This window comes from Mastigoproctus giganteus, chromosome 2 (genome assembly GCF_048544385.1).
Source record: "Mastigoproctus giganteus isolate SK-2022 chromosome 2, ASM4854438v1, whole genome shotgun sequence".
NCBI lineage: Eukaryota > Metazoa > Arthropoda > Arachnida > Uropygi > Thelyphonidae > Mastigoproctus > Mastigoproctus giganteus.
The window spans coordinates 196,285,046-196,534,087 of NC_143576.1; the positions used below are offsets into that span (position 1 = coordinate 196,285,046).

Consider the following 249,042-nt stretch of genomic DNA (forward strand, 5'->3'; position numbering starts at 1 on the left):
ACTTTTTTTCTGCATTTTTCTTGATGAGATGGGCTGTGTCTAGAGCCTTTTTTTTTTTTTTTTTTTGTTATTTTCTCCTACTTATCACAAAAATACTTTACTCTGTTATAGGAAAGGCACTACTTGGCTGGTGTCACTTAATAGGTTGCATTTCCACTTATCAGAAAGCTTGAACCATTGCAAAAGAGATAACGGTACTGCTGTGATTCAATAGTTACTTTGCTCTCAGAGCACCAACTAGATAGTACCATATGCACAAATCTCATCACACTATATTAAAACAATGAGGAGATTATATTTTGATTTCAGTCATTCCTCACACGTATATTTATATAAGAGACTCGTACAGCAGAGCTGTAATGCCACATCAGTGATATGACTTTGTTGCACTTGAAATTAAAACTATACATTGCATAAAAACACAAATGAAACTAGACAACAAAAAACAACAAATAATTATTAATAAGGCACTTGGAATGCACTTCGCTGGCATGACTGCCAGTACTACAAATAAATAAAATATTAGTAAATAAGAAAGTACTAAATGCATGCAACATATGATGGCAGTTCAGCAAGTGTGAAGTAAAAGCAAGAAAAAAAGAGGAAAGTGAGTCGGATCTTTAGAGTTTGTGAGCAATAATTAAGTGAAAGATGTGTATTTTAATGGACAAAGGAATTAGTGTAAGAAGGAAAGGCACGTGTTAAATAATAAAATTTCTTATACAGTGAATTATGGATTTCTCCCCTCCCTCCCATTCAAGAACACTGTCCTGAACAAAGGAATCTTTAAAAACATCTAAAAACAGCTTATATTAAGATAGTAAAAACTGAATTTTACTTCAAATTCATTTTTATGTCATTAGAAATTAATAAAATTCAGTTCCTAAGCATAATCTTTATCAACGTTCATTAAATACATTGTTTCAAAAATTTTACATTTGTAAATATTTAAATTCTTATAATTTTGAGAAAATTTCTAAAGATACCATAATATCACTTTAGAAGTTTTACCATTGTATAAAATGTCATTAGCAAAAACAAAGAAAGAAGACTATAATTACACTTTAAAAGAGACAATACAAAGGTACTAAACTAACAAAATATATATATACATCATTGGAAGACAACGTGATGTGTTGTATTTAAGATCTCTTCAGATAAAAAAATATTACATCTGTGCAAAGATAATTATATGGAATAAAATATACAGACACACACATTTATAGTAAATATACTTGTATATCACGAATGGATGGAACAAATATTATTGCTGCTCATGTCAAGCTAAAAACATGTCAATGTAACTTCTACCAATGTTCTGACGATTCTTTTCTTGAATGACTCTCTCCGCATCAGCTCGTGTCGGAAAGGCTAACAAAGCCTCTCCATTCGGTCGCCCATCACCATTCCTTTGTACTGGAATGCACTCTGTAAGCTGAAATAAAAATAATAGTAGAACTATATTACACTTATGGAACCAAAATTTATTCTGCATAGGCAAATAAAAATTACAACCAAAGTTTTCTATTTGTGCTGTTGGATAGTCACAGAGGATCAGGAATTTGTGACTAAAACTGATTTACAAAAATAATATCTTGCTACATTTTGTGGCATCACATAGATTCAAACACAGCATGCATAACTCTGTACTTTGCTACAGTTGTGTCTTATATTAAAAGAGCAAGCAACAAAAACTGATATTCTTAGGTGGATTGTGATTTCTCAACAAATTAAGAATTTGCTTTAATTATTCTTGATAAAAAAAAAAGTGATTATTTTTATTTATTTTAATATGTAACATATCAAAATAGAATACATTTCTCAACTATAAAGGGTGAAAAAATATATGTAATAAAAGGAACCGAACAAACAGAGAAATTAACAATAAAACGTGAAAATTGATGCTAACTGTAAAAAAAGTTGTTCCTGTGAGGCATTGCTTACAACTGCCAAGCCATAATTAATAAACATAAGCAAACTAAATAATATGAAAAGAGATTAAATTAACCAGCAAGAATCAATAATCACCTAAGGAATCACAATAGTACAGAATTCTGCAAAAGTTAGGGTGAACTGCACCCCAGAATTAACAAGGAATGCACTCATATGCACAAATCCCAAAAGCAAAAATCTATACCTACTCCAAGATGGAATAATAAGTTTGGGTGAACTACAGCAACCACTTTGACTGGGAGGCATCAGCTACTGTGAATTCCAAATGGTTGTATTTCTGTCATGGCCTGCTTGATGGAAGCAAACTAACCATGGATGACACTGTACAACCGAGAAAGATCGATGAAACTAAAAACATGCTTTAATGTGTAGAAACCTCTAAAACCAAAAACAACTAAAATAAAATAAAATGTGAATTTCACTGTTAACCAGAACAAATTGACGAGGCTGAAACAATGCCAACGTGCAAGTAAACTCCTAAGGTCTTGTGCAACGAAACATACGATAATTAAAAGATAAATCATAACTTAGTTTTTAAAACCAGACACTCTAAAATTAAGCCAATAAAGATTAACCACATTAGTAAAATGAAATGAAGATAAGAGCCACCACATTAAACAACGTGAAATTGAAAGAGGGGTATAGCAGAAGGAAACTAGCAAAAAACAAAAAATAAACAGAAAATGCATTGCCTTATCAAAGACATTGAAAGTATAAACTATACATGGTGTGATTAAATTTTTTTTTATGACATACAGAAATTCCTGTTGACTGCAATAAGTTATGCTAATTGCTTGGGAAGTGCTTCTGCTACCTACAGTTGTACATTGGTTTAGTGATCTTGCATTATCCTGAACTGCAGTTGCACCTTAGGTTGCAGGATTCTCTATTGTGCATCTCTGGCTGAGTCAGATTTTGATGATTCATTTAATTTTATCACTTTTTGTTTGTTTAGTTTTTTATTCATTTATGGCTTGGACGTAGGCAGTGAAACACCAACGTAACTTGTAGTTAGCAGCAATATTCACACATGGTAAAAAGATGTTAATTTAATTTGGTTAATCATTAGTCGATCAGGCCATGTTGTAGTTTCATACTTTTAACTCAGAATCAGTCACACAGGGTTGATTTGACCTCAACAATATTTCAGCAATTTGTGCTTCAACTTACTCTGTCCATATAGTTGAAATTCTTAATAGCTGTTTTTAAAAATGTCTGAATTTTCTGCAGAAAATTCCAGAAATATTTGTTAATTATTGCACAATTAAGAAAAATTCATGATTAAGTTAAAACTAATTATATGCACATGTTTATTGACATATGTCATCTTCAGTTACTAATACAGTAGACTTTCAGAATAACGGCACCTTCGACGATTCAAGGTGATTTTGATTTTTTAAAATTTTTCTGTTATCTAGAAAGTTTTATTTTTAATATATTTAATGCAGAAATAATGAGGTTAAATAAGAAAAAAGAGAGATTAAGAATGCAATTTTATTAACTGCACATAAAAAACACATGCTGACGACCCAAATGTTATTTTCTGCCATTAATACACTCCTGCTTATGCTCCAATTTACATCAATGAGCCAAAACATTATGACCAGCGAGTAGTTATGCAAATCAAAGCAACTGCAGGTGAACTACAGCACATGCGCAGGTCGGAACACAGTATAAAAAACACTGATACTGAGCTTTGTTGATCAGTGTTACTCTTGTTCTTCAGATAGGAAAGGCAATGGACTTAAGCGAGTTTGACAAAGGCCAAACTGCAATGGCCAGACAGGTTCGACAAAGACCAAATTGTAATGGCCAGACGACTGCGTCAGAGCATATCCGAAACAGCACGGCTGGTGGGGTGCTCACAGTCAGCCATGGTTAGTACCTACTGAAAGTGGTCCGAGGAGGGGAACCCACAAACCGCCAGCGAGGTGTTGGACAACCACAGCTCATCAATGCTCGAGGTGAGTGAAGGCTCTCCCAGATGGTACGTGGCAACAGAAGGACGACTGTGGTGCAACTCACCGGTAATTGGAATGCTGGTGATGGGAGTAATGTGTCACAACACTCAGTACATTGAACCCTGCTGAAAATGGGGCTGCAGGCTGCTCCGAGTGCCCATGCTAACCACAGTTCACTGGCGACAGCACCTACAATGGACACGCAAGCATCGAAACAGGATCTTGAGTGGTTGGAAGAAGGTCGTCTGGTCCGATGAATCACATTTCCTGTTGCACCGTGTGGACGGCCAGGTATGTGTACATCGTTTACCTGGTGAAGTGATGGCGCCTGGATGCACTGTGGGACGAAAACAAGCCTGTGGGGGCAGTGTCATGCTTTGGGCAATGTGGCAGGCACTCTGATGTCTACCACCTACCTAAACATCACTGCTGACCAGGTACACCCTTTCATGGCAACGATCTTCCCCTCTGGCGGTGCCATCTTTCAGCAGGATAATGCGGCATGCCACACCACCCAGATTGTTCAAGACTGGTTTGCGGAACATGAGGAAGACCTCCAGGTTTTGCCCTGGCCTCCAAATTCCCCAGACATCAATCCCATCAAGCATCTGTGGTTTGTGTTGGAATAGCAACTCCGATCTGCAGTGTCTCAACCACGGACCTTACAGGAGTTAAAGGATCTGCTGGTTACGTGTTGGTACCAGATACCACAAGACATTTAGAAACCTTGTAGCGTCCATGCCTCACCAGGTACGAGTTGTTTTGGCTGCATGTGGAGGACCAACATCATAATTAGGTAGGTGGTCATAATGTTTCAGCTCATCTGTGTATTTTCTTTATTATATTAAGTTTAGCCTGTGCAGGTGGCACAGTGGTATCGTCACCATCCTCCCCACACTGAGTGGAAAAGGCCTGGTTTCAAATCCCGTCAATGACTTGAGGAACTTTTAAGAGCTTTTTTCACTCCGTGGCTAAGTTATTCAGTCTCAGGCATAGATAGCAAGGTTTTTTCCCAGAAACTGGGATTTTTCGTGCAGCAAAACAGGCAAATCAACCAGAGACACACACAATACAGATACGATACACATGGGTATATGAATTAACTTTCTGGGTGACCCTAATGTAATAGTTTGGATTATATCAAGTTTGTCACTAAGTTTTAATGTTGTTCTTCTCTGTATGAGGTTTATTAACTTTAGAAGCCACGGTGAGGGTTTTTTAATTTAAAATAAATGTAAAACAGCGGTATAATCTGTGATATCAGTACAGAATTCACTTTCAAAATGATGAGCGTAAACAAATACAGTAATCATGTGACTTGCTGTTTTCTTTTTTCGGCACTGCAAGACATCTGTGGTGTATGTAAATATCCAATCTCAATGGGCTGTATGTAAACATACAATCTCATTCAATCATCTGTTAGCTCAAATGTTCCATTATTTGGGGTGCCGTTATTTTGACAGTCTACTGTAGTAAGTGCTTTACTGCCATGTGCTGTCTACCAGTTGGTAACATATTCTGTCTTTGTGACTTTGATGCATCATCTGGAATCAAACTTAATGCATGCACTTCACATTTCATGTGGTGAATGCCCCTATTACTGACAAGCTGTGGTCTAATCATAGTGTACATTATTATTATTAGCCATATGGTACAAGGAAGCCTGAGGCTTATGCTGCACCGGCCAAAAAAAAAAAATTCCCTATTACCCTGAGAGACAGAGAGAAATAGAAAGGAATCACCAAGAAAGAGAAGAATGATGATATCCAGCTCAGGACCCTGGGTGTGCCAAGCCCATACTCACCAGATGTGAGCCCCTGGAGGTGATTTTTGGAGCATATAGTTTTTAAATTTGCATTTGCTCACTGATAGGTCTAAAGGGAGTTTTAATTTTCAAAAATTAATTAGAAATATATGATTTTAATATAGAACATGGATTTTTTTATGGTTGTGTTCATCAAAAAAAATGAACAATTTTGAATTATTTTGTTGATTTTTCAAATTTTCATGCAAACAGAAGAATTATAAATTCTCCCGCAACTAATTCAGGTTATTACAATTCATGGCATTATTTTTTTTATAAAATTACTTTTTAAGAAACATAGAAGCTCTACTACTAATTTGTCCAATTATCTAGTTCTCCTTTTATGATATGCAATCAGATTTTTTTTTGCTTTGTTTTCAGTGGAAGTTGGTTTTATTATTAAAGCACTTTTTAATAATTGCACAGCCAGCCATAGTCAAGTGGTCAATGAAAGTATAGAATTACCCACATACTGTTTCTAAATCCATGAAATACAGTGCTGTCCTGTAGTCTACCTTGTAAACTCTGACCCTGTGTTTCCATCTCAGAGTGTATACAGAACATTTCTTGTAAATAAACATTGTTTCATTAATATTAATTTCCTTTGGTGATAAGTGAAAGCTATCATCAATGACTTGACTCTTTCTTAAACTTTTCAGTAATTAATTGCTCCACCTGTTTCTGAAGGCTTTCTTCTCAGTTTCTCTTTTCTCGTAACTGATATCACAAGCAGATTTGAATTGTTGTGTTAGAGACCCAGTGATTTCCAAATATCAAGCTGAGCTATTAAGCTCTAGACTGTAAAGGCATGAAGACAACTTTGTTTTTTTGTTTTTTTTATCAGAAGGACTTAGTTTTTTTTTATTTTTGAGTACTGATCTTGTATCTGCAATGACATAAACAGAGGCACTAAGGCAAAAACAATTCAGATGATTGGCTTCTGTTCATAAATTCATGCAAGCTTAGAATATAAGGTGAAGATTTTATATACCAGAAATATATAACTCCATCTGTTCCAGTAGCACATGCTATTTGCATGAGGGAAGCTTATGAGAATATGGCTGTGCACCTCTAGAGACCATTAACTACAGTGAATAAGGATGGAATATTTATAATGGCCTAGTCACAACACTTTCTCCAGACATGCAGCTAGCCGTTACCAAATATTAATTCTTGTTTGAATGGGATAGCCAAGCTCAAGACCCATTATACAGTTTAAACACCAGAATAGATAGTGTTTTGTATTACTGCACTTGATGAAAGCTTTCATCAGCGCTGTGGATAGCAAAGGATTTCTTTAAAGAACAAATTCCCAAGACTCAGTGATGCAAAAGATAAAAAGGGGCATTTTTATTGGCTTAGAAATCTGAACAATCAAGGAGGAAAGTTTTGATAGTATCCTAAATGATATTGAAAGAGCAGCATATTGCTGATTTTTATTTGAATGGAACAGTTAAGCCTAAAGCCACCATGATGTGGAAACCCTCAAAGCTGTTATTGCTGATTTCTTAGACAACATTAAAGTTAACAAATGTGGTGAGCTTGTAGAAAACATATTACAGGCCTATAAAAGCAGTGGTTGCAATATGTCATTGAACGTGCCATCAGGAACAAATATAGAAGAAAGTTCCATTGATATATTATGGAAAACAGTACTCAAGAAGGTGAGTACTCTTCAGTATGCATGCTGGCATCAAGGAAAAGTTTTTAAATAACAAAGATAACCTTACTGGAAACAATGTTTCCAGTAAGTAGACAGTAAGTTGTTAGTAGTTTTCACCACTGCAAACAGATTCATCTGTCACTCTCACACATAACTGACTTTCAGATTATCATATAGCTGGTAGACCCATTGTGCACACCATGCTAATGGATTCTTGCCATCCAGTGTTTGAGATTTTAAAGTGATGGACAAAAAATTTAGTCTCAGTTGTAAACCATCCTCTTCTGGCCAAACTTCTTGATGCTGGCTTTTTCCCACTGTACTCACTGATTGAACACTAAATGCTATGTTGATACATGGGTGAACTGCTCTACTGCATGTATAGACGCTCCTGCTGTGTGAGCATCTGTGACTCTGTGTGTTTCTTGTAAAGTAACTGATGCCACCTGCCTTTTCCGTAACATATCTTTAATGACTACACCAGTCTTTTTATAGGTCTGTTGTACTACATGACCCCAGAACCTGGGATCGCATAACAGTACGGACGGTGGATTTTTGGCTGCTGTAAAGGGATAAGTATTTTTTAATTTTTAACGTATTCTTCATTATTTAACATAGTACATTGTGTTTTACGGAGATATTAAATAGGTTTACTAGCATTTGTTAGCTTCTTATTTTGAATTTAACCAACGATTGTTGGAAGTTACGACAATATGTCCCGGTGTTGGTGCCAGTATTGTTGAACTAGCCACCATATTGTAGTCGATAAGAAATAGCTTAACATATATATATCTCGAACTGATAGCGTAAGGCATAAAGTTAAACTAGATAGCGTAATACGAAGCACTATTAGGAATCTGTTAGCTTATTATAGTATTATTAATTAATCAAAAATATTATTAATCTTATTAAATTTCATTGTTAATTAAATTGTATTTAAACGGAAATCATGATCCAGACTAGAGCTGCGAAGCAAAGATCACAGACTAGTGAGAATGCTGTGGCTCGGGGGAGAAACGAAGGGGGAGATTCTCCAACGCATCACAGTCTCAAAAAATGTGCGAAATGTGAAATGTTTGCCGACCTTTCTAAAACAGGACATGATCTAGCCAAGGAGGATGCCTTTGTGTGTGCTAGGTGTCTGGAGTGTCAAGAAATTAGGTGCCAACTCAGCATTCTGATGGGCGTCTATGAGAGCTTGAGGTGTAGGGTAAATGCCTTCAAAGAAATTAATGAGGGCCCATCAGGCTCTCAGCTGCCCAGCTCAATGACAGAGCTCACTCCTGTGCATCAGGCAACACGGAGGCAATCTCCAAGGCAGAATGCACTGATCCCAAAGGAATTAGTTATTGTTGGTGACTATTGTCAGGGAGACGTGGAATATACTATGAAAGAAGGATAGGTGGAACAGGACCAGGGTAAGTCTGCTAGGGACAAAAGTCGATGATGTTGTAGAACAGATATCATCTTTTCAGAGCACAAAAGGTGATATTGTTGTACACATTAGAACTAATTAAATGTAAGATAAGAGATCTGCAGATTTACTCAACAAGTACAGGTCAATGTTGAAAAAACGTTGCGAGTTAGGGTTCAATGTGAAAGTGTCTGCAATTCTGCCGAGACACGATAGGAGAGAATATATAATGAGAGCCTTGCCAATCAATTCGGCCCTGGGGAGATTGTGCAAGGCTCAAGGGGTAAAATTTTTTTCAGCCTGGTCTGTGCTTGTTGACAGGAGAGACTGCATCTACAGAGATGGGGTACACTTAAATAGAAAGGGTGCAAGAATATTTGCTGATGCTATCGAGGCAGTGTTAGATGGGTCGGAAAAGCTGCTAGCTTGTGGGGATACACAGACTAAAAGGTTAACAGTGGTCGCAGGCAGAGGCAAAAGTGAGTCTTGCACTGCTTCTATTAGAATGGGCAGCAGACTGGAAAGCAAGGTAATGGAGATTTCCAGGAATGCTGGGAGTTGTTGTTGTTTGGTTTTTAGGAGCATTAGCAACTAAGGCCATATTGCTCCGGGAATATATGGTGGTTATTCCATGACCTTTCTGCATCCTCCGTATTTTGTGGTCACAGGCTCGAACCCCAGTCTAATCAAGAAGCATGTGCTATGCACTGCTGCTCCTGCCCACCTGGCTACGGAGGCGCCATCTGGGAGTCATAGTGGAACAAGTAAATACATGGGCTGTGTTAGGGTGGCTAGGAACAGGTGCATGTATACTTGCATGTACAGCAATGCTAGGAGTATAATTAATAAATTTGATGAGCTTGAAGTGCTAGTCAAAACATCAAAGGCAGATATTGTTGGGATATCAGAGACATGGTGTCACACAGATATAAGCAGTGCAGAGTTGGAATTTGGGGAGTACAATGTGGATAGGAAGGGAGGAGGGGTTATTCTGTTAGTTAAGAAACACATAAAATCTAAGGAAGTGCATCCAATTGATGTTGGTGGACAATACAGTGTTCAGTCTGTTTGGTATGAAATAAGCGCTGGGGAAGAAAAAATGAGAGTAGGTGTGCATTATAGGGCTAATGAATCTGATGAGTATAATGAGCAATTGTTCAGAGGAATAGAGTGGGCCAGTAAATCAGAATGTTTTATAATGGGAGATTTTAACTTTCGAGATACTGACTGGAACACTATGGGTTGGTCACTCAAACACTAGCAAGACTTTTGTAGATTTACTGGATGACTGTTTTCTATAGCAACATGTTAGAGAGGCAACCAAAGGGAGTAATACTCTTGATCTGGCCGACCGGGCTAGCCGAGTGGGTAAAGTACCTGCCCGGCAACCCAAAGGTCGCGGGTTCGATTCCCGCCTCGGGCTTGGATCAAAGTACTACAAAAACCTTGGGAGGTGCAATATGGCCACAGAAGCCGATGCGCCAACAACTACCAAATCAAAAAAAAAAAAATCAACAAAAAAACTCTTGATCTGATTATCAGTAGTGATTCTTCATGCATTAAGAATCTGCAGATAAAGGAACCACTGGGTGACAGTGATCACAATGTATTGATGTGGGAATTATTTAAAGATGTAACTACCATCAAGGCTAAAGGGAAGGGCTTTTGCTTTCGTAAAGATGACTACAGAGTTCTCAGACAGTTTTTAAATTCTGTACAGTGGGATCAACTGATGATATTACCAACAGTGAATTCTAAATGGGAAGCCTTCAGGGACTTAATTTTGAAGGCTACTAGGCTTTTCATTCCAACTAAGAAATACTGTTCAAGGTTTAGGCATAAATGGATGTCAGATGAATTAATGAGGCTAGTGGCAGAGAAGAAGAAGAATGTATGGGATGTCTATAAAGTATCAGGCAATAGAGAAGCCTATGGCAGGTATAAACTAGTCTGTAATCAAGTCACAAAGGAGGTTAGGCAGGTGGAGACAGATTATGAGAAATCTTTGGCAAAGGCTGCAAAGAAAAACAGCAAGGAGTTCTTTACTTATGTAAACTCTAGAAGGAAAGGAATAAATCAGATTGGACCACTTAACATAGTAGTAGTAGTAGTAGTAGTGGCATGTGATGCAAGAAAGCAAATGTATGAGCTTATGCAGCATCAGCCAAAATAAAAATAAAAAAAATAAAAAATCACACCATTCCCTCCAAATGCCTGTCCAGTTCCTCCTTAAATTTATTCAACCTATCAACTTCCACAACGACAGATGGAAGTTTGTTCCAGCAATTAACCACCCGCTGGCTAAAGGCAAATTTCCGCACATCTATTCTACATCTGTCTTTTCTTAATTTGAATTTATGCCCCCTTAGGTTCGTAATCTGAACAAGTGGAAGGATCCCATCAGAATTCAGCGTGCTCAACCCATTCAAGGCCTTATATACCTCACTCAGATCACCGCGCAGGTGATCTGATAGATGGGTTGACTATTGATGATCATGCTCAGGTAACTGATAAACTGAATGAGTATTTTGCATCTACATTCACACATGAGGAGTTATTCAATGAGGGGAGTGCCAGAAGTTTATCAAATGCTAACAGGGAGCTAATTGATTTTGTAATAACTGAGAGAAAAGTGGAGGAGAAATTGTTGAAGTTACACATAAGGAAGGCACCTGCGGTGGACGGGATCTATCCAGTTATATTAAAGGAGGCAGCAAAGGAAGTAAGCAAACCCTTAGCCATAATTATAAGAACTTCCTTGGAGCCAGGGGAGGTCCCCATGGACTGGAGGTGTGCAAATGTATCACCAATTCACAAAGGAGGTTCAAAAGGTGACACAAGTAACTACAGACCTGTTAGTTTAACTTGTGTTCTGGGGAAGATAATGGAATCACTGGTTAAAGAAGCATTGCAGGATCATCTAGACAAGACTGCAGTAATAGTTAAGACACAGCATGGGTTTGTCAAAGGGAGGTCTTGTCTGACCAATTTGATTGCTTACTATGATGTGGTCACAAAGGAACTGAATGCCAAAAATTATTTTAATATCAAAATCTTGGATTTCAGGAAAGCTTTTGACACTGTTGCACATGGAAGACTGCTGTAAAAATTGGAGAGGTATGGCATAAAGGGTAAGCTGCTACAATGGATAAAGGGATGGTTGAGTGGGAGACAACAAAGAGTGGTAATCAATGGACACTGCTCTTCGTGGACAAATGTTATTAGTGGAGTTCCCCAGGGTTTGGTGTTGGGCCCGTTGTTGTTTTGTATATTTATCAATGATATTGATGAAGGTATATCATGTTTAATGTCCATGTTTGCAGGTGATACAAAGGGTGGCAGGGTTGTTAACGGCAGTAATGATCCAGTTGGAGATCCAGTTGGACTAGCATACTCCAACTGGATCTAGATAAGTTGGGAAAATGGCTGAGAAGTGGCAACTGGAGTTTAACATTGACAAATGCAAAGTACTGCATATGGGTAGCAGTAACTGAAGAGAAATGTACCAACTGAGTGGTACTACACTCAGGGCCAGTGCAAGGGTACCTGCCGCCTCTAGGCAAAGAAAAATTCATGCGCCCCTTATCAATACGTACTTACATATTCACATGCATAGCCAAACATAACATAGCGAAATATAAACAAATTTGATATAAAAAAAAATTTATTGATTTTTTTTTAAATTAACAAAACGGTAATTAAATTTCACAAAAAAGGAAAAAAGTTTTTTCAATAATTTTCATTAACTCGTATTTTAAACATCAATAATTCATTAACATACTTAATAATACATTTACAGTTAAAGTTAAATATATATATGGCAATTTAATATTTATTATGAGAAATTAATTTTTCGTGCTTTTGCTCTCTTGCGCCTCCGTAGCCAGGTGGGAAGGAGGCAGTGCATAGCACACGCTTCTTGATTAGACCGGGGTTCGAGCCCGTCACCACCAAATACGGAGGATGCGGAAAGGTCAGGGAATGACCACCGCATATCCCGGAGCAATATGGCCTTAGTTGCTAATGCTCCTAAAAACCAAATAACAAACTAACAATAACAAGCTTTTGCTCTTGCGAATGTTTGAATTAATGTATTGACATCAAGATTAGCTGCAATTTCGTGTTCAATTGATATTATTGCCAGACCAGTCAGTCTTTCTTGAGCTATGGTCGATTGAGTGTATGCTTTTATCAATTTCAATTTTGAAAAACTCCTTTCTGAACTGGCTACTGATACTGGCAATGTTGCGAATATGCGCAATGCGATAAATAAATTTGGAACACTGTTTTCTAATTTATGTTGACATATATACGAGAAGACATCAATTGCCGAAGTATTTTCGGAAATTTGTTTTGCTATTACTTGCAATTCGTTACTTAAATCTGTTCCATCGATATCTCGAGAATTATTGTGCGTAAGGTATCTTTCTAAAATTAAAAATTTTTGAAGCAGCTCTTCGGAAGAAATTTTTTGTAATTTGTATATATTTATAAGAACACCAAAATTTTCATTTAATACAGACATGTGTTTGAATTTATCATCCACAGCTGCAATAGCGGTGTCAATGATTGAAAAATAAAAATCAATCTTAAATTTTGGTTTAAAATCGCTAATAGGTTGATTCTCTTGCTCGTACATAAATTGCTTCTTCTTATTTCTAAGTTGAACTGTTTCTTGTTCTTCTTCAAAATTAGGCAGTACACCTAAAATCTCAGCAACTTTTGTTGCTTCAACCAACAATTTTTCAAACTCATCATCATTTTGAATCCTATTAAGAATTTTTTGTGTCATTTATACAATTCATGGCACTACTCATATCAGTGCTTTTATTCTGAAGTTGTTTACTTGTCACATTTATTTCAAAAAGTATATTATACCACATAATTAAAGATGCAATAAATTTAAATTTCATAATTTTTTAAGAAGTCCATTTGCTTCTACTTTCATAGTATTGCCATTTAACCCGACAAATGATCATCTTGAGATATCTCTTCCAATGCATCACAAACACCGGACAAATTATATCTCAAAAGTTTCAGTAACTCAATTTGACTTTCCCATCGTGTGTCATAGACTGTTTTAAGAGTAAAATTAGTTATGTGCCTTTTCAAGTATTCCCATCGACGAGTCGAGCCGGAAAAATATACATACAAATGATGTATTGTATTGAAAAATACAGTGGCATCTAAACTATTAGCAGTACAATTCACTACTAAATTCAGTGAATGTGAACTGCAAGGTACATATGTTGCTCTTGGATTTATATTTAAAATTCTTTGTTGCACACCTTTTATATCTCCTTTCAGTTGCTGGCGTTGTCGTATCCTTGACCTCATAGATTCTGGATAGGTAAAGATAAATTTTCTAAAAAACATATTATTTCATTTGCCATACTTTCTCCAGTAGTACTTTGTATGTCTACAAATCCCAAAAAATGTTCATTTATGGAAACTTTATTGATAGTGGTGTCCACAAAACGTATTACTATACTCATTTGCTCCATGTGAGCAATATCGGGAGTACAGTCTGTAATAATAGAAACGTATTTGACGACAGAAACAAAATCCAAAATTTTTTTCTTCACAGCATCAGAAATAATCTTTATTATTTCATTTTGCACATCTTTTCTGAGATAATGCAGATATGTTTCTTTATCTTTTATTTTTCTCAAATGTTCATTCATAATCGGGTCAAATTTCGCTAAGAATTCAACGAATTTCAAAAAATTTCCATTTCCACGAGCAAATAATGTTTCATTTGTTCCTCGAAAAGACAAATTCTGTACAGTAAATGTTAGAACTAATATAAACAGTCGTTCTAGAACTTGCAACCAATGTTTTTCTTCTTTTTTAATAAGTCTTAAGTTCTGTTCATCAATGGTTGTATGTTTTTTAATTCTTATCTCCAGTTCTTTCCATTTATGATAATTTTTGACATGCCTTTAGGTTTTCTCATGAGCATTTATAATTGACGAAATATTTTTCCAGTTTTTTAAGCCAGAATCAGCAATGTTAATATTCCAATGATCAAATAACAAGACAAAAGCAAAACACAGAATCTGTGGATTTCAAATACATTAACCACGAATGCTGTATTGTCTCGCTGTTAAATAACTTTCGAGTATAGCATATTGTTGAATATCTTCAACTGTTGTTATCTTTTGGAAAGTCGAAATTATAAATTTGTTGGCGCCTCCGTAGCCAGGTGGGCAGGAGCAGCAGTGCGTAGCCAGGTTTCACACGCTTCTTGATTAGACCGGGGTTCGAGCCCGTGACCACCAAATACAGAGGATGCGGAAAGATCAGGGAATGACCACCGCATATCCCCGGAGCAATATGGCCTTAGTTGCTAATGCTCCCAAAAACCAAAACAACAACAACAACCATAAATTTGTTTTGGTCCATGTTCAACTAACAGTTGACATAATTTATCAACATTTAAAATCTTTAATTTACTCCATGTTGCTGGATAACTTAAATTTTGAAAATCGATTTCTTCAGTACCAACAGTACCACCTGCCGAATATTCAGCTTCAGAATCGACCTCGACAATATCCAGAACAGTTGAAGATTTCACCTCTTCAGTTATTGTTTCGGTCACTGTCTCCTTAGATATTGTATTAAGAGTTTCAACACTTTCTTTTTGATGATCTTCTTGACATAAGTATTTTAAGAAAGCATCTCCTTGTTTTTTCAAAACATTGTCTTTTTCAGCTTTTCATTTTCTATATTGGTAACCAGATGGTTTTTTGTTCATTTTGAAGGTCTGTAAAAAATATTTTTTGAGATATAATTATTGTAAAATAATAGAGAATCAACAAAAATAAAAAAAAATTAAACAGATGCAAGATTCAAACCAAGATTATTTTATATAACTGATTACCGATTACACTATCAGCTGGCCGTGACCCGGTATGTATTATTTTGTTTTTATAATTTTTATATTAAAATATTTAAGTTAAGTTTATATTAATGTAATAATAATTAAGATGTGTAGTTGACTAAAAATATGTTAATCAATATTGTAGAAGATTTTTACAAATTTTGACAGATAAAAATTAATTTGACAATTTTTAAGTAATTTAAAAGTTTTACACCGCATGCTGTATGCAGTTGGCATATAAGCAATATAACTTCAGATTCCATGCAAGGGAAGATCCACTATCTACACGGTCAAAAACTTGAAATGTTTAATTTAAATATTAATGATAATATTATTTGAAGATTGCATACGCCTACCTCGTCGCTGCATATATGCTGTTACAAGATATGGACAATTATAAAAAAGAAAAAAATAACGCGAAAAATATAACGTGAAAAACATAACGTAAAGGATTTTCCAGGTTGGTCCCCCACATCGACATATAGAATGGACTGCGCATCATGCAGTTTGGTCTGTTCATGGCTTAGATAAAGAGAGTAAAACTGTGGAGCGTATGTCGCTCTCTTTTCCAGTACCGTACATTGATAATATGTGACCCTGGAAATGATATGCACCAATCAAAAGACGTAAAAAAAGAGCGGTATGTGCCCCACGGTTTTACCCTCTTTATCTAAGCCGTGAACAGATCAAACTGCATGATGCGCAGTCCATTCTATATGTCGATGGTCCTCCAATACAACGTATTCTACATTAAAAAAAATCGGTACCGAACCTGAACTTTTATAGGTACTTACCAATTCGTTTGATATCAACACAAGACAATGCACAAGGCGCAATAATATGAGACTGACTGATACAAAAAGATCGTGTAAAAGAGAGTAGTATACTACAGCTTGTTTCTAGGTTAGTTAGGCCTCGTACGCCGGACGACGACGGTAGCGGCACAGCAGACAGCACGCACATTCAGTACAGTCCTATTCAAAAGTAAAGAAAACATGAAAATCAACCGATAAATAAGCAAATTAGGAATTTTCGGTTTCTTTCATGTATGAGAGGCTCAGGGGTGGAAGTCCAATGAACGAACAGCAGTTTCGTCTGATGGACAAGTGTCCCATTGTTCTGGCTACCCTATGTGGTCGCCTAGGGTTGCCTAATGGTAAAACTGGCCCTGACTACACTCAGGGAAGTGGAAAGTGAAAAAGACCTGGGGGGGAGGGGGTAATTGTGCAGCCAAATATGAAGTTCGCTGAGCAATGCAGATGGACTGCCAGGGCAGGTCATGGAGTCTTGTCAATGATATATAGGAATTTTGCTAGCAGGGACAGGGAGGTAATAATCCCATTATACAAGGTAATGGTCAGGCCACACCTAGAGCTGTGTACAGGTTTAGAGGCCTCATTTTAGGGAGGATATAGAGTTGTTAGAATGAGTACAAAGAAGGGCAACAAGATTGGTGAGTGGAACAAATGGGTGCTCTTACCAAGAAAGGCTTAAGTTCTGGAGAGTAGGCACCTGCAAGGTGATCTGATTGAGGTGTATAAGGCCTGGAAGCTAATAGCCTAAATAAATTTAAGGCTGAGCTGGACAGGCATTTGGAACGAATGGAGGGAAGAAATGGGAGGGGTTTTTTTTTTTTTTTTTTTTTTGGCTGATGCTGCATAAGCATGCTTTCTTGCATCATATGCCTCTACTAATGCTAATGCTAATCTTAGGCCACTTCATTTGCCTATAAGTGAAGGAGGGGGTATGAAATATTTGAATAATCAATTTTATAATAAACCAGAACTTTCTAATAAACCCAGAGCATTCTGATGCCATGCAGGTATTTATGTGGTTTCTCTTCCCACAATAAAGATTATTTATTTAGTATGAAACTGATATGTATGTATAAAAAAAGGGTTAAGTCAAGACAAAAGTGTAGATTAAGAAAAAAAAAACTGAATTTTTGTAATTTATAAATTGATAGGACTGAACCTGTAATAGAATATAAAGTATATCACTTATATATTTAACACATTATACATATTTGTATATCAGTATTTTTTTAATGCACATTTCATTATTAAAAAAATCCCATATAATTCAACTTACCATGGCATGCCCTGATGTAGGGTAATATGTGTTTGGAGAGACAGGAGGGCTCGGATATGGCCAGTAAAATATTGGTGAGTAATAAGTTGGTAACCGTGGAGTTAGTGGAGTAACAGCTGGTAATACCTGTGGTGACTGAACATATGGGTAAGCTCCATAAGGTGGTGGGAGTATTCCTCCTCCTAAATTAGAAAGAGGATCCCATCATTACAAATATATATAATATCATTACAGATTCAGTGAAATTAATGTAAAAATTGCATATGAATATAAATACTGATTTCATGCCATTTAAAAATATTTTTTTGAAAGATTTATATTGTGATGCCATTTATATTGTTATATTTGACATGTATACATTTCTAAAATCCTCTTTGTCTTATTTCCTTTTTAACAGAAAATAAGTGAAATGTTTATATATACAGGGTGTCCAGAAAAAATGTATACACACTTTGATTGTTAATAACTTCTATGTTTATTTTCATAAATTCAATTTTATAATTTTATAATGAAGGAAAAATGTGAGAAAAAAATATGCATTAACTCAAGTGTTCAAATTGTCCTCCTTTTTCCTTTCTCATCCAGGCATTGTTGACATCATTGAGAAACTGAATTGCATACATCACCTAAGATATCTCTTGACATTGCTGCACATTCTGCTTCAATAGTTTGCCGTAATTCAGCAATTGTTGCTGGTTTTGTGGAATAAACTTTATCTTTAAGGTATTCCCATATATAAAAATCCAATGCCATTAGATCTGGAGAATGTGGAGGGAATTCAACACTGCTTCTTCATCCAATCCATCTGTTTGGGAACGTTTCATCCAGCCCTAACATCACAATGAAAATGGGGAAGTGCCCCACTGGTTTAAAAATAAAATTCATCATCATCCTCAAATAGCTCACGAATGTGTGGGACGAATAATTCCTGAAGCAAGTTGAGGTAAACAACACCAGTAACAATTGCATCAAAAAAGAATGGTCCAATCAAACCCAAGGATGATAATTCACACCACATTGTAATGCCTGGTAAATTCAAATGCTGTTTCTCAGTAATGTATGGATTCTCAGTTGCCTGGTACAAACAATTGTGGCAATTAATTGTACCATTCAACTTGAATGTTGCCTCATCACTCCAAATGATATTATTGGCAAACAGAGCATCCTCTGCAAATTTTCTTAAAAACCACTAGGAAAATTCAACCCTACAATCAGGATCATCTTCGTTCAGGGCCTGCATTAATCTTAGAATGTACCTTTTCCATTTTGCACACTTTAAAATGTTATGTACACTGGATTTGGGGATTGCCATTTCACAAGCAGCTTATCAGACAGATTTCCTTGGTGTTTGTCGAAAAAGTTCCAGCACCTCTTGTGATCTTGTGGGGCTCACGGATGTATGAGGTCTTCCAAATCGTTGCCTGTGTATATTCTGCACAGTGCCATCCGCTTCAAACTTATCACGAATACACGAAATTGTGAGACGTGTTAGTGGTGCGGTGTGGTGTGGTGTTCACTCCTAAACTGTCTCTGGACTTCATTGATATTTTCTGACTTCCAATACCATTTAAACACAAATTTTCACTGTTCAAATGTAAGTCTGGTCTTCTCCATTATTACCACTAACTTGCAACTGAAAAAGAACAAGTAATATAAAAAAACATTTTTTAAAGTCAATTCCTACTTAGGTCAACAAAGAAAAATTTTATTTTAGTTACTTTTTATTAAATAATTACAATTAATATAAATATGTATATACATATGACGGAATCACAATATTAAGTGGCAAAATAGAAAGCAAATTTCCTTGCAATTTTCCATTTTCCTTTCTATATATGGTGTTGGACTATTATTTTTATTCACATGTTTCATTTTCCATTCCATTTTGTTCCCTCCTTGACTCAGACTAGAACCCAGAATGAAAAAAGAATCTGAAAAAGAAATTTTTTTCCAGCGATCTACACGCTTCGCTACTGACGGTATTTATTCCTAAATTTATATCCTGCTAAATATCTTATATAAGAGAAATTTTTTTCTCCCATATAAAACTAAAATTAATTAATTTAATTTAATTAATGAATTAATATTTGAAAAAACTGTATTAACATCAAGTGTCATCCACTACAAGTTTAAAAAAATTTATTTGAACTTGAGTGGATGAATAAAAAGTATTTTATTAACGATTGAAAATTTGAACAAGATATATAAATATATATAGGGAGAGTGTGAACTAATAGTAGGAATTGAAAAAAGGTTACTGAGTTATGGGCTGATAAAGTGTGTATACATTTTTTTTTTGACACCCTGTATATATATATATATATATATATATACCATATTTGTCGGCTTATAAAACACTTTTTTTTCCATATAAATATCTTAAAAAATCGCCCTGCATCTTAGAAGCCGAAAGTGGCAATACAGCACATGTGCAAAACCGAGAGTTAACATATAGTAGTTAACAGATAGTTAACTACTATCTGTTACGTTAGTACACTTTTCAGCGCCTCCGTAGCCAGATGGGAATGAGCAGCAGTGTGTAGCACACGCTTCTTGATTAGACCGGGGTTCGAGCCCGTCACCACCAAATATGGAGGATGCGGAAAGGTCAGGCAATGACCACCACATATCCCGGAGCAATATGGCCTTAGTTGCTAATGCTCCTAAAAACCAAATAACATAACAGTACACTTTTCAGTAATTATCAGGCTGTTGTTGGAGTAACAAGTGAATTCTAGTTCAAGAAGGCAAAATTATACTATAGTATTGGATTTAGGCTAACTGTAGTACAATATGCCAAAGAACATGGGAACAGAGCAGCAGAATGAAATTTCAGACCACTGCCTACTGAGAAGATAATTCATCAATGGGGGAAGTAGGAAGTTTTGTTACAAGAAGCTGATAAAACAAAGCACAACCTTCATCAATAGCACAAGTGTGTGAATGTGTGCTGAAGTCATGGCATGATGTTAAGACTGAAATTGTGGTCAAGTCCTTTAAAAAATGTGGTATAAGTAATGCAATAGATGCCACTGAAGATCATTATTGTATGAGAGTGACAGTGATACTAGTGAAGAGGATGATGATAATTAGCATTAATAGAGGCATATGATGCAAGAAAGCAAGCTTATTCAGCATCAGCCAAAAAAAAAACAAAAAACACACCACTCCCATTTCACCCCCTCGTTCATTTCGAAATACCTGTCCAGTTGAGCCTTAAATTTGTTTAGGCTATCAACTTCAACAACAAATGATGGAAGTCGGTTCCACCAACCAACCACCCGCTGGCCAAAGGCAAATTTCCGCACATCTATCCGACATCCATCCTTCCTCAATTTGAATTTATGCCCTCTGAGGTGATTATTCTGAGCAAGAGGAAGAATCCCATTGGCATTGAGCATGCTCAAACCATTCAAAGCCTTATACACCTCTATCAGATCACCTCGCCGGTGCCTAGTCTCCAGACTCTGTAATTTGCAAAACTTAAGCCTTTCTTCGTAAGAGCAACCTTTGTTCATTCACTAATCTTGTTGCTCTTCTCTGTACCCGTTCCAGCAGCTCTACATCCTTCTTGAAATGAGGCTTCCAGACCTGTATACAGTACTCAAGATGTGGCCTAACCATTGCCTTATAGAAGGGAATAATCACCTCTTTATCCCTGCTAGAAAAATTCCTGTATATCATTGACAAGACAACCATGAGCTACTCTTGCAGCTCGTCTGCACTGCTCAGAGAACTTCATATCTGCCTGCACAATTACCCCCCAGGTCCTTTTCATTCTCCACCACTGTCAGTGTAGTACTGCAGAGTTGATAAAATTTTCTTAATGAGATCAAATCAGTAATGAATCTGAAGTTGAATAATACTAAAATAATAAGAGTAATAATCCTATACCTTTCTTTATGGCTTTTAGGTGTTATTTTTATTGAATTTTAAATTTCCATTGTATTAACAATACATTTTTTTCAAAAGTTTTTTTTCTTAAATTTAACATTCCAAAATTAGGGTGCGTCTTCCACGCCACAGTGTCTTATAAGCCGACAAATATGGTATATTTTTTTATATATTATTTTTACTTTTTGCACAAAGAGATAATTTTTATATATAAAACACAGGCATCCCTTGCAGTCAATCAAAAACATAATACCAGTTGTTGTTTTAGCTATTATGGTTGTTTCATTTTTACTACCTATCCACTGAGAATGTGGCAAGTTGATGTTCAGTATGTTATCATTTGATAAAGTGAAGTGAAGAGCAAACATTTCAAACAATGGTACAATTATTTATTATTACTTTATATTTTCAGTGAATACTGTAATTACTATTTTTATGTGTATTTTTTAATATAAAACAAAAAAATACTATATATATACACAGTAAACTCTCACTAATCCAGTTGCAGTTAATCTGGATTGGAATATGAAAAATTCTGTTCACAGTTGAGTACTTTGAAAGACATTGGATTTACAAAGGCAGATGAATCACTCTGACTGCACAGAGAGAAATGGACCATACATTACATTGTCTTGCATGTTGTTCAGTATCATTGTTGACTGAGTCGCACGGATGCTATTGCTTCACTTGCTGCTGTTTTAAAATCAGGAACTCATTTTCCGATTTTAAAACAGCAGGATGAGGGGATAAATACCCTACCTATGTTAAGCATCCCCCTAAACTAAGACACAAAACAATCAGAAACAAAACACATTCACAATAATCACCCAATCACAGAACTCGACCATACAATCAGTCCATCCTATGACCATGCCCACTGCGCAGAGACAAGTGGTACCCAAATACTTTAGCCCACTATATAATTATTTACCTGTGTTTACATAGGTCACTTAGGAATAGGCCTTTTGCTTCGGGTTCCATAATGCATGAGGAATATTGTTGCATCTGAAAGAGCAGGACTAAAATATTTAGCATTAGTAGAGGCATACAATGCAAGAAAGCAAGCTTATGCAGCATCAGCCAAAAAAAAAACTCCAATTTCACCCCTCCATTCGTTCCAAATGCCTGTCCAGCTCAGCCTTAAATTTATTTAGGCTATCAACTTCCACAACAAAAGATGGAAGTCTGTTCCACCAATCAACTACTTGCTAGCTAAAAGTAAATTTCCACACATCTATTCTACAACTGTCTTTCCTCAATTTGAATCTGTGCCCCCTCAGGCACAGATTCAAATTGCACAGATTAACCTGAGCAAGAGGAAGAATCCTATCAGCATTCAGCTTCCTCAACCCATTCAAGGCCTTATACACCTCAATCAGATCACCTCGCTGGTGCCTACTCTCTAGGCACTGCAATTTGCAGAACTTAAGCCTTTCTTGGAAAGAGCACCCCTTTGTTCCCCTCACCAATCTTGTTGCCCTTCTTTGTACTCGTTCAAGCAACTCTACATCCTTCCTAAAATCAGGCCTCCGGATCTGTACACAGTACTCTAGGTGTGGCCAGACCACTGCCTTGTATAATGGGATAAACACCTCCCTGTCCCTGCTAGCAAAATTCCTATATATCATTGACAAGACTCCATGATCTGCCCTGGCAGCCCATCTGCACTGCTCAGCAAACTTCATATTTCAGTGCACAATTACCCTCAGATCTTTTTCACTTTCCACTTCCCTGAGTGTAGTACCACAAAGTTGGTACATTTCTCTTCGGTTATTGCTACCCATATGCAGTACTTTGCATTTGTCAATGTTAAAGTTCAGTGGCCACTTTTCAGTGCATTTGCTCAACTTATCTAGATCCAGTTGGAGTAGCATACTGTCTTTACTGTTGTTAACAACCCTGCCAACCTTTGTATCATCTGCAAACTTGGACATTAAACCCGGTATACCTTCACCAATATCATGGATAAATATACAAAACAACAATGGGCCCAACACCAAACCCTGGGGAAATCCACTAATAACATTTGTCCACGAAGAGCAGTGTTCATTGATTACCACTCTTTGTTGTCTCCCACTCAACCATCCCTTTATCCACTGTAGCAGCTTACCCTTGATGCCATACCTCTCCAATTTGTACAGCAGTCTTCCATGTGCAACAGTATCAAAAGCTTTCCTGAAATCCAAGTACATGATATCAAAATTATTTTTGGCATTCAGTTCCTTTGTGACCACATCACAGTTGTTGTTGTTGTTGTTTTGGTTTTTAGGAGCATTAGCAACTAAGGCCACATTGCTCCGGAGATATACAGTGGTCATTCCCTGACCTTTCCGCATCCTCCATATTTGGTGGTCACAGGCTTGAACCCCGGTCTAATCAAGAAGCGTGTACACTGCTGCTCCTTCCCACCTGGCTACGGAGGCGACACATCATAGTAAGCAATCAAATTGGTCAGACAAGACCTCCCTTTGACAAACCCATGTTGTGTCTTAACTATTACTGCAGTCTTGTCTAGATGATCCTGCAATGCTTCTTTAACCAGTGATTCAATTATTTTCCCTGGAACAAACAAACTTTTACAAACTATACAAATATTTAAAATATTTACAAAATAGTAAACTATTTACAAATATTCAAACTATATGGGATCCCTTCATAAGCTAACATTACAATGAGACATCAAATGATGCTTGACATAATCATGTCGGTGAATCACATGCACAAGGTTAGTGAATGTTATGGGGGCAGTTATGACTCAAATAAGTCACGTAATTGCCCCGACCTCTTCTCTCATTGGCTAGAATAAATATCACTAGGAGGAAAACTTTTTTAAAGTATAGAGAGAGATTATACTTCTATTATATATTTACCATGTAAATGTAGTACAAATGAATCATTTTCTATATAGCTGTATATATATATATATATATATATACAAAGGGTACTAGGAAAGTTTTGCAATATGATGCAACAATGAATCACAGGAAGCTGCTTGTGGCTGCATGTTGAGACATGTTCATACGTGCATAGTAGCCGCCGCACCAAGTCGATGGGCTCAGTTATTCATTAGTAGTGAGAGTGTCAAGTGCTTGCGATGGCATCGTGGTCACGAAATGAGATAAGGACAGTTTTGCGGTATAATTTCGTGCGTGGTTTAACCATAGACCAGTGCTTAGAAGAAATGACTCTTGCACTAGATGATGATTGTCCACATCGTACAACGATATTCAGGTGGTATAGAGAATTCCAAAGGGGAAATTTCACTCTGGAGGATTCTGAGAGGCCGGGAAGGCCACGAACGTCAGTTACGGAGGAAAACGTTACTGCTGTGAGGAAAATGCTTGACGAAAACAGGCGAGTGACCTACCAACAGATAGAGGATACTTTGGGCCTAAATGCACCAGCAATTCGTTCGATTCTGCAAGATCATTTGCACGTGAAGAAACTTTGTTCTCTCTGGGTGCCGCATCAACTGACTGAAGAGCAGATGACACGACGTGTGACTTGGTGCCGGGAGATGTTAAAAAAGTTTGATAAGGGACAATCTCGGTATGTGAACAACATCGTGACAGGTGACGAGACTTGGCTGTACTATTATGATCTGCCGACCAAGGCTCAAAACAAAGTTTGGGTCTTTGATGATGACGACACACCCGTAATTGTCAGAAAATTCCGATCTGTAAAGAAGAAAATGATAGCTGTATTTTTCAAATCGAGTGGAATTGTGGAACGTGTCGTTTTGGACACGCAGAAGACAGTCACAGCTAAGTGGTATACTGAACAATGCCTGCCTAAAGTCATTGGATCTATGAAGAACCTGCGGCCAAAGTCAAGAATGGACACCTGGTACCTCCATCACGATAATGCTGCAGCTCACCGCGCCAAAGCCTGCACCGAATATTTGACCACGACAGGACTGAAACTTCTCGAGCACCCTCCCTACCGTCCAGACCTTGCTCCCTGCGACTCTGCACTGTTCCCGCATGTGAAAATGAAGCTAAAAGGGAGGCGGTTTTCCAGTGATGAGGACCTTCTATGGGCTTGGGACAACGAGTGTGCTTTACTCCCTAGTGAAACTTGGCAGAACTGGTTTAAAGATTGGTTTCGGAGGATGGAGAGATGTATTGAATGTAGAGGAAATTACTTTGAAAAAATTAAATAAACAAAGCTGTATTGCAAAACTTTCCTAGTACCCTTTGTACACATTTTGTATATATGCTGTTATGTGCAAACCAAGTTTGCACATAACAGCATCATGTCCCATATTGTTAAAATGTCACAAGTAACCTCACTCTTTACCTTTAAAAATAGCACCTCTCCATACACAGAAATATACTTTTATTTATTCTCAGTGAGTGCCATTACCCAGACAGACCACTTCAGGGATTATTATCCCTTCATAATGGATTACTGTCCCTTCCTTGTCCCTGCATGATGCTTTCATGTGCAGGCTTTGTTTTGCTATTATAGTTGAATACAGAACTGATGTAGTTGTTACTTGTACAATACTTATATACCCTTTGTAGCGTGAAGCTTTTTAGCCATAAAAAAAAAAAATGATTTTAAAAAATCATTATTTAGGTAAAGTTTACTTATTTATTTTATGATATATAATAGTATGGTTTAGGGGTTATTGAAATGCTATGTCATTTAATTTGTTTACTGAGACTACATGGTTCCTGATGAATTGGAGCTAAGCAGATGAAGTTAGGCCTTTATATATTTTTGACTTGCATTTAGTTTTTTTTTTTTTAGGACTGTTTATATTTTTGCAGTTTTTGAGGGTACGTCACTAGCAAAAGAGACTTAGCAAACACCTAAGCAGCCACCACATGGTTTTGGTGGTGCCTTCTTAAATTCCTACATTAATTCGATGACTGCCTATATCATATAACTACTAAATCTAGCCTATGTAACTCTTAACTCACTTCATTAACCTATTTGTTCTATGTATTCAATAAAAGTCCTCTTTAAATTTATATACATTTTTCACCTCCACAAGACTGGGTCTGAGTTTATTCCAACAGTCAATTACTCTTTAGCTAGAGTAATATTTTAATATTTTATTTTTTTATTTTATAAATCATCATTTTATTTATTTATTTTTTATTATTAAATAAATCATTTTATTTTTTTATGGCTAAAAAGCTTCAAGCTACAAAGGGTATATAAGTATTGTGCATCTCTCTCTCTCTCTCTCTCTCTCTCTCTCAGACACACACAGCACAATAAGCTGTAACTTTTTTTTTTTAAGGAACTAAGGAATTAATATTAATAATTTTCATCACAATACAGTTATTTCATAAAATTTAGAGATAAAAAATAAAAACTAAAATTTATGCTCCTGAATACTAAACTTTGCTCTGGAAAATATTAAGTATACTTACAAAATGTATTAAAGAAGTTGGGAATTACTTACCAGTTGAGAGTAGCGACCTCTGAATGGGAATACCACCTGTGAGAACCAGGTTCATGTCATCAACAGAACACTGAAATACTTCAATATACCGCTGCTTTTTGCCAAACACCATATAACGGTGATGACATTGTTGAGCTGCCATATATGCTGAATGCTCACTGTCCATTTGGATAAATGTCTCTCCTGAAGGCTGACCCTAGAGCAATAAAGCCAACAGATAATTATTGCTGTGCCTCCAATAAAGAAAGAAATATAAACATCTATAAAATAATTAACAGATGCTCACTATGTATATATGTGTGTGTACAAATAAACAAGCAGTTTTTTATGATGCACTAATTACAATAGACATCTAAATACAAGGAAAATATTAGGCAGAAGAGTGTTAAGGTGGAAATTACCTCATCCTTCTTCCCACCTCTCATGGGAAACAGAATAAATAGTATCAACAGAACCTTTTCATGTAGTGGGGTGACAACAAAAGGAATACAGTATTACTAAGACTATTTCATGCAGGGGATAGGATGGCATTTACAAGTCTTGACATGATCCTGATACCTGTTATCAGGCCTGTATTTACACAGACAACTATCTGTGTCATCAAATTTTGAAAGTGTCAGAAAGTCTCTAAGAAATTTCCTAGAAAGTGCAAGAAAGTACCAATAGTGCAGCACATAGTGGATGTCCTATGTGCACTTGTCATCGTAATTTTGTTATATTGTGATTGTGTGTGTGTGTGTTAGTTTATTACTTAATGATAAATTAACACACATACAGAAGACGTTATTATTATTATTAGTCATATGGTGCAAGGAAGCCTGAGGCTTTTGCTGCACCAGCCAAAAAAAAAAAATTTCCGAGTTACCCCTGAGACCCTGAGAGAGAGAGAGAGAGAGAGAGAGAGAGAGAGAGAGAGAGAGAGAGTGTGAGAGAGAGAGAGAGAGAGAGAGAGAGAGAAGAGAGTGTCAGAAATAGAAGGGAATCACCAAGAAAGAGAAGAAATTATGATATCGAGCTCAGGACCCTGGTTGTACCAAGCCCATACTCACCAGATGTGAAAGAAAAAAAAAAATCTGTCTTTTTTGTTTTTATGGAAGTGTACTTTTTACAGAAATGTTTTGCTGTGAAATAAAAACACTTTCCTGCAGTGAAAATAACTAAAAAAGGTTTGGTTGTGGGATTATATTAGGCCAAATATACGACAAAGTAATGTATGCATTGCATTACATTTCAGACATGTTCAGTAATCAAATAATATTATACTGCATGGAGTAAAACTTAATAAACTATACTCATAAAGCATTTACCAAACTATCACCCTATGATATTTACATATGGTGATAACCATAAAGTGGGATTTGTGTAGTTCTTTTTGTGTGTGTGTGTGTGCGCGCGCGCGGGTGGCTATATATTATTTTTTTATTTTTTTTATTTTTTGCTATTAGCCACAGTAGGAATGTCAGACTGAAACATATAGTCTTTGTTAATTTTAATCCAGTTATTATATTTATAAATATTTTTATCAAAGTTATGTTAATCTCATTTGTGAAACTAATGTTTTTTCTTAAGCTCTAATACCTGTGAATTTAGTAGTCAGTCCAGTTTTGTGTTTTCCAAATACAAACTTATTGATGCTGAAGGCACAGCAATGTAGTCTTCAAAACTACTGAAGTGATTTGACTCTTTATCTTGTTCAGAGTAATATTCTCTATTATTATTTAATTTTTTTGTGCTTAGGAATCATAGGATTACAGTTGCTGCTGCATTACTTATTTTAAATGCACACAATAATGCTGGGCATTTAAAACAAGAGACATTATTTTCAGGTTTTATAACACACAGTATTAATAAAGGAAAATTTATATCAGAAAACTATGCTCAATGAATGTGAATCTTTAAAGAAATTAAAAAAGCCTCCTCATTTTATCCAGGTGATTTTTTTTTTCTTTCCACCTTTTCTGCCCTTCCCAAAATTTATGTTTCTCCTCTTCTATTAGATTAGGTAATAAGTTGTTCCAACAGTTAATAATCATTTGATTAAAATAAAAAATTTTAATGAATTTAGAATTACTGTCATGAGCCATTCTGCTCACCTTTGTATTTATCAGCAGACTTAAACTTCATCAATGTTGCTAATAAATATTAAACACAGTAAGAAGCCCAACACTGAACACCAAGGGATCCACTCATAACATTAGTCCATGAAGAGTAGTGGCTACCCTGTTTTTTTTTGCCAATCACACATCCCTTTATATATAAAACACACTACTCCAATTTGTGCAACAGTCATTCATGTGAATGGCACCAAAAGCTTTACTGAAATCTAAGTATATGATATCAAAATTATTTTTTACAACTGGTTCCTTTTTTGATTACCTCACAGTGGTTAATCATATTGGTCAAACAAGAGAATCCCTTAACAGATCCATGCCGTGATTGCCTTATAACTGCATCCCTGTCAAGATGACCCTGTGTTGCTTCTTTAACCATTGACTTCATTATTTTCCCTGGCACAGAAGTCACGCTTACAAGTTTATAATTATTCACTTTGCCCTTAGATTCCCCTTTGTGAATGGGAGAGAGCATTCCATCAGTCCCAGGTACCTTATTTCCATTTATCTTCTACAATTTCTCTTCCAATTTTCCTTCAATTATCATAAAATCATTTGATTCTAATTAGAATTAGGTTCTACTTCTGGTTTCCCCATTCCTTAAAAACTTCTTCACACATGAATATAGATGCAAAATATTTATCCTGTTTGTCAACAACCTGAACAAGAGCAACAATGGTTCATTATCGGTACATTATAAACACTATTTTTTAAATGAATTATAATTCTGATGTCCAGCGTACATGATATAATAATCTGCGGCCCACAGACGTGTAACTAATTTGTTATTATTTTGTTTGTAACTCTCTGACCACCTTCAGGAATAAGCTGATTATTATTTATATATTACTGTTTATATTTTATTAATTATTACTTATGATAATATAAGTCTAGTAACTGACATGCTATTATCCCGTGCTTTAAATGAAATAGCCCTTAAAGACAGCATATGAAGAAATAATTAAGAGCTAAATATTAAAAAAAAAATAATAAAAAACTTACCTGTGAATTATATACCATATGTACCCCTTGCAACACTATGTTTTTTGCATGTTCACCTAGGAACTCCAAAATATGCTCCACCTGAGCTTCAAATGGAAGACCACGCAGTCGAATGCAATCTTTTCGTGATCCCGGTGGTAAAATTTGTGCTGAAATGAGAGGTATTTGAGGAAGACTGGCGATTAGGGGTTGAGGTTGCTCATATGTTCTTGGATCCATGCTACGATTTAGTACCTATTAGTGTAAAAAAAAAAAAAAAAAAAAGAAAGAATAATTATATAATTACCTCCATTTGCCTTCAACTGCCTCTATAACTCATAACATCCAAGATTACTACATCTCTTTGCTCTGGTTCTATCACAAAATTGTGAATTATACAATTCATTTCAAAATCAATAAATTCTGTGCATTATGGAAACTTCAAGAACAGCACAAAATAAATGTTGGAGACAAATGAATTTGTGTATACATATTATGGATGTACATAACAAAAGATTATATAGGGAGATAAGGGTACACATTGTATAAATCTTTAATAAGTAGTTTGAGCATATCTAGTGATAATATATACCTTCATACAGTAAGACATACTGTCAGTTGTAACAACTGTGCTTTGCAAATCATGTAATGTATTAGCAGATGTGTTCCCTTGGAGTTTCCATTCAGCGAGGTCTCACATTCTCACTGGAATCATGGGTAACCCAAAGTGCAATAGCTAATGTGGACATTCCCTCTCATGAACTGATTTTTTTTCTTTGCTGTGCTGGTTTGTGCTGGTTTCAGCATATTACAAATATCATTCTCTAGGTATATTATCCTGGCCTGTGACTTACATAAATAGCACTGTTCTTTAATAGCAACTAAGATACAACTGCATGAATGGTTGATGTTCTGCACTGCTATAAGATGTATCTCACGCGACTTTTAGCTGTAAATGTAATCACTTGCATTTGTTACACATTGCACATGCAATAACTACATGTGCAAAATTTTTAAAAAGAATTTCATCTGCCCATTCCTGACAATAACTTGTCCAAACCTTTATATTTATTAAAACTATTCACTTCTGCAACACTAGGTGGAAACTTATTCCAACAGTCATTCTTTCACTAAATGCATATTTCCATACATTTGTTCTACAACCATCCTCTTTCGATTCAATTTATGTCCACTTGTGCATGTCATATGAGAAAGATTAAAAATTCCATCATAACAATCCATTTATAGTCAGTTCTGGGTGACGTAATTTCCATTACACTATATCTCTATCTCAATTACTCTATCCTAACAGTTTTATAAAAAAAATTATCAATGCCACATTGTCATGTTGAACAGATATCTAGCAAAAATTAACCACCAACAGAACTCCTAAATGGTAAAAACAGTAGTGAGACAAACCTGAAACTTAAAAACACTACTTATACATAAAATCAGATTCATTCAGTTGATGAGACAACTGAAACCCTTGCATTATCGTTGGCTAGGCTATTTGAATCCTGAATTGGCAGTTAGGTCTGGCTCATCCATGAGAATAATGTGTGCATTTCACTCAGAAACTTATTGAATAGACTTTACAAATATGCAGATGATTTTTTTTTATGTTTATAGATAAAAAGTAACAAGTTACAGCAACAAAAAATCTCTGTTTGCTCACAAGTGACTGAAAGAAATGAACCAACCCTCTTGCCAATTCAGATAACAACTAATAAGAAAATAGCCACCTATCCTATGTAATTACTTCTAACCACTTGATGATGTCCATCAGATTCTATATATTCATACTATATAATTGATAAAGCAGTATTTATATGCTATTGTATACTTTATCAATTAGAATTCAACGTGCATGTGTTTACCTGCTGTACTTCTGCTGTGGTACTCCGAAATAGTTCTATGTAACGAGAACCAATAACTTCCCTGTGTTTTTGAAGAGCCTTAGCTGCCATTTCTTCAGTTTCAAATAAGACAAATGCATCTCCTGTAGCCCTACCATCAGGCTTTCGAACAAACAATACGCCATCATCTCCATCCATCACTTGACAGGCATGATCACCATTTGCAAAAAAAGCAATCTATAAATAGATAATGGAGAAATACTTTTTAATAATGCCAAAATAGTATTTTATTTATATACACATATGGTTGCTTTTCATTTATACATTTTCAGTTTATTCAAACTACCACTTCCACAGCACTAAGTGAAAGTTTATTCCAACAATCAATTACTCTTTGGCTGAGTGCAAATTTCTGTACATCTATTCTATAGCTATCCTTTTTCAATTCAAATTTATGCCCCCTTGTGTTTCATCTAAGCCAGAGTAATGATATCATCAACATTTAGTTTATTTAACCCTTTTAAAGTCAGCACACAGATGACTAGTTTCCAGAGACTGAAATTTACAGTACCACAGTCTTGCTTGGTAAGAATACTGTTTTTATATTCTTACCAAGAAATATTAGTTGTCCCAACTAATCTTGTTACTCTTCTCTGCACCCTTTTTTTCAAAAGAGCTATGTCCTTCCTAAAATAAGGTTTTCTGTATGCAGTATTCCAGATGTGACTTAACCATTGCCTTATACAATAGGATAATCACCTCTTTGTCCCTGCTGACAGAATTCCTGTATACGTTTACTGTGTAGTAGTCTGTTTGCACTACTCAGAGAATTTCATATCTGACTATACAATTAGACCTGTTAGACCTGTCAGCTTAACATCTGTTCCAGGAAAAATAATGGAATCACTGGTTAAAGAAGTAATGTGGAACCATCTGAGCAGGCATGCCATTATACTGCAATCACAGCATGGATTTGCTAAAGGGCGGTTTTGTCTAACCATTCTGATAGGTTACTGTGATGCAGTGACCAAGGAACCGGATGCAAACAATAATTTTGACACATATACAGTAGAACGTCGATAATCTGAACTAACTGGAACTGGGGATAGTTCAGATTTTCGGACTTATCAAAAATACTGTTGTGGAGACTAAAAAAAAAAAAGTTTAGTAAGTTTAGAAATAAAAACATTGGCTTTTTTTTGTTAAACTTCCGCACCTTTTCACAAAACAAAGATCCAGATATGAGTTCTCCTAAACTTCCATCTCTGTGTGAACCAGAAATAAACAGCATCTTTCAGGGATGAGTCATTAGCTATTCTTATAGTTTTTCTTTTTTCTTTTTTGCACCATCTGAATCAAGTTTCGATGTGAACTTTAAAATTTTGGCAAAGGTAAAGAAAGCCAACAGGAGAACAATGAGAAACGTTGGATAACTTAAGCAGAAAATTAGTTTTCCGATACAACACTCTAGCGTTGCTCGCTCGGTAAACAGACAGTAGGTATTATCAGTCTGGAGCAAAGTCGAGAACAATATATTGATTGATGGGTAGGCTTCCAACCTGGTAATTGGTGCGCAAACACAACACACGATAACATCGGGTTAGTATCATTTCAGTAGCACTCAGAAGCACTAATGGTAACTTGCCCTAATGAATGCTTTCTATAATGGCAAAAAAAGGTCAGGTTATCTCCACTTCAATCCCATGGGAGCTTGAACCCCTCCCGAAATGGGGGTAACCTAACCTTTTTTCTTTAGAATCATGAATCATGTGGACTAGCGCATAAATTGTTTATTAACAAAATATTATTTTTTTTATTACTGTACTTTTATTTTTAAAGACACTCGTGCAGATACACACGTATATCATAACATCAATCAACACCTCAACAGCTATTCACTATATATATAGAATCTTTCTTTCTTTTCTTATATTATTTCCTAATCTAACGTTTAAGGTTAGGTCACTAAATATAAGGAAACCATTTCTATTATTTCCTAATCTACCATTTAAGGTCAGATTATGAAATATAACGAAAAATAAAGAAACCTTTTCCTTTTTTCGTAACCAAACCTAAATCACAACAGGTATAGTAAAAACACTCGTGAACTCCAAAAATCTGCTTTTAATAATGAGAAAAAAACATAATGAAGAACTTTATGTTCTTCATTATGTTTTTTGAACAGAACGAAACTTTTATTAATTTAGTTTTCATCAAAAAAATCAACCGATGTTTTATTTTCCTTACAAATTTCTTCCATTTTTATTGCTACTTTTACCTGTTTACCGTTCATTACAAAACTATTATGCACCATTCTTTACTCATAAATACATTATAATGCCAACCAATGACTACACAATAGTTTGTCCTCTGTCGCGCCCACCACCAATTATTTCATCGTTGCCACGCCTATCTGTCAATCAATATATCCTTCTCGATTTTGGCTCCAGACTGAGAACACCTACCGTCTGTTTACCGAGCAAGCAGCGCTGGAGTCCGGTGTTGGGAAACTAATTTTCTGCGTAAGTTATCCGACGTTTCTTGTCGTTCTCGTGTTGGCTTTCTTTACCTTAGCCAAAATTTTTTCCTTGTTGTTTTTAATGTCATTTATGGTTGACTTTCCAACCTAGTAAAATTTTGCTAATGAAGACCAGCTTTCTCCCATTGAAAGTCTGTTTAAAATCTAAATCTTTGATTCAATTGGTAAAAATTTCTGCTTCCTTTTAAAAGACAAAGAAAACTACAGTACGGTAAAATAAAATTCTGTAAAAACTCTGTTCAGAATCTTTTTACTCTGTATCTCACTTGCACATGTTGTGTTAGTTGCAATTTCTGTGTGCCGTGTTTTGTTATTGATTTTCACTTATCTTTTTTTTAATGTTTTAGATTTTACAATCACCCCCAAAAAAAGTCAGTAAACAGAAATATCAGATTACAAATTGTTTTGTTTGCTATTTGGTTTTTAGGAGCATTAGCAACTAAGGCCATATTGCTCCGGGATATGCGGTGGTCATTCCCTGACCTTTCCGCATCCTCCGTATTTGGTGGTGACGGGCTCGAACCCCGGTCTAATCAAGAAGCGTGTGCTACGCACTGCTGCTCCTTCCCACCTGGCTATGGAGGCACCTTCAGATTACAAAGTGTTATGCTTAGTTAGTACTATATGTATATTAATAAAGCTATGTACATAAGTGTATATTTTTAATTTTATTTTGCTAACCTGTGGATAATATTCTTCCAATTTTCACATATCATTTATTCTTGTAATTGGTAAGAGAAAGAAAAGATGAAAATTTGTGCTTTATATCTTCATTTTTATAGCCTGTGGATAATATTCTTCCAATTTTTGCTTGTTAGAATTGCTGTTTAATAGAATCAAAATTCAATTTTCAAATATGATTACAATAACTGGCGCTTACTTTAATTATTTTATGGCATCTGGATTTAAAAAAAATGAATGCTAGCTCTCATTTGGATTATTGTGTTTCAAAATATTGATGTTCAGATTTTTTACACTCTACTGTATTTGGATTTCAGGAAGGCTTCTGATACTGTTGCACATAAAAGACTGCTGTACAAACTGGAGCAATGTGACATTAAGGGCAAGTTACCACTATGGATAAAGGAATGATTAAGTGGAAGAAGACAGAGAGCAGTTATCAATAGGCAATGCACTTCATGAACTAATGTTATTAGTGGACTTCCACAATTCAGTGCTAGGCCCATTGTTGTTTTCAATATTTATCAGTGATACTGATGAAGGTATATCAGGTTTAATGTCTACATTTGCAGATGATACAAAGGTTGGCAGGGTGGTTAACAACAGTCATCAGGGTGAGCTACTGCAACAAGATCTAGGGAAATTGGGTCGATGGTCTGAGAAATGGAAGTTGAAGTTTATCGTTAACAAATGCAAGGTACTGCATATAGGTAGCAGTAACCTCACAGTAAATTTTTCTCAAATGTGTGGTACTACACTCAGGGTAGTGGAGAATGAAAAAGACCTGGGGTAATTGTGCAGTCAGACATGAAATTCACTAAGTAGTGCAGACATGCTGCCAGGACAGCTCACAGGGTTTTGTCAATAATATACAGAAACATTGCTAGCAGAGATAAGGAGATGATTATCCCTTTGTATAAGGCCATGGTTAGGCAGCATCTTGAGTACTGTATACAGATCTGGAGGCCTCACTTTAGGAAGCATGTAGATCTGTTAGAACAGGTGAAAAGAACGGCAACCAGACTGGTGAAAGGAACAAAAGGGTGCTCTTACCTAGAAAGGCTTCAGTTCTGCAAACTGCAGCATCTCAAGACTAGGCACATGCAAGAAGGTCTGATTGAGGTGTTTAAAGCCTTAAATGGATTAAGTAAGGTGATTGTTGATGGCATTCTTCCACTTTCTGAGACTAAACACATAAGGGGACATAAATTAAAGTTGAGGAAGGGTGATTGCAGAACAGATGTATGGAGTTTGCTTCCAGCAATTTTCCATCTGTTGTGGAAGTTGATAGCTGAAATAAATTCAAGGAAGAGCTAAAAAAACTATTGGAGGGAATGGATAGATGAAATAGGAATTGTTTTTTTTTTTTTTTTGCTGATGCCATATAAGCTTGCTTTCTTGCCACTTGCAACTACTAATTCTAACTAATACAATTTCTGCAGGGTCAAAAATTCCAGATACTTTCAAATATACTTCTAACTCGTAGCCTTATCTGAACATTGCTCTATACCTGTTAAGTAAGTTCTATTTTCTGATCTTGATCTCTCTCTCTCTCTACACGCGCACACACACACACACGCGCACACACGCACACACACATCTCCTGTGGCATTGTGTTTTTTAATGGCACTGAAGTTTGTGGCTCATAACCTCATAGCTGTGAGGGCCAAAAAATCAGACTACCTCGAGAGGAAAAAAAACCACTTCCCCTGCCTGAGATTGACCAACCACAGCCCTGAATGAAGGAGTCTCCTGAAACTCCTCCAATCCTTGAAAGGGACCAGAAGAGTGTATGCAGACCTGACTGTATACACTCTCATACATATTACACACAGTGCATGCAATAAATCCCTAATTCTTTGGAGAACTTCCTTCAGCAGCCTTCCTCCAAATCACAGCACAGCAGCCTCACTTCTCTGGGGATATGCTTTTCTGCTTTAGTCTGAAGTATAATTTCACTTAATATATTACATTTAAATACTTTGACAATATATTACATTTAAAATATTTAGGCTGCCTTAGTTTTTCTTAATTACTGTTTACAATGAAGCATACAGTAGTCAACAATGCAGAAAAACAAAATGTTCTGTTTATACTCAGGCACAGACACATAGGTCAGAGCATTTATAACTAGACATTCTATGAATATTATCATTAAGAGTATTTAGCAATCACATGAACTAGAACCAACTTCAACTCTAATAGTATTAGTATTATTAATTTGACTAATACTAATACTGTGAATAATACATTTTATTATTTCATTCGTGTAATTATTTTTAAATTTTGTTACACAATAGTTAACAATTATGTTGGTTAGTGTGACATAGGATAATTTAAGGAAAAAATGCCAAGATACACATTTACAGTTTTCTATTTACTCTATAATTTTTTTCTGTAATTTTATATTTTTCTTTATATCGCAACAGTATATATAAAACTGATTTAATGAGACAAAAGAAAACATAAAATAAAAATAATAAATAGTATGAAATAAAAACTTAAACTATAAGATCAAATACCAATGTAAAAAAAAATGGCACATAAAAGAATGAAATAAAAACTTAGCTATCAAAACAACAATCCTGAACTGCAACTTCATTCTGTATATGATTAATATGCATTTAAAAACATTTAATTAACTATATAAAAATAATATATGGTACTACTTCACACAGTTTACTTGAATGAATGTCATGTCATAATAATCCATCATTTGGAAGTTCAGCCCTGTACAATACAATCTGGCACTGTTTTTAAAAAACTTATATCTGGTCAAAATTCCTGTCATTGTACAATCTGAACATAAAAGTACAGTACTAATTAAAAAGGTTATGCGATCTTCCATGGTATAACTTACCACTTGTTTTGCTGCACAGTCATATGGCAGTCCACGCATGCGCACTATCACCTGGCCTCCTCGTGACAAAAATGCCTGAGCTTCATTGTTATTTCCTGGAGGGAGTGAAAGGCAAAGTAATAGTGTGAGATGTAAGAAGAATCAACTGAATTAGGTTAAAATTTACAATTACCATATTGTCATCTACATTAAAGCTTATTTTTTCCATCCATAACTGTTTCATAGTGTATTACATGTGCAAGTACAATAATATTTATTATATTTCCTATAATAATTATTATTTTGTAATTCCTTTGAAAATGTGTGTTAATTTTCAGAAATATATCCTTTGAAGGATGTAATGCAGGGTAGATATCATGAAGCATTTTATGTTGCACAAAACACTGTTTTGAAATAGAAACTATCATCTTTTGAAGTAATATAATCAGCAGTACATTTGTTAATGTTTGTTTTATAGTTTCAGCACTGAGGAGATGGCAATTATATCTACTTGTGCTACCACAAGGGGTTTTCAATGCACAGTGTTTTGTGACTTTTTTTTGGACAGTGATATCCATATTTCTATATACATCCAAACCTAAAGAAGGAAAAACAGGAAATCTAAATTGAAATAAAAAAATACTTAATTAAAATTAGTATGTTAAATGTATTAATTATACGTTATTAAAACATACATATTAATTATATATGTTATTAAAATTTACTAATGCCATAACCAACATAACCTTTTAATGTGAGCAATTAATTAATAATGGATGAAAAAAGAAAAATGATGATTACAAAAAGCCTAAATACAGATCAAATATATGTGTTCTTTATTAAGATTTCAGTTATACTTTTCAGTATTTTAATGTTTAAAAGAAAAACATAATTTTAACTCAATACACAAATTTTTCAGCTAAAATCCATAAATTTTGTGGCACCGTTAACCTTCTCACCCAAAGCTTCTTATAAATATAAGAAGCTCTGGCTGAATTAGGACAGATAAATTTTTAAAGTTTAAATATAAATCTTGGAAAGATCTTGTAACATTCTCTGTTTACAGGGAAGATACCTTTGTTACATTTTTTTCTTTTTCGTTGTCTTTTATCCTTCTTCTACCACCTTAATTGGGTGGGAAGAGAAGGATAAAAGACATTTTCAAACTGTGTGCAGGAGTCTCTCTGTCTCTCTCGTGCACAAAAATTGAAACCTACTTACCTCCTGCTACATTCACAAAATCTTCTCCAGCAGCACGATACACCTCAATATAGCGTTGGCCAATGTGGTGCTTATGACGTTTCAGAGCCATGTCTCTGTGTTCTTGATTAATAAATCGCACAAGGGCTTCTCCATTCCTTCTACCCTGAGGACTCAGACACAATGCCACTCCTCCTCTGTAAATGAAAAATTAATAATTTACAGTCAGGTATGCTATACGTATTTGATTCATAGGATGCAAGTCATGAATCAGGTTTAATTTACAGTGTCCCCTTCCCAAGTCCCCAAAGACACACAGCTGCTAAGGACAAAGCACGGAGAAGAATGGCAGGAAAAGTAGGCTTCTCCTAGTCCAGACATCACAATCATTATCTAGAGGATGCAAAAGACAGCCCTTATGAGTCATATCAAACATGGGACCTTTCATCTTTTGCTTTTATTCAGCTTCAGGAGCATCTCTTTTCACCATCCTACAATAATCAGCTAATATGGTGGCACCCCATTTGCTTTTGTATCTTTGTTCCATCACTGCGATGTCTTGATGAAAGCACTTATCATGTGCATTACTGACGAGACCACAGTTTAGTAGAAAGAAATGAAGGTGTGAGTGCAAGAAATGCATCTTCATTTCAATGACATGTTGCACCCCAGTTTTTCTTAAGTAGTAATGAGATCTTCCACAAGCTGGCTTTAACATTTCCTAGAAAACCAGTCAAAACATTTCAAAAGGCTTTCCACACTGATTTCTCACTATAATTAATAACTGTTCATCTTTGAAAAGTTGCCTTATTTGTGGACTAATGAAAACACTGCCTTAATCTCCTCTGTACTAAGTCTTGATAATTTTCTTTGCAAGTATGTTAATGCAGGACTGTTCACTTCCAAACCCTTCACAAAATTTTTCATGAGCCCCAGTTTTATTATTATTATTAGCCATATGGTGCAAGGAAGCCTGAGGCTTATGCTGCACCAGCCAAAAAAAAAAATAATAATAAAAAATTTCCATGTTACCCTGAGAGAGAGAGAGTCAGAAACTGAAGGGAATCACCAAGAAAGAGAAGAATGATGATATCCAGCTCAGGACCCTGGGTTTGCTAAGTCCATACTCACCAGATGTGAGTCCCTGGGGTAAAGTGGAGTGGTGGAAGCAAAACTTATTTGGATCTACCAGAGGTTCAAATGCTATGTTCCTCATTCCAGGTGTTAATGATTTTCGTTGAGGCCAACTCTTCTTCTCATAGTGCATATCCTTGGCATGACTATCCAACTTACAGAGAAAGCAACAATACTTAGTGTAACCCTTTTGTGTCCTAATAAAATGGCAATTATCTTTAAATCATCACATATCTGCCACTCATACTTCTGACAGTATACATCTAAGAGGATATTCTCCATGTTTGCATGTTTCTTTTTTGTGGACAGCATATGCAAGAGGTATTGAAGGCAGCATATTTCCATTGTGTAATAACACATCCTTAAGGCTAACCTTAGAAATTTATATATTATAATTTATAATATACAGATAGTACTTTATAATATACATTTATAATTTATAATATTAGAAATCTGTATATAGAAATCTTAGAAATAGCCAAAAATTTGTCCTGTACTGCAGAAGATATTCATGGATACCTACTTCCTTTCTTTCTGTTTAGACTGCCAGTTTCTGATAATTTTCATAATAAACATGTCACTATTGACTGATTACAGTGAATCCTTTTAGCTTTTTCATGAATAGAATGTCCCTCTGCATTCAACACAGCAGCAACATTTTTCTTATGTGGTGAGAATTGTGAAAACTTAGCCATTGCATATGCACTGTATTCATACTGCCACTAGGGTGATGCAATCATGTATGGCACGTGACATGATCTAAGAAAGCTTGCTACTCATGGATGATACAACAGGGTAATGCTATAACAAAACATATATGATATATTGCCAAATTTAATAGAAATTTGGTGAATTCTGCAAGTGATGCAATTTTTTTGAGAACCACTGTAGCTCTATTAATACAGTACAGTACAGTACAGTACAGTACAGTACTATAAGGCTAAATGACATAAGGAAGCGAATATTTTCTGCATCTACAAAAAAAGCAAACTATCCACCTTGACTACTGTGCCAGGCATGTGATTTCAATAATCTAAAACACGCTGCCCGAAGGCAAACTTTATAAGATCCAGCCTTCTCTCACTATCAAAATTCTTGTATTTGTGCATCCTCCCTGGTTCCCGTCTCTCTCTTCTACCAGTAAAAAATGACCTCATCTGTAGCACAGTTGGTAGGATCGCCATCCTCTACACACCAGGGAAAATACCTGAGTTCGAGTCCAGTACAATGCTGGCCACAAGCATGTTCATTCGGTTTTGTTGAACAGGCCCCCGTGCTCAGATGGTCAAAACAATATTGTTGATTAATGTATTAATATTATTTGTATTTAAAATTTTTATACAGTTTAATATAAAATTATTTAATTATTTCTTAGTTACTGTAAAATTAAAAAAATCACTATTACAAAAACACCCCATATGAGTTTTGCACAGAACCCCAGGGTCCCACAAGTAATTCTTAACAGGGCCCCACAAATTTTGGGGCCAGCTCTGATCCTGTCGATGATGGGAGGAATTTTTATGGGCCTTTTTCACAAAGTGGCTCAGTTAGTCGGTCTCAGGTGAAGGTAGCATGGTTTTTTCTCTCAGAAACTTTGGTTTTTCTTCCAGCAAACAGAAAATAGACTTCAGAACACAAGCAATTTACAGACAATATACACGGAGAAATGTGGCCTTAGACGCAGATGCTTCTAAAACCCTACTACAACAACAACTAGTAAAAATAAACCTCTCTCGTTCATGTTACTGATTCTCTTCATGGGCTCATCTATCTCTATTAGACCTCTCCCCAAACCAAGATGCCTAGTTGCAAAACTTTAAAGTCCACACCTTCTAAGCCTTGAGGTTCTTGAGGTTGTCACAGACATTCCCTCAGATATACCAGACAAGCTGTACTTGCTACCTGGCAGTCTAAAACGCTGATGGAACTGATATTCGGGTGACATTCTAGTCAAGTGGACCCAATTTCGGCAAAGTCCGGACGGTCTGTGACAGCCAAATCCTCTGCTTGCACCTTCACAATGGCGGGACTGTTAGTAATCCTGGGTATAACCTCTGTGCACAAGCACTGTGGGTGACCACCAATGTGTGAACCAATGTAAGCAGGGGTCGAGGTGTGCCACCCACACCAAATGGAGGAATGCCACCCCTCTGTGTTACCAGGCAATACTAGATGGTAGATGACTCTCATCAACCGGTGCAATACCATCACTTTGCTTATTGGAGGCCTGAAATGATGGAACCCATGTTTAGTCTCCAGAGCTAAGTTCCGGTCAACCCTTCTCCATCTCTTACATCATACAGTATGACTGATGACTTTTGAGGCTATGATGAACATCATAGCCCCAAAATTATAAACTAGCTTCCGGATCAGCTAGTGTATAATACTGCTAAATCTACTACTCTGCCAGATAGTGACTGGAGGGATTCCAAGTAGTGTGTATGCGGGGGGCATTGTCGAGGCCATGTTATGTCAAGGATCTGGTTATATTCTTACCATGTGTACGCCATATCCAAAAATTTCATTACTTCATACACTGTGTTCCCCCCCCCACTTTTTCTTACTATTGAATATACCATGAATTGTCAAACTAATAGAGTAAGCTTATCTGCGAAAAGATCTAAACCTCCCAAACACTTCCTAGTTCATTTCACAAATATACGTGGTCTCAGTTCTAATCTCAACGATATCCATTTCCACTTGCATTCTACCAAACCCTGTGCACCTTTTCTGACAGAATCTCAGTTATCGGTTGATTCAACTATTGCTCATCTCAGTTGCCCAAACTATTCACTGATTCCTTTTTGATTCCTTTATGATACTGAGTATGATTCCTTTTGCCTCGAAGGTGCATATGTTCATTCCGATATTCCCTGTCAGAGACTTGGTAATTTGGAATCTCTTCTGGCTTAAAATCTCTACCTCATTGTGTCAAATTCATCTGTTGTCTCTACAGTTCTCCCAACTCCACTAATCACTTGGAGCTCTTTGACTTCCTCCCTTTGCAACTTGACTTTCTCCAGTCCAACTTTCCTAACAGTGAGGTAATTTTCCTTGGTGATTTTAATGTTCACAACTCTAGCTGGCTTCCATTTTCTAGTCACACCGACCCAGGTGGTAGAGATGCTGTGGCTTTTGCAATTACTAATGACCTTGCACAGACTGTTCATTTACCTACAAGAATACCAAACAATCCTAAACATACAGCCAACACGGTTTATCTTTTTCTCACAAACAACCCTTCTAAGTACATGGTTGAAGTGAGTGGTCCTTTAGGCACCTCAGATAACAACTTGGTGATTGTCTCTTCTCCAATGGAGCCTTTATCTTATGGCTATTCCCAACCTTGTTTGGCACTATAAGAATGCAAAATGGGATGACCTGCGAGATTTCTTTTCTTCTTTTCCTTGGTTGGATTACTGTTTCAAAACTTCTGATGTCAACGTTTGCTCAGAATCATTTTTTTTTATTTAAAATTTTTAAGCTTTATAAATTTTACAAAAGGGGCATGTCGTAATAGGACATATTTAAAAAATCTTACATAAAATTAAATTTACAAAAGGTATATAACAACAATAAATTATTCAAAAAGTAAACAAAAAAATTCTTGAATAAAATATTTAAAATTATACTTATAAAATAGGTGTATATACAGCAGTACCTCACTTAGCACGGCTTTCACTAAAACATGGTTTTCAATTAAATTTAAGTTGAAAATTTACTGTACATATTACAACTCATTCAAGGTGGTAGATGACTCTCATCAACTAGTGCAATACCACCACTTTGATTATTGGAGGCTTGAAGTGGTGGAACCCATGTTCAGTCTCCAGAGCTAAGTTCCAGTCAACCCTTCCCATCTCTTCCATCATGCAGTATGACTGATGACTTTTGAGGTTATGATGAACATCATGGCAAGATCCAATCTTCCTTACATTTCGAGGGTATAGCTCTAAAACAGTGTTCGCAGGCCGGCCCCTAGTTAGTACACTGGACTGAACCTATTGGTAACTCTTTAGGAGGCTTCTGGATCAGCTAGTGTATAATCTTGCTACCTCTACTCTACCATATAGTGAATGGAGAGAGTCTGAGTAGTGTGTATGGGAGGAGGGCATTGTCGAGGCCACGGTATGTTAAGGATCTGGGTATATTCTTACCATGTGTACGCCATATCCAAAAATTTCATTACTTCATACAGCGTGTTCCCCCCCACTTTTTCTTACTATTGAATATACCATGAATTGTCAAACTAATAGAGTAAGCTTATCTGCAAAAAGATCGAAACCTCCCAAACACTTCCTAGTTCATTTCACAAATATACATGGTCTCAGTTCTAATCTCAATGATATCCATTTCCACTTGCAGTCTGCCAAACCCCGTGCACTTTTTCTGACAGAATCTCAGTTATCGGTTGATTCAACTACTGCTCATCTCAGTTGCCCAAACTATTCGCTGTATGATTCCTTTTGCCTCAAAGGTGGTACTTGTGCATATGTTCATTCCGATATTCCCTGTCAGAGACTTGGTAATTTGGAATCTCCTCTTTTCTATCTTCTCTGGCTTAAATCTCTACCTAACTGTGTCAAATTCATCTCTCGTCGCTACCGTTCTTCCAACTCCACTAATCACTTGGAGCTCTTTGACTTCCTCTCTTTGCAAATTGACTTTCTCCAGTCCAACTTTCCTAACAGTGAGGTAATTTTCATTGGTGATTTTAATGTTCACAACTCCAGCTGACTTCCATTTTCTAGTCACACCGATCCAGCTGGTCGAGATGCTGTGGCTTTTGCAATTTCTAATGACCTTGCACAGATTGTTCATTTACCTACAAGAATACCGAACAATCCTAACCATACAGCCAACACTCTTGAACTTTTTCTCACAAACAACCCTTCTAAGCGACAAAAGAAGTCGCATTATAAGTGATGATTGATAGATGAACCTATTAAACAAATAAACAACAGAAAGAGAACAAGTGTTTAGTTTTTTTTAGTGCGTCGCGTGTATTGCCGTGTTCCGCAGTACCGCAAAAAAAAATTTATTTCGTTATTTAAGTCATGAGTGATTCAGTCGATTTTTTATAGTAATTTTTTTGTTTAGAAATTGCGAAAATGATGGGTAAAAGTAAAAGAGTTGTGCTTTCAATTGAGCAAAAACTTCAAATTATTGAAAAGTTTGTAAACGGTGCATCCATTAAATCTTTAAAGAACCATTATAATGTTGGTGACCAAACCGTACGCGACATCGTAAAAAATAATGGGAAGCTATTAGATTTTGTGGGCACGTCTGATAGCGTTCAAGGCATGACTAACAGAAAAACGATGAAACTGTCTACATACGAGGCCTCGACAAGGCATTGGTGTTGTGGTTTAGCCAACAAGAGCAGAAGGCATTCCTGTATCTGGGGCAGTTTGCGCAGCAAAGGCCAAAATATATTTTCTATAAATTAAAACTGCAGGGTGATTTTAACGTATCTGGGTGGTTGACGTGGTTTAAACAGAAGCAAGGTGAAAAACTAAATAGTGATGCACCGGCTGCCCAAGAATTCACCAGTGAGTTTCAAAAATTTATTGAAACCAATGAACTTGGGCGGGATCAAATTTACAATGTCGATGAAACAGGATTGTACTGGAAATGTCTTCCGACAAAAACTTTGGCTTACGAAATCGAGGTAAAAGCTCCAGGACACAAAATGCAAAAGCAAAGATTGACAGTTCTTTGCTGTGCAAATGCTGCCGGGTCTCATTCTTTAAAACTCTGTGTAACTGGAACGGCAAAAAAAACCACGGGCTTTCTCGACTATTGTAATATCAAATTTACCTGTCGATTATTACAACAATAAGTCAGTCTGGATGGACAGGGAGATATTTTCCAGTTAGTTTAAAACTAAGTGCGCCAACATCTGGCGTCACTGGGCTTGCCACAGAAAGCTGTCCTGCTATTAGATAACGCACCAAGTCATCCTAATGAAGAAATTCTGAAATCAGACGATGGAAATATGTTCGTCAAATATTTACCTCCCAATGTGACAGCTTTAATACAACCTATGGATCAAGGTGTCATCCAACAAATGAAAGCAGTTTATCGCAGAAATTTATCTCTCAAGTTAGCGGAAGAAAATGATTGTGCTTTATTGACATTTTGGAAAAACCTGACTGTATTGGATGCTATTTACGAAGTTTCAGCAGCATGGAATTCAATAAAAAGCATAACCTTAAAAGAGGTCCTGGCATAAAATTTTACCGGGAAGCGATGAAGGATTCTTGAGATTTGACAAAAACTGCCAAGATCTGGTACCAGAAATGTTACGAAATTTGAAACAAAAGATGAGGGGATGTCGATGAGCAATCAATTTATGATTGGTTTAATTCTGACAAAGATTTAGCTGGCCATGAAATACTAAATGATGAAAAAATTTTATATAAAGTAACGGCTACTACACCACCAGTAAATAATGATGGTGAACCTAAAGAAGAGTTGATATTGTCACAAAAAATTAGCCATGGTGTTGCTTTAAGCCATGCAGAAGCACTTTTTGACTACCTGGAGCAGCAAGACGACAGTGTTCTATCAGAAAAACTGGTTTTAAGAAATATTTCCTTTTGCGACAAAAAGTTGCAAAAGGAAAAAAAACAATCTTCAATACTTTCTTATTTCTCTAAGTGAACTGATTTTCGCTGATCTCTTTCTAATTTTTGTAAAATTAAAATATAATTTTAAAACAAAACTTGTAAAAAATATTGTGAAAATTATTGTGCACCACCATCGGCAGACTTTGCCCGACGCATGCATACATCATTACCTATAGATATGTTTTCATACATATGCAAGCATTGTACTGGACACGAGAGTAATGCAAGGTAAGTTTTTTATCCATCGGCTACGATGTATAAAAAACGGTACGTTCTTTAGGTACGTTCCTGAACATTTTTCGATATTTTTGGATTAATCGGGAAATCGATTATCCGGAATTTTATTTTTACCATCTATCCCGGGAAATCGAGAGTCTATTGTATTACTTTTTTTACGATGTTGGCGCCCCAAAACCTTACATTTAGAAGCATTAAAAAGCATTAGCCGTATTAGTACTAGAAGACCAAGTCAAGACAAATTGGCAAGACAATTTGTTAGAAATACAGTTGATAGTTTGCTGGCTGAGTATTTATATTCTGATTATGTTCCACACCCAAGATTCAGAATTTCAGATTTATTTTGTAATGGTTTGAAGCATCGCATTTGTTAGGTCCTCATTTTATTGGACTCACATTTGTGAGATTACGTAGAAGACACTGTATGAACTATCTTTTCACAGCGACCTTCCAAAAACTTCACTTCAGATTGGTAATACTGCAGCCAAATTATCAAGCGTGAGGATATTAAAAGTGCATGCGCTTTGAGTAATGTGGTTCAAGCCCGCGTGAGTACTAAACACGGTAACGTTCTTTTATTCCTCTATTTTGTAAACTCCTCTGATTTTTAAAAACTGCATCCTTAGATACAAAGTTCTTCATGAAAATCCGCAAGGTAGTGAAATATCATTCTAAAATCTGCAGCGTATCAATCATTTGTACAGTGCTCTGGCGGAATAAAATAGGTATAACCCATTTACTTATAATGAGTGCTCATTTTATTCAGAGACCGGTCAAGAGACGTCAATGAGTCGTATCTGAAATATGCATGTTTTAAAGTTGATTGACCTATTTAATGACAAACCGAGGAATAATCTCGGAACAAAACCTTCACTCTGACTGAAACAACAAATGAGTCCAGTTTGCAGAAGCAAACTTGGAGGCAAACTAACCCAATAATGATAATTTTACTCTTCTATCATTATGATTTTCTCATATTATGGAAGCAACAAAGTCGGTATACTCAAATATGTTACACTTTCTACTTCAAATGACCAGAGATGAAATAAATACGATACCTAGTGATAGCATATTTAGCAGAATCACCGTCCTCCCCACACTGGGTTGAAAAGACATGAGTTCAAATCCAGTCAATACGCGAGGAATTTTTGTAGGCCTTTTTTGACAACGTGGCTGAGTTAGTCGGTCTCAGACGAGGGTTGCATGGGTTTTTCTCCAAGAAACTTGGGTTTATAGCCTGGCAGTCTGGCAAACAAGTCATTGTTGTACCTCAAACCTACATCAATAACAAAACCTCGCAGAAGATTTGTCATAATTTACTCATAGATGAAACTGTATTCCTAGAACGATGAAAGGAGAAAAGAGGAGGAGAAAATGCCAAACAGTGTTCTGGTGGAAATCTCATTAGAATAATTTGCACATTAATTCATTACACTGTGTCCCAATAAAGAACTGTGGGATTTCTAGCTTAAATTTCATTCCCACAATCTTTGTTAGATTGTTAAAAACAAGTTCTCTATAATTAGCTACTAAAAGCAAATGCAAACTATCTCCAATCTTCTAACTATAGAACATTACAGAGAGCATAAAAAAGATGACACAGACTGAAATAAAAAGAAATAATGAAGGTTGAAGAGCTACTAATGACTTTCATAATCACCATAATAAGCACCTTGACCGTGACGACCACGCATTTCTTGATGAAAGTAGGTATCGCAAAGTCATCGTTATGTTTGGCGATGTAATTTAAAGTCCCCGCCGTTATTTCAAAAAATCTTTAATCAGCTGTAACATTGGACTCCAACACAATGTCAGTATCTCCACATTGCTGCTCCCATCGCGAATTAGGAAAGTACGGTAACGAGAACCAGAATACTCTCTCACACACACACACACACACACACACACATACAGAGCAAAAGTACCAATTGAATATTATTATTGCCAGAGGAAAACATATACGGAAAAATATGTACACCTTACCCTCGGGTATTCTCGAGGGATATGTTCCTGGAATGATCAAAATAAGGTCATAGACTCAAACATATCCATTTAATGAATCACATACACACTTATGCAGTGGTGGCGAATCTTTGTTTTTTTTTTTTTTTTTTTTTTTTTTACGAAATAAAATGCACTTTTAAGTCAATCTTCGCTTGCCAATACTATAATATAACTAGAACTCCTACTGGTATTCGATCCTCGATTAAATTGTAAACTTCAACGTTCTTCAGCATACAGGTAAACAAATAGTAATCTGCAACATTCAAAGTGTGTAATTACATTTATGGCATGGAGACAATTTGGAAGAGATTAATTAGAAGGTCATGAGGTTCTCTTGCTATTTGTGAGCAAAATTAGTGATAGAAAACTCGAAACAGTTTATTGATCTCCCGGTTCTTAGCATTATAATATTTTTTTTTATTTTAACGGTCCCCGGGCGTTACCCAGATTCGTACATGTGTGTATTGTATCTGTAGAAGTGTGTTCATAGGCCGATTTGGAGGTGATGCAGTCTGAAAAATCCAGAATAACTCACGGGGAAAAATACTACCGAATTTTCAGTAAATACTTTAATAATATTTGTTTTTGAATTGAAAACTTTTCAATTCTTTTAGAAACCAGAAAGTATACGTTATTCACCTAAAAAAAACCCAGCGGGTATACGGCGTATACCCACATATACCCTCCACTACAGCCCTCCCACTTCACATAAATTTAATAAGGCCATTTGCAACATTAATTCAAAATTGTAAAATAGCATTAGCTCTAGTCGTGATAGTTAATTTTCATAAAATATCCAAGAATAAAATTTCTACTCTGAAAGATATTGCATTTCGAAAGTAAGTAATTTCTCCGAAAATAAGTAAAATATATAAATATATCTTAATATTTTACCTTTCAGTAAGCATTTTAAACAGCTTGCATTTTATTATTACTTTCTCAATCTATTAAATCGAAACGGAAACAAGAAAGAGGAAGAAATCGGAAATTACAATGGCCGACTCACCAGCAATCGAAGGCTCTGAGGAACGACCGAGTGGAAGAAGTTAAAATGTTGAGTTTGCACTAGAAAAATACAGTCACTAAATTAAACCATTTCACTTCTTTGTCAACTTCTGTCAGTGGGTAATTGATGACGTATTTAAGAAAGAAGGCGTTCAAAATTTCATACTCCATTTCTCATCTGTTACAAGCAAAAGAGGTCGAATTTCTATTTTTTTTTTTTTTTTTTACCTCTTTGATATTTCACGTGTATGTTTCCAAAACACACCCGAGAAAAAGATTTCAGCGAAAAAAGGGAAAGTTCTATATAAAGAGAATAATGTTGTTAACGTGTTTTTCAGATATTCAAACTTTTCGAAATACGACATAACGAAAACGTGCTGCATAAAATTACATCTAAAAGGAAAAAAAAGGAATAAATTTTATAGTTTGCCTAATGTTTCTCATAAAAGTTGGCGCCGATGCAAGGTTATGGTAGACTTCGGAACCTTAAATGATTAAAATGCGTTTTTTTTTTTTTTTTTTATAAGTACGCAAAGAATGTTCAACAAATGCCGTCCAGACAATAGGCGTAATAACATAGCGGAAGCTGTATTACGATGGCTGTGCGGCTAGTCAGCATTCCATAAGAAGACACATTACTTATAGATGAGTGCTCACACACCTCTTGGAAAACTCGTCAACAAAGGATAAAAAAAGACATGCAGTAGCACATAGGATAAATAAAAAAGATACGATAAATAAAATAAAAAATACGACGGTCACATAGGATCAAAAGAATTCATATGATAAAGAAAATACAAGTACATCACAGTATTTAGCAGTAACGTGGGCGAGAACCACAGCTAATGAAACGCATGCACTACCGTACCAGCACGATAAACTACTAGGTTAAGGTTGTTCGCTTGCTATCTTTTATTCTTTTGGAAAACTTCAGAAATGAGAAAATGAGAAAACAACTTAGAGAAAACCTTAAGGAACTATTAGCTAAATTAAGGCGAATCACTGTTAATTAATCTCCGAAAGAAGACAAAGAACTGTTTCTATTCTACACAGAGATGCGTCAAATATACATAATTTTCAATTATCTAAAAAAAGAAAAGAAAAGAAAACTGCTTCACGTATAACACAATATTCACTTCACCATCTGTAGCAGTTGTAATTGCAGAACAAGAAATGTGGTTCCCCCAAAAGTAAAAAAATATTTTCATCTTATTACGCTGGTTATAATTTATATATCTTGAATATATTCTTCAATTCTTCGCCCTTTTTTTTTAATATTGATTTTTCATAAAACAGATATTACAGTCTTACACTGGAAAACTATCAATAGTTTAACTATCTATAAAAAAAATCAATAGTTCAACTATTCAGAAAACTATCAATAGTTTATTAAACTGTTTATAAAAATCAGCAGTTTAACTATTTATGAACTACGTATAAATGGTCCCTTTTTAAGAGGTCGGGAGTAAAATATGAACAATATTATTTTCCTATTATTCTCTTTCTATACTTTATTTTATTACTTCAAACATTTTAAGTCACATTTCTTGTCTATCTATTTGGTTTTGACAAGAACATTGTTCGTATCTAAATAGTAAAAATAATGACAGCGAATATCACAAAGGCAGATTGAAATAAAAATCAAATAAAATAATACAGAAATATAGATGATTTTTTGCTAAGATGGTTTATTTTGTTAAAATGTGAACTAATTTCACAGAACGAATTACTATAACTGATCAGGAACAGAAGAAGCAGATAGTTAAAATTCATAAAGTGGTATTTTTTATGATAACCCGCAAACACGACAGGTTAATAGAAAATACACTGCATGGCCACTTTATTAGGTACACCTACCTTCCTCGATAACAGCATCACATGGTCGCACCGTGCGATAAAAAGCAGGTGAGTAGATACGCACGGATGTGTGTTTTTTTTTTAGGCGCTTCAGCAATTGGGCCATATATTATATCTTGTGTTCTATGGTCGATTTTCTGCTTGCTGGATGAAAAACCCGAGTTTCCGGGAGGAAAAACCATGCTACTCTAGCATGAAACCGACTAACTCAGCAACGTTATGAAAATGACCCATAAAAATTCTTTGCATCATTGACGGGATTTGAACACAGGTCTTTCCCACCCGGTGTGGTGAGGACAGCAATTCTACCAACTGTGCTACCTACGAAGGCACACAATTTAATCCGAGAATGGGCAATGGTAAAAGATATAAGTAAAATGGTGGCCAGCGCTAAATGCGCCCAGTATGGCTATCTCGGAAACTGCAACCCTGGTGAGGTTTTCACGTACGACTCTGTCTCCAACAATCAAATAGCATCCAGCCAACGGTGATTCTGTTATCAGAAACAATTTGATGAGGCGAAGGGCCAACAAAGGCTGATAAGGCTAGTGCAGGATAATCAGAAAAACTAGTCAGTTAAATAACAACCCAATACAACAGCGGTAACTAAAGAAACATTTCAGAATGCACAACTCGTGGTACTTTTTCATGGATGCGGTATTGCAGCTGATGACTAAAGAAGTGTTCAACTCTTGTCAACAACAAAAAAAAAAAAAAAAGAAATGTACGGTTACAGCAGACTGAGGAATACCAACACTGGATGACTGAAAAAGAGTTGATTGGTCTGAGGAATTCCGGTTTCTGCTGTTTCATGCTGATGGGATAGCCAGAATATAGAGAAAACAGCATAAGTCCACGGATCTATCCTGCCAAGCGTCAACAACGAAGGCTAGTAGTGGTGGCAGTATAATAATGTGGAGAATGTTTTCGTGGCGGGCTCCATGATACCCGTGGAGCAACATCTGAATGCCACAGTTACTGGAAATTTTTTCCAACCAGATGCTTCCCCTCATTCCTACAGTACATCCATCTATGAATGGGTCCTTCCGACAAGACAATGAGTTATGTCCCAACGCCAGAACTGTAAGGAACTGGCATTGGGACATAACTATCGTGAATACACTCTCGTTCCTGGTTCCAGGAACGAGAGTGTATTCAGCCTATTACGATAGGTTCCCAATCACCAATCTCTATCCAGTTGAGCACCTCTGGGAGTTCTTTGAAGCAGAAATACGCAACCATCTAATGGCATTAAGAATTTTTTTCTTAAGAATTATTTTCTTCTTATGGCATTAAGAAGAAAATATCTACTAGACTTCTTGGTATAGAAGTTGACATAAATTCTGACATTAAGAGGGAGAAGAGAAGATGTTTAAACGAGATTGTTAACTTGTGGCAAACAAGATGGGACACTGTATCTTCTGGTCGAGTGATAAAGAAATTTATTCCTGATGTTACCTTTTTAAGTGACAGAACAGTTCGAAGCTGGTTTACACCAAGTTTACAAACATCATTTTTAGTAACAGGTCACGGCTCGATGAAAGCGAAATTATTTCAGTTGGGACTTTCGGATACAGATCTCTGTTTTTGTGGTGAGGTTGAAAGTTGGCACCATATATTATATGTGTGTACAATTTATGATAATGTCAGGGAAATAATCATTGCTGAAAATGAGTTAGGTCGGGAAGAGGTGTTCTTATCTAATAGGAGTGTATTTCAATTATTCCAGGATTTTGCAAAGGGAGCCTTTGAACTGAGGAAACGCCTGTTAAACACTTGAACCAAAATAGTGTGTTGAAAACATTACCGAAGTGTGTCCAGAATGCCCAAGAGACTAATGGTGATGATGAGGAGGATTTTTTTTTTATATTATTATTATTTATTTATTTAATTTATTATTATTATTTATTTATTTAATTTTTTATTATTATTTTATTTTATTTATTTATTTTATTTTATTTTTATTTTATTTATTTATTTTCTTTTTATTTATTTTTATATATATATATATATATATATATATTTTTTTTTTTTTTTTTTTTAAGCTCTGGATTGGGCCCCCAGAGGGTTTTTTTTTTTTTTTTTTTTAGGTGTTGTTGTCTCATAACCTGAGACCTTATGCGTCCCATCTACTGGAACTGGCCCACCTTCCCGTGGTGTGGACGAGTATCTAGAAGCAGCCTTCCTGGTGATAGCTGCTTCTGGGTAGCCAAGAGGTCAGCATAACACAACAACATAACATGCATTAAACTACACGAACATTGCACTATATTACACGCTGGCCTGTTTTGCAGAGTCTGTTCAACGTACAAAGAAACGAGGTGGATTTGAACGGACGTTCTAGGAGCCACCCTACCTATACACACACATGTCCACATGTCCACATGTCCAGTACATCCATCTATGAATGGGTCCTTCCGACAAGACAATGAGTTATGTCCCAACGCCAGAACTGTAAGGAACTGGCGTTGGGACATAACTACCGTGAATACACTCTCGTTCCTGGTTCCAAGAACGAGAGTGTATTCAGCCTATTACGATAGGTTCCCAATCACCAATCTCTATCCAGTTGAGCACCTCTGGGAGTTCTTTGAAGCAGAAATACGCAACCATCTAATTTGCAACAACTGAGGGGAAGTAGTTGAGTCAACGTGGACCAGCATTCCTGTGGTATGCTTTCGACACCTCGTTCGGGCCGTGCCACGACGAATCAAGACTATTCTGAGGATTGGGGAAAGGAAACATATTTGCTATTAGGTAGGTGTAGGAGAAATATAATGAAACTTAGATAAATTATTTGGATGAGCTGAAAAATGACAACTGAGGGCAGCCATCCTAGAGTAACATTCCTCAATAGCAGCAAACTCAAGATAGTTAATAATGAAAGACTTGGGAGTAGCTACAAAATCCGATATGAAGTTCTCTGAACAGTTCAGGCAGGTAAAGAGCTGTTTGTTTCATTGTATCTAGCGATGATTAGGCCGTACCCTGAATATTGCATACAGGCTTGGAAACTCCATTTTAGGAAATATGTGGACGTATTGGAAAGACCACAGACGAGTAATAAGTTTGGTTAAGGACACGAAGCAGTACTAGCGTCAGGAAAGACGAAATCTATCAGTTATAGTGTTTGGAAACCAGGAATCTGCAGGTTTGTCTGATTGAGGTGTCTAAAGCTTTAGAAGGGTTGAGTAAACTAAACGTAGAGGGAATTTTTGCAATTTTCATGTGCCATACACGAGGAGGTGTAAATTTAAATGAGAAGGATAACTGTGGACTAGATGTTCGAAAATTTTCCTTTAATCAAAACTTGACTAACTTAGGTGAAAATTACTGAATTTCGGTCATATCCAGCAGTGATCGGGCTTCAGGCAACTATACAGCCACAGTCTGGCATGCCTGATCTAGGGCCACGAAATTGTGCCCAGCCCCGAGACCTTAGAGTGGTAAAATGAGCTCTACAGTGAAAACTCAAAACAGCTAGGCAGAATAAAATTTTAAGCATTACTTGTCGTACTCACCTCATGATGTTCAATCCTCTGAAAAATTTGGCAATGTCTTGATCCGAAGATTGCCAAGGTAATCCTCTCGCCCTCACAACCGTGTTATTATCTACCACCTCATTTTTCGTACTGCAAGATAAAGGAGAATAAAATTCATTAGATTGTTGCAAACAATTTTATTAGTAGTAGCAGCAGCAGCAGTAGTAGTAGTAGTAGTAGAAGAAGGCAAATAATGCAAGAAATCAAACTTATACGGTATCAGCCAAAAAAAAAAAACAGAACACTTTCCCTTTCACCTGTCTATCCCCTCTAACAGGTTATCCAGTTCTTCCTTGAATTTATTCAAACTGCCCACCTCTACCGCACCAGATGAGAGTTGGTGCGGTAGAGGTGGGCAGCGTAATCCTCCCAATTTACGCGCGTAATCCTCCCAATTGGAATTACGCTCGTAATTCAAATTGAGGGATGATTAGGCGCGCAATCCTCCTTTAATTTGAATTTATGCTCCCTAATGCGCGCGCATGTGCGTGCGTGTGTGGTCAGAGCGTGAGGAAGAATTCCATCAGCATTCAGCTAATTCCATCCATTGAAGGCTTTAAACACGTCAATCAGATCGCCTCGCAGAAGCCTAGTCTCCAGAAGCTGCAATTTGAAAAACCGACAAGAGCCCTTCCTGATAAACGCACCTTTTGCTCACCACACCAGTCTTATTACTCTTCTCTGCACCAGTTCCAACAGATCCACGTCCATCCTAAGATGAGTCTTACAGACCTGTATACAGTACTCAAGATGTAGCCTAACCATTGCCTTATACAATGGGATAATCATCTCATTATTACTGATACCAAAATTCCTGTATATCATTGACAAAACCCCAAGAGATGGCCTGGCTGTCTGTCTGCACTGCTCAGAGAGCTTCATATCTGACTGCACAAAATTATACCCAGGGTTTTTTCATTCTCCAGAATGTGTTGTACCACACCTGATACGTTGCTTCTTTCCTACGCTCTCTCTTTTTTTTTTGTGTGGTCTCTGTCAGAAAGCTCGGGCGACCCTGTCAGAGACTAGCCAGAGATTTTGGGACGGACTGCCTGACTACCTCCCGGAGGTTAGCGGCAGGCAACATGGGGGCCCATCAGGGGCCCCGCGGCGAAAACCCAGATGACAACACAATCCAACACTACACTACACTTCAAAAAACACACTACTCAATGACAACGCAATCCAACACTACACTACACTTCAAAAAACACACTACTCACACTTCTGGCTTTCACAGAGTACTGTTTTACCGCACAGAGTATACGCCGCAGCTGTGGGAAACCACCGGAGGCGCCCCCAACCCAAGCACTTTAGCATTAGTTGAGGCATATATGATGCAAGAAAGCAAGCGTATAGAACATCAGCTATTAAAAAAAAAAAAAAAAAAACCCCTTCCCATTTCACCCATCCGGTCATTCCAAATGTTTATCTAGTTCAGCCTTATATTTATTTAAGCTATCGACTTCCACAACAACAGATGGAAGTCTGTTCCAGCAATCAACTACCCGCTGGCTAAAGGCAAACCTTCGAACATCTATTCAACAACTGTCTTTCCTCAATTTCAATCTATGCCCCCTCATGGTCTTAATCTGAGCAAGCGGAAGTATCCCGTCAGCATTCAGCCTGCTCAAACCATTCAAGGCCTTATACACCTCAATCAGATCACCTCGCAGGTATCTACTATACAGATGCTGCAACTTGTAGAACTTAAGCCTTTCTTCGTAAGCACATCCCATTGTTCCTCTCATCAATCTCGTTGCCCTTCTCTGTACTGGTTTTAGCAACTCTACATCCTTCCTAAATTGAGACCTCCAGACCTGTACGCAGTACTCAAGGTGCGGCCTGACCATTGCCTTATACAAAGGGGTAATCACTTCCTTGTCTCTGATAGCAAAATTCCTATATATCATCGACAAAACTCCATGACCTGCCCTAGCAGCCCATCTGCACTGCTCGGAGAACTTCATATCTGACTGCATAATTACCCCGAGGTCTTTTTCACTGTCCATCTCCCTGAGTGTAGTACCATACAGTTGGTATGTTTCTCTTGGGTTATTGCTACCCATATGCAGTACTTTGCATTTGTCAATGTTAAACTTCAGTTGCCACTTCTTAGCCCACCTGCCTAACTTTTCTAGATCCTGTTGCAGTAGCATACTGTCTTTACTGTCATTAACAACCCTGCCAACCTTTGTATCATCTGCAAACTTGGATATTAAGCCTGATATACATTCATCTATATCATTGATAAATACACAAAACAACAATGGGCCCCGCACCGAACCCTGGGGACTCCACTAATAACATTAGTTCACGTAGAGCAGTGTTCATTTATTACCACTCTCTGCCGTCTCGCGCTCAACCATCCCTTTATCCATTGCAGCAACATGCCCTTATATTTGCCATACCGCTCCAATTTTTTACAGAAATCTTCCATGTGCAACAGTATCAAAAGCTTTCCTGAAATTCAAGTAAAATAAAATAAAATAAATTTTCTGTTTATACTCCGGGACGACCAAACGGTCAGAGGAGTTCATAAGATAGACAGATTACAAGAAACAGCATCGCATTCAGCAGTCACGGGCCTGAACCCGGTCACGTGTACTTATGCACCCGCGCGCCTGACCACTAGGCTATGGCAGCACATACAGTTATGATATCAAAATTATTTTTTGCATCCAGTTCCTTTGTGACCACATCGTAGTATTCATTCAAATTGGTCAGACAAGACTTCCCCTTAACAAACCCATGCTGTGTCTGAACTATTACTGCTGTCTTGTCTATTTTATTCTGCAATGCTTCTTTAACCAGTGACTCCATTATTTTCCCCCGAACACAAGTTAAACTAACAGGTCTATAGTTACTTGCGCCACCTTTTGAACCGCCTTTGTGAACTGGGGAACATTTGCATACCACCAGTCCATGGGAACCTCCCCTGAGTCCAAGCTTTCATAATTATAGCTAATGGTTTGCTTACTTCCTTTGCTGCCTCCTTTAATGTAACTGGATAGATCGCATCCACCCCAGATTTCTTCCTTCCTTATGTTTAACTTCGACAATTTCTCCTCCACTTTGCTCAGTTATGACAAAATCACTTAGCTCCCTATCAGAATTTAATAAACTTCTGGCCACACACCTGGTACGTTAACCTGGGTTTACTGTTCCCCAGAAGAAGTACCACTGTGATTCACTACCCTGCCATCCTTCATATCAACTACAAACTTAGCCAGTAAACCTGATAGTCCTTGATCAATATCATTAATAAATACAGCAAGCAACAATGGGCCCAGCACTGAAACCTGGGGAACTCCACTAATAAAATTAGTCCAAAAAGAGCAGTGCCCATTGATAAGCATTATTTGTATTCTCTCACTCAACCATCTTTTTATCCACAGCAGCAATTTTCCCTTAATGCCACACTGCTCCAATTTGTATAGCAGTCTTTTATGTGCAACAGCATCAAAAGCTCTTCTGAAATCTAAGTACATGATGTCAAAATTATATTTTGCATCCAGTTCCTTTGTTACTGTGTCATGGTATACAATCAAATTGGTCAGTCAATAATCACCCTTTAAAAAATCCATGCTGTGACTACAGTATAACTGCATCCCTATCTAGATGGTCCTGCATTACTTCTTTAACTAGTGACTCCATTTTTTCTTTGGAACAGAATTCAAGCTAACAGGTCTGTAATTACTCATTTCTCCTTCACTTGATTCTCTTTTTTTGAATTGGTAATACATTTGCTGATCTTCAGTACATAGGGGCCTTCCTGAATCTAGAGATGCTCTCATGATCATGATAAAGGTTTGTTTATCTCTTTGCTGCCTACTTTAATATAACTGGATAGATCTGATCCTCAAGTGCCTTTTTTACATTTAGTTTCACCAACTTCTCCTCTACTTTCCTCTGACAAAATCATTCAGTTCCTCGCTAGAATTTCGCTCACTTCTGCCATCCCCATTCCTAAAAAATTCCTCATACGTGAATGTAGAAGGAAAAATACCCATTGAGTTTGTCAGCAACTTGAGCGGGATCACCAACAGTTAATCCTTTCATATCTAGTGAACAATATCATTCAATGTATGAAGTGTCACTGCTGATAATCAGATCAAGAGTATTGCTTTCTCTTGAAAAAGCAACAATTAATATTTGAAATCAAAAATTTAATGAGAATTATTAATATTATAATAAAAGATATGGATATAAACTTTAATTAAATGCAAATTCTCATTTTCACTACGTAAATTCTTCCACGTTTATGAAAACAAACAGCCCATTCAACCTGCTCTGCTCTTATTCTGAGTAGCAAGTTTGTAAAAATTGCATTGCATGCGAGGTATAAAAAGGATGTATCTTGAATATCGTGATTCATTTTTTTATCAAATATTATTTATATCAATAACCTTTTTTTGGCAACGAAATGATCTTTTGATGACATAATGGCAGCTGCATATTCTTTGAATTCTTTCTAAATTAATAAGGAATTTTAATAGCCTCAAGATGCAGCCATGCTATATTGTCATTATAATACACATTACCACTGGCAGTTGTACAAACTGCCAGTGAAGTGGAACAAATATTCCTTCATTCCCTACTGTCCTCGATAATGAAAGAATTTCGATTACTAATCTTTAAAAAAAAAACAGAGAAGAGAGAGGATGTGAATCGATAAAATTAAGGCGGATATGGCTCTCATCTTTAGATTGCATACCTTTAAGGTATGCATTCCTGCATTTCAATCTGCGCTAAAAGTGAATTGACTACGTGAGCGTCGGGGAACTACACCGACACCACGGGAGTATAATCATCAGCTAATTGCACACATACCGCCTCTAGGCAATGTTTAAACTGCCTGCGTTTGACCTCTCGTGATTACGATTTGGTTCATCGACCTGAGAATGCACTGTGTATGTCCGACACGTTGCTCTTGTCAACTGCCTATTAATTGATCATGCAAGTAAGAACCCATAATTGATTTTCATATTTTTTTTCCAAATCAGTAGAATGATAGATTCAGGCAACCAGATTATATATATATACAGAACTTGCCGATTAATCTAAGACTGAAGTGTTATTGCCCTACATGCCAACCATGCATTTTAACTGCATTCATAACAGGACACGCAGAGGCATGCAGTGGTCCAACAATCTGTAGGAGTGCCGTGCCCAAAGCTAGTGATGCTGATATTCCCTAGAAGGTCTTTTTGAGAATCAGAAACACACATTATACTGGAAACACTACCTGAAAACAGATAGCTCAAAGAGATTTATTTCGTACTTGCAAGGTTGAGAACTCGAAGTCGATAGCTATCCAAGTTTAAATTGTAGGTGCAGACAACATCCATCATGACTTTCTTACAGCACCCTCTCCGGCAGATGTCAGAAAAGGGTAAGATGTGCTCGAGATGAGCTAAACTGATAGCTGACATCAATCGAATTAAAATGGAAGCAATTGGATACTATTTTAAAATTAAGCATCAAAGGTCAAAATGCATGCAATCTGCTCATTCATGTTTCACCATGGAACCTCGATTTCAAGACCCAGTCTGGATGACTTGTGTAATAACTGCAAAAACAATAAACCCAAAACTGCAAATGAAATTTTCTTTGGCGCTGACATAAAACTGAAATAAAGTAGCTACAGATCAGGTAGCTACCATCCTTATGAGATATTATTCTTTTTTTTTTAAATTATGAATGTAATTAAAATTTGCAGCTCCTAAAACTTCACTCCGATATGGTATATGGTAACGAGCCTGCGCTCAAAATTCGATTATTTACAATGTCCCCAGCACGCTAGATTTACACAAAAACTAAGTATCAACTGCAATATTTCGGTAGATACTTAAGTGTTCCAGAACGATTAATTAAAATCGTTCCTGTTCCACATGAAATAATCGTTGTCAGGAAACCATAACTTATGCACTGATTATGTCATCTATGACAGATAGAGACTAGTAATGGCACAGAACTATACATGTCTATGGATGCACATAAAACTTGCCACTCATGTATATCAGACCAAAAAAACTTTATCTGCTTGCACTTTTAAAGAATCTTTTCAAACTGAAACTATACGTATATTGTAACTATAATAAATCATTTCGTTTGGAACTTTTTTACAGGGAAGAGAGGGATAGGACTTAGTGAAAGTAATAACTACGTTCCATCATAACTTATTTGGCGAAGAATTAGGATATACTGTGACGGCTTTTAAATTAACCTAACTTTTGAGAGACCATGGAGTAAATATACAGCTTGAGGCCTCCGGATTTTTAGGCGTTGTAGCGTTATTGAATTTAACAGTCTGAAACATAATAAATTTCCTGCTTATACAGTTTCGTTCGCACTAGAAATCCTCTATTGTTCTTTACATGTGGTTTAAATCATCAACAAAACATTAAAAGGTACTTCTGTGAGGGTGGATTAATTGCTTGTTTTAATGTTCATCCAGGAAAGTTATTCCTCTTTATTACCTTGAACTAAGCAATATTTATGGGAATTTCAAGTCTGCTTTCATAGCATTACCACGAAAATATAAGTTATGCTGTTTACACTGTTATTTATGAAAAAATGAATAAACTTTTATGGATATTATATTAAAGTCTGTCCAATTGTATGTTGGAGAAAAGGGTTCGCCTCAGATAATTCTTAAGACCTACATTCACACCAATAGTACAAATTTATAAATGACTAGGAATGACTACATGATGTATATTTAGACACGATGATTTACTTGAATTAATAAAAAAAACGAAAGAAAACTAATTTAAGAAATGAAAAAGAGGAATTGCGCGCATTGTGCTCTGTGTCTAACCGGTTGACATACTAAAAGTATGTCAACAACAACGTGTCATTAACAATTTTTTTAATGGTTTCTAATGGATGCTAGTTTTGAAATCTTTTTCAAATTTTTTTTTTAGTTTTTGAATCTTTCAATTTTTAGTTTTCCAAAACAAAAAAAGTGTCTTAATTTAATTTTTCATCGAAAAATAACTTACATACAGCAATATAAAATTATATCCAAGGTTTTCTAGAGTTAAATAGTATAGGTATACTCTCAGTGTCTTCTAAAATGCTGCAAAAATCACTGGAGAATTTTAAGAGTCCAGTACATATTAACTTTCTCTCCCTTTAAATGTGGAAACTGTTTATATATTTCAGTAGCCTATTCAGAATTCAGTAGGCCTAGGTACAAAAGCTGGATGTGGATCAACAACTGCCCCCCCCTCGTGCTCTGTACATGGGTACACCCGCATTTTCTAACTACATATTCGGATGATAAGCCCCTGTACATTTTCGAAAAGACAGGCTATTGCATCCAGGGGAAATTAGACATTTCAAGGCCGAGAGCCGATAGCACTTTCAAAAATGCATCATCTTTCTCTTTTAAACATTTTGGAAAGAACGTGATGCTTTTGAAACTGTACTGTGCGTATTCCAATTTATCCAAATACGGAGGCTAGAAATAGGTCGAAACAGGTTGAAAATAGCATTTATGGAAGCTAAAAAAATTACCGAATTCCGGAAAGGGACATTCTAAAATAATTGTTCCAGAATGATTAATCAAAATGTTCGTTCCATCATATTCAAAATTAATCAAAATGTTATTCGTTCCATCTTAATCGAAATTAATCAACATGGTGTGTTCATTTCATCATAATGACTTATAATCCATTATATACAGTGACATATGAGTGAACTGTAATCAGTGCCTCCTCCTCAAGGAGGAAAGGCACTCATATAGTGGCGTAGTGGTAAATCGAAAACTGATCGCTGGCACCTCCCTCCCTCCGTCCTTAAAAATCACGATGGCTCCACTTTTTGGCAGAGGGGACAACTACTAATTTTATTTTCGAGTTTATCCCCTTGTTGTACTATCGGTTGAAGATCAGGATTTCAGCAACAGAGATGAAATCAAGTAAAGAAAGAGTAACAATTTTTCAGTGTTTACGTAGGGTTTTTTTTTTTTTTTTTTGTTAATTCCCTCAGCTGTCATGCTTGAAAGTGCCCATGATTCTGTTCGTACCACCTGTGGAATTATTATTATAATTTCGCTTGTTTTGTTTTTAGCAAACCTCCTCAGTTCAGCAGTGGATTTCAGTGTAATTGTAGCATCTCCGTGATTAATGTCTTAGTTTTCTTTTCACGTGTGCGTGCCGAACGTGACTCTCGGATAATTTCCGACATAGGCTCTGGTCGAAACCACAGTGTAGTAGCAGACAGAAGCAATGGATCGCTAGCCAACAAACTAGCTATGTAGAATAGCACGGAAGTTCAGCCTGAAAATCCCCCCCCACACACACACACCATCCAAAACCCCCCACCTGTTGTGAAGTCAGTAATATTGCTTTAAATAAACATACTTCGTTTCACATTTTGACACGATGGTAAGACATCGAGTTTATTTTCAAAAAAGTTATTCATTATTGCTTTTAGATTTCAGATGTGAATGAAATGACAAGAAGAATTGTCATCTTTTTCTTTCTCTCTCTCTCTCTCTCTCTCTCTCTCTCTCTCTCTCTCTCATGTCACGCATAGCGACTGAGCACGAATGAAAAGTAGTGCTCGCTAGTCATTCTCCAAAGATGATTACAGAGAATTCCAACACTATAAACTACACTGTAACGATAATTCTTCAATAACATTAGTCTTTTTGATCAAAAGACAAATGTTTCACAATTATATAATTATTTACATAAAGATGATAGTAATAAAGTGCAAATGAAGAAAATATAAGAATAATTTCTTCATACAAATTTTGTATGCGCTTCTGTTTTAGTTTTTGCCTATAAATGGTTGGTAGAGCACCTCTCTGAGTAATAACACACACACACACATATATATATATATATATATAATGTGCTGATTATGTTTTTGTTTTTCTAGGTACAAAATGTACCAAGAGAAATATCAGCGCGATCGGTACCGCAAAAATATCTATACATCAGTCCATATAACAGCCCATACGAATTTATGAGGTACCGATCGCACTGATATTTCTAAGTACGTTTTGTATATGGTGATTTTACTATATACATGAAAGTCGCAGAAATGGCGCGTGCGCGGTTTCCACAGTTAACCATAAAATTTTCTCATAGAAAATTTTATTTTTTAATAAAAAAAATTGTAGACACCTCCCTTTTTAATAAAAAAGGAAGGTGTCTACAACCTCTAAAAGGAGGTAATATAGGAATATTATCTCCTTTTAGATAATATTTTAATATAAAAGGAGGATAATATTATAAAAGGAGGTAATAAACCGAATGTGTTATAACCCTAAAATTAGGTTAAAAAACTACAATTACAGGTAAAATCTATGTTAGATTATAGTCTACTAAATTCTGTTTAAAGTTTATAGTTTATTAAAATCTATAGCTAACTAAATTATTTCAGCTTGCTCAATAATTAATTGACACGTTTCATTTTTACATTTAGTTTTACTCACAGTATTTTTACACTTTACGAGGTTATTCATTTATCAATCACCTCATTGGTGAACTGTGTGCACCAAGATAACTGTAGCAACGTACAACATGCATAAAGTGAGATTTTTAGACAGGTGGCAGAGGGCAGTTTCACAAGGGAAACGGTGGCATTTGAGGGCTGTACAGCGTTAATTAATGCAATGCGAAAAATTTTTTTTTTTTTTAACAAAGAAGAGCATTTATTTTGGAAATCTAAGTTTTGAAATGCCAAGAGATATGCAACAACAAATATTTAAAAGGGCTTGCACCAAACAAAATACTGAGAACTGCATTCATTCCACTGATGAACAAGTTCTTCGTAAAGATGCATCAAACACACTAATCCTCTGATCCTAAGTGGCCGTCCCGGACTATAAACAGAATTCATTATTTATTCGTTTATTTAAAGAGTGAATGCATATCCACACGAACAAAGTGGACATGCATTCATCAGTAAATTTATTTTATTGTTATTTTTATATTAAAACCATGTTATTTTTATATTAAAATATAAAAGTAACATGGTTATCCACTTAAAATGCAATGCAGTTTCCAATAATTCAATTAAAATACAATCACATTTGTAAATAGAGAAATCAATGAAAACTGTTATAGAATATGCAGATAACCATGTTATTTTATATTTTATGATTCGTTTCAAGAAAAGCAGAATTGGAAGTCACTTTCTGACGACTGGAAGGAATGAGTGATAGAAATTATTATTTTTCTTTTTTTTTGACAGATACAGAAAAGTTCACTTCCTTGTATCACTATCCATTATAATACTAATACTAATTAATTTTATACGTACATATTTAAAGATATTTTTTTAAATATTAATTATTGGGTTTATACATCGGCGCTAGGGCTAGTAGAGTCTCCGTTTTAAAAATGGGTCGCTTTATTTGGCAGAGTGTTTTTATTCATTATTTATTCACAGGTGTCTGTACATAAAATACATGCCGATATTGAAACTAATTTATTAACTTGATTCCACTATCTACTACTCGTAAAGTACCCAAAGGACAACTACCCCTTCATATTAAACAGCGTATGTGGCTTAGTTATATCACACTTTGAATTACTTTAACTCAACAGTAGGCCTAAATCAAATTTATTTGCTTTAGGTTTAGCTTTTTTAAATTTATTTATTAAAAAAATTAATTAAATTTATTTGCTTTAGTTTTAAGTATAGTTCTCCATTATAGTATTGTGGTTTCGACACTCATGACGAAAGGACCGGATCCAATTCCCATAACAGACCAGAATGGAATGTGCTGTTTCCATCAGTGAAGGCAAGCACATTTAAAGGGCTTTCCAAATGGGTCGAGATCCTCCCCGAAAACTTGGATTTTCTCATTCTTGTCAACAAGCATATGGAATAGAGAAAACACTAGTACACGACATGGAAGACATTAAGGGGCTCAACAAACCAAAATATTTGAGGCATAATTTCAAGGGATCTTCCCTAAACCCACCCTTAACCATTTCATCCAATGGTTTATTTCATTACTGTATAACTTTAATGACACAAACAAGACCGGGTTTGTGGTTCGTAGAGCATATCACGCGATGTATTGTTCTGCTCTCTCTAATTTGCTCTGTAGTAATTACTGGGCACAGTGTGCCAATAGAGCTAATTTTAGAAATATCACGCATTTAATTTTGGATGTTTTAGTAGGGGTGCTGTGGTGGAGGGGAAATAAGTTCACAACTAACTACAAGCCTATTTAAAATTCAGAAGCCTGGTATATTCCTCTCAGAGCGGACCACTAATTACCTGAATTAATTTTGAATTTTGATAAATGCTGGAGGAAAATTTCAGGAGGAAAATGAAACGCTTTTACAATCATATTAAAATTCGGAATATACTATAAATCTCTATTACCGCTTGACCATCAACGAATGAAATCATCTGCAAAAGAGCCGTTTGAACACATTGCGTGAAATGATATATGTTTCACAAACTCATACATCACGATCACAGTACATTAATAAAGAATATATTCAAGGAAATAAAATACTTTTAACTAGTTGATTGTTTTCGAATTTGTTTGAGCATCACCTCTTTTTGGTGATAGTACACCAGTCCATATCACACGCTGTTTCATATAGCTTTTATCACATATGCTTTCATGTGGTTTTTTATTCCTTATGTCTACAAGCCATTTGCTTACTGTTTCGTGAAAAATCCCGAAGAACTTGTGGTAAAAAAGTTCAATTCCTTCTGCCTGAGATAGAAACTACTATCTGGATTGAAAAGGCCTTTAAAAATTCCTCCAGTCCCCGCCGAGATTTGAACCTAAAATTCCCTAAACATAAAACACTGCCAAGAGAAGATTTTCATTTTCTTAAGGCGAGAGGGAGTTTGAGGTCCCAGGTGATATATCAGCCTTATCAGTAGGGACGTGTCGGTACATCTAACAAGATATAATGAGAACTGCTCAAAAGAGTAATTCTAGAAGCTACTAATCTCTTCAAACCATTAACCAGTTTTTGTTCAAGACACAATTCAAAATATATAATAAGTAACTGATGAACTTGGCAAAAGAAAAAGCATCTTTATTAATTTAGATTATGATATTACTTGAATACCATAATAAATATAAATTAGTCATATTAGACCAAATTATATATATTAAATATTATTATAAGATATATTAAGTTTTTAAATAGACATATTAAGTATATTAATAATAAATTAATAAAGAGAGTAATCGGGGATAAATATTCTCTTTTATAATGCTAGGTCAGAGAATACAACTAGGTTGATTTATAAATATTTTTACAATTTTTTGCAGAGTCGCATGATTTGAACAAGCAGTATGAGGAATTCTACCTAACTTAGCTAACTTAAACGTAGCTAACTTAATCAGCTACGTTTGCGACTTATAGTCGGAGTGTTGAGTATTCTAAGACAGGAAGGCATCGGAAAATTTAAGACAAAAAAAGGCAAAAATCAGTAGCAAAGAATTTCTCGCATATGAGCACTAGAACGAAAGGGCTGAAAGATGTTGGCCACTACAGGATAGCAACAGCAACATTACTGACGATTCTAAACAGGTGTCCGATGAGCTGAAACATGAGAAAGTATTTTTAGACTCAACATTACAAGTGGTTCAGCCAACAATTATTCGAAATTTAATGATTCTTTGATCACTGAAAATGAAATTATCACGATTAAAAGTGAACAAGACACCAAGTGCTGACGGAATTTATCCAGTTAAACAGGGCAACATGACAGGTCACCAAACCCTTAGCTATAATAATGGAAGTGCCTCCTTGATTCAGGTCAAGTTCCTACAGACTGGAACTGCGCAAAGATTACAAAGATCTTTGTGCAGCTCTACAATCTTCGTGATCTCCATTTCACAGGAAATTTTCTAAGAGTGAAGTGAGTAACTATAATCCTATAAGTTTGACTTCTGTGACATGAAAAGTTCTAGAGTCCATGGTTGAGGATGTAGTTCATCTAAACAGGAATAAAAATTATTAGAGAACCAGCACGTACTTTTTTTTTTTAAGAAAAGGCAAAAATGGTATCCGACAACCTCTTAAGCTACTACGAGGTTGTCATAAATGAGAAGAACAATTTCGAAATAATTCATTTAGACTTTCGATACGGTCCTTCATGAAAGTCTTTGACATGAATTAGAGCAACTTGCCATTAACTATAATTTATTACATTGGATAAAAAGTTGGTTAAACGAAAGAAAACAAAAAAAGGTTGATCATAATGGACCATTGCACTCAGTGGATGAATGTCACCTATTGTTTCTAACATTTATGAATGCCATCGATTAAGATATAACAAGTCTGTCAACATTGGTTGATAACGCAAAAACGGGCACGAAAATTTTGGCCATGTTACGTCAACAAGACCTACATAAATTATTCAGATTGCCTTGAAACAAGGAAGTTAAGATATAAAATAATAAATACATTTTTTGGAGTTTACAAGACAGAGAATATAAGAACGTTATGGTATTTTGTTACACACGTGGAATAATAGGATGACTATCTGACAAGAAATCGTTTAACGAACTAATATAAAACTGGTCTATATCTTTGATATACATGAAGTTTTCTATTAGATGCAAAGAGATGATTATTCCATTCTATAAAGCAAATGGTTGGATCATGCCTTGAGTATTTACACCAACTGACCTCTCGGCTACGTCGAGCCTATTAAAAATAGGAAAATTTGCTTTTAACCAAAGGAGGAAAGACAAAATTTGTAAATTTAAAGTCACTAATAATCTTGACTGTGTTGTCAACTGTGACAAATGTGACTTTTATGCAAGATTGCAAAAGGATAGCAGTAACTTAATGTTGTAAACGGTGATGCACTTGGGTGACTGTGACAGTTAAATTTAGCTGGGCATCTGTCTGCCCTTCTTTCACAAACCAATTCGAATAAAAATAGCGTTGGTTGGTTCACAATGTTTCCTATTTTGCATATTTCAGTAGTAACCAATCTGATAAGCTATTATTATGAGATTGTTATATAAGAATTAATTAATAATTTTGAATTCTTTTTAACGTAGTAAATTTAGACTTTAGTAGTCTTTTCATCCAGTCCTAAGTTATCGCCTTTTTATAAATTTGGAACAATGTATCATTGGTGGAAAGCTACTACGTCAGCTTCAACTAGACTCATACAGTGTTTAAGTTAAAAAAATTGGCAGTTAAAGAATATTGATAGCAAACTTAAGGTAGCTAATAATGGATTAATTCTGTACACAATGTTTTATTTGTAACGTACTGAATTTTTGCTAGTAAAGACAAAGAGTTGATTGTTCCATTATATAGAGCATTAGTTGCGCCACACCTTGGGTAACGTTTAGAAATCCTATTTCTGAAAGGATGCGACTCTGCCTTAAAAAGGTGCACTGAGAGCAACAAGTTTAATTATTAGCATAAAGAAGATATTCTTTGTAGCCAATACAGCGGTTACGATGGCTGTCATTTTACACCCTGTGAAAAAGACCTGGATTCGAAATTCGAATCCCGTCGAGACTAAGAGAAACTTTTATGGGCGAAAGTTACACAGTTTACATACAGAAAACAGTTTTCTGTATGTAAACTCAGCAAAACATGCACTTTACAGACAGTGTATATACCGAGAGAGAGAGAGAGAGAGAGAGAGAGAGAGAGAGAGAGAGAGAGAGATTTGTGGATTGTAAATTTTCGAGAATAGACGTGAATAGGTATTTTCATTGAGGGATTAAAGGTTTTGAATTTCTTTGCAAGTGGAACTTGAATTAATGAAGAGCAGTTTTAGACTGATATAAGGAAACTTTCTTTTAGTCAAAGGGTCATTAACTGTTGGAAAATCTTGCCACATAAATTCAAGTAGGGGTTGAACAGATACCTGGATGAAATCAAGTGTCTTTTTTATAGTTGTTTTTAAGGCTTATGTTAAATGAGCCTAGCTTTTTGCATCAATATGCTTTTATGCTGTACTGATTATTAAAGGCTATTAATAATGCATCATTAGGAAAGAATGAAACCGGCAAATAATATTGCGGCTGCTTAGATCACACCTTTGCAATGATATCTTGAAATACCATTACAAAGGTGTGATCCCGGTTCTGCACTGCGTTGAACACTATTTCTTTTCCTAATCTACATTTTAACATGAAACCTGTTGCTCAATTTGTATGTTGCAGAGGCTGCAAGAATTTTGCAACCGTTTTTCACCTTGTTCTGCACTGCATGAAGACAGTTTCCGCCACTGACAGAATTGCTTCAGCATATAACAGCCGTGCGCAACTTTACAATTCTGGATAAAATTTAATCACAATTGGATGCGTTGTACAAACTTTAAATAAATTAACTGTTAAACAGCTTCTTTACAATGCATGGCTTAATGAACGAAGGTATCTTCTCCACTCACACAAGAATGTGGACTAGAAAATGAATCGAAATAGTCAAGAAGGGAAGATTTGATGAGGAGGTTGGTATCAAAAGCAAAATGTCTCTGATTTGAAGGCCTCTTATGAGAGCTCTTTTGAGTTAACAAAAGCTAAAAATCTCACACTGTTGTTGCTAAAGTCTTTACCGTATGCAAAAGGCAATATCATAATTAAGTTAGGCCAAATATTAGTATGGTCTCTTTATACTCCGGAAGAGCCATCAGTTCAGAGGAGTTAACAATAAATCACGAATACAATCGTATTCATAATTTATTGTTAACTGTATTTAGCAGTCACTCGAGCTTGAACGAACGGCACTCAAAAGGCGTGTGCTACTGCACCCATGCTCCTGACTGCAATGAATAGAGGAATGATTATAAACTCGTACGAGTATGCTATTTTAGTATAGGTGTTAAAGAAATTAAATCAACTCCATTTTGTGTTATTTAGAATGTAGCTTGGTGAGTCTGCCAATCTCCTCATTTATGTGTAACTAATTGAAAGAGCTGGTAAAATAATTAGTAGGTGGTGAAACTGCAAAAGATGGCATAACTTTTTTGTTTATGAATTTTAGCAGCACTTCAACTTCAAAGGCATCAATGCTACGATTCTTGATCAACCTGAAAGTTTATGGCAAGGAGTGTACAACTAGTGCCATAAACGTTCCTTCGCATTGTGCGGCTATGTGGGCAGGCTTGTGGTATGTCTCCCCAAAGTTGAAAACTGACATATCACAAATTATAATTTAATACTGACTTTTGAAAATATTCATTTTTGGTAATATTCGATTTTTCTGTATTGCTTTCTTACGATTTTTTATGTATCTTCCTCAGTATTTAAAATTATTATGATTATAACCGTATAACAAGAATTTTATTAGTGTCATATAATAATTCGAAAATTATTAAATGTAAAAATTTAATAATATTTAATAATAAAAAATTAATAAAAGCCGTAAATATAAACGTTCAGAACAAAAATTAAATGAGATTTCGAAAAATGCATAATTAATAGAAAAGAACTATTCCAGCGGCCCACGACCATCACAGCATACACTTTTATCTCTTTTAGCCCCTAGCCAAAAGAGGTCGGATATCCCTGGGTTATGGCATTTAAAATGAAACATTAGCATTAGCATTAGTAGAGGCATATAATGCAAGAAAGCAAGCTTATGCAGAATCAGCCAAAAAAAAAACTCCAATTTCACCCTCCATTCGTTCCAAATGCCTGTCCAGCTCAGCCTTAAATTTATTTAGGCTATCAACAGAAGTCTGTTCCACCAATCAACCACCCTCTGGCTAAAGGCAAATTTCCGCACATCTATTCTACAACTGTCTTTCCTCAATTTGAATCTATGCCCCCCCCCCCCCAGGTTCTTAATCTGAGCAAGAGGAAGAATCCCATCAGTATTCAGCTTGCTCAACCCATTCAAGGCCTTATACACCTCAATCAGATCACCTCGCAAGTGCCTATTCTTCAGGCGCTGCAATTTGCAGAACTTATGCCTTTCTTGGTAAGAGCACCCCTTTGTTCCCCTCACCAATCATGTTGCCCTTCTTTGTACCTCTTCCCAGCAACTCTACATCCTTCCTAAAATGAGGCCTCCAGACCTGTACTCTAGTTGTGTCAAATATGAAGTTTGCACTGCTCAGCAAACTTCATATTTGACTGCACAATTACCCCCAGGTATTTTTCACTTTCCACTTCCCTGAGTGTAGTACCACATAGTTGGTACGTTTCTCTTGGGTTACTGCTACCCACATGCAGTACTTTGCATTTGTCAATGTTAAACTTCAGTTGCCATTTCTCAGCCCATTTGCCCAACTTGTCTAGATCCAGTTGGAGTAGCATACTGTCTTTACTGTCGTTAACAACCCTGCCAACCTTTGTATCATTCGCAAACTTGGACATTAATCCTGATATAACTTGATACTGATGAAGGTATATCAGGATTAATATCCAAGTTGTCTAAGAAACAGACTATGACAATGGAAACTAGATTTCCAAAAGACACAAACAGAAAGAAAAAAAAATAGTCACTAGTGCAATTTATCAATTAATAATGTGTATGCCCTCCTTTAGTACAAATACTTCAGGAATTCTCGTTGTTACTGATTTAGCTAACGTCTTAAATATTTTTTGCCCAGTGTGTGTATGTTTCCTGTCATTACTTGAAGAAATAGAACTGTTCTTCGATTTGCAGTCATGCATCGGAGATCAGCAGATAAATGTTTCCCGATACTTCGACAATAGACCTGTTTGTTTGCTTCTACAAGAAACCCTTTCAGTATACACGTGCGTAATAATTCAGAGGCTCACAAAAAAAAAATAATTTTGTTAATATGAAAATCGAAAAAACGTCTTCTGAAATAATGCTATCAATTCCGAACGCCTCGTTTAAATGCACATTCTTCAATAAAAGACGTACATGTTATTTAAGTGTGTAAATAACATCTGCTAATTTTCTCTATCCTAACTACGAAATTCAAATTTGTGAACACAAGTTCGATGGGTCACCATCTTTTCAATTATTCTAAAAGGTCACGGTAAAACAAAAATTCGAAAATCGAGACTCATCGGATTAGAGTAATAAGGATGATTCGATTCCACGTAACTGCCAAATAAGGTTAATGATAATACTCTTGTCAAAGCTGACTTTATCTTGATTAAGTAATTAACCATACACACATTTTTTTTCAAAAGTTCATTAACACTTTGACACTCGATGGGGTTGAGGTGTTGAGCTTAGCAACCTCCAAAGGAAAGTTGTCATAGGATGGTCGTGCAGGAGCACAAAGAGAACGCCACCAGCTTCCAACGCACGCGTCAATGTATATACCAATCATTAAATAATTGGACTTCCTGAACTTGTGATTATTATCCGTCAACTTCTTGGGTTGAGGCCCTCATTTTTTAAATTTTTATGCAAATTTTTGTCATTAAAGCTAAAAGTGTTGTTTAAGTTCTCCTTCCACCCAACAATATTTGGCTAACTGAACAACTATTTATCATTGTAAAATGGATTGTTCGCCCTTCTCTGCAATAACTACGCAAAAAAATTACAAAAAATAAAAAAAATCATTGCTCAAGCAATCGAATTTGAAAGGGTGGAGCCTCCCTGTGAAGGTCATTTCATGTTTCGGTGACCTAGATTACTAAATAACAGTCTCAATATCCTGCTTTCCTTAAGAAGTTGCCACCATGCAGAAGCATACGTGGATCTTACAGGTCTAATTCCTATCACGTTTCACACTAGCACACAATTGTCACCAGCAATATCGTCACCAGTCTTGATGAAGGTTGGCAAGGTTTTCCCCCCACCTCTTTACCATTATTAAAAGTATTAAACTATGTGATTTGATGCAGTATAGAACAGGTTGTTACCTAGCCAACATTGATCATCAAGATAAATTGCATTTTGTGGCAGTCGAAGCTGAAGGACATAATTTCTTTCAAAATAATTGGGTTTTGAAAACGTGTCAGTAAAAACTGTGATCGTGACCGGTAAAAATGATTGTTCCCTATTTAAAGAAAAATAAATAGAAAATTCTAAATCGTAACCATTAAAAGTAATTTTTCGGTCAACTGAAACTATGAATTATGAGAGTAGATCGAATTAAGTAAAATGTTTACATCCCAGCAAGGATATCTGGATACCGCCTGTATAGTATACAGATGTCTAAGAGTAGTTGAAAATATGCGCTTAGGAGGAAACGCGGAAGTTTCAATTAACATTAAGAGCGCGGAGAGACCTTAGAGGAATGGGTGGATGTGATGAAAAATTCGTTTAAGTGGACGCTAACCCGTAGCTGTAGAAACATAAAACAAGCCCAGCTTCCAAAAAGTGCGTAGTTGTTAATGTTTTGGTCTAGTCATTGTGTCCTTGCTTACAGTGACTCAGATAATGGCAGTATGGGTATTTATGACTATCCACCCTTCAACAGTACTGGAATAGCTTGATTTTAACACTTCAAAAAAGTGTCTTCCTAAAAACTAATGTTAAAAAAGCATATCTATTCTTATGGGGGGGAGAGTGTAGCACGACTCGGGGAGCAGGTGGGAAACGTTCTTTCGTTGATGGGCGTAAGAAAGAAATGTACTCAGTAAACAGAGATTTTTTTAAAAACTAATTTAAAAATATAAAAGGTCTCGATATTTATTCACCTAACACATTTTTTTTTTTTTTTTTTTTTTTGTTGTTGTAATCTTAATAAACATGCTAAATTCCTTGAAGGGTAGATCTGAAGAAAGCATTAAATACATTTCGGAATTTTACCGCAGGGGCTCACATCTGGTGAGTATGAGCTTGACAAACCCAGGGCCCAAGATCCTGAGCTGGATCCCATCATTCTTCTCTTTCTTGGTGATTCCTTTCTACGTCTCTCTCTCTCTCTCTCTCTCTCTCTCTCAGGGTAACTCGGGAATTTTTTTTATTGGCTGATGTGCATAAACCTTGGGCTTCTTTGCACCATATGGCTAATAATAATAAAATCCAATATGGCTAATTTGGACATATGTCCGATTACATTAGAAAAAAAACGTTAACTTTCGTTTAAAACTTTACTATACGTTTGGAAATTAGAATAATATTTATAATATTATTATAATTTCTAATATATTATTTTATTCTAAATAATATTATTTAGAATAAAAAAAATATATTTATTTTTTTTATGAAAACTCAAACACGAAAGGTAAAAAAAAAAAAAAAACCCAACCGTGTATAGTTTGAGAAAAATTTTATTAATAAAATTTTTAAACAATTGCTCTACATTCGCTGCACTTTTAAAAATATTTTTAATTAAAAATAATTTAGAACGGTGGATAAAAATTAAAAAAAAATTAAAATAAAAAATAAACTTTTTTTAAATTAAGCAGTCTTCCATTTTTTCAACTCATTAAACCTAAAAAAAAAAAAAAAATTCTGGAAGATCGAAATGCAAAATAGGCCACATTTCTACACGTTATTATCCTTCCTCTTTATCCTTCTGAAAGAGTTAACGCAATACTATAAAGTCCTTTAAGTCGCTGCAAAGAAGAAAAGATTTGAAAATGTGCACACTGAACTTTCGTAAGGTCTTCATTGTCCTTTAGGCGAGTGGGTGGAAAGAACTGCCACATGTTCGTTGTGTTTTCTCAACTAATGTTTGGGTTCAAAGGAAAGGTGGAAAATAGAAACCTATTCCGCTTTGCATATTGTTAAAAAATTAAGTGGTTTACCAAGTATGTACGAGTAGCTAAGCGTGAGCTCCTGCAAGCGACATTTTAAGCTCTATTCACAAGCTGCACTCGAGGCGTTGTGTAGTTGACCTCCGCTGTCGAAGTCGTGAGTTGCCCTTCCTTTCTATTGCTGCTTCTTTGCACGTACCTTTAGAATTTCCACTGTTTCCTTCCTTTCACGATCAGGCGCCATATGCTACAGATGAAACACGGAATCGCCTCTCTCTCTCTCTCTCTCTCTCTCCAAACTAGCATCCTGTCCTTGAATGATGGGCGGAAAGCGAAATTCGTGCTAGAGAGAGAGTTGTTTTCTGTTTTCAGAGCACTTAACCGGCTGTAACAATATGCATGAGTGTATGTGTGTGTATACAAGCGTGCTGTCAGTGGAATTTCCTTCATGACTTAGTGTACGCTTGCTTTTCCTCAAAATTTTTAAATGCTCACTTTTTATAATAACCACCGGAACATGAAAGAATCTGTTATGTACGAAATTATTTCACAGAGAAACAATTCTAGTAAAATGTGTCACGTTTCATACCAATACGAGAAAAAATAATAAGAAACTTATAAATTCGGCTAACTACAGCCTCAATTAAAGAGGGGTTTAGAAATTTCTTCGGTCGTCCACGGCAATCGAACCCAGACTTCTCCAAACGACTGACCAGTAGTGCAACTACTATACTGTCGCGAAGGGCTTGTGCATATGAGTTGGTGGAATGGACTATTCTCTAATTTTAAAACTGCCTTTTCCGGGTTCGAATCTCGCCGATTAGAAAGTTACTGAGGCTTTTCAAGCGGAACTGGGTTAGACGATCTCAGGAAGAAGTGCAAGATATTCCCACAGGGTTCTTTTTCATTTCGTAATACATACAGTTTTAAAACGTTATACCCTATAGCCTTATTACTCTTGTATTCCAGAGTTAAATAATTTCGTAAAAAAGTATTCAGAACTGAGAGACAATGTCAAAGAACAGTTCTCGGAAAGAAAGAGAATCAGTGAACCATAAATAAAAATATTCTTATGGAATGCACTACTAGGAAGCTGAAATTCAGCATTCAGTCCGGCGAGAGGAAGGGACTGTGTGGGTAGTGTGTGCGCGAATACGTGAGCTCATCTAGAATGAAAATGACGAGATAAAAAAAAAGAATAAGTCACGAGAGATAAAACTTTAAACCTCGGCGTGAAACTGGCTGGTTACAGGGCGTAGTATGAAAAGGGCATTTTAAGAAATTTTTCCGGTTTTCGACGAAATCTGAACGCAGAACTTTCGAAAAGAGTGACGATCACAGAGCCATTATACTGCACGAATCACATAATCCAAGCACTGTAAAGATACAGGAAATACAGTATTCTGTGTAATAATAATAATAATAATAATAATAATAATAATAAAAGAAACATCCCTAGCTGGTAATTCTTGTGAGCATAATCTACAAGGTCGACCAAACTATGTATAAACTGTTTTTACATGCGATTTTCAAATAAACGCTTATTTGAACATTGCACATAGAACAGTTTATACATAAAATATAAATTTTAATAAGTAAAAGAAAAGGGCAACTGTTAACTTAAAAATAGATATAATTCATATTGATATACGTTCAAAATGTCCGCCATTTTGTACTTTAAGTGTGTGTGTGTGGCTCATATGCATGTTTCCAGGGCTGAAAAATCAGAACGGAGGTGATCGGGTTTCCTCACAGTGAGGAACCCGTACTACCTAAGCTTGAGATTGGCTAATTACAGCTCATACTGAAGAGGCCATTATGCATTTCTGAAGCCACCGACGGATTCGAATCCTGACCTTTCCAAACAAATGACAGTTGTGAAATCACTATACTATACGGAGAATACTTTTCGTAACGTCTTGACCACTTCCCCCCACAGACAAAAATATCAAAGCAATTTTTTTTCGCTGTGGGAAATGTGGTAGTAGCCATTCGGTTACATCCCGATCCCCTAACCATCTTCCAGAAGTTTCATTCAATAAAAGCTATGCACGATAATGCGGATAGGCTGGGACTGCATCATTATTTAACAGACGCACTGGCCAAAAAAAAAAAAAAAAAAAAACCCTTTGTATTAAGACAGTTACACACAGAAGAAATGCAAAGAAAACTGTGATGTAGGGTGATTACTTGTTGCCTCGTTAAATATATAAAGACTCATAGGTCGTTTGACTGCAGTAATCTGAAGCCAGTATGGGTAAAAACAGGATCCAACAGACTGAAAACAGTCTTATCGTTGGTGCATGTTTAGTAGGAGCTTCGATTCAAGAAATGAAAGATAACTAATTTCTCAAAAGCATCCATTTCAAAGGTAGCCGAAAAACAATATTTCAAGAGCGCAGGCGTCGTACTCGAAAGAGGACTGTAAGGGAAAAATTGGACATCAGTGTGCAGCAAATAACGCCTGAATTCAACCGTGCCTAGAACTACCCTACTGCTACCTGTACCATGCGCAATGAATTGAAGGTATTGGGTTTTGGACTATTCGGAAGACACTTGTTTCAGAGAAAAAGCAGAAGAATCCGCTTGCAGTGGTTCCGAGAACGTCGTTATTGACAGTAGAACAATGGAAGAAAGTGTCGTTATTGACAGTAGAACAATGGAAGAAAGTCATGTGATCAGACGAATCAAGATACACTTCGTTTTGCACTGACGGTAGACAGAGAGAATGGCGAGAACCTCACGAAGCAATGGACCTTGCTTGCCTGGTTAAGCCAACCCAAACATCTGGTGGTAGTGGTATCATGGTAAGGGAAATGTTTTGTTGTCACGGGCTGGGTCCATTAATACTTGTAGAAGGTCGAATACCATTCAGAGAGTAACTGAATTTTGTATCAAATCTGCTGCACCTTGCAATGTTACACTTTCATCCCGAAGGTGATAACCACTTTATGGATGACAATACAACAGCACATCGTGCCAGAATGATTTGGAGAACATGACAAGGATTTCCACCATCTTCTCCCTCATCTCAATCCTATTGAAAATGTATGGGATATGCTGGAAAGAACTATTTGGCAACGAAGTCCTATTCCTCCAACTTTTGTCGCAGCTAAGCGATATTTTGCTGGAATGGTTACAATTAGACAAAAACGCACTAAAACATCTTTATAGAATCCATACTGCACCGAAAAACTTGCTCTTAACAAAGGCAGCCCGATTCGATACTGAATAAAGGTTCGTATTTTTTTTGCCATTGTGTGTATATAGCCAGGTAGCTTCCGCAAATGACTGTGTCAGCGAATAAATATAGTCCAACAACACCTTCTGACCAAATTTCCGCCAGTACAGTTATTCCTAGTGAATTTAATTTTTTTGATATACAGCTAGGCCTCGCATATCGGGAGTTCGATTAACGCGATATTCAGTTAACGCTATTTGAAAAATGATATCACTTTTCACTTTACACGATGCAAATTTCCAGTTAACGCGATCTTTTTTTTTTTTTTATGCGATAGTTGAAAAAGATTTGAATCGCGCGTTAAGCTTACCGCGAGTCGTACGGTCAATAAACAAGCGTTTGCCTGCTGCCCGCCTCGGTGTGTTCCATCAACCATCGGAAGAAGACGTGTTTGTCTCCTGCTAATAAAGTCAATGCAAACTTGCATTTAAAAATTCAAATTTTTAAATGAGCCAGATGAAAATGTTACCGCGAAGGAGATAACGGTAAAATAATTAGATGAAATCTTTCGTATCGCATAGAACCTCAAACAAAAGGTTTGATGTTCTCAGTTATTTATTTCGCCAGGGCCTAGAGAAGATTGTTGTCGGCTATCGGAAATTGATTGATGAAAAGAGAAAGTCAACACTGTTAAAATATTTCCGCAACAGTAATTTCTTCATTGTGTATTTTATGTCAGAGGTTCCCAAAGTTTCTAGGTTCACGGCGCCTTTAATGTCTCAGTAATTTTTTCAAGGCGCACCCAGACCAAAAAAAATACCTAACAGTTTCGTTTAGTAGTTAGGTCCAAACAACTTAATAAGAAATGCTGAAACTGTGAACTACCTCGAGCTAGTAGTTCGCGCGGTGTCCGACAGATGTCGAGTATCGCTGTGTTTCCATCGAAAATTTAAAATATTCCGCGGCGCACAGTTTAAGAACCACTGTTTTACGCAATAAACATTTAATTCCATAAGTATTTTCATTATATTTTACATTATATACAGTTAAAAAGTTATTTAAAAGGTATTTTTAAAATTCTTTATGGGCATTCCAGAAGGTCAAGGACCAATTATAATATTTCCAATTGGTTATGATATTCGATCAACACATTTCCGTTTTGCGCGATGCGCTCGTGGGACGAATTAATCGCGTTAATCGAGGCCCGTCTGTATACAAGTGTGTGAATTCTTTAAGGTATAATAAACACAGTTGTGTCTATTCAGCTGCCCATTTAATATTAATGCTTGAATTTTATCCACTATTCCAAGCTATTCTTTGCATTCTTCTTTGAATGTTTCTGCAAATTTTAATCTGCAGTTAAGATCCACTTCGTTAAGGGCTTGTACTAATGTGAGATCGCAAATTTTCAATTTTAAAAGTTTTGTTATCTTCCTAAGATAGGCGTGGATATTCTTAGCTACAGAGAAGGTCTTCTTTGATTCTTTCTGGGACTTTTAGCTTACCTTTACTCTGATCTTATTAGGTAAAGATGAACTAAATTAGATCTGCATGACCTGAAGCCTCCAACCACGCAATATATTAGACATACAAGTCAGTGCAATGCATCAATTCTGTACGTAGTAAATCACCGAAGTTGGTGAAATGCATTATTTTCATATCTCATATGAATACCTTATTTTAGTCTTAACTATTGCATACTATTTGGCATCTCTCATATTGTAGAGTTAACTTCATAAGTGGGTTGGTTTCAGTCGTTATAACACCGGATACCAACCCACCCATCGATGAAGAGCCAAATAGCCCTCTGGGTGGTAGTATCCACTGAGAATAAGTAACAATAGTCTTCTCTAATGGGGAAGCGTTACTTAACCGAACTTAAGCGTTACTTCTGCAACGAGTTGCCTGTCATACCATAACAGGCAACTCGTTATGGTCTTTGAAATATAATGAAAACGATGCCATTTCACCAACTTCGGTGATTTACTACGTACAGAACTGATTTGCACTACACTAACTTGTATGGCTGTATGACTTTAAAAGATTCGTAACATTTCCCATTGCATGAGACTTGCGCGTAATCATGGGAATAGTCCTTGGTTAAGTTTGACTAAATGCTTTATTAAACTGAAGAACGTGCTCTGCAGCATTCTCAAAGTTTGCTTGCTATTTAATTATCTCGATTTCAATTTGGCTGTTAGCTTAGATGAGGAAGCAAGAGAACAACCTAAAGCATGCTTCCTGACTTTGCCCACTCTACACCTTCGTAGTACTCATATATGAGATGTAGTGTTGTTGTTAGGTTTTAGATGCATCAGCAACTTAGGCCATATTGCGCTGTGTATAATATGTCGGTAAATTGCGTGTGTTCTGTGGTTGATGTGCTGTTTTCTGGATGAAAAACCAGAGGTTCCGGGAGCAGAAACCATGCAACACTCGCCCGTGACCGACTTAACTCAGCCACATTGTGAAGAAGACAGATAAAAATTCCTCGCATCATTGACGGGATTCGAACTTAGGTCTTTTACACCCGGTGACTGTGATTACACAACTGTGCCACGCACCAGGGCGAGATGTAGTGAGACAGTAGTGAATGTATTTTCGTATTTACCAGAAATAATTGTTCGAATCAACCATAAAATGAATAAATGGCTCTTAAAGGAATGCCAGTAAAAAATTTTTAAATATAATGATTCTTTGCCACTATTTCTTCCATTTTTTTTTTTTTTTTTTTTTTTTTTTCCCATCAACGCGCTTAAGAATGATTTACTCGTCTGAAGCTGGTGCGATTCTACAATTAGTGTCACTAAGGTTCTAATAGAAGAAGGCCAGCGAAAATGGGCGTTCTACTTCAGGAAAAAGTATACTGGTTAGAGACTATTCATACAGTTGAATATGAAGAAATTAGGGTCTGTAAAAGAAAAGATAAAGACACAAGAATTAACAAAAGTGATATTTTAAGGTGAAGTATCATCTAATAATTCAATACAACATTCAGAGAGAGAGAGAGAGAGAGAGAGAGAGAGATGCTGGAAGCGAAAGAGACGAAATTGAAAAAATGAAACTTTTATCAGCGTCTTCTCTTTTGCATAAAAGTTCAAATAACTTTTACTGGTCATTCCCATAATTTTACAGTTCCAACGATATTACGTGCACGGTGAAAATTTTATGCTTGCCAAGCTACTGGCAAACGATTCCAATTATATTGCCTGTAAACTCAACGGTCGGTAAAAGTTTTATGCATGCGGCTGTTAAGTCTGCATGTAAAAATGTTCAGCAAAACGAAATTCCAGAAAAAAATAGGTGGAAATTTTAAATGCGCCCGACAATGGCTGAAATTCATTGCAGTGTAACCATTTCAAATAGCATTAGATTCCCGGTGAGTAGTGTGTCCGGTGTTTCTCGTTATTATGGTCTTTAAAAGGTGTGAAGGACCTGGCAAGCCTTTCTGCAACGCACCAATCTGCGCACTCAACCATAAATCTTGAGAGTGCGTGAAAGCTCTGAAAGAAAGAAAGAGAGAACGCAGTAAGGCTCAGAAGGTTGCTGAAGATAATGATGGCCGAGAAGTAATTGCCATAACTTTTCCAGCCGTCTTTCGGATGTTTCTTTGTCTTGTGAGTTCCACAAACCGGAATAACCGGCATCGTTTCACTTTCGGTCACACTCGCCATGTGTGTGCGTCCAGATTTTTCTGCCTGCTTTCTTTCGATGCTTGTTCTGGCTCGTACAGGAGAGTAGTGCTTCGCTCGCCACATAAAAACGCTTCTCACTACCTGTTTGCCTGTTGACCTTGAACGAGGCCATCTACCGCCAGTGAATGTGGTACAAGGTGAACTGCGGGGAAACGACTTCTCTTGCGAAGATTAAAATTACGGTCACGCTCTAAACATCCTGGGCCAAGATGAAGACTCTCTCCTAATATTTTGAAATACTTTTTCTTATCTCCTTCACAAAGGAATATGTGCTGTCTTCGGATTATGTAGAACACTTTTATTTTGCTGTTGTTTAACCTCTTCCTTTACTTCCCTGGAATCCTTTACCTCGTATTATTAAAGCCTTGCGGGCAAGTTCTTCAATAAATATATCAGCAGATGTATTTTTTAAACTAAAGAAAAGCAAAAAAAATTATTATTGTTATATTTATTTGAGTAATGTTATCACCAATCACGTGGAAAAATGATTTTTCGCGAACGCTTCATTAGATAAAATGAATGGCAGTTATAAACATCCTCCCCCTCCCTCTTCCCAGGGAAACAAAGTGAAAAAAAAAAAAAATAATAAAATAAAATAAAATACAAAATCATATATTGGATATACAATAGGTTTTCAAATGGAAACAACTCAGATGATAGAGAAGTGGAAAGTTTTCTCACTTCTGCTTTATGCTACATAAGTTCGTTGGATTTTTTAAAGCTTACTATTGATGATAGAGTTTAATTATTTAGGTTAATACACGAAAACCAGACTATAATGCGTATATTAGAAATAGAAAGATTTTTAGAAGAAAAAAATCGTAAATAAAAGCGGGAAAATGGATATTTATTATTATATAAGTGGTACTTACCATATGCCGGGTTCAAGGTGGTCGTCTATTTCTTCCGGTTGTTCGAACTTATGTCCTGAAATTTCCAATGATATAAATCAGTAAATACATTTGTATAACTGCAAATGTTTCCACACACACACACACGCATACCACATACTAGGACCTACAGCATAGGGAATTTTGGAGGAATTCTTAAAGGACCCTTCAATTGGAAGGGTATATTAATACATAAGCAATCAGCTAACTAATACCAGATATTAGTTATCCGATGTCAGGCAAAGGTAGTAAGGTTTCTTTCCGTGAATTCTAGGTTTTTCAGCCCGCACAATGTGTAAATCGCCCTGTCTACACGCACTGGTACAGACAAGACACCAACGCAATGTGGCCTTCGATGCTAATGCGCCATATAAATAATAATAATAATCCGAAATGTACCGAGCTTCACAAAATGTTTTTCTTTAAATGTGTTTATTTCTTGATGTATTGTATGTGTTAAACATACAGTGCTATGACTAAGTAAAGTGAATTCGCCTACAATATTTACTTATCTAAACCAGAACTATTCAAAAGGAATAGTGCGGATTTCTAGTTAGACACTTCTGAGCGGTTGGATGATTTTAAGTTCCATATAAAATGGAGGTTAAGGAGAAAAAGCTCTCCATTTCAAATGGCTTCTTCTAAATTGGTCTAAGGAAAATGAAAATACACTAATGTGTAATTTAATTCGTATAATCTATTTTCATTAAACTAGAAGTGAAATAAGGATTGGTTATTATTTTAGTAAAATTGTCAGCTTAAATTATTCTCTTAGGCATGAAGATTCGTTGCAGTGCCGCGCCATCCAACAAAAGAACATAATTGGCCCTAACTATACGCACACTAGAGGGCATTGGCGCGTGTTAGCGTTCATGCGTCATAGCCGAAGGGCGCATACACCTGTATCCCGACATTTTGCCGGTGTGGTTTGTAGCGAGACTCCACCTCTGTCCAGGTTGTTGCCCTCGTTCTTTACTCTGCATGTCGACTGACCTCCACCACTTTTGTCTACAGTCCCTTTCTTTCCCGCCCCCGTATCTCTCTCTCCCTTCTCTACAGATTACAGATAAGCCTATCAAAAGGAGACAACACGAACACCTGCGTAACAATACCAGCAGTGTGTGGCGGTTTTCTCCTCATAGTTTCGTTTGCATATCCACGTCTTTTCTCATCCCATCCCCATTTTGTACCATGCACTCAGGCGTAGCGTAAAATCGCAAGGTCCTCCCACGAAAGTCTACGATGAGCTCCTAACCCAAGCCAAATTAAACGTATTGCGTACTAAGTAGTAATATAAGCTTGAACTTCTCACCTGAACCGCAAATAGCTAAGGGACAGAAGGGAGGAGGTTCTACAGCCCATCATGATAGAAAAAAATTCCTGGCTTGTCTAAGTAAAAAGCAAGTGAGAGCTGGAAGAAAAACCCTTCCTCGCCCATTTTGTTTATAAGAGAAAAATGCCGTCCAGAGAGTTAAAAAAAAAAAATTAAACTCACCAAACCGCTCTAAGATGGTTATATCTTTAATAACCTGGAAAAAAATTTAAAAGATAAAAAAGTTTGTCCCTGGTATATGACAAAGATGACGACCCCTTTTGAATAATGTACTTAACAAAATCGGACATTTGAAGAGAATTTTTCTTGAATATTTCAAAAAACTAGCTGAATTTCAAAAAAAAAAAAAAAAAAAAGTACTGTATTTGTACTAAATAACGTAATTAATCTATTATTGTCTCCGGGTGTTTAAGGATCAAATTATAGAGTAAAATACTCAAATACTGGATTTCTATGTGTTAAAAAACAAGGTGTCTAATTTTTTCTTATGTAATGTATATGTATATTGTAGTGCAGTATTTTCTTATGTATATTGTAGTGCAGTGAGTGCAACTGAATCATAATTTGAAATCTTTAATGCCGAGCAACCAAAAATCCTTAGGAAAGGGAAAAAAAAAAAAAAAAAACATGGATATGGGCACTGTTTATTCCGAAAGGTGTTGTGGGTTAGCTACAAGTAATAATGTTAGTAATGCTCATAATAATAAAAAAGCGACAAGTATTGTATTTTATTATATAGTATTAGTATGTAGTCTACGTAATTTTTTTATCTAATTAAGAAAGGGGTGAAAAGAAAGAAAATTCCGTTTTCCAAAGACAGTTTTTTTTTTTTTTTGTAAAATATGTTGTTAAACGCTTTTTGCATGACATATGCCGAGCATTAATTGGCCAACAACGAAACTTTTAAACAACGTTTAGTTTCCCTAGGTTTCGTCTCAAAAGGGCTAAACCTAGAAATGAATGGGAGCAGGGTCATATAAGAGATCAACTTTTCTTGAGACAGGTATTCAAGAGATGCTGGATCTTATGTACATGATAACACGAAATCGTTCGGGCATGCAGATGTTCCAGAAACTCGTAGAAGCGGACACAATCTAATGTTTGTGCCATAACAGATGCAAAGGTTTAATCGTATTACACCATTATTTTTGGAACATGCACAACATTCTTGTAAATAATTAAGCGCTGTGACCCAAGAAGTTCTGCATGGTCTTACAGAAGTTTTAAATTTAGGAGGGATAAAAGGACGGATGTCAATGAAAGTCTCGAAACAACAACAACAACAAAAAGTTTGTTTAAAATAAGAGAGGACAAATAAAACCGTCTAATTCAACTAATGGTGATCTATAAATTACACATTTCTTAAATCATCTTTTTAAACTGAAATACAACTGCTGATTTTAGATAGTCAATAGCATGTACTCGTTACAAAACTCTCTTTTCTTTTTAAGCAGGATTGTGGCGATTTTGCAGATCCAGTTTCGTCCACAAATAGTGTCGTATTTTCTCAAAAATAAATGTTTTCGATTAATAAAGAATTATATATCGAGCTTTCATTTTTTTTCTGAATTTTTCTACGAACCATTAGGCCTGACCGCAACGTAGCCGAGTGGTCAGGAGCGCGAGTGCAGTAGCACACGCTCTTTGAGTGGACCCGAGTTCACGCCCATGACTGCTAAATACGATTAACATTTGTATTGATTGATTTATTGTAAACTCCACTGACCTAGTGGTCGTGCCGGAGTATAAACAAGAACATTATCGGGTCATTTGGTTTATCTATAATTGCACTAATCAATTTTCGTATTAAGTACTTCAGACTCTTATATCAAGCTATAGATTCTTTATCAAGTCTTCCATCCTCTTGTAATGCGTAACTGATGGTTTGTATTCTGAAATCTTAGGAAGAGAGAAAGAGAATTTGATTCGATACTTAAGTGAGCAATCTGAAATTCAGTTAACACAATTCCATATAACTATGGAAATCATATTCAGACTAGTTGCGAATTCACTTGTAATCAATACTCTGTTTACAGATACCATTCTCATCACGCCCTACGCTGAAATTAGCTGTTGGGTCCATTAAAATCAGCATTTTCTGTATTTATAGATACCCTGAATCATGCACTGCGTTTGTAATCCTCAATATCTCACCATCTGTGTTACTAATTAATTAAATAACATTCTTCCACAGGTACAGACGACCCAAATAACGAGATAGATAGAGCTACCAATCACAATAAACAGCAAAAAGCTCACAATTTTACAAAAATGCTAACGGGCGTCATTTCATTCCCAAATGTCTGGGGTCTCTGTACCCGACGCACCACTTCACAATCCATGAGTCTAACCCCAATTCTGCGTTACGAAGACTTAAACTGAGCAACAAATTCACATTTGAGCAGTCACTAGCAGCCATTCAAATATTGAAATCAGGTGGAATGGATATGGATAAATTTACAACCCAATCCGCATATAGATGCGGAATTGCAGAGCAAGTACCTGCTTTACTCAGTGTATAAACATCTCGTGCATTTGATGACATTCGTTGTCTCTGTTAGTGCTATCTTCCGATCCTAGTGAAGTCTAAAGTCCGTTTCCCACCAAAATGAGCACCGGTACTTCTAAATTGTTAGCCTATTTTAGACCATTTCCATTATCGCAATTGCTAAAGTAATTAATTTGCTTATTGATAATCTCAAATGCTTGTCTTATTGTTGCTCATATGGTTTCTTATCGCTTGTCAAACCCCTAAAATTGTATGTTGATGTATACTCATAACTTGTCAAGCCCCCAGCCTTGTAGGCTGTGATAGGGATTTATGTTGTTGTTATGTTGTTATTTTGGTTTTTAGGAGCATTAGCAACTAAGGCCATATTGCTCCTAAAAACCAAATAATAACAATAAAATACCCACCTGGCTACGGAGGAGCCTTGGGGTTTATCGCCAACTGTATCTGGTTGTGTACGATATTTCATCTTATTTTATCGTCATATTACGCCATTCACTACAAATAATTTTACTTTAATTACAATTTATTTATATTATTTTTTTCTTTGCTTTATAGTGCATGTCATTGCACAATTTTATTAATTCGGCAAGATTTTGGTAAGGCAAGCTAATATTTTATAATTAACAAGCTAGGCAGATATCATTTTGACCTACACATCCATTGCGCAGTGAAGTTGTTAGTTAATTGAACTACTTATATCCCTATCTCACAAAAATGACATCACGCAGTGCAGTTACAACTGCTATAAATAAATTACCATAATAATCGGAGGCTACTGAAAAAACTATTTTTATTTCATTTAATCCCTGTACAGTAGAGCATTACTATCTAGAGGTTATAGGAGCCTTATTAGTCCACTGGAGTTTGATGAAGGAAAAGTATTCAATTCCCTTTCTATGAAAGGAATCAGATCATTATATGCTCTAGTGATTTCCAGGGCTTACCAGTGACTTGAATACGATTAATAGTCAGAATGAACAAATAAGTACCACAATCGCCACCAAAATTTTTACCACTTTACATTTTATTCCAAATTAGGTCACCCACCCCCTTGGAGTTCGACGTGCAGTCACCGATGATGGCTACCCTACAGAAACACCCACACAATGAAGAAAATCCTGAAATTCTCCTTCTTGACAGAAGCCGTGACCGAGCGTAGAAATGATGGATCATATCGGTCAAAAGGCGGAGCGCTGCATACAGATCTTTTGAACAAGGTAAGTGTAGGAAATCTTCAGCAAAAAGGTCATTTTTTACACAACTACAATCATAAACTAACTTTTTTTTTTTATTTCGTGCGGACGCTCTCCTCTCTGCGTTAAGAAAGATTCTACTTCCAGAATAACAAACTGAACGTTATAATTTAACTAAAATATAGTAGTGTTTTTACCCTCTACTAGCGATATACATCAATGTCAAAAAAATTCAGTTGCAGATGATGACAAAAATTCAGTTGCAGATGATGACAAAAATACAGCAGTCCGAAAAATATTAATACAGGTTAACGAAATTTAGTACGAAAGTATATTATGATGCAATAATACCTTGTGTAATCTTAGGGTAAAGCACACCACTTCGAAAATATTCAAATTATTTCATGCATTTCAGAAATTCAGAAAAGCAGATATGAAGGAAGAGCTCGCGTATTTCTCGAATCCTTGCACTAACCTATTTCTTAAGGAATAATCACTTAAATGCGCACTGAAATTAAATGCTTGTTTTGGACTCCTTAATTTTCTGGATTTAAAAAATAAAACAATAAATGTAACATATTAAAATAGAATACCAAAAATAAGAAGAAACCTGACTTGTCTTATCAAGGTAAATTATTTCACCCGGAACTAAACAAAATAAAATTTCGCTTTAAAGGTATGAAGGATGCAGAAGGCCACTACCTTTGTCCCCCCCCCCCAACCATTTAGAATGCCAAAATAGGTTTCGAACTGCTCATACTTCTTGAAACTGCTCTCATCTCTCCCCACTAATATTATACCACACCGCATATTAAATACATTTTTAATTAGTATAAATTTCAAATTTTATTAGTATAACTTTTCTGAGACACAGACTCTCCATCTTTAGACATCTAAAGGAAAACGGTCTAGGTATTAATGCTAAATAAATTCATGCTTTAGACATCTAATTAAAAAAACACAAAAAACAATGTTTTTATCATATTATATAGAATAAGCGATAAACTGTCATAAAGGGACACCTGACTGAAATTTCAACGTCATATAATTCGCGTCATCTTCTATTTGTTAATTTTTGGGATATTCAGATATGATGAATATTCTGAATATTCGATGCAGATATGCATCGGATATTCAGACCACAGTTCTCCAGTTCTTATGGTATTCTAGATCATACAGTCTTGTGCATTATGTCTGTACAAATTTTGATCGATATGTATGTTATGCGGACTGGTAAACCTAGAATAATTCGGGGAGCCATGCTTTCTCTCCCTGAGATCGGTAACTACAGCCCCAACTGAACAAAAACTTTTAAGAATTCTTAAAAGTCTGTTCAACTGGGGCTGTAGAAGCTGTAAAAGTCTGAGGGATTCCAACTCAGATCTCTCCACACGAAAATATTAAAATTTTCTCAAATTTACATAATCAACTCAATATAATTATATAGAAACAATATCATTCATTCTCCTAATCAGAATTTAAATTGCCGTTTCAAGGACCTCAGATAAATAAAATAATAAATTTTCTGTTTATACTCCGGGACGACCAAATGATCAGAGGAGTTCACAAGACAGACAGAATACAAGAAACAGCACCGTATTCAGCAGTCACGGGCTTGAACCCCGGTCACTCAAGGCACGTGTACTTATGCACCCGCGCGCCTGACCACTAGGCTACGGCGGCCTTTCTATATCTAGTATTACTATCCTTTGGATCGTCCATTTGTACCGCTTACAGGAAAGACATATCAACTAATTTTAATCTATTTAATGTAGCTACTTGAGGTACACTGCTTCTAGAAATTATTTTTATCCACAGCTTAAGTAAATATTTATCTCCTCCCCCTCATCTAACTTTGCATCAAACTTTCTGATGTCAGAAAATTATTAGATTTTCTGACATCAGAAAAGAAGTTTAAGACTTCTTTTCAAAGTCGATATTCGGAGACAATTCGGATCCCTTCATGTACTGTTCGTCCTGGTTCTGCAGAATCCCCATTGCAAGACCATTCAACAGCAATTTAAGCAAAATTCACCCTTCTCAATAAGATTTCTCTACATTAAATAATTGTAACATTGATTTCTTTGTTGAATTTCATCAAGTCTTATCCAACATTAATCGGCTCGCTTGCTCGCTCTCTCTCTCTCTCTCTCTCTCTGATTTAGATCGATACAACAAAATAAAATAATATAATATAATACAAATACATTATACCTCGCAAAAGATTTAAATTTCCTCTAAAACGAAAGAAATACTGTTTTTTTTTTTTTTTTTTTTTTTTATTTAGCATGGTGGCACTTATTAGTTGAAAAATATTGCGAAACTTCATAAAAAAATTAATAAATATTTATATTCCTTACCATCTCCTATTAACCGCAAGATAATGCGGGCCATATCCTGAACTTGACGCATTCCATAGTCTGCTGAGCCATCAGCCTCCAATCCGAGATCTCCAGAAAAAAAGACAATTAAGGAACCAAAACAAAATTTGCTGTATTTGATAAAATATAGGTAGACATTACCTTAAAAATTAACCACTGCAATTGACATTTAAAAAATTTACAATGCCCATCACCAGAAAATTGTATCGAAAAGTTTGTCATCCCTCTGATACAAAGTCGATGTTGGTAATTATTCTTGAAGCATCAGTTTCCAATAAAGTTCATTTTTCTAACGTGGAACAAATGCCTGCTTTTTTGCACCTTTTGCCTTTCTAATGCTAATACTAAATAGCATAATTAGGAACAAGGCAAGAAGAATACCTGCCGCGGAACCGATTTGGAAAGGATGGTGCCGTTCTGTATTTAATGGATAAATTGATGAAGGGATGCGATTGAACATCATTTTAAGCCAAAACTGAGAAGCAACACTGGTTTATGAACATTTCAATTTCTATTAATTCCACGGCTCCAGACAGAAAAAATAATCTTTCTTCCGACATATATCCTAAGAAAAAAAAAAGAACATTTTCTGATTTGTAAGAAATATGCGCTATTTCAAGATAGAAGATTCAGATCGCGTAAAAACTAATAGATAGTAACTATAAAGTAATTTATAAGATTTAATGCAGCTGGAAACGAATTGAGAACAGCCCACTGGGAAAAACGATAGCATTTTCCAATAAATTAAAAGATGCATTATCTTAACGAAGAAGATTCAGATCACGTAGCAACCATCTAATAGTAACTACATCGTAATTTATAAGAATTAGCGTAAATGACATCGAATTCCCAAGGACAATTTTAATAGCCAAAGCATAAAACCGAAACCAAAGTAAAGAAAATATGTTTACAAAAGGATTTTTAGAAGTGTAATCTTCTTGAAGACCATAGTAAAACATCAAATACTCTTTCTCTCTCCCTCTTTGGTTTTTAAATACCTAAGTTAAGATAGGAGAAGTCAATCCACCATCGCGAGCTTCAAAAAATTACTTATATGCTCCACTTCTTCCTCGTTCCTATTTTTGTAGAAAAATTTTAAACAATTCATAATCACATGTATCATAAAATACCCATTCCATACATAATAGATTAGTTGACAGTGTAATGTTATCCACTGGAAGGTTGTTCAACCGCACATCGAAGTGTTAAAATTTTGTAATTTTATTTATTTCTTTTAGTTGTTTCTTTTTAATTTATAAGCGGTTCTTTTATGAAGTTTTTTTACTGTAAAAGAATTTTCGTACCTTAGCGTGTTCTCTTCATATATACATACAATCGCAATCAAGTCTCATTAAGGCTGCAGTTCCGCTAAACTGGGCTTGCCTAGAATTAGAGACTGAGTCATTATCATGAAAAGCTTCGTGTGAAAGCATAAAAAAAAGGAACTTTTTCTGAAAACAACTGGATAATTTTAATTGGTACTTTGAACAGCTAATACTTAGATTTCTTAAAAAACAACATGTTAAAATGCCTGCTTACAAAATTAACAAATCGACAAAGAGGCAGCCGAGTTTCGTACCACTTTCTATTCATCATAAAGAACACACACTGTCCGATACGGCTAGAGAACACAATAACGAGATATTGTTTTGACTATTATTTTGATTATTATTTTTTGATTACGAGGTGTCAAAGACACGTAACATTGTTCTCGAATTGCATTTGAAACTCAAAATAAAAAAGAGATTTTCAAATGAAAGGGTAAACAACAAAAAAAAAGGCTGCAATCAGATTTTCAAAATGGAGAAGTTCTCCCTAAAAGATGGGGAGAGAGAAAGAAAAATGTAGAAAAGCCATTCTATATTCTTAGTATAAATTTTAGTATTTCTATAGCTCACAAAGCTTAAGAACTACAAATTGTAAGAAAGTATTTTATTGTAATAGGAATTTATTCTAACTAAAATTTTAGATAATTATTAAATCAAGAACTGTAGGCGTCTGTGAGGCCTATGATAATTATTTGGAAGAGCCTTTTTTAACATAAAAAATAAAATAATAGAAATATTTAGTATCATTATAGGAACAGGAACGTTAAGTGCAATTATAAATTTAAACATTAGTATTTGAATATGTACAAAATACAATTATATAGGAACTTCTGTAAATCAAGAGGGGGAAAAAACATGAAATGCTATATTTCAAGACTATATTCTATATCCAGTATTACTATATTCTCAACTGGGGTGCGGTAGGTGCTCTGCACCAGTCAGGTGCAGAGCACCTACCGCACCCCAGTCGAGGATTGGCTCTTTAAGATCAGTCAAAAAGCTTCTCTGCAAGAAACACTGTCCTTTTTCAGCTCTTTTTTCACGGATTCTCAGAAAATTATAAATTTTCAAGTCAAAATGATATTTAACAGACGTTTCTAAATACGGACTAGGTTTTCCTTTCTGATCGTATATATTCAAACCAGAGGAAGCAGTTTTCAGAATCCATAGGACAATCAATGATTGGGACATCGGGTGAAGTCACATCATAACTTTTACTTAATTTTGTTGATCACCGGATTTACAAATCTGCTTCGTAATCATTTGACATTGCACTTTTTCATTGCACATATGTTTACTGTTTCTGACTGTTTGTAAATGAAGAACACTGTTTCATATAGAGCAAAATAAAAGTTAGCACCCGACAATAATTAAAATTAAACAGTCGTATCATCAATGCAATATTTTAATGCTGTTGTTCTTGCATGGTTTTTAAGCGCATCAGCAAACTAGGTTATACTGAACCGTATTTAATATGTCTCTAAATTGCGTTTTCTTTTTTTTCCGATTTGCTGTTAGTTGGACGAAAAACCCGAGTTTCCGAGGTAAAAAACCGTGTTACCGATGCCTGAAACCGCATAACTCGGCCACTTTATGAAAAAGGTCCATAAAAACTCCTCACGTGATTGGTGGGATTCGAACTCAGGTTTTTTATAAACAGGTGTGGGGAAGGACGGTGATTATATCAACTATGCTACCTACGACGGCATTTCGATGCAAATTCCAAAAAAATCCCAATCCAGCCAAAGCTACAGCGTTTTTACTGCACTGGAGATAAAATTTATAAATCTATTTCGTAAACTGCTAGAAGAAATACATGTTGTTTTATACTATGATGTCCATCAAATTATAATTTGAAAGGGTAAATTCAATTACGAAACTGCATGCGCTGTTATCTACGTCCTTTATTATAATGAATATGGGTCAAGCATAACAATAGTAAAATACACTACTCAACAAAATTAACAGAACACATAGAAAACATGGTGTAACTCGTGCAGCTTGCGATGAAGTGGAACAAATTTTGGTATGCCGTACAATAACAATGAGAAAATTCGGACAGGTATAAGGACATTTTATGGGCTGTACAAGAATTACCAAAAATGTTACATTACAGAAGTCGATACAAGATGCTCGAAAATATGGTCCCATGACATTAATAAGGGCTATGATTTCCTCCAACGGCTAAATAGACCTGACAGAAGTGAACCATGCTCGATATAAGGGTGTCTATAAGATTATGTGGCAAACAAGTCTCATTCTTTTCACCAGCGCAGACTTAGCTCATCACATGATCGAGGAGTTCGCTGTTGGAGTGTAAGGCGACGCCCAAGGGCGTCACCTTACACTCAAACATGTTCGACACATGTTCAATCGGATTTAGCCTGGTGATCGTACTGGCCAAGGCAGTTGTTAGATATCTTGAAGCTTCAAGATATCTAACAACTGCCGCTACTTGAGCTCTATGTGCAGTGGCGTTACCATTACCGCACCCCTAAAAAGTCGTAAATAGGGTTAGAAGAGATCTTTTCTAGGTAACTCTGCGCAGTTACGGTACCCCTGACAAAAACATGAAGAGTGGTGCGGCCGTTGATCATTATTCCGCCCCACACGAGAACCTTGTCTTCACTGTAAGTGTCCCTTTCTCTAATGTGGAGGGATAGTACCGCATTACTCGTTGTCTCCAGGTGAAATAACGTCTAGAATCTGTTTTTAGGCTAAAACGGAACTCGTCAGAGAAGAGAACTGTACCCCATTTGCCAGGGCTTCAAGTCATATATTCCTGACACCAGTTTAGACGAACTCTGCTGCGGTTTGGGGTTAATGGGATATAAACCACTGGCCTCTTTGCGTAGAGTCCACTTGAGCCTTCTTAACACAGTCCGGTTGAAAATGTTTTCCCTTGTGGTCGCAGTAACCTCAAGAAACAGTTGATGCCAGGACATTGTAGGGTTCCGTCTTGCTGTTAGTGCCAGATTGCTGCCTGTTCTCGTTTTGCAATGGTTCCTGTCTCCTGAAACTGCTGCCAAAGTGCTGAGACATAAGCCAACGTGCACCACCTCTGTGACTGCCCGCCTTCACGTCGTCCAACAGCCCACCATCTCAAAGAATCATCTAAACGACGATGACTTGCCATCCTGAGTACTGGATATGTGGCTGAGCAAGCCAAAAACCGGGAATGAATGATATGGTCGCAACTGTATTTTTACAGGCATGAATAATTTGCATAATGTGCGGCTCAGTAAGGTTCCGAGTATCCAATCGATTTCTATTGGATACTCCGAATTTGCATGCTAGGATGCCTATTATATCAAATATTCGCCTTCGGCGACACTGTTTACAATAAAATATTCATGAAAAACATTTTGTTTGTTAATTTTGTCGAGCAATGTATAATGTAAAGAGAAAATACTGTATAATGAAATATGCCATAGTTAATAAAAGGTTAATGAAATATGCCATAGTTAATAAAAATCCGTTGCACTTTGAGGTGCACATAATATCGTTGCATTGGTATATGAATTAATGAGAGAAACATAGACATGCATTCAAACATTATATGTAAACAACAAATTAAAAGTAAAGAGCAACACTGGACTGACAGAATGGCTATGGACGAGCAGCGGATGTCCAACGATTTCCGAATAAAATAAAATTACGATTAATGACACGAAATGTGCTCTCCCTATTGATGGAGCAAAATTAATCTTTTCTTTAGGATGCCATTTTATTCTTATAAACAATATTAAATTAAACTGTTTTAAAATTTATTTCTAAGAATTTAAGTTATTTCAATTTATTTTTAAAATCATAAAATGGAACAATATTTTTTTTTTTCTATTCAAATTACGAAGAACGTTTAAATTAAATCAACTCTTCAGGTAAGTTCGAGATTTCATTTCTAATATAGGCGGCCCTAGTTTCAATGAAGCCACTCATCGTAGGTCATGGTACCATAGACTCCCTGCAATGATAGAGATGGGTGTTTCCGTCAATTTTTCAACGGCTGGCGTTGCAATCGTTTCATCCAGCTGAGTTTCGAAACCGGAAGTTATTTTATAGCCCAATGATGTCATCATGCAGTGGTACAGTAACCACTGCTTCCTTTACACGACACATGTGGCTTTATCTGCAAGATTTACGTAAGTTAAGGAAAACAAGACGGTATATTTCCTAGCTATCTAAAGAGAATTACGTTTACTTGTGCTACTTTTTCACGAGGAAGGATGAACCGAAGCTGCCAACGGCGGACTACATAACAATCTCAAGACGATAGGTGGATGGTCTATCTACGGTATCAATACCTGTTTCCCTTCCGACATGAGTCAGGAGTCATTTATGACTGACGTGACAAATGCTTTCCAGTACCATCTAAGGAGGTCGGGAGCTTTCATATAGACACACAGGGGTGTGTGTACACAGATGCAGACATCTGTATTTTTTAAATGAATAAGGGCGCCTCTTTGGTTCCGATTTTCCTGCTACTTTGGATAAATGCCAGAGTACTCAAAATCAAACAAAAACTGAAGACAGAAGAATTCATGCATCCATCACTCAACTAGATTCTTATTTATATATATATAAGAATCTAGTTGATATCTAGTATATAAATAAGAATCTACTTGTGTATGTATATATATACACACAAAAAAACACAGCAACCAGTTTGGTCCTGTTCGACTATAACAGCAATTGTTGCTTGCGGCACGTTCCTGTCAACCCTATCGAAAATTTCCGAATTGCTTATCTTGGTCACTTTCATTAGGTATGCTTTTCACAAACCAGTTATTTCATAATATCGAGGAAATGCTAAGAATATCTACTTGGAAATTTCCTGATATTTGCGATAGAGGGTGCAACTTGCAAATGAACACGGAACCAAAAGAATATTACTACTACTGAAGAAAAAAAAATTAAGTTACGTATATATAGATATTTTTCATAAACTAATTATTCAATTTAACGACCCAAAAGTACAATGATATTGACTAAGTTATTAAATCAAAATTACAAACAAAGGACACAACTCCGCGTACGATTCGAGTTTTTTTTTTAAATTTATTGGATACTGAACGAGTTCTATTAAATTTGGATATCATTATGAAATAAACTTAATGCTCGAGAGAGAGGAGAGCACGAGTTACAAAAGAGAAGGCAGAGCGAAATTTGGTTAAATTTATTTTAAGATTTTAAAGTAACAAAATAAATTTAAGGGCGTCTGCGTTTGCCGTGTGTGTGCGAGTGATCACGTGTGTGTGTGTGTGAGAGAGAGAGAGAGAGAGAGAGAGAGAGGGGGCTTTATTCAAATATCCTGACAAAAAAAAAATCTAAAATCTGGCTCAAAATACATTAGAAATTTAAATGCCGTTGCTAGTGTAAAAATTACGCGTGGCTAATGAGCAGTATCACTTCTTGTACTGTTAAACTCTACATGGGTCACGCTTATTAGACGTAATAACAGAGATGTCCGTGAGCAAACTTGTTCGTATATTGCCTGGCCTGCTTCCTCGACAATAACTACGTTTTTAATAACAGAATATCCGCTTCTTTTTTTTTTTTTTTCCTTTTTTAGAATGATGCATCAAGTAATACGTAACATTCATTTGAAGCGTGAGGATTCAAGGTCATCAGATAAAGATTGTGATCCAGGTTACATTAAGAAGTAGGCAGCATCTCTCACGGTCAGTGTCAAGTGTATAAGACAAACAAATATGGACCATGAACTAAGCTCCACACACACACACCTGCACGTTAAGTTAAATTTACGGGAAAGTTGCCAAGCTGTTCAAGGAAAAAAGAATATTTGAAGTAAACAGGGATATTAAACTGGTCGAGGCTGTGTCAGTACGTACGCTAATGAAGATGAACAGTCAGGTCCTATATACACGCGTACCTTCTATGGGTAAACTATTCCTATACTCATCCCATATAATAGTTCTATAAATTAATTTAATTTTTACATACATTTTTATATACAAGACTGGCGAGACATAGCCGAGTGGCCAAAGAAAAGAGTGAAGAAGAATACGCGTTTTGGTGGACCGTGGTTCATGACTGCATAACTGCTAAATGTTAAACGATTGTATTTATTATCGAAATGAGTAATTATAAACTCCTTTGTAAAATTTATAAGGAAATAACAAGGCCCGCAAGCAATGACATTGATCTCTCAGGTCACAATACTATTCACCACGAACTGTTTGGTTGCACAACACATAAACAGCTACCCTTATGACAAATATGATTGCCATTGGTTTTTACATGCTGACACGCGTGACAGTTATTTCAATGGTTAGTGCTATACACTGATGATTTAAAATCCAAATTAAGATATGTTGAACGACGGTGGAAATTGTTGTTGCTGTAGTAGGGTTTTAGAAACATCAGTGACTAAGGCCATGTTGCTCCGTATAATCTGTAAATATGTGTGTTCTGAGATCGATTTTCTGTTTTCTGGAGTAAACACCCGAGTTTCCTGAAGAAATAAGCAGGCCACCCTCGCCTGAGACCGACTAACTCAGCCACGTTGTGAAAAAGACGAAGCAACTGGCATCTGATTTTAATTCTTCTGGCAGTATTAAAAACAAGAAATACGCAAAATATAAGAAAAGAAAACAAGACAAAGAGCGAAAAACTAGAAAACATTAAGAATGATTGCTGTGTCGAATGTTTGGAAACCTGTTATGTTCCTAAAGAAAACGAGACATGGATTCAATTTATGAAATCCATGGGCTATATAAACTGGACAAAATGTTAATATTTTTTTTCAATAAATATCATTTGTTTTTTTTTTTAAAAGAGGCAAATGATATCATGAATTTGCAGTAAACATCTAACATTATCAACAATTATTTTTAAAAAAGACATCGACCGTAAATGTTTCTCCCTTAAGAATAGAATCACTCTTGCAATTACCCTATATCAACAGGATAGTATAGTTAGACTGCATCATTTTGGTCTACTGTAAGTAGCAAAACCATAAATCACCCAAAGAAGAAATTTGTAATAGAATATCTACACCATGTCGAAACAAAAAATACAAAAATTTTTAAAAATATATAAAAATAGTTCCAAAAAGTGCTAACAGAGCACGCTTAGTGCTGCGTGCGATCAGTATTCAAAGTAAATCTTATGATATGACCGGTGGCATCTTAAATGAGGTAAAAAAAAAAAATGCAGCCATAATTGCAAGAAAAAGTAAGCATGGTAATACAAATAAGATCGTGTTTTGCTAGTAAAGTTCTTTTACTGAAAAACATTAACGCCTTGACTGCACTTCAGGAGTACTTCCGTTGAAAAACACTTAAGAAGAGGACCTCCTTTTCCAAAACCGACTGTGCAAAACGATGAGGGTATTCGAAAAAACATGTGGTTTGCTTACAGGGCTCGACGGAGGCCGTCAGCCACTGCAGCAGCTGTTATCGAAGAAATCGCTGTTGTTTTGACGCATCCGACTAATATATAACATGCCATATATCAGACGTGTGCGTCACAGCTCTGGACGTATATATAACATACGTCTCCCATATGACACTGTTCTGGCATTAGATGATGTGCATTTCGTGTGGTACCAACAACTAGATATGTTACTAGTAACAGTTCGCAAAGTGCCTCTTTCCCTCCTGCAATGGTTTCTTTACAATATCCAAGTGCTGCTCCAGATAACTTCATACGACAAAGAACAACGCACCCACTTCTCTACGATTTCAGCCTTCCATAGCGGTAGATAACATGCGGCCTTTGAGCATCTTATACTAAAGAACTCATTTCTGACTAAGTAGCGGCATATATATCCACAGTTCTTAGGCATAGAGAACGCTTCCATCCCATATGTTACTGTTTGGTGTGGGTTTACAGAAAACTTCATAACTGGACCCTTCTAAGAGGAGGAGAAGGCCTCCGTAGCCGAGTGGTCAGGAGCGGGAGTGCAGTAGCATACGCTCTTTGAATAGACCGGGGTTCAAGCCCCTGACTGCTAAATATGGTTGATCTGCCAACCCGCGCTGGACCTGCGTGGCAGATTATGGTCCATTTCCCTCAACATGAATAGTTGAGGAGGTTTCCATCTTGCAGTGAAGATTTATTTTTTTATTTAAGAGGAGGAGATGGTTCAAGCACGTGGTCCCTTAAACTTGTACGAACGTTTCTGTGATCTCCTCTGACAAAGTACGACTCCTAGCCTTCGAGAGAGAGAGAGAGAGAGAGAGGATGTTTCTACGAACTGTTTTTTATAAAGGCATATTGCCAACATTCCCCGTGATGCCTTGGGAAATTACCATGGTACACTGTGCGTCCAGCATTTCAATACAAATAGCTATTATATCGGGCAATTTTATCTTCAGAATGAGCTCTTCCTCGTACTGTGCTGTAAATTTTTCAAATAAATTGTGCCGTATAGGTGCATGCAGCGCCGAATGTATTCTTCTGTCACTTTTTTCCACACGGTACATGTATACTATTCCCAATTCATTTATAAGCGAGTCATGGTTAGTCGCCTGCAGATCCTAAATGATACCTTTTAATTATAATTACCCTGCATTTCCATCGTGTGTTCTAACATTTAATCAGTCTCCGAGTTTTATAATCCGCGGTATAAGTTCGCACATCTGAATGGCTGTAGAGGTGGAAGCAATGTTATTATTACTACCATGTTACAAATAAAGATATGCACATCAGCGGCATAAACCTGTTTACAATGTGCAGACGGATGCTACGCTGGAAGAAGTTTGATGATATCAGAACTGACAATATGAATAAGAACAGGAGACTAATAATACAAGTTTAAATTACGCCAGCTTCTGTTATCTCAAAGACTGGTCCAAACTCATAAAGCCTAAGTTAACGTACTATTGCCTACCTATTGTTAAACTTTTTCCCCTGACTTTTTATTTCACAACACTCAACTCGTACATGTTATGTTTTCAGTGATTAATAAAAATAACCCTTCAGTAGAATCAAAAATTACCATTAGATTAGCGATGGAAACAATTTTAGAGCGTTAAAGCTTATAACTACTAAAAGTAGAGATGATTAAGCAAACATCTCCAAGACCTTGATTTAATCGTACCTCTTTCACGAAATTATATAATTACTGACAACATTCATATATTTACATAATGGAGTCGTAATAAATTATGACTTCATGGCACAGAGGGATGGTGTAGAATATAAACAGGAGGAAGAGGTTCTTCCAGAAATATTCCTGTGTAGTTCCATGGAAATGTTTGGTAGTTCCCATTTTACGGTTTACTGAACTAGACTTGAAGCCTTCCTGAGCAGTGGAAAGTTACCTCTCATTTGGCAACATACTGGAATTATGTAGATGGCTATATACACCACCTTCATATCTACTACTGTCATCTATTGTCCAATTACACCCCATGCAGACGCCCGAGAGACTATTACATAGATTACTATTAGAATTTGGCATCACCGCAGCAAATAAAAATATATTGTGCAATAATTTAATAATATACGAGAGTGGATCAACTGAAAACAAGATTTCGATTGCCTAAATTACACACCGATAGTAAATTTAGGGATTGGTTGTAACGCTTATGCTAAATAATAGGACAAGTTGGTTGTTTTGTATGCGCGAGGAGTAATGCGCAGCAGTAGAGACAATACGGCGTTTATAGTGACGGGTGCATTCCATCTAGCGCAACGCAGTGTTGTTCAGTTTATTAGAGCAGAATGCATTTTTCCAGCAGAAAAGGAGCAGGTTGTTAACTATCACGCCCACCAACGTACGAATGGGCAAATCTTTACCGTGAAAGAAGGAAGGCAGATGGGTTGAGAAGTGATAGTTGAAGTTTAATATTGACAAATGCTAGGTACGTCACATGGAGAGCAGTAATCCTAGATTAACGTACCAGCTGCATAGTGCCACACTCAGGGCAGTGAAGAATGAAACAGACCTGGGGGTAATTGTGCAGTCAGATATGAAGTTCTTTGAGCACTATAGACAAGCTAATAGGATAGCTCATGGGGGTTTTGTCAATGACATACAGGAATTTTGCCAAATAGAAGAGGGAGGTGATTATCTCTTTGTATAAGGCAATGGTTAGGCCACATCTTGAACACTACGCACAGGTCTGGAAGCCTCATTTGCTAAATCTGTTGGAATAGGACCTGATCTGTTAGAATGGGTGCAGAGAAGAGTAACAAGACTGGCGAGGTGAGCAAAAGGGTGCTCTTACCAGGAAAATCTTCAGTTATGCAAATTGCAAAGTCTGGAGACTAGGCACATGCGAGAGCATTTGATTGAGGTGTTTAACGCCTTGAATGGATTGAGTATGTTCAATGCTCATAGAATCCTTCCTCTTGCACAGACTACGCACATGAGCATGATAAATTCAAATTGAGGAAGGATGGTTGCAGGTCGGATGCGTGAAAATTTGCCTTCAGCAAGAGGATAGTTGGAACAAACTCCCATCTGGTGTTATGGAGGCGGTAGTTTGAATAAATTCAAGGAAGAACTAGACAAACTGTTAAAGAGGATGGACAAGTGAAATGGGAAGTGTTGGCTTTTTTTGGCTCATGCTGTATAAGCTTGCTTTCTTGCATCATTTTCCAATACTATTAATCTACAATGTGACAAAAGTTTAACTCAAGTTTTAGCATTAACAAATACATCTGGATGGATAGCAGTAATCTTAGAATAATATACCTACTGTATACCCTCGACATATCAACTGTATACCCTCAACATACCAACTCTGGAATGTGTCCCTCGTCCAAGAAAGCTCACATAGCTATCAGAGAAGAAAATTTTGTTAGAAAAACAACGTCTTCAGGGCATATCGCTATATGCCCTGAAGACGTTGTTAACGGACCTATTAACAGTTAACGGACCTATGATCAGGGAACTGGATATCGTCACCCGTCTATTGAACAGTCCATAAATACACTCAGCCAAAACATTATGATCACTTCTGTCTCCACGAGTTGATGTATTCCACAGAACCTAGCAATGACATTACCGACCGGTGAAGCATATATAGTGACCGCACTAGCAGTGCCTATCAGTTCGTCAATCCGAAGCCCGTGCAATGGAGAAAAAGAGAGGACCTGACGGAGTCTGCACGGGGAATGATTAGCGGCGCTAGGAAGGCGGGAGTAGCATCCCAGTAACCGCAGGCTGTTCGAGGTTAACCGTAATGAAGTTGTTGGTACGTGTTATCCGGGACAACAGACGGATCACGATCTCTCAATTAATGGCAGACACAATCAGGGCACACAGAGAAACGCTTTAGAGCACACCATCCAGTGGATGCTCTTGTGGATAGGCCTACGGAGTAGGCAACCTCATGCGTTCACACCGACGATCCTCATCGACACCTTCATCTGCAGTAGGCACGGGAGCATCGTTCCTGGACATTGAACACCGGAAAAGAGTCGCCTGGTCTGATGAATCTAGGTTCCAGCGCCATCATGCCGATTATCGGATGCGTATTCGACGGAAAGCAGGTGAACAGCTGCAACCAAACTGCATGGTTGGGCGAAAACAGGAAGGCAGCGGCGGTATCATGGTTTGAGGGATATTTTCCTGGACACAAAGGGGTTTCCTCATCCCCATTGAATACACCCTAACCGCCAGATCCTACCTCGGCATTTTTTCGGGCCAAGGTTTGCTCTACTTGGTGACCACGCATCCAGATGCTAGTGGACTCTTTCAATAAGACAATGCCCCATGCCACAAGGCCCGCATTGTGCAGAAATGGTTCGAGGATCACGTCCAAGCATTTAGTATGCTTCTCTGGCAGCCAAATTACCCCCGACATCAATCCCATCGAACATTTGTGGGATGAGATGGAACGCCGCATTCTCTGGAATGCGAATGTTTGACAACTGGAGAGAAACATTGGTTCACGCCAATGCGTCTCTCCGTTGCCGAACTCCGTCCAACTGTTCCAGGATACATCAGGCTACCTTCCGCGGTCTCGTGATGTCGATGCCACGCTGGGTACAAGCGGTTATCACGGCAAAAGGTGGCTCAAAGCGCTATTAGGTAAGTGGTCATGATGTTTTGGCTCATGAGGGTAATTGCAGTAAAAAGTGGGCGCAAAGTAAGTTTCCAAATGTTTCAACGGTGAACAAAGATTCTTTCTACAGTGCCTAATACGACATGAAGGGGGAGAATGACTTACTAGATTTCACAGTAACTGTAGATCAAAGTGCCCGCACCATCTACTAACTCTAGATGGTGCGGGCACTCTGAATTAGGGAGCAACGGACACAGCATAAGGTGGGCACACATTAATTCAACTTTTGAAATAATTCAGATTATGCTCTCGCTGTTCTTCGACTCACTGAAGCTGTTGCTGTGCCATTTTATGCTTAGAGGTAAAATAATCAACTTACAAAATTATGCACAAATCCTTAAAGAATACCTACAACTGTTATCAAAACAAAAGATCGAACATTTGACTGAGAATGTCATTTTGCTACACGAAAAAGCACCACACACGCAAGGATCAACACACTATGGCAGCCATCCGAAAAGTACCCTCGGAAGTGACTGAGTGTACGCCTTATAGACTGGACTGTCACCTTGCAATTTTAATGATTTGGAAAACTGAAAATGATAGCAGGGCGTCGATTCCATACGGATCATGAAGTGAAGAAATTCGTCAAAAAACCATGACAACAACTAAAAGACTTTTATGAGCAAGGTATAAAAAATCAGGTGTGCATATGAGATAAGTGTCTGAACTGTGGTGGAGTTATTCTAACAAAACTATCGTTTCATTTGAACCATCATCGTAATTTTGGGTAATTTAATTAAATCTTAGGGGGGGGGGGTGGAATTGAGCCAATGTATCTGCTGACCTCAGGATAGCTTTACATATGATAAAAGCTTCATCAGCCTAAATGAAAACATCAAACTAAAAGAAAACAGATCGAAACTAAATCGCAATCTCTCCAGGATGTAGTACTACAAGAACAGAATAGTAATTCATTTATCTATTACAAATACACTAGTTGCATGTTACTCTTATCGTAGATGTCTCCCATTTAAGGATTATACTGATTGGTTGTTAATCGTTTTCTTTGGAAATGCTAGTGGATGCATCTGTGTATGAGCGAAAACAAAATTGCTTTATCACTTCAAACAATAGATCGGGTCACTTTTTGAAACAGCATTCCTGTTCTGAGACAAAATTTTAATATATCCCACGTGCTTAAATTTGTATTTTATATATAAAAAGGAGCTAATATAATCCATCTTTGTCCTGGTTACTTATTATTGTTATTCGACCTCCATAATTTTAAAAAGCATATTGATAATTATTTGCGTTTCCAATGCACCCGTAGATGATGTTGACAGTTTTTTTCCATTTGACAATCCAGTGACTGCGCTGATGGATGTCTTTCCCCTTACCGATGAAACAGAAATCAGCAAAACAATTATATTTTTTGGTATCTGGAGAAGAGACATCGATTAACATAATACTGCTATTTGAAGAATATGGAAAATAAATCCCAGACTTATCACGATTCCTTTCATCCTACCCTTAAGGTAAGGCGAAATCGTAAGTTGTAATAAAAGAACACAATTCACCGTAAGCTATCATACTTTAGTTTGCTATGGTCTTATCTATATTTTTTTTAAATTTGCATCCAGGCTCCAAACGTGCAATTTGCCTAAACAGAAATAACATTAAAACTCCTGCATCGAATTGATAATTACAGCAGGATTCTGCAACATGTTCCCCCTTCAGCTATGTTAGCCAGAACTGAAAGTCACTTTTACCCCACTGCATGTACTTCTTAGGCGTAAACGAGGAGAACCTCCAGGCTGTTTGCTAATTCAACCTATGTAGACCTCCGTATTTAACGATTCGCTTACAGATTGCATAAACTCCATCGTAAATACGTATTGGGAAAGTCATTGTTATCATAAACTGGGATAGGGTGAAAATGAGAATTTCATATGTAAATATAACCACCATCTTCACAAGACTATTGCTGTATTCTCTGTTCGTAATTCATTAAAATGACTAAGAGTAAAGTGGTACTCTTCGTGGCACGACTATCACGTGGTGGGAAGGTGATGAAAGTTGGATGGACAAACTGATACACGTTCATTTACCGATGCTTCGTGTGGAAAACGTAATCAGCATTTGCAACGTCACACATTTTCAGTATAAAGAAGAAATTGTACATGTACAAATCCTCTTACTAATAACAGTTCTTTACCGGTACATTGTACAACTACATTGTACCACTAACTTTTGTTCGATGAAAGCACAATATTGCAGTTCAAAGGTCTTAGAAAATTCCTTCCTATCTTCTACTGTATACTGAGTTTTAATCGGTTTTAAGTTGTCAATATTTTTTCTCAAAGAAGAGTTTAAAAAACAGTACTTCCAGAAGCAGTTATCATTTACTGAACACACAGATAAGGTAATTCCGTTGTTTCTCCCATCACACCTGTTGAAAAAGTAAATATTGTGTTAAAGTGCAGTCTAGTTGTCCACCTGCACAAGAAACTTCTATCTGATGACGACAGCCTTCTCATATATGTGGGAAACAGCACGTATGCTGTGTTTCGATTGCGTGTTGGGAGTACATTAAGTTTGGAAAAGGAAATTTTAGCTTTTGTTGCTCGGATAAAGATAAAACGTTACTTCTTGGGTGATTCTACGCATTAAAATATGGCAGCTGTGTCTGTGTAAATAATCTACTCGTATATTTAAATTCGAAGCTAATATTTTTGATTCATTTTGTGCAGTTATAGTATCGCTTACATTTAAATATTTATGTAATTATAAAATTTAACGCGTTTACATATTGTGGGCGTATAGGGTAAGCGGAATTCACGACACAAAGATTGCAAGAACATTACCGTATTTTGAAATAATGAAGTTTAAAAATTGGCGAATTTCGAGTAACATCTGGTTAAAAAGTTAAAAACGTTAAATGAAAAAGTATTTTTAAACTTTCCAACAAAGCCTATAATGCCCAATTATATAGCCGATATTTTAAATGAATCCAAGAATATCCGTACCTTTCTTATATCTGGTATCTAAGTATACGTGTCTCATAAATTTCTTTACATTTAAGAAAAGATAAAATTTTATATTTCTGCGGTAATTGTTCATCTCCTTTGCATAGGAAAGGTTTATGGCGAGTGTGGAGAATAATTGCATTCAAAGTTTTTAAAACATAAAAGGCTAAAAATCAATGCAATATTTGATATCCTCTCAAAAGAATTAGAACCAGAAATTTCTAAGGAAATGTATTTTTATTAAAGGAGTTAAGATCGTATGGGCACCTTTGGCCTGAAAACGGTATTCATTCTTCAGAGAAGCCTTGTGATCCATTCAGGAGAGTAGCCAAATTAAATTTTATTCCATTTCTCTTTCGATGCAATAACAAATGGGGCAGTCAAAGTGGGCTCTTCTGATTTGACTCCGATCTGGTATTCCTGTTAGTCCCAAAATTCAATGAGATTCGGATGGCCAGATGAACTGCGGAACTTCGCTTTTCTCCAACCAGATACGTACAAGTCTGGCTTTATGGGACGATGCATTTCTATGCTGGAATATGAAAGGTCCAATTACATAGAACTGGCAGAGCACAGATATCTCGAAGTTCTCCAAAAATTCAATACTCCGGAGTATTGGATAATAACAGTAGGTAGCAATCCTTTCAATAAATATTTACTTAAAATGCGTTTAAAACATAACAGCCTTTTTCATAAAGTAAAAGCAGAAAGTTTTGCCAAGTGCAATTAAGAAAATAGGTGCACAGAAGTTATATGATTAACTGTCTGTGAACATCTGATATAATGCCAATATGAAAATTCTCATTCAACATTATGAGTCGAACAAGTTTAACATCCTCCTGTAGCTACAATAGTCTCTTTCTAAGACTTTTCTTGGTTACAGACGCACACTATTCGGTGCATGGGTGGACTCGCGACACTTCTACTGGGGAAATAATTTCACTACCGTACTGTGCTTTATAATTCTGTGAAACGTCAACTTTACCAAATCTACCACACTGAAAATGGAAATTACAAAGCACTTTGATTTCTCAGTATCATCTGGGCACATTCTTACGCACGTAGCTAGTTGGAACATATCAGCGGCCAATCTATTATTGGTGTGGTGAAGCCACTGACTGTATCAATTGCAGTAATATTTTAATTAGATACATAATTTGTCACATTATTAAAAAAAACATGGTAAAAGTGGCCAGCCTCATTTCACCTTAACAAGGGATTTTCTTGATAGATTACTTTGGGGACAGTCTAGGAACTAGGATAAAAATCCGACCTGGGATTTTATCTTAATGTGCCGGTCATCTCATTTACAGTGAATATCACTACAAAAATAACAACAGCTTAGTTCATATAAAGCTCGTCTTGCAGATCAAATCATTCTGAGAAAAAAAAAATATATATATGGCGAAAATTAAAATACAGTCGTCAGAAAGAGGTGCAAAACTACATTCTCCATCACTTTCAATACATTTAAACTCCGTCCACCTACTTTTAGCAAAATGTGGCATATCAAGTCAGCATCTAAAAGCTGAAAGTCCATCCTTTCTCTTCCGGTTTTGATGTTTATATAAATAACCTAAAAACGTTGACTTACTCTTTCTTATCTGACTATAATCCTATAACAAATATATCTGATATATACATGTATACGTACAAAGCATTTTATAAGTATGCGCATATCCACTCAACGGCCATTGAAATAATTTTTTTATTTATACTCCGAGAAGGCCAAAAAAAAAAGATCAGAAGAGTTTACAACACACACTATAAGAATATTATAGCATTTTGTGACATCACATGGATTTGAATAGGCGGTGTAAGTAACTCTATACTTTCAATTTACCATACGGCTACACACCCTCCCCACCCACCAATGGCGAAAAATTAACAGGTCCAGCGAGAACACGTACAGCATTTATGAACTGGTAATTAAACGAAACACGAGAAAACCATTGGAGATATAACAGCAAACGTCCAAGTCGACCCCCCCCCAGCTAACTCCCCAACTCCCACATCGTTAATAACTGCAATGTATGGCGTAGGGAACGTCACAATTTAAGTTTCCTTTTGCACCACGCTGCAGTGACGCAACCTGAATAATAAGGTTAGCAGAAATCTGGGTGATTTCTCAGATCGTTATACAATACAACATACGGCAACCTACAAAAGTGCTACACGGGGAAAATGCTTTAAATCTAATTCAATCGAAATTAATACAAGTCAGCAAACAATTCAAAATACAATTAAACTTAATTAGAATGAACTAAGAAGGATACAGTTAAGCATATCTTGTATAGAATGAATTTCGTCTGAATGATAAAAGTTTCGAAACTCTTTACGCAGATCAAAGAAGGAGAAGTAGTAATCCGGCAAAGTAATGCCTTTACGACATGTTTCAGGATGTAAAACTTGCCGAAGGTGGAGCTGGCCATCTGTGAGGAACTGGAACGGCCGTCCAACGTCATTGGCTATCTTGGCTCGTACAAAGTTATCGAACTGCAATAAAAAATAAATGAATAAACGAAAGAACATGAAACAAATTATCGCGCGATATAAATACACATAATTATCATAATAAAAGTTTTGCAGTATTGATAATGAGTTACAAATACTGGTTCATTCACTGTTTGTCTGTAAGGATGTATTTTTATGTCCTTTGTAACAAAAACATCACAGTAAGTGATCAGTTCGCAATATTCGAAATTAACAGTACCGCTTAATCAATAAAAATCAATAAGTGGGCTGCATTTTCAACCAAACTTCATAATAATAAACAAGCAGCACTTAAACTATTAACAATCTTTCTTCGGCATATATTTTATTTCTGGCCAATCGGTTTGGCTGTCTCTCTTTCATCTACATGACTTTCTTGTACAGAAACAAATTGATTGGTCAAAATCTCTAATTTCTAGAAATTATGGTGAGATGCCAACCTCACTAAGCTTTCAAGCATAAAAAGTATTTACTGTAACAACTGTCTTCCTCTGTACTAAATATTGATAGCTACAAGAAAGCCAGGGCTGATTTTGTTAAGCTTAAAAGAGCAAAAATCGAAAGTTTCCTCTCCTCTCCTCTGGAGTTAATGCTGACAGAGCAGTACCAACGAGAAAAACATAATTTACGCAATCATTTGATCCTCATAGGTCTTCTTACTTAGTACAGCCGATATCTTCCCAGAAGAAGTGGACACAATAATCAGTTCCCTTTATCCTATGCTGTTGGCCCCGACCGTTCCAAATTATGTAATCAAGCAGTCACGCGTTCACACCTTGGACTCAATTACTTCCATGTTAATAGGTGTTTAGAAGAAAGATTTTTTCCCTAGCTTGCTACAATACAAGGTGCTTCCTGTTCCCAAACCCATTCTCTAAACAGTTACATGTACACAAATCTGATAAAAAAAAATCCCCTCTTTAGCACACATCTTCAAAACTTAATCCCCCCTCTCTCTCTGTAAAACAACATGGTCGCTATATAAATCGGCTATTACAGTATCTTAAACTTATTAAAACGATTGTGTGCTCCTCCATCCTATATAACTTGGGGGCTTAGTCCGGAGAGGTCTGTATTATATTCCCGTCTACGAATAGAGAAATTTCTAAAGTCCTCTTTAATTGACAATGTAGTTAGCCGATCTCGAGAGGCGGACAGGGTTTTTCCCGAGTTATTCCGGTTTTTCAGACCGCACAACGTGCAAATCAGCTGTAAACACACACACACACACACGTACAGACAGAAGATACTTATACGGATATAACTTAACATACTAATAATTATTACCATGAATATACGAATATACCAGAATACAAATGTAGGGTAACCTTAGTTTCCCTCAAGTTATCAATTTGATTAAGGTTATCTTTATTTCCTTTTTCAAATTAAAGTTTTTTTCAGTATAATAATCAAAATCGATCACTCCGGTCTGTCCAACAATGGGAATCGTGCCTAGACCCTTGCAAAATGGAAGGCAATAGCATGGTCACTGCATACCACAAGAGGTCTCCAATATCCGACTACCATATCTATTAATAATAGTGGCAATAACAATAACACCCTAAATTAAGCAAATAATATTTAATTGCATAAAACCAGTCTTTCAATAAAAGTGCCCTCTGACTGCCCACACAAGCAAGACTGTTTGCTAAGGCCATGAACTTTGATGCTGTCTGACATGACACGTCACTGTCTGCCACCTGAACCAGTACAAAATGAGAACGCATTCTTTTTTTTTTTTTTTTTTTCGTTTCTTTTTTTTTTTAAGTTGCTCGGCTACTCTTGCTCTCCTTGAAGATCTACTGACTCTAGAATGTCGTTCGATTGGTAAGACTGGTTTTAGTCCTATATATCTACATATGCAAATGAACCCGGATATGGATTATTTTAATCGACAAGCTATAAAATTAAACTGAAATCACTAAAATGTGAAAGAACAAAAACAAAAAAAATAAAATAATAATAAAGAGAAAGATTTTTCTCAAACTGGTAGGCAAGTGAACAAATCATGAGATTGTATGTTAGATAAAAAGAATTTCAACAGTAACACCACTTGAAACATTTAATCTTATTCTAATTAGGAAAATGAGTAAAAGACTGGTCAAACAGCTTCATGCTATTGATGCGTGAAATATTAGTTTGTACCGTGTGAACTACAAGTATGCGCAGATCATGGAACAGTGATTCTCGCAGTAAGGTAAGGACCTTTACCTTACTGCTTTTTGTTAAAATTTGCTTTCCTCTTCTGAATTACTGTCTTTTGTTGCCAGCTTGAGAAAGTCTAGATTCGAATCCAGTCGATGAAATAAATTATTAAAACTGAGCAGATAATTTACAAGTACTCCCTTGCTCATCTTTGATAATATTCAGATTTCTAGGAAAGATCAACGACACACATCTCTTTATTGGGAATTATCCTGTATCAGTAAATTTAATAAACAGTGCACTGTACATTGATATTTATATCAGTAACTTAGTAAAGCCTTTCAAGAGAGGGCTTAACCAATCTCTGGCGAAGGGTTAGGACTTTAGTCGAGATTTTTTCCCCTTTTTTTTATCTCACAAAGACACAAACGGGTCTTTAAACATATGTAATTTGCAGACCCTATTTGCTGACGCCTCGTGGTCTGAGCTCTCCTGGCATTAACCCAATCCTTCGTAACTTATTTTTCCTTGGTATTAAGTTCGCAATGCCGAGATTATCTTTCTGGAAACAGCGCCTTCTTTAGAATCCCTTAGAGATATCTTGTACAAGATAGCTTTTAAAACTAACAATAGCTAGGTATTAATCTCCTGGTAATTACTTCCAGATAATTCAAAAATAGGAAGAAAAAAAAGGACTTTAGTCGGGATTTCACGCCCCCCCCCCCCACACACCTTTTTTATCTCGCAAAAACACAAACAGGTCTTGAAACATATGCAATTTGCAGACCTATTTGCTGACGCCTCGTGGTCTGAGCTCTCTTGGCATTGACCCAATCCTTCGTAACTTATTTTTCCTTGGTATTAAGTTCGCAATAGCGAGATTATCTTTCTGGAAACAGCGCCTTCTTTGGAATCCTTTAGAGATATCTTGTACAAGATAGCTTTTACAACTAACAATAGCTAGGCATTAATCTCCTGGTAATTACTTCCAGATAATTCAAAAATAGGAAAAAAAAAAAAAAAACGCTATTCATGCTTATTTATATCTGAAGGAATCAAAGAAATCAAAGCCCCCTGACCTCACACCCCTATGCACAGAATGCTCACAGTAGCAAATCCGTGACGTCATGCAAAATGGGCGAAATGAACTGGAAAAGTTAATGACCTTGAAAGAGTGATGTGGTCTGTCCATATATAGCGACTGTACATGCAGGTACGCCAAGTGGTGCGAAACATGCGCATTTTTTATACCTAATCTACAAGTACCGAGAACTATTTCTCTGTTGTTTGTGGAACAAATAGGTGGTTCAAACACATTTTTCTTATGGAGCTTCGGCGTGTCTATATTCTGAATATTGATGACCCTCCCTCTAAGCGTCATATATCAAGAACTGATATCCACAGCTTAGAGATTACAGGTCATAATGAGTAGTGAACACTTTGCAATTATAATAGAGCTTGGCAAATTATTATTAAAAACTCTGATTATCAAAAAGAGCTCTTCGTCGAACTAAAATTTGCGATCAACGCGAGTGCAATAAAATTATTATACAACCAGATCCATGGGTGGTCAGGTAGATTAGGAAGAATGATGTTCATCACAATAAATTTTGTAACTACTAAAAATAAAATATTACAGTACATATACATAAGTTGCTATTGAACTCGGTATCAGTATACTGCCTTCTAAAGCAATGTACTCCACATTATCACTAAACGATATAATTCACAACAATTTATACTAACCAGAGAAGACCTCAGATTAGGTCGATCTTTATACTTATTACCCCTCTGAAAAAGTCCGAATCGAATCCAGCGAAAACAGGATTCTATGAACTTTCTGTGGCCTTTTCAAGCAGGTATGTGGTGGTCATGCTACTTTATTAGTATCACCACGACATAAATACGCCCTATGAGAGCTTCCTTGGACTCAGGGGAGGTTCCCATGGACTGGAGGGTGCAAATGTATCACCAATTCACAAAGGAGGTTGAAAAGGTGACACAAGTAACTACGGACCTGTTACATTAACTTGTGTTCCGGGAAAAATAATGGAATCACTGGTTAAAGAAGCATTGCAGGATCATCTAGACAAGACTGCAGTAATAGTTAAGACACAGCATGGGTTTGTCAAAGGGAGGTCTTGTCTGACCAATGTGATTGGTTACTATGATGTGGTCACAAAGGAACTGAATGCCAAAAATAATTTTGATATCATATACTTGGATTTCAGGAAAGCTTTTGATACTGTTGCACATGTAAGACTGCTGTACAAATTGAAGAGGTACGGAATCAAGTATAAGCTACTACAATGGATAAAGTGGTTGAGTGGGAGACAACAGAGAGCGGTAATCAATGGACACTACTCCTCGTGGACAAATGTTATTAGTGGAGTTTCCCAAGGTTCGGTGTTGGGCCCATTGTTGTTTTGCATATTTATCAATGATATTGATGAAGGATGTTGTTGTTATTTGGTTTTTAGGAGCATTAGCAACTAAGGGCATATTGCTCCGGGGATATGCGGTGGTCATTCCCTGACCTTTCCGCATCCTCCGTATTTGGTGGTCACGGGCTCGAACCCCGGTCTAATCAAGAAGCATGTGCTACACACTGCTCCTCCTGCCCACCTGGCTACGGAGGCGCCTATTGATGAAGGTATATCAGGTTTAATGTCCAAGTTTACAGATGATACCAAGGTTGGCAGGGTTGTTAACGACAGTAATGATAGTATGTTACTCCGACTGGATCTAGATAAGTTGTGAAAATGGACTGAGAAGTGGCAAGTGGAGTTTAACATTGACAAATGCAAAGTACTGCATATGGGTAGCAAAAACCGAAGAGAAACGTACCAACTGGGTGGTACTACACTCAGGGAAGTGGAAAGTGAAAAAGACCTGGGGGGGGGGTAATTGTGCAGCCAAATATGATGTTCGCTGAACAGTGCAAGACGGGCTGCCAGGGCAGGTCATGGAGTCTTGTCAATGATATATAGGAATTTTGCTAGCAGGGACAGGGAGGTGATAATCCCGTTATACAGGGCAATGGTCAGGCCACACCTAGAGTACTGTGTACAGGTCTGGATGCCTCATTTTAGGAAAGATGTACAGTTGCTAGAACGAGTACAAAGAAAGGCAACAAGATTGGTGAGGGGAACAAAGGGGTGCTCTTACCAAGAAAGGCTTAAATTCTGCAAATTGCAGCACCTGAAGAGTAGTCACCTGCGAGGTGATATGATTGAGGTGTATAAGGCCTTGAATGGGATGAGTAAGCTGAATGCTGATGAATCCCATCATCAGCATCATCAGGATTCTTCGTCTTGCTCAGACTAAGAACCTGAAGGGCCATAGTTTCAAATTGAGGAAAGATAGTTGTAGAATAGATGTGCGGAAATTTGCCTTTACCCAGCGGGTATAGTTGATTGGTGGAACAGGCTTCCATCTTTTGTTGTGGAAGCTAATAGCCTAAATAAATTTAAGGCTGAGCTGGACAGGCATTTGGAACGAATGGAGGGATGAAATGGGAGGGTTTTTTTTTTTTTTTTTTTGGCTGATGCTGCATAAGCTTGCTTTCTTGCATCGTATGCCTCTAATAATGCTAATGTGAACACACACAGTTAGACACAATACAAGATATCTCGTATACGCATATCTCATAGCCTAAGTTATTTTAGATCTAACACACACACACCTAACTAGCTATTAACTGGTATTTCCTCACCAACAACCCTTCTAAGAACAGAGTTAATGTTAGCGATCCTCCAGATCACAGTCTGTGATTGCCTTCTTTCCAATGGAATCTTTCGCATGACCATTCTCAACTTCATATCCTTTGACATTTGAAGAAATGGGAATGATCTGCGTGATTTCTGTTCCGCTTTTCCTTGGTTGAATTACTATTTTAAATTTCACGATTCTACATGTTTACTCAAAATGTCAATGGAATTATTCTTGCAGGGATGAGATTCTTTATTCCTCATTCCGCCCTAAAATATCGTCCTTTATCTAACCTTGGTTTAAAAAATGGGTGTCCAGTTTTCTCTCTGACCGCTCACTGCGGGTACTGGTGGACAGCTCCCTGTGTTCTAATTCTGTTGTTCCCCAAGGTTCCGTTTCTTTCTCCCATTCTTTTCCTTTGTATATATTAACGACCTTCTTCCATTGAATGGAAATGCTATCCATAGTTTTACCAATAAAAAAAAAACTTTGCTCTGCACGAACATCTTGAACATCTTCAACTTCTTGAATACCCGCCGAAATTTTCTTAAATACCAATTTCCAAGTAATTCTTCAATGGGGCAAAAAGATCTAGGTTATTCAGTTCTTCTAAAACTCATTGATGTGTTATTTCTAGAAAAACAGAGTCTGCTACTCCCTTTTTCATCTTTGATAATATTCAGATTTCTAGAAAAAATCAACATCACACATCTCTTTATTGGGGATTATCCTGATTTCTCTCTTAGCACATCACAAAATATCGCCTACTCTGAATCAAGAAAGCTGGGTTTTCTTTCTCGCCCTTGGCGTTACTTTTCTTCTGAATAACTACTCACTTTGTGCAAATCTGAAATCCATCTTAACATGAAATATTTTTCCCGCATCCGGTGTAATCTCCAAAACCTCTTTCAAGCATCTAGACTGTCCAAAAAAGATAATCGAGGTTACTTAATGAGCCTTCGCTCATGAACGCTCTCATATGAATGTTCAACTTCCACTGTATGCCTTTTCTATTAAAAAAAGAGTCACACTAGGGCCATCCGAAAACTAATTCATTTGCCCACGTGTATTAATCGCCCATTAATTGTGTGTTCTCTAATTTATTTGCTGGATCTCTACATGAAAAACCTTGCTGTCCACATCGGAGACCGATTAACGCAGCCACGAAGTGAAAAATTCCCATAATAGTTCCTCGCATCGTTGCCAGGATTCGAACCAGGTCTTTACAACCAGGGGTGGGGAGGACGGTGAATATAACCACTGTGCTATTCCGCGCGGACTGCCTTTCCTATATATTTATTTATTAAAGAAGGCGGTCGTAGCCAGTTTTCCTAGCAACCCCACCACCTATTGCAATGCTGAACAGGTAATTTCTAACATAAACTACTAGTTGGTTACCACTCCTGGCATGGCCAGGGATCGTCTTCCAGCGTACTGATAACATCATATACAGTATCAATCGTCTGCCAGGGTACTGATGACATCATATACAGCATTAATATAATACCCCCAATTTAGAGAATGTGTCAGTTCATTAGTTCATATATCAATCAAACAGCTATTTTGCACTACAGATGATATTGAGTCTGCTGGTCTTGATTAGAGGGTAAGTCTTTCTCACGAGGAAATATATAACATAGGTAGTTTTCCGAACTGGCATCTGTAATTCTACCACTGCTCCAAAACAGTCCAAACATATCTCAACCAGCTAACATCTATTCACTGTCAAACTCCTAACTCATAGAACTAATATATATTTCTATCTATCTTTACAGGCCTTCAACCTATGCACGGTACTGCCGGTTTTCTACCTTTCGTATTTGTGGTTATCATAAAACAGTCCATAAAAATCGATTTCTCATGTCTCACAGGAAATACGTTTTGGAACAACATAAAAAATTAAAAAATACAATAAAATTAAGAACGCAATGAAGGTATGATAATTAAAGTATCCATTGAAATTGATGTTTTGAATAGGGCAGTATGTAAAGTGTGCAAAGTTATTGAAGTTTTTCTGCAGACATAAATTACACTGAAATCAGTTGTATAATCCGTGAACCTTAAATAAAAAGCTGTTCGAAATCACTAACTCTTGGAAAGGAACAGATATATAAAAAACTTAGAATTTTATTATCGAAAAAAAAAAAAAACACCGAATACCGGGAATAATAAATACGAAAGCTGGATCTTTCATCAAAGACCAATTCATTTTAAAACTTTCCAAAACATGATGCTCGATTATCAATTTTGGTGCATAAATAAAATCTGAATCTCAACACACCCAAAATAATTTCATAAAATATTCAGTGCAGAGATAACTATAAAAAAATAATGACTTAAAATAGCATAATCGCTTTATAGTGATCTACGTGAAAGTTTCTGTATTTACATCTTAGCACAGAAGCACAAATCAAACCACAACACTATCAAATTGTAATATTCCTACATGAAATGCAAGGTATACAAACATAAATGTACATAAGCATAACACATATCCCTTGCATTAAAGACCAAGCTTCGAATCCATTATCGGAAAAGACTACACTTCAACATGTCATACACACCTACTAAAATTGCAGTTATTAAACTAAACACCAGTTCAAGGAAACAGCACCTTGTTAAGGAAAGGAGAGGGGAAGTATGCAAAATTCCAAATAATACATTAATTACCTCATGTAACGTCTTATTTTAAGATAAACTGGTTTCATACTGAAGTACTTATTAGCTGACTAATCAAGGTGAAAGAATAGAGTTACTCAAGCCGCATGTCCGAGTCCAAGAGATGGTAGTAATAGTAGTAGTGGCATGTGATGCAAGAAAGCAAGTGTATGAGCTTATGCAGCATCAGCCAAAAAAAAAATTCACACAACCATTCCCTCTAAATGTTTGTCCAGTTTCTCCTTAAATTTATTTAACCTATCAACTTCCACAACGACAGATGGACGTTTGTTCCAGCAATTAACCACCCGCTGGCTAAAGGCAAATTTCCAAACATCTATTCTACATCTGTCTTTCCTTAATTTGAATTTATGCCCCCTTAGGTTCGTAATCTGAACAAGTGAAAGAATCCCTTCAGAATTCACCGTGCTCAACCCATTCAAGGCCTTACACACCTCAATCAGATCGGCGCGCAGGTGCCTAGTCTCCAGCTATTGCAATTTGCAGAACTTAAGCCTCTCTTGGTAAGAGGATCCCTTCATTGCCCTCACCAATCTTGTTGCCCTTCTCTGTACACGCTCAAGCAAATCTACACCCTTCCTAAAATGGGGCCTCCAGATCTGTACTCAGTACTCAAGGCGTGGCCTGTCCATTGCCATACAGAGGGACAATCATCTCCTTTTCCCAGCTAGCAAAATTCCTATATATCATTGACAAAACCCCATGACCTGCCCTGGCAGCCTGTCTGCATTGCTCAGATAATTTCATATCTGACTGTAAATTTCTCACAGATCTTTTTCATTTTCTACCACCTTAAGTGTAGCATAGGATTGTGTCTCATCCTATGGTACAACTTCAGTGAGGTTGATATCACAAATAATTCTTGTTGATACAGCAATACTCTCTCTCTCTCTCTCTCTCTCTGATCCAATGTGGCCATCCCAAAGTGCAAACAAAAAAATCAATGCTTTCAAATGCATATTGCAACATTATAACTAAAAGTTGCTTTAATACTCAACAACCAAAAAAAAAGTTTCTCAACAAAGGATTTACTGCTAATTAGTAATGGAGTGCTACCACCTCGTCTCGAAAGGAACTTAACTGTTTTTATTTATTTATTACTATTATTATTTTTTTTACAATACGGCCGAATTAGTCCATTTCGGACGAGGACTGCATAATTATAGTAAACCCAACCGAAGAATACACGCTATTACCAAGGATGTCGCAGGGCCTTAGTTGCTTTGGCGTTTAAAAGATACAAACGCCTTCTCCCTGGATGAAGAGGAAATCAAGTGAATTGCTGGATCACTACATACTGGAGTTATCCAGTATTCCAAAAATCAAAATTTAGGATCTAAACACATCGGTTAATCTTCCCCGTGAGTCAAAGAAAGTTTGGTTGTATTGGCTCCCATGAGATCCTAGTAGATAAAGAAAAAGCTTTTATTTTTTATTAATTATAATCTCTATTGTACAGGTAACGTGTCCATAATAGTGCATCATGCCAACAATGACAGCGGTTAATACACAGCACATTAGATGTAATGCATTATATATTCAATGTAATGCAGAACTGCCCAAGGTAGGCATAAAATATTAACTGAGAGCAACGTACGCCTTGAGATGACTGGTTAAATCATTACCTTCAGTAATGTAATGCAGTATTATCATCACCCAGACAGCCATTTCAATGTCATCGCTTTTGATGAGAATGGATTAATGAGCGGGTAGATATGCACCTATCAGTGCTACACTGAACCCAATGCTGAACTAAAAACAATAACAGGTGAGGTACTAACAGGGGCTGAAGCTATAATCTCAAGTTCTGTAAGGAAGCTTCATAGATAAATCAGAAAATATGGCTTCTGACGCAATTCTGAAAATATGCATCATCGTACAAAAATTTAAGCGACACCCCCTCTGACTGTAATAAATTATGTATGTCTAAGAAATATGCAAATGCAATATTTTGGTTTGCATATTTCTTAGAAATATGCAAATGCAATGCTGATCTAAAAAAATAGATCAGCATTAGCTCGAAATTCATTTGAAGCGTGTACGTCAGACAATGAGTGTACAGAAAAAGCTAGCACAGTTTCAGATGCGGGACGGTGCTTGGTTGTCATGTACGGTTTCAAAGGGGAACAGTAAAATATCTGTGAGTGCTACTACTCGGGTAGGCATAAAATACTAACCAACAGGAAAGGCACCTCGAGCGGAATGGTTTACCTCATCTCACCACCAGACCCTTGAGAATCTGAGTTTCTGGAGTTGCGAACAGCCAAAAGCAAACTTGTGTTTCCGCGATAGGTGGAGAGCTGCATGTCATGAATATTCACAGAAGAGTTGCAGCCCACAAGTTTTAGATAACAAAAACAAATGCACATGGCATTGTGCAAGGCGCATCGAACCTAGATTGTGACTCAATAGAAATCGATCCTGTGGAGCGAAAGTCCTACTTAACGCTCTTCCAATCTGATCGAATCCTCCCAACTCTGTAGTTGAGAGGAGGAGATTGTCTGGAAATGATTCTCGTAGTATGGAATAGGTACACTGGTCATAGTACATGGAACCATGAATGCTGCGGCCTACTGGACAATTCTCTCCAATATTCTGGACAATTCTCTGTGCCCTGGCAATTTTATAGAAGCGGATCTTACATCTTCCAATACGAGAGGCACCATATCACAAAGCAAGGTTTCTATTGTGAATATGTAGTTTTAAGAGAATAACAGGAAAACATTTTACCGGCCAACAAAGAGCTCTACTCTCAGTCCAACTGAACATCTCTGGGATAGTTGAAATTCAGAATTAGGGCAACACCAGGACGTCCTCTTCGTTAGTGGATCCCATGAATGCTTTAAAGGATGAAGATGAATGGGGAACAATACCACCAGCTTTCTAGCAGAAAGTCTTCCAAAACTTATTGAAGTAGTTACTATGATGGGCCAATGCGTTGTTAATTTATTTGAATAAATACACTTTTGTTCATAACAAGCCTCCCATGAATTTTAGTAGGTCAGTATATATATAAGGTTTACGTTTATAACATGTGCGATTATATGTACTTCACTTTTCCTGTGGCAAGAAACCATCAAGAATCCTATCCATTACAAACTCGGACACAGAAGGGATATGACTGGAGCTTATATCAACCTGCAAAAGTTTGTTAGATTTAAAAAGTTAAATAAATAAAACCTCTCCGGTTACAGAACTCTAAAACTGATATCAATTATATAACTTGATACGAATTATTTTTAATCTTTATGTATACTAGTGCAACAAACAAAAGATGGCTGTTTCAGGAAACTCCGGGTTGATAATTTAGCTGAGTGCGGAAACACTGGGTGGCTAGTTAACTTTCCTTCTATAAAAATTAACATTCCGTAATTACCTCCAGGCATCTCTAACAAACATGATTAAGGCAAGAGAATGTGAACCACAGGTATCGTTAACCAAAGCTTGAGATAAGGGACTGCATTTTGGTGGCTACTCAACTAACACAAATATGCGAACTATTTTCTGCTCCCTTCAAGCGATCCCTGACCACTGAAAAAAAAAAAAAAAAAGTTGTGTAGCCTAAAGGTAAACTACTTTGTAACAAGAACATATGACCAGTACACTCAGCTATACATTTCCCCCCTTCCAATCCCAGTTTTACTGACGTAGCTCGATGTCCTACTTGCTAATTCATACTTGGCCACTTGTCTCCCAGTTATCGTACCTTATATTTTACCTGTCCAAAATTTTAACCGTTACTACTGGTTGCTTGCTTCCACGATATTGTGTACTGGGAACAAGGCGGAATAATTACCAAGTAACTGTACGAGCTTGGTACAGGTTTGGCTGTGGTAATTCTCATTACATCATGCATGTCTGCAAATCACGTATTTAGGCCAACGGATTAAAGAATATCTTTTATATTCACTATACTTGTTCTGCCTTTTTTACGAGCTTATTTCTACGACTTCACCTCACTTTCCAATACTGCTGTTGAAATTTATATATCATTCTTTTAACAGTTTGAATCTTAAATTATTTCTGGGGTAAATAGAACCGTTCATTCACGTAAGCTGTGAAGGAAAATAATTAGAACATTTTTAAATTCGTTAAAAAAACAGGGAAATTCTTCCTTGTTTTTTTTTTAATATATCCGCAAACAACTAAAAATCTTTTAAGCTATTAAAAGACAATTTCGTTGGCTAATTGGTTAAAAACTGACTTTTAGATATAAATTTATCCGAAAATAGCACTTTTCTACCTGTCTCTCCCCAATCACATCGATTTTGAACTCTCCCATTCCACAACTTGGCTTCGCCACTGCTTCCTATCCAAGGAAACATAAGACATATTTATAAATGAAAGTTTAAAAAAGTTAAAAAAATTAAAAAAAACATGCATGTTTTTAAGTATTTCATTACACGCATAGGATTTTAAAGGAATAGTAAATGCATCCATCAGTAGGAAATTACAAATTAAATCGAATTTTTATAAACTTATTAATTTTTTCTAATTAATTTTATGAGTTCGGTAACTTAAATTTTATGACTTATTTTATTATCGATATCTTTTAAAGAGGAATACAATTTCGTTTCGTTTAATTGTAAATAATGGAAAAAAAAACCCCCATCAAAATCAAAGTCTTCTAGTTGGCCAACTCAAAAAGAATTGGGGGGAGGGGAAAGAATCCAGGAAGTAAATTCATCATGTCAGAATGAAAGTTAAAAGTTTAACGTTTGTTTCTGGATTTCGGCAGCTTTTTTTTTTTTTTTTAAATCTTCATTTCAAAGAATTCAATAATCACATTAATTATCAGACATTTTTAATTGCATTTGGTGTATCACAAGTGCAAGAGATTTTTGTTTTCCATTAACCCATTGTTTCGTATTTTCGACACACTGATGGCAGACATGTTTTATCGATGATTTGTCTTTTTTCCTAATTCTAACCATAGATAACCAAAATACGCATGATTAGCTTTCTTGTAAAAGTCTGATTCTTTATATTGGCGTAACTAGGGTTATGGGACCCAGGGCAAATAAAAAAAAATGGCATCCCTTGAAAACTGTTCTTTTGGAATTTTTGAAAACTGTTCTTTTGGAACTTTTTATTTAACCATAAAAAGGTGTCCCCCAAATTTTGCGTTCAGGGCACGTGCCCCATCTGCCTCACCCTAGTTACGCCACTAATTCTTTACCTCTGGTTTCCTGACTTAAATTTTTCACAAGTGTAACAAAAGGTACCAGGACTGTTGGCATACCGACAACATACATTATTTGGAAAAAATCCTTTGCTTTCATAATAACAACATGTATTAATTATAAATTAACAACTAAAACACATAATATTTCTTTCATTACCAGGAAATGTAATTAATAATATTGGGCGCACTACGACAAAATGTTGTCGTTGAGAGAGTTAAAAATGAGAATGGGTTTTGGTAATCAGGAAAGGAATTTTTACAGTAAAAAAAAAAATAATAATAATAACCATATATACTACGGTAGTGCAGTCAATCTATCAAAATGAAGTCAAAGAATAAAAAATATTTTGCAAATTTCGGATGTAAGAAATGTATTAACCTGATTTCCCTTCTCCTCCACCTCGAGCAAGCCGATGAATTATATTTCATCAAAATAAATAAATATATATATATAATCAAAAAATGAGGACAACACAATCACGCTGCACTGCGCACTGTATTTATCACAATACTCGTGAAGGAATGCTAAAATGTTATGTCTCACGAATAGTTCCAGCCTGTGCTTTTCCAGTTTTTAAACTTTTTCAATTTATGAAATCTCTAATGTTTTTGAGAATATTCATAAAAAAACCCTTTAATTCAAGCTATGTAGTAGTAGTAGTGGCATGTGATGCAAGAAAGCAAGTGTATGCAGCATCAGCCAAAAAAAAAAATTTTACAAAACAATTCCCTCTAAATGTTTGTCCAGTTCCTCCTTAAATTTATTTAACCTATCAACTCACAACGACAGATGGAAGTTTGTTCCAGCAATGTTCGACAACCCGGTCTTGAATTAGACGTTTTCACAGGAAGGGAATTTTATGTAAGAAGGAGGTAAGAAAGGATAGAAATCTAACTTAGCACTTTATCCCAGGAGGATATTTCCCCCTTGGGGGAATACTTCCCCCAAGAACCCCACTGCATCACTCTCCCCCACTACCCAAGTAAAGAATTCTAAAGTTTAGGGCAAAAAAACCCCTCATGTTAATAAAGCTATAGAACATTATTGCAGGGCAAAGCCTAATTCTGTAGGTAGCAATGAGCAAACTGGATTCGCTTCTAAATAAAAAGCACTGCTCCAAAGTAGAAGTACATTGTTATTTATTTAAAATGTATTCCGGTAGGCAATGGATACATTTTAAATAAATAGCCATACAGTATTACACTTCTCCTGTTGAGCAGTGCAATACTAGAACAACTCGTGATGGAGGGCCTCCACAATATGAGATCAATGCATTTAGTAGCGAAGCCAGTTTGCTCATTGCTACGTACAAAATGAAGCTCTGTCCTACAGCAATGTTTTATAGCTTTAGTATCATGTCCTAAACTCTGAGTTCCATAACTATGAGTCTAAAATTTTTACTAATGCTAATATAAAAGATTTCAACATAAATTTTAGTATAAATCATAAATTCTTATTTATTAAAAATTATTATATATCCCAAGAAGACATTCGTGTTGATTTAAATGATCATTATATAATATGGTCAAATATTTTAATTTAATAATATTTTAAATATTTTAATATTAAAATTTAATATTAAATTAAATTTAATTTAAGTTTCAAATTTTCATATTTGTTATCGATTTTCAACATATATAAAATCTTATAATTTTTATTGTATTATCACTATAATAACCTCTTATTACTTAGAATTATATTTACTATATAAAAATTAAGCTCATAACAATTTCTAGCCACCTTTTTAACCCCATAACCGAAAACTTTATTTTAAAAGGATCAGTAGAAAGATATTAAAACACTACGCGTGTTATCAGTAAACAAATGAACGCGGCGAATGACATAGACGGCCAGATGAGACGCACACAAGGCGGAGAAGAGCTACCAGGATATGTGCATTAACCGTGAGTAATCTAGTCATGTGACAGACGTACCTGTTCCACAACCTGCTCTAGTGGATGTCCGTTCTTTATCTGTTCCTCGTTCAATCCTACTTCATTACGGCACACTTCAGAGAGTAGGTTTTCATTAACGTCTGCACTCCGAGGTTTCACCAGATGTTGTTGAGCCGCTACCACCTAAAATCAGTAAAAAATAAAGGGAAGGAAGGAGAGAAGAATTATATAAACTGATAAAGCATAACCTTTAGATTTTACGAGTAATTGGCACGGTTAATATAATTAACATAAAAAAGGAAATTGTAGAATTTTCAAATTACTGTCTCTAACAAAAATTTAAATTTCAACCCACAAAAAGTTTTTTTTTTCTTAGTATTTAATGAATCTGAAGTGTTTAATTTATTTCTAAATTTAAGTTTTAAGAATGATAATGTCTCTGAATGAAAGGGCGTCGGTGTGTTAATCAACCACCGGTTTAAAGAGTTACGATAAAAATCTGAATAAAAATTGAATAACCATGATGGTAAAATATAAACTATCTCGTCTTAATGAGGAATTACACGAGCACTGTGGTTATTCTTAAGTCTACTGACAACCTTAGATGTCTTCTTTATGATTACATGAATGTTCCGTTGCATTCCTAACATTTGTACCCACTGGGCACGCCTAGCCATCTAAATCTCAAAAGCCTGTATTCTTCTTTCTATCATTTGTTAGGAACGCGTTTTCTTTCCGTCATTCATTTCTGTTTTTAATTTTATTTCCTTCTCACCCCCTATTTTTCATTCCAACCCTCTTTTTAAATTTTTTCTCTACTCCTGTCATATTTCACGAGCATATGCGTTAATGTAATGGAGAGCATGCGCGAATACCAGCTCTTAACTAGACATTGACCCTCCTCCACTGTTTTATTAAGCATACTTTATATAATTCAAAATCACTCATAATACTTAAAAACCGCTAAATGAATTATGTGAGGTCTGCTGAACACATCCTTGAATGATTAAATAAATACTGTTAATACCTTAGATAAGCGAAAGCAGTGTTAAAAAAAAATAAAATTAATGCGATTTTCTTTTGTGCTCAGCATTGCCAAAGAGAAAAGCAAGTACGGGGGGGGAGAGACTAATTAATTTTCTTGTGCCTTCTAAGACCCGGAACTTAACAAATAATCAACTTTTTTCTACCGTGCACTACTCGGTCGGTGACGACTGGTAGCTTTGGACAACGATCACTCATTTTCTATTTGATCTCTAAATATAAAAGTAGAACAGTAGTAAGAGATGTATCTGACAGGTACGTTTGTTACAAGGAGACACCAACTTTCATGGAACAGTGAAGTCTAAATTTCTCTTTTTTTTTAAATTTTAATAAAAAGTATTCTAATTGAATTATTTTCAAATGCTGTCGCAAGCTACTAAAAGCATCATATCTTATTGGTAAACTCTTTATTATTATAAACTCTCTTCCTAATGAGGAATAACCAGTCATTGGGATTATTCTGAAGTTATGTTATCTACCAACGAATTCTTACTGAAAACTTTATTAAAAATTATCATTTTACGAGTATTTCAGATGTTGTATAGTTTAATCGCAAAAGCATTCTACCGAACTTGAAATTAAATAACGTGACAAATCGTTTTTTGTTTTGTAAGATAACATTATGAAACTTGTACGGAATAGTAATTACATTAAGACCTCGTTTTTATATCTTTAAATGTTTGTATACATATCAGCAAATCTCTGTTGGGAAAAAAAAATCAACAATTTTTTTTTAATTGATAATTGTCGTTTGACTATTTGATTTATTTTATAAATAAAACTGCAATATACTATCGAAATATGATAAGATATTGTCAGCACCAGAAATTCTTTCCATAAATTTTAATAGGCATGATTTTAAACAAATCTGTTTTGAACTCAATAAGAAACTAACCTCAAGCTGACTAGCTACACAGTGGTGGGGACATCTTTGGTTCAATACTGATTAAATAAAATATAAAATAAAATCTGTATCTTATTAGAAGAAAAGACATGCAAATGAAGGGACCAGACACTTTCTGAAGTGTTGAGTCTATTCACGCAGTTTCTCTCGGTTTGGTTAATACAGCGATTTGATTTGATTTTATTCTTTCATCTGCAGCCTTATTTTCATACAAATATTCAAGTAGTGACAATTTTGAGTGAGTTGTATTTAGATACTTAAAAATGTGAACTCAGAATCATAGGACTAAGCTTTAAATATAGGTATACGTAAGTGGAAAAATTATTTATGAAAAATCAGTTAAATGACTTACAGTACTTTGCTGCTTTTATAAATACGTAGATAAAAAAACAAAACTTTGCGAAATATTTGAAACGTCATACGCATTAAATGTTAGCAGACGACACGAAATAACAGAGACGTCATTACGCCATCACATAACATTCAGCTATAAAAAAAAAAGCAGGAAGACAGCGCACTCTACTGAAAGCATTACTTCCAAATTAATTAAATCTTCAATTTAAAACAAACAATAATATATAATAATAATAATATTTAAATAGCCCAAAATACCAAGCATAAAATTTAATTTAATTAAAGAATCAAACAAAAATGAAAGTAGCGGAATACTAATAACGAAAATTGTAACATTTAATATATCGTATGTAGTATCAAATGTTATCCAAATGTTCTTTCTATGTTCTTTCTTTCTTTCTATAAATATAATAATCGTTTATTTTTCAACAATAAAATCGTCGCCGTATACAAAAACAAAAAAAAAAAAAAAAAAACATACTGCCCTGTATGATATTTGAAAATAACAATATTTCAGTATAAATTGATATAAGAACTTGCTTTAGTAGGTTTACTAGATATCCCCGTAATATCTCCAGTTTTTATTTTGATTCCGGAAAGGTGACAGAAATCACTGCGTGCTTGAGATTAATTATTCCAGATCAATATTCTACACATCACCTAACGATCCCTCTCAACATAATCAACGATGACTTATTCGCTTACTGCTACTATAGTTGCATTAATGTGAACGTGTGTAGCTTAAGTAGGTACGGCAAATGTGGATTCGAACTGCAGAAAAAACTTCGCCTTCACAACGAGTTTCCCTGGTATTGCACTGCTTTCAGACACATTTGTTTTTTTAAACTAGTGGGCAGATGAACCGTTTAAAGATGGTATTCGGTCGCCAAGAAGATTATCTGCTATTTAGCCATTGCTACATCTTTTAAATAGTGGCAAATCATCATCATATATATATATTTTTTATTTATTATTATTTTCTTTTTTGCAATGTCATTTGTTTGAAAGTAATGCAATACCAGTGCATTGTGAAAATTAAAAAAAATAAATAAATAAAACAACGTGAAAGACAACAAAATATTCTCCCTAGCTCTATATAATTTAAGAATAATTTTTATTTTATTCTTATAATATATTTCATTTATTTATTCATAATATTTTTATAATCTAATTAATAATAAAATTATTAATTAACATTATAATATATAATTCTTTATGTTGAAGCAATTTTTTTCTGTTGATTTTACGAAACAAAAATATCTCGCGTCTTTCTTGTTGATAATTAGGGCACTCCAGTAAAATATATTTTACTCTAATAACAGTATGGTTAGTGAGTACATTGCAGAAGATCATTGCTTCTGAGAAGGTTAAAATGAGTTATATAGGTAAGTCCAAATGACCACAAAACCACTTCTTGTCTTATTTTTCTTGGTACTGGAAGTCCAGAAGGATGACTGCGTCTTAATTTCCATAAGTTTATTGTCAGTACATTAGTGCCATATATTTTTTTCCACTTGGAGTAGAAGACTTTTGGTACGATGGTTTTGTAATCCAGAACAAACCGAACTATTATATTAGGGTCACAAGGTAATTTCTTACATATACCTATGTGTATTTTGTCTGTAAATTGCGTGTTCTCTGGTCGATTAGCCTGTTTTTTCTGGACGAAAAAACCTTACTACCTACGCCTGAGAATGACTAACTCAGCTACGGATTGAAAAAAGCCCATTAAAGTTCCTCGCTTCATCGACGGGATTCGAACCTAGCCTTTTCCACCCGGTGTGAGGAAGACGGTGACGATACTACTGTGCTAACGCACAGACTGTAGTCCAGAACAAGGACCTTCATTAGAAAAAAAAAAAAAAACAAATGAGGCTATTGGTTGTTTTGCTGTCCGATCTGCTCATTCATTTCCTATCATTCTGAAATCCGCTGCTATTCATCTATCTTCTTGCCAGATTTGTTTCAGCAGCGGATATTTAAGACATGTGTCATTCTACATTGAGTTGATAGCACTTAAAGAGTCAGAATGTTATACTATATCGTATCGGTTTCGAAATCTAAATGCTTAACGGCTAGAGTAGTAAATTCTGTTGGTAGTGGCCGAAGAAATGTAGGCAGGTAAAATAGAGGCAGCGCGCCTACTGCTGTTTCCGACTTTGAGCCATCAGTTTATATTTAATTATAGCGAGCACAATTTTGACTGCTAATGGCATGAAACTGTCTAATATTTTGGCTTGCCAGGGAATTTCTTCTCCACTTATTAAAATTATTATTATATTTAACCAAATTTTCAGGCCATGGAGATTCGAATGGGTTCATATGCTGATAGATTTTTATCAGTCTGAAGGTTCCAATTTAATGTGATTTCCTCAAAATGAATGCCTGCAGGTTTCTTGACATGAAGTTAATTTCTGTATACTGCTGCCCAGTGAGATTCAAAAAGGTATGACTAAATACGAAGAACGCATTGGCTGACTCTAAATTTTAAATGCATTGTTCATTAATAGCATTTTCTTTTGAGGCGATATGGTGGTTCTTGAACATATAAGTTTGAAACAGGGGACACACTAAAGGCTCCCAAGACAATTGGGAATACTTTTCTGTATAAGCTGAAGCCAAGATAAATCTCTCTCTCTCTCTCTCTCTCTCTCTCTCTCTCTCTCTCTCTAGCAGAGCTATAAATCGTATCGTATTAAATGTATATATGCGAATTTATTAATGAAAGATATCAATCCTAAAAAATTAAGGAGAAATTTTTTTAATGAAATTTATTAAAATATAATTTTTAAAATGCAAAAGGCATTTTATTATTTGATCAATAATTTTCGTTAGTTTTAAAATGCCTACTCCCAAGAACAGAATATAGTAGGATTTTAGGAGCATCAGCGACTAAGGCCATATTGCTTCATATATATTGACTGTAAATTTCGTGTGTTCTGAGGCCAATTTTCTGGACGAAACACCTGAATTTCCGGGAGAAATAATCATGCCACCCTCGCCTGAGACCGACTAACTCAGCCACGTTGTGAAAAGGCCTCTCAAAATTCCTCACGTCATAGACGGGACTCAAACTCAGGTCTTTCTCACCTGGTGTGGGGAGGACGAAGATCCTAACAAGTCTGCTACCCAAGAGATCCCAAGAACAGAGGTACCCGAACTGGCTTAAGTAGCTACAACCCAGGGAAAGAAAAGTTGGGTTTTTTTTCGTTTTTTTTTTTTTTTTTTTGTAACGATATAGTATGGGGGGGTTGTGTTGTTGTTGCAGGGTTTTAGGCATATCAGCAACTTAGGCCTTATATAATATGTTTATAAATTGCATATTCTGTTGTCGATTTGCTGTTTGCTGGACGAAAAACTGGAGTTTCCGTTAGAAAAAACTAGTCTACCCTCGCCTGAAACCTCCGGCAGGCTAACTCAGCCGTGTTAGCCTGCCGGAGGGCAATGTGGGGAAGGGAAAGTGGAATAGCAATAATCTAATTTTCTCTTGACGCTGACACATTCGCTTGCATTTTATTTTAAAAGTAATTAATTCAAATTTTTAGTTAGATTCAGAAAGCTATCTATTAGGTTCTATGCAATTAGATACATAAAATATAATTTAGAACGTTGAATGTTGGCACTAGTTCAAGTTTTTCTTGCATAGAATGAACTCGATCCTGTATTTTGCACAAATGGATTAGCCCTTATGGGTTGCGCAGTTGGTAGAATCACCGGGTGGAAAATACCTGAATTCAATACACAAATATCCCGTCAATGGCATGAGGAATTTTTATGGGCTTTTTTCAATGTGGCTGAGTTAGTCGGTCTCAGGCGAGGGTCGCATGGTTTTTTGTTTTTTTTTATTATTTTTTTTTATCCCGGAAACTCTGGTTTTTCGCCCAACAGAACACACGCAATTCATAAGCATATTAAATATGGTCTATGCCATGCGCCTAAAATGCTACAACCACCATCAACCACCACAAATGTATTCCAAAAGTATTTGGAGATCCCAGAAGTATTAAAGTCACTGTTCTCGGTGTCAAACAGTACTTTAGAATTTATTTTTCTTTCAAATTTCTCTTAAATGAAGTCCTTTTCTTTGAAAATAAAACAACAGTTTCGTCCCATTTAGTCGTTATTTTTTAATGGTGCATAAAATCTTCAAAATCGAAAATTCTACATTTCCTATACACGAATTGAAATCGTTAATTATATTTAACTGATTTGCAAGAGGAATTAGTTAAGTTCGCTGCCGCAGATTAATAGAGAAGAATCAAAGGATGAAAGTTAGTATAATACTCTATGAAAAATATTTATAGAGTATTTCATACAGTATCATACTCTATGAAAAATATTTCGGAATTTCACATTCTCAATGATTAAATCTATCCTAGTTCATAGCATAAAAAATTTAACGAGTTGGAGAGACACTTCTTTCATTGTTTCAAAAATTCCCTTTGGTCTGATTTTATGAGGAGACTAAAACATTCTCCAAACAGCAAATAGGCATTGGTTACTCTTCTCCGGCATATTCAAAAATCGATTAGATACTGTTCACAAAATTATTTAAAAGATGAACCTGTTCCGAATAAATGGGTCAAGGCCTTTCATGTCACGAACTGTAGTTACAGAATTAAAATCATGTGCAAATATAGAAGCTAACAGACACTTTTTTTTTCTTCGCGAGAATAATATTCTGCACATAAGAAGTGGATTTCATGTCAATCAACAGGTCTCCAACCCACAGTGCATCGTGTGAGAAAAAATTTCCATGTCATGATTGACCATTCATCTTCCAGAGCATAATATGTTCGAATTTCTTCAATAACGTTGAATTAGTTTAGAACCCTACAATTGCAGACATGGGCGTACGCAGAAATTCTCACAGGGTGGTTCAAACTACTCTTGAGAAAGAGAGAGAGAGATGATAAATTTTGTATAAAGAAAAATAATTTTAACATGATTTCCCTGTTTCATGCATTACCGACTTCTTCACCTTGAACCATCAAAGCAATGCACATGTTCACAGACATTTTGGACTCCATTATTTGTGAAAAATCACACAGGCATTAGGAAACAATGAGGAAATCATAATTATAGCTTCAGCTGCCTGGAGCACGAAATTAAAAGCATGTAAGGATGCTACTAAACAACAGAACATTCAGTATTATCCATAAGCAAGGCATGAATATCTGCTGAACTGGTTGGTGAGCAAAAAAAAAAAAAAAAAAAAAAATCATCCATTTAATAGTGACTTCATGGATACCGTATATATCTAAATTATAGGCTTTGCCAATGTAGATATAATGTTCGTCAACATTTAGGTAAAAGGTCTACATGCAGTTAAAAATAAGAATAATAGAGAATAAAATAAGCACAGCGTGTTGTCTTTCTGAAAATTAGAATGTCACAGTTTGAAAACAGATTTTTTCCTTGAATTAATGTAAATGACATGGTAATTACGTACAGCAGTGAGTGTAATAGAACTGGTTTAATTGGAACGATAATTATTACAAACTAGTTTCACAACTGGTTCTAGACATGATAAAAATTAATACTGTTATAAGACACTAGAAAACTTTCCTGAAGAATAACAAAAGGGAACGGTATACTTAGATAACTGAATGCAAGGTTACCAGAATGGTTGCTCACCCAACAAATATGCCATTAATTAAAAGAGAAAGCTTCAAATGTTTGTTGCTAATATGCCTTATATTTTAATTTCTTATTAAGAATGATGAATAACGATCTTAATATTCCTGTTCAAAAATATGTTATGTTCAATAAAGAGGAATTTCTTTTCTATAACAATAAGAATTCTTATTTTCAATAATATTATTTTTGAACCCTTTACTGAACATCAAGAATTTGCTATTCATTCATTAGAACTCTTTATACTCTTGCCATCACCCATAATACGCGTACGAAATTTGACGAATGCTGCTTTCAGATTTAAACTCCCTAGTTCGATTACAGTTAATACTAACTAAATATTTGGAAAATATTCTCGCTTTTATCTAAACTAAACATAATATGAACTTTCATTTTGTGCGAACAGGAACCTCCAGGTTCTTTCAGATAACGATGCATATGGTTTTATTGAAAATTTTCAAATGACAAAACGGATAAGCCTCTACATATTCTAAAAACTGAAATCTAGTTAGTAATTTTTAATCTTACAATTTCTTCTTATCTCGTACGCATTGCCCAGTTATATCATAGAAGGTTTGAGTTGGTCTGAGACAAATGTTGAATAAGTGTGAACAATATTTTAAAATTATTTTCAAAACTGAAATGTTTTCTTGACTATTTTAAAACGCCAAAATTGAATTAAACTTTTGTTACCTCATAAAATAATCAAAACGACCAATACTAACCTCTAAATATTTGTTAATCATTTCATAGCATTATTGCTGTACCATATCCAGTAGTTTGGGAGTCGTAGTAGCACACTTGTTGAATTCTTTCTTGCTTGTCTTGAAGTGTCGCATATGTCGCTGTCGACTCGATTTCTTTACAAAATCGAATTTGGTGATCGTAGTGATCAACAAACAGGTCTCCTTCAACCAATAAGGAAATATCATTTCGTACTTTTCACACGGAAAGAAAAATGTAGTATTGCTTCATCTAATAAAACCACATGGTTAAGAACACATTAAGTTACGTGTATCAAGAGTTCGGGAAGACACTTCTCAAAATATGCTTTAAATTTAGCCATTTCACCTTCAGTCAAAAAATGTAAGCCAATTATATCAAAGAAAACTTTCATTAACCATGGATGTTATGTTATACGGTCCTTATCCATCTTAAATTTTCTGAAACCCAATAATGCACATTATGCTTTCACATTTCCATCATGACTTCTCCCAAAAAAGTACGATAAAGAGAAATTGGGTTATAATAATCATCCACTTTTGCATATAGTCAATTAAAAAGGGTCCTCGCTTAAGAAAACCTTCATATAGTTATAGATGCAAACATTCGTGGTAAAGATGCTTTTTGTGCTCACATAAGATTCGTATTCTAGACAATTGACAAGATACATTTCTCTTGACTGACTATTTTTTGATCACTTATTTAGTGTAGTAGCCAAAAACATCAACATTTGTATTATTATTGTTAGGATAATGCAGAATGTTTAGCTATTATATGACTTGGATATTCCATCTGCACAGCGATGAGAATAAAGCTAAGTTGTACTATTTTGTTTCCATCCTTGATTTAATACAAAGAACAAATCCTTAGAGTTACGTTACTGAAATCAGCGATAGGGTAGATATATTTGATTTCAGTGACCCTCAGAGTCAAATAAAATACAAAATTAAGCCGAATAAATTTCTTTTAAAATGTTCACATTCCTTCCACATAATACTTATGCTTACCCCAGTACAAAGAACAAATATAGGTATTGGGATAAACCACGCAATAATGTATAAATAAAACAGTTTCCTTCCAACAAAACAGAGCATATTCTCCTACATTTTAGATTTTCTCTAAGCCTGCTAATTTTCCACGAGGAGTCATCATCTACCTTAATGCACACCCCCTGAAAGACTGTAGCTGACGCGAGTCGTCAGCTACAGTCTTTCACTTAATAGGAAAGCATATTAAGCATTCAGGATGCTATAACTCGACCAGTCCGAGATAAAAGATAAAAATTGTTCCAATAATGAGTGCCTTTAGAGCCTTCAACATGTGTAATTTTAAATGTTTGGATAAAACCCTTTAACGTGCATTCTAAAGTAGCTGAAAGTTTCGACTGGAAATTAAAATTTCACTTTATAACTACGAATCTATCAAAACAGTGCAAGCTGACCTTCATTAATTTTCAAAAAAAAAAAACTGCTTTTACATTTTACGTATATGTGAGTGGGTGATCAATACGCAATAGACACGCAAACGATTAATAGGAATGATATGACAACCTGCATCTATCCTCCTACTCAATGATCATCATCTAGGCCAACAGGCTACTCTTGTCGGTGAGGTAGACATTCAATTACAGCGCTGTAATCCGCCGTTCTCAAGCGACATAATGATCATTTGACAGCCGTGTTGATAGCGCCTTCAGATTCATATCGATATCGCCAAAGGAGTTCCTTTACCCTAGAGAACAAAAAAGAAATGGCGTGGGGCCAGGTCCGGGAAATGGGCGATATGCCTGCACTTCCCAACTCAAGGTCTACAACAATTATTGAACATCCCGATGAGCCATGTTTCAGCAGTTCAGGTCATTTCCGACGCAGTGCAAGGTAGCAACTTATCATGTAACAACCCTAAGTTATACGCACCATTATTAGTGGTACCAGGTGGCAGGGGATGGCCAAGATAAAGTCCCTGACAAGTGAAGAACATGATGTGCATCACTTTTCATTGTGCAGTCAAGGTACTTTGAATCTTTTTCAGTGATGAAAGGAGTTTCATAAAAGTAGTCATCAACAAGTTATGACACTCATGTAGAATTTTCACTTTTCGGACATTCGTACACGTGAAACTTACTTGCATTAGAGTTAGCTCTTGCAAACTATTCAAACTGATGCTGCAATGAAAAAAAAAATCCCTTATGAAATGACTCTCTTATATACATATAAATAGAGGAAAAGAGAGAGATGCTTGCCGGAATAAATACAGAGCTTTTACTTTCGTCTGATATGTCCGTAAACTGCCAAAAACTGTGAGAAATTAGTACTCAGAGATACTAACATTTAAAGGTACTAAGTTAAAGGTCTATGTTAAAAGTACTAAGGTAAAATGGTTAAGCATTTTAACGGAAGAAAACTAGACTGTACAATCAATTTTGAGCCTAATAAAACACTCCAATGGGCACTAAAGTAAGACCAAATTTTCTGTCCGAAATCACCTCGTTCAATTTACTCCTCATTGTCATCAGATTTTGAGTTTCTTCGAATCTCAAAACCTGATAACAATGAAGGGTAAATCCTCTTAAAGAATGAATCCAAAAGTTATTGTTGTTGTTGAATAAGCACAACGGTAACTTAAACCATAATACGCAGTATATATATTATATGTCTGTAAATTGCGTGTGTTCTGTGGTCGATGTGCCTGTTTTCTGGGAAAAAAACCCTAAGTTTTTCAGAGTAAAACATTTTAGAAATGGGAATCTTAAAAAAGGGGGGGGGGCATTAAAAAAAACACAAGAAGGATAAATCGATTAAGGGATTTTAAGGACTGGCAAGGGATTTCCTTAAAAGAAACCAACTGGAAACGAAATAAAAATGATAAGCGAAAGAGGAAAATATCAATAAAGATATGAGCTGAAGGCAAGGAAAAAATAGTGAGGGGAATTATGCAGATAAACTAACAGCAGAAAGGAATACTCCAAGAGTAAGACCTAAAAATAGTTTGGAAGTGTTCGTTTGTTTTAGATTAAGCGCCTAAGCAACTAAAACATCACTATATTACATCGAAAAGTGGATGTATTCTATGGGTGGTCTGCTGGCTTGATGGATATAAAAATACAACGCAACTCAACTAATTTAGACATCGACTGGTCACGGTGTGAAAAAAGCCGATAAAATAACCTCCCATCTACCAAGAACTCGAATTCTGGCTTTAGCCACGGCGGAAATATAGAAATCGTAGGCATTCACTGCACAACCAGCCTTAGTTTGGAAAATAAATTGCTGGAAAGAATAAAACGATGGGAAGAATGGATGATGGTCCAAAATTGAACAGAATTCCATAAGTTTTTCAAATTACCTATAATCAAGAAGTTACCATTAACAAAGCAGACGTTGCTAAGCTCTAAGATTAGCCTATTAACCTGCATACTCTTTTATGTTGTTATTTACAGTATATTGTACATAATGATGTCAATTGATTACGAATATGCTGCACGCATTTTCATGATCAGTTAACATCATTAAACTGCAAGCCCTACAATATTGTTTCTTGATATTGTTTCTTGATTATATACTTGGAAATAATGAAATACAGTATATTATTTCGGCTACAACAACAAGAAAACAAACCAAAACTTTTCTGTAAAATGTAGTTTTGGTAAGGCTCAGATAAATTTTAGAATTTAAGCATATTAACATCATAAATATTTAAATATAAGAACAAACAAAGATTTTCTGTCAGGAATATTAATATTTGATATAAATAAATGAATAGAGACAAAAGTGTATCTTACTGTTTATAATACACAGATGTATTTAACTCATTTCATCTGGAATAAAATGATAAATGTCTATTGAGATAAACTCATCTGTTGTCTTTGCCATGAAGAGGTTTTTAGTGCAGATTTTCCGGCAAAAAAAAGCTACTTTGACACCACAACAATAAGTGAAGAAATACATCTTGAGATATATACGATTATTATTTTAACCCCTGCCTCTAGCTGTGAAGGGTATTTTTACAAGACAATTATTTGCAGAAAAAAATTATTTAAATACGATTTGGGAAAATTATGCACAAGACAGAAGGCAGGATATCAAATTAAGAATGGGATAGCTAATGGGCCGTAAAACAAAAAGTTAGGATTTACAGAAGTGCAAAAGATTTAAAAGAAAAAACAAAACTGAGACTGTTAAGATTACATTCATAATATACAAATAGAAAGAATGAGAAAATTCATATTCTATATTTCACAAAGTTGATTAGCTATAAAATATATTCAGTAACGGTTTACTCATAGAAGCATCTCTTTCATTTGGATCGTATACCTGTCATGCAAGTAACTGGAGACAAGAACTAAAGGCGTAGTGGTTGACATATGATGGACTTCCTGCAGAGTTGACTGTTCGTTGTATCACAGACTGTATACAGAGTTTTATAAGCAAGTTGTGTTATTTGGGAAATATAATGCTGATACTCCTGTTACCTTTTGAAATATGAAGACATGAAAAGACCATTCACTTCCACGCTCTCTCAGTTGAGTTGTCAGATTATACAAACTTCATTCATAAAGTGTATGTTAACCATAATTTATGCAAAATGTACGTGAGTGAATGAACATTTATTATATCGAGAGAGAGAGAGAAAGAAAGAGAATCACTGCATCCATCTCTAAATTTATGAATATAACTCCAGAAAAGAGCTTCCAGATAGATGGAATGATAGCTCAGTCTATCTGCATTGATCAACAATTCTCAGCTTGTGGTACTCGAAGCAACTTCAGCTAGAAACAATGTATATAGAACCGTTGACCAATGCTAACCTGCCTGCAATATTATAAACCTCACGTCAGATATCTGTCAATAATGTTTTTAATAGTAACGTACAGCGTGTATTTTAATATTAAATTTAATAATAGCCGAAATAAACTACTACATTACCTCTAAATTTGTCGTGGGCCTCAGTTTATCTTTTAAGTAGATTACAGAGAGAATTCCTAATAATTATGCGTAGAATTAAATAAGAATTTAGAAACCATAAACTGCATTATACAATATATTATTACACTGTATAACAAAAAATGTTTATGTTTGAATTTAACTGTTTCCTTTATATATTTTGTGTCCAAGTCTCTTTGGTTTTTCTCTGATGTCAACGTTTTGGTGTAAGTTGGAAGTTATGTTTTTGCGACATTTATATGTATTGCATTAAGTGCGTCAAAGGAAGCATAACATCGCTGTTAGCACCAAGCTTTGCATTGCACATGAAGCCTAATTTTCAATGCCTATGGGTAGTCAAGACAAGTTGTGGGCACGTCATTTCTGCTGTGACAGTTGCAGATCAACATTAGAGGGACGGTTTTGTGATAGTCGCAAGTGTGTTCCTTTTGCTACATCTTGAATATGGAGAGAGCCAAAAGCCATCATGACTTCTGATACTTTTTTATGATGAATATATCAAAGTTTAAAAAAGTCCATGAATCGAAATGCTGTAGTTTCCCATCATACCATTATCTATTGCTATGGTACCACACAATAAATACTTGCCAATTCCTAAATCGCCTTCCAGAAAAGAGACTTGAAAATTAGATGATGAATTTGATGAACAGGATAATTGGAATTACACCTCAAAAACCTGTTCAAGTAAAACGCAACAGACCTCTAATCATCAAAAACTGCATGAGTTACTTAGCGAGAGAATTTGGTCTAATCAAATCCAAAGAAGAGCTCCTGATATCTCGCTTAAAAAAGTGCAATGCATTGGATCCCAGCTGCAAGACTTCTTACATAAAAAATACATGTAAATTATGCATGTTTTTACATTTTTGAAGAATTCCTATGCTGTTGTTTTGATTTTATTGGTGTTAGTCACAATCCAGAAGAGTGGCATCTTTTCATAGACCGTTCAAGTCTGAATGTTGTGTTATTTCACAATGGGAATATACACCCATCGATTCCTGTTGCACACTTTGTTTATATTAAAGAAGACTATGAAAATGTGAAATATATGTCAGAAAATATTACGTTTGACCAGTATAAGAATATCTGTGGGGACTTCAAGAAACTAGAATTCCTTCTAGGTTTGTAAGGTAGTTTCACTGAATTTCCTTATTTTCTTTGCCTCTGGAACAGTAGGACAGTAAAGCGAATGTTAACTTCAAAAAGAACTGAAAGACAAAATGATTGATGCTGAGCGAAATGCCTGGCAGTCGTTTCGCCTTATAATGAATGACTTTCTTGATAACATCAAGTGTGAAAATTACAAAGAGCTAGTTGACAAGTTGATTGAAAGAATGGAAATATTTTATGCAGAATATCAACGAAGCTCCACTACCTGCATCCCGCCTTGATATCTCAGACCTAATCTGGGTGATGTTAGTGAAGAGCATGGGGAGAGATTCCAACACGGACATGGAGTCAATGGAGAGGAGGTACAATGGAAGGTGGGATAAAGCTATGATAGACGACTATATCTGGTTCTTGATTCAGTGTGATTACACTGACCACAAAAGACAAAGACGTTAAAATACACATTTTCATAAATTATTTTTGATTAACCCGAGGAGGGTATCTACTTTTTAATTGCAATTATTTAAGATTGTTATTTACTTATAGCAGAAGCAGATTAGTAACTCCACTTTCAAAAGTCAAATGTTGTTAACAAATCTGATATAGTATTATACATATTTACTTTTCCTTCATTTCTAGGCAAACTATTAATATTATTTGGAAATTAAGACTGTATTCGAAATAGATAGACCCAAATTGAATAATTTTACTGTTCACTTTACTAGCATAAAATGAACAGCGAAAGGCGATTTCTGTTTTTTAAAATCTTAATTTAACTAAAAGTTTAAAAATTATTTATTTATTTATTTTATTATTATTATTATTTTTTTTTTTTTTTTTTCAAATTTCATTGCATCTCTCCCCACCCCCGACTTCCACTTTTCTCCACACCATCACTTCTGGAATGTCAAGCTATAATTTATCCAGACTATTGAATAAATACTAGAAAAACTTTTGGAATACTTTTGTTCACATAAGGAAATCAATGCAGTGCTTCCCTTTTAGATATTTTAATTAAAATTGGCCAGTTAAATTTGAAGGATCAAATTTCTTTTCCATTACATATGCTGCTTGTTGGGTTAGGATAGGTTATCTTTCCATCTTCTTATAAATTTAATCTTATAATATCATATTATTGATAACAGAAGAAAATTATTTACTCAGCTCATATCTGACTACTGTACTTGAATCGTAACTCTTCTTCTTAAGGAAGATAAAAATATATTTACTATCTATTTATTAAAATATATTTAACACCTCTAAATAATGAAAACAAATACTATAGTTTTCCCATTGTGTTTGAATAAATAAACCTTTATTAAAGTTCAAAAATTCGATTATCTATAGTCGTATCCGATCAAGATTAGTTATGTAGCAATTAAGATAATCAGTTGATCATAATCGGAAAATTTATTACAGCAGCTGGGGTTCTTGTAACAAAATCTAAATATTGATCGTATACTAGCTTTTATATCCGCAAGAACGTACGCATAATTTTAGTTAAACTTTCATAATTTTGCATTATTTTTTTCCATTGGATTAATGTAGTACAATTGTAAATGTATTTTCCGGTATGCAAAATTTTATTCAATCAGTAAATGTAATCTCGAGTAATTAACTAATGTTGAACATTACTTGAAACGGATCTTCCATGACAGTATAATGAATCCCCCACATACCAATCGTTTGGGATGATCTGAGTAGTACATGTCCCGTGGGAGACTGGATGAATTCTCAAAGACCTCTTCAATCGAGGTTATCATTAGCCGATCTCATTCGGAGAGAGAGAGTAGGATTTTCCAGTCATGTTCAACAGATGTAATACACGATAAATGGGACATAACTTAGCCCTCTACGATTAAAGAAGTAGTTGGGCCAAAAACAATCAACCGACCAATTTAAAAGTGCCCTTTAAAATGGCATTGCTGTTCTCATATCAAGTGAGAAAGGTCTCGGTTCTATTCCCGTCGGCCAGCGACAGGAATCGAACCGATCGTAAAAAGCCCGTACAAATTCCCGTCTAGAATTTGTAAGGACTTTTTACACTACCTGAACGACTGAACAATTTAGTCAGTTTGGGGTGGATACTTTTATTTTCTCCTGGAAATTCTGATTTTCGTTCCACAATGCAGGCAAACCAATTGTAGAAAAATGCAATTTACAGGCATAATATATTCAAGCCTCGTGGCTCTAACTGCCTCGGTGTATATTTTAATCAAGCAGGACAGGCCCAGCTAAACCCAACCCAACCTGAAACGGTTGTTGAATGAAAACAACACGTTCATCTACGTTTATGGGGATTTATTTGGAACAGAAACATTGTTACATGAAACATGTACAGAATGATTAATAAACGACACTGTCCCACTTCCGATTTCAACCACTAATGAAAGGTTTCATAAAATACGTAAATATCTGATGCGACGGTGGCCTTGTTGGTCGTTGCTATCAATCAGCAGTTCGACATTGTCTGAGGTAACAGTGTTTTTTCCTACGAAAACAAATCATTACCGACATGTAACTGACAGTGCTGTTTTCATTCAAATAGTTTATTTGTCCTACACGATATCATTTGCCTTCGCGGTAGCACAATGGTTATTATTACCATTCCTCCACACACCTTGTGGGGAAGGCTCGAGTTCGCATCCCATAAATGATGTGAGGAGTTTTTGTTTTTATTTTTTATTAATTTATTATTATTTTTTTTAACTCCGTGGCCGAGTTAGTCCGTGGAAGGCAAAATAGCAACTTTCCCCTCGGAAACTCGGGTTTTCATCCAGCAAAACAGGCAAACTGACCGGAGAAAACATACAGTTTACAGACATAATACTCATGAATAGATGACATAATTTTCGGTGGCCCTAATATGACAGTTTTCACAGGATGTATTTCAACATGTTAATGGCATCTGAAACATTTCTATCAAATTATTATTATTATTAATAGTAGTAATATTGAACTGCCCCTCCCCAAACTTTTTTTTTTTTTTTAGTATGAGTTATTACTGATGGATTGTCTTCAGGTGCATCTTGAAGACTGTCTTGTGAATCCCTCTGACATACGTTGCTGTCCCAGAAAAAAAAAAAAAAAAAAAAAAATGTTTTTATTTATCATGTAGGCTTACATAGACAAAAATTAACAAGAAACAAAATAAAATATAAGGAATTGTAAACTACAAGTACGTTCCATCTTTATTATCCGCTTAGTAACAGGCCAATAAAATTGCTGTGATGGGTGTAGGGGGTGTTACCGATGTAGGTAATTGTCTACAAATGCACGCCCGGATGCATGTGACTTATTCTTATATTCTCTTTGCAGCATGGTCAAGAGTTAACAGGGATAATATTAGGGCTTTTGCATGCAGTAAAGTCTGATGCTGTGGCAAATGAGAAACGAAAAAGCATTGATATAGTCTTCTGCTTATCTCCCGAAACTCATGAAAGCAGTGGTTTTTACAATAGAGGGGAAACACAACAAGTGGCTCAATGTTACTAAATAGACCTTCTCATCCATAGCGCTAGTACGGAGTGGGAAACTAACTGAGTGATCAAGAGCTGCCTGTTATTTTTCTCTTCACTTAGAGTAACATAAATTATACAAACTAATATTCAAATATTCACTATATAATTTTTAAATATTTGTTTATAATCCGAGACAGCCATATGGGATCAGTGGAGTATTACCGTTGCAGAATAGTTTAAATATTGTATTGTTTTCAACATCAATCAAAGCATGATTAATACGACTATGATATTTTGCTATTATTCGATTTAGTTTAAATTTTAATGGTATCGATCGGTTGTCAAGTAAGAAACAAAATGGCATTCTCAAGATGATCTATTCTTTTCACAGCCAATGTCATACTGAAATTCAAGGGGAGAAAAAATGCATCACTAAAATAATGAGAGCAGTTGGTGTTGTACTATTCACTCAGTAAGAATTTGACAAAATTGCTATTTTGGTTCAACATATTGAAGTGGATCTATTCTGCTATGAAAATGATTAAATCAAATGCTGGCGGACAAATATTTGAATGACAATATATAGTTTGGACGAAATGCAAGCTGATAAAATGTCAATCGAATTTCCCATTGGACTTTTAGAATATTTTCATAGTATTCATATGGCCAGTTCATCCTTGCACAAACAGAGATCAGAAGCAAAAGGGATTGACTTCAGTATTGAGCCCAAGTAATAATTTACTTGGGCGTCAATACATTTACTTGGGCGCAAAATTTTGCAATCTTCGCAGATATAGCAAGGGTTCCGAAGGTGGACATTTAAGAATGATAAATTCATATTCATATCACCTCATCACTAAGGATCCGTTTCAAGTAATGCTGTAAACAAGTCAATCGAACCAAAGAGCATTACAGTGAACCAATATAATGCTCACAGATGAATACAGATTGTACCTAAAGTTCCATTCTTGGCGTATCCTCATCTGGAGAAGGACACGGAGAGAGGCAGAAATAATCCATAAACATTAAGGGGAACGGAACTACAGAGGAAGCGATTTTTTGGCTTCTGCGCGCATAATGTATAATGAATATAGTGAACTGTATCTTTGAGAACGGAACTGTGACTACTGTAAAGATGAGGGACAATATCCTTGAACTTTGTGTCAGACATTTGAGAGGTGCGATAAGCTCAGTGTTCCTTCTAATGGGAGATATACTCCCTTCCACAGGGCGCAACTGATAGAGAGCTCTTTTCTGTGAGGATCTTTCCGCAATGGAATGACCACCGAGGTTTTCAGACCTGGATCCCATTGAACACGGATGGAATGCTCTGGGAAGCCAAATTTCAACTCGTCAACGTCCTCAGAAACTTGTATGTAATACGAATTGCTCTCCTGGAAGAGTGGACCTCGTTACCACTAAGGCTCTTGAACACTTTAATTAACAACACGAGAGCCCGCTATTGCCTGGCTGTTAGGATCTACATCTCCTCTGCTGGACAATCATTTTCAGGTACACGTGAACCAATTTGCACATTTCAGAAATTACAAGTGTTTTCCAGAAGTTCACATGGGATACTGTTCGCCTCTAGTATAATGTTGTTCCATAAAATGTTATAAAGCAATTCTAGACATAACTGAACCGTTTCAATTATTTTGCGAACTACTGCACTTTTGCAAATACGCTTTATCATTCAAATTTATTTATTTGGAAAATGCATATTCATCCATCGTAAAATAAAAAGTATAATCCCTGCAAAATATAGTTTTTTAAATTTATTAAGCACTAGTCTAGAACTATCACTTACCAGGTCGTCTTCACTGAGTGCTTGCAGACAGAACAAATTGTATTTCACCCCCCTCCTTTCTGTTAAATTTAGGTTTTAAGAGATTATACGAGCTATCTTAGTGTAAAAAGAGGGCAACTAAAAACATTAAGAATAATAATTATCAGTTTATTCCACAAGATGGCAAGAAGTCAAGAGGGCCGAAGGAAAGGATCATGATCTAACCTAATGCGGAATAATTCTAAAGCTGGGACACATGTAAAACTTTAAAGATCAAAAAGCACGCTTTTTCTTTTCTTTCTTTCTTTTTTTTTTATTTTTTTTTTTATTTTTGTTCATTATCGCTCAAACTTTATCGTAAAACGATTTTGCCTACTGACTCGCTAACGTCGGTGAATTCACATTATAAATCCATATTAAAAATAAATTAATAAATTAAAAACTAAAACTATTTATATCACAGAGACAGATCTTTCTGTATTTTACAAAATAAATTTAATAAAATAAAAACTATTTCTATTTTTACACTGAAAAATTTACTGATGAAAAAAAAAAAAAATCCGGTACATACGATGCTAAAACCACTTTAAATTCTTAAAAACATCAAAGCTATCGAAAGGAGGAAAGGCTTCCTAAAGATTAGCCACGCCTTAGTGAATCGTGCAATATTTAAACTTATATCACTTGTAAAAACAGGATGACCAGGAAATTAATGGAAACTTTTCCATTTTTTTTCCCTTTTCGTATGAAGAACTGAAGCATATATATATACAATATCGGTTTAAAATTTAATAAAATTTATAAGTGAAGGACTTTTAAAATAATTTTCCATCAGAGTGGGTCTCTGTGTTTTCATTGAACCATAACTCATTTTTCAATCAAATAATTCTGAATTTTAATAATCACCACCCTTAGTTTTTTAATTCTGTAACGCTAAAGTAACAGAGCAAAAATCGAAATGACATCAAGTATGAAATTATTCATTGTAAGTGGTGTGACAATGGCCTATTGCTTCAAAGTACTTTAAAATTAAACTAATAACAATTCCTCGACACGCACGCAAGCCAACGTATAATAATATAATTTTAAACGCTATTAAACATGTATTATTCGACATTGTATGACAACTATTGAAACATTTAACTACTTAAACACATACCTGTTCGAACTGCTCTTTGAGCTCACAAAGGAAGCGTTTTCAAAATAGAATACTGGTAAATAAATACGAACTCTCAGCGAATTTAAGACAGCGGTTTGATAATTTTATAGCCTAGTACAGAAGGAGTTATGATATGACGCTGACTTTATACAATATTTTTCTATGTATTTCCATGTGATTCAATGCACTTTTTCCAGCGACGCTCCAGATTCATGATCCCAGTTTTTTAGTCGCTTTCTCAAGGGGCCAGAAAAAAGAAGTGTGCGGCCGCTATCACATTATCACTAATCCAAATTTTCTTCAGACAAGTTGGTTTTCAATTTAGAAAAAAAAAAAAAAAAAAAAAAACAGGTAAAAATTATATGGAATGGCGAATATAGTGGGTGGAACAACAGTGCATAGCCAACCTGATGAATTCAAGCCTTGGCAACGGCCGATGTGTGAATACGGGCATTCTTTTAGTAAAACAAAACACCTTTAGTCATCTTTCCTGGCCTCTTTGACATGATTGCATCTCATAATTCAGTTACTAAGTCAGCATAGAATTATCCGTTTATTAAGATGATCTACCATTATTATCTAGTTTGATCCCCAGAAGAAAGATGCTATGTCCTTGCCTGCCGATGAGATTAGTTGCAGATGATGGTTGTTAGCGTTAAAGCCATATTTCAGCTATAGTTACATATTGGGTCAGAAAGTTATCCGGGTCTTCTTGATAATGAAGAAAAAAAAAGGTGCTTTGTTGAAGTTTTCAATCGAAGACGTTACTGAATGGCTGTCAAAATGCGGGTGCTCATGATGCAGAAACCTTTACCATACCTAATTCCTTCGACAGAATGTTTTGAATCCGTTTACTTGAGATGCCAGTAGCCTCTAATATTATTATTATTATTATTATTATTATTATCTGTTTATTTCCATAAGGAAACCACCCCGGGACGGCAAAGTGCCAGGAGGGTGCTAAGTACATATCAGGGTACGAGATACTACGTGCAGTGGGTTACATATACTGAACACGTAGTCTCGTCCCGAAATATTATATACACATTTTATGTTTAATACATACAGTATTTACACATTTATGATTGTGTACAAACATTATACAGCTCATATATTTACAATTCATTAATAATTCCAACATATAACTTACATATTAACATAACTGTTACAGAAGGTATATTTTTACAGTCAACAGATTATTATTGTTCTTAAAGCAGAAAGCTTCACTTTTATTCACAATTCTTTAGTACTTTGCGGCCGATTCATATTTCGGTAAGTCTGTACGAATCCTGGAAGATCTCTTTCCGGTATGTTGCATCCTCACACAGTTTTTCGGCATCTATCTGTAGTGAGTTAAATATTCTCGCTGCATTTGATGGGAAGAATCTTTGCAGGCTACTAAGATTGTTCAGGACTGAACGCAGTGGATTATTTAGTTCTCCGCAACGTCTAGCAGTGGCACGCGGTTTAACTAGAATATTATCCAGGACTGGAGCATCCACTCTGCCTGTGAGCATTTGTGCGAGAGTGTGTATGTTCCTGTTAATTGTCCGCTGCATCCAGGGTGTGATGTTAAGGTTTGAGTAGAGAATGGCCCTTGAGATAGTAAAAGGGTGGCCAGCAACTCTGTTAAGCCATCGCAAGAACCAGTACTCGATCCCAAGGACGGACTTATAATGTGAATCTGGAGCTGAAGACCAGATTTGCGAGGCATACATTGCAATTGGCAGGACACACATTAAAATGTACTTGGTCGCTAGCTGAGGATCCCTAATTCCTACCAGTTCCTGCCTAGTAGCCCATAAAGCGGCGAATATTTTTGTCTTCATATGGGCGAAGTGTTGAGCAAAGGTGAGTCTGTCATCCCACTTAAGACCCAGGTCCAGGTGAGAGTGCACTTTTTCCACACTAGACCCGTTCACAGAGATTGAGATGTCATTTTTATTCTGCTTGTAACTTATGGTCATTTGGGCAGACTTCTGTGCATTAATACGGAGCCCGATGCAATCCAGGTAGCTCTCAAATTCTCGGATTGTGCTATTTGCCATCTGGCAAATACTTTCTGCTGATTCATGGTCTTTGGAAGTGATGAAGAATTTTACATCGTCAGCATATGTTATAAAATTGTAGTACCGTGCAAGAAACGGCTCCAGGACGGCCGCGAAGAGAGTAGCCGAAAGAACTCCCCCTTGAGGCACTCCTTGCGAGATGGTAAAGCAAGATTGTAGCTTTTGGTGCTTAACAATAAGTTTCCTATGTTCTAGCAGGCTGGTTATTATAGTTAACAGATTTCCTCTTACATTAAAATAATTCTTCAAAATCGCAATGAGCGCTGGAATTGAGACGTTGTCGTAGGCTGCGGAGATATCCAAAAAAATAATATCAATTTGCTTTTTCTCATTTAGTGCTTTCTGCACGCGAAAAAGGGTTTCCAGTAAGTTTGTTATTGTTGATCTACCCGAAATAACTGAGTGCAAATGTGGTGGTCTATGGCTGAAGCAGTGTTGATTGATGGTGGGAAGAAGCGCTTTTTCGAATACCTTCTGTAGGGTGCAACTAACAGAAATTGGTCTGTAATCCTTAGCCAATTTGGGGTGTTTAATCTTTGGTATTGGGGTTACAATGTAATTTTTCCAAGCTTGCGGGAAAGCTCCTGACCTGATGATTTTCTGATAGATGTGCAGTAATAGATCTATTATAAATGGGCTACTTATTTTAAGGATGAACATTGGAAATTTGTCTGGTCCAACAGTGGCCTTATTGGGCAGATCGTTGATTGCTTTCATTACGCTCTCTTTGGTGATTTGTATTTCACTCAATGGAGGTCTTGTTGGTTCCTCTCTTGCCGAATAGTTTCGCTTGTTTAAATCTTTCAGGAATTCCAAAATTTTGTTACCATTATCAGTGTTCTCAATTTGATTCAGTCCATGCAGGTTACTAAAAGTGTTATTAGCCCATTCCTTGAAAATGCATTCTGTCATATTCTCTGTGCTATTTCTATTGCTAGTAATTCTTTTTGCTCGTTTTAGTTTGTTATGAATAACACTGCAGTGTGCCTGTCGTTTTGCTTTGATGAAATGTGCTCTTTCTTTCTTATAACGAATGTGATCGGCAGGATGACCCGTTCTTTGCCATTTTCTATACAGTTTTTGCTTCCTGAGGAAACTTTCTTTCAGTTGTGGGTTAAACCATTCCTTTGTTCTCTCAGATATTTTGATTTCTTTTGCTGCTCCTTCCAATGCTGTTTGGTATAGCTTTTTAGTGATCATTTCTAAAGCTTCGTCTACTGGCTTTTCTTGCAGGTCATTCCAGTTGTAACTAGTCAGGTGACTGAGAATGACCTCTGCATTAATATACTTCACGGAGAAAAGATACTTACTTTGCTTTTCCCAGTTCGTGTGGTTACCCTGCATGTATTTGTGTATCTTCAGTGCTGCTTCTATTTCAATGGGATTGTGGTCCGACTTAAATTTTATGCAGTTTTGCGTTAGCCTTATGTCTAAGGAACTATGGTACAACAGGTCAAGTTGCTGCATTCCCCTTGCTACTGGTGTCGGAAGCTGCGTCAAGTGCAATGCACCCAATGTAGCATCCAGCTCTTTCTTGGCCTCCCTGTGTTTCGGAAGAGGCAAATTAAAATCTCCGGCTATTATTGTGTCGACTGATGGCTTTAGATTTGCAGCAAGCCAAGCATAGAGTTCGTTTCTTGTCTCCTTTGTGTGCTCAGGTGGGAGGTATATGATGCATATCTGTATTTTCACGTGCTCTTTTGAAAAGGTAACGCAAATCCCTTCAAAATTATTTGAATTGGTTTTTCGTTCTCTTATAGACTGGTATTTATTTTGATAGCAAATTATAACTCCCCCTCCTCGCCTATCTGTTCTTCCGGTTCCCACACATTTGCAGTTTGCTGCCGCAGTTAGCCGATCTAACTGTTTTCCATTTCCCAACCAGGTTTCGATTAGGCAAATGAAATCCAGGTCCCCGTACATCATCATCGTTTGTAGGGTGTGGAGCTTATTTGAGATGCTCCTCACGTTTTGTGCAAACAGGTGGATGTGATGTTCTGCATCCCCAGCTGGGGGTAGTTTTCTTGATTGCTATTGAGCCCGATTCCTTGCATCATTTTTAACCAGTGGTCTGGCCCATCTGTCTCTGTAGGGCTTGACTAAGGTACCTACTGGCCAGGCGCTTACGTCTTGTAGGCGAGTTGCCTTATCTGGTGGACAAGAGATTATAAAGGAGGAGTAAGCTGGGTGTCGTGTTTTCACTTGCTTTACTTCCACAGTTATCCCATGTTCGCCCTCACACATGGCTTTAATATTTTTGGGCTGTGTTGTGGGTCCCAGCCTTGATACAAAAATTTGCTCTCTGGTTGCAACGGAAGTAATGTTGTACATTTCAGAAAACCGTTTGTTTGTTTCTGGTGTGTTACAGGAAGACACATTAATACTTTCTCTGTGAACTGGATTATGTCGTCGGCTATCCTCGGCAAGACTAGGCATGAAATTTTGGGATGGGCGGGTTTTTCTACCCTCAAACGTGTTATGCTTTTTAGGTAGCATAGTGATGTGCGCATAAGTGAGTGGGTTTGCAGGAACATGATTTGAGGGGGAAGATGTAACTCTCGCGATCGTACTCTTGGAATACATGGATGCCCCAATCATTTCAGTTGATTCCTGTTGTCCTAATATTTCTGAGACTTCTTTATTTTGGTTTCGACTTTTCCTAGTGGAATGTGTGGAGCCATTTCCTTGTAATGCCCCTAAAGTTTCACTGGATTTGGTGCTATTGCTTGCTAGGTCCTGCTGCAAACAGACAGTTCCCGGCTGGGCTTGAAATTCACATATTATTTGGCTGTCTTGTAGTTTTGCAATTCGTTCTGATATGTTTTCCCCCGAATTCAATTCTTTTCTTGTCTTCTGTTTCTGATTTTGAATGCTTTCTGTCATCCTGTACAATCCATGCATACCACTTCTACTTTTCTTTGGGTAGCTCTGCCTCGCATAGCAAGTTTCGTCGGTTACGGGGGCCGCTGAGCCACCTTGTGCAACGAGGACTGATTCAAAGCATCCTAGCTTTTCCTCCAGTCGTTTAAGGGTGTGCAATATTTTACTGTTTTGTTCTTTGAGAAGAAAATTCTCTTCCTGCAGTTCCTGTAGCATTTTATGTACAGGGATGAAATTGCTCGCGAGGTTTTCAGCGTATTCCACAGCCTGTATCGAAAAGGGGCTGATGCAGTCTGCAAGGATATCCTTTAATTCCGTACGCGAGACATATTCTTTACGGTTCTCCTCCTGCCTTTCATCCGGGCTATGATTGCTCCTCTGTCTAGCGAAAGCCCCTTCAGAGTGCTCGCAGTCTTCCGGGCAAATATCACATCCCAAGGTTTCAAAAATTGATCCTTCAGGATGGCCCAAGATGCCATTTCCAAGGTCAGTCTGAGAGAGGATTTCTCTTGTTGTATATTTTCCTAACAGTTACTTGCCGATCATCCATCACCATGCCATGAACTTGATTGATGCTTTCTGGAGTAGCTGCCCTCGTGGGTAGACAGGTGGTATAATCACAATTCTTCCCACATCCGGTGGAGCGCCTCCGTAGCCAGGTGGGAAGGAGCAGCAGTGCGTAGCACACGCTTCTTGATTAGACCGGGGTTCGAGCCCGTCACCACCAAATACGGAAGATGCGGAAAGGTCAGGGAATGACCACCGCACCGGAGCAATATGGCCTTAGTTGCTAATGCTCCTAAAAACCAAATAACAACAACATCCGGTGGAAAAGACCTGAGTTCGAATCCCGTCAATGACTCCAAGAATTTTTATTGGTCTTTTTCACAACGTGGTTGAGTTAGTCGGTCTCAGGAGCGGGTAGCACGGTTTTTTTCTTCAGCAAACAGCAAATCCACCTCAAAACATACGCAATTTACACATGTAGTATATGTATTAGAAGCGAAATGCAAAAGGCATAAATTTCTTATGGGTTTAGGTAATTAACTATATAATATCGGTGTAAATGCACCATAGTTTACCCATAAATTTGAACTACGTATGTAGTGTAAAAGGCACTCACAATATGAGATAAAATTAAAACGATGCCTTTTACACTACACACGTAGTTCAAATGTATGGGTAAACTATGGTGTATCTACACCGATATTATATAGTTAATACACATATAGTATATACGGCGTAATATGGTCTAAGTCATTGATTCGCCTAAAAGCCTATAACAGGGGTTCTCAACCTTTTTTGCCCCATGCACCCTTTTTACCATATGTCAGAATGTCATTCCCCCCTTTCCAAGATTGTCTGATTCAAAAGGTGCATTCCAAAAAGATAAAAAAGTGAAATATTTATCTTTATTTTTAATTTAATATGTGACATCCAATAATGTGTAATGTCCTGTAGATTATGTACAATCTGTAGATTTGTAGTTTGTAGAAAGATCAATATTCCAACAGTTTGAGTCTGTCAATCTGTGGTCCCAATTCCCCCCCTGAAACCCTAAAATTCTCCCCTGGTTGAGAACCCCTGGCCTATAACAACCAACCAACCTGGAGCGGCTGCTGTTATTTATTTATTTTTGGTACTTTCAATGCTAATTCTGTCACATTTAAATTCAGCCACCCAAATTTTGACAATTGCATATGACGAGGCAGATTCTTCCAATGTATTTACCAAGTTTTCATGACTATCCTTTCTCGATAATTCCTTTTTATAAAGATATTTTATTACCACTCTATATTCATTTTTTTCCGTATATGCAGGCTCGAAATTTGAACCAAAAAACACAAGCGTTGTAACTTTTGAACTATAACTTTGCATGCGTTCATATAACTGTTCAAATTTAAAAGATATTTCTTGGCTAAATGCCTAGGAGTATGAAGGAGTTTGCTTAGGCATGGGTAATGCACACGAATCATTTCTACTACCAGGGTAGTTTTAAAGCATCGTTTAGTCTTCTCCATAGGTGAAGCGTTTCTTATTCGAGGTAGTGCAATACCATGGCAATTCGTTGTGAAGGTATTCACAATATGAGATATAATTAAAACGATGCATTAAAACTACCTTAGTAGTAGAAATGATGTGTGTGCATTATCTGTGCATAAGCAAACTCCTTTAAACTGTTCAAATTATTTAAAACCTATATAAGCACCAAAAAATACATCTCCCTTCTATGAGGCTAGAAACTTATCAAACAACACTTGTTCTACGTGACAAAAACGAGGCAATGGATACCAATCGAAAATACAAACCACTAACAATTAGACGTTTTTACACAGTTAGTAATAACTACCTATTAAATTCTAATATAGTTATCGGCATTGGGTATTTAAATAACCTGTACACCATTTGGAATTTATTACTGTACTTATTTTATTCTGTTTCTAGAAGTGTCATATTTTTCAGAATATGTTACGTACATACATAATTTTATTTCCATTCGTTCGCATTCAACTGATTTCTATTCATTCTTGGTTGCATGAACACAAAAGGCTGACTTCTATGACATTTACCGGAATGTCACAAGAAAATGAATGGACATATGTCTTACTCTAACTCACAGCAAATAATTAATAATATAAAAGCGACATGGTAGCATTCTATAAAAATGACACCTTGGTTACAAAGCTCGTCAATAGAAATAAAATATGCTTTGTTTTTCCTCCACAGAGGGAGGTAAAGTTAAGAAAGTACGACCTTCAATAGTATAAACTGAGCAAAAAGTGCATGGAAGTTTTGCAATATAAAAAATCCTTTAAAAGGAGGATTAATTTTCTAAAATTATGCTTGGCATAATTTCAATGAGAGAAATAGCTATAAGAATACTTAATGCATGTTTTAAGTATAAATTATGTGTACCAATAAAGGTTATTTATTTATTTATCTTTGGTATTTCTTCATTGCCAGTAGCGAATGGAGAAAGATAATCTTGACAGTGATAAAGTAACAAATGATGTATAAATTGTCTATAATATATTCTGTCTATGGTCGAATTGCCTGTTTGCTGGATGAAAATCTGGCATTTCTGGGGAGCGAGAAGCCATTCAACCCCTGTTTGAGATAAACTAACTTGTCCACAGTGTGAAAAAAAAACCAATGAAATTCCTTCCAACTTGATGGGATTTAAACCCAGCCCCTTTACAAACGGTATAGATGGACAGAGAGTGTAACCAATGTGTTACCCAAAAAATAAAGTGATAAATGCAACTGGATATCAGATAACTTACGTTAATCACTCCACCTATTTATTTCGTAGTATTGCCACACATCTCAGATGACCGTTTCGACTCTCGTTTTTAGTTAATTAATCACTCCCATACCCCAATTTACGCATCACTAACTTGAAAACGACCTGCAGGAGGAACTATTTTACACGGATACATCGTTCTGTTCTATGCTCCACCAGTTGCGCCAGAAATGTTGATGCGTTCAGACATAAAACTATGTAAATTGGAACAGGACGAAGGAGGGAACTCCTATGGTATAGTTTAATAAAAGTGTGGCATGGTTGACTGAGAATTACAAGGTCAACATGAAATGAATTGTTTTTAAAGGTATATGTGTGTGTGGTTAAAACGGAAAGAGAAATCATAGACGTTACAACAGAGAGTGGAATTAGCTAATGATGCATGGATTGACAACGCCCCAACCCATATTTGCGTGAAAAGTTCAAAAGATCGTGACATCTATCTATATGGTCCCTAAGCGTGCATCACAAAATAAACAAAAGCGATAGAATAACACCAGGAAATGGTTGATGGATATTAATAATAAATAACAAAATGAAACATTCTCTTAAAATTCATACTTGTAAACAGTTCTCGAGTTTTTGTATAAGTTACCAGAGTAGAAACGAACTTCAATTTAAAAACTGGACTATAACATTGGTATCTACAGATACAGGGTCACAGAAGGGATCATCGAACAGATATATCTGTTCCGGGTTTCATCTGTCGAGTATGGTTTTTACGGCAACGAATATAGACTACACTTGCCGTTTTTCTGTTGAATTAGACTATTCGTGAATCATTTGTCTACGCAAGGCTATTAACAGTAGAGAACAATAGGTTTTTACTGGCAAAACTTAATAGGAGGAGAGAAAGAGAGTCCAAACCTACAGACAAACAGATCCGACCAGACCTTGGTTGAGTTGTTTCCTACACCTAAATGAAATACATCGGAAATTCTTTTCGGTAATCAAACTATTTTACGGTTGAATTTCCCAACAAGATTAGCTAACCGAATATGTAAGAGCTAGATAAAAGAGCAATTCTTATATCACAAGGATTTCTCTGACAACTCCGATTGTTGGCGACTTGAATGTCATGCTCTACTTATTCAAAAGTGGCAACTTACTAAATTACTTCTTTTAAATTCGACTTCTTATTTCTCTTAGCGTGGGAATATTTCATTTAGAGGTTTAGAGTTCTGAAAATAAGCAGTTTGTCTTTTGAAATCATGATCTTAGTTTTGGACTTGACTTCCAATCACGTTTTAAAAGCCCTAATTCTAATAATCTATTGTAAGCGGGAGAATAACTCCCTGAGTAAACGTAGGGTATCAGTATTAAAGTTTGTCTCCTCGGCGAGCAGAATCGATTCAAGAAGTGCATTAAGGTTGATTATTTCATGGAACTGGAAACTCACTTGTTAGGCTAACTGGTTGATTCTATGAGAAAGTTCATCTTGTGTCAGTACCAAATTCATTTCGACTGCTAGGTACGATTATGAGGCTAAAGTTTGTCATTATAAATTCATCGCACAATCAGTATTCTAATTAACAGCAGCATAAAAAAGATAAAAAGAAAATAAGAAATCAGAAGACAGTATGAACCACGTGAGTAAACCATGTGCAAAAAGATGCCTAAAGATACTGAATATTAGTAATATTTAAAGTTGTGGTGTGCTCACCCTCATAGAATAGTCTAGGTTAGAATCCCGATCGAAAAATACCCGCTAAGAGATACAACCACACATTCCTCGTGACCTTAGTTGCTTTGGCACTTAACATGCTTAAACACCGTGGTATGCTTGTGGACCGAAAAATATTTATGATTGAATTCGTTCATTTATATACAGCGGTTTGATCTCACCTAGGTGATATAAAAATCACAGAGCAAAATGTCACTAGTAACGGTACACAAGTTACCACTCACTTTTGATCTAATTATTCTCCTAACTATTCAGTAAGGTGAGTTGAATGTAAATGAATTTTGCTCCACTCTTTGCTGCTTTTATTTTTGAAACCATATCAAAATATTGGGGGAGGAGAAAGACAGGGGGACAGCTGCACTAAACAGAGAGAAAAGTTCGAAGTTCCCCTTCTTTGTGCATTAAGTTCGTTTCACGCCATTTCCAGACTCGTGAGATTTTAGAAGTTAACATGTTAAGAGGCCCTTTGTCAGGACAGAAAGTTAAAATGGAAGGGGAAAAACTTGTGAGAAAATGCTCTTTGGTAGGTTGTAATACACAATGTCTTTCACTTCGTCAGAGCGTTAGAAAAGAGAGAGAGAGAGAGAGAGAGAGAGAGAGAGGAGTTAAATGCGAACTAATTGACCTAGTAAGAGGAGAAAAAACAACTGAAACAATCCGGAACCGTGAGATTTTTCAACAAAGTTAAGAATTACGAACAGATAGCGTGGAGAACTGAAAAATTAGGAGAGATGTAAGGTTCTTTGGAGGACATTGAGATAACTGCATAATCCACACAAAAAATAAGGCTTAATGAGGCTTAATTGATAAATGGAAATCGATACATGAATCAAATAAGTAAAAGTCACGTCTAGTTATGTAAAGTTATCTAAGTAAAAGTTTTATTTCATCAATTAAATAAAACTAAATAACAAATTATTATTATATTATATTATTATAACTCTATACAGAAGATGTATAAAAACAACCTTGCAATCAAATCCTGATAAGAATAAATGTTGTAGGGAGTTTTAGGCGCATTAGCAGCTTAAGCTCTATTACTGCGTTATATATTATGTCTGTAAAGTGTATGTCTGGGGTCGATATGCCTGTTTGCTGAACGAAAAAAAAACCATACAACCATTACCTAAGACGTTGTGAAAAAGGCCCATAAAAACTCCTCGAATCATTGAGGGGATTCGAACTGTGGTCTTTTCCAGCCGGTTGAGGGGGGGGGGAAGGACGGCGATAATGCCAACTGTCATCAGCGAGTTAACAAAACTTAAATTTTGGAATAATAATATTAGTTAGTTCCATAACTTGTTAATAAATCGATCATTTTGGAATGAATTCGTAAAGAAAAGAAGGCATTATTAATTGAATTGGATTGAATATGCTTGTCAGAATAAAAGGATTTGTATATAATAATAATAATAATAATCCCTTCTTCCAATTAATAATAATAATCCAAATAAATTCAAACTGATAAGCAAATGGATATTATTAATGCACCAGACATCACTATGGTTGGTTGAGAAGAAGCAAGTAACACTGATCGATGCGGTAACTCCAGGAGCGAGCAGAATTGAAGAAAAAAGTACAAAATATGGGCATCTACAAGTCGAAGTCCAGCATCTGGGAGGAAAAAGCAACTTTTATTCCAGTAGTGACTGGAGAAATGGTTGCCATTCCAAGACGTTTGAAGAAACATCTGGAAACTAGCACAGACAGGATAACAACTTGGTAGTTACAAAAAGCGACACTACTGGGAACATATCACATTTTACGACGATACCTCGCTGAATCTTAGATTCTTGTTGGAATCCGAATCAGCAATGCACAAAAAATTCCAGTGTTGTAATATGGGGTGGATTGCGACGATCATTAATAATAATAATATAAACTATAGAAAATATATCGCCAAGGAGCCCGGTGTACCAGATGACACATGTCGATGATGCCACCTGGCCTCGGAAAAGATCCAACATATCCCGCGGGATGCAAGGTGATCACCCAAACTGAGTACACTCGTATACACGACCAGGTAGCCAGGATAATACATCACAAGCTAGCAGGGAAATATCAGTTGATCAAAGAAAGTGTACCGTATTACAAGTACAAACTCCAGGCATTACTAGAACCCCAACCCACAAGCTGTACTGGAACCGCGCCATAAAAACGGGCAAGACAATCCCATACAACAGACCGGACATAACCCATGTCGACAAGAAGGAAAAAGCTACCTATCTGATTGGCACAGGGGTTCCCAACACTGGAAACTTCCAGAAGACCCATGAGGAAAAAATCAGGAAGTACACGAACCTAACACTGGAAATCAAAGAGATGTAGTATATGCAACAAGTAACGACCATCCCGATCATCGTGTCAACCACCTGTATGGTGCCAAAGACCCTACATAACAGCCTAGCAGATTAGACCTCCCAGAGAACACCTACAAGGAATTCCAGAAAGTCGCAATCCTGAACCTCTGTAGGATAATCAGACAGTTCCTCGACCAACCGTAACACCAGAAATATCAACCACCGTGTGTTCTTGGTAACAATACCCGTCACGGGGTGGAACTCCCAGTCAGGGAGAAATACACTGAGTGATCACTGAATTATGACCCTAATACTTCGTAGGTCCTCCTTTTGCCTTCAGTACAGCAGTGTCCGACGTGGCATTGATTCAACAAGATGTCGGAAGCGTTCGTGAAGTATGGCCAACCAAGCTGTGTGTAATGCGGTCAGCAATGCAGGTATGGAGGTGATTGGCGTATCCAGACGCCTGATATGCCTTTCCATAGTGTCTAATAGTGCTCTATGGGATTGATATCGACGGAGTTCGATATGCTGATATGCTGGAAGTCAGATATGCTGATTGATATGCTGGAAGTCAGAACTGTGTTTCTCAAACCATTCCTGCACATCAAGTGCCCGATGGTTCGGCGCATTGTCATCTTGGAAGACACCATCGCCATTCGGCAAAAAGTGTAACAGTGGGGTGTACACAGTCAGCAAGCAATTGACGATAGCGGAGACCACTGATACGTTGTTCCACATGCACCAGGAGTCCAAGTTCCTGCCAGTGAAACATGCCTACCCCATACAACAGCCTCCACCAGCCTGCACTTTTCATACTATGCATGATAGATGAAGAGCCTCATGTTGTTTACGCCAAATCCGTACACGACCATCCACGGTGTGGAGTAAATAACGTGACTCATCCGACCAGCACATCTTCTTCCAGTCTTCTAACGTCCAACTTGCATGCTCTTTGCACCAGGCGAGTCTTTTACGCCGATGAACCTTGGTTAGGAGAGGATGCCGTTGGAATCGTCTGCTGGTATAACCCATACGTGCGAGCGTGCGACGCATGGTCATTCCGGATATTGTTCCTGGTTGACTCATGTTGTATTGGGTAGTGAACTCTTCAACAGTGCTGCGCCTGTTCGCCTGTATGAGTCGTCGGACCCAGCGCTCACCTCTAACATTAACCTTTTGCTGACCTTTGCAGTTTTGCCGTCGGGTCGTTGTTTGACCATTTTGACGCCAGTCCTGGTACACTTTAATTACAGCGGCCCTCGACCACCCCCATCTGTTCAGCCGTTTGGGATATCGAGGCACAGCTTGTCGAGCACCTTTATCTGTCCTTTATCAAAGTCGGTTAAATCCTTCCTTTTATCCATCGCGCTCGGAATTTTACTGCCTACTGAACCACTGACACCTTATCTATGCTACGTTAGATCGACTAACTCCGCACTCTCGTTCCTCATGTAGTCAAAGGGTCAATTCAGTTTTCATAGGGGTGGTCATAATTCAGTGATCACTCAGTGTAATATAATAATAATAGAATACAATACAAATTTACTGGGCTATAAGAATGTTGCATAATATACGACCAGGTAACCAGGATAATACATCACACTATCTTCTACACGTATTATCCTGATGAGTGTTTGGTAAAATTGTTCATTTCGAGCCCTTCTAAGTTTCTATCAATAGATCGTGAGTATATACATATGAGGTAGGTCTCCTTATCAGCACCCTTGTGGGTAGCACGGTTAGTAGGATCGCCGTCCTACCCACACCAGGTGGCAAAGATCTGAGTTCGAGTCTGGTCGATAACGTGATGAATTTTTATGAGCCTTTTTCAGAACGTGGCTTAGTTAGTCAGTCTCAGGCGAGGGCAGCATGTTTTTCCTTCCACAAACTCTGGTTTCGACCTCAGAACACACGGAGCATTATGGCCTTAGTCGCTGATGCTCCTAAAATCCTACTACAACAATCCTTATCAGCAAGTTACATTAAACAAAAGGAAATTATAAAGAAGGAACAGTTAAATAAAACTTAAATAATAATAAAATATTATTTAAGTTTTATACTTAACTAATAATAAAATAATATTACTTTATTATTACTTACTTAACTTAAATAATAATAAAATATTATTTAAGTTTTATACGAGTTCATTACAGTCCTGCTAAAAGTAACATCAATTGAATGAGATTTTATTATTACAAGTTCTATTATTTTCAATTGAACTTTATAAAAGTCAGACTAAACTACTTTTAAGTTATATTTATTTCTTCATAGGCATACGTAAAAAAGAAGTGCAGACAGACAATCATGTATTATTTTATTTTATTCATACATTAGGTAATAACATTTTTTGTAAGAAAGTAGATCATCCAAAACAATTCTAATCGCAATTATCGTTTTAGTAGTGTCCAATCTTTTCATGAGTGACGATCATATTGAAACATTCAGGCTAGGAGCAGGCAGTATAGAGCCTACAGGCGTATATGCTTACAGGGTTTACTTTAATAGCTGTGGTTTGAAATAGTTATGGCCAGCGGAATTTGTACCTTAATGTGTATACGAAAGGCACAACCATAATGGTCTCAGAAACAAATGATAATATTCACTTCATGTTTTCTAAGGCCGCAGCTGCCATTACTATTTTGAATACAGAAGAGAACTTGGAAAAAGACTAAATATTTCTCGCAGTACTCCGAGGGCCAATCTCAGCCCGCAAGCTGGACTCCACTGACAAATGCTTATGACGATTTCATTAACGACCATAGTTTCAAGGCTCAGAGTGGAAGTTAGAATGCCGTTCTAGTTCGTGATATGCATCTGTAATGTTATATATACGAGCTAACTGCCTTCTGCACGTATTATCCTGATGAGTGTCCTATCAAATTCTCCATTTCGAGCCCTTTCTATCAATAGATCGTGAGTAGATTATTTCACTTCATATAACTTAAGTAATCAGTAGTTGCTCTGTATTCATTTCTGTTCATTATTATGGTTACATCTTACTCAGCATTTACATTTTTGAAAAGATTTTTCATGAATTTATTACAACTGTTTATTCTATATGCAATTAAATTATACTAGTACAATAACGTTAATTTCCCCTTTTTTTATTCTAAAATCCCTCTTCCTTGTTCTCGTTTTCTTCCTTTTTTGTAATAATTAGACTTCTGAGATTTATCAGTCAATTAATATCAATAACCCTTATGAACAATAAAGCAATCAGTGTTAGTCACGTCAAGGGAAATAGCTAGTGAAAAGTAATCTGAAATCTCTTCTCCATAGATTCCACGATACCAGTGCAAAGCACCCTGGCTGTTCTAAGGAAGTCACCGACTTAGTGCGGTGGTTTCCCCAGCCATTCTGTGTTGCAGGATGTGTTCCCGGGATGATTTTGATACTATGTGGGCTGAGAAAAAAAAAAGCCGCAATAAGTCACGGGATAACCCCCCCCCCCACACACCTCCAAATATTCATCACATAATAACAAGAGAAGATAGCAATGCATGACAGATTACAACTTTTATAGACACTGGGATTATAAAGGCTATATGATAAAAAGTATCAATAATGTCATTGCATAGTCTTACCATGAAAATATCTTTTGAGGTTAAACTTTAAGGTCCTTGGGGGTAGCACAGTTGGTATAATCACCGTCCTACCCACACAGGATGGAAAAGATCTGAGTTCGAATCCCCTGTCAATGACGCGAAGAACTTTTATGGGTATTTTTTGCAACGTGGCTGAGTTAGTCGCTCTCAGACGAGGGTAGCATGGTTTTTCTTCCGGAAAGTCGGGATTTTTGAGCCCTTCTTAGTTTTGCTATCAACGGATCACACAGAAAACACATGTTACATACTGCGCAATATGGCTTAAATTACTGATGCGCCTAAAATTCTGCAACTACATAACTTTTAAGGACTACTATCTCTAATTTTTGACAACTGCATTTTTTTAACAAACTTGCATTTCCGAAAACGAAAGATTATTATTATGCAACTTAAAAACTATCTAACCATAAAAATAATTTTTTTGAATTAATTTACGAATGTATATTTAATAATTTTCCTCATTGCTTAATAGTATATTTAACACTTTCTTAATTCCATATTGATGTATTATATTTTCTTAGATATTATAATAAATTAGGTCAATCAGCTTGGGTCACGTCAAGGAAAATAACTACCAGAAAGTCATTTTTATTAAGGCTGTAGCTGATTTAATGTTTTAAAAATATATTCTTCAAGTATCGGTATATTTTCCTAGTTTTCTATATTTCTATTACCTTGTTTGTCTTTGGTTGAATTTGCAAAGTGGCCCAATATTTTTGCAACTTAAAAACTATCTTTTTCAAATATAGTACTGGTCTAATACTAAAGAGTCTTAACTAAGTGAGGTTTTCTCCCTTCAAAATATGTGATTTTTCTTTTCTCCCTTCAAAATATGTGATTTTTCTTTTCTCCCTTCAAAATATGTGATTTTTCTTTTCTCCCTTCAAAATATGTGATTTTTCTTTTCTCCATAAAAATAACCATGTCTTTTTAACTCACATTTCCATTGTCCGTATAAGAATTTCCATTTGTGTGGAAAGCAATAGGTTAATAATAATAATACATTTATTGTTAATTTTGTATACACATTAGCAATGCAGTAGTCCAGTTAGGGCAATGGTTTCTAAACTGGTATCGCAAATGTCATAAATGGGGCACGGGATAGGGAAAATTCCACTGAAATAAACGGTAACCGTACATTTTATAAACAGTGTTTTAATTTTCTTTTACATAAAACTCTTACATTTCTTAATTAATTGTAAGAGATGTTGTAATCACTCAAGTTAGTAAATTTATTTGGTCCACGATTTAACTGCCTTTTGTTATTTATAAACATAAATTAACAATTTATTATTTTATTATGAATGCATGGCTAAAAAACATCTTGAAGTCCTCTGCATGGATGTCTAAGTTTTAAAATGTTCTGTTTATACTCCGTAATGACCACATAGTTCTGAAGAGTTTAAAACTTATCATTTTTACAATAAATACAATAATTAATCGTATTTAACAACCACGTGGACGCAAACCCTTTAACAAGTTTACTACAGCAGCAACAATTTTAATATAAGCTTGTGCCCTAACCACTCGATTACGTCAGGGTATTTTTTTTTTCCTTAATGTTTGCTGAATTTTTTTAGTTACTGCTTCGAGAAAATGGTTTAATTTATAAGAATTAATTTAATTTATGGTTTTCTATGACGGTTGTGGGATTACTGTTCCATGTTTCAGAAAAATTAATTGGCAGTAACTTTAAAATAGCCTTTAAGCCCATAAACCAAAGCCGATTTTCCTAAGAATAATTATAATTATTTTTATGCATACTGGGAAGATATATCTATTATGGTAGAAATTTTAAAAAAAAAATTCTTTTAATTAAAAAAATCTTCTATTTAACTGAACTGCTTATTCATAGAATCCATCCACTAAAATAGTGCATTTATATTAGTTCCCAAATACTGATATTTAGAAAACTGTCAGCAGGGGTTCACAGTTGCACTTAACCTAAATGTGTAATGGAGACACCTGCTCAAAAATATAATTTTGGAAACCAATCCGAAATTTCTGAATAATAACATTTTATTATACACATATACAGTGGCAGATATGTTAAGGAGATCAAAAGAATTATTGATCTCAACAGATTTGCCAAAACAATAAAAATAAATTAATAAAATAAAATATATAAATATTAATTTGGACCCTCTTCATTATAAAAATTAAGTTTCCAATCACCAGAGAAGTCATTATCATTATGTCAGATTCATTACATCGTTATATTGCTTATTAATCTTGCTGAGTAATAGGCAATATTACATCGTTATATTTCTTATTACTCAGCAAGATTTCTTAAAAGTGTAAAATAGCCTCTGTTATTACCTAATAAATATGAAAGCGTTGGCTTCCAATCTCCTCCTCCCAGAAATGTGTGTCGTGTCGTGTTAAGATCTAAACACACTGCATGCTCTCATTCCATTTTGGAACACTGACTACCCAGCTATAGTTATAATTAATCTATTAATTAATTTTCTGGTTATACTCCAGGACGACCACACGGTCAGAGGAGATCACAAAATATAGAGAATACAAGAACAGCATTGTATTTAACAGTCAAGGGCTTGAACTCCGATCACGTGTACTTATGTATCCTCGTAAGTACACGTGACATAAGGCTATGGCGGCCTTATTTAGGTGTCATATGAAATAACAGAAGTACTATGTGGAAAGATACAGTTGATATCTATGTTACATCTAATTGTAAATGGGATTTCCTCTTATATTTTTGCAGAAAGAATATTTTCTCTGGAATATCCAGAATAAGTCAGCCAATAGTGAGCTTGGACTACACTTGCACTAATATCGCTTTTCCACTAGGATATGATTCAATGTCTTGGTGAATTGGTTCGCCGTGATGTTCGTTCAAACACCAAAATTGTGAAAGAAATCCACTCAAGCAGCAAAGGATTTTAGGTGTCGATATACCAGTGTACTGAACTCTCCGATTTGATATGATAATTCGGTAAATTTAGCTTATTCTATGATCAAGTCTTGTGGGATAAAAAGCCTGCGTTTTCGAAAGAAAAAGATTACAGATATCTTCGCGGGTAGTAAATATAAGCTGCAGTGGAAGCTTTCAAAGAAAATAACATAACTTTACTCCTAATTAAGCGGTTAATATGAACATAAAATAACATCATCTTAAACAAAATAAATAAAGTATAATGTTAAATGGAAGTCAGTATTAGAATTAGTATAAACAGTGGCAAATGATGAAAGAAAGCAAGCGTATAAAGCATCAGTCAAAAAAAAACTTCCCACATCACCTGTCCATTCCCTCAAATAATTTGTCTAGTTCTTCCTTGAATTTATTGAAACTACCCACCTCCACAACAACAGATAAATGGAAAATATGTACCAACAATCGACCACTCTGCACATCCTACAACCATCCTTCCTCAATTTGAATTTATGCTCCCTCAAGTGTATATTTGAGCAAGAGGAAGAATGCAATAGGCATTGAGCTTGCTCAATCCATTCAAGCCTTAAACTCCTCAATCAGATCACCCCGCAGGTGCCTAGTCTTCATACGCTGTAATTTGCAATACTGAAGCCTTTCTTGGTAACACCACCCTTTCATCCCCTTTACCAATCTTGTTGCCCTTCTCTGCACTCTTTCCAGCAGTTCTACATCCTTCCTAAAATGAGGCCTTCAGACCAGTATGCAGTACTGAAGATGCGGCCAAACCATTGCCTTGTACAACGGGATAATCACCTTATCTCTGCTAGCAAAGTACCTGTTTATCATTGACAAAGTCCCATGAGCTGTCCTTGCAACCTGTCTGCATTGATCAGAGAAATTCATATCTGACTGCACAATTATCACCAGGTATTTCATTTTCCACTACGGTGAGTGTAGTACCACACAGTTTGGTATTAATTTGGGATTACTACTAACCATTTGCAGTACCTTGAATTTGTCCATGTCCTGTATGCATGAACTGCAACATATCTTCACGTAGCGATCAAAATTAGATTATAGTAAGATCAAATAAGTTCTTGTAAAATATTTTAGTGAACGAAGAGAATATTCATTTGTGTATTATGAAATCTTTAATGACAGATTCGGTGGTCTGACGACAAAGAATTCTCTTACATGATGAATTAATTAATTTATCAAATTATAATCAAAGCTTATTTAAATATATCATATATTTTTGATTATGTTTAAAAACGTATGTCTATGATACATCAAAACTATTTAAAGAAGTATGTGAATGAAGGAGTATTGATTTGTTCGTTTATTTATAAAATAAATATAAAGAGAAATATAATGTTGAATGTTGATGTTAAATTAGCTTAATTATTAATTGCTATTCTGATTTTTAAAGCGCGTTTCACAGAAATTGAAAAATAAATAAATAAAAAAGAAATTTCTATGAATACATATGTTAAAATAGAAGCAAGTTCATTATTACATCTGGTGGTTAATACCCCAAGCGATTTCGAAGATTTCAGATAAATAGTTAGCACATTGATACCTTAATGCACCAGGTAAATAACCTGTTGGTAAATTCAGCTGTCTGGGTGGGAAACTTTCCCTAGGGTTAGGATTAGCGTCTCCGGTGTTTCGTCCCTCCCTTCCTCCTGCCCTTCTCATCACTTGTAAAGCATCTACTTCAATTGAAGCCATGATGGGTGTCTGCAAAGCGCAAGGGGAACGGCACAAAAACAGCAAGACACACACGCACACACACACATACAAAAGAATGCTAAGACAAACAGTGGGATACTGTAAGGATTTCATAAAATCAACGCATTATTTCAAAAATATCGGAATTAGTTAACAACACTTCTGAATCGACTAATTTGTAAATCCATTGTCAAATTCATTATCCGAAATAAATCATTAAAATCAAGTTGCATCACAACAAACGATTTTTACTTAAACGCCTTTTAAGTAAACATTGTCTTATGAACTGTGTACTGCAGCTGAATAGTTTGAGTTGTTAAGTTTTGTAACGGAAAACTAAAACTAACCTCACTAATTATAAAATTAATTGTCGATCAATAGGTTACAATATTAATTGGAATTATAAACTGCTTTAGAAATTCGTTTACCTAATTTTGTTCGGACAAGAGGAATAGCAGTAGTCACATTAAATGATGATCTAACAAAATGATTTTATTAATTCCTTCATAAAGAAATAGAGACATTTTTCACTTTAAATGTTAAATTTCCGAAGAACAAAATCAAACTGTGCTCATCTTTTATTTCAACCGATTTTGAAGTTTCTTTATAAATGGCGAAATTTAAAAAATTTTCAAAGTCTGCATCTAGAAGGGAACGCTGACCAATCCGAAAATTATCCCATCATCAAAAACAATTATCAGTAAAAATCGCATTTGTCATGACATTTCCCATTTGGAAAATAGGAAATATGGTGACAAATTTATGTATAAAACATATTTATGATAAATTATTTAAAAACCTTTTGGCGAACCAATTAAACCCACTCTCAACAAAAGCAGAAAAACAAAAAATCAGCTGAACAAATCTGCCTTTTTCTTAGGCAGGTTTGAAGATTTTGATACGTTTTCTTTACAGCAGGTATCTGTTATGAAGTTTTGGCTCTTACAATAGGGTTTGACTATATGTTAAATCGTTTAAAGTATTAAATATTATCATTATAATTTCAATTCAAACAGTTCTATTTCCAAAAAAAAAGTTATATGGTTATCTCTTTTTCGAAATATTCAACGTTTCATATAGATACTGTAGTGACTAGCTATTACTAATGACTCTATCACCTACAATAAATCTGTGACCTTCTTTTTCAGAAAATGTTGATGTTATTACTATTTGTCATACGTAATAAAATATGAATAATAAAAACAGTGAAACAAATAAGCTTCTATTTCTGGGAAAGTCGTCTCGAAACTTTAGCAATTATGAAAAATTTATTCGCTGCTTCCTGAAAAATTCAGTGGACAAATGAATACTCTTTTTTTCATAAAACTAGATTACAATAAAGATTAAATTTAATTAATGGAAATATTTTTTATTAATAAATACAAATGCAATTATAATCTCTCAACCAAATCCGAAGCTGAATATTTTGAGAACAAATAACAAAAAAAAAAAAAAAAAAAAAATTAGGCCTGCATTTCAACTCTGGTTTCTGTTCAAAATTCAAAAGCCTTAAATAAATGTTTCAAAAAATAGAATAATAATACGGGGCAGATATGCAGAGAGGAACCAAACCTGTTCATGGGTAATGAAGTTAACTTATATTTACACATCCAACAGAGGAATTGTGATGAGATTTGGAGATAAAACTTTTCTCAAGTTATGTCATTATCGAGTTAAAAAGATGCGTATTTTAACTAATACTTAAATAACGTTGATAAATTAAATAAAAATAAGAGGAAATTTTTTTAAATCGAAACTACTCTTTGCAGCTAAGTACAAGCGCTGTTCCTTCTGTTCAAGAAGAATGTATTGCTGGTCGTTGTCCTATCCGAGTGCAATATCCCTGATTTATCTCTGTGTTCTGCTTTCAAGTTTTAAACCTATCATTACAATTTCAGCTCGAAACGGGTTCTGTAAAAGATCTGTTCAAAAATCTAGTTATACAACGGCAGCAAATCGTTATCATCTGCCTAGTATTCGGTTTTATATTTATGTCTGCATTCTGAGTATGGACAATACTCAACAAAACAAATTTTCACAGGTGGAATTCTCTCGAGTTAATTAATTCAAGCACCTGGATAGAACTATAGTATTTAAATTTTGAAATCGCCTTAATGATAAAAGTACACAAAATAAAACGAATTCTGGGGTTTTTATTCTTTTTTTTCTCCCAAATTTATAAATACGGCTTGTCTTTTTTTTTTTTTAGTCCGTTGTTCCTTGAGTGGAGCATGAGATCCAAGGTCGTCTATCAGACTAAGTTCCCCCACCTCTTCACCCCTCGCTGACGGTCCACAGTGGAGGCAGGTGAGAATAGCTGTCTGAATACCCTTGGGGGTTATTTCCCTCTCTCTCCAACCGACGGTACTCTCTCACCATAAGAACAGAGGTAGACAGGTTAGTATGAAGTAAAGAGAAGAGTCCGGTTTCGCAACTGACATACGAAACACGAACCATGCATATGTGTGTGTGAGCGCGCGACTATATAGATCTGATTTGCTTTGACAAGAATCCTCTCGTCTTATGAGGTATATCGCGTCAATAAACGTTATGCTCAACCCAGGTGGATATTTCTTACTCCTTTCACCTTTACTCTTGTTATCTAAATCGAAATGTTTTGTAAATAAGACGCAGCGTATATCTTTAGTTGCTGTCTTCCAGGCTGATAAAGAACTTCACAGATACAGTTATAGTGAATGCACTTAAAGATAACCGACCTACGCTTTTACACTTTGTTCTTATTACATGTGTAGAGAGAGAGAGAGAGAGAGAGCGCGCGCACACACACACATATATATATACACATATCAGTTTATTCTGAGTCTAAAATTTCCAAAAGATAGGATTTCACAATTTCTCAAGTCCACAATGTTTCCTCTGACATATAGATATTATCGTTAGTGTCAAGTTAAAGGCGATATGCAACTTACCTTAACGCCACAGACGATCGAGGCACTTCACGTGATTTCATTCAACCCTACCATACGGACGCGTTACTGCTAAATCCCCTCAATTAACCCAGACACAACCAGAAGAGTTAAAACTACACTACACATTACCAGGTAAGTATGTTTAAATGAAGATAAAGTAAGTATCCTAGAAACACACACACACAACTTTCGTCCCAGATCCGAATCGAGCCTCTCTTACCTTGCTGTTAGTCAGGTCCACCACCAACCAGGTAAGCAGCACGACCTCTTGTTCGTCGCTGCCGAGCCCGTCGCCGTGTAGGCCCGCCGTCACCACATACACCACCACCAGGTACCTGGACGCCATACCGACAGATAGACAGACAGAAAGAGAAAACTAACCCCTCCCCAAGTGATACCTGGACCAAGATCCCCGCCACTACAACCCGAAACGAAGCGGAATCGGAGACTGCTGCTACTTCACTCCCTTCACCGGCGTAGTAATGACATGCGACGGTGCATACAAACACACAGACAGAGATACACACGCACACACACACATACGCGCGCGCACGCACACATACATACATACACACACACACATGCACTAACAACACGGGCCTATTTGGATAGCATCAACGAGACGCCCGGCTTCATCGGGCCGGCAACTTGCCATTGGCCAACACACCTGAAAACGTGGCACCTCTGTATGCGTGCGCAGGTACGTCCCTGGAGCTACAGGTAGTTGCAGCGTCACTCGCTTATCTTGTTGGACAGAGGCGCAACTCGCTAGCCCCGCGGCATTCGGAGTCAGAGCCCACATAAAAAGTCAGGAACGAAAGCCGGTTCAACAGGTTCCCGTCTAGGTCCGGTGGCTGGGAAAAGAAGGTGGGCGCCACAAGGACTCGAGCCAAGCACTGACCCCACCACCCGGATAGGACTGGTCATTGGACTCCTAATATCTCCATCTGGTGTAGGTCAAATAAGAATATATTGTCTGTGACGTTTTATCTTACAGAATTTGAATAAATTTCTTCATTATTTCGTGCGATTCGCCCTTTACTCGAACAGCATGATGCAACGACACTCAAGTGAGCGGTGGACGGACTCAGTTTATTAAGCAACTCATTAACTTTAATGGAAACATAATTAATGCTAATTGCATTTCATTGTGCTCAGGCGATTACTGTTTACAAAATATTCTTCAAGGAAGCGAATGTTATGGAAGGAGCATTAAATATCATCCATTTCCTTCTTTTCTTTTGCAACTTCTTTTCATTTGAAACTAGAAAAAAACAAAAACAAACGCGCGCACTGCATTCAGATAAGCTCCACAGCTAGAAACATCCAATAAAATGAGCTAGAAACTATTCAACGTAACAAAAAGCATCCCAACTCTTTTATTTACATTACTTTAAACCGATGTTTTGTGCCAATCAAAGACTGAATAATGCAGGATAGATAAAAATAACTTTATCACAACTTTTCCAATGTATTTTAGGTACGTTTCTCAGCAATGCGATAGTTTCTATTAATTCCTTCATGCCTGACCGTACGCATTTGCTGCTGTGACTGAATGGACCCTGACAAAATTTGGTATTATATTCTAGGACATTTGGTAATTCTAGGACAAATGAAAGATTTCATAACGTGTTCAATCAAGTCTATTGGCCGACCAACTGGACTGATATTTTAGAAGTCATTTTTATACTGACTTAAGGCGCATCTACTGTGCTGTATTTTAATAGAGATAGAGTTCATAAAGTAATTTGTGAATGGCGCACAATTATAAATGTGGCACCATTCACAAATTACTTTACTCTCTTTTTTAACTGCTCCCTTCCACCTGCAACACTTCAAAACAATAGCGTTGTTCCCTGTCCCATCATTGCTTAACGAAATACTCCAGTTCAAAGGACATTATTTTTTATGGAAAAAACTGTTACATAACATTCGTCCAACTACCCGCGTCCCACCCGTAAAGTGTGGCAACGTTTAATCTGGTCCCACCTTCTCCTCCTCGCAATAGGTAATTTATGAATAGCTCGTACAGACAAATTAGACACCTGCAGAGCATTTCATTTTATTCCCTTGATTTGTTAAAATTTACTTTTAAATTGGTTTTAAATTTATCAACTTTTCTAAATGATAAATCCAATTTTACCACAGACTTGAAAGTATATTCACCATTAATGTTTAAATCGCGTATTGTTTCTACAAATAACTTCGGTAATTAATAGATAAAAATGAAAATAATAAAAATAAGTTCATTACGTAGTCAAACCTTCTGATAACAAAGATGATTAGGAATTGTTCATATAATAGAAATAGGAAGGTAGAAATAAAGATTACCAATTGCTCTAATACACTGCTCGACAAAATTAACAGAACAAAATGTTTGTCATCAACATTTTATTGTGAACAGTGTCGCCGAATGCGAATATTTGATAAAACAGGCATCCTAGTATGCAAGTTCCGAGTATCCAATAGAAATCGATCTACCACCTTACAGCACATTATGTAAATTATTCATGCACACAAAAATATGGGTTGCAACCCACATCACTTCATTCCCGTTTTTGCTTGCTCAGTGGGATAGTCCAGTACTCATATCTCCAGTACTCAGGATGGCAAGTCATCGTCATTTAGATGATTCTTTGAGATGGCGGGCCATTGGACAACTTCATGCCGGGCAGCCGGAAGTGGCACGTTGGCTTAATGTGTCACACAGTATCCTCTCGGCAGTATGGAAGCAGTTTCGGGTCACAGGAACCATTACAAGAAGAGATGGCCAAGGTCTCCCTAGGGCTACTTTGATGACAGGACATCGTAGTACGATGTCCTGTCATCAACGGTCTCTTGAGGTTGCTGCGGCCACGGGGGAAAATATTTCCAACCGGACCGTGTTAAGAAGGCTCAATCAAGTGGACTCTACGCAAGAAAGCCAATGGTTTGTACCCTATTAACCCCAAACTACCGCAGAGCTCGTCGAAACTGGTGCCATCAACATGTCACTCGGAGTACTGACAAATGGAGTACTATTCTTTCTCCGATGAGTCCTATTTTAGCCTACCAACAGATTTTAGACGTTATTTCTTCTGCTGGAGACAACAAGGGATGCGGCACCATACCTCCGACAGCAGAGAAAGGATCACTGACGGTGGCAGCGGTGTTTTCGTGTGGGGCGGAATAATGATCAACAGCCGCATCCCTCCTCATGTTTTTGATAGGAGCCGTAACTGCGCAGAGGTATCGAGAACAGATCCTCGAACCATATTTGCGAATTTTCAGGGATGCGCTTAACCCAGATTTTCTTTTCATACACGACAACGTCACTGCACATAGAGCTCAAGTGGTGGAGGAATATCTTGAAGCTGAAAATATCGAACTATGCCATGGCCAGCAGGATCACCAGACTTAAATCCAATCGAACATGTGTGGGGAGCCCTTGGGCGTGGCATTGCATGCTGATAGCCAACTCCTCGGTCACTTGGGGAGCTAAGGTCTGTGTTGGTGGAAGAATATGATTTGTTGCCATAGAATCGTATAGATACCCTTATATCGAATATAGTTCATCTCTGCCAGGCCTATTTATCCGTTGGAGGGAATCATACGCCGTACTGATGTCATGTGACCATATTTTCGAGCATCTTGTATCGACTTCTGTAATGCGACCTTTTTGGTAATTCTCATACAATCTCTATAAATGTCCCTTATACCTGTCCGAAGTTTCTCGTTGTCTCTTCATTTCAACGTTATTCTATGGTATACTACCATACCAAATTTTGAAATTTTGTCCTGCTTCATTGTAAGCTGCAGGAGTTACACCACGTTTTCTACGTGTTCTGTTAATTTTGTCGAACACTGTATATAACTTAAATATACTACAACTTTTTGGCTCAGCTGCAAAAAATTAAGGCAATATTTCTCTGAAACAATTTATGAGTCGGCTCATAATTTGGAAATGTCAGTGTACGGCATTAGAAACCGATTTGCATCTGAGTGATTATCCTTCTATGCTGGCTTATAATTAATACGTTAGATGAGTTTCGTCTAGCAATGGCCATGACCCACATCACACATAAATTCACGTAAATGGGATAAAACAAGGCATGAATTCGATTAACTCGACACAGATTGCTTCATCAATCACTTCAGAAAACTGGATGCTAAAAGTAAATGTTTTTATATTCCTTTCCAATTAGCATGAACTAGTTCATTCGCAAACAGTAAGAGAATGAACAAATCCTAGATGCATAGGAAGACACGAATTAATTCTCCAGAATGAAACTTAACTGAATAAAAATAAATAACGTATAACATAGCCGAATTTTCACTTTTTTAAATGTTTTCAACTCTGCAATACTCTTATTCATCAACAAACAAAATACTGGAAATGTTAATTTGGTTTAAAATTTACAAAATGGAATCCATGTTTTGTGATAAACCATAATAAAAATTGTCAGAGATATTTTTGTTTTGACATCCTTCATGAAAATATCTATAAAAAGACACATTTTGAAAATATAAAATTTGGTATACATCCAAAAATAATCTATATTACCTACAAATTAGATTTATGATTAATATTGCAATTCCTTAGTTGTCAATACACGAATACTTTGAGCTGTTTTGCATGCCTATATTAGATATCAAAATTTTCTAATCTAATTCACACCTCCAAAATGAATATAAATTACGAATACAATGAGAATACACTGAATGAGCAATATATTAAGGAACTTCATATATTAACGAATTGGGACTCATTTTGGAAATATTTTATTACGTATCCGCATGGTTTCCACCCAAATGAAACACCTTAAAATTTCGTGTACCTTAGCAAATGATTCAACAAATGGTTAAAAAAAAAGTGTACGACCACGAATGAACTACTCAGATTTCACACTCTCGGCTATACTGATCGACAGGAAATGTGATATTCGGGATGATGACGAATGTCTGTTTTCTTGCTCCTTGAATTAATAATTACTAGTAGAGCAACTTACTAAGTTTTCATCCGTAAAGAGGTCAATGCTTTCAAGACACACCTGAATAACTGTGCAAATTAGTGTTAAAGTAACCGATAAAGCCGAATTATACGTTTCTAGAGAATAAAAAACTATATGATCCATATTTTATTGATTTCTTACATCCGAAAGGTGGAAAAAGGTAAAATGAGTACAAACAATGAATTGATTACCTTTAGCGAGAAGAAAAATCTTTGGTAATTAAGTGCAGTAAAGTCAGTAATGAATAAATAAGTAGTATACTGGATTGGATTGGTTGCGTAGCAGCAGTTATGGTCACGATGTATTTTCTATATCGTGTTTGTAAATTTTGTACATTCTGTGCTCGATTTGCGGGATGAAAAACCCGAATGCATTATGAGCGCAATTAAGGGAACTTCCAGTAATTAGTGTTATACATTTCTTTCCTTACGCATTATAACTTGACCATATCTTTTGATATTTAGCAACATTGTGAAGTGGTGGCAGATACGTGACTGACGAATTATAAGAATTGCTCCTTTGTAAGTCTCTTGGAAGTTCTTGCAAGAAACAACTCAATTTTTTTTCGACCCTCCCTCCTACAACGATTTGTATTCCTTCTTGAAAGGAAGTGACAAAACTAAAACTTTTAATTGTATCACTTCATTGGATAATGGCTTCATTGAAAGGTTCATTATTGGCTATTTTTTTATTTTTTCAAAGAACAAAGCTATAATATAAGGTTACATTGCCTCATTATAGACCTTCTTTGATGAATGAGATTTTTGTTAGGATCTCGTGTTTATTTTCGACTTTCTGACTGCAGTTTGACTGTGAGTATTGATAAAACCTGAAAGGCAAAAGGCAATTTAATAACCCATCCAAATCACCTGATATATAAGAATAAATAAATTGGCATCCCTGTAAAATGAATTGATATGCAATTTAATATCCCACAACAGTAATGGATCCAGAGCAAGGCCCCTCTGTTTGGATATACAATTAGACTAAAAATCATTTAAATAGACTGCTACTCAAAAGCTGTTGTCGTAATCAAGAAAGAAGCGAATTTTCTTCGACCACTATGGTCGTTTTTCTATTAGGCTTTAGAAAACTTGATGGCAACATGAATTTTGCCAACATCAACCAGCTACTGAACATCTGAAAACTCAACATCTGAAACTCAAGAGACAAATGACAGAAGAAGCCATCTTGCTTCATAATAACGCACGTCCAGACGTTGCCAGTTTAATCGATTCAGTAAAGGTGACAACGTGAAGACATGTCCAATTTACCCAATTGTCTAAAAACATTTGCCAGAAGGCACTCTATACACAGTTTAGATTTATCGCCATGTGCCTTCCATGTTTTTGGCCTGTTGGGGAAAAAAAAAAAGCTCGAAAACGATAGTGTTTCAATCGGAAGTGACGTAAAAACAATAGTGGAAGAATGGTTTCATCAACAGCATAAAACAATTTTTAAAGAAAGAATACAAATTAGCAAAATATTTGGATGCATAATGCTAAAGGAAACTTTTTTAAAAAAATTTTATTTTTTAAATGATTTTCGGAAAACGCCACTGGTTGATAATATTTCACACCGTAAGTTAAAATATTTATTAATTTAGTATTATGAAGCAAAAAAGGTTCATCCCCCCTCCCCACGGCTTAGTTTGTTTCAAATCCTTCAGCCAATAGTTGTAAATGGGACCGAATCTAGGTCATTTTCCTAAAACTCCGAAAGCAAATCTAAATTGTACATATGCCATATTATTATATTACATGTAATTATATGCAATTCCAGCTCAATTGATAATTTTTTTTTGCCGAAATCCTAAAACTTTTATGAGACTTTTTATGGCAGCGTTATCGAAATACCCTGTCAGGAGTGACAACTGTGGAACAGTAGGATAATCAAACAAGAACAAGTGGTATCGATTTCAGCATAGGTTCATTACGTAATCCTTAACAGAAATTTAGGTAATCGTATTCAATTGAGAGAGTTCAAAGAGGAAGATTAGCTCTGTACTAGACTTAAGTATATGATTCGGTTTATGAATTATGCCTGGCAATTAGGGTCAAACAGTTATTTCCACGAGTTCATAGATTACTTGGATTGATTAAACGCTCTATTAACGTATAATATCCCTAGGTAAAATTTCTGGATTATTCCGGCTATTGCTATATTATGGCAATATTATCTGGCCACTTTATGTCATAAACATCTGATTGATTACTCTGGAGAATGTTGAACGCAAATACGTTCGATTTTTGATCGAAAGTATTTGTGTTGAATTTTCAATTGTTCAATATTTGATCGCTTTCGATCTACCATTCATTTCCACAGAGTCGACTATAACGAATTACTTGAGCAATTTTTTTTTTACCATGCCAGTGGCAGGGTGAAATGGTTTTCATAACACTCGTTTGGAAAGGTCTAGGCTCGATTCCCGTCGACGACTTGAGAAATTTCTAGTCTTCACCAGGGCAGGAGGTAACTCTACTTTACAATTAGCAGAATCACCGTCTTCCGCACACAAGCTGGAAAAGATCCGAGTTGGAATCCCGTCGATGACGTGAGGAATTTTTATGGGCATTTTTCATAACGTTGTTGAGTTAGTCGGTCTCAGAAGGATAGCATGGTTCTTTTCTCCCGGAAACCAGAGGAAACTCTGGTTTTTCGTCCAGCAAACTGAAAATCGACCAAAAAACACACGCAATTTACAGACAGTATACACAGAGCAATGTGGCCTTAGTTGCAGATGCTCCTAAAAAAAAAGAAAAGGAAAAAAAAAAAAAGTTCCCTCGGTGAGTTATTCCGGATTTTTCAGCTAGCATTACATGCAAACATGCTCATAACCGTAAACAAGCTTGGGTGGCTATTAATACCAAAATCCATTATTTATCCCTATTCAGTGCTGTCTGAAAGCCTTTTCAGGTAATGCGACAAAACTTAAAATTCTAATGCCTATGAAGAATGTGATCCATAACATGCATAAAACCCCATTTCTGGGAGGAAGGGAGAGTGAACCTTGCTATCCATGACTGACTAATTCAGCCATGGAGTGAAAAAAGCCCATAAAAGTTGTTCCCCTCATGACGGGATTTGAACCCGGACCATTTACACCCGGTGTGGAAAGGACAGTGATTATAACCACTGTGCTCTCCGCGCAGGAAAAAGAGGGCATATGTCGAGAGTGGTTGATGGATCCAGGGTTCCCCCAGTCTCTTCTGAGTCATCTTTGATGATGGCTTTCGCCAAATGCCGATCATGTAAGTGTAGTTTAAGGTGTCATGTATTGTCTTGTTATGATAAGTGACCGGCTCCGGCAACTTAGCGACCAGAGAGCGACGGACACTAGGTAGATCGCCTCTCTGGTCCCCATTCTTGCTGCGATGAGGCATGCCGGGATTTACTATCTGGACTCTGATGGAGCCACCCTCAGAAGCAAATGCTTCTGAGGGTGTCCAGTGAAGATTTAACAGAAAGGAGTGGTTTAGAGTAGGATAAATCTGAGTTTTAAGGGAGGAGAAGAGTAAAGATAGGCCAGACGAGGTTAACAGTCTTAGTTAGAATTCCCTAGTCCAGGTTGCAGAATATCTACGGGTGTTAAATCTGATTGAGGAGAGGTCACTTCCATGTTTGTCACAATCAGTTCTGTCAGTTTCAATGTTATTCTAAGTCAGATTTCTCTGTGAAGTGATATTTTAGGAGGGAGATGGAGAGGATTTTCTAGTCCTTTTGACTGTTCCTCATTTGTTTTCTCTGGTTTCATACGTTCCCATTGTGATTTTGGTTTTCTGATCTTGTAAGCTAGTGAGATCTGCAAGAGATGGGGGGACGCTATTCGCACCTTTCTCTGCAACCGTGTCCTGTCTTTCATGTGTATATATGTCAGATTCACTTGTCAAATGCTGCAGTAGCGGCATAACAACTGTGAATACACTTCTTGATAAGTTGCGGTTTTTCTGTTATGGTAGGTCTGAGTCACTTCCTTTTTTTCCCTATAGCTGGGGAGATTAGGAATTTCTCTTTATGCCCACTGTGTCTGCTCAGTCAATGGAGTTCCTTTATGTCATGTTTGCAGAATCATATCAAAGATACATGTATACTGCCATCTAATTGCCAAATGTCACTTCTTTCCAGTATGTTTTTGTCACTGTCTGCTTGATCTTCTAATCTTATAGGAGTCAGTGAGGTCTGCAAAACAGAGATGAATAATTCACACCCCTCTTTGCAATCCATAGTCTGCTTTTTATCTGCATATATCAAATCATCTTTCAATTTCTGTAGTGGTAGCATAACAGTCGTGAGCACACTTTCTTGGCTGTTATGGTAAGTACATTGTAAGCGTCACTTCTTTCCTCCCCAAAACTGAGGGGTAGGAATTTCCCTTTATTCTTTGAGGTATTCTTAGTAGAAGAGGACAAAAAAAAAAAAAAAAATTAAACTATTACGTTAGGGTCACCTGGAAAGTTGCTTTCAATTATCCACATGTATTGTGTCCGTAAATTTCGTGTGTTCTCTGGGTCGATTTGCCTGCTTTGTTGGACGAAAAAAAGTCCAGTTTCTGGGGTAAAAAAACCTTGCTATCTACGCCTGAGCCCGACTAACTCAGTCACGGAGTGAAAAAAGTCCATTAACGTTGCTCGCGTCATCGACGGGATTCGAACCGGGGCCTTTTCCACCCGGTGTGGGGAGGATGGTGACGATACCACTGTGCTACACGCGCAGACTAGGCAGAAAAGGGCAAGGAAAGGTATAAAATCTTCACCAGGAGCAAACATCGAGCTGTCGTCGACAAGAAATAAATCCATAAATTATTCAATGTGGTTGCCGCTGTTCAGTACAATACGCTCCGCCAGAGTAACATCGTTTTCCACTGCACAGCGTAGCATATCAGGCGTGACGTGCATCTCGTGGGTAGTACAGTTGGTAAAATCACCGCCCTCCCCATTCCTGGGGAGGACGGTGATTTTACCAACCGGTTGGAAAAGACCTGAGTTCGAATCCCGTAAATGACGCCAGAAATTTTTATGGGTCTTTTTCATAAAGTGGCTGAGTTAGTCAGGCTCAGACGAGGGTAGCATGGATTTTTCTGCTGGAAACTCGGATTTTTCTTCCAGCAAACCAGCAAAAGGACCACAGAACACATCCACATTACAGACATAATATACGGCACAATATGGTCTAAAAACCCTACAACAACAACAACTGACGTATGTTCACATGGCATGTGATTCTGTCTTTCGGATCTACAAGGGTAATAATCTTTTCCTGGTAAACGCTGTCCTTAAAATACAGTCAAAACTACTACAGTCAAACTACTACAAAACACTACAGTCAAAAATTCACAGTGTTATCAGGCGAACGGGATGACAAGGCAGTCGAACAGGAGCTACTTCATTGATTGATCTAGCTTGAGTAAAATGCAGCGGCAACAGTTCTTTCCCGGGACATTGGATGTGAGGAAGTGCTCTATCCTGCATGAAACTGCATCAAACCTGTCTCGATATCGACGTCTATTTACAAATCAGATAACAGGTCCCGTTTAACAAGCCCCTTAGCTAAAGACGAATGGATCAGAAATGAATATGTCTGTAAAGCCACACAATACTGTGACCTTCAAAGAGTGTAGGGAAGATCTACTCTGTACAATGTATGGATGTTCCATTGCCAAAATTTAGTAGTTGTACCTGTTAACATTTCCATTCCATCCGTCAAAATAAAAAATGGACCATGGCCTCATCTCCCCAGAAGATCTACCATAGCCAGTGGGCTTCAATTTTTATTCGTTGCAGAAAACTAAGAAGGAATGTGTATTCGATAACCGGTTTACGACTATAGGAAAAAGGTAGATGTTTTATGTGGGTAGAAGTACAAAGTTTTATAGCACAATGCTCTCATAGGTATCCATTTGCATTGGCACTGCCAGTGCACTGGAGCTTCCATATGCAATTCCTAAACAGCTCCTCTATTGCAATGACAATTTGTTCAATCTGCATTTGTTGAACTCTTCGGTCTTAGCTCTAATGATTCTTGGAATCATTTGAGTTTAGCCAGGATGAGAGCAGAAATAACTTAACAAATACAGATTGACACAGACATTCATAATCTGAATGCATATTTTGCATCTACATTCACACATGAGGAGTTATTAAGGGAGGAAAATGCCAGAAGTTTATCAAACTGTGACAGGGTGCGTAATGATTTTGTAATAACTGAGAATAAAATGCTGAAGTTAAACATAAGAAAGGCACCTGGGGTGGATGGTGAAGTTATATCCAGTTATATTAAAGGAGGCAGCAAAGGAAGTAAGCAAACCCTTAGCCATAATTATGAGAGCTTCCTTGGACTCAGGGGTGGTCCCCATGGACTGGAGGGGTGAAAATGTATCATCAATTCACAAAGGGGGTTATAAAGGTGACACAAGTAACTATAGACTTGATAGTTTAACTTGTATTCCAGGGAAAATAATGGAATCACTGGTTAAAGAAGCATTACAGGATCATCTAGACAAGACTGCAGTAATTGTTAAGACACAGCATGGTTTGTTAAAGGGAGGTCTTGTCTGACCAATTTGATTGGATACTGTGATGTGGTCACAAAGGAACTGAATGTCAAAAATAATTTTGATATCATATACTTGGATTTCAGGAAAGCTTTTGACACTGTCGCGCATGGAAGACTGTTTTACAAATTGGAGAGGTATGGCATTCAGGGTAAGTTGCTACAATGCATAAAGGGATGGTTCAGTGGGAGATGACAGAGGGTGGAAATCAACGGACACTGCTCTTCATGGACAAACGTTATTAGTGGAGTTCCCCAGGGTTCAATGCTGGGCCCATTGTCGTTTTGTGTATGCATTAATGATATTGATGAAGGTATATCAGGCTTAATGTCGAAGTTTGCAGATGATACAAAGGTTGGCAGGGTTGTTAATGTCAGAGTGCTACTGCAACAGGATCTAGATATTTTGGGCAGATGGCTGAGAAGTGACAACTGAAGTTTAACATTGACAATTGCAAAATACTGCTTATGGGTAGAAGTAACCCAGAGAAGCGTATGAACTGTATATACTACACTTAGGGTGATATAAAATGAAAAAGATCTGGGAGTAATTGTGCAGTCAGATATGAAGTTTTCCGAGCAATGCAGACAGGCTGCCAGAGCAGGTCATGGGGTATTGTCAATGATATAGAGGAAGTTTTCTAGTAGAGAAAAGGAGGTGATTATCCCTTTGTATAAGGCAATGGTCGGGCAACGTCTTGAATACTGCGTACAGGTCTGGAGGCCTCATTTTAGGAAGGATGTAGAGTTGCATGAGTGTGTACAGAGAAGGGCAACAAGATTGGTGAGGGGATTGAAGGGGTCCTCTTACTAAGAAAGGTTTAAGTTCTGCAAATTGCAGCGGCTGGAGACTAGGCACCTACGAGGTGATCTGACTGAGGTGTATAAGGCCTCTGAATGGGTTGAGCACGCTGAATTCTGATGGGATTCTTCCGCTTGCTCAGATTACGAACATAAATGGGCATAAATTCAAATTGAGGAAAGACAGTTGTAGAATAGATGTGCTGAAATTTGCCTTTTAGCCAGAGGGTGGTTAATTGCTGGAACAAATTTCCATCTGTCGTTGTGGAAGTTGATAGCTTAAATAAATTCAAGGAGGGAGTGGACAAACCTTTAGAGGGAATTGATGTATGAAATTGTTTTTTTTTTTTTTTTTTTTGGCTGATGCTACTTAAGTTTACGAGCTTACTCCTATTACTATTTTCCTGGAGCTTTGTTTTCATGTTATCAGTGGTCATACGCGGGGATATAACGTAGTTCACGTGACTGCTCAATAGGTACTGTTCTTGTATTCTCTCTGTCTTGTAAATTCCTCTGACCCTATGACTGCCATATAGGGTTAGAGGCGTATAAACAGAAAAATTTATTTGTTTATTGTTTTCAACGCCAATGTTACCGAACTGAAGCTGCCACATTACTGCCATTCGTGTAATAAAGCTTTACTGTAGAAGCCCAAATATTAGCCACCTGCTTAATTTTTCAATTCCCTCCCTCCGCACGAATTACCTTCATGAATTCTCCTGGGTAAATATTTAACCAGACCCTTTAAACAGTTTATATCAATATTGGCCACTCTGAAAATAATTGAGACCATAATGTATTTAGGATTGATGGACGCTCTTTTTCTGTTTTCGCAGTCACATGCGTTCTCCATACGATTTAAATCTGATGACTTGGCTGGCCAATTTAGATGTCTTACTAATGCCCTCCGGTTCCTCGTGCTAGTGTAAAACAGTAGAGGCCCTATGAACCGGAATTATCATCCTGGATTAAAAAAAGTATCGAAATCACAAGTGTCCCTCAATTGTTCAGCAAAAGGCAGGGCCTGATCATCCAGAATATTTGAATATTTGTACAGCCAGCCTGGTTTATCCTCGTTGATATTTTAAGTAGAGGGGATGCAGTTCATAATAGTTAAAACATTCCCAAAGCACCACTGATCCACTATCAGATTATACGAAACCTTGCACACTGTCCATATGAAACGCCTCATTGCTTCCCCTATGAACTTGGTATCTGGCAGCATTAGCGTGTAGGAAAAATTTGAATACGTTAGACCACATCACAACTTTCGTTATCATTAGTCCAGTTTTTATTTCCTTTTAGCCCACATTATTGGGGTTTTTTTTTTTTTTTTTTTTTTTTACGTGCTGCTGTTAATACTGGTCTTTTTCAGGGGACCCAACTCCAGATAGTTATACAGTTCTCTTCGTAGTGTTCTCTCGGAAATCGGGGCTGATGAGGTCCTTGGTTAACTGTTTGCAGCAGTTCTTGTGTTGTTTGGAATTGTTCTTCGTTTATTAGACGGGATACTCGCCTTCAATAATGATCATTTAAAACAAAAACTTTGTTCTAAATTATTCGACAACAATCCAGCAGCTGATTTCTGATTGATTTCGACCCACACCATTCCTTGTAAACTCCTATTACTGTTCTTTTCTGAAAACACCAGCAAATTCGGCTAATTCTTTAACAAAAAGTCCTCTAAACCTGCTAAATATTATCAAAATGGTTTTGCCATTCACTAGCATCTTCTCTATGCCCCCAACTTTCGTGGTGGAAACCCCTTCACCAGTCACAGTTGGTATACTGCAAATAGAGAAAATGAGTTATCCTTATATTCTAATTTCAGTGTTGTAAGCAAACAAGCGTAGAAGATATACGTAATCAATCTGTTATATGCCCTAAATACCACAAGTGACTATTTTTTTGTCTGGTGACTGCAAGTACACGTTCTGGCAATGTAAGAGGCATTTTATTTTTGTAAACGTGGTTGCTTCTCACATCTCCCTTTATACATAAACCCACATAAAAAAAAAAATATGCATAAATACATAAAAAAAAAACAGCATCATGATCCTGCTGGAGGATTTTCTTTCTTTTTGTCTTTTTTTTTTGTATATTATGAAGAAAATTCCAGACAGCTCTGAATAACAATATTTTAATTACACCGTCAGGTTTTTGTCACTACCAAGGTTCCCACAAATGATAGGTATACTGGTGTGCAAAACTTAAGGACCAACACTATTTCTAAAGGTTACAACCACAAAATATTTACTTAAGGTACTCTTTATTGATGAGAGTAGATTCAGTCTCAGCAGAGATTCTGGACGTCAGCTAATCTGGCGAGAGGTTGGCACACGGTATCACCCCGCAAAGATCACTGAAACGGATCGATATGGCGGTCGAGGTGTTCTCGTCTGGGGAGGATGAGAACATGGACGTACACAACTCCAGATACTGAAAGGCGGTACTGTAATCGGTGCACACTAGTGTATGCTGACTAGCGCAACTAGTGTGAAGTCAAGTAAAATGTGCTCCTACTTTTTGGATGTGTTTGTGCGTCTTTAGCAACCCCTGAGCTGGAAAAATATGTGTCAGTGAAAATATATGAGGTGGTGAGTCTAGAGGTTAAGTTTTGGGAGTTGGGGTTGAATATTTACACAGAAATAACTGATTTAAATTTTACAACAATTTGTGCTCTCATTTCATATAGAGAAACATTGCTCCATAGGAAAAGCATTGTGGAAATCCTATAGTGAATTTTCCCATAGAAGTTGCATTGGTCCATAGACTTTATATGGGACAAGATGGCTGCCTGGCTTTAATTCTTTTTTAGTGTCCAGGGATACACTATAACAGGGATAGTGACACCTATCTGTGGTGGTTATATAATTTCAGGTGGAATTTTGTTATTAAAATTTGAAAATTCAATGTTTTCCTATGGATGGACTTTTTCCCATAGGTTAACATAGGATTTATGGTGGGCTGGTTTTGGGCTAAAATTAGCAAACTTTTAAAAATCAATATCTGCTTAACTATTGGGATTGAGGTTCTCATCTTTGGTAGGTGAGTTCTTAAAGAAATTACTTATTTTCAAGATTTTTTCTAGCTCCATCTAGTGATTAGGAGCTGAGATACAGGAATTAGGTTTAGGCAAAATCAGAACTTTTATGCTGATTTTTGCCCATTGGTTAACATTGGAAAATATATATATTTTGAACCAGATTTTTATTGTAGGTGAGAGGTAAGTGTAAGGAATACAGGACAGTCAAGCAGAAGAGGATCCCTTTAATAAATAAATAAAGAACTTTTATTACAGGAAGAAGAGGACTTATTACAGATAAGGAGAATCGTGGTAGTTTTCTTTAAACAAAACATACATTATGGATATAGAATCTAGTAGGGAGATAGCTGGGGATTTAGATATAGAGGGGGTGTTCTCTGGCGAGTCTGGGGATAAACCAGAACCCCGTAAGAAACAAAAGGGTAAAAATGTTGTTACATCAATCAAGGGAAGTTCTAAGGGTGATAAAAGTAAAACTAAACGGAAAAAATCTGTTTTTATTGACGTGGAAAAAGGTAAACGCGATTCTGAGGGAGGTACCTCTACTGACTCGGAGTCATCAGCGTTAAGATCTCCCGAGGTTTTTAAAACATTAAAAGGTCGTAAGGTTCCTTTGACCCCTAGGGTAGTGCCTCATGGAGACAGGGACATAATCAGTAATATAGATAAAGATAATGTAGTTTGCCCCCCTAAGCTAATTGTGGACTCATCCACGTTAACGGAGCTAGAGGAAGTAGACGTGTCTGATCCTTCCAGTTCATTTGTATCAGATAAGAATCGGAGAGAAGTGACACAGAGATGGGAATCGATATTGAGCTCCCCACTTGATGATGATCCCGTTTCTGGACAGGTCCAGGAGGTCTCTGGAATATGTTCTGCGGTTTCAAGGACTAAAAAAGCCCTCACAGATTTTTTGTTTTCAGAATCAAGCGGGGTTACTGCTGTTGCTGCTAGTCGCATCTTGGGCTTTTGGGCAGATGTGGAAGCAGTGAATACGACTCAACTAGTGGACAATGAGCGCTTAAAGGTACGCTCAGCCGAGCATGAGACTCGTGCGGAACTTTTTAGTAATTTGTTGACGACGCAGACTGAGTCCGGAAGTTTGAATCCTAGATATAAAACACTTGCAAAGGTTGTTGGAAGTGGTTTGATTGGAGAGGATGAACCAGTTTTATCGAAGTCAGTTGGGAATCGTGAGAGTGCTCGCGGTTCTGTTCGCGGGGCTCCTGAATTCCAGTCTGACACTAATAACATAGTTATTTTTCGTCCATCAGAAGGATCTGAGATTGACTCTAGTCTGAGCGGGGGAACATGTTCCCAAACTGTAGCAAGGGACCAACCAGAGAGTATGCCATCTACAAAGGACACTGGAGAAGAGAAGTCAACAGAAGTTCCCTTGGATCCTACATTGCCTGAAGGCACAGTGTATGAAAAATCTCTAGCCTTGAAGACGGCATTAGAGAATGTTTTCAAAGAACCATCAAACAGAATTACAACAGGTATTAGATCGCAGATTGTAAACATTTTCAGTAAGATGGAAGCCATGCTGATAGAGACCTTCCTAGAAAATGAAAAGGCAAACGTGAAGATACAAATCTACGAACAATGTGGGGCAAATCAAATGCAACAGCGTGCCCCCACATATGTCCAGGCGCTGAGGAATGGCTCAAATCAGTTACAACCAAACGAAGAAGGGCAACAAGAAAAAAGGCAACCACTCTTGAAAACACCAAACTTGGTGGTTCTCAGACCGACAACCCTGGAAAACACTGAAAATGTCCAATCCAGCGAAGAACTGAAGGTTAAATTTATGAAAGAGATGAAAGATGACTTGAGGACTACTAGAATTAAAACAATAAGAAAAACAAGAAGCACAGGATTAATAATAGAAACAGAAAATAAGGAAGATATACAGGCAATAATGGAAAACCCAAAACTTGTCAAGTTAGGGCTAACAGCGGAGCCGCCAAAAAAGCGTGGGCCTTCAATTATAATATTTAATGTAGACCAAGACGTAACGCCTGAACAACTAGCAACTGAAATTGTCACCAGAAATCTAAGGAATTTAGCCCAGGACGCACAAAAAAAATGCATGGTATCACCAAGGTATTCAACCGGTACCAGATCGGGAACCAATAGGAACTGGGTAGTTGAACTAGACCCATCTGCATGGCAACAGCTGAAAAAATGCAACAGAATATATATAGAATGGGGATCCCACCGGTTCCGGGAGCATGCAGCGGTGCCGAAATGCTTTCGGTGCTGCAAGTTCGGACACACAACCCACACCTGTACTCAGACAACGCCTACTTGCGGCCATTGCTCTGGCAAGGGCCATGAATACAAAACTTGCCCCAACAGGGAACAGGATCCAACCTGTGCCAATTGTAAAGCAGCCAAAATGGAATACACACATTCGATCAGAGATCCAAACTGCCCGGTCTATATCAAAGCAAAGGGTCAATACCAAAAGAGAATCGACTATGGAGACAAACAATAAGAAATATAATACATCCAAAATAGAGATCATCCAACAAAATGCGCAAAGAGCCAGGGCAGTGGCAGAACAGCTAAGGATAAAAGCTGACGAAATCAATGCAGACATTCTCATACTCCAGGAGCCGTACACCCATTCTAAACGGGTGTGTGGATACCCAATCACATATAAGATAGTACACGAAGAGGAAGATACCCCTTGGGCGGCGGTAGTGGTACGCAACCCAGACTACACAGTCACGAAAGTTAAACAACTATGCTCGTCATGGGCAGCTTGTGCCCACGTATTGACGCCGCTAGGCCAGTTCTACATAGTGGCACTGTACTGTAGACCGGGGGAGGACATTACCCCAGCTACACAATACCTTCAAGTTTTGGTAGACTTGCTCCCGGACGAGAAAATAATCATAGGGGGAGATGTCAATTGCCGATCCCCCACCTGGCACAGCCTGACTCCGGACAGAAGCGGAACTCGGAACGGGCAAATACTAGACGAATATCTTTCTAACTCCCCGATCATGGTACTAAATCGGCCGCACCAACTGCCCACGTTCTGTAACACACTGTGGGAGGCCACGATCGACGTCACGCTGTCCACTAGGAACGTCGCAGGCTATATAAAAGATTGGCTTGTTCGGGATTCGTGGACAACGTCCGATCACAGAGTGATTACCTATCAGATAGCAAGGTCACTTGACAGAGCCCCAATATCCAAGCAAATACAAAGCCGCTATGCCATTCGCAAAGCAAATTGGGAACGTTTTAAGGAAATCCTAATACCAGCAACGGCCCAACATCTAACTGAGACAAATCAGCTCGAGGAACCCAATAAAACCCAAACTAAAGTAACCAAGATAATAACAGAAGCCAGCAATGCAGCAATAAAAAGAAGAAGCCTGATCCGGGGGGCTGTCCCGTGGTGGACCCTGGAAATTCAACAGCTCAGACGAGAAACAATTAAAAGAAGAAAACAATTCCAACGGGCAAGGCGCACATGGCCGGCCCATGAGGTTGAAGCTTTAAGGGAAAGATATAGAGAAGCCAGAAACAGCTACACAAATGCGATCGTCAAGAGCAAACGCAAGGCCTGGGAGACCTTTGTTAGCACAACAGGGAACACCGAACCCTGGGGTGTGGTATACAAGATAGTGACGAATAAACTTCCCAGGGGGGAAGTCATTTCAACCACCCAGACACCACAAGGTGATTATACCACCACGTGGAAACAATCTATAAGCAATATATTGGATGCCATCTTCCCGAAACCAATAGAGCCAACACTGCCAGAGCAACTTATCATCTGTCAAGATAATGAAGTTTATTCAACAGACACTCAGGAGCCACCCTTCACACGGGATGAACTACAACAAATGGCAACCCTGATAAGAAATAATAAATGTCCAGGCCTGGACTACTTAGAACCCGAAATTATTAAGAAGACCGTGGAGATCGTTCCAGACCTCCTCTTACACCTATATAACAGCTGCTTGGCTAAGGGCATCTTCCCCAAAAATTGGAAGACAGCAAAGGTAAAATTAATCGCCAAAAATTCGAACAAACCACCCCACCTGCCAAACTCTTATCGGCCAATAGCCCTACTGCCGGTTGCAAGCAAACTGCTTGAAAGACTACTCTGCACAAGGATACATCAGCATTACCAGGCAGCGAAACTCACAGAGACATCGCAATACGGATTCAAGAAGGGTTCGTCTACTGTGGAAGCCTTGCGTAGCCTATCGGAATTAGCAGAAAACTGCAATAATAAATATCTTCTAGCCATCTCCGTTGACTTCGCTGGGGCGTTCGACACCATTTGGTGGCCGAGCGTACTGGCAAGACTAAGGCTGGCACAAGTTCCGATCAACTTATACTCCATAATTAGGTCATATCTCTCCGAGAGACGCATCATCGTGGAAGCACCTTATGGTAGAGTGAATCGTGATGTCCACAGGGGCTGTCCCCAGGGTTCTGTTCTGGGACCGCTCCTGTGGAATATGGTTTTGGATGGGTTCTTGGCTTTGCACCTCGGTAATGTGCGCTCCCAGGCCTTTGCTGATGATTTGGTCCTCACCATTGCTGCAGATAGCCGGGCCCAGCTAGAGGAAAAGGCCAATCAGGCAATGCTGATATTGCAAAACTGGACCAGAACCCACTGCCTGACGATATCAACAACAAAGACGTCCTCCGTCCTGCTAAAAGGCAAGCTTGATATACGTAGACCGCCACAAATAAAGGTGGGACCTACCACAATAAAATTAGTGACCCAGTTAAAATATTTAGGAGTTATACTGGATGGTAATCTTACCTTTAAACACCATCTAACTTATATCAGAGCCAAAATCAAAAGATACTCTGGATTGGTGGCTAGGATCGTCAGGCGGGACTGGGGGTTAAACCAACGCACCCTGTCATTGTTTTATAAAACAACCTTCCTGCCGATCATCACTTACGCCTCAGCAATATGGTTTTCCAAAACAGGAACTGTAGTAAACCGACGCATCCTTGATGCAACGCAAAGAACAATCCTACTGACAGTTACACGTGCTTGTAGGACAACCAGTACCCACGCGCTGCAGGTCTTGGCCGGAGCTCTTCCCCTTGACTTAGAGATCATGCGTAGGGGAATGAACTACCACATAGAGAAAGGAATACCTTGTACATACCATGGCTATACTGTGGACGTTAATGCACCACAAAAAAATGAAAAGACAAGGCTGCAAAAACACCTGATGCAAGTTTGGCAGGAGCGTTGGGCCAACTCAAATAAGGGAAATATCACCAGGAAATTCATTCCGAACATCGACAGGATGTACCCCAGTCCCCCAACTTGGTTTCAACCTGGCTTATATACCACCTATTTATTGACTGGTCACGGGGCCTTTAAAGCCAAGCTGGCAGCGCTGGGGATTGAGGTGGATCCGAGATGTGCCTGTGGGGAGCTTGAGTGCTGGGAGCACATTATGTATGATTGCACCCATTATGAGGACCTCAGGTGCAGACTGATCACTGCAATACACTACCTCCCCAAGAACTTGGAATCACATCTATTGGACTCACTTGAGGAATACAGGGAGCTAAAGGAATATGCCCAAAAACTATTTGGTAGGCGTAAAACACTGATAGCCATCTACAGAAGAAGATAAAAAAAAAAAAAAAAAAGGAGACACAGAACACGCGTGGAGAGGACTCAAGGAGAACCTCGCCCAGGAACCTGCTTACTACTAATCATCTAAAACCAGCGATCGCAAGAATAACCCCATGGAGCTGCGGATCTTTCCATGATGAAGAGAACCACAGCCATAGCTAACAGACCAACAATGGACCTGACCAGTGTTCCTAGCTGAGGAAAAATATGGCTATCAATGACAGAGAAGACCAACGAAGATAGAGAAACTCCAAGTTGCTGCCTCAACGGAGCCATATTGGCTCTATGCTCTGCACTCTCTTGTGCAGTGCAATTCTTTTACACCCATTCCCGGCAGGGGAGGGAGGTGACGGCTTGCTGTCGCCTCTCTTCCCTGCCACACCATTTCTTCCCTCTGGTGGGGCATGGGCATGCCTCACTGAAAAATTGGGGGTCACCTACCCTATCGACCCTCTTCTTCCTATTTCACCCCCCAGCCTTCACTCTCCCCTCCCAGCACTTTTTCTTGCACAGCGTATAGCCCTACACGTCCAAATTTAAAATACACCAAAAATTTTCGCCCAACCTTTTAGGCACTTTAGAAACAGGCTTTCAGCGTCAAACCCCATATTAGTGCTTTAATGTAAGTGATTTAAAATCAACCGCGGTCGTTCCAATTTTATTTTAGGTCCTAGCCACTAAAATCCCAGGAAAGTAAGTGGCAGGACCTGCCAGAGTACAATTGACTCAATGGTAACACCCGGCTAGCCTCCACGTGGCGAGGTATGGGCAACGTCTGGTCCCATTAGGGGCCTGGCGGCCAATAAGCCGGATAAACAATGGGCACAACATATAACACTACTCATGACCCACACACTTCTAAATCTCTGGCTTTGACAGGGTACTGTCACCGATACATAGAACATTCGCGGAGATGGGAGAAATCCCAGGAGCCGCTAGACCCTCAATACCTCATATACCTCATATACCTCATATACTAGTGTATGCAGGTAATCCTTCCCAATTTGCGTCTGTTCCGAGGTGCCATTGGCCCCGAGTTCGTGTTTATGGATCATAACGCCACACCCCATTGCACTGCAACTGTTGATATGCTTTTGGAAAGTGAGGACATTGTTCGTATGGATTGGCCTGCTGTTCCACCGATCTAAATCCCATCGAACACATATGGAACGCTCTGGGGAGACGTCTACACCGACTAGAAAATGTTTACCAGCTGAAGATGGCGCTGACAGAGGAATGGACGATGTTACCGCAAGAACTTATAAACAACATTGTTCTAAGTATGGACAGGCGGTGCATAGCCTGCATCGACATTAGGGGTGGCCATATCTCCTACTGAGGACCACCTCTTCCCTTTGTTCCATCTTTGGCAGTGATGCATCTGTATCATTGCAGCCAGTGCTATGTTGCCATTTTTGAATAAAGTCCCTCTGTACCGTTTTGTTTCCGTTGTTGGTCGATGTTGTTTCCTTCATCATTTCTGTACCTCACGAGGTTCCTTTGGCATGCTTTTCCCAAACCCAGGCCACTCCTACGAGAACTTACAGGTGAAAACCTGACTAATCCTTAAATTTTGCGCACTAGTGTATTATGAAGCATTTTATCCTTCACATCCAATGATTTTCTGCTGCCCTAATGATGGATATATTTGTATTCGGTAATAGGGTATAATAATATGTTGTAATAGAGTTTTTTCAGAAGCATCAGCGACTAAGGCCATATTGCTTCATGTACAAATGTATATTGTCTGTAAATTTTAGTGTTCTGAGGTCGATTTTCTGTTTGCTGGACGAAAAACCCGAGTTTCCGAGACAAAAAACCATGCTACACTAGCCTGACTCAGCGACGTTGTGAAAATGGCCCATAAAAATTCCTCAAGCTATAACGACGGGATTCGAACTCGGGTTTTTACCACCTGGTGTAGGGAGCACGGCGATCCTACCAGCTGTGCTACCCACGAGGACGACTAATACTAGGCACACTACGATAATGCCTAATAATATGGCGAAAAAGCTTCACGGTTGACATAGTGATTATAAACACCTTTCTTCCACACCGTGCACAAATACCTAAGGTTCGAATCCCGTAAATAGTACGGAGAACTTTCATGAGCTTTTTTTCATACCGTAACCGAGTTGGTTAGTTTAGGGTTTATATACACAGTAAGGAGTCTGCGCAGGTAGCACAGTGGTATGTCATCATTCTCCCCACACCGGGTAGAAAAGGTCTGGGGTTCGATGACGTGAGAAAGTTTTATGGGTTTTTTTTCACATTGTGGCTGAGTTAGTCGGTCTCAAGCATAGATATCAAGGTTTTAACCCGGAAAAACTATGGGTTTTTGTGCAGCAAAGCAGGTAACGACCGTAGAACACACGCAATTTGCAGACCGTTTGCAGTTATTTTAAAGTAACTTTCTAGGTAACCCTAATATAATAGTTTAGTTTTGTTTTTATTTTGTTGTTGTTTTTTTCAGACAGTAAGGGATCGAAGTATGGACCATATGCTTGGGTAGTTTTAAATGGAAAATGTTTCTTTACACAGGAGGGAAAAATAAGAGTAGTTCAATAGGATTATATTAGGTGTGTATTACGTGCCAAAGCTAAGGCTATTAGGCATTAGTATATTATTTTAGTAATTAAGTGTATTCTTCAGTCGATTTGCTCTTTGCTGGATGAAAACCAGAGTTTCCGGGAAAGGGGGGAACAGGCATTCTTCGCCTGAGATAGATTAATTCAGCCATGTTATGGAAAAAAAAAAAAGAAAAGCTCATAATAATAATTCCTCGTATCATTGAGGAAATTCAAACCCAGCTATTTTCCACCCGGTTTGGGAGGACAGCAAATATAACCACTGTGCTACCGCGAGGACAGTTTAATAGGGTCCCTACATTCTTCGATAACATCGAAAAGTGCAAAATCAATGTCAATTTGTATTGTATTTTTGGCTTAAAAAGAACCAAGCGATTTTAAGCATGCAGTTTGGGAGAAAATAAGAGGAGTATCTTCCAATAAAAAAGTAAGCTGCAGCCATTATCAATCCACTGCAGGGTGAAAGCGTCCTCAACAATTCATGTTAAGGGAAATGGACCATAATCTGCCATGCTGGTCCAGTGCAGGTTGGCAAATCGACAGTATTTAACATTCCAGGACTTGAACCTCGGTCTACTCAAAGTGCGTGCGCTACTGCACTCCCTCTCCTGACCACTCGACTACAGAAGCCCTTCTTCCAATAAATATAATCCTAAATGTTAGGAAAGACAAAGTTATTTTGATGCTACTTCACGCCCCTCGTGGGTACACAGTTGATAGAATGTAGAATCGCCGTCCTCCTCACACCGGGTGGAAAAGGCCTGAGTTCGAGTTCCGTCGATGACGTGAGGAATTTTTACGGGTCTTTTTTACAAAGTGTTCGGACTCAGGTGAGAGTAGCATTGTTTTTTATCACATAAACTCGGGTTTTTTGCCCAGCAAAGAGAAAATCGACCACAGAACACACAATTTACAGACAGTATACATAGAGCAATATGGTCTTAGTTGCTGATGCTCCTTAATAAAATCCTATTACAACAACTAATTATTATTTTATTACATACTATTTCACAACGATTCGACTACTTAAATTTCTTTATCAAAAGGGAAGTTATTCGTGACGGTGAAAACGGAAGTTTCAAAAGTAACTTATTCTGATTCTGCACATGTGAATAATCCACAATACAATACTTTACCAGACTGCAGTACCTCAAACGTGAGGCGCACTAATGGAACGACATATCCTGAGCAAGTGTCTGAAAATTAAAATATAAACAAGTATAGCAGGAAATATGTTATTTCCTTATATCATAGGAAAGTAACGTTGCATGCATTAATAACCAGCAGACTACTCCACGCATATCATATTCATGTACAAATGGGATCAGGACAAATATGGCACAAACAATACCTGCATGGCAAACAATGAACTGTAAAACGTTATCTGGCCTTCGTAAGCCAAAAGCAGGACGTCAGCAGAAATTCATCGACACCATCTGCCAAAACATTCAACACCGTCGGTCGGCTAATAAAACAGGCCTTGAGACATACAAGGCATCCTGCTTGAGACTTTTTCCCAAACCAGACACAATCAATGGTTCCAGTTATTGTCTCACACTTAAAGGATGGGATCTATCGAAACAGACCACCACTCCTACAGAAAGGTGTGATCTTTCTCCATGGCAACGTTAGCCACATGCATGCATGCATGGACAGTGCTGTCCCGGCAGCAGGAAAGAAAATGGTTCAGGTTGTATTGGTTTTGGTAGATCCATTGAATAAACCGGACTACCTATTTAGATCATTGAAAAGACATCTATTTGGAAACAAATTTGCAAGTGATCAAGATGTGTTTTGTATAGGCGATGATGGGCTGATTGCAGTGCCTTGATCACGATTTTCTTGAATTCATGCTCTCGACTATCAAGGAACAAGAGCCTGAACTGCGTGTGGCGATTACTACTGCAGCAAGATCTAGAAAAATTAGGCATATAGGCTGAGAAATGGAAACTGGAGTCCAACACCGACAAATGCAAGGCACCGCACATTTACGTAGAAGAAGTAACGTTACAGTAAAGAAGTATGATGGTTCTATTCTGTATGTATATTGTCTTCTGTCTTCTATATTAATATATGATTCAATGCGATTCGAAACCTTTACCAAACTTCAAAAGCACTTTGGGGTCTAAACATGAAAGCTTCTTGTTGAGTTTTAAACTTCTTGAAATTTCGCTACTAAAAATGAGCACTCTATCTCTCGTTATTTTTATTTTTAAAACAAAAAAATCACAAGTGCTTGAAATACTGTTTATATTTTCAACACAGATTATTGTCATACATCGAAAACCATGCAGGAACTTAATATGTGCAAATGGCACAACACCAGCTATCCAGATCTCTTCAACGGCATTTTCTCTCTTTCTCGTATACTAGAATTTAACTTGTGGACATATTTTGAACAACTACCTTCACTACTATCAGACACGTGGGCCTCTGTCGATCCTCCAGTTCGATTGTCTCTAGGGTATCAACTCGTGTTCTCGGTGACTCAACCTCGCGTAACAGTACATCAAATAATTTAACGTCGTCACCCTCTTACATACAACACACAGAAAAGAATCGCCATCAGCAAGAAAAAGTTCTCATACATCCGACAAAGAATACAAGGAATTATACCGTAAGAGGTGAATTATCAGTGACATCTCCATCAGTCACAATATCCTATGACTCGTTATGTGTACCTTTTCCAGTTGAATGGCAACCCAAAGGTCGCGGGTTCGAATCCCGCCTCGGGCTTGGATCACAGTAAAATGCAAAAACTTTGGGAGGTGCATTATGGCCAGAGAAGCTGATGCGCCAACAACTAACAAAAAAATATAAAAAATTTCCAGTTGAAATTATAATTATGTTTAAGTAACGATTTAAATTTAAAAATAGCAAAAATAAGCACTGATGAATTACCTTCAAAAATGTTCCCTCTTAAAAATTAAACTTAACCCACTTAAAAATTAGTATTATGATTAATATTAGCACATACAGTATAGTGCAACGGAGTTTGAAGCTTTTGCTGTACCAGATAAAAATAAATAAATAAACAACATAAAAATACGTATTTGAATCCTATCCAGCTGACCTTTGAATCTCCACAGGCTGATGGAGGCAGCATATTCCAGTTATAAACAACTCACTGGGCCCTCGTGGGTAGCACAATTTATAAGATCACCGTCCTCCTCACACTGGGTGGAAAACACATGAGTTCGAATCACGTCGATGACGGAAGGAATTTTTATGGGTCTTTTTCACAACGTGGCTAAGTTAGTCGGTCTCAGGCGAAGGTAGCATGGTTTTTTCTCTAGAAACTCGACAGCTGTCCAGAAAACAGAAAATCGACCTCAAAACACACGCAATCTACAGACAATATACACGGAGCAGCATGGCCTTAGTTGCCGATGCTCCTAAAAACCCAATAACAACAACTCGCTAGCTTAAAAAAAACTTCCTACAATCTAGTCTAAGCCCCCGTAATTTGCATTTATGGCCCCAGTTCTGGAATAATTTATAACAGTGAAATTTCACCATCATTTATTTTGCTTTCTCCTCTAGGATCCTTGTACATGCCAATCAAGTTTTCTCTAAAGTGTCTAGATTCCCAGCTCTACAGCCCACATAATTCGAAGTCTTTCCTCATATGTTGGTCTATATAATCAATAACTTAAGGAGTTAATTGTTATTGAGTGAAGAGGCCATTTCTGAATCGCTCTGCATAATTAGCTGAGCTTTTCAACTCCTTCCACTAGAATTATTTAAAAACCCCAGTGTCCCACCATAATGATTTATAATTGGTTCACATATTAGGTTTACCATAATTCATTGAAATATATTTCCTTTATCGCCCAAAGAAAATAATCTTAGAAAATATACATCTCAGTTATAATTCATAGCGACATGATATTAAGTTCTACATTACTAATAGCTTTAACCTATTTTCGCCTTATGTTTTTGAAAATTCTAATTACTGATAAAAAGAACGAAAGTTCTACCGAACATAACAAGTCAAACAAGTTTTTTGTAATGAATTAAGTTTCTCAGTTGAAACAACATTTATTCAATCTCATTCACCAACAATTTTTATTGCTGTTGCAATTTCTGCTGACCTACAACAGGAACATCAGTGGGCCATATCATTTGTCTTTTATTACAGTTGCGATGGAAATAGTTTCCCACAAAATGATTATGTTTCTTTCACGATGTTTCGATGGTCACTATTTATTTTTTATTATTTTCTAACTCTAAATTATATTTAACATCATAAACTGCAGCGGTCGTGGCATCCTGAAATCGTCTTGAGTGTACAGACCTTTTGAATGCGAACCTATTAACGTCACATACAGTACGATGCCCTAGATCTGACCAAGGAAACAGAAATCTTACAGAGAACATAAAAGAATTCATAAATGAATTTGCTATCTTCTGAATTTTTATTTTTGTGCTAATTTTTGTTCTCCCTTCCATCAGTTTATTCAGCCTAGACTCTTGCCTAGTTATTCAATTTTTGGTAATTCGTTCCACCTTTTAATTATTTTAAGAAGTCTTCCTTTCAACTAATGTGCCTAATAGTCAAAGTTGTCTGGATGCACTGTTATCATGTACACTGCCATCATGTATACTCCACGCACCTTCATCATGTACTAGGTCGGCGACGATAGAAAGGTAGGCGATCCCACCGAGTCGTTGATTAAAGGTGATCAGAGAACGCAGGGTATGTCACGAAAACAGTCCCCAAACGATAACACCACCGCTTCCATCATGTCGAACGCCAACAGTGCATCCAGGTACCATGGCCTCATGTCGCTTTCTCCAAATCTTGGACACTCTCATCATGACAGAGCTGGAAACGAGACTTATCACACCAGGCGACAGATTTCCATATCTAGGTGGTCCAGTGTTGGTGTGACATGACCACGCAAGGAGTAGTTTCTTGTTTGACAGCTGTTGAGCTAGTCACAGTTGACTCGTGAAAGAACTGGAGCACTTAACCACGCAGGCTATTGTACAGTACTGACACCTGCAGGTTTTGCCCTCACAATCATTCTAAGTTGTCTGAAAGATTTCGACACCGACCCATTCTTCCTCGCAGACACTCAAAAATTGATCGCCAGGTGTGCGAATTATTTTATATCAGCCGTTCCCGAATTTGAACCTTCACCAGCATCACAAACCAATAAAGGAGTGTTTTCAATGCAAAGCCAACTCAGAAAAGTTTGTTAATAAAAAAACATGAGTAGTTTTGATCTTTTAACCGAGCTACCTTGCAAAACATCAGATCAAATTTAATGTCGCTTAATCATAGTCATAAAAGCTACAGACAAAAGAAGAAAAATCACTCAACTTAATCTAGTAAATCTTTAGAAATGCTCAACTTCCAAGGGAGACGAAGTAAGAACAACAAATAAAACCTCGACACACATTGGTCCATGGAAGAGGTTTACTCGGCTAATCTGTAAAGGTCATTTTTAATGACTACATCTCTTGGCATTACAATGAGAAAAGAAACTCCCCCTACATTTGTAGGAAGACATTGTAAATACTGGTACCAGGAAGAAGCCTAACGGACTGTCCATATCTAGTGGGAGTTGGCCCCGCAATTTCATAAATATCGCGAAAAATAAGACATTTTAAAAATGCCATTTAACTTTATTGAAATACAAAATATAGTTAGGTCTGTTTTTTAGATAAAAATAAACTATCTTCCCAAAAAATAAACTATCTTCCCATTGATCGATTCGTCGATCAATTTTGTGGGATTCTGAAAAGTAAAATACAATTCAACTAACTTCTCAAATTTAACCGCTTCAATAACCACCTGAACTTTTTCTCCTGTAAGAATAGCAAAACAGAACTTTAGGAGGGAATCTGCTGACTTCACTATCCATTCAGTAGCTGGAGTTCAGCTGCAACCAACAAAACGCCATCTTAATGTCACATTGGAGACTGAAAAGGATACAGTCCTGACTAATGAATTAAAACCAATGATAGTTTGGTTAAATATCCCCTAGATTTCAGCTATAACTTATCGTGGCAAGTGTATATGCGCGGCTTATACCGATTGTCTCTCCACGAAAATATACACAGCAGAAAAGTGAAGTAATTAAGGGCTGACCCTGTGCAAGGTGACAACACCTTGCACAGGTGTTGTCAGCTTTCATTGGCCTCTCGCATCAATGAACTGTTTCCAACCACACGATCATCGTTAGTTAGATATCATTTGGTTATTGGACCAATCTCGAGACAGTCGTACATGAAGACCCCAGCAGCGCTGCAGTTTTCAATGTACTCATATCGGTGCGTCTGACACCGACTACTATGTCACAGTTAAAGTTACGTAAATCTTTCGTCTTGCCCAGGCTCATTCTCGTATTGAGGGGTAAATGTATCTATAAAATAACCACTCAGTGTATATCTATTTGTGGAAATTTCTTTTTATGATGGCAATGCAATTCAGATGGAAATATTTAGAAATCAATACAAGAAAGATAAATGACAATCACCATGCAATAAATAGCCTCCATAGGTCGCGTTTTGAGAGGGTAGAGGTAAGATCGGAATAGATCGCAACTCACGACATCACCACTGACGTCATACCATTTAACATTTTACAGATTGGATGAAAATTTTAACATTTCGTGTTAGAAAATAGTATGTTATTTGCACGAACAATGGAGTTCTCTTCAACTACAAGCGGCATTTATTTCAACTCTACTCGAATCTTTAATATTTGATGAATTCGAGTCGAGTCTGGAGAAAGTAACTCTACATTGCTGAGAGCAATGAATTAATTCATTGTCTGTAGTGACACACAACAGAGGCGAGAAGTTATCCTTCAGTTGTAAGGAGTTCGCCGGAACCCCGGAGTTTACCCCTAACATGTTTGTCACTGTTGTCTGGTGTCATGACCTCTGGAATGCGGTAAAGCGTGTTTCTGAGAGAACTGGCTAACAAAACTGCCACGAACTATGTCTCTTTATGAAAATGACGACCAGTTAAGTTGGACGGAGTAGAAAAGGAAACGTCAAAGGAAAAAGAAAGTATTGCAAGTATTCAAACATTAAGTACAATAAAAGAAGGACGAAGTGGGTACAACATAGACTTCAATTGAAATAATAATGGATAAAACAAAAGAAGAAGATAATGATTGGAGTGAGGTTTTCATCAGTGCATTTAATTTTCCAGGTAGTGTTTATAGTTCTGTGTGGTTCTTAAAAGGGGTCATGACCCTGCATTGGAAGGAAATTTATATAATTAAATAGAAGAGATGCTGTAAAAGAGAAAGTGGATTGTTATGGCTTCCATTCAGCGTATCCACATTGGCAAAGGGGGTTACAGACCTTGCCAACACTTCGGCTGTTCATTAATAAGGAACATTCTCAAAAGAAAAGATGCTTCAGGGAACAGCTAAGTTAAGATTTATCATGGACAAGTTTGAAATTTCTGTGTAAGTAAGAAAATTAGAAATATTTGGCAAGACATGCTTACACAGTGTAACGTAACACTCTGTAACGTACTCATTTGAAAGTACTCATTTATATGAAAATAAGACTATATAAATGCAAAAGGTGTCATAATTTATTTATCAATTCGTTATAAGTTCGTTAGGAAAAGACTGTTCCTTTCAGGTGTTTTTCCTCTTTGTTTTATACACTCGTGACATCGAACTACCATAGGTTCATTGAAACTCGGAGCATGTCTAATAGAATTTCCCGAATGCACTGAGTTACACCATCGCAGGTAGCAAAGTCTAATCGCTATCCTTCCACATCTTGGGGAAGGATACGAACCACATCTCTGGTTCGAATCCCGACGAGATGGAAGAAATTTTTATGGGCATTTTGTCCATTGTGACCGAATTAGCTTGAACAGCCCTGGACTGAGAATTCGGGCGAGGATTGCATAATCATCCTTCTCTCACTCTTTCTCCATCCCCGGGAACACTCAGATTTTCCATTCAGCAAAACAGAAAAAGCGACAGTAGAATACAGTACATACAATTCACATACTCCATAACTAGTGTCTCGTGATTCAAATATGAAAAATGAAAGTGGTTCAAATTAAAAAAAAAAAAAGTGATGCACGAGTGCGAGAGCATTTCAGTATATACATAATATACACGCATACGTATTGCATTTATACTAGAATTTTAAACATACCATCCGCCAACATATATTGGAACATTAAATGAATGAATATCGATATTAAAAATAAGTTTTTAATATCGCCTATAATTCCTTTATAGGCATTAGTGACATCAGTTATCCTCTGTGGTACAATTTCTACAAGTTTTTGGTATGTGCAGACTTTACTCCACTTCCGTTGCTGAGTGTTTGAGCAAGAATGTCTTGCTCTGGCTCCCAATTGTTGGTGTTCAAGTGGATCCAGATCTAAGCCACTTTTTTATTAGCCGTTCTTTGCGAGATGGAGCGTTGTCGTGCTGTCACAATCTGGACAAGGCAGAATTGTTCAGTGTTACAACTGACAGCTGCATTCGTCGTTTTATCGATGAAAATCAGTGGACCATAAACAAACCACATAAACGTTCTCTCGACTACACAGCTAGGACAACGCTCTCGAGTAGTCAGCACTCTCCAGCCATCCTTCATATTCAAATATGTACGTCAAATTGAAGGAGCGTGACTAGTTGCTCCACAGAACCGATTTACACTGATCCATAGTCCAGCGTCAGTGAGTCTTGCACTATACCAGTCGAAGGTGTGCTTTTGTTTTTGTTATCAAAGGCTTGTGATCTACAGCTCTTTACGTTTCTTGGAAACACTTACAGGTTTACCAGTGGCCGTTTGCAGCTCCAAACTCAAATTCTCCAGGAGTCTGATGGCGAAGTGAGGTAACAAGCAATCGCCTGTCAGTTATAATTTTACGCCGACCTGGCCGTTTGTTGGGCTGTGTCACCTCTAGACTTCCATTTTTTTAACCACGCACGTTGCTAAACTGTCGACCTGGAATGTTTAATTCTTGAACAATAGCAGGTACAGACATTTTCCCTTGAAATCGAAGCATTATACTCCTTTAAGACAATTTAATTTCGGGCTAACCTATGATTACTATAAACCAAAATCACCTTCATAGGCCATGTGCATATTTCGTAGTCACACCCAATTTTCTGCAATCAGAGGGAGAGTGTTCCATTACTTTTGGCAGGACGGTGTATATGAATGAAAGTAAGTGTCGTCTTTCATCTCAAGATCTCAAGAATGAACATCATAATCAACAACGATTTTCAGGCGCAGAGTGCAACCGTCTTTATTACTATAAATGTCCAACAACATATAAGATGTATGCATCTACGTATTGAGTTGCTGTAAGGGTCGGATGAAAAGTTTGAAACTTTTTACCATTTTAACGCGCGCCACATTTAAATGCAACTAGATGTCTACTTTGTGTGTATCAAAGTGGCTCAAATACGAATAAATTTGTTATTACTGAGTTATTAAGAAACACAGGGGTGCGAAGCAGCTGTTGCGAACGCATTCGATGGAACCATTGGTTATTCCTCCACCGAACATAAAGACTAGTTTAACAATTGCTATATCTGAAAGAAAAGTGCCAAGTTCTATTGTCCAGCGCATTAGTAAACGTTTTTTTTTGTACAGAAACGAGAAACAGGCAAAACTTTTACTAGACTTAAAACTCAGTATAGAGATCAATGTTTATCACGATCACAAATGGTATATTTTTACAACCATCATCGAAGCTTTCAATGATAGTCATGAAAACATGACTGTTTACACAAGATTTCAGCAGGTATCAAGTAACAACGCAAAGATATCACGCAGGTAACGAACACTTCAACAGTTCAAAGGCATCTGTTTGAACCAATGGCAGGCCACACACAGCCGCAGTAATAATGGATACTTAACATCTTTTAATTATCATTTGTTTGAAAACTTTGAACCATTAAAAGAGTTCTTGATGGGCAAAATTTTCAAAATAACAAGGTCATTGAAATCGTGAAACTGCGGTTCCTACAATAACCACAAAGCTTCTTCACAAAAAAACGATGGGAAGTCAGCAGAAAGATGCCAGAAATTATTTTTTTAATTACCATTCGTTTACTTAAACATAAGGTTTTTCCCCTACACAACCTTAAGACAAGGAGGGCATGATACAAATAAATAATGCATGCATCTCTGTGAAGTTTATATGCGCATTCAAATCTGAATTAACATAGGATCATGATAGCATTTATACTTTTTTACAGATGATGCGTTTATATATTAAGGTAAGTGGCTACAGATGACATGAAAACATGTATAACTGTTTACAGACTGCTCAATGATCAGTACGTGTGAAAATCACCATCATCTATACTTATATATTTTAAAATTCAGATAAGTGGATTCAAACGGTATTCGTATCTGTCGAAGGTGCTGTGAACAGTTGAAAAGTCAATTTGTGAACATATTTTGAATTTAGAAGTAACAAAGTTTGTAATATCAAGATTTAGTGCCGATAAAATTTTATAAAATAGTTTTCTTTTATATTTGAACAATTCCCTGTAGACTCTCTCTCTCTCTCTCTCTCTCTCTCTCTCTCTCTCCCACCCATAATAAATCCTATAAAATGCCTGCATTTTGTAATCATATATAGCACTCCCGTTTAAAACGCTTTCCCACTTATATTACTTATCTTACGTTCCAAGAAAAAATAAACCCGGATATAACACACTCCCTTCTCTTTTGTTTTGATTTTGGGAGAGGGATGGTGTCGACTAAATTCTAGGAACTGTTTATGGCGCAGTATCTTTATTAAATACACATCGTTTCCAATGCAGGTGACATTATTTCATGTTTAACTCGAACCTTCGAAGGCAGAAAGGTCACTCTTTACAACTCAGTGTCTCGTATTTGCACGCGTTCCTCACTTTTTTTTTTTTTAATTCGATATATTTCTCCCGCTTTTTTGTTGGTCTGAGTAATTAGTATTATTTGTGTTTGTGTTCAACATCGTGGCATGAATAAATTTAATTAAAGGCATTATTATTATTATTATTATTATTATTATTATTGTTGTTGTTGTTGCTCTTATATTATTTCTCCCTGATTGGGGGTTCCACCTCGTGACGGGTTTTGCTACCAAGTACATAGGGTGGTTGCTCTTATGTCTGGTGTTACTGGTGGTCGAGGAACTCTCTCTGACTATCCTACAGGTGTTCAGGATTGCCACTTTCTGGAGTTCCTTGTAGGTGTTCTCTGGGAGACCTATTGCTGCTAGGCTGCTATGTAGAGTCTTTGGCACCATACCGATGGTTGACACTATGAGCGGGATGGTCGTTACTTGTTGCATATGCCACATCTCTTTGATCTCCTGTCTTAGGTTCGTGTACTTCCTGATTTTTCCCCATGGGTTTTCTGCAGGTTGCCAATGTTGGGTACCGCTATGACAATCAGATAGTTAGCCTTTTCCTTCTTATCCACAAGAGTTATGTCCCGTCTGTTGCGCGGGATTGTCTTATCCGTTATTATGGCGCGATCCCAGAACAGCTTGTGGATTGGGGTCTCTAGTACTGCCTGGGGTTCGTACTTGTAGTACGGTACACTTTCTTCGATCAACTGATATTTTCTTGCTAGCTTCTGATGTATTATCCTGGCTACCTGGTCGTGTCCATGAGTGTACTCAGTCTGGGTGATCACCTTGCATCCCGCGGTGATGTGTTGGATCGTTTCTGAGGCCATCGAACACTTTCTATAGTTCTTGGTGTTGATTACCTGGTCTTGGATGGCGAGCATAAATCCTTCAGTCTCGGGGAAGAGCGTTCCGCTCGTGAACCATGCATTAGAAGCAATTTTATCTATGTGATATTGATGGAGATCATTGTAGTGTCTGCCATGGAGTGTCTTCTCTGCCCATCTTTCTAGCTTTGTTTGTGTCTCCTGGTTGGGGGGGGGGCTCCTCGCTTAGGTTGAGTGGGGTATACAGATTGTCTATCTTCCTTATGGTCTGCTGGAGTGCTGCTGTGAGTTTCTGAAATTAATCCTTCAGGTTAACTATCGCTGTCTTCTGTTGCTCAATGAGGTCTATCAGGCCTCTTCCTCCTTTTTTCCGGGCAATTGTCAGTCTCTCCATGGCAGATTTCGGGTGGTGTTGGCGGCTCTTGGTCATCATTGTCCTTGTCTTTCTCATGATATCCTCCAGCTCGGTGTTGTCCAATCTATGACCCCGAAGAAGTATGTTAGCACTGGTACTGCATAGGTGTTTATGGCTTTAACTGTGTTCCCTCCGTTCAGCTTTGCTTTCAGCAGGCTTCGGAGTCTCTGATGGTATTTTTCGATCAGGCAGGTCTTAATTTACTTGTGCTGTAACTGCTGAGCCTGCATCATCCCCAAGTATTTGTAGGCCTCTCCCTCTGCCATGGCTTCGATCTCTTTACCAGTCTGCAGCTGGTAGTTTCAGCTGACTAATTTTCCCTGATGCAATCCGTGGGTCTTGCATTTGTCTAGACCAAATTCCAACCTAATATCATTGCTGAATTCTTCGGTGATTTGAAGTTGCTGGATGTGCTTCTCGGTTTTCGCGTAGAGCTTAATGTCATCCATGTACATCAGGTGGGTGAGGGTGTACAGTTTCTTCCTTCGTTCTTTGAGGTTATATCCGTACTTGCTACTGTTGAGCATGGTGGATAGCGGGTTAAGTGCTAAACAGAACCACTCTGATCTCCTGTCTATTATTATTATTATGTTAATACACGTGCTAGATTCATTATAATACTCAAGATATGCTTATGATAAGTTTAATTTAATAAAATATTTTTAAACTTCTTCACTGTTATTTATTAATAGCATACAAAAATACTACATTAACGGTACTAAAAAACAAGTGTAGTACATTAAATGTACTGTACAGGTTTTCAAATTTCATACAAATCATTGCTTCATAAACACTGCAAAAAAAAAAAAAAAAAAAAACTGAAAAATTAAAGGTAACTATCAAAATGTTTATGAAGAATGAAAATCTCACCAAATTCCGTTTATGATGTTTTTCGCTTATAATGTTCTTTGGAGAAAATCCCTCTAAATCGATATTATCTGCAGTTTACAGTTAAATTCTTTCAGAATTAGGGGGATATTCATATTCCTGATGCGACATATCCATTGCATCAATCCTCTCATTTACAGTCATAATACATATATGGGTATATGTAAGAGATTACGGGTGGCCCTAATATAATAATTTTAGTTTGTATAAATCCTCTGCATGGTTTCAAACAGCAATTAGAACTGGCAAACAATGAATTATTATTAATATTAAATAGGTGTTTAGCAATTGTACTAAAATAATTTAATATTTGTAAAGTCACAATCTCAAAACTGTCTACGTTGTATGGTTATACATGGACCAACAAATACAAAAATAATGATTTAAACATTATGAAACTCCTTTCTTGAATTAAGAATTTTGAAGATCAGTTACGTTTCGTATTTTATATTATACCAACAAAGACTGCTTGATTGAAAAAAAAAATCGTATTTTTTAATTATCATTTTGAATTTCAAAAGCTAGTGCTCCTTAGAGAATGATTCCCCCTGCCAAATGTGTAGCAGTCTGATTTTCTGAACGTGGTCACCCTATTCCCTGTAAAGGTGTAGCATGAGATGGCATTTTATTACGATTATCATTTACAAAATATGCTAATTTTCAGAATTTTTATGAAAGCGCAATCCATTCATGTTTGGTCCAACTCAGTGCCTTTGTTAATGGGATTCTGGGTGTGGCTAAAATAGAAATAATGTAGCTGGGGCGTTCGGTTTGGATGAAAGTTTTTTTGTTTTTTTTAGCATGCAAAAGATCTACAATTTTTAACTTTATGAGTAAACCCATTAAAGTCGGATTGCCTTTAATTCTCATCGCAAATGTCCTTAGTTGCAGTTAACATAACCATAACCGAGCCAGCTCATGGCTTTTAAAGTTATTAGAGCGTGTATGTGTTTTATTACTAATTAAACATAATACTACTTCCAATTGGATGGGCAAAAAATGCGGTTACAATTTCAAAGATTATTTATATCGATAATAATTGAAGGTTTGTTAGAAACTCATTCATTAGGCTTAATAAGATCATAAGGATAGCAGTTAGTGAGGTGGTAGCGCTTGCCTTAGAAAATAATAGAAAGAATAATGGAAAAATAGTCAATTTGGTGAGTTCGAAATTGAACCATTAATGGATATTGGCTAGCTGATGTACGTATCAGGCTAATTCGAAAGTAAGAAGTGGAATTGGAGATTCCATTTCAGATGACCATGGAAATATCTGTAAAAAGGTTATAGCAGCAGACTCTGAACGTCGGTGTTGGATTATTGACCAGCCGATTGTTCTCTTTGATAATGTCGATGATCTTTACAGAGGTTTCGGGTAAGAGGGTATCTCCTTAAATGAGGGCAACGTAGAGAGGTGTGGCTTTTGTCCAAGAAGTTAGACGCTTAATTTCAAGTAAGCAGGGATTCGATTATTTGAAGTTATTGAAGAGTAACGAATTTATCCAAATTTCCATTTACGAGCTGTTAAAATGACTTACATTTGGATTTGATCACTTAATACTGCTAAAGAAAGCAAGCGCATTCTTCTAATTAGCTGTAAGTTGATTTGAATCCGTATTCGAATAATTGCAATTTCGGTTAGGGTTCATATTAATGCCGCGGCGTGAAAAAAGATGAAAACAATTCCACACAAAGTTATTTGACTATATTGAAGGAGGCGTAAGAAAATCAAAGCAAAATGCTGTCAGCATGACTGTAGACAACACAAAAAAAAAAGGTATCCAGCCCTCGTGACATTATTAACGCTCATGCTATTTCTCGACAGTTAATCTTGCTTAGCATGACTGTGCAGCATATATCTGTCACAGCTTAAAACATTATTTGAAAAGAGTGTGTATGGTTCATGAACCGTATCATAACAGTTGTGCAACATGACAGTTAGACCATTTTTTAAAATCTTATTTTTTAAAGAGTGGTCTCACTCTCAGATAAGCGTCACATTCAAAATATGGATATTGTAGCTAATGGCAAAGAGATTATGCCCAGGAGAGAGAAAAAATAAAAATAAATTTAAAAAAGGGTCAGTATTACCACTATCAAGATACCTTTTCTTCAATATGAATGCTACTATTGTCAGTTAATGACACCATTCGAAAAGACTTCGAAAAACTTCAAGAATCATACTGGAAGTTATACGAACAACTGATGTTTTGAACTCTACTAGGAAGCTAAGATTACTGCTTTTTACTCCACTTTTCAGAAATTCCTAAAGCTATAAATTACATTGTGATCTAATTAAGTCATTAACGACATTATGAACTGGCAACTAATTAATGCAATAGTAATTGTATTATTAATAGTGGTAACTAACTAGAACATAGGTCCACGTCCTCTTGGTAACAAAGTGATTATAGATAAGTGATTAAGAGAGTATCTTCTTAAATGTAGGAAATGTAGAGAGGTGTGGCTTTTGTCCAAGAAGTTACACGCTTAATTTCAAGTAAGCAGGGATTCGATTATTTGAAGTAATTGAAGAGTAACGAATTTATCCAAATTTCCATTTAAGAGCATGAACAGCTCTCATACGAGCTGTTAAAATGACTTATATTTGGATTTGACCACTTAATACTGCTAAAGAAAGCAAGTGGTGGGAAAGAGCTAAATTCTTTCCCACCCGCAAGAAATATTAATAATGATGCAAGAAATATTTATGGACTTTTTATCACAAATTCTAGGTTAGCTGATCTCAGATGATGGTTTTATATGGTTTTTCCTCCAGGAAACTCGGGTTTTTCTTCTAGCAGACAACAAACCGACCGAAGAATACATGCATTAACGCCCAACAAATTCAAATTATTATTTTAGGGCCACCCTTAATCTCTTACATATACGTATTATGACTGTTAATTGCGTGTGTTCTCTGGTTGATTTGCCTGTTTTGCTGGACGAAAAAACCAGTTTTTGGGGGGGGGAACCTTGCTATCTACGCCTGAGACCGACTAATTCAGCCACGGAGTGAAAAAAGCCCATTAAAGTTCCTCGCGTCATCGACGGGATTCGAACCAGGCCTTTTACACACGGTGTGGGAAGGCCAGTGACGATACCACTGTGCTACACAGCAGACACTAACGCCCAACAGCCAGTTTCTTTGGCACTTCACATAGAGACTTACAGTGGTTTTAGAACCTGGTTAATTATACTTTCATTTTTATAATTCGTGTACACCGAGTTCAATAATGACAACCATTTTTTCCCTGTCATAGACAGTTTTATAAAAACGTCTTACTCTCCTTTTTATGTTTTTAAACGTAAAAATAGTATTTTTTTTTTTCTTTTTCTTATTTTTTTATTATTATTAGCTATATGGTGCAAGGAAGCCTGAGGTTTAAGCTGCAACAGCCAAAAAAAAAAAAAAAAAAAAAAAAATTCCCGAGTTACCTGAGAGAGAGAGAGAGAGTCAAAAGTAGAAGGGAATCACCAAGAAAGAGAAGAATGATGATATCCAGCTCAGGACCCTGGGTGTGCCAAGCCCATACTCACCAGATGTGAGCCCCTGGAGTTCTTTTTGAGTACTAGAAGACTGGCGGCCACTGGTTGTACTAGAACAGGGGTGTCCAAACTTTTCCACATTGTGGGCTACTTTTTATATAGGATTCCTTCTACGAACTACTAAAATTTTTCTTTTCTTTAAACAAATAATAATAATAAACTTTCCTATTCTAAGATTTAGCAAATCAGAAATTTAAGAAGTCGCCACGGCGGCTTTTCCCTTGTTAAAGGGCGACCGGTATCACTCAGGAGCCGTATTGTGCACCCCTGCACTAGTATGACGTTGAATAGAAAACTTTCCAGAAGCTTTAAAAATGCACAACGCAAGATGCTTTAGTACATTGGTGTGCAAAACGTAAGGAACAGCACTATTTTTAAAGGTTACGACTACAAAATCTTTACTTAAGGTACGCTTTACTGATGAGAGTAGATTCAGTCTCAGCAGCTATTCTGGACGTCATCTAATCTGGCGAGAGATTGGCACACGGTATCACATCGCAAAAGTCACTGAAAGGGATCGATATGGCGGTCGAGGTGTTCTCGTCTGGGGGGGGGCGTTATCTTGGATGGACGTACACAACTCCAGATACTGGAAGGCGGTACTGTAACTAGTGCACGCTACTGTACTGAGGTAATCCTTCCCAATGTGCGTCTGTTCCGAGGTGCCATTGGCCCCGAGTTCGTGTTTATGGATGATAACGCCACACCCCATCGTACTGCAGCTGTTGATATGCTTTTGGAAAGTGAGGACATTGTTCGTATGGTTTGGCCTTCCCGTTTCCGTCGATCTAAATCCCATCGAACACATATGGGACGATCGGGGGAGACGCCTAACGGCACGTCCACACCCACCAGAAAATGTTCACCAGCTGAAAATGACGCTGAGAGAGGAATGGACGAGGTTACCGCAAGAACTTATCAACAACATTGTTCTAAGAATGGACAGGCGGTGCAAAGCCTGCATCGACATTAGAGGCGGCCATATCTCCTATTGAGGACCACCTCTTCCCTTTGTTCTATCTTTGGCAGTGATGCATCTGTATCATGGCAGCTGGTGCTATGTTGCCATTTTTGAAAAGTCCCTCTGTACCGTTTTATTTCTGTTGTTGTGCTGGTGTTGTTTCCTTCATCATTTCCGTACCTCACGAGGTTTCTTTGGTATGCTTTTCCCATATCCAGGCCACTCCTATGAGAAGCTGCAGGTAAAAACTTGACTGGTTCTTAAATTTTGCACACCAGTGTATATACAGTATAAGTATTAGTATATTTAGTATACAACAGACCGCAAGGAATCGTCATTCTCTGCAATGTTTCAGTTCGTACAGAACAATCCAAGAAAAACCCTGCTTATTTGTATTTGATAACCACCTATACTTCAGGTGGTAGATGACTTTCATCAACCGGTGAAATACCACCACTTTGCTTATTGGAGTCTTGAAGTGGTGAAACCCATGTTTAGTCTCTAGAGCAAAGTTTCCGGCATCCCCCTCCCCCCCATACTTCTCCTTCAACCCATGCACGGTACTAAGTACTATAGGTTTTTGATACCTTTCGTGTTTGGGGTTCCCATTAAAAAAAAAAAAAAAAAATGCACAGTGACGTTGTTAAGAATTGTTTAACAGAATTTGTTAAAAAGCGAATTCCGCGTATTTCGGGATTAAAATTTGGAACCAAGATAAACAATGGTCTTCCTCAAAGTCTGCCACAGCTGTGCTGAATAGATGAAGAAATGTGGTGTAGTCAAGGTCAGAAGAAGAGTGAATTTTGCTAGTCCATTGTCTAGCGTGAACCGACCAGTAGTAGCTGGCTATAGTGTCACTGAGTATAGCACGGCCACAGTAACGCGGAAAAAAAAAAAAAAAAAAAAAAATAGACCTTTTTGTATTTATTACAGATAATTATTTATAAATTACGTTATATAGTTGTATTCGTAAATCAAGAACGAAGTGACGCGCCACTTTAAAACTGACTTTCATTAAATAAACAATGCAAATAACCCATGCATGCGCGAAGCGATGGTTTTGAACTCAACCGGCCATTGGATCAATAAGTTGAACTACAGCAAAACTGGTTCCAGTTTCTAGTCTTTTACTTTTGTTGGTGTTTATTAGCAATAAATAAAATAAGAAATTTATTTTAAGAAAATAATAAAAAAACTTTTTGTTATTATCGTACGATGATAAATTCGAAATTGAACAATTAAGTAGACCTCTCCCTCTGCATGATTTAATTATTGTGTAAAAGCCATGTTCTACAAAAAAAAAAAAAAAAAAATAATATATATATGGTGCAAGAAAGCCTGAGGCTTATCCTGCACCACCCAAAAAATATTCCTGAGTTACTCTGAGAGAGTCAGAAGCAGAAGAGAATCACTAGGAAGAGAAGAATGATGATATCCAGCTCAGGACCCTGGGTGTGCCAAGCCCATATTCGCCACTATATATATATATATATATATATAGACACTAAGTGATCACTGAATTATGACCACCCTTATGAAAACTGAATGCAACCCGTTCACCACGTGAGATACGAGAGTGCGGAGTTAGTTGACCTACATAGCATAGATAAGGTGTCAGTGGTTCAGTAGGTAGTAAAATTCCGAGCGTGATGGGTAAAAGGAAGGATTTATCGGAGTTTGATAAAGGACAGATTGTGGGTGCTCAACGAGCTTGTGCCTGCCTCGATTTCCAAAATGGCTGAACTGGTGGGATGTTCGAGAACCGCCGTAGTTAAAGTGTACCAGGACTGGCATCAAAATGGTCAAACAACGACTCGACGGGAAAACTGCAAAGGTCACGAAAGGTTGATATTAGAGGTGAGCGCCGGGTCCGACGACTCGTACAGGCGCAGCACTGTTGAAGAGCTGACTACCCAATACAACATGGGCCAACCTGGAACAATATCTAGCATGACCATGCGTCGCACGTATGGGCTGTACTAGCAGATGACCCACACGGCATCCTCTCCTAACCAAGTTTCATCGGCGTAAAAGACTCGCCTGGTGCAAACAGCATGCAAGCTGGACGTTAGAAGACTAGAAGAAGGTGTGCTAGTCGGATGAGTCACGTTATTTACTCCACACTGTGGATGGTCGTGTAGAGATTTGGCATCAACAACATGAGGCTCTTCATCTATCATGCATGGTACCAAAAGTGCAAGCTGGTGGAGGCTGTTGTATGGTGTGGGGCATGTTTCACTGGCAGGAACTTGGACTCCTGGTGCATGTGGAACAACGTATCAGTGGTCTCCGCTATCGTCAATTGCTTGCTGACTGTGTACACCACCACACTGTTACACTTTTTTGCCGAATGGCGATGGTGTCTTCCAAGATGACAATGCGCCGAGCCATCGGGCACTTGATGTGCAGGAATGGTTTGAGAAACACAGTTCTGACTTCCAGCGTATCGATTGGCCTCCCAACTCCACTAATATCAATCCCATAGAACACTTGTGGGACACTATAGAAAGGCATATCAGGCGTCTGGATACACCAATCACCTCCATACCTGTTGTTATTGTTGTTGTTGTTCTTATTTGGTTTTTAGGAGCATTAGCAACTAAGGCCATATTGCTCCGGGATATGCGTTGGTCATTCCCTGACTTTTCCGCATCCTCCGTATTTGGTGGTCACGGGCTCGAACTCCGGTCTAATCAAGAAGCATGTGCTACGCACTGCTGCTCCTGCCCACCTGGCTACAGAGGCGCCTCCATACCTGCATTACTAGTCGCATTACACACAGCTTGGTTGGCCATACCTCCCGAACGCTTCCGACATCTTGTTGAATCAATGCCACGTCGGATAGTTGCTGTAATGAGTGCAAAAGGTGGACCTACGAAGTATTAGGTAGGTGGTCATAATTCAGTGATCACTCAGTATATATATATATATATATATATATATACAAAGGGTACTAGGAAAGTTTTGCAATACAGCTTTGTTTATTTAATTTTTTCAAAGTAATTTCCTCTACATTCAATACACCTCTCCATCCTCCGAAACCAATCTTTAAACCAGTTCTGCCAAGTTTCACTAGGGAGTAAAGCACACTCGTTGTCCCAAGCCCGTAGAAGGTCCTCATCACTGGAAAACTGCCTCCCTTTTAGCTTCATTTTCACATGCGGGAACAGTGCAAAGTCGCAGGGAGCAAGGTCTGGACGGTAGGGAGGGTGCTCGAGAAGTTTCAGTCCTGTCGTGGTCAAATATTCGGTGCAGGCTTTGGCGCGGTTCGCTGGAGCATTATCATGATGGAGGTACCAGGTGTCCATTCTTGACTTTGGCCGCAGGTTCTTCATAGATCCAATGACTTTAGGCAGGCATTGTTCAGTATACCACTTAGCTGTGACTGTCTTCTGCGTGTCCAAAACGACACGTTCCACAATTCCACTCGATTTGAAAAATACAGCTATCATTTTCTTCTTTACAGATCGGGATTTTCTGACAATTACGGGTGTGTCGTCATCATCAAAGACCCAAACTTTGTTTTGAGCCTTGGTCGGCAGATCGTAATAGTACAGCCAAGTCTCGTCACCTGTCATGATGTTGTTCACATACCGAGATTGTCCCTTATCAAACTTTTTTAACATCTCCCGGCACCAAGTCACACGTCGTGTCATCTGCTCTTCAGTCAGTTGATGCGGCACCCAGAGAGAACAAAGTTTCTTCATGTGCAAATGATGTTGCAGAATCGAACGAATTGCTGGTGCATTTAGGCCCAAAGTATCCTCTATCTGTTGGTAGGTCACTCACCTGTTTTCGTCAAGCATTTTCCTCACAGCAGTAACGTTTTCCTCCGTAACTGACGTTCGTGGCCTTCCCGGCCTTTCAGAATCCTCCAGAGTGAAATTTCCCCTTTGGAATTCTCTATACCACCTGAATATCGTTGTACGATGTGGACAATCATCATCTAGTGCAAGAGTCATTTCTTCTAAGCACTGGTCTATGGTTAAACCACGCACAAAATTATACCGCAAAACTGTCCTTATCTCATTTCGTGACCACGATGCCATCACAAGCACTTTACACTCTCACTACTAATGAATAACTGAGCCCATCGACTTGGCGCGGCGGCTACTATGCACGTATGAACATGTCTCAACATGCAGCAACAAGCAGCTTCCTGTGATTCATTGTTGCATCATATTGCAAAACTTTCCTAGTACCCTTTGTATATATGTAGTGTGTGTGTGTATGTGTATATATAGTGTGTGTGTATATATATATATATATATTGGCACAACTAGTTGAAATTACCAGCTGTCGTTACTAAGCAAAAAATAAATTTTTTGCTTATATTCTGGATCAGCCACATTGGATTTCAGGAATTCACAAGTATAGTGTAATGATTTCTAAATATTTTACTATACCATCGAAGTACAGAGTAGATCATGCGGCGTGCAAAACTCCGTAGTGGTAGAACAAATGTCATTTAGTTACTCTGAACCAGAAAAAAAAATAGCTTCCGAGAAGATTATTGATTCCCCCATAAAATATGCAAAAGCATTATTTGGAACTACTGTATTTGTTGAAATCAGCTTGTGACTGTTGTGAGTCCTACAACATCACAATCGTATTTAAATTTGTTAGTCTTAGCACATATATTCGCCATGTTTACAAAATAAGAAAAAAGGAGAAATTAATCATCCTGTCAATTTATCATCATTGCATTTGGCCACCTGACTAGTCCGTATAATTTTAATTTTGACAGTAAAATATTTCTACCCATTGTGCTTCAACAGTTAGCAGGTGGCAAACACCCTCCGGCCTGAAACAACTCATGCTCTTTATGATAGAAACACCCGCATACGGTAGATGGCAAACCAGGGTTTTGGACGGAAACCAGACGATTGAGTAACACCGTACCACCTGGTGGGGCTATCAGCAATTCATCCCACACCCTTGTTAGAAAAATATGGCAATTCTATGAAGCAATAGAGAGAGTCAACGGGCCCCGTATATATGATTTCACTGTGAGCTGAATATTGACTTTGAGAAATTAAGACAAGTTCAAATGCATAAATTTGTGACCGTTTCATTGTCCTATCAAAAAGCAATCACAAGTAGACTAGGCTAATCATATACCAACTTCGAGAGAGAGACTTAAGTGATCAAAGAAACCTCTCCATATTGCAGTAAATTTATTAACCTTCGTAATTTAACCTCGATTTCTGTTTAACAATATATAAAGCACTTCTAAATGTGAAAACAATTAGTAACCAAATTTTTAGGAATGAAATCGGGATAACTCCTTAAATAGGCCTCTGAGGTTGGGTATGTTCATATTACGTTCTTAGCGTTTTTTCACCAACCTTTCATGGAGTAAAATAAAATTAAAATTAAAATAAAATAAAATAAAACAAAGCAAATCTTGATAACTATATTTACAATAACCTGTATTTACAAAACAAATATACGGATTACAATATTAAAAATATATTAAAACACAAGATTAAAATGCATTAAAATATACTAAGTTAAAAGCGATAAAATCCCGTAGCTTTCAAAGGCTCCAGCCTTCTTCTTCAGCAGTACTCTCTATTATTCAGTACACCTTTAAATATCAGCAGGGTAATGGTAGGCATCACATGTTTCCATTCTCACGTGTTCCGCTCTCTTGCATTGTGGAACCGGAAGTGGCTCGAACGGAAGTCGTACGGAACCGCTCATCCTTTTTTAGGATAATAGTCTCTAAAAGGGGGTGAATCCGTACACCCCTATCCCTATTAATGTTGGTTGTAGAGCTGATCCGCAAACTCTCGAGCCACTTACGGTCCCAGAACCTATGCGCCCGATCGGTAATAGTGGCATCGTCTGGGGAGATCTGGTGTTGCTTCTCCCAAAAATGTTCGGCCACGGCGGACTTGTCATATTCCGCATTTCTTATTGCTTTTTTGTGTTCCCCCAGACGATCTTTGAGACGACGTTTTGTCTCTCCTACATAACATTCCCCACAATCCGGGCATCTAATATTATATACGACCCCACTAGCATCCTCTTTTTGAATGGGGTCCTTAACTTGAGACACAACTGTGCGCAGCCTACGTCCCGGAAGCTGCACACAGCGTGTCTGATATTTTCTTAATACTCTAGTTATATAATCCGTCAAGCCCGGATAATAGGGAATGTATGCAGTAGATACTGGTATAAAAGATTCATCTCTCCTCTGATTTTCATTAATAAATTTATCTATAATCCTCTGGGGGTAACCACATTTAGTAAGATCCGCCGTGACACGTTCATACTCTGCTTTCCTATCATCGGAGTTACTGCAATGTGATTTCGCTCTATTAATTAGCGTTCTTATCACACTGTTCCTATGATGGCTGGTCAGGGCTGAATTATAATGCGTATATTGCCCTTTACACATCGTTTTTCTAAAGACTTTTGTCTTTAACTGCTGGTCTTCCCTACAGACCAACACATCCAGGAACGGCAGAACTCCTCCATCTTCAACTTCCGATGTAAATTGTATGAATTGGGAGAAGCCATTTAAGATATTCAACACATGATCTTCACTCCCCTTCCGAACAAATGTAAACGTATCATCCACATACCTTTTCCAGGGGCGCATAGGGAGAACACTAGCATTAAATATTCTGGTCTCGAGCTCCTCCATAGCTAGATTTGCTATAATTGCGCTAATGGGGGAGCCCATAGCTGTACCATTAACCTGCTTATATATAATGTTATCAAAAACCATAGTGTTACTTGAGAGGCACAATTCTATACCCTTCTTAATATCTTCTGGATTAAGTTGCGTCCTAGTATTTAGGGTAGTATCCCTCTGTAAAACTATATTTGCACACCACACTCCATGGTCAATAGGAATACAAGTAAATAACGATTTTACCTTCGTGTGCAAATATAGTGTGCAAATATAGTTTTACAGAGGGATACTACCCTAAATACTAGGACGCAACTTAATCCAGAAGATATTAAGAAGGGTATAGAATTGTGCCTCTCAAGTAACACTATGGTTTTTGATAACATTATATATAAGCAGGTTAATGGTACAGCTATGGGCTCCCCCATTAGCGCAATTATAGCAAATCTAGCTATGGAGGAGCTCGAGACCAGAATATTTAATGCTAGTGTTCTCCCTATGCGCCCCTGGAAAAGGTATGTGGATGATACGTTTACATTTGTTCGGAAGGGGAGTGAAGATCATGTGTTGAATATCTTAAATGGCTTCTCCCAATTCATACAATTTACATCGGAAGTTGAAGATGGAGGAGTTCTGCCGTTCCTGGATGTGTTGGTCTGTAGGGAAGACCAGCAGTTAAAGACAAAAGTCTTTAGAAAAACGATGTGTAAAGGGCAATATACGCATTATAATTCAGCCCTGACCAGCCATCATAGGAACAGTGTGATAAGAACGCTAATTAATAGAGCGAAATCACATTGCAGTAACTCCGATGATAGGAAAGCAGAGTATGAACGTGTCACGGCGGATCTTACTAAATGTGGTTACCCCCAGAGGATTATAGATAAATTTATTAATGAAAATCAGAGGAGAGATGAATCTTTTATACCAGTATCTACTGCATACATTCCCTATTATCCGGGCTTGACGGATTATATAACTAGAGTATTAAGAAAATATCAGACACGCTGTGTGCAGCTTCCGGGACGTAGGCTGCGCACAGTTGTGTCTCAAGTTAAGGACCCCATTCAAAAAGAGGATGCTAGTGGGGTCGTATATAATATTAGATGCCCGGATTGTGGGGAATGTTATGTAGGAGAGACAAAACGTCGTCTCAAAGATCGTCTGGGGGAACACAAAAAAGCAATAAGAAATGCGGAATATGACAAGTCCGCCGTGGCCGAACATTTTTGGGAGAAGCAACACCAGATCTCCCCAGACGATGCCACTATTACCGATCGGGCGCATAGGTTCTGGGACCGTAAGTGGCTCGAGAGTTTGCGGATCAGCTCTACAACCAACATTAATAGGGATAGGGGTGTACGGATTCACCCCCCTTTTAGAGACTATTATCCTAAAAAAGGATGAGCGGTTCCGTACGACTTCCGTTCGAGCCACTTCCGGTTCCACAATGCAAGAGAGCGGAACACGTGAGAATGGAAACATGTGATGCCTACCATTACCCTGCTGATATTTAAAGGTGTACTGAATAATAGAGAGTACTGCTGAAGAAGAAGGCTGGAGCCTTTGAAAGCTACGGGATTTTATCGCTTTTAACTTAGTATATTTTAATGCATTTTAATCTTGTGTTTTAATATATTTTTAATATTGTAATCCGTATATTTGTTTTGTAAATACAGGTTATTGTAAATATAGTTATCAAGATTTGCTTTGTTTTATTTTATTTTATTTTAATTTTAATTTTATTTTACTCCATGAAAGGTTGGTGAAAAAACGCTAAGAACGTAATATGAAATCGGGACTAAAGGAATTCTAAAGATACAAAAATCGGGAAGAAATGCACTCTAAATAAAAAAAAATCGGGATATTTTTGGACCTATCTATGAAAGCCCGGTTATGTAACTTTTATTGTCCTGGCTTTTCCAAGACACCCGAATATTATTTCATAAAACAGCATTTTTGGTTCAGACAAAATTATTGATCATTTCTCCCAAATTTCCGGGAGAAAAAACCATACAGCCCTCACCTGAGACCGCCTAACTCAGCCACGTGGCGAAAAGAAAAAGCCATTCACGTGATTCGAACTCAGGCCTTTCCACCCGGTGTGGGAAGATGTGTTTATATCCACAGTGTTTCTGTAGATAATACCCGTCATTTTCTTAAAAATGTGTTCCCCAACTTTGCTTTCTGCCTAGCTGATTGGGATCACGTTTTAGTAATCCTTCCGTTTTAGATATTACTATAAGGTTAATTTTACATCTTCTTCCAGCTTTTTTTTTTAATATGAGTCATATTAAATCCATCATGTTAAAACGAAAAAAGTTGTTTCTATTGAACGAAAACGTCAGCTCATCACTACAAGAAAAAAGTGCTAAAGATTTCGACTTGATGTAGTAACCGAGTGGTCAACTCGTTTGAATTCATTGTTAAAATGATTAGTTGTGATCTCCTCTGGCTTAGTGCTTGTGAAAGAGTGTAATGAGTTTCTATTCGATAACATTGGAAAAACAAGGACACGCTCTCGCTGACAAGATGATGTTTGGAATTTATGCAGTACCATTAGAGATTGAACGTAGCCGAATTGTCAGTGCGCGGGTACATAAGTACACATGCTTTGAGTGACCATGGTTCAAGCCTGCAGTACCACTAAATACGGTGCATGTTCCATGTATTCTCTCTATTTTGTGAACCCTTCTGACCGCGTGGTCCTCCCGGAGTATAAACAGAAATTTTTAGATTGTGGGCTCCCTCCCTCCAAGAGCTACAACCAGCAGTCGTTGTCCGCCCCTCCAGCATTTTTCTTTCATTTTTCGATCATTTAGGGTTTCGATAATCCGAGAAAATTTATTTCACAACAACCCTAGATAAAAAGAAAGTGTAATGTATTATTTTATATTCTAATTAAAGAAAATCACGTGCAATGTAAATGGATTACCTGCTTTCAACTGGTTACAGCAGTGTTGACAAGACCAAATAGAATGAGAAGCTAAATCAGTAAATGAGATTTAATACTTAAGAAGTTGAGATTTCTTGCAAAAGAATCAGTCAGCTGAAACATCCAAATGAAGTGGGTACAGCCTACTGATGCCTATTCCTGTAAAAAATGAAGGAACTGCAAGAGAATATCAGCATAGACTCACTACATGGGTAACACAGTAGGTTGTAATATGAGGTGCCTCCTTGTTAGCGAAGCTGGCAACATAATGTGCAAAAAAATAGCAGGTGGAACAGAACCAAAGTATGTCTGCCTGGGGCAAGGATACAAGATATGACGGATCAGTTAATCTTTTTCAAACATAAAAAAATGGATGTATTGTTATCCACGCCGGAACTAATGACATTAGAGACAGACAAAAAGAAGACGAGGTTTGAAGTTATGATGTTATATCAAGAAAATGTTGTAAGCTGGAAATTAAAGTGAAAGTTGCAAGAATTCTGTGTAGAAGTAGATATACGCCATTATCTTATCAATCAATTTTAGGTTGAAGGCTATACAAAATTATGGACTGGAATTTATTTACGTATCGTACATTAGTTGAGATAAGATAATATGAACTACTGGCTTGGTAACTCAGGACATGAGACACATTGGTGCATAGGTGGCCAAGCTTACCCAGTGTGTGTGTATTTGTGTTGAGGCTCTCAACCTTCAAAGATTATCTTGTGCGATTAATAGTTTCGTTTTATTATTTACCTATTTAACATGCTCATATTAATAAATAAAGTAGCATATTATAAAAATACTGTCGCATGACCCGTTGTAAAAAAACAAACTGAATCTTTATGGTAATTTTCTCAAACAGTTTTCATTAAAGGCTGTTTAAAAAGTAGGATAACAGATGGTTTGAGGAGAAACACCGTGACTTTCCTAAGTGATATGTCACATGAGTAAATACATTACCAATTAGTGCCTTTAAAAATTATTACTATGGGAATCTTGTTGTTTTTAGAAACAGTGCGAATTTCTTATAACCCTAACGAAATCTGTTTTCGTCCTCTCTCGCCGGCCATCACGTACCGCTGGAATTGATAAAATCCCATACTTAAGTAGTAGTAGAGGTATGTAATGCAAGAAAGGAAGCTTATGTAGCATCAGCCAACAAAAAAAAAAAAAAAAAAACCATTTCACAATCCAATCCCTCTAAAAGTTTGTCCAGTCCCTCCTTCAATTTATTTAAGCTATCAACTTCCACAACGACAGATGAAAGTTTGTTTCAGCAATAAACTACCCGCTGGCTAAAGATAAATTTCACTACATCTATTCTATAACTGTCTTTCCTCAAGGTTCGTGATCTGAGCAAGAGGTAGAACGGCGTCAGAATTGAGTTTACTCAACCCATTCCATTCAAGGCCTTATAAACTTCCATCAGATCACCTCGCAGGCACCTGGTCTCCAGACGCTGCAACTTCCAGAACTTAAGCCTTTCTTGATAAGAGTACCCTTAGATCCCCTCGCCAAACTTGATGCTTGAGCGAGTACAGAGAAGTGCCTAAAGTCCATATATTATAGACCCGTTACTTTGCATGTTTAATTCCATCATGACTCAGAGGCGTTCTCTGAGTAGAAGAACAGCTATCACGGGATACTACCACCTAAAACCTGTCTCCGTCTCTCTTGGAGCAATTTTAGCCAACTACATCTGAATGAATTTTACTGCTATTTTTTTTCTCCTCACCGTCATGCCCCCACCGGATAGAAAAGACCCGAGTTTGAATCTCGTCAAAGACGCGAGGAATTTTTATGGGCCTTTTTCACGTGGCTGAGTTAGTCGGTCTCAGGCGATGGTCGTACGGTTTTTCGTCCAACGAACAGAAAATCTACCACTGAACGCATGCAGTTTACGGACATAATATATACAGCGCAATATGGTCTAAGTTGCTGATGTACCTAAAACCCGACAACAATAAGCTAACTGCTATTTTTTTGAAATTCATGGAAAAACAATCCATGTTTTTCATGGATTGTTTTAGCTAATTTTAGCAAAATTAATAATTTTTAATAATTTAATCAAAACAAAATTTAGCTAATTAACTCCTGCTCAAGTTAAAATGCATCTACATTGTACTCTGCTTAACAGATCCACTACTTCAGACCTCCTTGCTTCTGACTTTATTACAGCATAGTAATAAATTAAAACTTTAAAGCATGGTATATGTTAAAATAGGCCTCTGTAGCCGAGTGGTCATGTGGTTGAATGCAGTAATACACGCTCTTTGAGTAGACCGGGGTTCAAGCCCCTGATTGCTAAATACGGTTGATCTGCAGCCCACACTGGAACAGCGTGGGAGATTATGGTCCATTTCCTTCGGCAATGGACTGTTGTTGAGGAGGCTTCCATCCTACAGTGGGATGATAATGGCTGCGGTTTACCTTTTTTTTTTTTTTTATGTTAAAGTATAGTAGTATGGCAAGACTGGTCTATTACTGTTTTGACAATTTAACCTTACATAAATTATATCAAATATTCATTCTTTTTTAAAATTTTAATCTACATTTGTATTTTGTGATAGTCCATTTAGGGCCGAATATAGTCTTCAGACCGTAAATTTGGGATCCCTACTATAAACAGATATTCGATTATTACAGAGTTCACAAAAGAATTAAGAAGCTGTCCTCTCAATGTTGTTGCTTTTTTATATATAAAAAATTTTACAGTTCGATCTAAGTTGTTCTTTCACTGGCATGGAACGCAAATAAATCGAAAAAAAAAAAAAAAAAAATTCAATCACTTAAACCTGCATAGGGTACACTGAGTGGACAGAAATTATGGGATACCTGCCTAGCAACGGATAGGCCCGCTTTTCACCAGGATAAGGGCACGCACAGCGAGGCATTTAGTCCACTAGTTCACGAAAGCGTTCCACAGATATTTCCATCCATGCTTGCTGTATCACTGTCTATAATTCCGTCGCATTTGTGGATGGAGGATCCAAAGCTCGGAGGGACCTTTCCCCAGCATCCCAAAGATGCTCCACAGGGTTCATGTCCGGTGAACGGGAAGGCCATTCCATGGTGGTAAAATCTGCGGAATGCTTTTCGAACCATGTTCTAGTCATCTTGGCTCTGTGGGAAGGTGCATTGTCCTGCTGGAAAAGTCCATTGCTCTGTGGGTGCACGATGACCATGAAGGAATGCAGATGGTCTGCAAGGATGGACACCACGTAACCTTGACCGTTCAGAGATGCGTCTAGACGTACCAGAGGCCCCAAAGTGTGCCAGCTGAACACCCCCCCAGACCATTACCGACCGTCCACCTGCCTGAACAGTTCCTTGTTGACATGACGGGTACATAGCTTCGTGCGGTTTCCGCCAGATGCGCACCATCCCATCCGCTCGAAATAACTGGAAACGGGACTCATTGGACCAGGAGACCTATCTCCAATCATCCAAGGTCCAATGCCAATGTTCTTTCGCCCAGTTGAGGCGTAGAGTCCTGTGTTAGCAATGGGACTCTGGTCGGTCAGCGGTCCCATAACCTATTGCATCTAATGATCGCACCTCCCTCATTGAAGTAGCGTTGATTTGTGCCACTGTCGCTCTCCGGTTGGCTGAAACGATGCGAGACAGACGTCGACGGCCACATTCATCCATCACCTTTCTCTGCCCACAGCGCTGTCCACGATGAGATGTTATTCTGGAAATGGTGTATTCCCGATACACTCTTGATATGTTGATACTGTCGAATGGGAATAGTATAATTTCTGTCCCACCTCCGCGATAGAATGACTCATGTGTCGGGCACCCACTATCATACCTCTTTCAAAGTCGGTTAACTCACGACGTTTATCCATACTGCCATCGAATTACCGTATATAGGTAATGAGTGTACCTATATACCTGCCAAGCGGTGGGTTCGTTTACTAGAGAGAGGGGTGACAGCATGGCTCTGCCCAGGAATCAGGTATCCCATGAATACAGTACTGTCCTTTCAGTGTAATTTCATGAAGGAATACAGATAATTCTCAGACGTGTCGTAGTACTTCCTGGGCCGTTCTTCAGTGAATATGAAGACAGCAGAACAGGTAAAGATTAGTAATAAATATACAGTGTTTTTAACAACTGTTAATAAAGATAGTAATAATAATAAATACCAATATACCTTAACTGCTTTCCTTATTTTTATTATTATTATTATTAAATTGTATTTATCTATATAATATCGGTGTAGATACACCATAGATAGATAACCCTTAAGAAACTACGATGGTGCCAGTTAGTGTAGGTGACATTATTTGCTCTATATCTCATATTGTGCTCTTCATTCACAACGAGTTGCCATGGTATTGCACTTCCTCGAATAAGTAACGCTTCACTAATAGAGAAGACTACTGTTACTTATTCTCAGTGAGTATCACTACCCAGACGGCACCGTTTCAAAGCTATTGGCCTATCATCGGTACCTGCCCACCCACCGATGATAGGCCAATAGGTTTGAAACGGTGCCGTCTGGGTAGTGATACTCACTGAGAATAAGTAACAGTAGTCTTCTCTATTAGTGAAGCGTTACTTATTCGAGGAAGTGCAATACCATGGCAACTCGTTGTGAATGAAGAGCACAATATGAGATACAGAGCAAATAATGTCACCTACACTAACTATCATCGTAGTTTCTTAAGAGTTATCTATCTATGGTGTATCTACACCGATATTATATAGATATTAAACTCTTAACTCTTAAGAGTTATCTATCTATGGTGTATCTACACCGATATTATATAGATATTAAACTCTTAACTCTTAAAGTATTATGCCTTGTGCATTTAGTTATTTTTAAATTGTATTTATATGAATGGTTACTTACTCTAAAACTTAGGTTACTTTAGTAGCTTTTGTCTTACAATGAGAAATGTTTAGCCATTTTCAGTCTTTAGTAACTTTAGTAAATGTACTAATTAACTAATATCTATTAATTAGTTAAAGATTATTAAATAAGCTCAAAATTGATTTTAAAAATATGTAATTTGATTACCACTTTTACTTGTTTTACTGTCTTTAGAGAAAGTGTTTTAGGAAGCAGCACAAAGTCGGTGAATTATTTTTATATTCCTTTAAGAAATTAAAGACACTCAGTTGAAGATATTCACTCGACACAAGTCGAGGTGTTTAGATTTTCTCTACTCTCAATTATCTCACTTTATTTTAAGACATAAATTGAAAAAATTCCCCATACGATGATCGGAAAAGGCCATTATTGAACCACTCTGAAACCTCATAGGCACATTTATCAGTTTCATCACACACAATTTTACATATTTTATCAATAAACATAAATCGAATTTACAATTAAGAACAAGGGTAGGTCCACTTTCGTTCAGCAATTTTTTAACGGCAATGACGTAATCGTTTTTGTAACTGCTGTAATATTAGTATTAGTATCAGCAGTGGCAGATGAGATGACGCAAAACAAGCAAGCTTATAAAGCGTCGGCCAAAAAAAAAAAAAACTTCCCACATGACCTGTCCATCCCCTCCTATAATTTCTCTAGTTCTTCCTTAAATTTATTCCGACTATCCACCTCCACAACGACAGATGGAAGTTTGTTCCAATAATCAACCATCTTCGTTGGCTGAACTTCCGAACATCTATCCTGCAGCCATCCTTCCTCAATTTGAAATTACGTCTCCTCATATGTGTGGTCTGAGAAAGAGAAAGAATGCCATCAGCATTGAGCTTGCTCAATCCATTCAAGACCTTAAACATCTCAATAAGATCTCCTCACAGGTGCCTAGTCTCCAGACGCTGCAATTTGCAGAACTAAAGGTGCCTAGTCTCCAGACGCTGAAATTTGCAGAACAAACGTAGACATTAAGCCTAATGTCTAATACCTTCATCAATATCATTAATAAATGCAGAAAACAACAACAGGCCCAGCTCAGTACACTGGATACTCCAGTAATAACGTTAGTTGACGAACAGCAATGTCCATTAATCTATGATAGATATAAGTTGGTCTGTAACCAAGTCACAAAGGAGATTAGGCAGGCAAAGGCAGACTACGAAAAATCCTTGGCAAAGGATGCAAAGAAAAACAGAAAAGAGTTCTTTACATACTTGAACTTGAGAAGGAAAGGGATGAATCAGATTGGTCCACTGGATATTGATGGTTCAACAGTTGAGGATCCTGCTCAGGTGGCTAACAATCTAAACGAGCATTTTGCATCTACATTCACGCATGAGGAGTTATTCAGGAAGGAGAATGATGTAGGTAAAGTAAACATTGGCAGTGAGCTGGATGATTTTGTAATAACTGAGAGGAAAGTGGAGGAGAGATTGTTGAGGATAAACATAAAAAAGGCACCTGGGGTGGATGGGATCTATCCAGTTATATTAAAGGAGGCAGCAAAGGAAGTATGCAAACCCCTAGCCATAATTATGAGAGCTTCTTTGGACTCAGGGGAGGTACCCATAGACTGGAGATGTGCAAATGTAACCCCAATTCACAAAGGAGGATCAAAGGCTGACACAAGTAATTATAGACCTGTTAGTTTAACTTCTGTTCCAGGTAAATTAATGGAGGCACTGGTTAAAGAAGCACTGCAGGTCATCTAGACAAGAATTCCGTTATAGCTCAGACGCAGCATGGTTTTGTTAAGGGCAGATCTTGCCTGACCAATTTGATTGGATACTATGATGTAGTCACAAAAGAACTGGATGCAGGGAATAACTTTGATATTATATATTTGGATCTTAGAAAGGCTTTCGATACTGTTGCACATGGAAGACTGCTGCACAAATTGGAGCAGTGTGGCATTGGAGGCAAATTGCTGCTATGGATAAGGGGATGGTTGAGTGGCAGAAGACAGAGAGTGGTAATCAATGGACACTGCTCAACGTGGACTAATGTTATTAGTGGAGTTCCTCAAGGTTCAGTGTTGGGTCCGTTGTTGTTTTCGGTGTTTATGAATGATATTGATGATGGGATATCAAGTTTAATGTCCAAGTTTGCAGATGATACAAAGGTTGGCAGGGTCGTTAAGGACACTACTGACGCTATGCTGCTGCAACAGGATCTGGAAAGGTTGAACAGATGGGCTGAGAGGTGGCAAATGAAGTTTAACATTGACAAATGTAAAGTACTACATATGGGAAACAGTAACCCCAGAGCAACGTATCAACTCTGCGGTACTACACTGACAGTGGTGGAGAATGAAAAGGACCTGGGGGTAATTGTGCAGGCAGATATGAAGTTCTCTGAGCAGTGCAGACGAGCTGCAAGAGTAGCTCATGGTGTCTTGTCAATGATATACAGGAATTTTTCTAGCAGGGATAAGGAGGTGATTATTCCCTTGTATAAGGCAATGGTTAGGCCACATCTTGAGTACTGTATACAGGTCTGGAGGCCTCATTTCAAGAAGGATGTAGAGCTGCTGGAACGGGTACAGAGAAGGGCAACAAGATTAGTAAATGGAACAAAGGGTTGCTCTTACGAAGAAAGGCTTAATAAGTTTTGCAAATTGCAGAGTCTGGAGACTAGGCACCGGCGAGGCAATCTGATAGAGGTGTATAAGGCTTTGAATGGTTTGAGCATGCTCAATGCCAATGGGATTCTTCATCTTGCTCAGAATAATCACCTGAGAGGGCATAAATTCAAATTGAGGAAGGATGGATGTCGGATAGATGTGCGGAAATTTGCCTTTGGCCAGCGGGTGGTTGGTTGGTGGAACCGACTTCCATCACTTGTTGTTGAAGTTGATAGCCTAAACAAATTTAAAGCTCAACTGGACAGGTATTTCGAACGAACGGAGGGGTGAAATGGGAGTGGGTTTTTTTTTTTTTTTTTTTGGCTGATGCTGAATAAGCTTGCTTTCTTGCATCATATGCCTCTACTAATGCTAATGCTAATGCTAACTACTCTCTGTCTTCTCCCACCCGACCAACCCGCTATCCATAGCAGTAACTTGCCCTTAATGCCACAGTGCTCCAATTTGTACAGCAATCTTCCATGTGCAACAGTATCAAAAGCATTTCTAAGATCCAAATATATGATATCAAAATTATTTTTTGCATATAGTTTCTTTGTTAGTACATGATAGCATCCAATCACATTGATCAGATAAGATCACCCTTTAAAAAATCCATGCTGTGACTCCAGGATAATTACATTCCTAGCTAGATGATCTTGCATTACTTCTTTAACTAGTGTCTCCATTATTTTTCCTGGAACAGAAGCTAAGCTAACAGGGCTGTAATTATTCAAGAGAACTATTAATCCCCTTTGTGAATTGTGGATACATTTGTACATCCCAGGTTCACAGGGACCTCTCCTGAATCCAAAGATGCTCTGATAATTATAGCTAAGAGTTTGCTTATCTCCTTTACTGCATCCTTTAAGAGAAGTGAATAGAATCCGTCCAACCCAGGTGCGTTTTTTTTTTTTATGTTTAGCTTCAATAATTTTATTCCACTTTCCTCTCAGTTATTACAAAATCGTTTAGCTGCCTGTCACTGTTTGACCTACCACTCCTTTCCTAAAAAATCCTCATGTATGAATGTAGATGAAAATACCTATCATACTGTCAGTGACTTGAACAGCATCATCATCATAAATTAAATCATCGACATCAAGTGAATCAATGTAATTCAACGCTTCCTGCTATTGTTAACGTAAATAAAGAAGTCTTTGCTGCTTTTCTTTGCATTCTTTGCCAGAGACTTCTAGCAATCTGCCTTAGCTTGCCTAACCTCCTTTGTGACTTGATTACAGGCTAGGTTCTGTCTCCATAGGTGTCTCTATCACTGGTAATTTACATGCATCTCATGCATTTTTCTTCTCTGCTGCAAATCTCATCAGTTCATATAATATCCAATTAGGTCTAATTATTTCCCTGAATGCTTCCTCTTTAGAATTTGCTGTTGGTAACATCATCAGTTGGTCCCACCGCATAGAATTTAAAAATTGACTGAGACCACTGTAGTCACCAGTACGAAAGCCCTTTACCTTTGACAGTAGTTATGTCTTTAAGTAAATAGCACATCAGTGCTGTGATCGCTGCCACCTATTGGATCTATTACCTGCAGATTCTTAATGCGAGCAGAATCGCTACTGATAACCAAATCGAGACTATTGCTTCCTCTTGGTGCTTCTGTAACATGCTACTGTAGAAAACAGCCATTCAATAAATCCACAAAACTTTGCTAGAGCTTGAATGTCCAACCAAAAAGTTCCAGTCAACATCTGGAAATTTAAAATCCCCCATTATAAGATATTCTGATTTAATAGCCCACTCTATTTCTCTATATAGTTGTTCGTTATACTCATCACAGTCATTAGGCCTATAGCAGAGACTCCTACTCTCATTTTCGTTTTCCCAGTGCTTATGTTACACAAGACACTCAATTGAACTGGCCACCGATGGATGCCCTTAGATTTAATATGCTTCTTAACTAAAAGTATAACTCCTTCCCCCTCCTGTCTGTCTCCTCTGTACACATTATTCTCCCAATACTCAAATTCTGTCTGAGTGACACCACGTCTCCCATATCCCTACAACGTCTACATTAGATGACTTAATCAGTACTTCAAATTCGTCAAATTTATTTACTATGCTCCTAGCATTAGTGTACATGCAAGTATACAAGCACCTGTTCTTACTCTTATTTACCGTAATACAGCCCATGTGTTTACTTGTTCATGATGACTCACAGCAGGGTTTGAAATCCCTGACACCTTGCTTTCCAGGCTGCTGCATGTTCCAATAACGCAGTCCAAGAATCACTTTCACCTTTGCCTGTGGCTCTAGTTAATCTATTAGTCTGTGTATGCCCTTAAGCTAGCAGTTTTCCGACCCACCTAACACTGCCTCGATAACATCAGAAAATATTCTTGCACCCGTTCTATTTAAGTTTATCCCATCCCTGTAAAAACAGTTATCTCCTGTTAACACGATCGCTTGTTTCCTGTACAATTTATACGTTATATCGCAATTTGTAACACAAGATGTTTAAAAAAAAACAAAAAAAAAAAACGAAATTGTTCATTGATATTCTAATTTTTTGTTTCATTTTTAATGAAACTTGTGCACATGCGAAAAAGTTTTCTAAGTTGTGGGAATTTGTTTTATAGAATAGCCACATTTACATTGACGCTTCGTTCTTTTTAGTCTTTAAAAATACAGTTTATAATAAAAACAATAAAATAATAATATTATTATTCAGCCTTTCTGTAACTGTAATCAGCAATTTATACTTATGGCTGAGTGAACTGTATTGTGTTTAAAAAATGTCTACAAAATATAAAACTTTAGTGTTGCCCATCAACTACAACGCTATCAAATAAAAACTGAAGAGAAGTTGACGATATCAGTTTGGCAGCTGAGTATAAAGTTGAAAAATCAACAATTTCTAACGAATAAAAAAAAGGTGAAGTCAAAGTCGATTATCGGCAATTGCGAATCTGCAATTAGTTCGGCTTATCGAGGAATTATTGTAAAAATGAACTACTCCAGAAAGAATTAATTGTTAGATGTATTTTAGATATCTAATCATCCCGTTAATATACTTTATTTTGAATACACCCAGCTTATAAATGCATCTGGAATCTGTGTGTAGGTTGAACCAGAATTCAATTGTAACACGTGGGTCGATATGAGGACTATCAGGTACAGCCCATGGCGATGAATGAGTTATAAAGCACAGTTCAAAGTGATGAATATTCTACATGCAAAATGTTATGCCATAAAGGTTGTCTATCATTTAGAATCGATAGGAAACATTAAATGGTAATCAAAACTATATCTGACCTTTTTAATTTAATTGGCTCAAAATCTTCTTTCTTCTCTTAACCGTAACAATCAAGTAGCAGGATCATATCAAACGTGTGAAGTTGGGTATTCTTAATATTTGGTAATCTCTTTATTAGAACACCTGTGTGTAATGTAGTAAGTTGGTCATTGGTATAAACATCATTTGATATCGTGCATAACCGTAGATGAGGAATGAATTTTTGAGTTTAGTGACTTAACTATTCATATACTGTATCCTTACACAGTACTACTTTCTTTCACGCAGAACCACAGACGACTGGAGAGAACACATGCCTACATCCGCATGTGTGTCTACTCTAACATCCAATAATTTTAAAAGATACGAAGTAACACGCACAGTTTTTAAATGGGTATCGAATCTTGACCCTGGATAATAAAAATATAATCCTTAAGCAACATTTTACTGAGTTAATGGTGACTAACTGATGAAATTCGTTGAAAATTATGAAAGTCGTGACCTAAAGATTTAAACTTTGAGAGCATAAACGTTTATTTGCATAAGTCACTATTTTTTTAAAAAATAACCTCCATTTTTTTGAACGAGTAGTCAGTTCATGATGCAGTCGGTTGTACAGTGAACCAAAATGAGAGTTAAAAAGTCGACACTCGCCTCTCGCGGTCATTATCTTAAAAAGCAAAAAAGCATAGCCTATGAGAGACTGGAGTAGAATAGAAGAAAGGCCAGAAACCTGTTTTCAAGACAGTGACCTGGCTGTTCCCCTCTCTTGTTTTCAGACACATTCCACCTCCTCCCCTTCTCCTCCCCTCGCTACCTGCATTTATATTGAGTTCCTTGGCTTAGTTAGCTATACAAGTCTAATAAAGGGAGTGAGCAATAATCAATCAGTGATTCTTGTTGCATGACGTTCTTTTTTTATGCTGCCTTACCTAAGACTGGACATGTTCCCCACTACGAAGAATTAAAGAAAAGAATAATAATAAAATAAAATCTTCACCGAAAAGGGTTAATCAAAACCACGTCTAACTATAAGAAATTCTCAACGTGTGATAAAAGCCAGTACTGGAGTAGATCCATTAGTTTATTTTTAATACAGTAAACCCTCCGTTATCACTATGTGGATTATGCGTGCACGATTTTTTAATTTCTTTTTTTTTTTATTACTTGGATTTATTGAAGGCTTATGAAAGCACGTTGTCTTCTTCTTCTTCTTTCTCTCTCCTCTAGTTATTGATTTTATTTTATCTTATGTTACGTATTTTATTTAACACTGAAAATGGGAAAAGTAGTTAACTATTAGTTAATAAAAACTAATAGTTAACTACTTTTGATGGGAAAGCGGAACCTTTAAAAAATCATAAGCTCCGTGGACAAAAAAATAATAAACAAAACGTTCATGGTAGTGAAAAGATTGGGAATCTTTTCACTACCATGTAATGTAACCTGGTATTTTAAAAGAGGCGTCACTTTTAACAGTATACAGAGATTGCTAAATTATAATACATAATTTTATGTATTTCTTATACTTAACCAATTGATATTGATACTTTTTTTTACAAATCTTAAAATGTATTCTAGCTATTCCCTTAGGAAATTATATAATAATTTACACAATTTTATTAACTAAATTATTATATAAATATCTTACGTAATAAATTTCTGTGCATTACTGACTCTGTGACTTTTCTGTAACATTATATGTGATACACGTACAGTACTGAGAAATTCCAAGTCGCCACCTAGCGGCATGAGTACTGCTTATTTCAAGCAAGGAGAAAATACAATTTCAATTTATTTATTATTATTATTTTTTTTTTTGTGAGTGAAATAACATACTGGTAATTTCCATTAGAATTTATTTTGATTTAATTTAATTAACAAAATAGTCAGTCTCAGGGGAAAAAAATTATAAAAAGAATGATGCATTATTTTTTTGTTAATGTTTTGAATATTTGACGATTATTATTATTATTATTATTATTATTTATTATTATTATGCAAGAAAGCCAGAAGCTTTTGCTGGTGCAGCAAAAGCTTTGGCTGCACCAGCCAAAAAAAAAAATTTCTGAGTTACCCTGAGAGAGAGATGGGAAAGCGGAACCTTTAAAAAAGGTTTCAAGAACTAGAAGAACAGTGATATCCAGCTCAGGACCCATACTCACCAGATGTGAGCCCCTGGAATTAAATTAACAATATATTAAAATCGTCAAGCTGCAGAAATCCAGCCTCCACAAATAAATAATCCAGATACAGCCTTACAATAGATTCTGGTAAGTATGTATAAAAAATATAGTTTATGTTTAAACTAGAATTCAAACAATGTTCAATTAATATCAGTTTTGTAACATATCGGCAGTGCTAACTTTTGAAAACACGAGAAGAATAATTAATAGCCTTCCATATTTAATTTCTTCTTATATTACTTTTATCATTATGTGATAAAAAAAATTCAAAAGTATGTCGCAACATTGTACTAATTATGCAAAAATTTTAACAGGAATGTGTCACATTTAGAGATAGCTGAAGTAACAAATTTTTCACAAGTATGCATTCGTTGCAATGATATTAAAAAGAATCTCACTCCATTATATATATATCAAGGCGCCTCCGTAGCCAGGTGGGAAGGAGCAGCAGTACGTAGCACACGCTTCTTGATTAGACCAGCATTCGAGCCCGTCACCACCAAATACGGAGGATGCGGAAAGGTCAGGAATGACCACCGCATATTCCCGGAGCAATATGGCCTTAGTTACTAATGCTCCTAAAAACCAAATAACAAACAAACTCCATTATATAAATTGACAACTGTATTATTATCGATTCTCCGATATGAGAATCTTTAAGTTATCGAAACCATGTCAAGGACCGACCAGAGATGGCGGAAATCAAACGACAACACAGGGCGTCGAAGTCTTAAGGGAACCTTCCCAATTATCTATTTTTAGCTATATATTAAAGGCGACGCTAGAGTTTGTCTTTGGCCAGGGTGCCAAAATACCTCTGACCGGCACTGACCACGACCATTATTATCAAAATAAAACAAAATGCAATGATTAAAAAACAAGTTTTCCCCATAAACAACTAACAATTCCTATCGTTCTCCTAACCTCACGTGCACCTGTTGCAACCTTCCTTCCACCTGATATGTTTTGTGCTTTTACCCCTGTACCGTTCCTCTCTGGTCGCTACAGCTTCACGCCTCGTGAGCTCCATTCTCATTTCTTGGTTTCGTGCTGGGTCCATCAAAAGTGTGACAAGGATGAACAGTTTTTCCGTTGATGTCTGTAGTCGGAGACCGGAAAAGGCACATTCATTGTACCTTTCAAATGGAAACTGTGTTGACATTTGGTCCCGAAAATGTAAAACAGAGGTTAGTAACCTTTGCGTTCAGCAGTTCAGTGGGAAGGGGCAGCGATGAAGTAAAGATGAGACATAGACTGTCGTAGCAGAGTAGAAAGTAGGACAAATAAATTAAAATTCCAAGACACAAGCTAATGGAGAAATCTCACTCATTCACTCTCACGCACACTTGTCGGGTGTTGGATGCAAGGTCACTTAAAAATATCCAATAAATTACAAACGTTATTTTTTACATGCTTTTTTTTATGAAAATAAAAGAGACAACGATTTCTGTTTAAAATTAAATTTTATTTACTATTTAAAATGATTCATAGAATTCTTTGATATCTTTTAGATAATATGGGTTCTGTCATTAATTTGTCAAAGAAGATAAGTAGCAAATTAAAATGTGCAATGAAAAATCTTTTTTTAAATGAAATTTAGGATATAATTAAAAGCAAACCGAGTAAGTACCGAACTTGTGCATTTGATTACCAATCCATCAATAAGTAACGTACACAAAATACACACACAGGATTTCTAACCTATCTAAATAACCTCTTTATTTATTTAAAACTATTCTTAGGTCGTGAATAGTAAGTATGAAGAATTTTACGTAAGTATCCATGTCTGTATAATTTCCGGACTTTCAAGTGGGTGAAAGTACATTTACGAATGAACGTGACCTTTTCAGAATTATTTACAGACATACAAAAATGCATGTGGTGTTGCAGTTGGACCGCTAGTATCTGGTTGCGTATTTTTTCCCGCTCTTTTTAAATTTTGTAGGGAACTATGTAAGACCTCATATGGAATAGAAATTGTTTTCTTCAAAAGCTTAAATTATGAATGAATACCTCTATGTTTTTGTCTGGGACGATAAAAAAAAATGACTTAGTTCGATGATTCAGGATTACTTTTTTTTTTAATTTGTAGTAAATTTATAATTTCAATTCTTGTTTGTAGTTCGAAAAAGTCTATTTGAATTTCAACCCAATTTATATTTCCAACTAATGCTTCAATAGTCCAAGTCGCAGCACCTGTATGATGTAGGCAACACAGCGATTAAAATGGCACCAAAACTAATAGCTGTTGTCTGACGTTGTACAGTTGTCTATAAATTTAAAATATTGCACTCTATGTAATAATCTTCATATGGGCCAAACATCCGAATGTACTACGTTGTCACTAAAACAGCTGCTGCTGCTGTGTAGAAATAATATGACGTAAATAGGGAAATAGAATAGTGCAACAGATGCAATGGTGAAAACAGTCTCATTTCATCAACTCGCCATGTATAGGCATACTAATTGCTTATGAAACGGATAGCTTATCATTTAGAATCATCAGTTTGTAGAACTGTTACATTGCAAGTTTCCTGAAATGTATTAAAAGTTGTAAAAAATGTATTTTTTTAAAAAATAGAAAAGTTAACAGTCGCAATGAACATATTAAACTTTTCTTTTTATATAAAATTTGTTGTTTTAAAACAAATATAATATATTATGATACTCTATAATTCTGTCTAAATTTTATCTCAGTAACTGTAATCATCTTTGCAGGAAGAAAAGTCTCAGCAATTTAGTAGAATTGGACCTCGCTGATCGCAAGGGTTACGTTCCTGGTCTCTGTAATCGGCAAATATAAAAATGCTACGGGAAAAATAGTCTCATTCTAGCACTTTTTTTTTTTTTTTTTTTTTTTTTTGTTACAAAATATTAGTAGCATATCTAGAAATCAGTAAAGCTAATTTACTGCTTAAAGAAAATTAATGCTCAAATTAAACGCAAATGATTATGTAATTAAATAAAAATGTTAATTAATATAATGAAATTTAATTTATGATTTTTTTAAATTGTTAAGTCATTAGGCCACTGAAGGAATAAGTAAAACGATTATGACATATAAAGTTAATTAAAATGATATAATAAAATTACAGATCTTGGCTAATCTTTTTGAAAAGTTAAATATTTAATACTACGATCAACATAGTAAATTCTTAATATTTCAAATATAGGAAGCGATTTAATCGTAAAATGGATACGTGACCAGAGTTAAGTTTCAATAAGGAAGATTGACATCTTCCTCCCCTATTTTAAATACACCATTTTAAATTATATTTTAGTATTAATAAGCCTATTTTATTCATATTGACTGACATTGAATTTTCCTGATGTAGATTCTCAAAATACAGATAATTTGGTTGTGAAGTTTACTTAGACAGTCCTACGAATTTTTTAAATTAATATTATTAGTTGGAACCTTGTGAAATTATATTTATTATACGTTTTCAAAACCGATATTACATTTCATATACCATTACTCTATGGATTTACACCTAGGAAATGACTGCTTTGTGTTATAGTTAATGTTTTTAATTTTAATATATTTTTATATAATATATTTAATCTTCTTTTAATTTTTTTATATAATACATTTAATCTGTTTTAATTTTAATATGTTTATACTGAGTATTCAACTATTGATTGATAAAGATAAGGATTCGTAAATTAGCATGTGCATCCAATTAGGAAAGAAATTTCATGTATAATGCGTACTTTATAATAAATAAACCAAATTAAAATATACGTGCATCGTGTAAAATAAACCAAAGTATTTTACAATTCAGCGAATAAAAAAATTATTCATAAAACGAACAATTGCAACTTATGTGTGCACTCTTGCCTCCGCACAACGGTCTAATCATTGACATTTGATATAAGCACACACATATACAGAACTTTACCCAAATATTAAAGAACGTTCCTTAATAGCACACCGATCTAACTCTAGAGATAATGAGAGCGCCAATACTGCGTGGCATAGATTCGACATGGTGTCCGTCTATATGATATCCACTTTCTTTCGAAAATTACTTTAAGATTCATCAGATTTGTCGCTGATTGAGGTCTTTCTCCAGCGCATAGCTCCAGATCATCCTTAATGAGATTTATGTCCAGTAACTGTGCGAATTATGACAGATGATAGAGTGCTTTGTATACCATTCTTGCGAAATTCATATCTGTTGGCTATGGTATTACCCTAGTGTTACTAAAGGCCAAAAATGCAAGGAAGCCAAGCTTCAAAAAAAAAAAAAAAAAAAACTGTCTGTATAACTTATATCTACTTTTCTCTACTCTTTACCAGCGATCCAGCTGTCAACTTCAACGACCTGGAGAAGTGCTTCGTTCTGTTGATCGATAACATGCTGTCCTGAGGTATAGTCTATTAGTTTTCCCCGATATATTGTATTCTTTCCCCCTTACTATTTGTTTCTTTTTCATGTGAAAATCCCATTCTCAGTTCCTCAATCTGATTCTCGCCCCCGGAAGATGCCTGGTTTACAAGTACTATAACTGACATCTTCACTCTTCTTTCCAGATTAGTTTCACATCTTTGTACCCCTCCAAGTAGCTCAATGTCTTTCTTTTATGTCATTGTCTTTTCTTTTAGATGTGACGCCCACTTTTGAACAAAAACATTATATGTTAAATGAATTCTCACCATTGACTTATATAACAGGGCTATAACTTCTTTCTCATTCATGCGAAACTTGATAAACAAATAAATCAGTCGTTTAAAATGCACTTGAAAAAGCCATTGTCATCCAATGTAAATATTCTTTACACAAAGTGATCGTTACTGAAAATAAGTTTATACCACAAAGGATTCACTGATGAAAACTAAACGATTTTCTTCAGTTAAGCCTTTGGCAATTTTAAAAGTCCATCATACTCTAATATGTATGTTTTATTTTAAACAAACATGAATGCAAGTTAGATAAAAAACTTCCGGGACTGAATTTTTATTTAAAGAAATACTGTATACGTAGAGATAATTACGCATCGAAATTTTAAAAACAATGGCCTTGGATATTTAAACATTTTTTCATCTTTAAAATAATTTAAAAAAATAACTTTTTCGAAGTCCTTTTTGAAAGTTCCTATTGCATATACTATTGTAATTCCGCTCCACCAGAAAATCATTGTCCCTTTAATTAATTCTTTAGTTTGAGAATAAAAATCATATGGGCAAGGTATTAAAGAGGATGTTTCAAGACAGCTTCAGTGTGTTTGGAATGATAATCAGAAATTTCTGTTGCACGGCGAACAATTTTATCATGAAATAAATTACAAGTTTTGCTTGCCCACAGATCAGATCTCCATCTTATCGTATCTCTTAAACGCTTAATGATTTCTGTACATAACCTTGTTAAATCTGTATAAATTCATAACGAATTACAGTATGCCTATATTGCCAAAAGATAATATTAGCATAACTTTACTTTAGACTGGCCAATCCAATTTTTTTTTACCCTTGTGGTCATAGAAGACTTCAGTTCAGAGTTTGAACTTTTTCTGCTGTCGTAAAGGCAACACAGTGTTTAATTTCCTGTCGTTATTGTTTTTTGAAATCCTGGATAACGATCCCAAATTTTCTTTTGAAAGTTCGTTTCTGATTTATATCCGATCTGCTGTTAAAAATTCGGGAACAAAGACGTTGAATAATCTTCTCATGTTAGAAAAACAGCAAACATTATGGCTTGGTTACCATATGATATTACAACTTCATAAGCTATGTCTTCAGATCTTGTTTGATAATAAGCCTGATTAATGCTTTAATACACCAGAAACAAGTTCGTAATTTGTTCGTAACATGCAAAGTATTTCGCATCCTTTATTATGCTCATTGATACTGCATTCACCTTTATTTCCTATCTATTGATAAAGCTTTTTCACTGTATGTTCCAACAATCATTTCTACAATCCCTGAGACTGTTTTTCACAATTTGTTTCCACGTTGTGAAAAAGGCCCATGAAAATTCTTCACATTATCGACGGAACTCAAACTCAGGGCTTTTCCATCCGGTGTGGGGAGGATGGTGATCCTACCAACTGTGCTACCCACGAGGAACCCCCTGAGACTGATTTCTTCAACAAAAACCAAAATTTTATATACGTGAAAATCCTAAAAAATGAGATCATTTACCGTCGGTAACAGATAAAAATAAACCTTCTAGGTATTCTTCTGGGCATTTTAAGTTACAAAATAAAATAAAGTTTTTCTTATTCAACGTTCAAATTTTTTTTAACAAATTCAATCCCGGAACCTTTTGACTCTACCTTGTATAAAGAAATTGGAATCACTCCTTTTTAAAACAAAATCACTGAAACCATCTGAATGAGAACCATGTCTCTCACATCAACAATAAAATTTCGCGTTCTTGGACAGTAGCGTGCAAAAATTAAATGAAAATCGTGCATTAATGAAGTCTCAGTCGTGATGTATATAAGCATAGATCATGAAGTACGTCGAACAGAGTTCCTATAAACCAGCTGAACAAATCGTTTTATGTCTGTCAGACCACTGCACGTGCACGTCAGTAACATGCCCATAGCACCTGTCTAAACCGGTCCCAACAAAAGGTTCCCACCTGTTCCTTATTCTGGTTAGCCACGATTCGTCAACGTCATTTAGCGTATTCAAATATGAAAAATGCAACATCTCTACCAAAAATTAATGATGCTTTACTTGATATCGTTTTGTTTGCAATAATATCGCTTGGTGAATATTTAATATATCTTATATTAAATAATAAGATATATGAAATACTCTTATAATATTTAATATAAGATATATTAAATAATATATTCTTGATAATAAAAAAAATAAGAACATCGACAAGAACGTGTTTAATTATTAAAATTTTTCACGCCTTTCATCATCTCTTGTTGTTATAGCTTAAATAAATTTAAGTCTGAGCTGGACAGGAGTATGGGTTTGGCACACCCAGGGTCCTGAGCTGGGTATCATCATTATTCTCTTTCTTCGTGATTCCTCTCTCTCTCTCTCTCTCTCTCTCTCTCTCTCTCTCTCTCTTTCAGGGTAACTCGGGATGTTTTTTTTGGCTGGTGCAGCATAAGCCTCAGGCTTCCTTGAACCATATGGCTACTACTATTACTACTACTAATAATAATAATAACAATAATAATAATGATAATAATAAAATGGGATGCTTTTTTTGTTGTTGTTGTTGTTGTTGTTGATGCTGCATAAGCTTGTTTTCTTGCATCGCATGCCTCAACTAATGCTATTCAGTCATTCTAAAACAATCTAGCATAAATTCTTTTCTGGCGTGTTCTTTGCTGGTCATATTTGTTCTCTCTGATGTTTTCTCCTCGTGGCTGTTACCGAAAATCCATAAGCCACAATCTGATATTCAACGAGAGACGAGGAAGTCTGAATACGTTAAGGACCTCTAGAATTTCTCACTGCAAGAACACCTTAACTTTTATTTATTTTTTTCCATTGCATTTTGAATATTGTTCAATCGATTACATAATCATCAGTTTGTACAAATATTTATTATACAGACCATTTAAAAAGAATAAAAATTAAACAATCGGGAAAAGTGCTAGAGACATCAGACAGATTCGTAACGTACGGAATTTAACCGATGTAGCTATGTAGTAAGTGCTGCCATCTATCTGAATGTCATAAATATTATTACGAGGATAAAGGTAATAAGATACATTCCAAGACTCCACAGATCAACTAAAAAACCAGTTATCATACTGCATGCAAATTAGCATTAGTAGGGCATCTGATGCTAGAGAGTAAGCTTATATAGCATCAGACAAAAAAAAAAAAAAAAAAAAACACCCTTCCCATTTTACCCATCCATTCACTCCAAATGTTTGTCTAGTTCTGCCTTGAACTTATTTAAGTTGCTGGCCTCCACTACAACAGATGGAAGTTTGTTCCAACTATCAACGACCTGCTGGCTAAAGGCAAACTTCCACACATCTATCCTACAACTGTCTTTCCTCAATTTGAATTTATGCCCTCTCATGTGATTATTCTGAGCAAGAGGAGGAATACCATCAGCATTGAGCATGCTCAAACCATTCAAGGCTTTATACACCTCAATCAGATCACCTCGCAGGTGCCTAGTCTCCAAACACTGTAATCTGCAGAACTTAAGCCTTTATTTGTAACACCAACTCTTTGTTCCACTCACCAATCTCGTTGCCCTTCTTCATACTCATTCCAGCAGCTCTACATCTTTTCTAAAATGAGGCCTCCAGAACTGTATACAGTACTGAAGGTGTGGCCTGACCATTGCCTTATACAAGGGGACAATCACCCCATTATCCCTGCTAGCAAAATTCCTGTATGTCATTGACAAGACTGCTCTTGCAGCTTTTTGTACCACTCAGAAAACTTCATATCTGACTGCACAATTACCCCAAGAACCTTTTCATTCTCCACTACCTTGAGTGTAGTATCACCCAGTTGATACGTTACTGCTACCCATATGCAGCAATTTACATTTGTCAATGTTAAACTTCAGTTGCCATCTCTCAGCCCATCTGCTCAATTTTCCAGATCCTATTGTATTTAGTAGTATTTACCTTGAACCTGGGTCTACTCAAAGAGCCTGTTCTATTGCACTCCCCACACATATATACACATACACTGCCCTACCATTAATATCCGGACATCTGCCTTTAGACGTAAAAAGAGCTTTTATTGTGTCATTTAATATTTTGTGCTGAAACTTTTTGCTTTTATGATGGCCTTCAATCTTCGCGGCATACTCTCAACCAGCTTTTTTATAAATGTCAGGTGATATGTTCCTCCACTCCGCCTTTAACGCAGCTACCAATTCGGCCTTGTTTTTTGGGCGATCTCGATGTACACGTACCCGACGATCCAATACATCCCAAAGATGCTCGATAGGGTTCAGAACAGAACTCTGGCCTGGCCAATCCAACTTTTCAACACTCGTGTCCTCAAACCACTCTGTTACTACCCGAGCAGTATGGCATGGCACGTTGTCTTGCTGATACAGGTATGGGCTTTCCCGAAGTATTGCCATAACGTTGGAAGCTCAGAATTGTCCAGGATGTCTTCGTATTGCACAGCATTCATGGTTTTGTCGATAAAGACTAATGGGCCCAAGCCAAAGTATGAAGGTACTCCCGAGGAACCATGTGACGATTGCCGTGGATCTGCTATTTAAGGATGTGCCACACAACAGAAATATGCTGTTGAGAAAGGAGATCGCTATCTCCGAAAGCTACAGTTACGGTATTTTATTAATTGTTTTTATCGCTTTTATCATCATATTTTATATATTTTAGTATTTGATTGTAAATTAAATCAGTTTTAGACTATTATATATTTTATTTTATTTCATTTAATTGCATTTTATACGCTCATATTTTATTTTATTTTATTGTAAATAAAGTGTTTTAGTTGCAGGATTGGAATTTGTTTATTTGAATATCGGCTGGTGTAAAGTCTAATTGTTCAATACAAAGTATGAAAGGAGCCTGGTACCATGACACTGCCTCCACAAAACTTCATTGTTGGGGGAATACAATCAGGAAGGAACTGTTCCTCTGGCATTTGCCACACCCAGGAATGACCATAAGACTAGTAGAGTACGAACATCGACTTGTCTGTGCATAGGACTGTTTTCCACTGCTCTATAGTCCAGGATTCGCGTTCCTTACACCATTTTAATCGGCGTGTAACATTTGTTGGGTGATCAATTCTGTTGAACTGTTGAGGTAATTTTGTTGACGTGTCATCTTGAAGCCCACTTTTGCAATTGTCTGTTCGAAGCCTACTCATCGAGATACTATTTGGCCTTTAGCGTTTCATAGTTTTTGGAATTAATATTACTTTGTGAGTGAATACCACACACAAATTGTATTTAGGCAAGAACTTTTTAAAACATAATTTTGAACCCTGCCTAATGTGATCTCATCTAGGATTTGGACATGTATATTACTTTTGCGTTAACCCTGAAACATTTTATTTATTGGGCCAGGTTATGGCATTACATTGGACGAATCTGTACATAGTGTATATTCTGCTGTGTTCCTGAAGAAGAGGATATTGTACATATTGCACATAGTGTCTTTCTGTGGAGCTTTTCAGAATTCGTGGAATTTGCTCTCACTGTGTTTTTTTTTTTTTTTTTTTTAGAAGATCAATCATTTCTTCAACAACTGAAGACGTTCTGTCTACAAGGGGTTAGGCAAACTGTAATTAAGATGTTTTGCTGATCCTAGTTCCTAGGATGGGATTTTCCATGAGATAGGTCTCCATGGTTAGAGAAGTTAGTCCACTTCTCCACTTCTTCCTACTTTATTCTTGCTTTACTTCTTCTCACTTCTAACTATTGGAGAGTCCCTCTGTTGATTCTCCTCTATTCTATCCATTTACCTCCCCAGATCCCAAACTTCTCCCTCTGTATTCCTCTTTTTCCACTTCACTCTCTTTTTCGGGCACTCTCAGGTGTTATGCCCTGGGCTTGCCCAGCAGGAGATAATTTATCCTGGCCGCCTCCACGTGGCGGGGATGGGGGGTGAGACGTAGTGACCAGGTGTTACTGCTTCTTATCTGCTAAGAGCCAGGCACCGGCCGATAACATAACAACAGAACACATCATAACACTTACACGACCAACACACTACATACAATTGGCCGGTTTTGGCATAAGCTTCAACACAAGAAGTACAATAGCGGCTTATGGGGGAAACCCTGGGATCCGCCACAACAACACATGAATATCCCTGAATATCCCTGTCTGTTCGAAGCCCAGTGTGCATATTAATAGCAAGTTCTGTGACGTGTTGCATGTATAGGACCTATTTCCCTATCCATGGAGGTGTGTCCGAATATTAATGGTAGGGCAGTGTATATCTCCACCAAGTATCTCTCATATCAATACGAATACAATGACGGCAAAAGTCAACGGTGTTTTATCTATAAGGGACATTAATCAGGGAATTATAAATAACTACTATGCTACTAATTTTAAATCAAATTAGAAAATAATAATAATAATTTTAAATTAATAAATAAAGTTCCATTTAGCGGCTCCCGAAAAAGCGTCTAGTCAAGTATCCGCGTCAGCAGCCTATTGGACAGTTTCTGTACCATCATCTGGTGAACAAAGTTTGAGCTACAACATACTACTTCGGTTCCTTTTTTAAATTCATCGAATATAATCGTAACAGCACCATTCCAGGAACTTAAATGCTACCCCTCGTATACATATACCCGAATGGTCACTTTTAGGGCTGCCTTATACGGGTGTCTAGATTGTGCACGGAACAAAGGCGTGTAATCACGAGGGAGAAGTATATGGAGTTTAATAGTTGACAAATTTTAAAATATTAAACTAAATAAAAATTTAAAACTGGAATGACTATTCTTGATTTTCGAGTGCTTCAGAGAGATTGTGCGCTAGCACACTAATCATAATCACCGTCATCCCCGCATCAGACAAGAAAGACCCTGAATCAAATGCTGTCAATAACGGGAAGAACTTTTATAGGAATTTGTACTTTTTTCACACCATGTCTGAATTATTCGGACTCGGAAATGGACAGCAAATTCCCCATCCCAGGAATCTTGGGTTTTTCATCCAGCAAAACAAACAAATCGTCCAGAGAACACTGCAATTTATGGACATATTACAACACAGGCAGATAAACTAGTTCTTGACTGGCCGACCTTAATATGACAAGTTTTTTTTTTTTTTTTTTTTTTGCACTTTGGGAAATCTGTACTTGACCCTTGATTTGGATTTGGGAGTGGTTGTGACTTTATTTTAACAGGAATAAATCTGTATAATACTTTCTGTATGATTTTTTTTTTAATATACAACGGAATACCCAAAATTTTACTGATACCCCCCTAGTAAAATAAATTAAAAAAAGAAAAATGTACTTTGCAGGAAGACTGGCATGTAGCACATTGGTTATAACTTCCATTCTCCCCAACAGCATACAAAAAGTACATGTTCGAGTCTTGTCAGTAAAACTTTATTTTTTCATTCCTTGAAAAAACTCGGTCTCATTCAAGAATAACGTAACTTTTTTTTTTTTTTCCTTTTTTTTAATCTTGGAAACTTGGGATTTTTATCCAGGAAAACAGACGAACGTCAAGAGAACTACCCGAAATTTCTGAACTTAGCACACGTAGATGGATGAGAGTGTTTTCGGGTAACTATGAGAGTTTTTTATTATTTTATTATTGTTTTATTTATTTATTTTTTGTTTGGTAATGGACTTTTGTAGTATAGTATTAGTATAGCCATATAATATAAGAAAGTCACAGCCTTTTACTACACCGGCCAAAATAAATCAAAACTAGATCAGAAAATATAAATTATGAATTCCTTCATCATGTAAGTAATTGTCCAGTTCACCTTTAAAATTCTTCAAACTGTCAGCCTCAACTGCTTGCAGAGGCAATTTGTTCCAGTAATCAATAACTCGCTGCTAAAAGAAAACTTCTTACAACTAACCTAAACCTCTCCCCTGTAATTTGAATTTATGGACCACAGTTCTAGAATTCCTTATAACAAAATAACAAATTATGATATTAGGATCCCCTGTAAATTATTACATCTACCCATATTTAATTTCTCTGTAAATTGTGTGTGTCATCTGGTCGATTTGCCTGTTTGCTGGACGAAAAAACCTTGCTATCTACGCCTGAGACAGACTAATTCAGCCAAGGAATGAAAAAAAGCCCACTAAAGTTCCTCGCGTCATCAACGGGATCGAACCCGGGCCTTTTCCACCTGGTGTGGGGAGGACGGTGACGAAACCACTGTGCTGCCCACGAAGACATTTCTTTAGACATTGCTACCCACAATTCTTTATAACAGTGAAAATTCCGCCTTCATTCATTTTACTAACCGCTCATAGAGCCTTATAAGACTCAATCAGGTTCCTTCTAAAGTGCCTAGTTGCCGAGCTCTGTAGCCTACATAATCGAGGTCTTTCCTTGTACATTCGCTATTTTGCCAAATTCACCATACGAGTTGCCCGTCCTTGGACCCTTTCAAGAAGCTCAATATCTTTTTTTTTTTTTTTTTAAAAAAGGTCTCCATATTTGGATACGGTATTCCAGATGCAGTCTTAAATTGCCTTATAGAGTGGGATTATAACCTTATCATCCCTGTATGATATTGTTCGATAAACCATCGACAAGACATCATGGGCTTACCTAGCCGCTTGTTTTCACTGTTCATGAAACTAATGTTTACACCTATCGTAAATTCGCAGATCTATTTCTTCCTCTACTGGTTTTAATTCAACTCCACCAAGTGTATAATTGATTTTGGGGTTGCTATTTCCTAAGGGCAAAACTTTGCGTTTTGCTGCATTAAAATAATATAGCTGCCATTTTCCTGACCATCTTTGGTCATACTGAAGGAGCGCTGCTTTCCACTCACTATTAACAACGCTTCCAACCGTTATGTGTCGAAAATTTTGACATCACACCCTTTATCCGTTCATCGATGTCGTTTATGAAAATCAGAAACAACATTGTGCATGAACCGATCCTTGGGGGCTCCACTTCTGGCTTTACACCAATTTGAAGAATATCCATTGATCACAACTCTCTGCCTTCTGCCCTAACCTGCAGGCACCCTGCATTTCATCTTAGATTCTTTCCGGTAATCCCAACTGTTCCAGCTTATACAGTAATCTCTCATGTGGGAGTAAATCAAATGCTTTGTTAAAATCCAAATAAACTGTTTCTAAATTGTTCCCTAAATCCAGCTCATGAAAAACTGTCAAAATAGTTTAATAATTTAGTTAAACATGATTTTCCCTTAACAGAGCTATGTTATGTATCCTTCAGAATGCTATTTCTATCTAAATGTCCCTGGATTTCATTCGTAATCATTGCCTCTAAGACTTTCCTTACCACTGAAGTCAGAATAACTGGTCTGTAGTTACCGGGTTCACTCGTAGAACCACCTTTATTTACTGGCGATACGTCGGTACTTCTCTAATCCAAAGGAATATCTCCCGAGTCCAACGATGCCTTCATAATTAACCTTACTGGTTCAATACACTCTCTGGCCTTCTCCATCAAAATTGCTGGTTATATGCCATCAACTTTGGTGCCTTACTTGCCCCTAAAGTTTTTCTAATAAACAAGCATCAGTAATTTCGAAATCACTAATTTCATTTAGACCAGTCTCACTCGCATAGTCTCTCTTCAATATGAAGGGTCTTTCTTGGCCTATCTTGACTTTAGTTCTTCTGTTGCCCGCAAGGCTCAATTTTAGGACCGTTATTTTGGAAACTGGTTCTTAATTTTTGCTTCAAAAACAATATCAAAATTATTGTGCTTTTGCATATGCGGGCAGTCTTGTGTTTTTATTTTCAGGGAGATCCAGACTCCAGTTAGAAACAACTGCTAATTCTGTGCTTGATAAATTTTACCATTGGACTCTTAGAAACAAATTTGCAATCTCCAATATAAAAACAGAAATGATTATGCTCAAAGCATATTTATCTAATACTCAATGGTTCGACTGTTGATGATCCTGCTCATAAAGCAAACACAAACAAACAATGAGTATTTTGCATCTACATTCACACACGAGGAGTTATAAGGTTTGAAAATGGCAGAAGGTTATCAAATTGTAGCAGGCTGCTTAATGATTTTGTAATAACTGAGAGCAAAGTGGAGGAGAAATTGTTGAAGTTAAACCTTCGAAAGGCACCTGGGGTGGATGGGATCTATCCAGTTATATTAAAAGAGGCGGCAAAGCAACTAAGCAAACCCTTAGCCATAATTATGAGAGCATTCTTGGACTCAGGGGAGGGTCTACGGACTAGAAATGTGCAAATGTATTACCAATTCACAAAGGGGGATCGAAGGGTCACACGAGTAATTACAGACCAGTTAGTTTAACTCCTGTTCCGGATAAAATAATGGAGTCATTGGTTAAAGATGCATTGCAGGATCATCTGG

The 249,042-nt window shown here is 36.9% G+C and overlaps 1 protein-coding gene across 1 annotated transcript; it reads right to left on the bottom strand.

Annotated features, from left to right (window-relative positions):
• Window positions 1-1,200: 1,200 nt before the first annotated feature.
• fus (epithelial splicing regulatory protein fusilli) lies at window positions 1,201-170,995 on the bottom strand. Its single transcript, XM_090389689.1, has 13 exons — window positions 170,642-170,995; window positions 125,935-126,078; window positions 110,063-110,282; window positions 91,425-91,514; window positions 84,009-84,063; window positions 55,680-55,790; window positions 39,311-39,486; window positions 38,111-38,205; window positions 32,052-32,267; window positions 30,196-30,429; window positions 27,083-27,278; window positions 17,770-17,951; window positions 1,201-1,435 (listed from the first exon to the last, which is right to left on the bottom strand). Exons 1-13 carry the CDS (start codon window positions 170,765-170,767, stop codon window positions 1,280-1,282), a joined length of 2,001 nt encoding a protein of 666 aa, XP_090245815.1. The 5' UTR covers window positions 170,768-170,995; the 3' UTR covers window positions 1,201-1,279.
• Between the last annotated feature and the right edge of the window lie 78,047 nt (window positions 170,996-249,042).

What these genes read in the sequence shown, in the direction of transcription:
- fus (XM_090389689.1), bottom strand. Translation starts at nt 170,767, where the DNA reads ATGGCGTCCAGGTACCTGGTGGTGGTGTATGTGGTGACGGCGGGCCTA. An exon ending in TAGAGCAGGTTGTGGAACAG is followed by an intron (nt 110,283 to 125,934) that starts GTACGTCTGTCA and finishes TTTTTATTGCAG; the next exon opens with TTCGATAACTTTGTACGAGC. An exon ending in CCACAGCAGAAGTACAGCAG is followed by an intron (nt 30,430 to 32,051) that starts GTAAACACATGC and finishes TTACACTAATAG; the next exon opens with GTACTAAATCGTAGCATGGA.